Source organism: Stigmatopora argus, chromosome 10, assembly GCF_051989625.1.
Source record: "Stigmatopora argus isolate UIUO_Sarg chromosome 10, RoL_Sarg_1.0, whole genome shotgun sequence".
NCBI lineage: Eukaryota > Metazoa > Chordata > Actinopteri > Syngnathiformes > Syngnathidae > Stigmatopora > Stigmatopora argus.
Genome location: NC_135396.1, coordinates 8,807,399 through 9,095,756, shown reverse-complemented (window position 1 = coordinate 9,095,756; position 288,358 = coordinate 8,807,399). Strand labels below are relative to the sequence as shown.

The following is a 288,358-nucleotide window of genomic DNA, read 5'->3' as shown; positions in this document are numbered from 1 at the left end:
TGTCTAAAAAGCTCCAGTATTTGTATTTAATCAATAAATCCTGTTTTCGGCTGGATTTTACCCCATTTTCGGACAATGTTTGCCCGTACGCCATTGACGTTCATTACTGTCTTTTCCCGGGAAAATCACCCCCCGGCCCGGTTGTAATTTCTGAAAAGCTCCAGTATTTGTATTTAATCATGAAATGCTGCTAGGAAGTGGATTTTACCCCATTTTTGTGCATTGATTTATTGATCATTTTTTATGTGTCGCAGCTGTAGCTGCAGTAGAGGTTTTATAGCCATAAAATAGTTTTTGAGGGTTGGATTGATACGTTGAAGTCGCTACGAGAAAATGCAAAACTAGTTTTCATAATGAAAGACAAAATCAGCTCTCTGCTCTTCCCACATATGTATGCATTTACAAATAGTGTCCACTAGAGAGCAGGCTCCTCCTGCGACAAGCAGGCTGCATAGAATGTTTGCAACCCTAAAATTTTTGTATTTTTGTGTTTGTGTCAATGTGCATCGCGACAAAAGTCTCACTGCGTGCAAAGGTGTGTAGAAGGTTTCACTACTGTGTGAGTTTATTTGTGTATGTGACAGACATAATGAGACCAAGCCATGAGATTCATTTTGATTCATTTTGATTTCACATGGTCATTTATTAATGAAAAAGCCTTAATATCCTTGGTCATTTTTCAATGAAAAAAAGTATTATCATAAATGGTCAATTTATAAGAAAAAAGCCTTACTATACATGGTCGTTTATTAATGAAAAAAGGTCTTCATATGCATGGTCATTTTTAATGGAAAAAAAGCCTTACCATACATGGTCATTTAAAATAAAACTTCCTATACATGGTCATTTTTTGAGGGAAAAAAACCTGATTATACGTGGTCATTTTAATGAAAAAAGCCTTACTATACATGGGTATTTTAATGGGAAAAAAGCCCTACTATGTATGGTCATTTTTTAAGAAAAAAAGCCTTACTATACATGGTCATTTATTAATGAAAAGAAGTCTTACTATACATGGTCGTTTTTAATGAAAAAAAAAAAAGCCTTACTATACATGGTAATTTTTTTAGGAAAAAAAAGCCTTACTATACATGGTCATTTTTGAGGGAAAAAAGCCTTACTATACATGGTCATTTTTTTAAGATTAAAAAAACTTACTATACATGGTCATTTTTAAAGAAAAAAATTACTATACATGGTCATTTTTTGAGGAAAAAAAAGCCTTACTATACATGGTCATTTTTGAGGAAAAAAGCCTTACTATACATGGTCATTTTAATGGAAAAAAAGCCTTACTGTACATGGTCATTTTTAAATGAAGAAAAAAGCCTTGCTATGCATGGGCATTTTTTAAGATAAAAAATTACTATACTTGGTCATTTTTTAAAGAAAAAAACCTTTCTATACATGGTCATTTTTTGAGGAAAAAAAGCCTTACTATACATGGTCATTTAAATGAAAAAAGCCTTACTATACATGGGCATTTTTAAATGAAAAAAGCCCTACTATATATGATCATTTTTAAAGAAAAAAAGCTTCACTATACATGGTCGTTTATTAATGAAATAAAGTCTTACTATACATGGTCGTTTTTAATGAAAAAAAGCCTTACTAAACATGGTCATTTTTTGAGGGGAAAAAAAGCCTTACTATACATGGTCATTTTAATGAAAAAAAGCCTTACTATACATGGTCATTTTTTAGGGAAAAAAGCCTTACTATACATGGTCATTTTTTTAAGATTAAAAAAACTTACTATACATGGTCATTTTTAAAGAAAAAAAATTACTATACATGGTCATTTTTTGAGGAAAAAAAAGCCTTACTATACATGGTCATTTTTGAGGAAAAAAGCCTTACTATACATGGTCATTTTAATGGAAAAAAAGCCTTACTGTACATGGTCATTTTTAAATGAAGAAAAAAGCCTTGCTATGCATGGGCATTTTTTAAGATAAAAAATTACTATACTTGGTCATTTTTTAAAGAAAAAAACCTTTCTATACATGGTCATTTTTTGAGGAAAAAAAGCCTTACTATACATGGTCATTTAAATGAAAAAAGCCTTACTATACATGGGCATTTTTAAATGAAAAAAACCCTACTATATATGATCATTTTTAAAGAAAAAAAGCTTCACTATACATGGTCGTTTATTAATGAAATAAAGTCTTACTATACATGGTCGTTTTTAATGAAAAAAAGCCTTACTAAACATGGTCATTTTTTGAGGGGAAAAAAAGCCTTACTATACATGGTCATTTTAATGAAAAAAAGCCTTACTATACATGGTCATTTTTGAGGGAAAAAAGCCTTACTATACATGGTCATTTTTTTAAGATTAAAAAAACTTACTATACATGGTCATGTTTAAAGAAAAAAAATTACTATACATGGTCATTTTTTGAGGAAAAAAAAGCCTTACTATACATGGTCATTTTTGAGGAAAAAAGCCTTACTATACATGGTCATTTTAATGGAAAAAAAGCCTTACTGTACATGGTCATTTTTAAATGAAGAAAAAAGCCTTGCTATGCATGGGCATTTTTTAAGATAAAAATTACTATACTTGGTCATTTTTTAAAGAAAAAAACCTTTCTATACATGGTCATTTTTTGAGGAAAAAAAGCCTTACTATACATGGTCATTTAAATGAAAAAAGCCTTACTATACATGGGCATTTTTAAATGAAAAAAGCCCTACTATATATGATCATTTTTAAAGAAAAAAAGCTTCACTATACATGGTCGTTTATTAATGAAATAAAGTCTTACTATACATGGTCGTTTTTAATGAAAAAAAGCCTTACTAAACATGGTCATTTTTTGAGGGGAAAAAAAGCCTTACTATACATGGTCATTTTAATGAAAAAAAGCCTTACTTTACATGGTCATTTCCAAATGAATAAAAGCCTTGCTATACATGGGCATTTTTAATGAAAAAAAGCCCAACTATACATGGTCATTTTTTAAAGAAAAAAGCCTTACTATAAATAGTCCTTTTTCACACAAAATAAGACTTACTATACGTGGTCTTTTATAAGACAAAAAGGCTCAGTGTAGATTGTCATTTTTTAATGAAAAAAAGTTTTACTATACATGGTAAATTTTTTAAAGAAAAAAAAGCCTTACTATACATGGTCATTTTTTAAGAAAAAAAACTTGCTATACATGGTCATTTTTTAAAGAAAAAAAACTTACTATACATCGTCATTTTTTGAGGAAAAAAAGCCTTACTATAGATGGTCATGTTTTGAGGGGAAAAAGCCTGGTCATTTTTAAATGAAAAAAAGCCTTGCTATGCATTTTTAATGAGAAAAAAAGCCATACTATACATTTTTTAAGAAAAAAGCCTTACTATAAATGGTCCTTTTTCACACAAAATAAGACTTACTATATGTGGTCTTTTCTAAGACAAAAAGTCATTTTTTAAGAAAAAACACTTGCTATACATGGTCATTTTTAAAGAAAAAAACCTTACTATACATGGTCATTTTTAAAGATTAAAAACGTACTATACATGGTCTTTTTTGGGGGGGGAAAAAGCCTTACTATACATGGTCATTTTTGATGAAAAAAAGCCCTACTATACATGGTCATATTTTAAAGAAAACAATCTTATGCTCTTTTCTAAGACAAAAAGGCTTGTACATTGTCATTTTTTAATGAAAAAAAGCTTTACTATACATGGTCATTTTTTTTTAGAAAAAAAGCCTTACTATACATGGTCATTTTTAATGATAAACAAGTCTTACTATACATGGTATTTTTTAAGAAAAACGCTTTACTATTCATGGTCATTTTTAAGAAAAAAACCCTTGCTATATATGGTCATTTTCTTAAGATAAAAACCTTACATTAATGATTATTTTTAATGAAAAAAGCCTTAATCTACATGGTCATTTTTAATGGAAAAAAAAGCCTTACTAAATCTGGTCATTTTTTAAGAGTCAGTCAGATAAACAGACAAAACCTAGTCCACTCATGAACCAGAAACCTTTAAGTGCAAGTGACTGTTTTGGGTAAACTTGGGGTAAAGTCAAAAAATAAATAAAAACAATAACAACATAATCCTATAAAGACTTGGTGGCCTCCACAAACATATCATTTGATATAAAAGTGTGGGCTACTTGATCAGAAACTCATCTTCCGAGTCGTTTATTCTCACCAAGGTTGCGGGGGTTCTGGAGCAACTATCAATGGGCAGTGGATATGGTACATCCTGAATTGGTTGCCCGCCAATTGCAGATGAGAAATATATACATATATTCATTCATTTTCCACACCGCTTATTCATGTGCGGGTCGAGGGGTGCTGGTGTCAATTAATGAGCATTCTCTCCATTCCCAGGGTCAAGTTCCCAATTGCAGTGTTAGTTTGTGTCATTTCTAAACACATACACAGACACACACATTCCCCATTTGAGCTTATGTGTCTCCCTGTGGCAACTCGGGCAAGTCTGATCATTCTCTCCATCTCGGCCTCCCGTGAACACGCTGGTACAGCGCTGACGCATTCCTAGGCTGCTTTTCTTTTGCCTTTCCTCTCCCTTGTATCCCCCAGGCTTCTTTTTAGGGAGCATCTTTCCATTTAGAGGTTGTATATACATGAATGCCTGTCCTGACCTGTCCATGAACCTTGACCCTAGTGTGGATGTTGTGTTTCAAGACTACTGCCACACCATGCAGAAGTGAAACCTGTGGTTTGCTTTCTGCCGTTGTGTGTGCGTGTGCTCAAATATATCTCTGTGTGTCGGTACCCACAGACATATCACCACATCTCTGACGCCCGTCTTTCTTCTTTTCCCCTTTTATTGCGATACCACAAGGGCGGAAGTGTGTCATTTTCACACGCACAGGTTCAGTACATAGGCCTTCATTAGTCAAACCCTGAATAGTTTGCTTTTAAACTTTTATAGGGCAGATGGCGTTTAAAAGACAAAAAAACTCAACCCTTAAAGATCATTTTGGGTCATGTAGGCCATGCCTGTATACCAAATGTTAAAGTAATGGACTACACCTTTATTTTGTGCATTCCACCAGAAATCATCGTATTCAATGAGAAGACAAAAACAAACTCAATTCCATTTTTCTGATGCGTAATTGTGAAGAAAAACAAAAATATAAAAGCACCCATAAACTGTCATTTTTAGCATTATTTTCTCCATTAAACTCCAATTCGGTACTTTGAGCAACTGTCTATAACGTGTGCGGTCGATTGGTCGCCGGTCTTTTGGTCGCCGGTCTTTTGGTCGCGGCCTTTTGGTGGCCCGGACCGCGACAACGGGCGACCAAAAGACCGGCGACCAAAAGACCGACGACCAAAAGACCGGCGACAAAACAAGGTAAAACAACATGGTCTACGCATCAATAAAAGCCAACAATGGCCATGAGCAGTTTCACTGAGCCGACGTGTGAGTGTATAAGAGTTTGTATGTACATGCGTTGTCCCTTTAAGAAGCGACGTCAGTCAGGGTCTTAACAAGTTTTCCAACAAAAAACAATAAAAGTTTGGGAAATTTGGAGCTTTTCTTTAGCCTAATAATTAATAGGGCATTAAGTATGACTAAATAGTAATTCGCAGTTTGTATTTAGGGAATTTGAGCAACGATTTAAATGGTAATTATCAATAACCTTCCGGGCGACCAATCGACCGTGTACCGTCTTTAATACGAACGTCATTTATCTATACTAGTTGTTGTCTTGCTCTTTAATATTGTGGCTTACATAAACAAAAATGTTTTGTCCATGCAACCATTCCTTGCCAGCCTCTCCCTGTCAATATGGATTGGATATTTTGCGCCAACCATGGCAACCACAGAGTTAAATGAGTAATGAATTTTGGTCGTACTGCATATATAAAGTCAGTACGAGATGGCCTGTAAGACAGCAGAAGATGCTTTCACACGGCAAAAGTGGCAAACGCTCAAATTGTGAAACCGTGCAAGTGACCTAACCTTTAGTTCCCTCTCAGTGCTTGGGGAAAGCAACAATTCTCATGAATTACCAAAAAGAAAAATATGAGCCATTCCATCGAAACCCGAAACTTGCGTGCAAAAGGAGTACAAATGACATCATTTGCTACCGGTATTTAGTAAAATAACCCGGTCAAATTTCAGGAAGTACTACTTAGAAGCTATCCTTTACTGAAGCATTTAGCAACTGACGTGAACATTTTAGAATCCAAATCAAGAGGTGAAAGTTTCAGATGTGCAGGTTTAGTCATAAATTATTTGGAAAATATCATTAAAAAGTTATAATATTAAGAAGACTTTTTTCCCACCCTAGTTTCAGTATTATATGTCAAAGTTACTGTGCAGTTACTTTAAAAACCTTTCATTTTTGGAGCAGAGCGAGTTCATCTCTAACCATCAATGATTTAGTAAATGGATTTTGCTGAGTTCCTCTTAAAGGTCGACATGCCAAACGTACCAAATGCTCTTTGTTTTTTCAACATGTCTTTTTCATTTTGGAGTAGTTTACAATGTAACAAAAAAAGAATGCTACATTTTCCAGATGTGACAATACATTTTTTTTACATATATATATTTCTATGCAGTAACATGCTCATTTCTGCTAATGTGACTAACTGTATTTTTCTCTCTGCGCCATTTGTTCTGTGGAAGGGCTGAGAAGCTATTAAAATGTGACAGCAAGACAAACACAGCAGGGGCTCAAAGTGCACTCTCCGCTCGTCAGTGCTGTGCAGCTGAGAGCCATCCAAGCCACTGATGGACTTTCCAGCCAATCTCTTCTCGGCTTTCCGCCGACCTGCCTGCCAACGAGCAACAACAGCCCCTGCCTCTTTCCTGCCGCTGACCGCTACCCAGGGGGGGCAAACCGGAGTCAAAACCGGCAGGGAAGGTAAGGGGAGTGGGGGCGTGGCGGGAAGTGTTGCGTGGGCGGCGGTGCCAAGGGAGAGTTCAGGAGATGGGATGAGGAAGGTGGGCGGCCACTCCAGAGGGTTAACCAGGCGAGAAGATGTGTGGACCGAAACGGGGGAAGAGGGCAAAGAATGAAAAAAGGGAGAGAGGGATGGCGGGAGGGAGGGAAGGAGGGGCGCAATTGGAGTCTTTAGGGGTCGGATAGTGATGAAGCAAGTTAGACTGGAGGGTTGACAGATGCCACAGTCCAGACCCACAGAGCAGGAAGTCATTCATCCTGAAATGGGCTTGTTAACAGCTGCCGACCGTCACTGTGGATATGACACACTAGCTCCAAATAAGGAATACAGACAAAAGTTTTTGATGCATTTTCTGCAAAAGGCTACTCTTGGTAACTCATTAAAAGTGTAAATATATCATAATATAATATGTATGCCTGCAATTTGTTCAATGTGGCTTATAAAGTGTAGGCAAAGACTATGGTTTTCTTGTACTTGTTGAAAAAAGGTGGGCGCGGCTTATAGTCAGGTGCGCACTTCTACCTGTATGTTTATGTTTATGGAGGCCATTAAAATAAAAAAAACAACACTTTACGGGGATTTATTGAGTGTAAAACGATCAAGTGGGAAAGAGGTGTTATATTGTGTGCACAAATTGCACAAAACAGTTGATTGCGTGCCACAGCCTCTCACACTAAACTGAATAAAACTCAATCTAAAAAGGTCAGAATCTGTCGCATGACGACATTCATGGCCAGGGTAGTGTTGTTGACTCTCACAATCGCCCTGTGATCGACTGGTGATCCATCCAGGCCATGTGCTTTGCTTTCCAGAACCAGTAAATTGAGCTGTGACACATAACAACTTGAGTTGCAAAATGCTACTAAACGCTCGCGAGCAAGTCCTCCATCCAAGCCACAGATATCCTGCGAAACCTTCCCTACAAATGAGGACGCACTTTACTTGTCAAAAGCTCTCCCAGCAGAGTGGGGAAGCTCACAGTCAAATGGGGGACGACGCGGCCCACCCCTGCTATTAGTGGCGCGACACCCGCTCCAATCGGCTTCGCGTTTAAGCCGTGCGAAGGCGAGACGCGCGCACCAAACAGCCACTTAGCCAGGAGGCTTGTGGCCTGATGGAAGTCTGTGAAGTGAGTGTGTGTCACTCACATGAGTAATGAGAATGGATGAGGAGGAAAAGTTTGGGAGGGTGGGACTCCAGGGTCCCGTTGGCAGGGAAACGCAGCTGTGTGCCAGAGAGAGGTCTGCACATCTCATTGCCCCCTCCAACACTCGGACACATGCTCGCTCTTCAAGCCACTTCCTGCGTACAGGGCATGGGAACTCCCCTTCGCCCCCACTCCGACCCCCCTTCCCCCCTTCCCTCTATCCTCCTCCCACTCGCTGTTCTTCCTCCACATCTTCCTTGTCCTTTCGCTCACCCTCTTCCCTTTCTCACCCCTCGGTCACATGCGTCGCCCTCCGCCGGTGACCGAGGAGTCTTCCCCTTTTTGATTTCCTGCCTCCATCTGCGCCCCATTTATTCGCAACACGGACCCTGCGATAATTTGTTTTCGATCCCCCCCCCCCGTATTAGGAAAGCATCGCTCTCTCCGAGTGTTAGCCCTCATACATGCACACGCATATTTTGGATTGTTTTATTCCATAAAAGTTCCTATAAATCATCGGATATTAATCGGCCCCAGACGGCCTCTCCCCCCTCCTCCCCCCTCGCACAAACACAGACCAGATGCAAAGGAAATGGGATGGCAAAAAGGGCACCCAAGAGACAGCCCATGCTTTTTTTTTCTCCCATCTTTCTTCACTCCCTCTTTTCTGAGAACACTCACCAAGAAAAACCCTGCCGACTGCTTTAAAGTTCAGGAGAAATAAATAAAATCGTAAATATGAATGGGGACGGTTTTGAGAGATGGAGGTGAAAACCTCGACGGTGGATTCACTTACAGCTGTTTTGGTTCCGCACAATTCACCTTTCGTTGCTGCACCTGCGCAGCGAGGCCCACTCGGGTGTCTTTTCTTATCTTGCTGCGACACCCAAACTGACTTTAGTCCCCTGCCACCAACAAAAAGGGGTCATCAGTTCACACATGTTGAGCCTTGTTACAGTGTGTTACATTTTCTACTCGTATTTTACTAAGGATTAGAGTTCACGGCGTTAAAATGACCTGATTGGCATTAGGGAGTACAAGAAGTAACGATACCGATGCTGTGCCTCATGTACTTTTCTAGCTCTAGTTTGCCACTAGCTGCTCGTCTTACCCAAGATGGCCACAAGCTCGGAACACTGGGGTAAAAAAGAAAAAAAAAAGAAAAGGAGGGTATTTGTCGCGCGCTCTTGTCTAGATGATTGACACCCAATCGAGTTTATCATGGGAAATACAGTGGAACTTGGTACATTGCAAACCTCCACCAAGGCCAAACACCAGTGATCCATCTGTGTTATGTTTCTCCAGTATTATACAGTGCTTGTCTGTGGTAAAAAAAAAAAAATAATAATAATAAAAAACATAACAACCCCCCCACATTCTCCTAAAAAAACATCATTACCTCCGTGTGCTTGGCAGTGTTCAAGACGTTCTTTTTTTGGCAAGTTACTCTTTATTACAAGAATGAAGATACGTTTTGTTTGAGAAAAATGATGTAGAAATCATGACCCTCTGTTGAGAAATGAGCAATAGACGGGTCTAGCTTTTTTTAGGGGAGGAAAAAAGCTTCCAATTCGTCATTTGCTGCCATTCACAGCGATAGTCCTCCATTACTTTTGCCGTTTGCGGTCGATTGGTCGCTGGTCTTTTGGTCGCCGTCTTTTGGTCGCCGGTCTTTTGGTCGCCGGTCTTTTGGTCGCCGGTCTTTTGGTCGCCGGTCTTTTGGTCGCCGGTCTTTTGGTCGCGGTCTTTTGGTCGCGGTCTTTTGGTCGCCCCGACCGCGACAACGGGCGACCAAAAGACCGGCGACCAAATGACCGACGACCAAAAGACTGGCGACAAAACAAGGTAAAACAACACGGTCTACGGATCAATAAAAGCCAAAAATGGCCATGAGCAGTTTCACTGAGCCGATGTGTGAGTGTATAAGAGTTTGTATGTACATGCGTTGTCCCTTTAAGAAGCTACGTCAGTCAGGGTCTTAACAAGTTCTCCAACAAAAAACAATAAAAGTCCGGGAAATTTGGAGCTTTTCTTTAGCCTAATAATTAATAGGGCATTAAGTATGACTAAATAGTAATTCAGTTTGTATTTAGGGAATTTGAGTAACGATTTAAATGGTAATTATCAATGACCCTCCGGGCGACCAAAAGACCGGCGACCAAAAGATCGGCAAACAAAAGACCGGCGACCAATCAACCGTGTACCACTTTTGCACTTGATGATTCTCAAGATTGATAGCAGTCCATAATTTAATAATATATAACTAAAAATGCGTTTTTTGGAGAAATTACATGGGAATGTGTTCATGCTCACTCCTAAAGGGGCACATCTGGGTCACTTTTTGTTCATTTTTGGACATTCAGCTGCAATCTGGGGTCACTTTCTATCCATTTTGAGGATTTCCAGGTTGCTTTCTATTATTTTGGGAAAATTCAGCGTAATTTCCTGTTCATTTAAGATTTATTTTAGGGCATTCCCTGTTCATTTCGGGTCACTTCCTGATGATTTTGGCAAATTTCCTGTGGATTTCACTCGTGTCATAGTGCAGTCCAACACACCTGCGTCTGTTGGCTTGCTTAGTCAGGGCGAAAAGGGTAAGTAACCACTAGAGAGAGAAGATCTGGACGCAAGTAAGAGTGAATTATTGTCCGATATCGGAGAAAGAGAGACAAGTCTGAGATGGAAAGGGGGAGGTGGGGAGTGGATGTCAATGTAATGTTCGCAGGAGGATGTCTTTGACCCACCCTGTCCTGGCTGGGTTGGCAAAGGAAGCAGGAGGGGGATTGGGGGGGGGGGGGGGGGGGGGGGGATGTAGTCGAGAGAGCGAGAAAGAGAGAAAGAGGAAAAAGTCAGGAAGAAAATGTGAGAAATGTGAAAGTTGGCTGATGCGGACTAGGGGAGAACGTTGGTTTTCAGGCACACAGGGACAGCCAGCAGAGTTCTGCCAAAAGAAACAGAGCTGTAGTGTGCTTGTAGAACCGAGGAGGGAAAAAGGGGTGAGAGAAGTGCATGCGTGGGTTCGTGTTGAAACGACGTGGGGTTCCCTTGGGCCCTCAGAAGGGCAACTCAGCCAAAAGATGACCACGATGTGGCAGAACTGATTCAAAGATCCTCTATGAATAGTCTTTTTTTGTTGTGGATATACAGTCTACGCACCCTCCTAAATGCAGTTTGTGTTTTTCTTTTTTTGCATGTGATTAAGAATTTAAAAATCTTAGATTAGACATTTTCTCATCATTTTGTGATGACCATGTGTTGTAGTCGTTAGTAATACAATCAAAGAAGAATTATGGGTATATTAAAAATACTCCATGAGAAATCAATCCAGTTTGACTCAGAGGGCTGGCAGCAATACTTTTTTCTTCGTTAAAAGAGTTTTTGTTCAAGTTAGGAGCCAATACAGATATAAGATTATATCACCAAGTAAAATAAAGATACCCGAAAACCCTATACCGCTTTTTCGCAAAGTATTTGCACTTGGTTATTCTCCACCTCGGCTCGCACAGCATGACACTTTCCCAACATTTCCTTTTGTCCAATAACGAGCATTGCGGCGGCCGGATAAAATTTCGTCCGCGTGGAACGATAAGGCGGCAAAGGCAGCCAGCGGCCATTTGCCAAAAATCCCAGGCCCAGATGTACACTCTCAAGCGTCCCCGCTGACCAGCGCCTCGCCTGCCAGCACTCTACTGCATATCTCCAAATCGCTGAAAATATGTAAATATGTTGACTCGCCGAGATGTCCTCTCCTCTTTTTCGACCTTGTAGCACTTTTGAAAAGGAGGCGAGACGGCGGCCAGGAGAGAAAACAGCTCCAGAGTACCATATAAGGGCCGCGTTTGGGCTCCGGCACCAGCTTCTCATCACTTTTTATTCCGCTGGGCCATTACATGAGCGGGGGAACACATGCAGGAACCCTGCTCATCAACACTCGGACACACATATGCACACATACGCGCAGGCAGGCGATGACATGTGGCATTCTGGGTATCGGATACGCAGGCCAATACATATAGAGTACGCTGCCATAGACACACTGGCGAACTGATCTTTTGTAATGTGGCGGAACTAGCGTCGCTCTATTGTTAACATGGTCAAACAAGCGTGAAGGATGCGGAGTTAGAAAGTTTACCTCTCCTTTCTTTCTAAAAAAATAATAATTAAAGTAAAAGTACAATTGTATTTAAACGCTAAAGCCTCTATGCCAGTGTGAAAGTGGCGGCCCGGGGGCCAAATCTGGCCCACCGCATCATTTTGTGTGGCCCGGGAAAGTAAATCATGAGTGCCGACTTTCTGTTTTAGGATTAAATTAAAATGAAGAGTAAAATTTCCTGATTTTCCCCCTTTTAAATCAATAATTGTAATTTTTTAATCATTTTTTTCTGTGTTTTTAGTTCAAAAATCATTTTGTAAAATCTAAAAATATATTTAAAAAAGCTAAAATAAACATTGTTTTAGATCTATAAAAAAACTGAATATTCAGGGTGTTTATATCAGTTCTTTTAATCCATTTATTAAAAAAAAATCTAAATATTATATCTAAAATGGTCCGGCCCACATGAAATCAAGTTGACGTTGACAGATCAAGTACATTTAAAGTTTAAAATTAAAGAAATAAAATAATATTTACTGTTTTTTCTCTTTCTTCTAATAAAGGTAAAAAGGAATATTTAGTCTTTTCTACTTTTTTTGATTCTTATTAAAATGTAAAGAAATTGAAAAGTGAATAAATACAAATTTAAAAAGTATATTTATACCTTATTTTTAAAAAAAAACAATTCTCTATTCATTTTTCCTCTTTTTAATTTTTATGGGGAAAAAATGCAAAATTAAAGATTTCTTGCTAGAATCATCGCAAAAAGATGTGGACAATTTTTAGGTCAAGTATTTCTTTAAATGAATAATTGAATTTAATCATTTTAATCTTATGAGAAGCAGCTGTATTTTGGGGACAGGGAGTCATATTTTTCCAGAAAGAAGAAAAAAAAATCTTAACCCTTCATGGTCATATTGTACCAGGCCAAGTGTGGCAAGCGCAGATGCATGCCATCAGATTCTCTAAAGGGCCATAAATCTGTGTGAATTCACGTCCGTTTCCATTTCCCTCAACTTGCAACTCGCAGCGCAACCATATTTCACAACCGTCATCGCCTGCGTCGCCCACAGGCGCTTACGTGTTGCGCTCCGCTCATCTGTCGAGCCGCTGAACTCTGCGTGCCCTCTCGGGCCCCGAAGGTTCAGCCGCGGAGAGGAGACAGAAACCTCACTCGTTCTCATTTTCCAGAACTGTACCTCCTTTCTTGGTATTTGTGGTCCATTGCGAGTGTGTGCGTGTGGTGGGTATAGTCATCCAGGCCTTTCTGGCTTGTGGTTTGGGTCTCTTGGTGAAGAGTGAGGGTGGCGGAACACTATGGCTGCCACACTGCCACAGACATACTGGCACCACCGGCCCATTTTAGTTCCCCTTTTCCACCATGCACAACCACGACTTGGTGTGTGCGTGTGCCTGTACTTGACTTTGAGAAGAGCCTTAATGAGCTTTCTCACACAATTCCACTTCCCTGTTGGTGAATATTTTCATTCCTTTGTCACTTTTCAAGCTCTCAGAATCGTTTAAGGCCCCTAAAAAGCAAACGTGGTCGCGTTTATGTTGGTTCTTGGTGTATTCAGTGGTTACCACCAGTGCTGTGCTACAAATTGACTGAAGTAAATGTTCTAACAACCTTTTTTTTAAATCTACAACAGTGCAATAATCAGTTCGGTAGTGTTCAATTTAAACCTTATAATAAAAAGCTATTCAAAAGTTGATGAGCTTTAACACTTTATAGGGCAAGTGATTTTTGGGAATTATAAATTATCTCAGTACTTGTTATTGTATTACTATCTTTATTTTTATTTTTGGTTTTACATTTCATTTTCATTTTGGAACACCTCAGTTAGTTCGATCTTTAAACGGAAAGCCAACACTCACTCTTAAAATAGGAAAATGGTGAATTGCTTAGACTTATAAAAATTAAAAGTCACTGTCAAAATACACTGAGATGGGCGGCACTGTAGTTTAGTGGTTAGCACGTCTGCCTCACAGCTCTGAGATCAAGGATTATGTCCCCATGGGGCTCTGATCTTCTTGTGAGAGGTTTGGACGGACATCCAGCAATCATTGTGTTAATTTTGGCGTTGATGGTGGTTCTTGCAGCACTTTGTAATATTTGACAGCTGTTGTTTTCACGTGAAATGCTTACTAAATAAAGTTGACTTTAATCAAGATGAATTGGTGGTACATGCAGTCAAATGTTTGAAAACTACTTGGCTGATGGATGAGTGAAAAAGTCAAATTCCTTGCCAACGTTTGTTCTTTAGGGGTCTTTTCTTTGGGTGGGGGGGATCCTGCCAGGGAGCTTGTCTCCATCCATCCCCGGGGCTGACAGCACCGTCTGGGCACCCATTTCACCGCTTGGCCCTGAACCCCACAGGATGTGGAGATCACTGCTCTAGTGCTTGATTATGTATGTTTGTTTGCATACATGCACCCTCCAGTTCTTTTCAAGCCCCCAACTCTGATTTTGCGTCTTGGCTGACTTTTTTACCTCTCGAAGAATTTGGAAAGGCTGCATTTTTTTTTCTTTTCGCACTGCCTTTCTTTCTCTCTCTCTCTCTCTCACTCTCTCTACTGATTCCTTTCTCGCTCCCGCGCAGGCCCGTGTCTGCTTTGGCTCCTCGCTAATAGATTTCATATGTTGCTGTAGTTGACATCAGTCTTAAACTATTCTACATGTGATCCCAGATATTTCCTCAGGAAATCTGTCAGATATTTATTGAAGGCTAATAAAACAAACTTGCATGTCCTTCTACCTTCTACCTATCTCCTCTCGCTATTCTCTCAAGTTGATTCTATTATTATGACTTTGGCTTTCTAACTCAGCCTTCTTTTTTTTCTAAGGAGACAATTTTCTTCCATTCATAAGTATCTGGCTGAGTCAAAAAAAGCATATAGGTTTGGTTTATATGGGCTGCTGGGGGTCTTCACCTTCCTGTTTCTTTATTATTTAACCCCTGTTGACCCTATGAACTATTCCTAATAGTCCTATTTGTCTTTTTACAAAACATTGCATTGCCAATTTTATTGTTCCAATACGTTTGATGGGTAGACGTTTGGAGCTTTTGTTTTCACTGTAGAAAATGTTGCTTTGTTATTGAAATTTAATTAAAAAACACTTCCTACTGTCAATAGTACTGCCAGATTTAGCCCGTTCGCCAAGGTGTATCCTCCAAATCAACCCCAGCTGACTCCACCCCCAATGCCAACAAGAAGCGTAATTAAATTTAGCTGCTCATTGAGCCCGAGATTAAAAACAAGTGCCCACGAGTTCGAGTTTAAGTCATCTGAGCAGTAAAGCGTTTTATGTAAGTGTCCGCAAACGGAGATAATTACAGTTTCCCATTTTCCTAGGGTGGCCCTTAAGGAATGGCGTTTATTTTTTCAAGTGGGCTACACACGGAGACTATTAAAGTAGAGGCCTCTGTTTGAGGACATACCATAATTTAACTAGACACTTACAAAACGCTTACATTATTTGATTTCAACGCAAGTTAATCATAAACCCTAACCTTAACCATCATGTTCTAACTTTAATGTCATTTCACTAATTAGCTCATTCACTGTGACAGACTGGTTCTGATTGTAAAAGATGACTTAATGCCAGTTATACCACTTAAAATGGATTCGATTTCTATCAATCTTAATGGCAAAGAATGAATTAATAACAGTAATGCATTATTTATTATTGTCTCAGAACAAAAAAGAAATGTTCCTCCTTTGTAATCTTTTAATAAAGATGTAGGTCATTCTATGTCTATTATCACGTTAACAACAAATGATAGTGTTAAAGATGTCTGCTACCTTTCCTACTTTCAGCTGCATGGCAAGCAGTGATGAAAGGTAAACCCTAACCTTCCATCCGCCCTATGACGTGTCCCGCGTGTAACCTCGCCGTGACGGGCCCATGCATTTGCTATGCCTGGAACTGTCGCAGCACGCCACCGCTGCAACGCGCTGCCTTATAAAGACAGGTATTCACACTTTAGCGCAAAGTGCTGCACAATGTTAAAAAGTCGACAGGACGCCACTGAAAAGATGCAGTGAAAGTCACAGATTTGAACAGGCGCCATGAAAGGGAAAGCTTTCATGCTTTTTTTCCAGTTGGTTGTTTTCCGTCCACAACAAAGAAAGAAATGCATGTGACATTCATTATTGTTTTTGTTTCCAGCAATTTTGTCTGTGGTTAGAGTTGTCTTTGGGTTTTATTTGGAGAAAGTGGCACTAACCGCTGATTAAAATCATATTAACTCATTGGCTGCCAGTGACAGCGATAAATCGATTCACTGCCTCCTAAGTAATTGGATATTAATGAATGGCAGCAAATTAAAAGCTAAATTGCACTGACAGTGAAATAATAATTTTGAATGGTACTTCATTATGAACTCAGTAGCCAGTCATTTCTTTTGAAAATCTATTTTGTTGTTGTTGTTGTTAATCTGAGCGTTTTTAGAGGCTGAAACTGTTTTAAAGTGCCACATGGATATTTGATATACTCACGTTGTGGTTGTTTATATTGCATTGTTTATTCAGAGAATGCCGTTCGACATAAAAAGGGAACGAGAACAAAAAGACCAAAGGGAATTCATTCATTTGCTGAACTGCTTATCCTCACAAGGGTCACGAGGGGTGCTGGGGCCTATCCCATCTGACTTCGGGCTGGAGGCAGGGTACACACTGAATCGGTGGCCAGCCAATCGCAGGGAACGAGGAAACGGACAACCATTCACACACAATTTTCAGTATCCAAACCGCCTAAAATGCAAGATTTTGGAAACCCACTCAGGCCCGGGGAGAACATGCAAACTCTACACATGTAACCTGGATTTGAACCCAGGACCCTACAGCTGTGTGGCCGACGCGCTAACCACTCGCGCTACCTGGAGAAAACCCATGCAGAACACCCAAAAAACATATTTTCCTTTACATGCACTCTCGAATCCTAAACTGTGGGGCACATATCCTGACCATAATTTAACATTGGTGGTCACACTACCCCAAAAATATCTTAAGAGGCAACATTTGGTGTAGTCAAGTCTAAATCAAATCGAGTCTTTCAAAGAGTTTTAAGTTACAAGTCATAAAAATGGCATGTCTTGTAGCAAGAAGGAACAATAACAAAATCGGCCTGAGTGGTCCCCAGGGAGGAGATAAGAACATGCGAGACGGTTACATTGTGGCACCATGGTTTTAAGGGTTGAAATGTCTGGATGTGATTTATCGGCTTTACTCTTTTTTTGGGGCTCTAGCTCTTCGTCACTGCCCAAAAGAGTCGTGATGGAAAACAAACACATGAGCCTTTGGCATCGTGAACCCTGATCATTGCCCTCCCTCACTCGCTCACTCTTTCATCCTTCTCCCAAAAGTCCGCTTGTAATGTTCTTTTTAGGTCCCCCTGGCTCCAGTGCCCATAACTCACCCCCAAGCATTAGAAGCACACTCTCACAAACCTTTATAGCAGTGCCAGAAAAAAGAAGGCGCCTAGTTGCAAAACAAGAACATGACGACGGACAAAGAAAGCGGGCTAACGGGACCCTGAGCCCACCCGGGCACCGGGTGAAGCTGCGGAACAGCTTGACGGATGCTCACCGACGAGGGTGAAGGTTAGGAGATACCGCTGTTTTTCCCATTTCTGTCACTTCCGTCATGCATTCCAGATTCGGTGCCACGATCAGAGAGAGAACAACGACTCCCTACTGCAACACAGGCTTTGTTTTTTTTCCCCCTCCTCTATTGCTTGTGACCCACTAGGACCTCAATTGAAGCTTTTTCTTCAATATGATGTTTTTTGTTAGGATTTGGATTAGGAGGAAATGGCGTTCTTAATATTTCAGGTGCACTCAGCACTCGTGCAGTCATGCTTTCAGGTTTAATTTGCCCTTTTTGGGGAGGAGAAATGATGCAGCAGTGAACTTGGAGGTAATAGTCCTACTACTACTACTTCTACTGCTTCTACTTCTACTGCTACTACTACTACTGCTTCTACTGCTTCTACTACAACAACTACTACTACTGCTACTACTGCTACTACAACTACAACAACTACTACTACTATTACTACTACTACAACTACAACTACAACTACAACTACAACTACTACTACTACTACTACTACTACTGCAAGTAATAATAATAATAATAATGGACACCACAGTAGAGAGTGGTAACCAAGTCCGCTTCACAGTTCTGAGATGCTCATAGTTGGAAGCGGACAAGTAGACTCTTGCGGTATGGAAAACAAGTGAATAATAGTAATAATCCATTGGATTTTGAGTACACTCAAAGACGTTCTGCATTGCGTTATTCATTGGCTCCCACACTAGATGGTGGTAAGCTACTATGGTACAACTGCTTTGGGGCAGACTGAGCGAAGCGAGGCAGTCAATTTGCCCCATCCCGCCATATACAAGCTCTGATTCACTACTATCACACAGGACAGTTGCTAAACGCATGACCTGTCAAATACACACAAGTTACTCTTATTGCACACTTGACCCTTGCGCACATTCTCATCCAGTACAACGGTGAAACTGCAAAAAGCGGGTGTTCTTATGAGGCAAAATGGTGGGAGGCTTCACATGTATCCACTTTAAGGTTATGTTTTCTACGTGGAGGAATTGCACAGTGATCACAGTGATCATTGCTGGCAACTTCTTCCCTAAAGTGCAACTATACAATGCGGCCAGTGTTGCTCTGAATATGTTCAACAAACTACAGGCTTTGACCTAAATGCTAAGTAGGGTGTTTTTATAGAGAGCTCATTGTCTGTCGGCCACTAAGGATGACCAAAATTATGGCCTCTACTTGAATGAAATGCCAGTTAAGTTAAGCACCTGCGGCTGCTCAGTTCTGCTTGCGGTTCCATCGCAACGTCTCTGGGTGACGCGGGACTGCATAACAAAGGAAGTGTTTGGAGAGCGGCTAATGCGCAGTATTGTTGTAAATGAGTGTGAGTGAGAGGTTAGAGAACATATGGCAATGAAGTCATCTTGCCTGGCCCTTCTCTGGAAGCCCCACCCGGCCGGGTCTGTGGGCCCAGATACGCAAAACACTTTTTTTTTTATCGATTATGATAAGCAGCGTTTTAAATCAAGGTTCCCCTCGGCTCCACTCTCCTCATTTATTCCAGCCCGCTCCAGGGTATTCTCTTTTCTTGGCAGTACAGTCCAGCGAGCCACCTGCAAAAACCAAAAATCACCCCCACCACCCCCCTTTCATCACACACACACACACACACACACACAATGGATGCACAAGGCTCGCTATCAATCAGACACACACTCACAGACGTGCATGTCTGTGCACACATTGCCACTTGAGAATCGTATAACTAGCTTCCAAGATGTGTATACTTTTCTATATCAGATACTTTTTCCTCCCTCTTACTGTAGATTCAAGATACAACATACTGTCAAAACACAGACAAATACAGAAGGGAACCACAAAATGTGTATTTTGCTTTGCTAATGACGTCTAATTAACTCCAGGCTTACCCTTATTGTGTGTTTTTGGAAAAAAAATCACATAGGGAATACATGGGTGCAGGGGGTTTAATTAGACACGCAAGACTTTATGATGGATCCATCATAGAAAATGAAGACAAAATAGTAATAAGCATTAGATAAGCCTTACCATCAATTCATTAACACTAACATTTCCAGGAAAGAGTAGCATGGTTTAATTACCCTCACAAACTATTTTAATGTATATGTAGTTAAAATGAAGTTGTTTATGGCTTGAAATGCTTGAGTATGTTCTTTTTTCTTGCTGTATTATTGACTTTATTCCTTAAAACAGACCATCAAATGCTTTCATAACCAAGTGTTCAAAATGTTTTTTTTTTTTTAAACCTTGGTTACAAATTTGTGAACTTTCATTCCTGCTTGGTTAACTTATTATTTAAACTAATTCATTGAAACAACACATTTTTAACTTGTTAGAGTTATAGTGTTAAATGACTGATTAGTTTAATTGAATCCAAGGAATTTTTTTAAACATGTCTACATGCATATTTGCACATCATGTTACTGTAAAGCAAGCTGATATGAATTTTGCTCCACTATTCTATGAATAGTTATCTATTTCTAAATAATGACCAATCAAGGGTGTAGTCATTTTACTTGAAGTCAGCAAGAATCAGCTCCAACTCCCTTAGACAATGGAGCAAAATGTGTTTGATGGATATTTTGTCAAACTATAATTCCCGGATTTTGCTATTAAAGACAGGGGCTATACAAATTGCAATGCGCCCACTTGGTATTTTCCACCAACTCCACGAGTTTGAGAAAACCTGCTCAGCCACAGACTAGAACAAACACTGGAAAAAGTAATCAACATTAGTTTTTGTGAGTTATTGCTAGCACACACAAAAGCCATTGTTATGAATCTTAAGTACACGCTGTCCACCGCAAGACGGGGAAGGCGAAGCGTCAAGAAAATGCTCGTGAAGCATTACACTGCCAGAAAAGTCCGGAAAATGCCTGAGGCAGTTCCACGTTCCAAGCAGCGCCCGCTGAAGGTTGGGATAAATTAAGGAAAAGTAAGATGCAAATCTTGCACTATGTAGTTTATTTGGACATTGCTGGGTATTTATTGATCCTCTGACATGAAAAAATGAAATGTATGATTGTTCAAATTGTTAGCATCTCGCAGACGACGGTATGTACTTTGATTTCATCGTACTTGTACAATCATAAAGTGTCTTATATTCATCATCTAGTATTCAATTGGCTAATATTAAAGATATCAGGTGGCTAAAATATGTATGCCACTTTTTAATAAAAGTGCTGTTAAATAGTTTTTTTTAAATCACTGATTTGTTGTAATTGATTTTAGATTAGTTGTGATTCATCCCAATTCACCAGTGTTTTTATTCCACCAAAACTCAACCGTTATTTACATGAGTTAAAGATATTCAGTTGAGAGTAATGTAAAAAATATATATATTTTGATAAAAGATCATGGAAATGTAGTTTCACTGTCCAGTGATTTATTCAAGCCCCTGTGTTCTTCTTATTGAAATTATTCATTACTATTATTATTATTATTATTATTATCTTAAGAACTGGAATTTATTTTATTTTACGTCTGCTCTAAATACTTCATATTTGCAATCTTCTGGGTTGTGGTGTGTTCAAATACATTACCAACGTGTTTACAGCATGTGTTAAGTGGCTTGATTGTACGCACATCATGTCTCTTGTAAGAGCGTTCAGACATATTTCAGCATAATGTCTGCAACTGTCATCCCAAACTGTCGCTGCGTGGACCCCCGTTCCCCAGTGATAAATGCGCATGATCCCATGAGCCTGTGCTGTGAGAAAAACGGACCCTCTCCACGTTCCACGAGTTGACATGTTTAAATTCCTCCTCGCCGTCTATCATTAGGGCCCACGTCTGCTACCTGACGCAGTGGACAAGGCTCGGTCGACGAGATTGAGAAGAAGAACGCCTCCTTTGGCCAGCCTTTTCCCATACTAGCAATTTGACGCGCCACTGTTTGACTGATTATAAACCAAGTAGTCGCTGGCCAGTGTCACCCTGGCTTTAACTGCTGGGGACAGACAGTGAGCTTAAGTGGACGAAGTCATTGTAACTCCTCCTGGCTGACTAGAGGACGTGTTTACACAGCATTCATTTCTTCCCTCTTGGTTCATGTCAAGTGTGTGTCATCCAAGCACAGGTATTGCAGTGTAGTCATCAAGACCGAGAGTTTACAAAGCCTCCAAAGAGGTGTTTGGCCCATCTGAGCAGATGGTGCTTGAGTCAGACATTATTATTCATCCAGATCATACCTCATTCTATTTAATTTTGTGCTGTACCCAGGAATCCTAGATACAGAACCCCCGTCTATGAACGATTCTGATGTCACTCATTCACAGTTTTTATATGGAACATTACTCATACACATGATGCATTTTTCTGAACTATTCAACCACGGAACTAAAGTTAAGAGTTAAAGTCTTACCTTGATCTCAGAATAGTGAGGCTGAAGCACTGACCACTCGTCCACCAGGTCTTTGTGTGTTGTATTATATGAAATTCTCCCTCCTAATGTTTTCATTCCAACCAAGAAAGATAAACTTACACCAATCTGGTGTGTTGAAAGTGTAATCAGTTGATTGCCGTCAGGTGCTGCTGGCTTCAGAGGAAATCTCATTGGTCTACCGGATCAATTGATACTACAGTTTCATCTAAATTGTAAAATATGCTTTTTGCTTCTAATAGTGTTTTTGCCAGCAAAGAAGGTTTAGAAGGTTTAGAAGGTTCCAGGGCAACAGCCACTGGTTGTTTAATATAAACACATAGAAAGATAAAAATGGGTTTACTAAAGTTTATTCCTGCTGCCTTGGTACCAGAATTTTATTTGGATACTTTATATATAGTATTGTATATAGGGACACAACTTGTACATTTACTGAAGATCATAGATTATTTTGTTAACTTTATTTAAGTAGTTCCCTTTATCTGTCATAGAAAATCCATGGTCCAAATATTTGCCTGTGGCAGGACTTAATATTCCCATGATGAAAGTCGAAGCTTGTGTGTGGCCCAAAGTCTGATTCACTCAGTGGGAATCATCATTTTGCTATCTATTTGGTCTCCTCGTCTTGCGTGAGTGTCAAAGCCATGTCTCAAGGATGGATCAGCGATCTTGTTTTAAAGCTGTTTTAAAAGCTGTGCTTACTCTCTCTCTTATCCTGTGAACTGGAGCAGTTTTGCGACCACAGCCAAAACCACGAGACCGGCAGCTATGACGCAAGACGCACGTCGGTAATCAGCCTGCGGGGAAAAAAGTGTATCACTAAGAGCGCAGCAGCAGTGTCAACTTGTAACTGAAAGGTGAAGATGGGCTGAAGTGAAATTGTACCAGCAATCCCCGGTCTTTCGTGATCATACGCCATCTTGAAACACCGTTGGTAGCCTTGCATTCATTGCTTTTGATTTTGTTGCTAGGAAACAAAACACAGCTCCAAAAATACTGTACATTGTGCATGTTTGTTTTTAATCACCAAATAAAGTCTCATCTCATTTTCTGAACCGCTGTATTCTCATTAGGGTCGCGGGGGATGCTGGAGCCTATCCCAGCTGACTTTGGGCCAGAGGCGGGGGACACCCTGAATTGGTGGCCAGCCAATCGCAGGGCACAAGGAGACAAACAACCATCCACGCTCACATTCATACCTAGGGGCAATTTAGAGTGTGCAATCAGCCTACCATGCATGTCTTTGGAATGTGGGAGGAAACCAGAGTACCCTGAGGAAACCCACTCAGGCCCGGGGAGAACATGCAAACTCCACACAGGTGGATGTAACCTGGATTTGGACCCAGGACCCCAGAGCTGTGAGGCCGACGTGCTAACCACTCGCTCCACCGGGCCACACTAAATAAAGTGATAGGAAAAATTAGAGGTTTGGATTGGACAGTGAGATTAAACTGTTCATTGATTTAAACTGCTTCTGTGAGGGACATGGAAAGAAATTCCATCCTGTGGAGGATGTGGAAAACAAAGTAAGAATGCTACTGTAGCAGTTTAGTTATGAGGTGTTTTCTTTGGAGTACTGCAATTGCAGAACTGCAATTTCTCTACAAATCACAGATCACGCAGTTGTAAAATCTGGTCACTCGTGTGCTGTCGAGCTTGTAAAATTTATGTTTTTACAGCTTTATGGGCACATTTGTATTGTTCTGACTTCATTTTTAGGAAGTGGCAGTGCAAAATAAACATGTTTGGAGTGTGTCACTCAGGTGAAAAGTGTGTGTGTGTGTGTGTGTGTGTGTGTGTGTGTGTGTGTGTGTGTGTGTGTGTGTGTGTGTGTGTGTGTGTGTGTGTGTGTGTGTGTGTGTGTGTGTGTGTGTGTGTGTCTGTGTGAGTGAGTGGTGGTGGAGGGCTGCCAGTCTGAGGCTATTGCAAAAGATTTTAACAGTGGCTATGTCAGTCAACATTTCACTCATTCTCTAGATGCTTTGTTATGCAACAATAGCATGAATCACAATGACAAGCACTTTAGGGGGCGCACTGCTATTTAATTGTTACGAAGAATATAATGAACCGCCTCTGGTGGTCATGAGTGATGAAATAGAACCAGTTACTGGTTGTAGGACCGTTAGTCATCTTTTCAATTCTGCAATATTTCTTTGCATTGTACCTTAGTAGTGGTACATGAACACAAAAGGACACCAAGAGTTCCTCGGTCCGTATTATGTCAAAAACACCCGCACGGTCTGCAGAACTATAAAGAGTGAAAAGCACCGACAAGCGTTTGACATGTTCCACCGTGATGAAGTCATGAGAAACTTGCCATGAGGTCTGGCTGGTGAACTCGAGAAATTAGTAAATGAAATATAACCATTTCATGGATGAACTAGGTTTAAGAAGCTGCAACTATGTAAACATGAGTTCAATAATGAAAAGTATTTGAGGGAAAAAGTGACTCCTTTTATTCAACAGTTTCAGCATGACTGTTACACTGTATGCTGCATGTGTTGACCCTTGTGTGTCAGTGGGAGGTCTCGATTGACCAAGGAGGGGCGTGCCAGTGTGTTGGTGCTCGTGGAATGTTTCTCTTCACTTGCTGCAAGGGGTTTCATGTTCAAAGGAAATTCCCCTGAAAACCAGCGTGAAATGTGTGTGTGTGTGTGTGTGTGTGTGTGTGTGTGTGTATGTGTGTGTGTGTGTGTGTGTGTGCGAGGGAGTGTGTGTGCTCGGGTGATTGGCTGGGAATTGAAGTATATTGCGTCTTTATACAAAAAGGAACCAAATGTCCCAATCAAGAAAGTGCCAGCAGAAAGACATTTGAGCATCTTGTGTCAGATGTTATATTATATATGCTATGATTGTATGACTCATTCGCTGCTAGTGACGGTGATTGACATCCAATCCCGTGTGGGGGTGCCCTAGAAAGTCGTACATTTTGACTTTTTCAAAGGGAGGTTCCGTCTTAACGATTTTAGTGAAAAACTATTAACCCCATGTACAATTAGTTAGTTGAGATTCCTTGTGGCATACGTAAAGGCACGTTTCCAAGGGCCTTTATATAACTGCTTTTTTGGGGGGGTGGTACCGGTCATTACCGGTATCATGCTCCTTTATGCGGGTATTGTGCCGAAGTCCGAATTTTATGACAATTGTGACAGGGGCAGTACATATCAGGATAAGGAGCGGCCTCCGAAGTGGGCCGCCACGGACGTCTGGAGACGCTGGCGGGCAGGCGGAAATGTTTCCAGTGAGGCCTCAGAAAGTCAGCTGTGTATATATTCAGTGGGGATCTGAAAGTGGCCGTGGAGCCGTCCTCCCTCGCCTCCGCTCAACTGTGTGCATCTCGGGGCAGATTTCTCCCACAGTTGGGAGCGCTAGCTTGTGTAGCGGCCTGTTTATACTGGAGCGTGGACTTCCTAGTGGCAGCCTGCACCTATCTAAACATCCCCCCGGCCGCTGTTCTATGTTCCCGGCCTCACACTGCACCCCCCGCCCCCTTTCCCATCTCAGCCCACCTTCCTCCCCTCCATAGCCTCCAAGTCCGCTCTCACACCCTGCCATCACCCGCCGTCTTTTGCCACTTTTATCTTGTCCTGACTTCTTCTGCGGCCTGAGCTGTCTATGATAATGCAAGGGACCAAATTTAGTCATCTGTGAAAAGTGCTGATCGGAATTATGATCTACTTAGTGACATTCTTTTTTTCCTTAATGGTTACTTAAACATCACAGACTTTTTATTAAACACATATCAACATGTAAAATAAGATGCATTCTTAAAATCTGGAAGTCATTACTTTATTATCATTCTTTTCCTGTGCACTGTTTGGGCTGCTTTGGGGTTTTGTATGGCTGCAAAACAACATCATTCATGGTTTAGTCTTAGAGATATATTAATGCATGCTCGCACTACACTGATTGATGCGAGAATTTGCTGTACTGCACTGTACATCTAAGTATATATTATCTGCCGGACTTCAAATTTTCCCACCGAAATTGGATGTCGCCGCTTGCTAGTGATCAAAATCCACACCTGCAATGGGTAAAAAAAAATGTTTTCAACACATATCCTGATGTCAACCTCTGGGGATTATGAGTAGCAACGTGAAGTATGATGGCAATCAGTCAAATGGTTTATGGAGAAGTGTGCTTCATATTTCCTATTCAGGTCGCATTTCAGTCAAAGCCAGGGAGCGGCTGACCTCAAGTGTCCCATGAGCCGCACCCTGTGAGCTCTTGAAGCTGCTGACATGGGTGACATCATCGTGCTGATACCACTCACAGGCGCTTGTTCCCATGTAAGACGCCTTTTATTTTTTTGCTCAGTTGTGAAAGACTGTTATTTTCTTTGAAATTAATAGCATATTTCTTCCAATTTTGCAATGAGCAATATTTCCTTGGAATCTATTTTCATTTTGCAGTGGTGATTATATACACCTGCACAATTTTCAGCAGCATCCAGGTATCCCAATAAGAACTTAGCCATTGACAAAGTTTTCTAGAAAATTTGGACAAAGTCAGGTCTACCTCTAAAAATTGTCCAGTTTCACGAAGTTATTGTTTATTAACTAAAAAATAATGTATTTCTATTCCACTATCTATGCCCGCCATAAATAGCTATGGCCATATAGAAGTGAGTACCTTTCTGCTAATTGTTTTGGCCTGAAAGTCTATCAAATTGTTCTTCTTTTTGTTCTTGTGAACACTAACTTTGAAGTCCTCAGAGCCCAATTAATTATTTTTATGTGTCATGGCTGAATAATTAATAATAATAATAATAATAATCGGACATAGGCCATGTCGTCATTACCACAACACAAAAAATTGCAAACTTGTGGTTACTAAAGGTTACGAGTTAGTAGCCTTCACCCTGTTGTAGCACACTAGTCATCATTATTCATTCATTGGCTACCTTTGGCTATTTGTGGCCCTAAACATCGATTTTGAGGAAAAATTCCAGTTAAGATGAGGAGCGATTCATCGCTCAGCCATCCTTGGAAGGAGCGCAATAAAAAAAAATATAAACGTCTGAGCACGAAGTGCGGCATTCCGGTGAGAGCGGTGGCCGGAGAAAAGCTCAAGTGAAAGTGCCATCGTTGGCGCTGCTGACAGATGAATGACTCTAATTCGAAATCCATAACATCCTGCCACATGGCCGCCTTATCCCCTGCGTGCTTCCGGCTCTGGGCCGGCCTGACGACAGCCAGCCCCGCTCGCTCTTTCAGTCACTCAAGCCAGTGAGCGTCTCCTCCAGTGTCTTATCGGGAAGACCCCCACATACCCCCCTCAACATATGACGTGTGTGTGTGTGTGTGTATCAGCCTACTCCTTTTTGTCTGGTTCATGGGTCGACTGTCTCTATCACTTCCTCTGTTTTTGCCACACAAGGATACTCCAACATTGTGTTCATTTATCCATTAAATACTTGGCTCTTCAAATACCACCAGTGTATGAATAGAAGTATTTTAACACAGTCATCTGATTTGATTCAAATGCAAATAACGTGTAATTCATTTAAATATCTTTGAGTGTCATTGTCAGCGCTAGATGTAAAAAAAAAGCAGGTTTGGTTCATAAATTTTTTTTTGACCTTGTGCAGTGTGATTGTGACAGCACGGCGATGAGTGGTTATACTGTTGGCCTCAGTTCTGGGGTCGAGGGGTCGATTCCAGCTTGGTTCTCACTGTGTGGAGTTTTCATGTTCTCCCTTGATTTGCATAGGTTTTCTCCGGTTTCCTCCCATATCCCAAAAACATGCACTCTACAAATTGCCTCTAGGTATGATCACCTCCCTTGTGAGGATAAGCAATAAAGAAAATAAATGAATAGTCTGATTCTCTATTTTTGTCTTTGACTCCTTAACCCATGATTTCAATAAAAGTCTATCAACTTGTGGCTGACCTTACCCACATGACATGACAACAACCGATTGGACGCAGTGGCACTGAAACAATATCATGCACTACCAGCTCTCCCGTGTTCAAATAAACTGAATGTCAATCACAATCAATTGCAGCCAAGAACGAATTGGCTTTCACAAACCTGTGTGGGAAAAACCACTGCGCCATCATCCTCCTCCTCCTCTCAAAGCCAAGCCATTCCTCCATCTCCCACCCCCACAGCGTCCGGGCACGAGTTGAGCAAGTCCAGAGAGCGGTGCAAGGAATCCAGATGATAACACAAGTTGCAGACTTGGAGGATTCTCAAGGTGCCAACTCAGAGCATAAGCAGCCAAGAGCCAGGAGAGGATCTGCTCCTTCCATTAAGCAAGACGTAATGGACTTTCATAAGACATCATGAGTGCTTACACAAAACGCTAATGGCCCTGCTGCGGTGTCTCCGCGTGATTATGAGTTGAATAGTGAAAGAGCAGCTGCCCGCTGACCGACTCTCACACAGCAAACTTAGTTTTGGAGGGCCTGGCAACGCAAACTTCCGCCAACCTTATTGTCACAGTGCGAACTGGAAGTATGCAGTTTTCATTGTGTTTTCCACACAAGCCATGGTTCCCTTTTTTCTGAAATGTTGTGAATTTGCTGACCGGATACACAATGCTATAGGTCAGTGGGCACTTGGGGTTTGTGGTTAAAGAGTTACATTTCTTCTCAAAACAGGCTAATTTTCTAACATTAAAGGAAGGACTTGGAAAATTGGACGAAAAAGCAAAACATGTACCCTTAAAAAGGTTTTTTTTTTCCTCCAAAAAGTCTTCATCAATACGTTGATGAAGTTTGATTGTCAACAAATCAGTCATAATCCTCAGGTTGAAATGAAATTACATCTCCTGTTTCTGCCACTTTATTCTGATATTAACTTTTTTTCAGATATTTGGTCTCAGCAAGGCCCTAATATTCCTTTGGACTGACAAGTTAGTCACCAGAAAAATCAAATAGTACGTCAAGCTTGGATCGCAAGGCTACGGCAAGCATGGCGTGAGGTTTTCACGTTGTTTTTAGCTTCATCAACGTCTTCAATCAACTCCACTTCCCTGCAGCTAGAAACACTGTCTTCCTAGTGAAGGGAGAAAAAAAAGAGTTTGAGTAGTGAGAAACTTTCCAAAGGATGGAAGCAATCAGTGGGAAATGGTGTTGCATTTGTTGGCATTTATTGTGTCATCCGAGGGGGGAGATTAGACCAAAACCAGAACAGGAAAACTCACAACACCTGCTTTTAATCGGCTTTTTTTTTCTTACCCTCCATTTGATCCTGGCAAGTGCTTTATTGCCTGGTACTCTAAGCTGGCATTTCATGCTTGGATTTCAAATCAAGTGTCACGACCTCTGGCTAAAAATAAAAAACTTGAACCTCAACTTTTGCCCGGGTCATTCTATGCCGCCGTGCTGATGTGATTCACAGCAGTCGCCTGCGCCCAAGATGTGCATCCGTGGTGGAAAACGCAGCCAGGTTGAAAACTGGACGTGGCCGGCTCATTGTTCTCATCCCTTTTTTGTCTTTTGGGTGACCTCGCCTACACATGCTCGCACTCACAAACACATGCGAGCGCCCACACACAGGCACCTTCTGGACATCTTGCTTCACGTCTCAAATATGTTTTGCGTGTGTGTGTGCGAGGGGCAAAAGTGGGACAAGGGGAGCGTCAAAAGGAAAACGGTCCACACAACCGCGCCGCTGCAAGCAGCTGTGGCACTCCCAGATTCCACCCCCACATATATACCCCCCCACCTGATTGCTTTCAGCTGGTACTTGAACCTTGAGCCTTTTGGGTTTTGGAGACCAGCCCAGATTCCCCCCCAAGCACCCCATCCAGCTGCGTGACCCCTCTGTGACCCCGAGCTGAGGATAGGAAAATAAGAGCCGTGCCAAGCCAGAGAGTCTCTTTTATTTTGCCTGCTGGCATGCTGCCGGTGACCAGGGCTTACATAATGGGAAACATAGCGGGACCCTGGAGAAGGAAGGCAGCCCCCTGGCCCTCAACTCCCCTTTTCCTCCCTTTTCTCCCCATATTTCTTGTCCGCTCTCACTCCTGCTCTGTTTGTCATATATCTCTTCGGGCCCACTCGCCCGGGAACGTTTATTACAAGCAGCTCCGACACAATCCTGAAGTCGAGCCACCGGCAACCTCGGTGCGCAAATAAATGCAGTTGGACTCGTATGTGGGTGTGCATTCGAATATTGAAGAGTGCACTGTTTATGGATCCCGCTTTACAGGGACAGACAACAGCAAATGACATCATGTGAAAGACGTTTTTGCAATGTATGCAAATGGAGAATTTCTTAGAGGTCTAATAATGGAAAAATTATGTTTAACTCATTCATTTCCAGCAATCAATCTTGAATGAATTAAACGTTAATTCACCTGGCAGTATTCAGTGTGATTTCGCTTCTGCAAATAATCTCGATTACCATATTTTCCACACTATAAGTCACACTTTTTTCATAGTTTGGACTACATCAACTTTAAAGCAGGACATTTTGGGGGGGAAAAACTCTCATTTTTGCATCTCATTAATATATCCCTTTTAAGTGAGAGTTGGAGTTGAGAGTTCAAGTACAGCAATCACTCTGCTTCCGTTTTCTTGTGTGTGTTGCTTGGCGTCAATTTTAAACAACTGACAAGGATATCAAGTGGCTAAATGCTAATAATGCCTTTGTCTATTTTCATTACATTCTGTTCTAGTTTAGCCTCTTTTGGCTCACACATCCTGTCTGTGGTTGTTCCTCAGACTTGGTTTAGCGGGCCCCTCAGAAGATGTCTGATATTTTAATGTTTGCTTTTTCATTTGTCCATAGCACAGAGGGGCTCCCAATTAGTGGGCCAAGTTTTTTTTTAGGTTGACATCCCATTTGATTTTAAGATCTTGGTCTGGTCAAAATCTAAATTCAGGTGGGTTGATTCCACGAGTGCTAAAATGAAAAACTTGTCTAGAATTGCACGTTACGAAGGATTTTGGCTCAATACCCCCCGGAGATCTGCAAACAATCATTTGCAATCAACATAATTTACTGCAAACAATCATTTGCCATCAATATAATTTACTATATTCATAACATCACACCAAATATAATGACTTCCAAACCGGCCTTCCAAATCTACCAGACAGTGAAACTTAGCTTCTGCACCAAATTTGAAAAAAGTTTCTTCAAGTTATGTGAGCACTCATGGACCCAGCGAGTTCCAGTATTCCACCTTTTGCTGATATGACCTTGAGCTAATTCTTTTTTCATCCCGCCTAAGTCACACCTACTCGCTGGCTCTCCAGTACACCCACCCACCCATTCACGCACTGCGCTCCTCTCACACCTCCTGCACTCCTGGAAAGCTCTCAGTGGAAGCCAGCGGAATAATATGAATTTACTGGGCGTGCGTTGAGGGAAAACGCCGACCTTTTCATGTCCTTTTTGCACTTTTTTGGCTCTTTTACTCCCCTTTAGCACAACCCCCTCCCCAATCCCTTTGGGCTTTCTTCTTCCACATTGTAATAACACTCATGATGATAATAACGGTGATGGGCCCAGTGACGATGATGTAAAGAAACATTATATTAGAATAACAAACAGCCTCTCCAACCAGTGGACATCATTTGACCTCTGTGCACATGTGTGCAAGTGTGTGTGCGCTACTGAGCGTAGGATTGTGTGTGCAAAGACGGAGGGGAGTTTGCTGGCATGCTGTATATACGGTCACTTCCTCTCCAGTTTAAACAGAGCAGGCTGTGCTGGCAACCTCCGCTCCCATTTCTCCAAATGGTTTGCATCATGTTTGAACCCCCACCCCTTGCCACCACCCGCACATATCCCTCCCTCCATCCACCCCGCCCTCTCTGCCTTGGTTTGTCTATAAATCATCAAATTCTCAAAGTTTATGTGCCTGAAAACAGAGACAATCCTTCTCCTTGGAGAGAGGGCACGCATAAGAAAAAGCTATAAAACGGATTTCTTTCCGCTTCAAACGGGGGCTCTACGCTTACGACCCCTCCGCACCTCTGGAGGCTTGGGCTGGCCTCTCGTCACCCCGACATCACGATCGTGGGTGCTTCCCTGCTAGATCTCCAGAGGCAGCGCCACATCAGAGGAGGTTGCTGATCTTCAACCCTCCAATAAAATTCCTCCGTTGCAAAGCCAGCCAGTCACTTGCGGTAAAACGCTTCCCTGCCAAGACCGGGTGAAAATTGTCATCAGTTGGGTAGCTTGCTAAGGAACATCAGTGCTCTATTCAGCTCTTGGATCACAACAGCATCAATCATCTTGAATTGGACATGTTTCCAAATAATTATGGTTCTTGGTCTGGCAAAGAGCAATGACGTCTGAAAATCTGCCAGGTATTCTGATAAGCAGACATCTGCATAATGTTTTGTTAAAAAGACCCTAATGTGCCCCTTCATAAAGAGGATGTGACCTAAGATCAACAGAAAGTAATCCAGAAATCACTCCAAATCAACAGTAAATACCACAAACGTGCTACAAAATCACTTGCTTCAACATTACATCCATTTTCTCCAGAAATTGTATTTATTGTCTGATCACTTTTTTTTTTATTGCTAAGTATTATATTACGAAGAAAAAGAGAAAGGAAAAAAAAAACACTTTCATGGTTAGGCCTTCAGAATCAATTGCTTTTTTTCTGAAAGACAAAATGATGAACATGATCAAGTAAAGTTACATTTGGAGAAAGGAATTTTGTGATTTATATGTTACTCAAGATACAATCTTGAAATCTAAGCATTGTAAGGTGGCAAGGAACTCAACACAATTCACACCAAGCAGCAGTTTGGCAGATTTACTTATTATTACAGGAGGAAGTCGTTTTCTAATATCCATTCAACAGCAGAATATGGCTACTTTCCACCACAAGCCACATTGACCTCAAGAGGCATCATAAAATAGAGTTATTACCTTTGTGACACCAAAAACGATGACATGTGAAAAACCTCCACTGCTACGTCGCTTTGTGACATGAGCAGACGGGATCTTTTGCTAATTGAATATGTGTGCGGCTTATTTGTTAAGCATGAAAAGAGTACAAATGAGACTCCTTTGAAGTGAGCAACACCACAATGAAGGCAGCCAATGTTGTAAGCTTTTATACACAACGGTGCGCCAAAAGAGAGATTAAATGTTCCATAGTGACACAGGTCGCACACACTGCTGCTAATCATATGGTCACACAGTTCTGGGGTCTATTGTCACCCCCACCCACCCACCTCCACCTCACTCTCACACTCATCCCTTGGGGCAATTTAGAGTGTTCAGCAGGATGTGGGATATGGGAGGAAACCGGAGTACCCGGAGAAGACCCACGCCAGCCCGGGGAGAACATGGAACTGTGAGGCCGGTGTGTTTACCACTCCACCACCGGGCCGCCAGTTCCAGAGTCTGTCTTAGCCAAAATATGTAAACAGACATTTGAATTTGGTGGCCTAGTTTTATACGCCGTGATCACAACAATCTGCATTAAATACATTTTAATCACACATGGATCCACATCTATAACTTGTACAAGTTCTTAGGAATTTGGAGCATGTGGTGTTTAAATTGAGGTCCCACCCACTTCTGTCATTAGAAGCACAGAACCACACAACCACACACGTAAGTGTAGAGATAGATGATTTTGGAAAGACAAGGCATGTCGACATGGGTGGGCACACATTGATGTCAAATAGCGCTGAGGATAAAAGAGTTGCAGATGAAGAAGACAAAAGACAAAGTGGGAGCAGCACACAAACGCACACAGTACACAGTGTTCCTACAAAGGAGTCTCATTGCAGTATCTCTTATATATATAAGATAAGAACATTTGTTAAATTGCTATGTTATTGCATCAAATCCACAGTGTGGGGAATTTTTCCCCCATGCAGATGGCATCCTCACTGTGACACAAGCATTCCTCTTACTCGGCAATTGATCCACAGCGATAAATCAGCACGGGAAATCACCACTGCTGGTTTCGGTGGTATATCTGGAAGAGTAGAAGCAGACGTTTCTATTTCAAACAAACAGAGTGTTGCCCTGCAGCTTGTCTGAGTGAATTGGACCAGGATCACAACAGCACCCGAGCATGTGGCAGATAGTGAAGAAAAGCACAACATATACAACACAAGCCCACCCGTTGTGATATGAAGCACATGGGTCTGAAAAGCTCATTAAATACATATGTTGTCATTAGACCAGCACTTTCACGTTGCTAAATTGAGACAGGTCACTCGGGGAGCAGGGTGCCACGTGTTAGCATTTCCATGAGAGAATAGTGATTAAACAGAATGAAGGGGGGGGGCAGCGTAGTCATAAAGCATGCCCCGCTCTCTGCCATGTGTGGTGCAAGTGTGGTGACTGGCTCTGCTTTAATTAACCAAATTAAACAGGACTCACTTTTGCTTGTGACTCGTCTTTAGTGATTTAAGTCATTCCAAAACCACACGGGCGGTCGTCTAAAAATAATGCCAGCATTTGCCATTATTTTACAGTGCGGCATCACGCCAGGTCCCAATTTTGGGATGCGGAGAGGAGGTCGAAAGGTTACCGCTTTGCCAAGGATTGCATTGCGTTTGCATCCAAAATTGGTGACTCAGATGCTGCTGACAGACTGCACACTCGGTCTTCCGCCTAATGGAAAACAGATGAGCCCTGAAGAGCGGCTTGGACGCTCGCAAGCTTATTGATGACCTCTTGTTTTCACTGCAGGGTGAGTGTCATGGTGTTACACGTGCACCCACACAGGTGTTTTCGAACCAATAACTTGGCCTTCATTGATGGTCACGCTGTGTAAAATGTTTTACCGCCCATGTATTTGACCCCACTGGCTCCCTTTCATACCAAGAGTCCCTCTCTGACAAGTAAGCATTATTACTGTTGTAAAGACAGCTATTTTGATACTTCATCTCTTGTCTTGGATTGGATTCGTTATTTTTCTCACCTCATCTTTCACATTCTTTTGGATTTTGACATTGACACTCCGAGAAGATGTTCCAACGATTATCCTCCAAGAAAACCATGGGAATTTATCCTTGAGGAAACATTTATATATCTGCTCTTAAAAATGTGTCAATCCATCAGGAGGAAGCTGATAAGTCAGAAAAAGAAAAGTATTCTGAGTTATCAGGGATGCCCCTCCTGGGGAGTGTTGATAGCTTTAACAGATTTGATGGCGAGTCATCAAAACAGGGTGAGTTCATTGTGGATTTATGCACCTGCTGCTCGCTCACTTAAGATACGTCTTAACGCTCAAAGAAATACGGCCTGAAGGCACCTCGACGGGCTCCGATTTCATCGTGACGCCATCCATTTCTGACAATTACAGTAATCCCATCGCTGCAAAGAAAGACACTCGTCACCACAGCAATGCGAGTTCGGATATTAAACCGAAACGCTCTTCGGGACCCTCGCGAACATCAGGTGTGTGCGTGTGCGCGAGTGTGTGATTCCTGGCCTCTCTTGTGGCTACAGGTGCTTCGCATTACGCCTCATAAAACCCAGCGAGAGAGGAAAATTACTGCCACAATTTGTTCAGGGGGTGCGGATGGGAGGCTGGGAAGTGAAGGGGGCTAGTGGGGTCCTTGAGTAAAGCCTTATGGATAAAATATTGACATATGAATATGCGACTGTGTTGTGTCTGTTAAACGCTTCAGCATTCCAATCTTGTGCCAGGAAAGGCCATATTGTTTTTTAATGGAATGATTTAGCGCCTGTGTGTTTGTGTGAGGGTCAGAGAGCCAGCTGGCACACTCCTCAGTCCACGGTGTGCATGCCATACGCGCCGGGGAGGAGGAAGGTCACGGGGGTAGAGGGGAATGCACGTCGCCGAGAGGAAGGCCGGGTAATCTCCGAGATGGCTGGCAGTTTCCTGCCTGCGCTTTTGCTGTGGAATTCAATCAGGATTAGTTTGCTCACTTTGAGGCCTACCAATAATAGTGGAAGGGGAAGCGCACTTTAAGTCATTTTCTGCTTGATTTGACTTTGCATGGGTTGATCTACGTTTTCCATGTGCTCGTCTATCCGGGTTCATTGTTCGAGGTTGCGGAGCTCTCACGATACTTTGTTCGCTTTTAACGGAACTTTTTAAAGCAGAAATGGATTCAGCACACACTCATGAACACATGGTCTACTATAAACAGGGCAGACATACAGTGTTACATAAGGTGAAGGAGAAAATTTTACAAATTCCGGCACTAATAGGAACATTTTTTTACCCCACTAAAATCTTGGTCACATCTTCGGGTGCCCCGAAAATCTTCCAACGAAAGCAGATTTTTATTACTTCTCATAGCCGGAATTATTTTCCAAATAGTAAAATAAGACATTAGGATTTCCAAATGTTTCCATTTTAATTTATCCTATGGCACGGTTGGTTCAAGAATAGTTTCGGGCGTCTCAATTTTCAAGGCAATATTCATTGAAAAGGGAGAGCAAAACGACTTTGTAAGTATTACTTTGTAATTTGTAACTCTAGACCACAGGTGTCAAAGCGGCGGCCCGAGGACCAAATCTGGCCCGCCGCATCATTTTGTGTGGCCCGGGAAAGTAAATCATGAGTGCCGACTTTTGGTTTTAGGATCAAATTAAAATGAAAAGTATAGATGTATATTATATTTCCTGATTTTCCCCCTTATAAATCAATAATTGCATTTTTTTTCATCCATGTTTTTCTTTGTGTTTTTAGTTCAAAAATCATTTTGTAAAATCTAAAAATATATAAAAATATTTTCTGTTTTCCACTTTAATATGGAACATAATGATTAAAAGAGATTTTCCATTATTAAGAAAAAAGCTCAAATAAACACTTTTTAGATCTATAAATAATCGAATATTTAGGGGTTTTGATTTAGTTCTTTGAATCCAATTTTTAAAACAATATCTAATTATTATATCTAAAATGGTCCAGCCCACATGAAATCGAGTTGACGTTAATGCGGCCCGCGAACCAACCCAAGTCTGACACCCTTGCTCTAGACCAGTGGTTCCCAAACTATTTTACCTGACGCCCCCCTTCTTGCTTCCAGTAGACCCGCACGCCCCCCCCCCCTCCCACTTCCTCTTTTGCTCATGTGAACGTATTTTATTTTATTGCATTTATTTCTTAGCATTGTTCAGGAAAACAGATCTCTGTTAATAGAAAACGGGTTGGACCGTTGGAGTGACTGCTATAATCATATTTTGCATGTATTTAATGGCAGATATTTGTTCTTTGATTTTATTATTCTTATAATCTATCTAAACATTTTTTTTAGCAGATGACTTCACGCCCCCCTTGAATTCTCTTTACGCCTCCCTAGGGGGGCGCGCCCCCCAGTTTGGGAACCACTGCTCTAGACGTTTGTGATGCTTCTTGTGCTTCATCTCAATTGAATGCACATTGAAATGAAAATACATCTCATTAGAAAATGAGACAATTTGTGTTGTTATTCTATACATGCAGACCTCAGCTTTTCAATTTTTTAGCAAAAAAAACAACAATACAAAATTAACTATGACTAACCAATCAGGGATTTAGGGAACAAAACAACAAATAAGGGTTATATGCCCGCATATTATGTCTTTTGTCTGAGATTGTATTTTAAGTACAGTCAATATTTTAGGGAATGACTTTCACTATGACCAAACCATTACAATTGCAATTATAATTATATTAATAATAAATGACTTAGTGTACTAATGATCTTACTTGTAGAATATTGTACGTGTTGTTATTAACGTAGCAACATAAATGATTAAAGTAATCTGGAACACAACTATTCAAACAAACACTAAATACCACCCCCAGGGGGGAAAATATGTGTTTTATACAGTCATCCACAGCTGCTATAATGGCGTTTAAAAAAAGTGGTCATGTCAACAAGTTTTCTTTGTTGATTCGGCTCCTCAGAATTTGCACGTCGGTGCCAAACGAAATCACCCGGTGGTCAAGTGTGTTTTCCCTTAGCTCTGTTTTACAAAAGCCACCCCTCATTTGGAGCAAGAAGGCAAAACGTCTGCGTTTTCTCCAAAGTCACCACCACAAACACATCATGAGCAGAAAAAGTCGTCACTATTTCAAAGTCGTCTGTCACTTGTTTCAATTCTCCATTAGCCTGGTTTTGTAAACGATAAAAAGCTTGTTCTCTCGGGCATTGAGACCTCTCCATTTGTCTGTGAATGTAAAAAAAATAAAAATCCTCACATTGTGAATGTCCTTTTGACTGCTGATTTTGATTTTCCCTACTTTCATGTTAGATTTCCTATTGAAGTGGTTTGATCAGTTGCCAGTGGATTTATTGAAGGCAACAATTCACCACTTTAAGGGGATTTCCCAAAGCTCTAAAAAAAAAATCGTTCGCTGCCATCAACCTATTAGCATGAAAATTGACAAGCCAGCCCCCCAAAAATAAAAATTGCATTACTTGAGAGATTACTCTTAATTTATGAATAATGTTGCTTGTACAGATCATTGGCCTTTTTCACTTTTGATTTCTTATGATGTTTATTTTTTATGGATTTGACTTTTAGGATTAGCATTCCACAGCAGCAATACAAGATTAAAAAAAAAATAGAAAAATATTGCTGAATCATTATTTTTTTCTTCGCAACTTTTACCATGCAACTCTAGAATGAGTGAGTATTTTCCATCAAATACTACAATATGTATTTTTTTTGCTTTGCTTTTACTCTCAGTTGGTTTTGTAATTGCCTAATTAAATGATTACATTAATTAAATTCAAAATAATCATGATACATTTTATGGAGAACCTTTTTAGTAGCTATATAATATACAGTTATGATAGTGTCATTTTTTTAATGTATTGATGGCAAGATAGTCTTGAGTCAAAATTCTGACAACCAACCCCATTCTCCCTAGCACCATTCTACCCATCCATGTTTTTGACATCATCTACAGTATTGAAAAATGTGCACTTCCAGCCCCTTACTCCCCTCCTTTACCTCCTACCTCGCAGCCTGGGAACGGAAGCACTAGGCCTGGTGGAGAAAACAAGCAGACAATCAGGTAGAGGGAAGAAAAGGAGAGGATACGATTGGAGGGACCGAGCTAATTCATTGGTCGATTCCTCCTCAGTCAAGCGGGGAGAGCGAAGCTTTTAGGAAAAGTCAACACATGTAAATGGATTTGTTTGTGTTTTTGTGTCAGCGTTTCCTCCTCCATCAAAGACACAGAAAGGATGTGTGTATTTTTGCGTTTGTGTTGAAACATGATCTGATATTAAAACGAGTGTGTGTACGTGTGTATGTATGTGTGTGTGTTGTCACAGGCAGCAAAGGACAGGGTGGGCCCAGGGCAGGGCGGAGGGCCGTCCCACAGGGAGGAGTGGATGTTTGTGGTGTCCAGCCTCTACTTGGGGGTTCCTGTGGGCCTGCACGTATTCAAAGCCATGGAGGGAAGCATTTCTGTAGCTGGACACAATTCATTTCAGGATGCTTTTAGGCCCCCTCTGGGTTCACATTCGGAAATAGGAAATAATGTCAAAGCTTTTTCAAGTTTCGAGTTGAAGCGGTGCCGCTCCTTGCCTAAATGACACCCTGGAGTGGACTAAGTGGACTACAGCTAATAATTGAAGGGGAAAGAATATAAAAGAAGATCATTTACTCTTCTGCCAGGTCTCCCAGCCCAAATCGATTGCACGTCCCTTGCCATCGATGGCAGTTTGACATAATAACTCCATACCAGCTTTGCAGCTGGATTTGATGATTGGCTCCATCTGATTTTCACAAATTACAAAGGCCTCTGGTTAAATGAATTAATTAGTGTAATCAAGCCCCACCCCTAATTTTTCAGTGACTTCCAAGTGACTCCACAAAAAACAATTGGCAACACAGATGAAGTCCAGGAACAAGAATTATGAGGCAAACATTTGAAATGCTTGTCCACCATGCAGCTTCTTCTAAGGACCACTCTGGTTAAACTGGTTTTGATTGTGCTTTTCTTGCACTGACTGAGAAAAGAAAATAGCAGCCGCACGGTTAACTAATGCAAAATTGACTGCCATCCAAGTTGACTTTGGTCTGGTTTTCTGAATAACATCTGTTGAAAGTCAGGCTAAAAATTTGTTTGCGCGTTTGTAAAATGAATGTTTTGCTTCTTTTTTTCCCCCTCATTTCCCACCCACATTAAACTACTCAACAACTTAATCATCGCCATAAATCACCTTGTCAGAAAACCAGAGCGAAAATAAAAATATAAAAGATGCTGGCTCAGATTCAAGTTCATTTCATAGGTATGAACAAGCACATTTTTTCCCAGTATTCCCACTAAGGCTTTATGCAGCACCTGAACGAGGCAAAATTTGGAATTCTGTGTGTCTTTTTCCCTATTCCAAAACATGGATCCTACTTTATCAAAGATAATTCTTTTATTTTAAGAGATTGTTATCATCAGTCATGTAATTTTCTTCATCAAAATTCTGGTTCCAATCAATGCAACGTCTATTGTTGTCAATGGCATTGAAGGAGTTAAATTTAGAAGGGATATATGTGTAAAGTGATGTAATGTGGCACTTTTTCCCCTTTTTCTCTCTCTCTCTCTCCAAAAAAGAAAGTCTTGTTGAAGCTTCCGTTTCATTAAAAGGTCAAACTTGTTTTAAAGAGCTCTTTGAGGTCGCATTTAAGCATAAATCTGTCACGTCACTCCCGACTGCTCCCTTAATGCTTTTTTTAGATGCTCATTGAACGATCTGGTTTGAATTGAAAGAAAGGGGCTCTTAAAAGAGAGTCTAGGCAGTTAGATTCTACTTTTACACAAGTTAACCCTTAATAGTTGGAGTACTGGGGTTATCATATTTTTACACTTGAAAGATGCATCAAGATTTTTAATGGCACTCAAGGTTGAAGTTCACTGTCCAACTAAACATTAAATAAAATGTCCTGTATTAGTAAATATATGATATAATTTTGCCTTCAAATCTGGTAACATCCATGGGTAATGCCATTTACTAGTTAATGAATGAGGCAGTAGTATAACACTTTAAACACAAATGGCATTACACTCAAAAGAACAATAATACCCACACGCATATATTCCTCATTCTGTGAATGAAAAAAAAACATTTTTTCTTTGAGTCCTCTGGCTATTATACTGCAGTTTTTCTTTGAAACCAATGTGCAATATTTAAATGAATCAGAAATTTTAATTATTTAATAAGCAGCTTGGATAACTTATAAACGAATGAACCAATGTACTATGATTGAATGAACTCATTTGGAGCAGTTTACTACAAATATTTTTGTAACTAGTACTGTGCAAAACCTAAATGAATCACAAATTTAAATCCAAGCCAATATGTTCTTTAATTCCGGCATGACCCATGTGTTATTTAATAATTAATTTTCTTCAGTGTCTATTCTATCATCTGTCCAGTGCGACCCCATCAACTAAAATGTTGTATGTGGACGTGACATCTCCAGCTAGCCTGTGACATCACTGTGACCGGGGGCAGGAAGCGAGAGAGCTGGGAGGATTCGGGTACAGTAGGTGACATCAGAAGAGTCCGTCTGGGTCTTTCTAGCTCTCCAGCTGGGTAAACTCTAGACAAAGGGGTCAGCAAAAACATGCACACACACACACACACACACACACATACAGACCCTCAAGCCCACGCAACCATGCCGGGCTGCGTCTACCGCGCCATCCCTGCCTTTGTCTGCATCTCGGCACCCTCTCTTATCCGCCTCCGTGTTTGTAGACACGAGCTGCCCTCTCGCACCGAGCATGCCATGTGTTTCCTCGCGTTGTCTCCCTTGAGCTCACTCTCCCTTTTATGTATGTTTATGTTTGTGTGTGTCTGCTCCCCATCCGCTCAGCCCCCACGCCCTATCCTCCACGTTAAGCAAAGAAACATTTTGACACATGTAATATTTTTTAGGAAGATAAATCCTATTAGTTCGCCTGCAGGGTTCACAGAAACTCAAGTATACAACGACATACTGTTGAGGTAGATCTAAGGAAAGTGACTTATTGATATTTGAAGCAGGCATCCAAGAAAAGTAAAGTGGTTTGTTCCAGTCAAGTGTAAACTTGGCAAAGTACATTGTAGAGGAGGGCATTAAACATCGTAATTATGGTTTCTTTTAAAAGAACAATTTCACGCTATACTATTAAATATACATGACAAATTAGTCAATGATACCATTTTTTATGGCAGCACTGTGGGGTACACGGTCGACTGGTCGCCGGTCTTTTGGTCGCCGGTCTTTTGGTCGCGATAAGTGATAATTACCATTTAAATCGTTGCTCAAATTCCCTAAACACAAACTGCAAATTACTATTTAGTCATACTTAATGCCCTAGTAATTATTAGGCTAAAGAAAATCTCCAAATTTCCCGGACTTTTATTGTTTTTTGTTGGAGAACTTGTTAAGACCCTGACTGACGTAGCTTCTTAAAGGGACAACGCATGTACATACAAACTCTTATACACTCACACGTCGGCTCAGTGAAACTGCTCATGGCCATTGTTGGCTTTTATTGATGCGTAGACCGTGTTGTTTTACCTTGTTTTGTTGCCGATCTTTTGGTCGTCGGTCTTTTGGTCGCCCGTTGTCGCGGTCGGGGCGACCAAAAGACCGGCAACCAAAAGATGGCGACCAAAAGACCGGCGACCAATCGACCGCACACGGCACTGTGGTCCTTAATCTGATATTATAGTGGAAAATTTAGGGTTTGTAATTTAAATCAATTTGCCAATGAAATATTTATATTTTCTCTTTTGTATTTTACAGGGAGGACTGGTATCAAAAATGCTTGCAACATAACAAGAACCATAAAGTTGATGCACATGATTTGCTTTCGCAAATTACGCAAAATTGTGTGGCGGACGAATCTGGCCTCGAGGGTGACACCTGTGTCCCTTAGGACACAACGCCAACTCCAAAATGAGTGATAAGCAACCTAAAAAAAGGAACAAAAACCTTGTCTCATGATGAGAGAGGAAATTCCTTTCACTTCAAAGGGGAACAACTCCATTTTTTATTTACTACTTTCCTCTTCCCTCGAAACGAACTGCTTGGTGAAGGTGATGGAATGTATCATCGATATGGCCGTGTCCCCTGTGGGCACGCAAACAAAAAAAATGTAGCATTCTGTGCGCGTGATAGAGAGAGCTGCCACTCAAAAGCGGCGGTCGGCCCGTTGGTTTGAGCACATCTCCGTTTTTGAATGTGAAACACATGTCAGTGTGTGGGTGGGAGTCCTGAGAATAGAAGAGAGGGTATCCGTGTCTCGATATGAAAACAGCCAGTCCGTCCATCTGCAGGAACATTTAATAGCAAACCAGAAGAACTTTTTCCCATCCATCCCACCACTCCCTATCTTTTATGACAGCCATTCTTTATTCTATTTGTTAGTTGACCTCAAACTGTTTATTACAGTGTCATTTAAATCATTGGCCTCTATTGAATGAATGAATTTTCATATCAGTGCCATTAACGGCCAACATGTGACCCAAGAGTTCATTCAGGTAATTCATCATGTGCTCCTATTTACATTATTTCACACACAAATTTTGATATGAGGTTACTTTTTTCATCCTAATTTTGAAAGGTTTTTTGGAAATAAAATATTCAGCGTGAGTACAAAACATTTAGGTTTCCGCTAGAAAGAAAGGAATATAACATTAATGTATAATATATTAATATAAAATGAATTTTGTCACATTTTTTGACAACGTACGACATTGAGTGTGTGCAGCTCACCTAAGTGAAAGACAGGGCGAGAGAGCACTCGCATTAAAATGCTCTGCTTTTGTCGTTAGCCACAATCAAGGGCTTCCTGCACCAAGGCTTGATGACTAGGGGTTAACCTGCGGGCAAACGTGATACAATAAAAGGATCAAGACTTGCAATCACAAAAAAATTGCAAAATGGTAGACACCACACATTTATAATGAAAAATGAAAAAATATATACAGAGAGAGAGAGAGATTTGCCTCTATTTGTAGTTCAACCCTCACCATAACATAATCTACTAGCTTTGCTATGTCTTACAGAATAGGACTAGAAAGGGCAGATCTGTATCACCTGTATCATTTGCATCCCAGCAGAAAAAAGAGAAAAATCAGTAGTAGAGAAAAAATATATAGCCAGTATTTCTAAAAAGTGCCAATTGTAATAGTAGGCAGCCATTTTCTTAATGCTGGTATTGTTTCAGCCATTCAAATGAGAGTATATCTAAGTTTGCCTGGCCTTTCTCGAAACATCTTGAGTATCCATTCTTTCAACGGGTATGTGCGTGGGTATAAATGGTGTCACAAAAAAGCGGCCTCCTTAATCTGTCATTTTTTTGTATTGTATTCAAACACTAAAACACATTTTTACAGGGCTAAGAAATTCATCTTTGCCTATTTAAATACAACAATCTTTCGCATGGCCCTATTTGCAATATACTATTCGCTATACTAAGTTATTCATCGATTGCTGATGGTTTTGTGCACAAAAAAAATTGAAGTCAGAGGAAGTTGGTCCTACAACAAGTCGGCATGAGCTCATGTTGTGGAAGGCCATTTCCCACCGTGAACCCTTAAAGGTGGGGGCATCCCCCTGGCACCGCATCTGGGGAATTGCAGGAGCTGGCACAAGAGATCCACACACATCCTGGAATGTGGAAAACAATGACGCACATATCTAGCGCTAAATCACCCGCAGGACGTTTGGCGTGTCGCGTACCTCCAAAAGGCAGACATCTGCATGCGTGTAATGTGAGTGTGTCATGCCATCTGTGAGCGTTTAGCAGCTGGGAGTGCATGTGGCCCCCGTGGCATGCACTTATGCATATATGGATTCTTTGGGCAGTCTATTTTTTTTATGAATACAATAGGAAGGAGAATTCCACAACGTCAATGTCATAAGTGGCCCTTGCGCCTTTTTTTCTCTCATTTGTTTCATGGCTTGCATCCGCTCCATTTCAAGACAGCCTAAAGATGAATGACTGCGCTTGGTAGGCCAAAAGTACGTTATGCATATTAAAAAGGCTTTATGCGCTTCCTAATAGGGTTTGAGGCAGATGTTAAGATTTCATGCAAGTTTTAGGCTTTCGAAGCCAGGTTGAGGACAGATTGGGGGTTTTAAAATCAGATTTCAAAATACGGTTAGAAGCCAGGGTTTGGGTTGCAAGGTGGGGATCCTAGCCACAACTTGGGTTCAATTAAAGTTGCTGTTGTTGTTGTCTTTAGGTCTAAAACAAGGGTTAAGGGTAAATCCAGCCCTTCTTTTCAACCATTATTGACTCTTTACCTCTCTCCATCCTTGTATCAGTTTCCGTTTCTTTTTCCTCCTTCCTTCCTTTCTTGCTTCCTTTCGTGACCCACTTCCTTCCATTTTTCTTTGTTTTTTTCCTATCTTCCTTCATTTCTTCCTCCTCCCTCCCTCACTAACTTCCTGACCTTTGTTCACTTGTCTTTGCCCTTCTTGAACATTTCTTTACATTTTTCATTTGCTGTCGACGGCCGCCAATGACATCCAACCCATTCGAAATTTCCCAATCATCCCCCTGAGTTAAAATCTCTCCCAGTGGATGGCAGCCAATGAGTTAATGAGATGTCTTGGTATCGTTGCTTGTGTTCCAGCCATTACCTGAAATGTGAAAATGAGATCCTTGCCCTCTCAAGCACCATTTGTTCCCTTTCTGCGTCATTTTTTTCATCCGTGCCCTGGGCTTTGCAATTGATAGCCACCTCCTCCTCGCCCCCCTACTGAACTCCGGCCAGCCGCAGCTGCCTTGCCAGATGTGAAGGCGGAGGCAACAGGGAGGCGAAGGAACGCTGGAGGACAGGGATAGGCCACCTCCGGCGGGAAGATGATAGGAAGAAGAAGAAAAGAGAAGAGGAGAGGAGAGGGGAGTGCACAATGGCAACAGAATGACAATTTCGATTGTTAAACGCCAAGTGAGGCGAGTCTGACTTATTGCCATACCTGGCCTTCTCGTTTAAGACCACCAACCATGACTCCCCCTTCGTAGGTCCCTTGAGAGTCAGCAAAGGATAATTCAATGTTTCACCAACTTCACCGCATTTTTCACACTTTTAATCACTACACGAAAAAAAAAAGCCCAGCCACAATACTCGTTTGCGCTTCGTGGGTAGCAAGCACGATTTATACGCAAGACCCACGCTCGCACCGCTTTCCCAGGGGCCTCTGTGATTAAAGATAGGCGAGCAAAACCACCAGTCATCCACCTCGCCATTTGTTTCGCATTACACACGCAAATGCACACCACACACACACACACACACATGCTTGTGCAACTTTTAACTTGCAGGGCAGCGCCTCGGTTCTGTTGTGAAAGTGCAGGGGCATCGCTGTGACGGTTGCAATCCAGACGAACGGCTCACCCTGTGAGCAACAATTTTGTGGAACAAGCAACATTCAACAGCTGTTTACGCAATGTGCTTGATGAGAATTCGCGGGAACCCTCAATATAGAACAATCTGGAGCTCCGTATGCGTCAACACGTCAGTGAGCATCAAAATATATCTTTACTTTAATAGCATAACCTTACTGGAAATTTCGATTTGCATTGGAAAGCTTTGCTCTGTGATTCACTTCATGTTGATATTGGGTCACTTCCAGTTAGATAAGGATGTTTCTAAATCACTTCCTGTTGATATTGGCCGTATAATCCGACAATCATCTTCATCGAAAACGATACGATTGATGTTATTGTACAAAAGCATTATATAACAGTTTAAAGGTCAAACATGCTATGATAAACTAATGCGGAACAATGCTTATTAAATATATATCATCCACACATCATGTAATATTAGCAAAGCAGAGCCCTCGCATGGTTTCCTGCAACCTACAGATTTTAAAACATATTTTTTGGGGAAACCTTATAGTAATAATCGTTAGAGGTTCTACTGTGTGATAATCACTCCAAATGTGTCATTCCTCCCCCTTTAAAGCTGTAGCGAATAAAAGCAAAATGTGTTAATGGGCTCTCTCCTCAGGGTTATTCTTTACCACATCCTCCTTTTAAAAAAATGACATGGATGTTAAACTTTTTAATGCCATCAGGCCCAGTTGAGTTTTTTTATACCTGCTTGTAAGACGGAGCCCCATGCTGTTTAACACCAGTGTTAATAAGAAAAGACTGTAAACACTCAACCGCGGCGTACGGCTGCGACGATGCAAAGAGAGCCCGAGGGTCGGACGGTTCGTTCCTGTTTGACAATAACGGGGAGATTTAAAACATTGAACTAATCCATTTGAAGCCCCCCTCATCCCTTGACCCAGACGCCTCACCTCCGAGTGACATCAACGTCCTGCAAGTGAAGCAATGGCTGGAAGCACGTCACAGCCCCCTCGAGAGGGGCTCTGAATGGTAAACCAGATGAATTGACGCACAAGTCAAGCAGATCAAGATGAGTTCAAGCCATGATCAAATCAACGTGTACGACATTCCAGTCGCATCTACTGTAATGTTTAATTATTGCTTACGGGGTGAGAAAGTGTGTGTGAATCTGTCGTGAATCTTTCAAATCTTCTCTATTATTGTTATTTTCAAAAGAGTACAAGATAAGGTTATAACTCAAATGTTCATTTCTTCTGTTATTTTGGGGATGCTTTATTCTTTTTTTATGAAGGGTTTACGAGCAATAAGAGTGTAAATAATGTAGAAATAAAGCAAACTCCCCGAGAGACGATAGTGGAAGCTGAGCGGGGGCCACAGGTTGACTGAGAACAAGTGATACCTCCTTAAGAAACATTATTGAAGACCAAGCAGAGATAATACAGGAACACTTTTGGAGTATGATACTGATTTCTGGTACTTGACGTCCCTAAGGACATGTCTAAAAGTTATTTAGTGTTTTCAAACACCATATATGTTAAGGTTCAATGACTGAAATATAGTTTAAAAAAAAAACTTTAATCAGGAGCGATCCCTGAACGTTTAAAGCTCTTGACATTTCTTAAAACCCACTATGGGACCACTAAAGGTGACCGGGGAGGGGGGGGCAAAGGCCACTAAAGCTGACCAAGGAGGAGGGGCTTGGTCCACAAGCTGTGTTGTACATCAGGGATGTAAAGGAGACAGATCACACTCTGCTGAGAAGCTGTTGATGTCTGACAGGAAGTGCTACACAGTGTACAGTGTTCATGTACACGCGTGTGTGCATGTGTGTTTGTGTGTCCCAGTTCATGCTGGCGGGTCACGGCTGTACAGTCAGCAGGAAGTGCCCCAAAACATGGATTGCACATGGTTTAAGCTATGTAAACTGTTGGTTTACATGTCATTTTGGAAAGTACATGTTAGTATCATAGATGACTCTGCTTTGTTTTTGCATGATGGCATCATGCCTTGTATGAAGTCACAAAAGCAGCGTACGTGAGCTCGTAAGAATATTTGGAATACTTGAGCGGAGGCGCTAAATTTAGCCCCCATTGACTTTCTCTCACACCCTCCTCCTCCCGACACTTCTATTCTGAAACAATAGACCCCCAAGGGGCCAACACACACACGCCCACACACACAGGACACTCCCAGTGAAGGTGTACTCTATGCGTGTGTCCATACGGCCACTGGAGTGCCATAAGGAAGAGCCCAATGTTTCATGGCTGCTGTACAGCACTTTGCAAATGTCGTTTCCATGGCGACAGTTACAGGAAGTGACCAGTGTAAGACCAACAAAGAGCTTCTCCGATGAACTGACCTAACTGATGTTCAGCATTCTGCTCAAAGGCACGTTTATAAATAACCTTTGTTTATCCACTGCCATTGACAGGGCTGGATGTCCAATTTCAGCTGGGAGGGCTGGCATTCTTTGTTTCACTGCTTTTCTCAGATGGGACGCAAGCAGAAGTAAATATGATATTATGGTAAAGTCGTGAGGGGGTGCCATAGGGGTCATAACTATCTGTCCAATGGGCAAGCTGGTGTCCGGGAGCGGACAAACAAGCGCTAACAAGGTGAACCGAGGTTCTTCCTGTTTTGGCCATTGACTGCGGCCTTGACACGTGTCACCTCGCTAAAAACAAGACGGCCGTTATCGTCGTCACTTGTGAGGAAATGCCACGGTTCCTCCTCTTTCTCCTTCACTTCCCTCTTTACTAGACACAACTCCACTGTATGTATGGAAACTATATTTCTCAAGCAAATGTCTACCAGTCTTGATGCAAAACTCTTACATTTTGACACAAGTTGTCAACATTAACAATAATCAAGTTTTTTTTTTTCAATGTGCACAAAACAAAAAAATTGGGAGCAGTACCAGTAAGGCTAATACTAGTAGTAGTAGTAATGGTTGAGTAATATTTGACAATGTAGTTGGTACATCATTGTTTTTTAATGAGCACAAAGATTCCCTTCCGGTCAATTCTCCCTCCCAGCATCTTTTCCTAACCAGGCGCTTCCTCTCTGTCGGCGCTTCGCTCTCACCGCACAAATCTGTGTGTGCGTGTGTGAGAGACCATCTTTTATGTGGCAGCATTCCAGCAACAGTGAGCCAGCAAGGGGTCTGCCTCTCACATCCCTCTTCAATCAAACACAAACACTCGCGTCCGGCCAGCCTGGCCCACGCTATCTTTTGCCTGCCTCCTTGTGCCAGATGCACACACCCTGTTGCGTCTTTTGCCCCCCGTCTAACTCTTCCCCTCTCCTCCTCCTTCCCCAATCCCATCAGGGCTCCACTGCTGTTTTTTTTCTTTCCTATTTCTCCTCTCACACTGGTTCAGCACCCCCCCCACGCATCACATTGTCTCCTGGCTCTTCATCTGTCCCCACTTCCTGTGTTCTCCTTCTTGTGCCCTGGTCGTGCTCCCACTGTATCCCCTGCTTCCAAAGCCCGGTTTCTCTCTCCGTGCGACGTGACATTCAGCACGGAAAGTCACGCCGCTGCCAATAAACTGTAGTAGAGAAGCGTACGAGCTAAACTGGGATAGGAAATAGTAGAAATCTGAACACCTTTCTAATGGGCACAATGTTTTAAGTCAGGGGTGATTCCATTTTTACCCTAACCCTACATCAAAGAAAATATTCTCAAATGATCTACGTTCAAATAGTCGGTTAAAGTAGTCTTCTAAAATAAAATGTAATTTTGCACAGTAATTAAATGATAGAATTATTGCAAAAAAGTATTCAAAAATAAATGCACAAGACTATTGAAGTTGTAAAGTTAGTCTTCTAAAATACAATGTAATTTTGCACAGTAATTAAATGATAGAATTATTGCAAAAAAGTATTCAAAAATAAATGCACAAGACTATTGAAGTTGTGAAGTAAAATTAATTTTTGGAACAGTCTGCCTCTGCATAGATGAAATCGACGGTGCCATCGAAAAGTAAGGATTTCGGCAGAGGACGTATGACACAATGGAAAACAGTAGTCAGGACTCATTGACTTTATCATGTGATGAGTTGGAATAAAAAACTGAAAGTGGTTCTTTTATTATCCATAAGTGTACCCATTGTCATGGGAATAGTCAGCCAGCTAACGGGCCTAAAATTAACTCATTGGCTGTCATTGACGGGGACAGACATGTAACCCATTTGAACAGGATGTTAAAATGTAGAAAAACTGTCCAAAATATTCCACTTTGTTGTATCTGTTTGATGGCAGGGAGAACATTTACAGCAGATGCGGCATCTTGTTCATGACTCAGCACAGAAAAACTTGACTTTGAGATCGTGGGAACGTCAGAGAAGCAACAGTGGCAGGAGACTTTGCAGCTGGTACAGGAAACAGAAGATATGATGCCAGTGAAGGGCACACACACACACACACACACACAATACACACACATGCAGGCACAGTGAGGTCTGCGTGTGAGTTATCAAGAGGGAGGACAAACAGAGCTGGGCCATCTTTCTCTTTGTGTTTACACTTCATCTAAACAGCAGAGTGTCCACCGAGGCTAATGGCCTCCTAATCTTTCAAGTATTTGGACTTTTTTTTCTTGTTCTATTTTTCCAATATTACATGCTTCACCCTCATCTTCACCTGTACTGCGTTTTCCATAAAGTTTTACAATTAAACCTGTGATTTCTTTGAATTCTAGCAATCTTAAAGAGACTCATCATGTCAAGAGTTTGCATTTTATCCAATGGAATATTCCCATTATAGCAACTCAAAAACATCCGGTAAAAAGTTTGCATATCTTTTCTTGGAGTGTTTCTTCTTTTTTCTTTCCAGTATCTGCTCATGACTAATTGATGATGTCTGAAAAAAACAATTATGCATGCATCTATTTACTGGAAAAGACCCTTGAGGTGTGCCTGGGCAATTTTGCTTGGTAGTAAATGTAATTACATATTCAAGTGGTAAAAGGAAATGAGGTCGAGATACCTGAAATACCTCAAATCCCTTAAGTAGTAAAGTATTTGTAGTACTTGTATTACTGTAGTGTACTGACCACAAGTATGGAGTAAGACCAAAGACAGGATGGGTGGACTGGAGGTGCCCACGTGTTGGACAATGTGCAGGCAGGAAGTTGCGACTGGCAGATACATACTCATAGGAGTAGTGGTGATAGTCTACGCCCACACATTTGTAACGGCACCCCCTTTATACTGTGAAGCAACACTTCCCCCCCTGTACGTGTCTTTTTGCTTTCCGCCATACCCACCACAGGTCTGATGTCATCGCTCATCACCATCGCATGATCAGCCACACCTACGCATAATCCCACCCCCTTCTTCCCGTGACCATTAACCTCCTCTTCTGGTAAAAGAAAGGATAGTCTTACTTCTACTGAAAAGGTTTTGTAATATTTGACAGCTGCTATGACCAAGCTGGAACAGGTGACTGGGAATAAGTCCTCATCAGGCTTGGTTATTTCTGACACCAGCATTTATTAGCAATGTCAGGGATAAATATTTTTGGAATTCTACCTTTTTGAAGTTCAATTGACCTTTTTTCCCTCTGTATCCTGCACAAGGGACTAACGATGGACATTCGCCTTTGGCTATAATCTTACATATTTCCATACATATGTTCATTAAAATGAAAATGTATATGTTCATTAAGTTATGTTATTTCACTTTATTCAACAAGATCCCTTCAGTTCAGATGGACGCGATAAAGATGTCTTTTTCTTTAAGTATGTGTTTATCACTCAATTTCACTGCTTTATACCTCACGTAGTTTGGTAGCCTGTCCAAAAAAGGGCACACAGCATCACCCTTGAGAGTAAGACGTTTTCCTGGCCCAGAAGTTGAGGAAATTGGGGAGCGTTTCACATGTGGGTGAGGAATATGTTCCCATGCTCACTTCTTCTTTGTTTCCAGCTGCACCCCAGCTCCACCTCTTGAAAATTGAGGACGGGGCGCAAGGGAGCGCGCTGGACGCTGGAGAAGATGGGAGCGGTAGATGTGAACTCAAATGGATTGAACCAAACTGGGCACACTATACTCACGGGCAGATGTTTTCCATTGAGTTTTTAGGGAGTGGAGGGAGGGTGGAAGAGACGCCTTAGACATGCCAGGACACACAACATGGAAAGGTCACCAAGAAGGCTTCCTTTTACTCTTGCTCGTTTAGAACATAAACCGCAGACTTGTCGTTAATTGCCATCCAAAAATAGTCGACATTTTGATTTTCCATCATACGTAACAGTAAAAGTTTGAGAATCCCCCTTTTGAATCAAGTGGATGTTATTTTCCACTTTTATCTCATTAGCTGCCATTGACGGGGAACGTTCGATTATGGCCAGCCCTCCAGTCCAAATAGATTGGACATCTGTCACTATCAATGGGATGTAAACATGATCATTCAATGTCAGCTCTTTATGTTCAATCCAATTGAATGTCTACGGCTGGGAAAATGTTACCGCGTATCGTCATTGTCCGTTCGCTGACTCGACCAATAAAAAGGTGTGGTGACGTGGGTTCACAAAAGAGAAGCTTTTTTTAATTAAAACACTCATAAGAGGGCGAGGAAGTCATCAAAGCATTCTTTTCAAGGAATGTCAATTTTTCTTTCTTCCAGACTGGGAAGGTTGTGAACTCTTGCAGACTTTGCGCTGCAATGTCTTTTTCAAAGCGACAAAATAGTGAGTAATTTGGTTCATCGTGTGCACACAGTTACAAAAAAATTGCAAAACTTTTCAAGTCAACTTATTCGAAAAAAATAAAAAATAAATCCAAACTTTTTTTATTCATTCAAATTCGTCAGGGTTGTTAACTGGTTGTAACTTTCCCGTAATCCAACCATTTATTCATTTTAACTTCGAGTTTACATTCCCTTTAAGTTAACTGAACTCCGATTCTTTTTTTTAAGTAACATATTCAATGAAAATTTTCAGGTACAATTTTTAGACAAATGTATTAGACGAGTGTACATTAAAGCAATTTATCATACCAGCTGCTCTCATATGAGAAATTCTCTCTTTTATTAAGCTCTGTTTATGTAGGCCATGGGTATTTGGAGCTGATTAAATGGGTTGTTTGGCTTTAAAGAAGATCTTTGCTTTCCTTTCTAGTTTCACTTTCCCTTGCACTCTTTTTTTGGCACTCACACACAAGCACACTTCCTAATGGCTTCCTCTCGGCGCTGACAGCTGACTGAGTTGAAATGACTCGGCAGTCGCCGCCTTTGCCCTTCTCATGTCCCATCATCCAGTAGACACGCATTCCTTCCGCTTCACGCTTTCAATCCGCGCTGTCGATTTTACCTGATGTTGTTTTTGTGGTGTGAAAAGGGAAAAAAACACACGGAGAATGTGTCACCACTCCGACTGAAATTGACAATCACAGCCTCTCTCATTCCCTCTTGTCCATGTTTTGACTGATGTGTCCAATGCGTTCACATCTATATTCCAGCAATTAGATTAGGACCACACCGTAGTGGGGAAAAAACAAAACGGATTATTTTTAGGAATCTTCACCTAAAAAAAGCCTCTGGTTATCGTAAAAGTAAATAAAAAACATCTGTTACATTAATAAAGGGCCACATTTGGTGTAGGATTTTATTTTATTCATTTCAAGAGAATACATTTTCCCCAATGTTGTAGGGTATAAGTGTAATCGGTTGATTGCAGTCATGTGCTGCTTGTTTTAGCAAAAACCTCTTCAGTTACCCCATGTGTGCAGGTTAGTTTGGAACAAACACCAGGACCCACGGTGACCCTTGAGGACCCCTATTTTACAGCAAACATGGGTAAAATGTTATTTTTTGTTTGTTTTGGGTTACAGAAAGTTAGAGAAATTCACTTGCAAATCTACACTTTGGTATACTATATTTGGTTTGTATGGCAGCAGTTGCAATCGTAATATCTACTTCTGTAAAAATTATTCTACTTCCGTGTTGTCCATTTGCATACGTGCTATGGCTTTTTGCATTTGTGTTGTGGGCAATTAGTTTGCTTTGTGGCTATGTGCATTAGTTTTATGGCTAATTGCATTTGTGCTTCAATCCATTCACGCTGAACTTTTCGCCAAAAAAGCTGTATCTTCACAGGAAACCAAGATTGTCATTAAATTTGAAATGGCTTCTGTCATGGCCCATGAATGTGTTGTTTTTTAAAATTATTTTATTATTACATAAATTACTATTCAATCCACTCAAAGAACCCAATGATGACAGCCCATCATGTTCAGTTGAGGAAGTGAGTCCGTGTTAAAATGTCAAACATGAGCGGTAACCACATGATGCACCTGCTAATTTTTCCCAGTTACCTCATCTGTCGTCGTGTTTGATTCATGCTAAACATCTGGATGGCTCTCTACGCATCACTGATAATAACAATAATAGCAATAATGGGAATTTTTCACACTGTGGTAAAGCATGTGTATGTAGTGTGTGTGAGGCTATTGGCTGGTTATGCTGCACTTGACAGAGTAATGGATCTGCTCATTGTTGCATGCAGACGTGGCATGATATATGAGATTCATTTAAAATTCTCAGACTCAAATGAGGCGCTCACGTGTGAAGGAATGCACTCACGATCCATCCACACATTTTCTAATTTGGTGTTAAAGTCAATCTGATTTCATGCCAAATCAAGCAAAAATGCTTTCATCATTTTAGTTTTTCTATATATTTTAGTTTTATATATATATATATATATATATATATATATATATATATATATATATATACATATATACATTACATCCAACCAAATCAAACTACAATTGTGTCAAATTTTTGGACAGCAAATCAATAAAGTTAATGCAAGTTTTTGGTGACTAAATACAATGGTGCCTCTACTTAAGTAATCGGTTCCAGAAGTGGTTTCGTAACTTGGATTTTTTCATAAGTAGTATATTTTACAGTGAATTAGCATAATTCCTTCCATGATCTTTATTACAACCCTTTATGTGTTGGAGGGCGGTTGACTTGGTTTGTTTTTGTATATTGGAACTATCGAGGCTTTACATAACCTCAAAATTTCATGCGTAGAAGTGTTCATAAGTAGAGATAGCAGAGTATGTATATGATTCGTATGTATTATCAGACGTGGACAAACGAAACAACACACAATTTCTCTGAAATTTGTTATGCAATTGGACTTTATTGCCAGGAAGATTTTGAGTATAGTGACATAAATCGCAACATGTTTTCACATTGGCTTTCAAAAATTAAAAACCTTATCAACATCATTTTTGAATCACAATTAAATGCAATTTTATATTCATATAGAAAAAAAATCCACAGTTGAAATGTACACAAAAAATAACTATAAAACATTTGAACATGCAATAAATACATTCATTTCATTAAAAGCATATTGACATTTTTTTTATTTATTTTTTAAAGTCAGAAATACTGTTTGGTTTTATTGCTATAAAGGTGACCGATGGACAAAACAGCTACATGTTGTCTGAATTAAGACCTTGCAAACGCGTGTGTTTGTGTTTTATCAGCGTGGCAGTTTGCCCCACAGCTGAACCTTCTTCTCCCTGAACCACAACGCAGTCGGGCACAAGCAGTCTTGCTCATTAGATCACAATCCAGCCACCCACCCAACCTCATCAATCCTGCAAATAATCTCTACTGCATGTGTATGTTTTTGTGTGTATAGAAGGAGGACCCTGAGGCTGTGTAAGATCTTGGCACGTGTTTCAGTGTGTTCCCTCCGATCGCCCACCCCTTAATAATGACTTTTTCTACAAGAAGCGACACTCCAAACGCAGTACAGGGCAACCTCATTAAAGCTGATCTAATCTGGAGTCTGCAGGCCAGCCGTGTGTGAGCGTGAGAGTGCGTCTGCTCGTATGCCTTCGTTCTGGTCTACATCACAATATGAACAAGGTATGTTTACACAAAAATGGGGAGAAACAAATAATGGAAGCACCCCCCTAAATAATGTATGAACCATCTATGAAGTTTTTTTTACCATTGGTCCAATCGTGAATCTACATGTGCTAGTATTTATCACCATTTGAGAAGAAATGAGAGAAATTGGTCTGTCATGAATTTCAATGAACATTACCATACAAGAATTTAGTAGGAAATGTACAAAAAAAATGGTGTACTGCAAAACAATATATGAAGAAAAGTAATATGAACCTTAAAATGAAAGTAATATATTTCCGTAAGAATGCTACATATTTTCTGCTACATTTTGTCTATGATATCACACAAAAATGGAACAAATGTATAGCAAGATCGGATTTTTTTTTTCATATTTAAAAGGCAATACTCATTTACGTCCATAGATGGCAATAGGCAAATCTGTTTTGAAATGGGAGGGTTCGCAGAAAATGAGTTTAGATAATAATTGCCTTCACATTAAAAAAAAGCGAATCAAACTGCAGTACTTTAAAAAAAAAAATCCCACTAAATTCAAGTGAAGGTCTCACAGCAAACAATGTGAGTGAAAAGAACCAAATTCTATACTTTTGCTACTCATCAGGTTGCAGATTTGCTTAAATGTTGACATGCGCACAAGCACGTCTGACAATGAGCTGCATGACTTCCTGCAGGTAAGCGCGGTCTCAAGTTCCCCGAACAGAAAACTAAAGAGGCGAGGCGTGACACTATTTTTCCCTTTTTTATTCTAACAGTTTTTCATGCTTTGTTTTCTGGCTTCCCTTCTCTTTCCCTCTTATTCCATTCATCTGGATGCATGACTTGGCTGCTTTGCAGCAGAAAACCCCAGCGCAATTGTGCAATTTCATACATGTTTACTTCACTGGCATTTTTCTGAGAATTTTTACACATTTTTTTCTGGTTTTAATATCCTTCTTCCGGGTGGCAAGAGCGAGGTGAATCATTCTTGTACAAGAGGTTAAACGCATGCGTTGGCGGGGTTTCATTCTGGAAATTGATTAGCAAAAAGAGAAAGTAGCCCTCGGTGTAAACATTTAGACAAGTGTGGTCTTCGGCATGAGCAACAGCTGGAAGTAAGTGGATCGCGGCGTGGGTCGGGTGGGGGCTGCTCGTCTTTAGTAGACGGTGAGGATGATTTAGGGGGAAGCGGTGAGGGCCAATGTAGGACTTTTGGGGGATGTTAAAGTATCATAATAAAGTTCCACTATTAGCAACGTTCGGCCTTTTCGTCTCTCTATAATGATGGACGATAATTGTCAATCATCACAAGTCAAGTGTCAAAGTCAAGGCCCGTGGCCATTTGGCATAAAGTTGATAGGGTATTAACTTGACTCCTAGATTAATAAGTATATAGATGTTTTCTTGCATTGTATTGCAGCGGTGGCTGTGACCTATGAACTCTGCATGGCAACAAGTGGTTAACGTAAAAGGAAGTAATTTCTCCAGTTGACTCTGTCTCGTGTATTTTGCTATTTCTATGCAAATGTTATTACAGTTGTGAAGTGTTACAATGAATCAAAAACCATTTTTGAAGTCTATGCGGTTTACAGCGTAACATTGCCTTTAAAAGAGGAATATTTTTTTTGAAATAACTATACTGTAATTTTCCTGGTAAGTAGCCCATCTAAATGATTGGTACCGCACCATTTTTTCCCCCCACAGCGATAAATCCACAACATCCCGCCACTAAGCCTAAGGCTTGAATGCTTTCCAGTGCGTGCGGCCGTCTCACCGTGACACCGAGCACGGGTTGATTCCAAAAACGAGCAAAGAGGGGAAGGAAAAGAAAAGATACCGTTGACTTGTTTTGTGAATGGAGCATTTTAGAAGCCCATGTGGGCTTTGCGAGGCGGACAATGGCTCGGTCTCCGCCCTGCTTGCTCTCACCCTGGCTCCTGTCCTTCTCTATCTGCCTCTACACATCCTGCATCGCAGCCAAAAGTTCACTTCCTGCTCCTCGGCTTGTCTCGTTCACGCCAGAGTTAATTCCCAAGACGTGTATTAGGCCCTGCTTCATATGCCTCTATGGTATAAACAGACAAGCAAATGCTTCCGGACCCCGGATTCCTCCAGAAGGGGATCGACATCAGCACCCCAATCACTATTTCTCAGATAGGTAATCCTACTCAGACAGATGGCAGGCATTTGTTTTATTTGTTGTTAAAAGTGGGTAGCTAATGTCTCAACTTTGGCGACGGAGGGTAGCGGAACAACATAAATTAAGTTGAGATGTTTTCATGAATTGTAATTGAAATGTATTTTTTTTTTAAAACCTTTAAAGTAAGTACGCGTATATTATTATAAGTATATTTCAGTCAAGGGTGTTGCAGCTTCTCCTTTAAAAAGTTTTATCTGACACTTCCCCTCTCTACTCACATTTAGGGGAACATTGGAAAGCGTGTGTTATTTCAATGGGGGCTGGGGGGTCCGCTTCATTAAACTAGTGAATGAGTGGTTATGGTTCCCACACTCTCATATCACAGTTGAGAATAAAACAGAAAAAAGAAAATAGCGTCCTCCAAATGCCTCCTATATGCGTGTCTGTGCTTCAAGTGTGTGTATGTGTGTTATTTGAAGCTCACTAACACTGTGTTACCCCAAAAACGCCTCTTTTTTTGTTTGTTTGTTTTTGTTTTTTGAAGCGCAATACAATGACAAGTATACATCCAGATCATGATAACAAAAAACATTAAAGAGTGATACCAAATGTAATCGCTCTACTTAAAAACTAATGTATAAACAGACAATATCCACAGGTTTAAAAAATAGAAAAACTGCGTGGCTTCTGTAAGCATGTATGTGTGTGGTCCTGAGGTAAGCACCAATTTTTGTGTCTAGTACTTTGGTTGGACAAGAAAAGTGACATGAAATAACAAGTTTACTATAGGACAGATACTACAGAAATGAAGGTCCTTAAAACAACGGTGGGGAACACGTGAACGCAGATGGATTACATAAAACGAATATAAAAATACTCAAAGGAATTTCTATAAAAAGGCTAAAAACGCTTGAAACACGAGATCTTAGCTGATTTTTTTTGTCATGAATTTGAGAAGGTTCCCCACCACTGCCTTAAAATGACTGTTACATAAAAATAAAAGTTTTTTTTGTTTTAAATGGAAGGCACAGGGTTATTTTTGCGGTTAGCTTTTGTGAGGCAAAAGTCACTCAGTCCGTCACAGTGTGTTTATGGCTTCACATTCACCCTCTGAGGTTGACGTTGGCTCTATAGTGGTCAGACAATCTGAATTAAGGGCTGCTCAAAGTGGAGACAAAAAGAAAGGAGGGAAGCAAAAGTTTTTGGATACACATTCATATTTTAACAAAAGTAAGTGCCTTCAAACTTGCAAATTTCAAGTGCTCTTTTGTTTTCAGAGTGCTCTTGTCCACATATGCAAAAAAAATGCCACTCATTGTTGTTTTGAGGGCTAAAATATCAGCATGCAAATAAGAAAGAGAATGATATTGAGGCATCTGATGTTGTAAGTAACACTGGGGGGATAGCAAGCATGAAATGGCACGCTATGTGCATGAATTGTGCAGGAGAAAGTGAGATTTCACAGGGATTACCACCGCCCAACAGCTGGGCCGGACTACAACCCGGCCCCTCGCTCTCGTATCGCTGACAGATTAGCGGCTTTGCTAAGTGTGTGTGAAATAGAGGGGGGAGATAAGGCACGTGTGCGTTAAACACTCACTTTGGCATGTCAACGGTAGTGGGGCCTGCCGGACGTGACACCAGAGGGTCAAATCCCGGACTGGCGCTGTGCGATTAATCAATTTGAAGAGGGCAATTATGCCTGTCGTAAGAGGGCGACGCCCACTGCTGACGGCTAGGGATTTTTGGTGTGTTCACCACTAGGGTATGTATGTGCTATCATTTCACAGCGGTGAGATCACGAGGCTGCATCAAGCCACGCCTTACTTCAAAATGACGAGACACTAAGGGCAGATTTGGGTCAGAAATGGAAAAGATTTTTGGAACGCGAAAATAAGAATTCACTGCATGCTGGGACATGATGGGGTGTTATCAAGTGTTTAATAACCCCGAATTAAAACCATCCAAACATATATAGATCATCAATAGAACTTTTCCCTTTCAAAATTATGGGACACTGGATACAAACCCAGCTGAATTTGTGTGAAAGGCAGACTAGAGCCTGAAGTGGTTGCCGGGCAATCACAGCCAGGGCAAATATAAAGACAGACAACCATTCACAGTCAGTCACATTCGCACTGTCACCGAGCGGGAACTAAACCCATGCCTGCAAAAAAGACAGGTGAGTGTACCGCTACAACATCAGTGACTCAAAAGTACTACCATAGAGAAATATCAAGAAGGAAAACCTCCCATTATTTTAAAGTCCAGAAGAGTTGACGTTCTCAGACCTGGACAAACCCCTGAATCTTGTCCTTTTGATTCTCTTAGCTCAGGTTTAAGGGTTTAAGCTTCTCCTTGGATGAAAAAAATACAAAAACAAATAAATAAGCACATCTCATTTTGGTTTAAAATATATGATGCTTTGGCTCAAGGCTGGCTGGAAATATTTTTTGGTTGTTGTTGTTTTTGGGGTTTTTTTTGCATACACATAAATAGCGCTCTTAAACGAGTGTCCATTGATCACAGGATAGATAGCACAGCGCTCCATCTCGTACGAGGCTGCAGAGGTTAGATGCATAGAAAGGCACTTACAGTCGACATAGTCTGAGGTGCAGAGGGGTTATTTACTTGAGGTGAATAGCGTTAGAATACTGCATGTGGCAAGTGGTCATCAGTGGTCTTAGCTGGGTGAGTAGCGGTCAATGGTGCGGGCCTCTGCAAGGACTTGCTGGGGGGTTGGCAGGGCTTGGCACAGGATGTCCATCTTGTCGTGGCCAAGAACGCCGAGGTTCTCCGACGCCAGCTTGGAGAGCGGGTAGAGGCTCTCCATGACCTTGGGGTCAGTCACAAGCTGGTGCTGCGCCTGGAGGAGGAGCTCATTGGCCTTTTCCTGCTTGAGCACCAGATGCTCGGCGGTGTACTTGCTCAAGGGGTAGATGCCCTCTCCAAAGTCCAGCTTCAGCTTGCCCTCGGCGGTCAGGCCACCCGCCGCCGCCCCGCTGCTGTGCATCTTCATGTGGCTGATCAAGTTGCGCTGCTGGGCAAACTTGCCGCCACACACTTGGCACTCATACGGCTTCTCCCCAGAGTGGATGCGCATGTGCTCGGTGAGGCGGTACTGCCGGGTGAAGCGCATGCCACACGAGTCGCAGGCGAAGGGCTTGAGACCGAGGTGACTGCGCATGTGGCGTGTCATGGTGCCGCGCTGCGTGAACTTTTTGCCGCAGATGCTGCAAGGATACGGTCGGGTGAGCCAGTGGGTCTTTTCGTGCTGCCGCAGAGTGGCTGGATCCTTGTAGGACTTGTCGCAGGAGGAGCAGCGGTAAGGACGAATCATTTCCCCGATGGACCCTGAAACTAGAGCCTGGCTGGACTTGGTGTCCAGGTGAGTCCCGCCGCCAGTTAACCCGCCATAGCCGTTGGTGCTGCTGCTGATGTTCTTGCCGTTGTTGCCATTTCCCATATCTCCGCCAGAGTTGACAAACAGCTCCTCTTCCGTGTGGGTCTCCACGTGTGCGTTGAGCTGCTCTGAGCTAGGGAAGCCCTTGTCACAGGGGATGCACACGTACAGATTGTCCCCGTAACTCTCCGGCTCGTACGGAACGTGGAACCTCCCCATGGGTCCGGAGGGGGACGGGCGGCCCTCGCTGCTGCCGGTCTCCTCGGTGCCAGAGCCGCTCTTGTCATCCGGCCCCTCGCTCTCCTCCTTATGATGGTTGTGCTGCCGCTCTCCATTTTCACCCCTTTCCTCTTCATCCTCATCTTCATCCTCATCCTCGGCTGTGTACGGTAGTGGCTCGTGTTTCACCCAGCGGTAGATGTTCCCCACCTCTCTTCCGGTCTCCCCACCTTCGGTGAGGGTGTCCGGACTTGTCGGGCAGAAGCGGTCGCCGCCCTGTGAGCCCGAGCGATGGAGGTGAGGGAGATGGGGTCCGAGGGACTGGTTTTGATGGGGGAACCGTGGCGGAGTGATTGCATTCATCTGATCGGTTGCCTCCCTTTTCTCAGGGGGGAAAGCCCTACCGTTGGCTCCCTGCATAGGACTGCTGTGTCCATTTGGGGTCCCGTCTCGCTCATCGTCATGGTGGGTGCTGACCTCATGGGACTGGGAGGGAGTGTGCTGAGACTGGGAGTTAGGACTCTTCTTGGAGAGGTCTAGGCCATAGTTCGGGGAGCAGTTTCTCTCCGGAAGTGCTGAGCGCAGACCAAGGTGAGGTGGCATCACCGACTGCATGGAGGGAAAGGATTGGGGGCCTTGGGTGGAGGTGGGAGCATACAGCTCGCCAGCGTGTATGGCCAGCCGATGGGGAACCAGTTCCTCCAGCGGGGGAGGGCGAGGTGTGTGGCTGTTCATAATTCCCGCTGGAGGACATGCCTGAATGACAGGAGTGGAAAACGTGTGGCGGCCTCCGTTGCCTAAACCCAGACCGCCCAACTTTGCATAAGGCAGGAATGCGGGAGTGTTGCGAGGAGGATACTTGCCATTTCTTTTCAGTTTCTTTTTGCACAGAGCTACTAAATCGAGCAGCTGTAGGTAGCTGGCCGCGGCCAAAACAGCACCCAAGTTGGGTTCAGTGGGAGATGTGGGGTCCACGTCAGTGAGGCGGCCTGTGTAAATGTAGTCCAGAATGACCCGGAAGACTCCAGGACTCACCATCTCGTGGTCGAGGTTGATTAAATTGTCATGGACCACCAAGGACTTCAAATAGAGGCTGCTGGCAGCCAGAATGTTCTTGTGTGCTCGGAAAAGAGCATTCTGCACCACGATTATAACATCGCACAAAAATCCTTTGGTCCGCTGGCTGTTGAGTTGCAGCAAGAGATCCCTCGCGTGACTTGGTACTTCCATGGCATCCAGCATCGTCTTCAGTCCTCCACCTACAAACAGAGCAGTGAGAGTCAACTTGAAGGATTTTTAGAATGTCAAATACAGGCAGACATAATGCAAGGTACACTTCATGAACCCCAAATTTCAGAAGGATGGCCACAGATCATAACAAAATGGAAGAAGCTAGTAACAAATCACGAATGCAAGCAATTAATTTGTGGCCCCACAAAATTCAGAGGCAGAATTGTTATCCACCTGTCAAGTTGTAGCAGAACAGGCAGGCTTTAGAGCGACTGTGGTAAACGCATAACAGTGAAAGTAAATGCGTGAATGAGAAAAGAAAAAGGTGAGCATTTTGGCTGCTTTTCTCATCATGAGGAAAAAAAACTCCCGTCCATCATGCGTTTACTCCCTCTCCAGCATGCGAAACGTGAGAGAAAAGTCAAAAGGCACAATAAAACCCAACCTAGTTGGTTTGGAGGCTGTGTGGAGCTTTGTGAAGTGATTTGAACGTAGTGAAGGTTTTACAAGTATAATGAAGGGCACGTAGACTAACGGCTTCAATAACTGACCTATAATGTACTATTTGAAATTAACCAAATATATTCAAGATTAATTCGCCCGCTAAGTGCTCTCATGTTTTTTTTTTTACAAAAGTATTATACTGTGTCGCAATCAATGCCCATCCGAGTTGCGTATTCTACAGAGTAAATGAACCTTAACTTTTCAGTATGTGACAGAACCCTGAGTAGTTTCTTTCTTCATATATTTATGCCAGCAATGTATAGTGAGTGATAAGAGGAACAATGTGAGAGGAAATTACCCTTCCTCTAGATGACAGACAGTAAAATTAACCTGTGTACCCAGCTGTTGCCATTCATACAATAGAATAATAGATTTGTGTTAAACTAAACAGCCACAGCTTTTACCGTGAGTAAGTGAACTATTGTGGGCACAAAAAGACAAGATGAGTATTGTTTAGGTTTGTACTATTTCTGTATCTTTTCTTTTTACTGTCAAGGATTCACTTCAACTCTGGCATTGTTGACAATATATTGACGGGTTTATACTAGGTTTATACATGACCCCCCTGTTAGTTTTAGCTCTACAGGTTACTTTTGTGGAATTTAAGAATATTATTTTTTTGATGCCTTTGAGTGCAATAGATGTCAAATCAGTTTTACGTGAGAGGGTTGACAGAATGAGCCAATAATAGGCTGCCAGGCCTCCTAGTTGAAATGGATTGAATATCAAGTTTTGCAATGAAAGAGTTCAAATACTGTGGTTGGGTTAAGATAATTCTCATTGTTAAAATAGTTTAAATTACATTGACTAACATTTATCAGGCGGGAAGACAAGCCGTCCTTCACCACACTGCTGTTAACTCATTGGCTGCCATTTACGGCGAAAGATGCAAAGACGGCGCAATACTTCACGCTGTTCAGTCCTCAGGGATCCAATGCACACACACACAAACATTTAAGCACGGTCAAATATCACCACTTCAGTCCTCCATCAGGCTTAAAGTAAACTACATCACGCATGAAGCATGCGTCTTGTTCCAGCAGAGGCATCTGAGGATAGTTTGCAATACACAGTGACCCTTTCGGGGCTTTTTCTATGCTTGATGAGAAAACAAGCATGTCAATAAATAAATATAACGTTACATTCTTCCACTCAGCGATACAGAAAGTGAAGGCTTTCCACGTAAAATCTTACACAAAGTGGGGTTTTGGCAACATGGTTTTGATTATGTAGATTTTTTTTAGCATCATCAGGGGGGAAGCGAAAATAAAAATTAATTTGTACGCATAAGAAACAAATGGCTAAGATTTTTTTTTTTGGGGGGGGGGGGGGGGGGGGTCTAATTTTAGGAAGCTTTAATTAATAGTGATGTGTCAAAGAGACCAAATACACAAAAACGTAAAAAGTAAAATTTCAGGTGTAATGTTGTATTGCATAAAATTACTTATTTTTACATTTTCAAAAATAATAATAATAGCATATAATTAAAAAGGCTCCAGTTCTTCTAAGGGAAAAACTCAGTCGTGCATGTGATACAAATTTGACATTACACTCCATCCTTTCCCAAGCTGTCATTTTCAGCGCTTCCACTTCTGCTTTCCATTACAGGGGCCATCATATTTTATCATAAATTTTCAGCCGTGGTCACATCAAATCGGAGTGAGCCAAGCATACCCCTTTTGTGAACTCTCACAGCAAACACGGGGTGTGTGACGACACACAGCGACGGAAGACCTTACTGCCTGTTGAAGAGGCTTTCTTGCCATAAAACTCTTTTTTTCCCCTCCAAATGTTTAATCATCGTCAACGGATCCCTCACGTAAATATAAATGTAAAAGGCTCGAAATTAAACGCACATGGAGCACCTTTGGCAATATAACTGTTCCTTTGAAATGTGTTTACTTCACTTAAAAGTAACATAGCTGACAGTTTTCTGCTTGCATCACATTAATATCAAATACGTATCAACCATCTCTATTTTATGGCAGTTTTAAAAAAGCGCAGTAGACTAAACGCACTCATCCCTGGTCACACATAAGCTGGGCTGACATCTGCTTTCACGTCGCTATCGGCTCGCTTCATTTTAGAATCCGCAAAAGTGCAAATGAAAAAAAAGTCTATTTTGCATGTGTCAGATGGCAGACTGCATGTTTTAAATTTCTAGGGGAAGGTTAACGGGAAGAAGAAGGAGCCCCCCCCTTGCTTTTTCAGAGTAGTGAAAGGTGAAAAGGTCATACTTAAATCATATCTGTAAAGCACGTCAGAGTCAACTTCCTGTCTGATTGCATCGGGGCGAAAAAATCAGCACACCATCGTAGAAAGTGGAGACAAAAAATAACATGGGGAACTTGATGAAGTAACATCTACATCTATGTCAGTATACCATCAACTTGGGTGCAAAATGAGCGCGTGGCATTCACTAACAGTGTTTCAAACAGCGTCTTAACATATTCTCTTCCCACATGCGACACGCATAACCATATCCATCCCCCCATGTTGTTTTGACACGTCTTTTGTTCGACCCCATTAAGAGAGTAACCATACATACATTGTATACTAATGAGACATGTTAACAGTGCACAAAGTCACGCTGACAAATAAAATCCCCAGCTGTCAGAGAGCAAGCCAGAAATTAAAAGGGAAAATATGACAGGAAAATGAGAGTCTAAATATTTTGAACACACACACACACACACACTGGTATCTTGGTTAGAAACCCCAATCGGAAAAGCCGCATCATAAAAGCAGGTCAAATGAAGTGGCATATGTAGTCTATAAAACATGAATAAAGTGAAAATGTTCCACAGGTTTGCTTTTTGTATATACATATATGATTATTAATTATTGTATTCATGTTGTACTTTGACATTTAAAAGCCTGGAAATATGTAAAAAGTATTTTTTCCACCACTACTCACTATGCTTACATATTTCTGTTGATTTGATGTTTAAGTGTTTAGCACATCAGTCTCCTAAGAACAAGATTAAATATTAGAAAACAATTTCTGTGGCACATACATAGTTTCTTTATTTTTTTGTTCTTGTTTGTACGTTTTCGGATTAGTAAGTACAACGACAAGAATTGTATTTGAGTACATTTAAATAAAAACTGTCCAATTGTTGAAAAAAAACGTATTTCAATAATTTTCTTGTTCAAAGGCCTACTCATTAATGATGCTCACTTCAATATGGGTTAAAAAAAAAAAAAAAAACTATTCTTAACTGCAAGTGGTAAATGACAACGCACTTTTTTTTGCAGTTTTGCACTTTTTTCAATTTTTAACATTACACATCAATAAATACAATTTCCACCAGTTCGTGCACTTGTGCACATTTCAAACAAAAGCATGAAAATGTGAAGAAACTAAATTTCTCCATTGCCACTGCGGTAAAGTGGCACACATCATTGGTTTTTCAGCTACTTTGTGGAATAGAGAAGCCGTAGAAATCATATTAAGTAAATGTTAATGTCAGTAGATGAGACACGACCAGGCGTGAAATGGACAGTTTTCGGATTTTCTGATTTCTTTATCAAATTAAGGATGTAATTTATGTTTTAACACAAAAGTGTGAGTGGCACGTTGATCATAAACTTTTATGATTGACGCATTTCCCTGCTCCCTATCGTTAAGAAAAGTTACGGATCGTTACAGGCATACTTTTAAATGCAAAAAGATGGCAAAGTGGTGAATAATATGAGTGGCACATTCAGACACATTTATGATAAACAGTTTCAGTCATTTAGAATTAGTCATTGACGCAGAATATTTTAGAAATCACTTTATATGAAAAGTGTGAAATAATGATCTTTTTTTTTTTACGACCATGTTATTTGATGTAGATTATTTTTGGACAGCTCAATTTTTTTCAAATGTGTATACATAAGTATAACATAAGTGGCACTTGATCCCAAACTTTTCTGATTCCCATATTTGAATATTAATTGCTAAAGATCACAATGAGCATACTAATTAAGAAATGCAGGAGAAGATGCATATTTCTATGACATTTTTGTTTGCGGCACATATCGATTGATGGATAAACATTCAAATAGGCACAATAGCAAAGCAACAACGTGAAAATGTGCTGATATAGTGACGTATCAGTGGAATGGTCATCCACGTTAATGATGATCCATTTTTTACATTTATTTCATTATCTGCTTTCTATTTTCACTACGATTTTTTTTTTAAAAAAATATTGTTCTTTTTAAATCAACTTTTGCATTGAAGGGGAAGCACTACAAACAAATCAGGTTGAAAATAACAAACAGCGCGTGACATTACAGCACGGTTGACAGAAGGTTTTTTATTTATTTATTTATTTGAATGAAAATGGCTCTTTTTGGAAGAATAAGAGTAAGTGGCCTTACCTGCATGCCCGATGTCTGCTGCCATCCCATCCGCGTCTGCCTCAATGATCATGTCAGCAGGCTGTCGCAGTCATATCTGACGTCCCGAGTGCCAGCCTCCACAGAGCCATGCCAGCGTCCTTTTCACCAGCTCTTTTTTATCATTATTAATTGATACGAACGCTCTCGTCGTTGGTCTCACGTCCTCCCATCCCCTCCCCTCCCACCCACTTTCTCTCTCTCTCTCTCTTTCTCTCCCTCTCGCTCTCTTTGGTGCCCCTCCTCTCTTTTTCTCATCGCCTCCTATCCAAAGTAAAAAAAAAAGCATCAGTTTCCTCCCTGTTTTTTCCCCCTTCTACTAATTTCCTCTGCTATTTTGGAGAGGCAGTAACGCGCGGTGATGATGATAATGGAGTCTCTGTGAGCTCGCCTCCACTGTGATGTCAGTCTATAATAAAAACGAAGAAGGTAACGCGGAGGGCAGGAACTTGGGGTGACCCCAACTTGAACTTCTAGCAGCTCGTCGTCTTAAAGAGACAGGCTCCTCATTCTACAGGCCCTTCTGCTGTCTTTTCTCGTTCAGCAACTTCAGAAAAATAGATATTGAACTGATATTTATCTCCTAAGAGGCCCGGTGGGTTCGATCCCAGGTGGGTCCTCACTCTGTGGAGTTTACATGTTGTCCCCAGGCTTGCGTGGGTCTTCTCCGGGTACTCCGGTTTCCTCCTGCATCCCAAAAACATGCAGGGTCGGCTGGTTGAACGCTCTAAATTGTCCCTAGGTGTGAGTGGCCAGCACGCCCCGTGACCCTTGTGAGGATAAGCAGTTCAGAAAATGAATGCTTCCTAAAACGTTCTTTTATTGTATTAACATTATTGTTAAATCTTTAAAGTCAAGTGACTATGTTTCACTCATTCATTTTCTGTACCACTTATCCTCACAAGGGCCATGGGGGTGCTAGAGCCTATCCCAGCCATCTATGACCACCCTAGTTGGTGACTAGCCAATCACAGGGCAGCGACTATGTTTTTGTAATTGAAAAAAAAATTCTAGGTCATGGAGTCCTCAATATTATCATTTAGTTATGATTAAATTAAAGGGTTGAACAGAAAGGGCTACATGACAATTTATATAGAAAAAATATTGTGTGGAAATGTTCCATTTACTTCTCAGTTATTTGTAATTTTTCCCATCCTTGTCCTTATCATCATCATCATCATTATCATTATTCACTGTCAATCCAACTTTGTGGACGTTCTCATCTTTTTCTTGTTCCTACTTTCAACAAAAATGCACTCTAAATTGACTTTTTTTTAGAACATACCTTCCATTTTTGGTAACACCTGTGAGTCTGTGACCATTTTTGTGATGACATCCACTCAAACTGCAGACAAGCACAGACACTTTATAATTCACAGTGACACTTAGCGGCACAACAGTGTAAGAGCAAGAAGAGCCACTTCCATCTATTCTATTGCAATGTTGGACCAGGAAAAGACAAAAATAAAATAATAATACAATGAAAACGTTCAACATGTTGAACACAGTAATTTAAAAACTGTTATGCAAAAAAACAAAATACATAATAAACTGTAAACAATCATAAAATAAACAACAAAGATCAAAAACCCAGCAGCCCTTGATTATTTTTTCATTCAATAAAATCATTTAACATTAATTATTTGTAATAAATGGAATACCTAAAGGTTTAATGTTACTTTCTTACTGTACACTTAACAGAAGTGACCCCATAGATTTTAATCTGATCAGCACTTGGAAGGCCTCACAATGATTAAATGCCTTGCATACGACATTCAGTTGTGTACCTTTTGTTTTTCGTTGTTTTTTTTACGGAAACAGCATGCGATAATGTCATGAACGCCTCCAGTGGCTTCCTTTAGGCAGCTGATTCAGGTTCAAGGTGCATGCCGTTAAGCGCGGAAGCGATCCGCAACACCCCGAGTAGCCGAGCCGAGGAGGGGGATGAGTGCATTGTCTTGGGTTTCCATGTTCCCCTGATGAACTACTGATAACCTGGCAGGCAGACATGGAGCGCTCCGGCCCGGCCTGGCCTGGAGAACACATACACGCTATGGAGGATGTGACTGTTCAGCCGTCGTCCAAAATAGTTTCCAAACTGAGAGCGGTTCCATCTCACAACTTGACTTGTAGATTATTTGGTGTGGATGCAGACTATCCTTTGTATTTGCAGCGATTAAAGGAGAGAAAATTTGTTGTTCTTGAGAGATGGCTGTCTGAAAACATGCAAATCTAGTCAATATTGTGACTGTCATGTCTAATTGAATATTATTTAGATCAATGTAGACCCATTATTTTTTTTGTGATTTATTGTTATGGAAAAATAATAAATGAAATATCCTGTTGGATGTCAAGAAAATGAGCTGCAATGTTCTTAATGGCCAAATGGTTAATTTATCAAATGGTTGGAATGGTCAATTCATCAGATGTACACAAGCGTGTATTTAACAAAAACATATTAAATGAGATTCTGGAGGCATAAGGTATTTCTAGTCTTTTATTTTTCATTTATGAGCATATTTTTAAATACATCTACATTAAAAATTATGTTAAATAGCCCACATACAAATTAAATTGATGGAATATAATTACAAACCAATCTGATAAAAATTGAATTCAACAAAAAAATATGTTAAATTGATATTTTCTCTTTTCAAAAAATGCTGCTAATGATTCTAACTGATCACCTGGAGAGTTTGTGGAACTAAAATGTTGATTCAAGCTATACTTATGAATATTAACAATGTAGTTGAGAAATGCTGCTTTTGTGGTCGTTACATTTTCACATAAATAAAATAATTACAGACAAAGACCACAGTTTTTGAGGTGTCTGTTTGACATCTGATTTACTGAAGTTTAGTGTCACTTGGTAACTTGATATATAACCAATAAACTTTGTCCACTAAAAATGTAAAGTTCTGTTTTGTAAATGTGAATGCTGGTGCATTTTTTTCTCTAATTTGGATTTGGAAGTGGAGGAGGTCTGTATGAAGGCTAACAGAAGTATTAATTCCACAATCAAGCTTTTTTTTCCCTCTTTCCATGTGTGATGAGGACAGCATAAGATTAACTGTGTATAATTGCATATGCGCATTTTGAGCACAGCTGTTGTCTTTGCAGACTTTATCTGACTTATCAATCAGTCTCCTGAGGCCTCGACTGGACTTTAAACTTGTCAAAACACAATTTTAGCGAGCTGAAGTCCCCAAACAGTGAACTTTTTATGAACTGTAGGGGGAGGCTTCAATTATTTTTCTGAAACCACCAAATTGCCGGTTGTAAGCAATAAGTGGGTTACCACTGCAAGCGCCAGGAAAAGTGTGTTGTATAGGGAAGCTTTCCACATTGGAGAGCAAAAAAAAAAGAAGTGGAGATAAGACAGGGCCTGCACAACTAACCCTCTAAATTACCCAACATTCCTGCAAGTGATGCAGGTCCATGCCGTGTGACACGGTGCCGATTTTCACAGGGCTCGGGCCCGGCAAGATCAAGTGGAAGGCAGTTTTCCACACGGACGTCTGGGAGCAGACACGCTGCAGGCCCCTCGCCTGTCTGAGGCCCTGTTTCGCTTTGAATTTCCACTTGCCTTTTTTGTCATGCAGCGTGCTGCAGACAAACGGCAGGGATTTTGACACGATGCAGGATGCTCCACATGTAAACTTAACACCTCAAAAGCAGACGACATCACCATTTGAGTCCTGCATCGAGACAAAATACCCAAAGCTGGCGTCTCCTCTTTGTTACATTGCTATCAATCAAGCACGAGAGTGCTACCTCGTAACCAACAGGTAACAGGGGTCTGCAAATAATCATCTCTGATACAAAAAAAAACTAAATCAGGGTCTAGATCGCCCATGCATACCTACAAAATTTAAAACAATTGGTCCACAAATGACGGAGGACTAGTACCTTTAAGATATATTTCACAATGAGTCAAAGTGTGCCCCACACACTAACACTAACAGGCGCGCATGACCTCTACTGACTAAATTAAAATCTATTTTACAGTCTGTGTTGCCCTCTACTTACTATCGCTGAACCTATTGGTACAATAAGTCATACTTAATTAGGCTCAAAGATCAATAGATATTGGCCCATGCCACATAGCTACCAAGTTTCAAAAACAGTCAATTCAGAAATCACAAAAAAGTTAGTGTCCACAAGAACAACAGCAAAAACAAGCTGAGAATGGCGACTTGACAGGCCTTCAACCTGTAAAAAAATATATATATAATTAAACTGTAAGGCAAAATCAAGGGCACATAGGACGGTAGTAAAATTGATCAATTTTAGGCCAATTTAAAATTGTATTGACAGACCGTACTGTGGGTTAACTGGACAGACGGATGGACAGATAGCTTGTAGTGATTGTCATTACTGCAGGTGTATGAAATGAAGCGGTCTGTAGTGTGTGCATTGTTAAGCCTCAGAGTTCAACAGCCTCTCAACCACCTCCCCCCCACAGAATCTTTTGTCTTCTGAGTCCGACATGCAGCCACATACACACACACACACACACACACACACACACACGCACGCCCTTCCCAGACCTTCTCCCCTCCATCGACTAAATCTCTTTTCCGGCTTGATATTGCTGAAAACCATATGCTGTGTGACATCATGAGGGCAGGAAGCGAGGGGAGAGATAGAGACAAGCTTGCCAGGGTTCTGCGAGGTGATGTCAGCTGCAAAGCACTCTGGGAGGCCCGTCGGGGGTGCGCGCAGCGGACGTTGGAAATTGTATCTTGCTTCGTTTTTCCCCTTCTTTCTATTTCATTCCCACCTGGATAATCAGGTCTGTGGAAAGAAGGGAGGTGGATGAAAGGTACGCGCACCTTGAGAGGGGGCGGAGGGGTTGCTCGACGGCAAATAATTAGCGGTTGCACTGCAGGTCACATCATGCCAACTCGACTGGGCTCGGAGATACTCTGCAGCAGAAATATCCAAAGAATGTTGTGTTCAATTAGTCTCATGTGTGGTAGTTTGAAATGTGTTCACCAGGCTTGGTTGGGCGTCACCTCCTTGTTCTCTGGGTGAACTTCTCCATCCCTTTGTTGTCACGTCCGTCTCACCATTTAGCAGCAAATTTAACCCTAACATGGCAATCTTCCAACCTATTATGACAGAAAATGATTTCCTCGGCCAAGTGAATGTGAATGACAGAATGTTCGTCGTTGTCAATTGCAGGCAATGAGTTGCATGCTAAGAAATTAGAAAATAAAACTAACTTTAGTGTTATTATTATTATTCTGTTTAATTTTATTAGTTTTCTTAAAAGATTATTTTAAATAAATGTATTCATAAAATGCAAATGAGTCAGAGTCACCTAATTTTTGGGCATATATCTCAAAGAAGCATCCAAACAACAACATTAAATACATTTTAAAATGTATTGGTAGCACAGGATAAAATAAGGCTGTGAACTAGAACATATTTGAGCTATATATTAAATTGAGAAAATCCATCCAAAATATTAAACTTCGATTTTATTAGACCAAAACACGTTTTCCTTAAATCTGTATGTCTCTATGTACTTTTCTTGTTATTGGCTGGTGGCCACAACAGGTACAACTCTTATCTTTCCCATTAATTAAGATAAGGGTTCACTTTAACTGCTGATTGAATGTATAAATAAAACTCATCAGGTGATGATTGTGTTGAGCAATCACCCAAACGCTGATTTAGTCACGCTGACCCTCCCACATGACAATTTATGAAGATAACCTAGTGCCCTACGGTTGTGTGACACTATGTATTTCAGGCTCTCGTTCCTCTCGGGGTTTTTACGGTTTGTGTGCTGCAGCTTGTTGACCTCACACTAACCCTGGTGCCACCCAGCCGGTGCATGATTTAAGCGTGCAAAGGCCCTGCCAAAACCCCATAGCGCCACATCTGCAATCCATAAACGCCAGCCACTATGTGCTCTCCCGCATTCTTTCTCACAATTTTTTTTTTATTTGCAAATTTTTACACCCCCCTCTTATTTTTCAGGCATTCCTTCGACTCCTTTCCCCCGCAGATTCATTTTTTTTCAATATTATTTATTATTATTATTAATATGCTGGCCCTACTCTTATCTCGCCTGCCCCCTTCTCCTCTTCCGCTCTCTTCATCCACATCCAATGGAAAAACCTCTCACCCGTTATATCTTGAGCCGGACGGCGTCCAAGTGTGGTGGCAGTGAAGTGGGAACCGCAAGACATTTTTGGGCCAACGAAGCACTAAGTCACCAGCACTCATTTCTCCTGACTGCAGACATGTGCCAAACACTCAAGTCATGGGTTGGAGTCAGCGCTATGTACCACGTTGCAGTTGGTCTTCACAAACAAGCTCTAGGGGAGAAGCAGGAGGATAGTATAGCATGCTCAGGCAAGAAACGGTACATGTAGAAACGCCAAGTGTTGCAATTCTTCAGTTCTGTTTAGTCAAACGTAACTACATTTGTGACATTTACTCAAGTGAGAATTTAAAGCATGCTTGTTCTACCTCCCACTAATCTAAAAATTGTTCACTGCACAAAAAAATACTTTTTCTGTACATCTTTTTTTGTCATACTACAAGTGAATTGCAATGAAGAAAAGTCTGATAACCAGAGATGAGTGAATTAAAGATTTTTTCCGCATAATAGACATTAGCTGCTAAGTACACACTACAATTCATATTAATTTGCATCAGAGGCTGGTAGTTTTACTTCATTCGAGTTTGTTTAGTAAATATTTATTAAGAGTATTTAACCTCAAGTTCAATAAATGATTGTTTATCCTTCAAAAGCAATTTGGATATTTTTACTTTAATAGGATTGGATAACTTTATTCATCTCGTATTCAGGAAATTTCATTGTAACAGTAGCAAGAAAAGGCATAGTTATAAGTTAGACAGTACAGTCAAAGACCTAATGTTCAATTAATCAAGCTTACCTAAAACATTGCCTCTCCTACAGTGTTTTTAACATGTACGCAGTTTGAGCCTGGAACAAATTAATTCACTTTACTTGATTTCCTATGGGAAACCAACATGGAAGTCAACCCTGTTGGCCTTTGGCACATCCACTGCCTTTATTACTACATTTAGGGGATATTGAATTGCGCTTTCCCTCACCGTGACCTTGAAAACGTGTGCGCACTACAGACGCGCATTGTCGTTATCACCTCATTCCAGCAAAAAGCAGAAAATAAAGTGAGTGTTGGCACAACCCATGCCCCGCCGCCCCAAAAGCGGGATACATCGCCCAAGTGTATCATCTTTCTTTTTCTAATAAAAAAAAGCACAAGGTGAACTTTTGCTCTATTGCGGATCACGTTGCCGCCATCCCAACGTCTTCGCCCTGTGCTTGCTCATGCAGACATCTTGGCATGCCCGCCGGGATGAATCATGTTTCTGCAAGCACGCAAAAAGGGGGGCTGCGATTTGCGATAAATACTGAGATTCATAAATCAACCATTTCCCCCTTTGCAAAAAAGGAAAAAAACTGCGGAGCATTTTTTGGCCTTCCGTCTTGACAGCAATAAGGCTGTGTGAACTGTGCGGTGAAGAAGGGCCCGATCGGGTCAAACCTGGGGCAACCCACACTCCAAACCACATTTTGGGGGGGCATACCACTTGAATTTTTTAAAGAAGTCAAGAGACTGCACAGCACAAAAGATGTGTGAAAAAGTATTGTTTGCGTTGGTCTAACGGAGGTGCCAGGTTTCTTTGCTAAGCTATGATAGGTTAATGAAAAATGGAAGACTTTTTCCACCTCTCTCACATACTTAGGCTATTGTTTCATACTGTATCCAATTTCTTACAGGACAAGTGATGAATTGCCTTTTACAAATCTGCCGAGGTGCTTTTGCGGACAGCAATAAAATATAGATATTAATATCTCTGGAAGTTTGCAACAATTCAAAAAAAAATTAATCCCATCGACCTATGTAACCAGGGGACACCCTAAATTGGTTGTCAGACATATTTACAAGACATCAAATCAGGCGTCTTTTCAAACATTTTACTACTTAATAACTCAAAATCATAAATCATTCAAGTATGCACCCATGCCACTGATTACAATAATTTCTCTATCTCCTTCCACTCAGGATAAAAGTCGAGGTGTCATCCTCAACATAGATAGGTAAATGAATTAATTAATTATTTCGTTAAATATACCTATAAGATAAAGGACTGATAATGACATTTTTTTCAGGAAAAAAAGCGACTGATAATTTCGATTTTTTTGGACCAATGCTAATTATATCAACAGAATCTTTTTTAATAGGCAAAGTATCACGAAAGATTTATATGTTGATGCCCTCTAGCGGCCAACACTGTTACGCCATTCGAGATCAGATGTATTTGAGGGATTCTACAAAATAAGTGTAGTTCTTTAGGATAAAATATTTGTGTGTAAAATACATAAAGACCTTAAATAAAAATACACTAAGTGAAAAATCTTCAAGTGGGCAATCATCTAACTTGTATGTGATCCTAATATTTTTATTCAATACCAATGATATTTTTGTTCAGGAATTCGCACCGTGTTTTGCTACTCCATGTCCAAATCATGCACGTCCACCGTCGACTCCCGTTTAAACCAGGGTAAAGGCAAGGGCACATATGGGTCAAACGTCCAACGAGGATAGATCCGCTTGTACAAGTTCATCAGGACTGTGTCTTGGGAGCGCAGCTGGCTATCAAATACGCACTTCATATGACCATGTGTTCCTTTAAAGAGAAAACACAATTTATTAATGATTTACATGAGCTATTGTTGATGTGTTTTTAATTTACCCAAAGTCTCTTTGATATGGCCTCTCCGTCCCCATTTTGTGTGCAGCTCAACAGGTTTGAACCACATGATGTCATCTAGCACACAACAAAAAAGAGGGGGTTAATACTAGATGTACTAAAAAGCAAATATTGAGACAGTATGTAACACTCACCCCTGTTGAAAAACATGTAACGGACGACGGCAGACCGTCGGTTAATTTTGAACGGGTGTCCGCTCAGCACGATTCTCTTGAGCACAACGCGTTGAGGATCACAACTGAGCAGGCTGCCCGTGGCCACAAGGTCCTGAACGCCTATAAACACGGGTAAGGACTTTTTTTAACTCATTGGGTGACATTGACGGTGTTAGACATCCAATCCATTGTGATCTGGTGATCTTACCATCATCCCTCTGTTTGAAAAGCAGGACTCCTGTGGGAGGGAAGGTGATGGGAGCGTACACTGAAACCACAGTGGCGGCATCTGGCCTGAGAAAGCGCTCCATCTTGTGTTTATCCCCTGATTAACGTTATAGAGATATAATGATATAGAGATATTCAGCGTGCGGCCAGATGATTTCAACACGAGTTGATTTTAGGCTTTATCTTACCTGAGGTGTGCTGGGAGAAGATGGGAGAAGCCCTGAACCGCCGAAAACCACAGTGGATCACCAGCTCCTCTTTGGACTTGATGGGCTCCGTGTTGCTGGGGTGCCGCCTTACTGAAAGGTGCATCACTGACATCTAAAGTGAGTGCAAAATGTTTTTTTCAGTAAGCATTTCTTTTTAAAAAAATGTTTTTTGCTTGTAATGGCAAACGCAAAGACAGACCTTCTGTTCATGCGGAAGGAGAGACACTAATACTAGCGGCTTCCCTGTGTGCACGCTCTCCATCACAGAGGGGGGCACATCAATGACATGCAGCGTGACGTACCAGCCCACCTGCAACAGCATGTTTACAAAAACACACATTTTAAGGACAGTTTGAAATTAGGGGGGCAGACAACCAATGTTTTTGGATACTTCCGATAATTTGCTAACTCAATTGGTTAAATAGTTTTTCCATTGTTTCTTACCCTCTTCAGCATCACTGTCACACGTGCAATGATGTTTCAAGTGTAAATAATATGAGCTGATAATTTTTTTTACCATGGCTCCCTCCTCCTCTTGAGCAGCTTCGGTCAGGGTGCGGCGGCGAGTACGCTCAAAGTTTAGGAAGTGGAAAATGCGAGAATAGTTGTGAGGCAAATTCTCCATGGGATCCCACGGGGATGAGCGGAAACTTTTAAGGCCCCTGTAACGCTGGAACCTACAAGAAAGACAGTGATAGTCAAAATATTTTTTTCTCTGATCACCGACAGCCTGTTATATATTTTTTTAAAGCATAAGAGGACCAACCTGATTCTGGCGGCCACATCAAGGGGTGTATCCACCTCATCGGGGAACATGTCATTGGCCCGTGCCTCGCGGTAACGTTTGAGATCTTCCTCTTCCGCCGCCTCATCCATGTCTTGATCGTACTGCTCGTCGGCTCCTGCTCGCTCGGTGGGGCATACGTCTTCCTCCTCTTCCTCTTCTGTGTCTGAGGCAAGGTCTGAACCTGCATCCTGAAAAACGACAACACGTGAGCAACAATGTCAGACGCGTAGTTAAATGTTACATGAATTGAACAAGATTAGATTTTTACAATGGTCCACTATGGTGGAACTGAAATCTATCATGTCTTGAAGTGCTCCCTATAATGACAAATCACAGCAGGTGCTTTTAACAACTAACATCCCTGCACCAAAATTAGAAAAAACATTCAGCATTTGAAGTACCCTATTGTTACTCACACATGTTCATGTGAGTGAACATCACCATCAAACAAGTGCAAGCAATCTTTCTTGGTCTCCTTTCAAGCAAATCTGGAAATAAATCATTATGTCAAAGGCCCCCAAACCCCTCCTCCTTCGCCACAATCCTGTCCAGACAGGAAGTCAGTTGTGCTCGACTCACAGGAAGTGAGGAGGCTTCGCTCAACGGCACTATTGTTGTGGTCTACTGCAGCAGACGCTTCGATAAATAAACCAGCAGCACCTTGTAAATGCAAGGTGCACCAAATGTATGGGTCACGCATGCACAATGACACGCTCACCACAGTGCCCCTGAGGGCCTATCCTCAGATCAAAACCCTGAATTCTAAAAAAAATATTGACCGGACCAGAAATAAAAGAATTGTTTAGGCCTCGAGAAGTTTCAAACAATTGTTGGTACCTGCGAGTCGTCATTCCCATCAGGGGTCTCATCCATCATGTCATCATCAGGTTCATCGTCTTCGCTACTTTCTTCATCCAGATCACAGTTTTCTTCATCATCGTCATCAACAATCCACGCCGCCTGGTAGTCAGATGTTCCTTTTGGGACTTTCATCACACGCTTCTTCTTTCTGGCTTCTAAGAGACCATAATAACCTTATACTTCTAATACAGCATCTTTCAAATGAGTTATATTGCGGCCTACAGACCAAAATTGGTCCTATAAATGGTGACATCTTCAAGAAAATAAATTCATACACTTGTTTTACAACTGTTAACATCAATGTCACTGTGGTAGCTGTATGTATATAATTAAATCTTGAGTCTTTTTTTCCCTCAAAACAATAATTGGAGTGACTGGAGTGCAACACTTTTTAATGATAAAACAATGAAAAGCACTGATGTTGAGGCACTTCTGTTACCCAGAGCAAAATTAAGTCAAATTATGACTTTTCTTAGTAGTGTAAAGATCTAAACCCTCAACATTCAGAGCATTTTCCCTTTATTCTGGTACCTTCGGCTTCCAGCAGCTCTGATTCCGTGGGCCAGGTTTGTTCTCCATCCATTGGGTCCACCTCAGCCTCAGTCTGTAGGGTCTCTCTGGAACTGGGGTTAGCTTTCATGAGCACCCGCACAGGGGCCTCTGTTTCCGGATCATCCTGCTAAAGAAGCCCCAAACAACCCCAGCACAATATTTTGTCATTAAAAGAGTTCTCCTTAGTAATCGGTCTTAAATAAAACTCTACCTGCATATCAACATCTCCCTTGCCAGGCTTTGATTGTCTGGGTGCAGCTGTGATTAAGGGAAGCGGGTCCAGTGGTGCATCAATCTGACTTAGCTGAAAGTCTCCGTGTCCACTGATGTGCACCAGACGGTCCACTTTGAGAGGACGCCCGCGAACATACCCGGAGACACAAAGGGTGCCAAGGCCAGTGGAAGACTGGGCAGAGGAGGTGTTGGGTGTAAAAGTGACATGTTGGGCTAATAAATGTGAGCGCTTGGACCGGAATGCCAGCTTTCGTTGCCTCTGCTGGCCCAAATATCTGAGCAGAAGTGTGGCATCCTGATCCGTGTCAAGAGGGAAGAGACGGGACTCTGGGAAGCGGATTTCTGTGACTTTGGATAGCACCCTGCGAGAATCAACCTTCTTCTTTGTGGGCAGGTCAGATATACCCTGACACACAAGCGCTACCCAGGCATAGAAAAGACAGATTAGTATCCATTGGTCCACAAAATAGTATAACCATATCAGGGTGACACATACCGTGGCTGGGCAGACCTTGGGCAAATAGGCAGGAGAGACAGTAGTCCCCATAGTTGTCCCAGCCTTCAGATGAATCCAAGACAAACACAAGGCTATCTGCCATCTTTGCAACATCGAGCAGTGAATGTATGTCATCTAGACAGAAAGAACACACACAGGCTTCAAATCAATGCTTTTAACAAACTTTTTTTAACTTACATTTGATCATATACTACTTATTTATCATACTATATTTCATTTCAAGTCAACCTGGATTAACCTAATGAGGTGGTGGAGGACACAAGCCCTAATGAAAAAAAAGAAAATGGATGGAAAGTGGTTTCTGGCTTGTGAATACTCACCCGTGTTGGTCTTAAGAAAGGTGAATCTTTGTTTAAAACGAGGGACAACCAGCCCAAAGCTGTCACTTGCCCCACTGACAGCATGCTCCTGGTGTACCACACCCCCTGCTCCTTCTTGGCGCAGCATTTTAGTTATAGCACCAGCATCCACAGCAGCATGAAGTGACACAACAGCAACCAGAATAGGTGGGCCATCCCTGCTGCCCAAACGGCGTTTCTCCGATAAAATCTAGAAGGACGAAAAAGATATTTAAACATGCCCTGCAATTAGCTGGCCATCAATTCAGGGTGTCCCGTGCCTGGTGGAGTTGGCTAGGATAGGCTCCAGCACCCCCTACGCCCCTGTTCAGGATAAGCGGTTCAGAAAATGAATGAATATTTAAACATGGACACATTAGTCAACAGGATTTTGTTTACATATTTACCATGTCTCTCTTATGCTTGCGAAGTTGATTGGCTCTGTTTTTTCTGTCCAACTTCCTTTGCTCTTTTCGCTGTTTTTTTGTGAGGGCTATCACGGACACCCTTCCTGTAAGAGAATGTTTCGACAAAGTGGGAAAGGAGACAAGAATACAAACAGATCATTCTGTAAGTAATGTCATTTTGTTTGTGTTGAACTATCCATTGCAAAAAGTACTAGGTTGCAATTATCTTGGTAAGCAAGCGTAACAACTTCGTTGTGTCATGTGATATACAGTACTGTGTTGAAAGCAGCTCCTACAATGTTTAGAATGTAATCCATTACCAATTACAACCAGTCTAATAAGTATATTATGTCACAATTTCTCCAACAGCGCCCTATTAAGAGAAAAGGCAAATATATTTGTAGATTTTGTAATACGTAGCTTTAAGGCAAGTACAGACGTCAACACGTGGGTTATGTCAACCATCTCATAAGCTAATATGAGCTATCCCGTGTGCTTTCTCCAAAACAGATCAACACTCACCTTTGTTTTCTCTCTCAATTTCTCCTTTTGTTCGATGCCTGCCATGTTTGTGCTCTTTGTTTTTCTGCTTGTAAACGCCCGGTCTGTGGCTTTGTTGTTTTTCCCCTTGAGCAACCATTTTTCCTATTAATGGCTGGCGTGTTTTGCTGCACTGCCATGTGGCGCGGCAAAAGATACGTCACATCCGCCTAAACCGTGACACTTTTTTTTTTCGATTGATGCGGCCATGAAATTAGATAGAAATTAGGTGCGCTAATCGGACAATAGGCTAAGAATTGTGTGGTCAAATTCGTGTTTATTCACAAAAAGAGTGTATCGTTCAGTGTTTCACACAGTTTAGTGATACAGTGCGTTGATCTCAATCGTCCACCAGATGTCTGCAATGTAACGTTACAGTGACTCGCTGAAGCTTAAAGGTCATTGGTCTTTTTTCTGACACAAAGCAAGCCTCAAAGTTTCCCGTTTCACCCGCACACCTCTAAATTATCTTTTTTTTGCAAGACACATGAGGCAACACAGACGGTAAATAAGAGACAGCCAAATAGCCAAATGACATTTCGGTTCACTTTCGCACTCGTGACGTCCATCGTGTTAATGCTTCCACTGACTTCCGGAAGACTGTCACTTCGAATTAAAAGCCCAATTGGTGAACACTTCAAAATCAAGCAGCGAGCAGTGATTCTGCTGATGATTTAAAAACAAAAACAAAACCTTAATAAATAATAATAAATAATAACAATGATAATAATGATAATAATAAAATTATTATGCATATCGCTTGTCCTCATAATTATAGTGAAATTTAAGTGCTATGCACCATAGATTATTTCAATAATATTTTTTTTGTTATCTATTGCACAAACTATGGTAATAATATAATAGAACAGACTATATTAACAAATTACTCGGAAAAATAAATTAATTCTTAAACTATATTTTCCATTACACAGAGTAATATTCAATCATCCATTTATTTGAGATAAAAGTCAACTAATTGGGACCTGATGAGTGTAAAAACAAATAATTATATTTTTACATGATGTAGTTTCTGGAAAAAAAATGATGTCCACATCATAAGTGGACGCCAGGCCCTTGTAGTCCAAAATTTAACATTGTAGTCTTTGACAACCAAAAATGAGATGTCCACACATGTGGACGCCAGGTCATAGGAGGTTAAAAAACTAGTAATTTGGCTTTTTAAAGGACTGGCATCCACAGATGTGGACATAACATTTTGGGTCATTATGTGAAACGTCCAGTCCACATATGTGGAGGCTAGGTCTTTATAAGGCTTTTTTTTAATAGTCACTTCCCATGTACGGGGTTATAATAGGGGCGATAAGAGTGGTAATTAAAATAAAAGTAGAAATTGCTCTTAAAAGTTTTTTATGGCCTGGAATGTCTCCACCTCCTCGTGTGTGGGTCAGATAGAGTTGAGTGCAACAGGCAGGCAGGGCGGAACTGAACTGTTCCAGTACGTCGAGGCGAGGCGGACGGACGCTCGGCCCCGAGTTTCAACATCAAGTCGAAGTTAAGCATGGTGACGTCCTCGGCCTTTTTCTGACGTGCACCGCGGACACTATCGTTGGCTTGTTATAAGTCACTTTTTGAGGCCGTTTGAACTTTCCTGACGTCTTTAGCCTCGGCTTGTTTTTTTTCTACTTTGGACGACAAGGGAGGCGGCGGAGTCAGCCCTCGGCAGCCATCTTTGGACCTGCCTTGCCTGGGTGAGATTCGACCGTTCTGGCAACCCCAGTCGACTGCATAGGGTGTGGATGCTCTTCTTTCTTTTTAATTTTTTTTTCAACTTGAACGAATTCCGTCGTCTTCCGTAGTCGAGTGACATCGTAGGAAACAGCAAGAAATCGACACGCTCGTTTAGCCACGGGGACAGGGGATGAGATAGGACGCCACACTTACTTTTTTGGGGGAAAGTGTTTTGAATTTCACGACATTTCTCCACCACCGCTTGAGAGCTGGCCTGTCATAGGAGGGTGAGTGCAGAGCTAATGTAGCTAAGCTACGTAGCAAACAAGCCCGTAGCCTAGCCCCAAATGTCACCTATTTTTACGAAACGGACTAAAAGTGTATTTTGTTCGAATCAAGTAACAAACGCCAAAATACACGATTGGTTTCGGCGATTGGACGCTGTGTTGGTCTTGTTTTATCATATGACACGTAACTTAATCTGGCTAACGTCAAGTTGGCTGCTAACATCACAGCCAACGCTGTGCTGGTCGAGGCTCCGGTTAAAACAACACCCTTTTAAACACTTTGTAATACAACAAAAGTAGCCTTATTTCCTCGAAAGGTTGGGGTAGAAAAGTGACACTGATATAATTATCTTTAAAGCTACTTAATTTGTCACTTGCCCGAGTGAGGGTTTACTTAGTAACCACAGGTAATCTCGTTTAGTTTGCGATAATTGCTGGTCAAAGTGGGCTACAGTGTTAGCATAATCACATATATAACTGCGACATATGTGGGTTGTAATGGGTTTGCTCACACTGAAAGTAAACAGAGATAAAAGAAAGATACCGAGACCCCAATTTTAAAAGAGAAAAAAATGAATATAATGATTTTTAAATTCCTTTTAGCCCTATATTCAATGAAATATCTTACAAAAACAAGCATCCTTTCCTTTTAATAACACTCAACTAGCAAGTGGGAACTAAGAACACTAATTATTGAAGCCTTGTTTTTATAAGAATTGTTTCCTATTCTTGCTGGATTTTCCATAGTTTTTGCACTTCATAATGATCAATGTGGTGATGAACTGTTTAATAATTATTTCAATTTATTTTATTTATTTATGTATTGCCCCGGAAGATCACATGTCTTTGTAGTTGGTTAGGTAGGTGTTCCATACATCAAAATTTAAGATTGAGCTGATATCAACACAATCTAGTAACTGATTAGCATTAACCGTTGTCAGACGTTTTCCCTGGGATTCAATTCTACAATATTATTTTCATAATACACACATTCCGTACAGGAAAATGATGACTCAGTCATGATGTAACAGTTGTTTGCCACTGTAATATCGAATGAGACATTTATAGCAGTTTATTATCATTCCTATCATCCATTTAGAGCTTATATAAATATGCTCAATTTTTATTGGACTGTGACGCCGTTATTTACCCAATAGCTTTCTGAACAGGAAATGGTAAGTAATGCCGCATGGTAAAGGCACTCAATGCCAATACCAAGCCTCTAGTTCAGTTGTCTCGTCCTGTGGCATTTTTGTGCGAGCGCGTGCTTCGAATACTAAAAAAGGATGAAAAGGTGTCGCACGCTAAGGTCTCGAAGGATCTTGAACAATCTCATATGTCTGCTGAGGAAACCGTCACAGCGTTTGACAACAAATCTCATTCATTATGCAACAGCTGGAAGTGAGGGACAATGGCAGTAAAGAGATGCAGTCACCCATATGATAATGAACTTTAAAGGAGATGTGCATTTTCTCATCATTAAACCAGTTAGCAGGTATTGTAATAATATATGTGCTTTGGTGTAAAGATTAACTTGATTTTATTCAGTTGCTGGTTTGTGATGTGAGATCAGACTGCTTAGGTATGGAAAACCTCTATGAAATATCCAAAGACTCAATTTACAGCTGCCAATCTGTTTCCTGATTTGGCAGCCTTACTGTCCAAGTGGTGATGTCACGTAGTGATTAGTCTTTCATCTACTTGACAAATCATGGCGAGTCATTAAATCAAAGGTCAGTCCAACTCCGTTTTCAAAATGAAACAAAAATGATCGCATAACAGCAAAGTAAATAAAAAGCAATTAATCAATTGGAACAGTAACTGAAGAAATCATTAGCACAGAATGTGGTCTTTCAACATTATTTACATATGTAGGACCACACGGCATGCTAGAAAGCATGAGGCACTAGTAGCAAGAGGCTTCGCTGTCTTACCCAACAGAAGTGAGAGATTACATTGAGCAGTGATGGCCAAATGAAGCTTCTTGAAACAAAAATGGAGTTGGTAGATCAATTGGTTCAAAGCTTTATGGTGGTTCATTTGCTCTATGGCGCTATCAAGTGGTCTTCAAGCCTTAGAGCTCAACAGCGTTAAGGATTCTATTGCCTATTTGTTAAAGAAAATGAAATGAATGTGCTTGTTACACTATATGAACAAAAGTGCTCCAGGGATAGCGTGTGATTGTTTTCTTTTCTTTTTATTATTATTATTATTACTTAAAAGTAATAGCTTTTTCCACTATATATGGTTTGAAACCGCCCTTGAAACTAGCTCCAGATATTCTTTCACGACCCAGAATTCACAAAATGTGAGATGACAGACAATTGCTATTGTTTTTTTAATTTTTTTATAGTGTTGTCAGTTGTCCAAACGATTGAACCAATCTATGAAGCACATAATCCAGCCAGCCAGACAGTGTGGCTTCACACATTGTTTTAGTTTTTTGTGTTTCATAATGAGAAGTATATTCAATTCAAGAATATTTTTAACGATGGGGTTATCTATGTACCGAGCCAGCATTTATACTTGGAGGGCAATGACCATTTTAGCTTTCAGTTGAGTGACAACTGTGTTCCTGCTGCCTGTGGAAATCTCTTCTGTCTCGATCAATGGTCCCCTTTGCCTCCAAATTTGAACAGCCAAGGCCAGGCAGAGAAGTCTTGTGACTCCCTCCTTGTCTCCACATAGACTTAAAACCGATCATCTAAGCCACATTGGTTGAAGCTAGCCTCTTTTGGTGATCTTTTACTGTCTACGCAATTTATGGTGGAAGCGCAGAACAGCATAAATAGCCCAGTGTCAACAACATGAAAGTTTGTAGATGACAGAGGATTTGTTAACCTCGTCGACACTCCGTCCGCTGTATGTAATTTTGAAAAACAAGAGAAACCCACATTTCCGCACGAACAAACGTTAAGCGCTTTTCACATGGATAGTTTTTACCTCATCCACAGTTAAAGCATATCTCATGCAAAGATTTTATAACGTCAACATCCTGTTTTTCAAAATTTAAAAAAGAAAAAGAATAGCCTGCGGTATATTAGAGGACGTGTTTTCCAGGAGTGTACAGGTTTGACGAGAAGTCCCGTCACTGGAATGCTTTGTCTCAGTCAAGCATCTGACAAGTGAGGCTGTGTGCTGTCACCTCGGGGACTTTTGTCAGGAGGTGACATCGTTTCGTCCGCATACCATTTGCAGCGGTGGTGTGAGGTGAAGCTTTTCAGGATACGGCAGTCCTGATCTCATGACTGGAGCTGTTTAGTTGCCACTATGACAACCGACTTATCTTGTGCTACCCTTGTATGTCCTCCACCCCTGCACCAGACATCATTGACAGTAACATCTTGTGCTGTCCATTTCCTCTGCTTGGTTATGAAAAAATAAAATTCACTGCTCCAGAGTAAACAAGATCTAATTATTATTATTAAATTGAAACATCTAATTACTCCCAATATGTTTGGATTTTGTATGTTTTCCTAATGGAAAATATTGGAATTTGAATCATTTCCATAGTCAAATTTAAAGTAACTCTTAACATTCCTAACATTCTTTATGTAAGTGTACAAAGTAAAACAAACAGTACTAATGTAATACAGTGGTTCCTCGATGCACTGCATTTAACAAGTTTAATTTTTTTGTGTGGAACACGAGGAGTGATTGTCGTGTTTGCATAAATGAAAGCCTATCTAGGTGTATTCTAGATGACAGACAGGTAGCTTTTTGGGTGTAAATGAGGGATTTAATGGATTAGACCTCATTTAAAATTGTATTTTACTTTCAAACTAAAACAGTATTGTCAACTATTCAGGTCAAATGCTAAATGCAACAACCACACGTCTAGAGAGCCTTAACTTTGATGAATTGTGGCTTGTGCTTCATATGAAGCTGACTTCCTGCTGTACATTCACTCTTGTCAAAATTGTCATTTATGACAAAGCTGTGTTTTTTACTTAACCACAACCCTTTTTAGGCTGTCACATTTTTTTCCCTTTTTGTCTCTGGTTCACTTGTGCATAGCTAGCACTGTCAGTGCTAACAGCCGGGAACAATGTTCTGGCAAAATTTGGACATCCATTCTTTTCAAATTTGTGTTCTTCTATGGTGTCACCAAAGGTCTTCTCTTGACCATAAATCGACACGTACCAATGCATCTTACGGAGCCTCGGGAATGCAATCACTAGCTAAGACTGCGTTCGATAATGCACTATGAGCACAAACTGCACAATGTGCTGGCTAATGGAACATTTGAAATTTTGACAGTAATTTCTTTCCTTTCAGCTGCCGACCCCGTATGACACGACTGTCCTGCAGATGAGCCGTCGGTGGGGGCTTTTTAGTCGCTGTCGCAGACCCAGATAGTTTGGCGGCAGCGGCATTGCCCCCCACCCCCACCACCTCCCCACTATGCCCAACAGCAGTCGAACAGGGAGCCTGAAGGATCCCGAAATTGCTGAGCTCTTTTTTAAAGAAGACCCAGAGAAGCTCTTCTCAGACCTGCGTGAGATAGGACATGGCAGCTTTGGCGCCGTGTATTTTGTGAGTAGGAACCGATCGTGTAATGTAGTCAAGGCAGTTTTGGTGATATGATTGTAATATTCTATTTTGGGAGATGAATTTCCAGGGTGTTCAATTACTTGACAGCAGAGTGAATTAAAATAATAATAATAATATTTAACAATATTACTATGCGTTTGAGGTAATGTAATCTTCTATGCGAACATGTTTATAAAATGCGTAAACTACACGAACAGATTTTTACAAAATTTTAACACCACTAATTAGATAATTAGGTAGGTAGGTAGGTAGGTAGTCAAGATGTTCCACTGTAGAGCTCCGGTCTCCAAAAGATGTCTGAATAAATTGAATATGTTTTCTAAGACACAAGCTAAGCAGAGTTATATGTTGTACGCATTGATTAGCCATGTCACATAGTTACCAAGTCAAGTCTCATTTATTTATAATACCTAATCACAACAGATGTCTCACAGGGGTCCCACTCCCACAGTTGACAATTATGATATCTGCTGATGGGTTTTAGCGTCTGATAACAGCATGTATGCAAATGTTTGGCAAATTTTATGCTGTGGGAAGTAAATGTGATTGAACATGTTTGCTGTATATGTCTGGTACATAGTCATTTTAGTGAAGGACAATTGCATTGCCATTTGTGGCTGTGGATTTGGCTGAAAATACAATTGACGCTTTTATGGGCAGTATAAATACATTTGACTTGTTGGTTATCAAATAAAATTCCACCATCCCTCGAAAAAAGTCACAGGCAGATGTGTTAAAAAGCAACAAGTGCTTGTGTTACTGTTTAGGGTTAGGGTTAGGGTTAGTGTTAGGGTTACAGTTCGGGTTACTGTTAGGGTTAGGCGCAGGGGTGGCCAAGTCCGGTCCTCAATAGCTCTATCCTGTGTGTTTTCCATGTCTCCCTAACCGTTAGGGTGTCTTTCCCGTGCTGGGTTAGGTTCAGGGTTAGGGTTAGGTTTAGGTTTAGGTTTAGGCTTAGGTCTAGGTTTAGGGTTAGGTTTAGGGTTGGCTTTAGGGTTGGCTTTAGGGTTGGCTTTAGGGTTGGCTTTAGGTTTAGAGTTAGGTTTAGGGTCAGAGTTAGGGTTAGGCACAAGGTTTCCAAGTCCGGTCCACAAGAGCCCCTATTCAGTCTGTTTTCCATGTCTCCCTCCACCACCACACCTATATCAAATAATCAGGATGATTAGCAGGCTTCTGGACAACTTGATGATGAGTTGATCATTTGATTCAGGTGTGCTAGAGGAGGGAGATTTGGACAACAGACACGATAGGTGCTCTCGAGGACCGGACTTGGCCACCCCATGTCTAAAGCAATAAAGTAAGGGGAAAAGGGATGATTAAAATCAGTATCCTTTGTGCTTTGTCTCTTAGGCACAGGATGTGCGAACAAGCGAGGTGGTGGCCATTAAAAAGATGTCTTACAGTGGAAAACAGTCCACTGAGGTTTGTATTCCCAGAGTTGTTAAAACTATCTTTATGTAGTGCTCCTTCTGAAGTGACTGACTTTTCTACCTTTCTCCTCAGAAATGGCAAGATATCATCAAGGAGGTGAAATTCCTGCGGAGAATACAACATCCTAACAGCATCGAGTATAAAGGATGTTATTTGCGAGAGCATACGGCTTGGGTAAGAAGCAAAACAGAATCTATTATGTGGTCTGATTGGTGGTGGGTGCATTTCACGGGGCAGTTTATAGACACCTTTGTTTACTATATGTGCTGTCTTATTTCAGCTGGTGATGGAGTATTGTCTAGGCTCTGCTTCTGATCTGTTAGAGGGTGAGTTCAAGTTATGCAAGCCTTGACTTTTTTCTTCCTCTAGATTTACGCCACTGCGTGAGGTATTTATTTATGTTTTTACATTCTTCAGTGCACAAGAAACCCCTACAAGAGGTTGAAATTGCTGCAATTACCCACGGTGCTCTTCAAGGTTTGGCCTATCTTCACTCCCAAAAGATGATTCACCGGTGAGTGTTCAGGACCGTGTTGCAAGCAGTGACTGCTTTGAGCTTTCAGTCGTGTGTACAGACTTGTTATCACTAGCGCGCCCCCCGCTCGTGTGTGTTGGACAGAGATATCAAGGCAGGAAACATCTTGCTGACAGAGCCAGGCCAGGTGAAACTTGCTGATTTCGGCTCAGCCTCAATCGCCTGCCCTGCCAATTCCTTTGTTGGCACGCCGTATTGGTATGCTGAAAAGATGTGCTGCATACACTACTTGTATTTTGTATCAGAACCCATTTAGATAATTTTTATGCGTGCATTTAGGATGGCGCCAGAGGTGATATTGGCTATGGATGAAGGCCAGTATGATGGCAAGGTGGACATCTGGTCTTTGGGAATAACCTGCATTGAATTAGGTACAGTCACTGACATAAAAAAATACTTTTAAAGATATTTTATATTTATATTTATGACCCTAAATGTCTGTCTGGTTTGTAGCTGAGAGGAAGCCTCCACTGTTCAATATGAATGCAATGAGTGCCTTATACCACATAGCACAGAATGAGAGCCCCATGTTGCAATCCAGTGAATGGTGAGTTGCATTTTGACTACAGTTTAAATCTCTTGGAAAATACCTCAATTGACCCCCCGTCCCTGTATTTCTTTGTTTTAGGACAGATTATTTTCGGAACTTTGTAGATTCTTGCCTCCAGAAAAGTCCCCAAGATCGGCCAAACTCTGAAGAGCTTTTAAAGGTAATTTTAAAAATGTCACTTTGTAGCGAGTTAACCTTATTTCTCATTGTGCCAATGCCTTTTTTTGCCCCTAGCACGCGTTCGTCCAGCGTGAGCGTCCGGAATCGGTTCTAATAGACCTAATAAATCGGACGAAAGATGCCGTGCGGGAACTGGATAATTTGCAGTATCGCAAAATGAAGAAGATCTTGTTTCATGAAGCTCATAACGGGCCCACAATTGAAGCTCAGGATGAGGAGGAGGTCCGTCAAGCTTTTCATTTTTTGCTCTTGTTGTAATTGTAATATATTAAGCATTTGCTTTTGACACGGTGTGCTATTTTTAGGAGCCAGAGCACAGTGTGGGCAGAACGGGTACCGTGAACAGTGTGGGGAGCAACCAGTCCATTCCCAGTATGTCCATTAGCGCCAGCTCCCAAAGCAGCTCTGTCAACAGCCTGACAGACGCCGGCGATGACAAAAGCGAGGTGGACATGGAAGGGGATCACACTGTAATGTCTAACAGCTCGGTCATACACCTTAAACCGGTAAAACAATAGTCATATTGCTTTGACAGTTTGTGGTTTTGCTTCCATTGTGACACTTTTTTGGCCCCAGTATATAAAACCACAAATTTTTCTCACGTCATGGTTCCCCATGAATCAGATCTTAATGGGTTCCATATCTGTGTTCTCATACATATGAACTTTTTGTTGCGTAAGTTAAGGTACCACTGAATTTGGAATAATTTAAACATGACTCAGGCATTCTGGGCTTGCGCTGTAACATTTTTCCCATGTAAAGTTATGTGCCTTGGCAGAATGAAGATTGGGAATCCCCAGAGTCATGCCATTTTGAAACGAATGGTTGTCTTGCTTCATTTTCAGGAAAAGGCAGCATACAACAAAGATTCAGAACCCCACATCCGGTCAACTGAGCCCCAGTCCCAGCCTGGCAATGCCCCACGGCCAAAACGGAACAGAGAACACTTTGCCACTATACGCACAGCCTCAGTGGTGAATACTCTACTATACTCATACTACACTACACCTTTTCAATATTGAATTAATAATCCGAACGCTTTTCAGTAATTAAACATTAGGAACTGGCAAAATTCAGGAGATCTTTGATAAATGTTATTTTTCTCGCACGATCACCAGCTAACTCGGCAGATTAAGGAGCACGAGCAGGACTCTGAACTAAGGGAGCAGATTTTGGGCTACAAGCGCATGCGGCGGCAGCACCAGAAACAGCTGATGGCACTAGAGAACAAGCTGAAGGGGGAGATGGATGAGCACAGACTTCGTCTGGATAAGGAGTTGGAGAACCAAAGAAATAATTTTGCTCAGGAGATGGAGAAGCTGATCAAGAAGCACCAGGGGTCAATGGAGAAGGATGTATGGCTTTTGAAGTATTTTTGATTGCAATTCAGGAAGTATTTTAGTCTCCGCAACAATACTTATTTGTTGTCCTTTCACAGACAAAAACATTCAGCAATGATGAGAAGAAATTTCACCAACACATTCAGAGCCAGCAGAAGAAGGAACTCAACAGCTTCCTTGAATCACAGAAACGGGAGTACAAACTTCGCAAGGAACAACTGAAAGAGGTAGTGGACTCTTCTCTGGTTTCTTATTCACAGGGGTCCAAGCGCACAAATATCCTGCTACATTATTTCAGTCGTTTTAAAAGTGCATAAGGGACTATTTTGCGCAGTCAAATAAGAATACATGCTTATCGCAGTTTTTGCTGTATTTGTATTTGTTTTCCATTTGTTTTGCATGTATGGTAGGAACTGTTTACCAGACAAATTTTAATTGCTAAAACACCCAGTGTCTTGTGACCACACTATATAGAAATGTGAAAAGGAAACAATTTTTTAAAACAAAGGCTCCTTTACCTTCACAATACATTACATTGTCAAAGTTCTATTTGTCACATTTAATGTGATGTCCCTCTGTAGGAGCTAAATGAAAACCAGTCAACACCCAAGAAAGAAAAGCAAGAGTGGCTTTCCAAGCAGAAGGAGAATTTCCAGCACTTCCAAGCAGAGGAGGAGGCAAACCTGCAGCGTCGACAAAGGCAATATCTGGAATTAGAGTCCCGCAGGTTCAAACGGAGGATCTTGATTGCACGCCATAACATCGAGCAGGATTTAGTGCGGGAGGTTAGTATTCACCTCTTTTGGATTAGCTCAAGGTTCACTAAATATTCCATTAAATTATGTTGCGTAATCGTGAGTCTACCAAGTGAATGGACTCCCTTTTAGTAGGCTGCGATAGAAAATATTATTTTCCTCAAACAGTACTCAAAAGATTTGAAGCTATCAGAGGTTTTAAAGTTGGAAATTGCCACTGCTACTGAAATGCAGGGATAAACCTTGGTTTGTGTGGCAATTGTTTTTGTGCTGACTCTCTTCATTGGTGCACGGACAGGAGCTGAACAAACGTCAGACCCAGAAGGACCTGGAGCATGCTATGCTCCTGCGGCACCATGAGTCCATGCAAGAGCTGGAGTTCCGTCAGCTAAACACCATCCAAAGGACGCGGGCTGACCTCATACGCCTGCAACACCAGACAGAACTCACCAACCAGCAAGAGTACAACAAGAGGCGGGAAAGGGAGCTTAGACGCAAGCACGTTATGGAGGTTCGCCAGCAACCCAAAAGCCTCAAGGTTAGAATTGATACATATCTTGGGTTTTGTTTCTGATTTGGTTTGGTTTGCTGAATTTTATACCCTTTATGAATATGAAAGGTCTGCTATGATTGCGTTGGATTTAAGGGCTTTACAGGGTTTCTTCCAGAAATCTTGCATAGCCTGGTGATAAGCCCACAGGCATGCCACTATGTTTTGGAGAAAGTAAAACCAAAGATAGATAAAATGTTAAGTTGGTAGGATTTTTTCTTCTTCTTTTTTGGCATTAAAGAAAAAAAATCAATGCAATTTTATTGGACCGACAGAGTTGGGACAGGTATGTTTGTATCACGACTACAAGATGCTGCCATTGCGTTTTCAAACGGGTTACCAGATGCTGTTGAAATATGGTAGCACTGATTTCGCCTGAGGTGGCCCAGAGCGAGGAAAAACATGGCGACCGACTGTGCCTCAAAAAAAAACATTGTTTTTCTTAGTAATAATGTGTTTTTGTTTATTGTGTTGTTGAAATGTAGAGAAAATAACATTCCAATGGAACAATTGTGAATGAAGATTTTACCCTTAACTCTAATTTGACAGTCCAAAGAGCTACAGATCAAGAAGCAGTTCCAGGACACCTGCAAGATCCAAACCCGGCAATACAAGGCACTGAGGAATCACCTACTGGAAACCACACCAAAGTCAGAACACAAGGCCGTGCTGAAGCGCCTCAAGCAGGAGCAGCACCGCAAACTCGCCATCTTGGCCGAGCAGTACGATCATTCTATCAACGAGATGCTGTCAACTCAGGCGGTAGGCACTTATAGTTGCACAGCAACATTACAATACATAAAGAATTATCTCATATGTATTTTTTTTTCTTTCAATATTTAGCTCCGCCTGGATGAGACACAAGAGGCCCAATGTCAGAGTCTGCGAATCCAGCTACAGCAAGAGTTGGAGCTTCTGAACGCATATCAGAGCAAGATCAAGATGCAGACTGATGCGCAACATGAGCGCGAGAGGAAGGATCTGGAGCAAAGGGTGTCGTTACGTAGAGCCTTGCTGGAACAAAAGGTCCTTTTCATTCATTACTTGTTATATATAAAGTGACCAGCTGACCAAAATATTGTGCAAGCATCAGAATATAGTGCAACCTAAAATACACCCTAATTTATGAATAGCTTCAGAACTAAAGTTGGGACTTGGTGTTAACATGAAGGCATCTGCTAGCCTAATGTTCATATAAAATGCTGACAAGAAGCCAGAAAACTGCCGATCTTGTTTTATTAACCCTAATTTTGTCTATCAGATCGAAGAGGAGATGATGTCCTTGCAGAACGATCGCTTAGAGCGAATCCGCAGCTTGCTGGAACGTCAAGCGCGAGAAGTGGAAGCGTTCGACTCGGAGAGTATGCGGCTGGGCTTCAGCAACATGGTGCTATCAAACGTCTCGCCAGACCCCCTTGGTCACAGCTTTCCCGGCTCGCCCTCAAGTTGGGGTGTACATCTACAGCAGCAGCAGCAGTCTCCGTCGGGGAGCTTCCACGAATCACACTGGAGCGGCGGTAGCTCGGGCGCAGTATCGAGCCGCCAAGGCAGCAGTCGCCACTATCACTCCAGTCCCAGCGGGCAGGCGAGCTGGGGTCAGGGCACGCCAGGAGGCGGGACTCCGCAGCAATGGAGCCACCCGTCGATGGTATCCCGCAGCGGGGCCGGTGCGCAGAACAGCCCCCAGGGCATGGGGAGGACACCGCCCGGAGGAGGCCACGGCGAGCAGGGGATGAGCAGGAGTACTAGCGTCACATCGCAAATATCCAATGGGTCCCACCTATCCTATACATAGGTCCAACAAAACGGCGGCAAAGAAACCTCCCCTCCATTTTCTTTTACTGTGCGCGCACACATTTGAATCCATGTTGCTCAGGTCAAAAGGGCTGCAAAAAACTGCAGCTCCACCCCAGCCCTTCCTCTGCCCCTCACAGCAAACATACAGATTGTTTTAACTTAGTTTCATTAGCAACTTGATTTTCAGCAATTGTTTTAATGATACCTTTTTTTTTCTTTTTTTTAAGTACTTTTTCCTCATTCGCAACTCTTGCTCCCATTTTGCACATGAAAACACTGCTGAGACCCTTCCCATGAAACAAAATTAATAATACACCCTACATAGTAAGTCAAATTTCCCCCCGCCGAAATTGTTGTTTTGGACAGTGTTGTGATACCAGCCTGCTGTAATGGCCAAGTTAGATTACGACCAGCCTAAAGTCCTACCCAAATCGGCTTTTTCTTTCATTCTGTTCTAGACTAAAATCTTGACTAAGGTGCCTTTTTATCTTTTTATATATAAATATATACTTTAAAATGAACTACTCAAATGTTATGTGTTACATGCCCAACATATTAGTTTCCCGCACCGTAACACCGTAGCGGCATTAGATGTCCAATCCATTTTAATAGGTGGAGCCATAAGTGGCCATTCACGGCCAGAATTGCTCTCCTGGTCTAAATGGTCGGGTGCCAGTACTTATTTTAGCATCTTTAGAATGTCCCAAATATAGTCATTGACACCCAACATTGATGTGCTAAGGAATGAGTGAAAATGGCATGGCATGTGTAAATCTCTGTATTTGAATAGTCTACTCGAGTCCATATAAATCTGTTGTATTCTTTTTAGAGGAGACGAGACATAATTTTCCGAGGTGACACCCTGGCCTTCATAAACTATCCGATATCTTGATTTTTATCAGTGCCTTTTTTTTTTTTCAATGAAAAAATGCTGCCTTTTTGAGCACTTTATCCTGAATACAAGATACTTTTTAGAATAGCTGTTTTGAATTATTTTGGCAAGAGCAACTAGTAAATGAATGTCGAGTTGTCGGGATTTAGTAGACAGGAAGAATGGTGTGTAAGTGTTTGAAACCCTCTTAAAATGAACGTGTGAAGTATTTGAGTTGTGATTTTGCTTATTAATTGGATTCATTTGAACTGTTCAGGCTGGTAGTGTGTACTTGGTACTAGCCATGACCATGACAGCAGGCTGGCAACACATGAAAGTTTGGTGAGGTAACAACGTAAAGGTCCCACATTAAAGAACAATAGGGCTGACTGAATCAGGCATGCGAGTTATATTATGAACAAATGTGTCCATTAGCACTTAGCACAAATCGTGTTTCTACTTCTTAAGCAGAGATGACTGTGAAAACCATATTTATGTATTGTCAGATCATCATAATGATGCTGTTGACATCAGCTAGAATCCTTAAACAAAGCTCACTTTTCAAGAACCCATCCCAGAATAATTTGGCATAGTAGAAGAGAGCTAGCAAACTCCAGAATGTGAAAACACATCAGAGGTGGCCAGAAATACTTAAATAGAAAAATGCACCGAATTTAGGAATGGGTGGTTTCGGCTGGATGCCTCTAATATATTTGGTCCTGCAATTTGTGACACATTTAATTTTACATAAAAAGGCAAATAATGCTTGCAATATCTTAAAATTGTGCAAAAATGAAGAGCAAACCCACTTGCACAAAAGTAGTGACTTTATTTGCATTTTTGGGCCAATTAAAAGCATCTTATGGAGTAGTAATTCTGTTCCCTGGACCGTACGTTTCACACCTATGCGAGAAAGCCTGTTTTTTTAATTATTTTTTTTAATTTAAAGTAGAACATCTGAAAAAGAATGCAAATAACCCATGTTTCCACATTGGAAATCATTTAAAGTGGAATATTATGTTCTGGAACATCACAAGGGTAATGTTAACATAGAGTTATCATTATTTTACACTATGTGCTAATATTCATTGCTGTATGGTAAATCCCATCTTCCATTTTCTGTGGTTGAGGAGCTCATCTTTATTGGGCCAAGTGGCAGGTTACACCCAGGACTAATCACCAGCATACAAAATCTGAAACCAATTTTGGGTTTTTTCACTTTGTTTTGGAGTACCTTTTAGTACTTTTATTTTTCTTTCTTTTTTGTTTTTTTAATCACATTGACTATGTAGACAGAGTATATGTTACGAACCGTATTTACGAATGGAGCAGATTTATTAAGTCCACCTTATCCTCTCAGAAGATGGATAAGTGAATAAAAATGGGGAAATTATTCCTTTATCTGAAGCCAAGAGTTGAATGTTAGGCCAGCTCAACCTCACCCTTCAAGCCAACCATTTTTATTTACATTTATGTCAGTGTTTGCGTAATGGACAGTTTGTGTCATTTCCATCAACATGGATTGTTTTCCTTTTACTTCATTTGTTTGATCCTACTGACTGAAAGCATATATACACCATACTGAACGAGGCAAAACACAAAAGGCAGCCATCTTTTCTGTGGTGCGAACATTGTGCCATAGTTGCCAAGCCCAGATTCTCCGCCATGTTGTTTCCGCCTCCCGCAGTCATCACTGGGCTAAACAGAAGCCAATAAACATACAAAATGCTTTTGTGATAATATTAGTGAGAAGAGATTGCATTTCTGTTGAAGATGTCAGTATTTTTTTTCTTTTTTTTCCGGCACATTACCACTACAGCTTGTAACCTGTATTAAATTGTATAGATGGTATTGAGAGTTTATGAAGATGCTACACATAACAAGATGGTCAAATACTTAAAAGTTGATTAAAATTGTATAATAAAAAAAGAGATTGATTAAACAGAATAAAATAGAATCAAATGTACTATTGTTTGTATTATAATGTATCATTGTGTTGGCAGAGGGATTATTGAAAAATCAGCTGAAATAAAGTAAATTTAGTTTAAGAGCTGTTGTCTTAGTTCAATTATGTAGTTGTTGCTTACCTGCATTGTGACGTCACTGAACGGCCTCACTTTATCTATGATCTAATTGGCCATTGGTCAAGGGCCTTAGTATTTGACATTGATATCACATAAGGCTAGAAGTCTAAAGGCAGAGCCTGGTGGCATAAATATACCTGCTTTCATTTAAAAAGAAAGTGAAACAATTATGAAGGATTTTTAAAAGTTAATTAGTGAAATTACTTGAATACTGAATGCTACAATTAGTCAATTGCAGAGATAGAAAATTAGAAATTTGAAAGCACACGCTTCATTGACTTTAATGCTGTATTATCAAGTGCCCCGACGCAAAATGGCCGCCAAGTGACGATGCTGGCCCGTCAGCGCATTACGCGCATCCAATACCTAATGCAAGTACAATTACGTCACGAAAGACTGCTCACTATTTCTGGCTTTTGATTGGTTGTCAGAACGGAAGCTAACGCAATGTATTCGATGACGAATGTAAATAAATGTAAAATGTTTGACGTTTGACTCAAATAGGAATGCTGCTGTGGGAGGCTCAAATTTTAGTGAGTACTTTTGCAAAAATGTATGCAGCTACACCCCATGTGCTAAATTGAGCTACAACGTTAACAACGGTCTTGTATAATTTATATTATAGTATAGTTATTTCTCTTCGTCAATGTCAATTCCCCAAGTTTTAATAATGTTCATGTTTTAGTGTGATTTTTATTTTTTTAGGCTTCAGGATGTTGTGCATATTGCTTTTGTCCTCTCTATGGTTCATGTTTCTAATTTGTTGGGTGGAGACCATCAACGTGTGGTTCTTTCTCTCCATGCTCTTTCAAGACCGACCCTCCTATCATTGGGGACAAAGGTAAGCCATTAAAATTAACTAGCATAATACTCTGATATGATAGTATGCACGGCTTGCAGTTATTATTAAAAGTCAACACACTCCTATTCAAATAGCAGATTTTCCTCATATAACGAAATTGATTTTACATCACTTGTCAAAACATTTTTTCACCTTTGGTTAATTAATATTATGGTCAAATTATTATGGGATTTTAAACAAGTGATTTATCTTGGTTAAATATTTTACACGGTATGAAATGCACAAAAGAGGTGTGCACTTGGTACACCAAAATAGCTAGAAAAAAATATTTACATGTGGTGCACTGTACTATATGTAAATATTTTTGTTTGATATTTTTTTATGCAAGTGAATCTCACAATTTGTAATCTTTCTACAGGGTATTTTCAGATGATTCTGGTTTGCTGATATACATGCTGAATAGGTAAGGATCTAGCGATAGAAATGTAGCTTAATGCCAAGAAGACACAGAAATACGAGGCAACAAAAAAGGTTCTGTCTGTTTTTAGGCATTTCCCTTGAAAACAGACAGAATCTTATGGTTACCTCGTCTAAATCTATGTAATTACCCCCCAAAAAATCACATTCCACATCCTGCAGCTTTGAGAAAATGGATTCAGGGTAATGGGCCCTTGAATGCATTGCATGAAATCTCATTGTTTTAGTTGAGGTTATGCTAAAACATAAATGCAAATTTGGAAGTTATCATCTTTCCAGCTGCCCACACCACCACAGTGGCTTTTAAAATGAAAAAGACATGTTTTTTAAACTGCTGTTTGAATGCCCATAGAAAGATTCCGCTTTGAAATGACTATACCAGAAAGCCATTTCTTTTTTTAATATCATCTACGTCCTCTTGTGTGTTCTTGCAGGGTTGATGCCCACATGCCAAGAGACATGAATTGAAAACCTCACAGATGGACTCGTTGGAGTCCACAATGGCACTTTTTATTTTCCCGCTGATGTCGTCTTCGTCCACTTACCCAACTTCGGTTGGTCCGTACGAATCACAACTGGTGGAAGCACAAAGGACAGTGATATAACACGAAGTGCACCATTGCTGGAGATTTTTTAAACTAACGTGGTCTTAATTTCATTTATTTTGATCCTTGAAATTATTTAGATTTTTCTGGATTTGCACAAAGATGTGTTTAATTACACTACCATTGTATGCAGTTAAAGTCGTAAAGCCATGTTTGTGATTGTAATCGACCTTTCCAGTTATCCTGATTCACATTTTGGGAAGAAATCTGTTGAAGCCAAAATATGATCAATTGCAAGTACCAAGCTGGACATAGTCATGTTTTTCTAATTTTAGTAAGACTAGCAGGGAAGTTACGTACATAAAAATAAATGTGCAATTTATGTATAATGCTTACTTGAGAAAAAAAATCCCGCCTGACCAGAAAATGTTATGTCAAACAGTACCTAATTAATACATTGACAGCTATTTTCCAAAAAGTGTCCTGGTCATTTGAAAGGGTTTTAGTTAGAAATATATCAACTCAATCTACCAAATGAAAAATGATACCCGTACTTCACCGATAGGAAAAATTTCACTGCTCTTTTCAATGTTTCTTTTAATAGAAAAGGTGAAAAACATTGGTAAGGTAGTATTGCATCTGCAGCAGCTTTTCACAAAATTAAAGTAATGAGCTTTCTTTATGAATCACACAATAATTAGGATAAGTCAATAATGTAAACGAACAAAGCTCATCCAATTCATATTTAACTCTTGTAATGTCATCTACTGACCAAAGGGGGCGCATATACAAAAACTACAACTTTTTAAACAGCAGGTCAGTGAGTGTTCTTCCGGTACGTAACAGCTCACTTAGCAAATGGATGGTACATTTTGATAGTTGTGTTTACATTTTTCTTTGTGTCGAGCAGTTGAGGACCCTTATTAGAAAGTGACTATTATTTTAATCGGACATTTTGGGTGCTGTTTTTTGCAAGGATGGCGCCCACTATCCAGACACAAGCACAACGCGAGGACGGCCACAGGTAAATAAATACGTTACTCTGAAGAGCAAGCGAGTTATTTAGTTTGTTTCCTATAAAGGCTTCCTTAAATTGGGGTTTTGCACTGAACTGAATTTGCACACCACCGAATACGAGGTAATTTGGTCTGGAAACCAGTTGGCAAATTTGCCATACCTTGTTGATCGTTCCATGTCTCATTTCTTAGATTTATGTAACGCCTGCTCCACTGCGTCTCTTATTTCTTAGTTTGTACGGGAATTTTTTGTTTTAGCGTAGTACATTTTTAGTTGGATCAGTGGTTCTAAAACTATTTTAAGCCAGATACCACGTCAAAGAGCATCCTACTTGACGCAAAATGTGATGTCCACATGTGGATGTCAGATTTCAATTATGTCATATTGCAATTTACAGTACTATATATTTTACTAAATAAATTAAATTATAAATAAAATTAAAACGATTAAAATCAGTAAAAGTACAAGCCGGGGTGAGGATGAAAAACCATTAGGTTTAGGTTAAGATACCTTTGGAATCAATAATAACCATCACAGAAGTTTCCTTTAGTTTCCCGTTTACACCAATTTAACGGTCAGGAACATTCCTCATTAGGTTCAGCTAAATATTTAAGAGTGTCTTTGTTGTGAATCCAACTCGTGAAGTCATGCTGAAACATTTCAATTGGTTTTAAGGTCAGGACTGACATATTTGTCTATGGAAGCATTTATGTCATGGATTTCCTTGTATTGTTTCTGTCGTTGGCCTTCTAATCCTCATTTAATATCGTTTTTGTGCTACCTTTACAGTCGGCCATCCTCACACAGAACTCTCCCAGAAAGGTAAGAAGTGTTGATACATGTTCTGCGTTTAAATGTCTGGGAAACTGGCATAGCAACCAAATAACAGCCATTTTGTGTCCATGACAGGTCTGGTGTGGTCTGTCGGGTGAAATACTGCAACAGCCTGCCGGATATCCCATTTGACCCCAAATTCATCACATACCCCTTTGATCAACACAGGTAATGTTACAGCCCCTTTTTCACATTGAAGAAGACATTTATCGAAATACTGACTGAGTATTTTCTTGTTTTTGTGATAATAGGTTTGTACAATACAAAGCCACATCTCTGGAGAAACAGCACAAACATGAACTCCTAACAGAGCCAGACCTTGGCGTCACCATTGATCTCATCAACCCAGACACGTACCGCATTGACCCTAACAGTAAGTCCATTTATTTAGAGTACATGTAAACAGAAAAAAATGATTTGACGTCTGTCGTCGTCCATGGCAGCGAATGAGTTAACCCTTTGTGAGTCACTTTTTCTTAATGAGCAAAAACATTAACTTGCCATCTTAAGGGTTAAGTTCCAACCTGGCTCATTTACATCAAACTGTTATTTAAACAATCATATTTTTCCTTAAAAAAAAAAAAAAAACACTTTTCAAGGGTAGCAGTGGCCTGTTAGCTCACTTAGTCATTCAAGGAGTCATTATATATATATTTTTTGGTTTTAATTGATTTTTTTTTGTCAGTACTATTGGATGCAGCAGATGAAAAACTACTCGAAGAAGACATCCAGGCTCCGTCCAGCTCAAAAAGGTAAAACCCGTTAAATCAGTCTCCTTTAGTATAATGCTGGCAAGGACTTTAAATGTGTTAATGCTCTCGTCCGACACTCTTTTAGATCCCAGCAACACGCCAAGGTAGTGCCATGGATGAGAAAGACAGAATATATTTCTACAGAGTTCAACAGATATGGGGTCTCCAATGAAAAAGTAGAAGTCAAGTGAGTTGTTGAAAAAGGAGGGCAGTGTGTGTGTGAGAGAGTGCATCTTTATGAGGGAGTGAGCAACAGAATTGCAAACTAAATGCGTGTTTGCCCTCAGGATCGGCGTGTCCGTCAAGCAGCAATTTACAGAAGAGGAAATCTACAAAGACAGAGACAGCCAAATCGCCGCTATCGAGAAGACCTTTGAGGATGCACAGAAACCGGTGAGAGCCAAGTGAACCACCCTTGCAAATGAATAATACTTTAGAAATGAGACCCCTATTTACTGTTCCCTTTGAGATTGATTACTATTTTAATATGCCGCCAATATAAATGACCACTTGATCACAATGTAACTGAGAATTCAATTTTTTGGGGTGACAGTTTTTATGTGGGTTTTGTTAGATGAGATGTAATATTGTAGTCACCTTGCCCAAGTCTAACTGTGTTGTTTATGTTCAGATTACCCAGCACTACAGCAAACCCAGAGTTACTCCAGTGGAGGTCTTGCCCGCCTTCCCAGACTTTAAGGTGGGTTAAAGTCATTGGCTGCTATTGACGGCAAAAGTGACGTCAACTTCCACGAAATTGAAAACTAGTTAGTCCTCCAGCTGAATATTTTATTGCCATGTTTTCCCGTTGTTTCCCCAGATGTGGATCAACCCGTGCGCTCAAGTCATCTTTGACTCTGATCCAGCTCCGAAAGACATTTCCCAACCAGCGGGCGTAGAAATGATGTCTCAAGCAATGATCAGGTAGGAATTGATTGATATTAATGTATTGGGCAAGTGACTATTTTTGGTAATATAATTTAGCCCAAAACTGACCCCAAGCTATTATGAAATGTCCTATGGAGAGCGACTGATTACTGTCAGGTCTCCCAGTCAAATTGGATTGGGCGCCCAGCGCTGTCAATGACAGCCATTGATTTAAATAAGCGCGCTATTGAGAGTAAAAACACAGAACGCTGGCGCATGACTAACGAGCACTTACCATGCAGAGGTATGATGGACGAGGAAGGAAACCAGTTTGTGGCCTACTTCCTGCCCAACGAGGACACGCTTCGCAAGCGTAAACGAGATTGTGACGAGGGCCTGGACTACATGCCGGAGGACCTGTGAGGAAACGTCAAGTCGCATATTTAAGTTTGGTTCTGTTATTGAGCAAACTGTTTGCCTTCTCAGGTATGATTACAAGATAGCCAGGGAGTACAACTGGAACGTGAAGAACAAAGCCAGCAAAGGTTACGAGGAGAACTACTTCTTCATCTTTAGAGATGGAGATGGGGTTTACTACAATGAGTTGGAAACAAGGTATGGCCCTCTTGCAATGGCATTACCATTTGATTTTTTTTTGGATTACTTTTATCAAAACGATGCAATACATTCTTGTGCAAACTAGTGTTCGATGTCATGACGTCATGTGATCTTTTTCTCGCAGGGTGCGTCTCAGCAAGAGGAGAGCTAAGGCAGGTGCCCAGTCCACAACCAATGCTGTGCTGGTGTGCAAGCACAGAGACATGAATGAGAAGGAGTTAGAGGCCCAGGTCAGTCCTAAATTAGGCATCGAAAATGCGCTTGAGATTTCTTGCTCCTTCTGCCGAATTGGGAAAATGACTCTGTCCGTTGGGTTTGTAGGAGGCCCGTAAAGCTCAGCTAGAGAACCACGAGCCGGAGGATGAAGAGGAAGACATGGACATGGATAAAGACTATGGTCAGTTATTTTTAAACTGTATTCTGTATAGGGTGCTTATTTAAATTTTATTTAAAAAAAGTCAACCTCTAATTGTTATTGGAGGGCACAACAGTGTTCATTTCTGTTATATAATGGAATAGTACTTGTATATCAAATATTAAGATGACCCTAAATGTGACGTACACATACAAGGTTTTTAATCTGACATATATAGTCACTTGTTGTATAAAGGTTATTTTAATTCTATTGGCCACAATTTCAAGGTGTATTCTTAGTTTTAAATATCCACTTATATTTGTCCACTAGATGGTACTACACTCCCAGAATCGAGGCATGCAGAAAATACACTCAATTTAACTGTGTTTTTGTAATTCCCTAAATATGATTCATATTTGGTGTTTATTTAAAATGTTCGCAGTTTTGATATGCATATATCATATGTGATTTTTACTCCATCCTCTCAAGGCGACAAAGAGAGACTCAGTGGCAGCGAGGCCGAGAACTCCGCCAGCGATTCAGACAGGGAGGATGAAGAGCAGCAGCGTCCGCCAAGAGAGGAGGACGAAGATGGCCAAGAAAGGGCGAAGGTTCCCAGCAAGACCAAGAGGAGGCGGTCGAGCGGCAGCGAGAGCGGAGAAGACCGCACTCGGGAGATGCGAGACGAGGAGGAGATCTTCGGAAGCGACGACGACAGCGACAACGAACCCAAACGGAGCAGCGGCGACGAGGGTAGCGATGACGAAAACGGGGGAGGAGGCGGAGGCAGAGAAGCTAGCAGGAGTCGCAGCGCCTCTCCGGCCCACAGCGAGCGCAGCAGCGACCACTCGGATGCGCGGCCGCCCAGCGCCAGCGGTAGCGATCGGGTTTCCGACTCCAGCGATGCAAGCGACTCGGAATGATTGCACTCATCAGGGTAGTACTCTTGGACTGGAGATATCTCTCCTTTTTATATTTAGATGTAGCTTGTGCACCCGCTTGCTATAGGGAGGCCATTCTTCTTCTTGATGTAAAACTGCCCTGAAACACACGCAGATTTTTGGGGAAAATTCTGCAATGACTTTGAAAATGTCAAGCTCATTTTTAAAACCATTTGGTTTTCTGTACTTTTTAAAGGGGCCCCTATTATGGGCTGTCAAATCAATTTTCATGGCAGTCCACAATAGACATTTTCACCATGATGTCACACTTAGAACCATGAATAGGCAAATCATCCTGTGATTTGAGAAGGGCAGAGCAATTGAGAAAATAGAGGACTAATATGTGACCCTATTCAAATGCCTAGGTTATATACTACATAGAATTAAATCTAATAAAAAAGAGAGATCAGTGACCTTTCCAAGACTGTCCAAAACCTTTTTTTGCGCCTCTTCATAGCAAATATTTTGTTTTTCCATTTTCAGTTGGTTGTTATTTTTATCTACATATTTTAACCAAATAAAGAGGTGGAAAGGATTTTTTTGCTTTTGTTTTCATTTAATAAATGGGAGTTTTTTTGTTTGTTCAATTTTAAATGTTGAAAAGGTGAGGAAAAACTAAATATTCTATGATTTCAAGAATTTGATGTTTCATTGAGGACTCCATGAATACTCCTTTCTTGGGCTTCTTGACTGAAACAAAGATAACAAAAAGACAAAATGCTTATAATGACAGTTATACTATATACACTTACAACTTACACACCCTCCCATTGAACCTATAGTTCCCATATTTTGGTGTTGCATGCTTTACAGAGCAGGAAAAACCTGTTGACTACATGGGTGTGTTCCATCAATCTCATTAACAAAAAGCACATTTACTAATATGTTGTACTTAACATCGCACTTTCCGAGACCTGAACACTCTAAAAGACAAAATATTTGGGCACGAGACCAAGGCCATGAAAAAAAAAAAAACAAGTGTTAATAAAATCACATTGAAAATCACATAATAGACCGACACCCACATTTAAATGAGCCAAATGATGATGCCTAATGCAGGTAAGATTTGACTAAACAGAGGTGTTCAACACTGTTGAACATTTTTAAGATAAAATAAAATTAATAATACATTAAAAAGTGAACATAGGCTCGTATATGTATTAATTAATTTATGTCAAAGTACAGTGTATGACAAGACCTAGTAAAATGGCATTCATATAAAACAATTGCTATCCATCAATCGATTACAACTGAGCCACATGTAATTTTTTTAATTTATTTGATGAAAGCCCACTCAATACGTTACACAAAGTATATCCGCCACTCAAAAGTTTTTCTTGGTGACATTTGGCTTTTCGGCATTACGTACCGTCCAGACGCATGACGTCACATGCATGACGTTCATCTGCGTCATATGCAGCTCTAAAAAAAAATCCAAGTACATTTCTCACCAGGCGCCCACTGTTGCACTGTGTTAAACACCTATTTTGTACATGCATTCTTTGACTTTGGACGGCCCCGAGCCACCGTGGGAATATCTTTGAAATGAACGCACCTACGAGGGACGATCGGAATGCTGGCCTACATTATTGAGCGCAAACTCGCTAAGCTACGAGGCTAGCATTGAGCTGCCGAGAGCTAATTTAGCCTTAGCTCGCTAAAAGCGCTGACAAAGCGACAAAGGTAAACAACTTTGAATGATCTTCGCGTATATTTGTGTAATAACGGCGGGTGGCTCGTGGAACTTATCCGACGTCGCCATGTTCTCGTTTGAGGCTTTTCTGGGGGGAATCTGAGCATTGACAGGGGCCACTAAAAACAATACAAATCCCTCCTTTGCTAACAAGGCCGACTTTACTCGCGCTGGATAGCTCATGCCAGTATTTTAATGTTGCTTGTATGTGTATTTTTTGCCCGACAGTGACAATTACCGGGAGCGCAATGTTTACTCAAGGCACCGTGGGCACGATTTTTCCGATGATATAGCTCGTTATGTTACAGGTGCTAGCGTTAGTAGTGATGGTGAGTTCTTGACACGCTTCATTACTCTTGCCGGTCACCCTGTTGCTAATGTGTAGACCCACTATGACTTCATGGGCTGTATACTATCTGATATCAAGACATTGACGTGTTTTAAAAGTACAGACAGGACGATAAGATCTATCCTGACGCCTTAAAACACTCAAATGTTGACACTTTGTTGTTCTCAGCCTTCATTTGGATAATTATCTGAATGAGTTTCCATTTGATACAGCCAGAACAGATAAAACTGGGTTAAAACAAGTGAAAAAATGCTGCTAAAATCCCCCCTAACTTCTATACCCACTTTGATTTAACAGGCTATCTATCCTATTTAATTTAGCATTTTTTAATTGTAAAAGTATTTAGATTTTATGACTATTATTAGTTATTGTAAGCCATTTATTAACAATACTTGACACACTTGATGAATGAAAATGACACACTGTGCTTTCTCTGGTTGACTGACCATCTAGCAAAGATCATATGTTCCTCATTTCATGTAATTTTTCATGTGCAATTAAATATTACAAATGGACATTTTTACATTTTTTGCAGTCTGTTTGTGCCCTTTATTCACTCATACATTTTCCATCCTAACTAAGTTCAGTTAGTATATGTCTACTTTTTTATACTTTATTTTGCGGTACTATTTTAGACTCCCGACAACCTTTTAAACCAGGTCTGCCCACTAGGTAGATCGCCAAGGAACTGTTGGTAGATCGCCAACGTACTATTTGTGTGTGATACCATTCCACAAATGTGGTATGTTAGAAGTGCAATCAGTGGATTGCAGTTAGGTGCTTCTCATTTCAGCACAACCCACATTTGTTCAAGTGTCTGTGGAACCAAAAGCTGCATTCGCAGTGGCCCTCCAGGACCACTTTGCCCACCCCTGAATTTTAACCGTGACAACAAAGTAGATTGTGGGAAGTTGGCTCATTGAAAAGTAGATTTTGGAGCAAGAAAGTGTGAGCGCCCCTGTTTTAAACCATGAACAGATTCCTTTCTGATGTTTTCAATCTATAAAATAGTTTCGAGCGATAATTAGTAAGTCAGCCCCACACACACCTAAGAACTGACTTCACCAGTAGGAAAACTGTAAAATTGAATTCAGGAAAAATTAGGACAATCAAACATTCAAATGTTTCATCAGAATTAGAATGCTAACAATATATAATCTTTGTGCTTTTTTAGGAGACAAATGTGGACCTGAGCATGCAAGACTGAATCTACAATCTGTCTGGAGTCCTCCTGTCAGGATAAATTTACAAGGAACCCTTGAAAGAGTCCACACCGAGAACGCCCGGGATTTTCTGTCATGTTTTAGCTGCACCTCAACCATGTGAGGGTCTCTGAATGGACATCTGGGGAAAAGACTGACCCTGTCTGTCCCTGAAAAGTGTGCTTTCCCCACCCTATTGCCCTCTCCCCCCTACCCCATCCATACATTCCTAATCTCCTTGCCTAAAAAGGAGGCGCGTCATGATGTTCAGAGACCAGGTAGGTATCCTCACAGACTGGTTTAAGGGCTGGAACGAGTGCGAACAGACCGTGGCGCTGTTGTCCCTCCTCAAGAGGGTGTCCCGAACGCAAGCTCGTTTTTTACACATATGCCTTGAACACTGGTTGGCGGACTGTACAGAAATACACATCCTGGAAGCTGAGGCCAACAATGCAGGTAGATGAGCGGGTATTTCAATATTGGTATACAGTAGAACCTCCCGTTTGATTTGCAAATGTGTTCCATTATCAAACTTTCACTGCACAGACTTCATAAATAATATAATAATAATAAAACAGACACTAAACAAGTATGCTGAGGTCTTTGTATAATTGGAGGTTCCACTGTGTGTCCAAAATGTTGCATAAACATAAGAAAATACTCAACACCGAATGAATGTCTTCTTTTCTCAGCCATAGTCAACCAGTGGCACCAGGAGCCTAAAGAAAAAGTGGTATCCTTGCTCTTATCCCATCTGCCTTTGCTGCAGCCGCGCAACAGCGAGGCCAAATGTGAGTACATGAAGCTGCTGCAGAAGGTGTTGAGTCACACCATTGAGAGTAGCTTGTTTGTGGAGGAGAGCAGACAGCTACTGTCCTACGCACTCATCCACCCCGCCACCACGCTGGAGGACCGCACGTCCTTGGCCATGTGGCTTAACCATCTGGAAGAGCACCTCTCCGGCGGCTATACGCCGTCCCCACGGGCACCCCCAAGCCCGTATCACCCCCGTCAGGGCTCGGACGAATGGCCCAACTCGTCCGAAACCCTGGAGCCCAGTCACGCCTGGCACGAAAAGTCCCCCTCATCCAGCACGTCTCCTGCAGGCCAGAACGGGCATATGGCTTTTCCTGGCGGATTGTCCTCTCCTGTAAACAGCAATAACACAGGTTTATTTTTAGCACACCGTGTCGAAACTGCATAAAAAGCAGAGTTGTATTTTTTCTCACAAACCTTTTTATATTTGCAGGACTGGGCGGGCAAATGCAGCCAAGCCCTCTGAAGAAGTCCGTCATCCCCACCAATCTACAGGCGTGTGGCTCCGAGTGGCTCAGTCAGGATGACATGGGGAGCAGGCAGAACTTCCATCCGACAGACCATGCGCCTCTCTCCCCGCAGAGCAGTGTAGCTTCCTCGGGAAGTGAACAAACAGAAGAGCAGGGCTCAGCGCGCAACACCTTCCAGGAAGATGGAAGTGGCATGAAAGGTCAGAGGACTCTCAGTCGCGTGCTGAACTGCAGTTACTTGACCCTTTATGGGGAATCTATTTAACTCATCGGATGCCATTGGACGTCAATCCATTTTGACTGGGAGAGGCTGCCTGCGATTGATTGCTAGCCCTGCCAGTCAAAATGGATTGGATGTTTCATAGTCATTACAAAATGAGCACTGAACATGAACTAGACCTTCCAATTTAAATTGACTGGACTACTGTCATTAACAGCAGGCAATGAGTTAAATACTATGCAATAGGAAAATCGTTACATCGTCTTAATTGCATCTGGCTCTCTGCCGACAATAACTTCTTATGGCTTCTTTGCCTTTCATAAAAGAGCTGTCACAGCTGCTCGTTAAGTGAAACACCGATCTTGGACACTTCAAACATGTGCAGCAATTTTATGCTTCAGTTCGGCGCCTTTTGTGCACCCATTTGGTCTGTTCTCGAGACAGGATCCTCTTGAATGTTGGAGAACCGTTGAGGGAAACTTCAAGTGTCAGCTAGAACATATCTGTGCATTCCAGCAACAAATGCTGGTTATTTATTTTTAATGGACTAAATATAGTAACTTGCCCTATAATGGGTTAATATGACCTGTCATTCATGTTTGTTGCAGATGTTCCCACATGGTTAAAAAGTCTTCGCCTTCATAAATATGCCTCGCTGTTTTCCCAAATGACGTATGAGGAGATGATGATTCTCACAGAGCATCACCTCGAATCACAGGTTTGTAAGACTAGTATGCACGAAAACCTGACTTGGAGTACCCAGATTTTAAATTGTTTGGACCTTTTAAATTTACATAAAAATGTGGTATCCTTCTCACCAAGGAATACAAAAAAAAACAGAATTCCATCCGCGTTATATTTTATATTCGCATACCTGGAAACGTTTGAATAAGTTCAACTTGAAAAATGTGTCACTACCTTCACACTTACACTTGAAACAAGCAATATTATGATACCTGCAGGTAATATGATTTTAATTATATAAATGAAGTAAAATATGCTTTACAGACAAAACAACCACGCAGGTCAGAGAGGACACTCAGGTTGTGAAAGTGCTATTATTTTTATCTTTACTCTTTCTGCAGCGAATGGATGCAAAGTGGTCACCACTTATCCTAATTACATAGTCATTGAAGATTTCTTTTTTTTGACCATAGGTATGAATGTGAGTATGAATGATTGTTTATGACCCCTGAGCTGCCAGTTCAGGCTGTGCTACACTGCTCATTTATATTCAGGTGTAATAACACCCAGGTCCTTCGCAACCCTCGTAAGGACAGGTGCCAAAGAAAATGGATGGATGTACTCCTCCTGTCTCATCATTGGATAACACTTGTCTCCTTAAACCTGATAATTCATCACCTTTCAATGAGGCGTGAAATTAAACAATGTACCCTCAAATGTTGCGGTGGCAGAATTGTTGTGTCTGCCCCTTGGCTTCAATAAAACAGATGGTGATTATGTTTTGCTGTGTTGTAACATAAATGATCAGGGTAAGAAATGACAAGTCGACCTGACACACGCTTTTATCATCTTGTCTTCTTTTTAGAATGTCACCAAGGGAGCGCGGCATAAAATTGCCCTGAGCATCCAAAAACTGCGCGAGCGGCAAAGTGTGCTCAAGTCTTTGGAAAAGGTAATTAACACGTTTTGGGTTTGCTGTAATTAGTGTTCATGTGATTCTCGATTCTGCGGGGTCAGGAAATTCCCCTTTAGTTTGAAAGCTGACTGGCTTTTAGGTACTTTACAAAAGCCCTTTGGCAGACTCGTCTTCTGCTGTGTTCCCAGGATATTTTGGAAGGAGGAAACCTGCGCAATGCCTTGCAGGAACTGCAGCAGATCATCGTCACACCCATCAAGGCTTATAGCACGTTGATGCAGACCACAGGGCCAGCAAGCATTTCTCCGGACACGACAAAATCGGACACGGATAAAGAAGCTACCCCTGAGGGATTCCATTCCCACAACACGCCCACCTGTGACGGAGACTCTTCAGTGACCCCTATATCGGATGGCGACATTGCCGGACAGTTCACCCGAGTCATGGGGAAAGGTAAGGTGTTTGCTTTACTTTATGGCCATTAGATGTCGTTAATCGCGCTGACTTCCAATCCTTTTATTACTTTGGGGTGGCAGTAATCATTCAAGTGGCTGCCAGCCTGAGAGTTTCGCTCAGCTGTTAATTCCTTCAACTCCCAAATACTGTGAATGTACATCAACCACAACCAGGTGATGGGAGGCAGGAAATGCTTTATTAAAGCATACTAAAAATACCACTGGCCTTCCATGAGTCATCAGTCCTGTTTCTTACCCAATAGAGAGAAGGATGTAACCAGGCGTCATGACAACTAGATCTGAGCTCACACCTGTGCGATGTGTGACTGACAGTTCTTGTCAGTCACATTTCTATTTTAGTCTTCTCAATTCAACACATCAGTATTCTGTTGAGTTCTAAAACACGTGTTTCTCTCACTGGAATGAAACCTCATGCTGCTCTCGTCTTCAAAGAAAAAAATGTTTTTGTGGACATTATGGTTGGTTTTCTGGGAAGTGAGGGAATGAAAGTACACCGCCTGTTTACGTTGAAAGTGCTGCCTCTAGTGAAATTATCCAATGATGTAATAAACATCCTTGTCGTTCTGTGTGCATTCCACATGAACAGGTTCACTTCTTTTGTTTCAGTCTGCACACAGCTGCTCGTGTCCAGGCCAGATGAGGAGAATATCAGCTGCTATCTCCAGCTCATTGAGAAGTGTCTCATACATGAGGTGAGTGTGTGTATACTTGATGTACTAATGGCGAATAGTGGGTATTTTATGAGTCATTTAACTCCTTGGCGACTGTCGGTCGCTAGTTCACCCATTAAAATGATTACCTTGTGATCATGACCTTACCTTGATGACAAATTATTCCGGTGAATAATGACAACTTATTCCGGTGAATTTCTCAACTGGTTTTGTCTTGTTGGTTCTCGTAAGGCTTTCACAGAAACGCACAAGAAGCGTCTGGTCTCCTGGAAGCAGCAGGTCCTCAAACTGCTTCGCCTTGTTCCTCGGAAAGCTATGCTGGACATGCCCGTGTACCGACAGAAAGGGTGAGTTAACCTGAGCGCCCCGTCTGAACACTAGACACCATTTTATCTGCCAAAATGTCCTCCTGTTTTATTTTATTTCACTTTGTTATTACAGCTGGGCCTATGGGTCCAACTCCCTCCCCACAGCAGGCTCTGTGAGTGGAGGTGTGGCCCGGCGGGGCCAGAGGCAATTCCAGATAACCCCGCGTGGACTCCAGGGGGGACGCATAGGTTTGTTGAGTCCCGGCGGAATCGGTGGCGCTTCTCCTCGCCACACGCTCACTAATCCCGCACTGGCTGGCCAGGGTCGACAAGTCAGTACAACACTACGATATGCTCGGAGTCATTTTCGTTTTATTTTTTTTTAATCAATTGTCAGCGACTGACATGATTCATTGGTAAATTTCAATCGTTTTTTTAGAGCCTATGGTTTGCCAACCCAGGGGGCAGTAACAGCATGCCAAGTCAAAGTCGCAGCTCTGTACAACGGACCCACTCGCTTCCTGTCCACACTTCCCCGCAAACCATGCTCATGTTCCAGCAGCAAGGTACTCCATCAAGCTTTGCCCTTCAGGCCCACCCCCTCATATTTTCCCAATAATTTTAATTGGAAACAGGTTGAAAAGTATTTACAAGTCATTGTATTCTGTTTTCATTGACTTTTTACACAACATCTTCACTGTAAGGGGTTATAGATGATTTTATATAAGAGTCACCGAAAAAGTAGCTTCACCCACTGACAATCCAAAAGTAGCATTAAATTGAACAATCCAAAAGAAGCATCTGTCGTTCTTTGTTGGGAAATGAAATAGTGTAGTCTGTATTTCAATAAATCGGAGGGAAGCAGCCACACACATTTTTACAAGGAAAGCAATGTTGTGAAATAGATTAACATTTTCTCTGTTGGAACACGACAGAGCTATTAGAGGAGAAATCTGCAACGCGGCATCTGGCAAATGAGAGCTTGTGTGTGCCTTGCAAAATCTGCCAGATCGTTTACTGCCACATGCTGCTTGCCATGTCTTATTGTGTCTCCAGCACAAAAGGAGGGAGCTCTTTTCATTGAATACCATCCATGGGCTTAAAATATTAAAAAAAACATAAACAAGTTATCCCACAATTAATATAATGCAAAATATCCTTTTCCCTCGGTGTCAATCTTAGATTGCCAACTTCCAGGTGCTGACCTGGAAATCAACCCTACGCTGGAGTCGCTGTGCCTCAGCATGACGGAGCACGCCTTAGGGGGTGAGTGTCCTTTGTCTTAAGAAAAAAAAAGCCATATGAACGATCCAGTAAAATGTCTTGGTATTCTGTCATCTCCATGACAGACGGAACTGACCGGACATCAACAATATGAAAAGAAGACGCGTCCTCATCACCCAGCACAAAAATTTACGTATGCTCGAGCAAACAGGCAAAGCAGTCACTACATAATGACAAAAAAAACAAACAAACTGTCTATATGTTCTCTAATATTTTTGTACTTTATTATATACAACTAAGTTTGTTATTAAAACAAATGGAATACAGATAATTATTATATTGCAAGACAGAGTAAGGTTCACGACCATGTCACTTGCAGGACTGTGACATGGCACAATTTTACGAGAAAAAAAGGATCGGTGCTGTCTTAAAAAAAAAAAAGAAAAAAAAAAGAACGGCCCTATATAATTTCCCCTTCTTTCCTTATTCCCCATAGACTTGCATCGCCTCGCGTGTAGATCGCCCAGATGTAAGGCACTTTTATACTCACGGCACTAGACTGTAATTGGCTTAACAAGACACTTTTGGGACCGCCAAAGGAGTCTCAAAAGGTTAAATTGCGTCTCCTTACCGTCCTCCCTGGATAACACAGTTTTTCGAGGACGAGTACGTCATGCAACAGCAGGCGTTGCCTTTTATTTTAAAAGTTTCATCCTAAAGACACCAACTCTCCAGTAAAGCCAAAGAGAAGGGTTGTTCGGTTGATGACTCTTTTGGGACGGTTTGCACGCTATAGAATGGTTTACCCTTAAAAATAGTTGGAGAATGCCCAGCTGTGCTTTGTCTCCGTTATATATAGTATATATATTTTTTTTAACTCCCTACTGCGTCCATGATGAATTATCGTATTGTACCAAGGAGCGAGGGTTGGCTGAGGGTTGTACAATTACAAAGTTCCCTTTGCTTTGTTGTCAGCCTAAATTGAATATTTTTTGTTTAGGCTATTAGGCTATAAATTTAAAAGCATCCAATGACAGACCAACAATAAGTAATGTTAACTAATTGACAACGTATTTTACCGCATCCCAAAAAAGTAGCATTCAGATATACTGGACATTAGTGATTAAATGGCAGAAGTATTTGTCTAAGAAACTGAGAACAAGAGAAAATTAAGAGATGTATGACAATTAATAACCACCTTAATAGTCAGCCAATAGAAATTAGCCAGTGGCCCATTTTGGCACCCAAAAGTCCACCCTCCATCCTCATGCGAGACGATTTAATGACTCATCCGTTTCCAAGGTGCTCCTAGTTGTCCATATTTTTCCATTAGTGTCTGTGTTTCAGTAACCCCTCAACATTATCGCGTGGTATCAGTGTTGAATTGCTTAAAAATATTAATGAATTCCGTGAATAAATAATCAAAAGAAGTGGTCTTCTAACCCCGGCCTCTGTCTTGGAATGTGGCAGAGCGGAGCGGAGGTGCATGTATGTTTCAATATGGTCTCTCACTTTATTCATTCGGTTTCTTTTTAAAGCAGGGATAACTTTTTGAGTTTTTTCTCTTGCGGCAGCGCCCATAGTAAAAGGCAAAGGTGGTCAAACAGTGGAACCCCTAAAGTTGACTTCGGTTTGTACACTAGGGGAAGAAAACGAAATAAGTGTCAAACTATCGTGCATGATTACCTTTAAAACAGATATTTGCATTAGAGAAGACATTCTGCATGTTTTTTTTACCAATTCAAACAGTTTCTTCGTTTATTTGCAGAGAAGCTTAGAGTTTGATTTGTTTTATTACCCATACGCCTCAATGGAATGAATAAAATGCAATTAATCTCTTCCAGTGCTGGCCACCTTGAGGCAATCCTGTCTTATGCTCACACAAATGAAGAAAAATAGACTCCTATTGTAATATAAGTCAGGAATATATGTCTCGGTGAGTTGCTATATTATTTCGTCCACATGTTGAATATCTGTTGCTTCCAGGGTTATACAATTGCTACTTTGGACGTTAAAATTTGAGTTTTCCATTCATGTAATGAGCTGGTCTCAATGCAACATAGTTTGCCTGTTTTAATTATACAAGGTGTAATTGCGTAGGAAGTGACATGAGAGCTTTAAAGCTTTTTTTGATGCCACAATGCTGCTTGTGACTTGTTAAAGTGCTCATAAGTTGACTCCTCTATGTTTACTTGGCTGAAACAAAATTCTCACCTGGTGCTGCACACACTTTGTATAGGCGGTTAAAGTCCAATTACAAAATATGTTTTCCTTAAATAATTCTATGTAGTTGCTAGCTGTGCTATCAGCTGCACAACTTTTACGTAAAATAAATTAAAAATATATTTGTCACTTTTATTAATATCTAATACACTGTATTATGACCAACCAGGCAGTCTATTTCATATCATGTCTGAATATCTGAATTCTTAAGTTTTGCCGAAAATTTGACTTTAGAGGTTCCACTGTATCAATTTACCTGTTTTCCTTTTAACTCCCTTGGTATGTATAACTTATACTTAGTTCATATAATTGCATGTTTTTGCCACACTAATACAGCATTGTTGTAGATAAGAGGACAACATGGAGAGAGGACATCTTGCAACTGTGTGTGCGTGTAGGTGTGTTTGTGTGTGCGTGTGTTTATAACATCTGTTTACATCTTTCTAAGATAATGCCCACGTCATAATATGTGAAAAAAACAATCCAAAAACGCTGTCCTCTTTTTTTTTTTTTTTTGGTTTGTTTGTTTCTGCGGATTCTTAACATGTTGACTACATTGTGTTGAGTTATATTGCAGTCATGGTTTTCTTCAGAGCAGGCTCTTGGATACATCTGACTTACAGGAAAAAAAAACATTTAAAAGGCAAAAAAAAAAATAGTATCACGCTCGTGCCCGACAAGGACCTCAACAAAGATAGCTAATATTTTTCGGACTTGTGTTACATCTGGCTCAGATTGTCCTTTTCAAAAATAAGATGCTGCAGCAGAATACAGTACAGTGAATGTGCATAATGAAGCTGCAGCAGGGCATGACAATGCTTTTCTGAGCCAGGCGAGTAATCCTTAAAACACTACATGAGAATACAAGGCCAAGGAGTACTCCATGTTTACATTCCAGTGATGCACTTCAAACTCGTGTGTTTCCGCGCTGAGGCTGGGATGGGGAATCTGAGTCCAAAATATTAACATCTTTGACTTTACATGCTGATCCATGACTCATAACTTTTTTTGCCATTCAATTCCCTGTTAGACAACAGCAAGTTGTGCAAAAAGTGGAGAGATCAACAGCTGCATGTGTGCATTTTTAACGTCCTGAAATATCCTTACGCGGGCAGTATGTTGTACTTCAGTTGACTCAACTTGTTCCATGGACTTAACACATTGTCTACCATTGACCATAATAGATGTCCAATTCATTTAAAGTGGGAGGCCTAGTATTGAATGCTCATGTTTCAGTGCCAATGTATTTTGATTGTCCCAGTCAAATAGCATTGGAGGTGCGGCACAGTCGGTGACAGCCAATGAGTTAATCGGCCTTTCCCAGAGGACTGAAATGGTTCCCCAGCCTTGCATCTAGCACGTAGAGTCACATTGGATCATCAACATCCATGTCAAGCTTGATACATGAATTAAATGCAATGGGCAATTGCTTTTGTCTTAAAAGAATTTATATATTTCACTCTGCTAACAGACATTTTGTAATGTTTTATGAAATCCTGTGCATCCTGTGCTTATGTTTTTTTTTATTGTCCTAATTGTGAATTGTCTGAAGTGCAGCATCCGTCAGATGATTGACAGTCTAAATAAAGAGGTTCAGTTCTTTTTGCAACAGAATCTATACTTTGTCTTGTTGTTTGTTGATTTTAGTTCTCATGTTGTGACTTAGCAATCCAGTCAAAAATATTTCAGAAAATAAAACCATCTTATTGAAAGTAAAATACAAAATATAATTTTATGAAAATGACAATATAATACTGACTACCACTTTTAAAAAAATGCAGATGTTTCTAATTTTCATATTACGCGTATTGTGGTATCATAAATATTACGACTCTTGCAAAATTGCATTATATTGGCCCGAAATATACGGCTTTTCAAATAAAATGACTTCATTTTGCTACATTATCGGTAGCACTTCCGGGTTGACGTGTTTCCATCTCTCTTATCTAGCTAACAAAAGATGGCCGCATTTCTGTATCGTCAATAATTTACCCAACATGATTCCAAAGTTCTCTATGTGTTAAATTTTGTACGACCGGAATAGGTACGTTTGACCTCTTTACTTAAATTAACAGTTTGAATTTATTTTGTAATGCTGTTAAGAGTGAACCGTGTTAGCTAGTAGCTTCCTGACCAGGCTATGAAACAAGGTAGTATATCTTTGCGATGTGACCCTTTTGTGTATTTTCCCCCCAATAATGTTTGTTTTGTGTGACATATTATTTTTAAAATAGTCCCCTTTTGGGTTTAGAAAACAATAGTTGTTTGTGTTAAGAGTAAATTGCCTTCAGGGAGGCTGCAGTCGAAAATCGAATTCATGACACTCGGATAGAGGTCCACTGTTTAATAGTGTTAAAGCGTAAGTTTGCCCTTCCAAATTTTCACATTTTCCCTTTTGTAAGTTCACAGTTTAAAGCAAGGTGGGCCAAAACCGAGTTGATTATGACTCGTTACGTGATCATTTATATTCATTTATGATATATATCATTTAAGGGCGTATGGTTCATTTGGTTAAGGTTGAAAATTGTACTATATCAGAGTTAATGTGTCGTTGATGTAAAACCTTTTTTTAGAGCAACTATCACCATTAATGGCATTCACGGACTTAACATTTATTTGATCCATGCCTTTTCCCCTCCTTTCTCCAGCTCCTAATATACAATGTTACCAGAGGAGTCGGGGGCTCGTAGAAAAGAACGCGAGAGGGGAGCGCGGCCCAAGGTGCGTCTGAGTCGTTCAGAGGAGAGACGAGTCTCTGGCAGTGGGCAGAGAAGCGCCCATGGTAGGTGGAAAGACTTAACCGCTCACGAACCGGCTGCCGAACGGCCTGTCAGTGACGGTTTTGAGTATGGAAATTTTCTAAAAGAGCTGGAGAGTAGGGACCATTCCACAGCCCCCTCATCTACCCACAGAGTGGGTTGCAGATGTCACAGTATGGAGGCCTCATTACAGTCAGAAGAGGGCACATCCACTCCAGCATTGGGAGCAGCCAACTCGAACGCAGAGTTGACACCCAGTGAAGGGGGGAGCAGCGGTCGCACACTCCGCCAAAAAATCCAAGATGCAGTGGGACAGTGTTTTCCCATGAAGATAAATAATGGCGCGAGCACGCCGGCGCTCCCGCAAGTGTTCTCTCTGTCGGCGAACTGCAACTCTTCCAGGCGCAAGATCCACCTCAGCGAGCTGATGCTGGACGACTGCCCGTTCCCGGAGGGGTCGGAGCTGGCTCAGAAGTGGCATCTGATCAAGCAGCACACCGCGCTCGAGCCGGCCGCCGGGCTGGCCTCATTCCCGCCCGACGACGTGGACGGCCGGCTAAGGGAACGGCGGCGCATCAGCATCGAGCACGGCGTGGAGCCGCCCGCCGATGCCGAGATCCACACGCTGGAGGTGACGCCGCAGGCCAGCACGGCCCTTCATAGGCGACGCGGGCCCAAGCTGGCTCACTGCGCCGCCGAGGCGGGCGGCACTGAGCAGAAGCAGTTTTTCCTTCAGCGACAGCATCAGCTTCTGTTGCAGACATGTCTGGACACCCTTGACGAGGTGGTGGCGTCCTCTTCCGACGTCAGTGCCGCCCCCCCGGTCGAGGCGGAAGGGTTCCCGACTCCCGCGCCTTCCTACGCTGGCCGGCACGTTCACACCCAGATTGATTACATCCACTGTTTGGTCCCCGACTTGCTGCAGATCACCAACCTACCTTGTTACTGGGGCGTCATGGACCGCTACGAGGCGGAGGCGCTCCTGGAGGGCAAACCCGAGGGCACCTTCCTGCTGCGTGACTCTGCCCAGGAGGACTACCTGTTCTCCGTCAGCTTCCGCCGCTACGGCCGCTCGCTGCACGCCCGCGTCGACCAGTGGAACCACAACTTCAGCTTTGACGTGCGCGACCCCAGCGTCTTCCACGCGCCCACCGTCACGGCTCTGGTGGAGCATTACAAGGACCCCAACTCTTGCATGTTCTTCGAGCCCTTGCTGTCCTTCCCCATGCACCGCACGCAGCCTTTCAGCCTGCAGAGGCTGTGCCGGGCCGTCGTCAGCAGCCGCACCTCCTACGACGGCATCAACGCGCTACCCGTTCCCAACGCCTTGAAGAAACAGCTTAAGGAGTATCACTACAAGCAGAGGGTACACGTTCACAGGCTGGACACTTGGTGGGAATAACAAACGGTCAAAGTGACGGCTAATCAAACTATACTTATTTATTGTACTGTATTTGCTTCCCCGCGCTTCGTAACCACACTGACAAGACAATGTACATCTACTGGTTCTTTCTGCTATAATAAACATTGAATTTAGATCAGGGAAGGATGGAAGTAGCTCAGCTATTATTGAGCCAAAGATTGCTGATGATTTCTTCTTGAAAAAGATCAAGGCCCACCAATAAATCAAAATAAGATTTAAGTTTAGATTTATTTTTAAAAAATCGTCTTTTCTCAAAGTTTGAAATGTGGAACAAAAAGGTATCCGTTACATAACATTAACAATTTTCTTTTGGCAATGTAAGTTTGTTTTTCAGCGAACGTGCTTGGACTGACCACAGCCAATCAACGCACCCTTAGACAGGCAACAAGGGTGTTGTTTCAAGGCTTCATAACAGAATGTATCCAAAAGAAAATTGAATTCACTGCATGTGTGCGAAAAAAACTCGAGGTGAAAAAGTAAAATTTCCAGTAATTGCCACTAGGTGACAGTATAACTGCAAACAAACCTGATCCCCTTTTATTTTGTTAACCATTTTCAAACTGTGGGCATAGTTTAACTTGTAATGTAATAAAATTTAATAGCAAAGTCTGGTGCTATGATTTTTTATGCTGCTCTGTCAATGCTGCTGCTTTAAAAAAAAGTGTTTTTATTCAAGATTGTCCACAACACCTGTGACGTCAGATAGACTAAAAAGCTTTTTTAGGCCATTGCGAAGATCATGTTGACACTTCTATAGTCGCATATACACCGATTGTGCTTGAATAAAAACGATATATCAAATGGGCAATCCTGTGTTTTTATTTTTTAGGTTTATATAGATTAGTCTATTTTACCATACACTTTGATTTGACATGGCAACTAGCTGCTGACTGCTCCCAGTTGAGTGCCCTAAATCAGAGGTCTCCAAACCGGTATAGTTTGGGGACCACTGTCCTAAATCCTGAACGATTCCAGCTGTGATTGCTGCAATTTCATCTTATTTCCGTATGCTGCTAAAATCTTCATAAAAATCGAATGCCTGGAATAAGATGGCTCAAAGGCCCAGAAGAAAAACGAGGTGATCTACAAAAAAATCTATTTACTGCCTCGTTTAGCATTGACACCAATTAGATGAAGACTTTGTGTTATATAACAAGCATGCAGTTAAGTAACGGTAACGCCTAACAATAGTTTTGTCGATCCAGTATAGTATTTCCAAACAATTTTCATTCCCCCCATTACTGTTTGTAGGAAAATTATTATTGTTGGTAACATCCCCAAAGCTACAAACCAGGAAACGAAATCAACTAAACACGAACCTCGTGTTAGGTAAGTTCTTTCTATCATTTCCTTTTTTAGAAATGATTCACAATTTTAAAAATCCTTTCCTTATAAGTGTAGATGCTTTTGAAAATATTTACTATTACTTCGACTCTTATGTAGTAGCCACCTCATTTGTTTGTAAACAATTTTCATGGATAGATGTTCTTAGATGTCAATGTGTGTAAACAGTTGTCAACAGAATAGCCATCTTTTAACCCAAGTCACCAGGGAAATAACCACAAAACTTCCAGAATGGCCTTGACTACAACCCCATTTTTTTTTAAATATAATTTTTTAACAGCAGCTGTATTAAAGTGAGCTCAGCAGGGGGCTGTATGGAGCTTCATGGTTTATTGGGCTGCAGCTGGTAGAAGCTTGGCACTCATCACCCAGGTATTAGAGCCCCCCCGAGCGAAGAAAGAAGCATTTCTTCCCGGATCAGTGGCCCAGAGGGGACAGCAGTGTTCAAGGAGAGACCCAAGATGATTGGCTACACACTGTCACTGTGTTTGAAGCTCTCGTTCTCGCTCTACTTCTTCCCTACCGACAAGGGAAGATTCTCCTCTGAGTTTAATTCCAGCAGCAAGTGGATGGAGAATAAGATTGTTATTTGCAACAACACCTGGGGAAAACATTGCCAAATCGCCCGGCGGGTTTCCGTGTTGAACAAATGCCGCAAATGGGCTCAGGCTGGCACTGGTCCAACGTGGCGAGGTTTGTTGTCGGGCCCTTTTGCGTCGACCCCTGTAGACCAGAGATGACTTTGCTTAGGGGCATGGCTGCATTCCAGCGACACAGCAGATCCAACAGACGGCGATGCTCATTCCCTCTCTTTGCAATGCACAGTTTAAATTTAATACAGTGTTTATATCAATTCAAAGTCCGGAATTGGCTTTTGACCATTCTAGGATGTAACTTGCTTTTTGCAGAAATCCCCCTGGGATAGGCGAAAGAGGCCCACCCACATGACCCCCGTGCGCTGTCGATTTTTGGTCGCCCCGACCGCGACAACGGGCGACCAAAAGACCGGCGACCAAAAGACCGACGACCAAAAGACCGGCGACAAAACAAGGTAAAACAACACGGTCTACGCATCAATAAAAGCCAACAACGGCCATGAGCAGTTTCACTGAGCCGACGTGTGAGTGTATGAGTTTGTATGTACATGCGTTGTCCCTTTAAGAAGCTACGTCAGTCAGGGTCTTAACAATTTCTCCAACAAAAAACAATAAAAGTCCGGGAAATTTGGAGCTTTTCTTTAGCCTAATAATTACTAGGGCATTAAGTATGACTAAATAGTAATTCGCAGTTTGTATTTAGGGAATTTGAGCAACGATTTAAATGGTAATTATCAATAACCTTCCGGGCGACCAAAAGACCGGCGACCAATCGACCGTGCACCCATGACCCCAATGAAGACAATGGTTGACGAATCATTAGTGAAATTGTACTGTGGTGCAACTTTAGGCTTTAATGACCTCGTTTGTGACTCTTAAGTTATTTCTTCTAATGGGGAATTCCATTTTCTTTTTCAAGTAAACAATTCTGCCAATCCATTTTAACGGAAGTCTTTTCACTTGACGTTTTTATATTAGTCTGCAGTTTTTCTTTCTTAAATACCGGCAAGCAGTTGCCAGCATATGATTTTGAGTTGGAAGAGACCAAAGTGAAATATAATCAAAAGAAATGCATGTTGAGTATTTGGGGCCACCACCCCCTTGTTTTGTGCCAAATCAATTCCACTGATGTCGTCTGTGAAGATGGTTTCCGTAGTGTTCAGTGTATGTAGGCCACTAATTCAGGTGAGGGCGAATGAAACAGATCACCCGTTTCTGCAAGGATAATAACGTCTAGACATGTTATGTTTTCCACTGATCCGCCCACCAAGCAGTCCAACATATCTGTGAGTGAGAAACACTGCAGATAAAAGACCTATTTTTCCTTCATTTCTATTCTTTCCGTTTTGGGGATGGCAAATGAGGCCGGCTGAATTTCCCCCTCTTGAACATTAATAAGAACATACCTGCCTATTTCCTTCAAATCTCTGAAACGGGGCGCCTCCTGTCACAAGAACATTAAGTCATTCTCGGGTTGTTAAAGATTCATTTCTTGAAAGTCTTCACAAATCCCTGGTGGAGGAACACAGCCGCACAGACTTGCAGGAATCTTTGTTTGCCTGAAAGTGTGCTTTAGAACAGATGTTGTTGAAGATATGCAACACGTCACTTCTAACATGCACTCACTGTACAGTATGCCTGATGCAATTACTGATTTTAAGCATTCATAATTCATTATCGTAAGGGATTTCTAAATCTAAGAAACGTCTTACTGAAAAGTAAAAAGCTGAACTGTGATCAATTCTACGCATACCGTTTGCTGATGTTGATGGAATAATGGATTGTCAAATGCAACTACATCTATGGATCGCTTGCATATTGATGATATTTTAACATAAAGTGACCCTTAAGCCATGACGAAACCCATAAAGACATTATCTAATGCTTAATGGAAACAGTCAGGATGGGTCATCGACAAACACTAACGGCTTCCCGTATGAGGCTTTGTAAATTATCCTTTTGTTGAACTTGTAATGTATCATAATATGTTTGCTGTAATGGAGGCTACCGATATAATTATAGATAAGAAATGTTTTTGAGAACAATGGGTGTTTATTACTGGCATTCACCTCAGCCACATGCTCGAGAATTAAAAAATAAATAAAACTGCTAACACACCCCTAAAAATCCACAGCACTTAGTAAATACTTTACCCCTAATAAATAATTAATAAATACTATGCAGTTATGTAGATGAATTGGGTCACCCTATTTGCATGTTGTAAGTTGCATCTAAAATGTCGATGGTAGTTTAAAAAAAAAGTAAGTTTCATAAATAAGTCATTGCCTCAGGTAAGAAGCAATGGTTTCCTGTATGAGGAAAATGATCCTATAACTATACCAGTATAATGTATCACAATATGTTTGCTGTAATGAGGGTGACGGATATAATTATATAGATAAGTGTTGTTTGTTTTGAGAGTAATGCATGTTAATGACCAGCATTCACTGCAACTACAACAAATGCCACCATTAAAATAAAAGTGCAACCAGGGGCCTGACATTGAGAATTTGAGTAAATGTTCAGGTAAATTGCAGCGTGTTGTTTTTCCCGTGCCTAATTAGTCACTTGTCAGCTTCGCATTCACCTACCACAAATGATTAGTGACAAGCAAGCTCACTCTGGCACTTGGGGACATTTCCAAGTCAACACAAATGATTTAATATAGGAATTGTGCTATAAATGGTGTTCATTATTATTGTGGAAAAAACAACTCAACTAGCATTTACATATATTTTCACATTTGGTGAATAACAAGAAGAGACAGTCAATCAACACTAAAATGAAGATTATATGGAAAAAAAATGATTTACTTTGGGAAAAAAACATGACCTGACTGTCTGTATGACCTTGTATTTTTATCTTATTTACTTATGTAGAATGTAGGTATTTTAGATCAAACCATGGAATGAATAAATATGCGATGTATAATGTCACCAAGGTTCCTTCCCAATATGGCTCGTGCATACGTGAAATCGACTACAATGCAAGCACTAATCTTTGTCCCGTTAAGGCTCACCCGCTCTCAAAGAGGCATTGAGAGGGATTATAAATTATTTTGAGTTAATCTGTCAACTTGCTCATGCTTCAATTATCACCACTCTACCGTACATATTTTAATAAACATAATCACTCACGACAAGGATGGCCTTTATTTGTACACGAGCATAAAAACGACTACATACTTTCTCCATTTTTATTTTCCCCGTAATCAAAATGTGTGATACTACTCATTTTCCAAAACAGTCTTTCATACCATGAATCAATTCGACAAGCTTTCGTCTCTGTAAACATCATCTTTACTGATGCCACACATTAGCGTTGCGTTTAGATCTCCACAGCGCCGATCATAGCCAAGCACAAGACACTGTACGTATATCAGAAATGGCAGATTTGTTAGAACCAGAACTGCTTGGAAAGTGTGATTTAAAGAGGACCTTGGCCTGCAAACAGATTAGAGGGTGTGTGACACCTCTTCATGTATGCTTGTGCAAGGCCAGGCTGGGATTTATGTTGAAGTAGCTCCGCGGTGTGCGACTAAGTGGCTGCTGAGAGGGTTTGTGTATACCCGGTACAAGTGTGTGACTTTTAGTTCTTTGCGAGTTGCAAATCAGTCTTTATTCCAATAAAGCTTGGCCCCAAGAGTTCTTCAAAAGAAGAGAAAAAATTGAATTAGGAAGCAACAATATGCTAATAAATGCAAGTGTAATACAGTAAATCGAAAGCTGTGCTTGAGTTTTTCAGGAGGATGTTATTCAGGCACTGAATAAAGACAGATGACTGTAAAGAGACGGCTATTTAACAAGAAAGGGGCCCCTGCTTAGAATGAAATTGGCCGGTGACTGGTTCCTGTGTGGCCAAAGCACCAAATGCGCAAGTTGTTACTTCTTGGCTGAGACGCCATTGGGGAATGAAGGCCATTCGATCCATTTTGTTTTGTTGAGTATAAAGAAACACAGTAATATATATAGCTTTTCCTTTATAGCCAGTACCTTTTCAATCATCAGCTGCCATTGAACTGGTAAGGCTACCAGGAATCACTCTCTTTTTGCCTCTCCCAGTTCAAATGAACCATCAATGGCACGGAAAAAGGATTATTCAGTACCCATTTTATTTGATTTCAAAATGTATGTAACTGTAGCCGGTTATATTACTGGAAGAAAATATGCAGTTTACGCTGCATATGCATAAGCATGAAGTACTTATTTTTCCCGGTACTCAGACGTTTCGTCGAAAGACGTTTGGTCCCCGGACGTTTGGTCGACCGGACGTTTGGTCGACCGGACGTTTGGTCGACCGGACGTTTGGTCGACCGGACGTTTGGTCGACCGGACGTTTGGTCGACCGGACGTTTGGTCGACCGGACGTTTGGTCGACCGGACGTTTGGTCGACCGGACGTTTGGTCGACCGGACGTTTGGTCGACCGGACGTTTGGTCGACCGGACGTTTGGTCGACCGGACGTTTGGTCGACCGGACGTTTGGTCGAACGGACGTTTGGTCGAACGGACGTTTGGTCGAACGGACGTTTGGTCGAACGGACGTTTGGTAGAACGGACGTTTGGTCGCCGGGTTGTTACTGTTAAAACCAGCTCTCAAAATTATAATCATGAGAGAGAGAGAGTTTAATATCTAAATATCTAATATCAAAATATCAACAGTAAACTCTCTGTCATAATTTGACAGCGAGCGAACCCGGCGACCAAACGTCTGTTCTACCAAATGTCCGTTCTACCAAACGTCCGTTCTACCAAACGTCCGTTCTACCAAATGTCCGGTCGACCAAACGTCCGGTCGACCAAACGTCCGGTGACTAAACGTCCGGGGACCAAACGTCCGGTCGACCAAACGTCCGGTGACTAAACGTCCGGGGACCAAACGTCTTTCGACGAAATGTCCGGTCACAATTTTTCCCATAACCTAATCAATCAACAATTAAGTCAGACATTGTTGCCAGAAAAGCTGAACAATGTATTGTTTTTTATTCATTTAGTTGCTTTGTTACATTTACAAACACAGCATACCTTATTTCCCATATCATGTAATCAGCTGGGTAAATGTGATGTTATTCAGACCTAAATGCTAATGTGTCGGCTATTCAAAGCGTAGTGTTCTTGTGATTGACAGTGGGAGGCTGACAACATCTATTATAATTTAACATCTGTGTATAATTGTTTTAATTGTCTTGCACATGTGTGGGTGTGAGAGCGCACATTCTACGCAAACGGGTGACAAAGCACAGCTTGGGGCATCGGTGTTAAACCCGGAGCAGAGACTACCTGCTATACTTACCGCTCCTAATTAAAACCTAAACTATTTATGTATTTGGAAAGGACCGTTTGCCGAAATGAGTCTCGTCTCACGCCAAAAAAGGCCCCGAGAGCGAGCAAGAGATGACAATTGGACAACGTTAGCATCTGATTAAATAGATTGGCCGACTTTACGAAGCGTGACGCCAACTTGGCTTGATGAGATTACGTTTTAACACTTTGAATTTTCTGTCTACAAACTTTGGATTGGATAGTTCAGATCCATCATTTGACAGCCATTTTCCATCCCCTGGGTCAAAAGGTCTTTTTTTTGCTAATATGTTACTTTTAAGTTGATTTATCCTTTTTTTCGGATTCAATGCAGTGTCCCAAAGTTGAACCGATAGACATTTTTGGGGTATTTTTTAAACAATACCCTTCGCCAACTACCTGCTAGTGTGCCCAAATAGTGGGTTTTTGATTTAAGAAGATCCAAATGTTGTTTGTATGTTTAATTCCACATTTATTAAAGTCGTTGATTCCGGAATTTATTGGATTGTTGTAGGTGGCATAGTTGATTTCTGCCTCGTTTAAAGATTTGCTTTTTCTCCAAAACCTCAAAAGAGGTGTTTCCATTGAGGCCACATGACCCAACGTATTAATTTGCCGCAGGAATTTGTAATAGCATATAGATAGTGTTGTCTTTTATGTGACTCAAGTGTAGAAGTGTTTTAAGGGTTATTGGACCCAAGCTTTGGATTAATAATTGGATTCCGTTTGAGTTCCACACTGGTTTTAATTGTGTAGAGGACGGTTTCAACTTGAAAGCTTCCACCAAGACAGTTTCTCCATCCATCCATGGTTGCTTGCACGTTATTTGACAGCTGAGATTTGGTCTGTACTCACTCGGCAGCTCCTCTCTCACGCTCGGTTTCAGTAATTAGAAAGAGAGGAGAAGGAGGCATGGGCTGTGTTTAACCTTCACATCCCCTTGTCGTAGAAAGTAAATCTCCTAGAGATCTGCTGCTTTATTATGCAAGTTCCCTTGTGGTTTAACTACACTCTTTTCTGGGGACATGTTATTATTTTTTTCCATTTTGAGTGCCTATATGCACGCTCTAACAATGAAATTGTTTCAAAAGAGACGTCAGATTCGTCTTCACTCGAGAGAGACTCTTATCAAGAGGCCTTGTGTTTAATGAGTTGTAAAGCATTATCTCCATATTAATACCAAAGCTAATTTTGTATGTCAGTGGGGGGATGTCTGGCTCGTGGCTCCTAAATTCCTGCCTTTAATTGATCCTCGCGGGACTGAGTCAGCGTGTTATCTGTATTCAGACCAATGACAGCAACTCTTCGATTCAGGTTGGATGAATCAAGGAAATATTTTGTGTAATCTCATGATATGATCCTTAGATCTGAAAGAGACAAAATGACGACATATTAAAATATCCTAGCCCCATCTGACTTGGACGGGATACACCATGAACTGGTCACCATGTCAGTCACAGTAAAAAGAGAAGAACAATAAAAAAAAAATAAAGAACCTTTCATTTGATTTGTAGATACATTGTGGCTACATGGACAAAAATACCAGCACCCATCCAGAAATACTATAACGAGATGACCTTTCAGACTAAATGGCAGCAGTTGAAATGAAGTCATGAACGTTGGATGACCGGCAGTGAGGTTATTAACGGTCTCAAATTAACCTTTGGTCTGACTAAATCCAGAAAATGTCTGCATAAGTCAAATGTTTTTGTGTTGACTAGTGGTGAAGCCGCTGTCTTACAAATGATGTCCAATCCATTTGTGCTGGGAGGGTTGGCAGCAAGCAAATGGTGGTGAATGAGTTCACAGTTCCTGCACCTTATTTGACTTCACTGCGGCGGTTTAAAGTTCGTTCTGATTCTCGCAAATGAAGAAATGAATGTTCCGTCGCCCACACATCCCTAAGGCGCCGCAGCATCTCTAATAAAATCTGCTCTGCACTGACACACACACACACACACACACACACACACACACACACACACACACACACATTGCAGAGATGTGACAGTTTCTCTTTGATTGGTCTGATAGCGTCTGATGTGCGCATTATGTCCGTACTGGCCGTCCATATCGCTCTGGAGAAAATATGATTTGGAGCGGAGCGCTCCGCGGAAATGAAAAGACGGCGATTGGGGTCTCTGGCGGCATGCTAATCGGCCCGGCGCACGACACCATTTTAGTTTTTTGTCGGAATAATTACATTATATTGAAACATGGATCCAGCAGTGCAATTATTCAGGTGAAGTTCATTGATAAAGAAACTAATATGCTGGCATTTCCTCCCTGTAATCTGCGTGCGAGAAGAGAATGAATTTCAAAGGTCACCCCTTGACGCAGGCATAATGAATATGTCACTTCAACGTGTGTTTGTCGAGGCTGCGGCCAGAATATACAAGTGTCACTACAAATATTCATCATGAATACTCTAGCATGAAATTATATTCTCCCCCCATTAGTTTTGTCAGGGTGTTTTTCTTTTCTTTTCTTTTTTTCTTTTTATAGAATGCTATATTGCTAAACGTAAATTGGTTGACTCGGCGAACCAAGCGTAGTCTCTTTTTTCCCCGCCTGCCGTCCACAGCGCAGAATTTAATAATAGCGGCATGCGACATTAATTCATAATCAGCAGCACGGCACTGGCAAGCCCCTTTTTTACTGGTATAAATAATTGTGCTCATACATGCGCCCAAGGTAAGGACAAAGTAAATCATAGGCAGTCTGGGGCAAAATGCCAAATGGAATTCTGCCACAGACATTTATGAGCATGCCAAAAAATAAATAAAAAAGTCATTCAACAATTATTTGAACACTTTTCTTGACATTTTGCTACGCTTCAGAAATTTCTACTTAGTAATTATTCTAACAGGCCTTCTTATTGAACAATCTGGATGAACTTCAGAGGAAACCTGGTTTAAAGTGACACTTCCGCAGAGATGTATCATATGTTTTTTGAAAACATTAAGTATAACATTTTAACTGCGTTTCAATTAAAAATGAGATGTTGATTGATTCTGACAATACACCTTCTGGCCCAACACACTCCTGGAATGAATTAAATCCGACAAGATGCCACATGTACGGTTTATCTGTTATATTATTTTCAAGTAGAAATGTTCAATCTGAATCATAACCATTAAATTAGAACATGCTAAATGCATGTTAAGATAGCTTTTAATTGATGCCAAAATCACAATCTAGTTTCAATCCACATCAAATCTATGTTGTTAAAGGCTTCTTTTTGTTTTACACAGAATTTAAGAAAATATTTTACATATCAAAGAAGATTTGGAAAATTCCTCTCCTATAAGTGGAAACACGTCTAGTAGAATTTTGTAATGTAATCGCTCCTAAATACCCAATCTGGATCCAATCTGAATTCTAGTTGGGCATTGTAGCATCTTACCCAACACATTATTGAAAAAAAGGCACAATTTTACACATATTTTCAGCTTGTCAAAATACATTTCCCACATTAAAATCTATGCTAAACACCAGTCAGATCTGGGTCATACTTGGATGTTTTACTTAATAAATATGCAAAAACACAGCAGGTTCCTGATACATTTAGACATATTCAAATGTGCTTCCATTTGAAATCCAAATTTGGATTAGATACAGTTTATACTTGGACAAAGCTTGTATCAAAGGCAAATATCCCCTAAGCCCATTCCAAATCACCTTGCTACCTTCCCAAAATAGAGCACATAACAAGAGGAGAAGGGGACAATGTATGATCCACAATTTTTGTAGAGGGCATCCCGGGAGAAGCAGGGAAGGTTCAGGCCTTTCCACATGAAACAGAGATGAGCCCATTTGTCTTTGTCTCTGCATTACACATAGCCAAGAGTTAATCAAATTGTGGCAATCGGAGGTCCTCTCGACACAAAACCTTGCTTGGATTGGCTTCTATGCTGACCGTTGAGGACAAATGTCAATCCTAATCTTACTCTGTCTCCCCGCTTGCGAATATTTCTTGCAGGCTAACATATAATAATAACAATTACTTGAACACGAAAGCCTTCTCGAAACTGCAAAGTACCTCCTGCATAAATCAGGAACCGTACAAATGTGCATAAATCATTGAGGTGAAGATTAATTTTCCATCAGGTACAAGAAGGCGAATGGCTTCACCCTAGATGAAATTTTATTTTTTATCGTTTATTTTATTCATGTTTTCCCTTTGATCAGCTGGTCTGTCAGCAGGGGAAGAGATTTATGGGAAAATTCACTTTTACTCTGCGAACACTGAATTATATCGGCAGCAATTAGTATTGTGCTGGATTCTTGTAGGACGATGGCCACAGTTTGTTCCCACAATTGATATTTTTAAAATAAATGAACAACTTGGCAGTCAGCCATAGAAAAGAATACAGGAGACTTTGTTTGACTTTTGTCTTATATTTGTCAGGTTAAACTACCTTTCAAAAGACAACGTTCTGAATAACTATTTTGTAGTAGCCACAACGAAGCGTGTGCGGTCAATTGGTCGCCGGTCTTTTGGTCGCCGTCTTTTGGTCGCCGGTCTTTTGGTCGCCCCGACCGCGACAACGGGCGACCAAAAGACCGGCGACCAAAAGACCAACGACCAAGAGACCGGCGACAAAACAAGGTAAAACAACACGGTCTACGCATCAATAAAAGCCAACAATGGCCATGAGCAGTTTCACTGAGCCGACGTGTGAATGTATAAGAGTTTGCATGTACATGCGTTGTCCCTTTAAGAAGCTATGTCAGTCAGGGTCGAAACAAGTTCTCCAACAAAAAACAATAAAAATCAGGGAAATTTTGAGCTTTTCTTTAGCCTAATAATTACTAAGGCATTAAGTATGAATAAATAGTAATTTGCAGTTTGTATTTGGGGAATTTGAGCAACGATTTAAATGGTAATTATCAATAACCTTCCGGGCGACCAAAAGACCGGCGACCAAAAGACCGGCGACCAAAAGACCGGCGACCAAAAGATCGGCGACCAAAAGACCGGCGATCGAAAGATCGGCAACCAAAAGACCGGCGACCAATCGACCGTGTACCCAACGAAGACATCAAAATGTTTTTTTCTGCTTTGTCCAGTCTCCACATATATTTTTCTAATCCAAATCAAAAGCTCTACTCCAACAAATTAATTGAATACTTAAATAGAAAACAAAACCTAATAGGGGAACCAAATTAACTTGGCAAAAAGTAAGTGACAGTTAAAATGCTAATGTTTGGAATGGAAATAACTGAGCTAAGCTTTGTAAAAGGGAAACGGCAGATAACTAAAAATAACGCATCTGTTGCTCCAATAAGAAGCATTTTATGACCAAATTTCCATTTCTATTGGAATAGTTTCACCATGCAATTAATGTGTTGTTGTAGTTGTCCAATGAACTTTTCTGCTCTCCTGCACTAAACATTGACGCTTGTGGCGATTGCTTTGTGAATTGTGTGTGTTGCGTTCAGTCCGCATAACCGACTGTGTCTTCTAACGTCGCCACACGAACAGAATTGCGGCCGCCTTCCTCCTGGCAGTAATATAGTCCACCCTCGCGGCCTTTTTTTGTATCGATCGGATTCTTGAGAGTTTGCTGTCCTCCTCTTTGCACCACTGGATGTGCGCACACTGAATTTGAACCCCACTTAATCAGGAAGGTATCTCGCCGAGGTCAGAATTGGTGCTCTTGTAGGCGTGATGTGGAAATTATAGTATGAAATTGGTTCGCAAATTACTTGTTTTCTCCAAATAATCTGTTTGACAGTCTCTCCAAATTCAAATGGATTGGCCATCGTACGCCATCAAAGGCAATGAATATGTTTCAGGATAATTTCCCAAAAGGAAAAATGACGCACCTGATCTGACTCCACTAATTGTCCCGCTTCAAAACAACCAACATTACAATCGCCGTGGCGCAATGCCTGCTTCTAAATTCAGCAGCAGGTCCTCCTGGGTGGAAGCCAATGACTTGGAGCACAACAAATGTGCTGCTGCTGCTTTGCAGTGATGTAAAAAATCTCAATTGCACCTTATTGATCCACTGGGGGAAGTTCGGCTGGTGCAGCAGCATTTACAGGAAGCAGGAGTGGTAGGAAGAGAAGAATGGCATTGCAAAAAAAACGACAGACACTGCGAGAGAGATTGGGGGAAAAAGGTCACGATTATCTATAGATATTAAAAATAACCGCACAAGATTAACCATTATACTATACGTAATAGATAATCAATGGGAGAGGAAATGAACAGAGCTCGCATCTCTTCCTGTTTCATGAGCCTGACCCAGTTTTCTCTTTCAGACCTATTACAACTTTACACCATACAAATTAACATAGACCCAGGAGCTCTTTGCAGGAACTCACGCACAATCGGAAGTGCTGAATTGGGTATATAGTGCTGAAATACGTTCCTGTTTCATAAATGCACAAATCAATGGATTTTTGTCCTTCATGCTATGATCTGGGTTTTCTTTTGTGTTTGTTTGTACTTTTTACATTTCTTGTCCTTGGTGATGAACTATTTCTTTCATCTCCTGTCACCCTCAGAGATACCATAAATAAGGCTAGCTGCCTCAGGCGCGCTCAGGCAATGGGCACTAGTATCCTCACTTGTCCACGTAGGACAGGACTATTTGATTCGAGCCACATGACATTAAAGTCAATGGCGCATGTACTTAGAAACAACTATAGATTGCTCAATTTTCAACGGATTTTCCAACAGCCAGTTTCTTATAAATGTCCTTGATGCAGTTATTATACTCCATACTGACTTTTTTTTTATATATACCAGGGATTTCAAACCTGTAAAATTACAGCCCATGGCAAAGTGTTTTGCGTCCCCTTGATTGCTAAATTGGGCTACTTGTCATTGCTCTGGGTTATATTTTTTTATTTTAAATTACTAGCAAAGCTCATGTCCATGACACTTTTCAGCGGTTAGGCAAAGTGAATTAGCGACTTACTTGAAGATTAATTCCAAAGTGACACCAGATGGAAGGGAAATGTATCATGTCCAAATTGCAAACCAAAGCAGCCAATTTTGCACACTTGACAAATAGTTGTCTGTATCCCCCACCTGCTGGCATAGGTTACAGCACCCCTGCGACCCTTGTGTTGATAAGATGTACACATATACGTGTGTATGTTTGTCCTGTTTATCATCACCTTTCACGTCAGTGGCACTAAAACATGATGTTTCATTCTCGCTAATCTAATCTACATTTGCTTCCCCCAGATTGGTGCGCCAGTTTAGCTGGTGAAATTGAGCTAAAATCAAGCAAACATGCTGTCGCCAAGCCAAAAATAAGAAAGTGGAGAGGGGGTGTCTTTCCTTTCCAAGAGCCCAAACACAGCTGCGGGGAGTCACAGATTGGTGAGTCACAGTCACCAGTGCCTGCGGGCCCAGACATTCACGTCATTCCCATTTAATATTTTCATTAAAATTAATGCACAAGAGGTCCCTTTCGAACAATGTTGCCTGCTTGATGCATGATGAAATTTCAGTGTTCTTGCCTTGAGGAACTTGGCCTGGTCAACTTAACTTTCGGTAAAATGAGGACGAATCCTGAATAAACCGTTTCCTCTATTGACTGACTTTTAAAGGGGAAAAAGTCATGGGAATTGGATTTTCATTGGGCATGCCATCCCAACCTAAGGGTCAAATACTTGGCTCTGAGCTGGGACCGGTGGAGTTGGTCAATTCTGAAACTTAAGTCTTAAAGAGGAAAAACTTATAGAGGAACTTTTTAAATCCATATCAAGTATTCAACTAATGGCGACAATAGTCGGTGGTTTGTCGGCTATCAAAACAATCCTATGCAGGTCAATCCTATGTGGTCATGTAGATTTTATACTTGGGTTGATCACTACTTGCATAGGTAACAATGTTTTCAAACGAGTAGGAATTGAACCTGTGTAAGAGAATGCATTATGTTATGCTAAGTCACTTCTGATAAACTTGACTTGTCTGGTAAATTTTCCTCTCTGGACTTCTTGCTGTTTGCTTTCTTATGTTCATTGCCATTATTCAAAGTCACTAGTTCATCATTTAAATGACGCCGCTGCGCCATTATCTCATAAAATGTCCCCTGTTCCCTTTCCGGCTGTAAATTTCTTTTTTTCGAGAAGCCGTTATCAGTTGTTCCACACAAAGGCAGAAGGCACACTGTGGTGGATGTCAACAGTACATTTTTTATTTTTATTTTGGCGCGAGCATCCATTTCACGTTAATTGCTGTTGAATTGTTTGCAGTGTGAATGTCAACAAACGAAACTGGGGATATCCATTAAATATTCACACATGGTTATGGTGATCCCTTGAGCAAAGCAGGCCTTACGAGCTAGATAAATGTGGATGTGCGCCGTTAGGAACTCTGCCATTTTATTTTAAGTTAATTGAATAATTGCATTCATTATTCACAGCATTTCAAAAGACAGAAGGGCCAATGAAGGTCGCTGAATACTGCACTCGATTTATTACAACACAGGAACATTTTAATGACATGAAGTACAAGGGTTCTGCTTTTCCAAAGTATACATGCATCTGACTAATAAAAGCTGTGACTATTGGTCATCTATTTATATATATCATACATTTTGTCTGGTTCTGTACACCCAACAATCCAACTTTGATATACGAACAAAAATATTCGATTTCAATGGCCAGCTTTTTTCCCTAGTAGTTAATTTACAGTAATAAACTGCAGTTTTCTGGATTGATTTGGTTAAAGAAAAAATCTAAAAGTATGTTGAGCTGTTTTACAGCATTGCATTAATGTATCAAACCCATTCTTAATGTAAATGCTGACTATTTGATAAAAACAACCCAATAAAGTTTCAAAGACAATTTTGGTTTTGACTCCGGAGGACTTTTCTGACAAAAATTGCCAACACAAACTCCAAAGGCCCAATTTTCGGACTATTAAATTAAATTTCTCCACGCAATTTAGCAATTAGCAAGCATATCCAACCATTTAGAGTGCCTTGGGAAAAGATTTCTCGTAAGGGAGACGCACTCGTAGCGCACCGACAGGCTCAATATGGCGACTTATTCGTGTGCTCTTGGTGTTCTGTGATGTAACCTGCTCAATAAAGCTTCCACTTCCCACCAGGTTTTTATTTCTACAACCACCATTTTTAAGGCACTATGAATCAAGCAGGAGAATGAATGACATGGGGTTACTGGTAGTGTCTGCGCAGCCTGATAAGAATAGTTGGAGTGTTTTTTGTGAATCAAGACCCTTGACTATCTCCATGAACCTTTTTGCTGGATGAAAGTCAGGATTAGCTTTTCCTTGAAAATCTTGCCCTTCTGCTTTTAGGAAATATCTTAAATCTTCTTTTTTGTATCGGATGCTTTCATTTTCCTTTGTATCGTTTGTGGGGGTGTGTGGTGAAGCCTGACAACATGGCCTCCAGCACGTGTGAAGATGAGGCACTGTAACGGCGTCACATCATACATCTATCTTCATCTGTCGTCTCGCTCGCCACTCTTTGAGGTCCCTGAGGGTGACAAGTGGGCGTTTTCGACAATGTTATACAAGAAAGTTGACAAGACAGCCGTCGATTTGCGGGCCGTTATGCCCGCAGCGAAATAGGGAAAACACAGAAGCTACATTACACATTATTGCTTCTACAAGGATGATCATATTTTTGGAAACGGTCATTCTGCATGATGCATTGCACTAGCTCACCGCTGCAAAGCACAGTAACATAATAAACAGCAGATGTGTCTTTTCGGAGAACTAACCCAAATGGAGCACATTGACTGACCAAATGAAGGAAGTTGCAGAGCACTTTGGATGTGCTCTCTGCTTCGCTGCTCGGCGCAGCAGATTTCGGCCCAAAGTGCATATACTAACCAACCATCCAAATCCCTGTGCAACACCCTATGACGCCCAGTCGTTACTAACAGTCTTGACATGTGGAGGCACGTTAAATTTTATCCGGCGTATCTAATGTCACTCTGACGATGACGAAAAAAATATATAATTGCTTTCAAAAGTATCATTCTAGCAAATTAAAATCATCAGTATACAAAATTCAAAAAAAAAAGTACTTATCCTTAGACTAATTCTAAAAACGGAATGCCTATACAAAATAATTCCTAAAATAAACTATCCTTTACATCCTTAATTTTGACACCACATAGCGCATTAACGCCAGGATGTGAAAGATATTTCTTTGTACTCCACCTTTGCAAACACATAAGAGACTGACGACGAATAAATCTTACGTCCACGTTTGTGTATTTGTCGCTGGCATCCTGTCACACACCTTTTAAAGTAAGATTTATCTGCCGTCGGAGGACAGACAGCAAAGTCTGGAAAACAAATATGTCTGGCGTTAACTGCCAACAATGGTAACGAGAAAAGTCTCTGCTGAATCAGTAGGTATTTTGTAAATGCTTTCAGATGTCTTTTTTCCTTTTCATGCTGGTGCCTTTAAAGTATTTTGTATAAATCAAGGACATCCTGATGGAAGCTTTATACAGATTCCAGCCATCCATTTTCTCCCGCTATACCGAAGTTGGTCTCAGGGAAGTCCAGAGTTTCCTCTCCCCAGCGACTTCATCTAGCCCTTGCGGTAGGATCCCAAGGCAAGACGTAGTCTCCCCAGTCTTTCCTGAGTTGGCCCTGTGGCCTCCTCCCAGTTTACAAAAGTAATGAGCGAATAAAAAGAGCTGGCTGCCATGAATAGTTTTATCATTTGCCAGAGACATTTAAAACTTTCTCAAGAAGACAAGGTTATCTGCTCCTTTCAAAGTGTTACCTTTATTCAAGTAGACTGTAATGCATACTTTTATGATATGGTATGGTAGGGTAAAACAGAGAAATCTTCGTACATCCTCCTCCCAGTGGTTGAGGAGTCGGGACACAATGGTGTTGAATCATTGGGCGTGAACGTATATCAGTCCAGTGTAGAACCGCCAATATGCACTCCCTTCCAAGATATAGGTTGCCAGATAAGATATTTTGATGCAAGGTTGCTACATTCCGATCCCAAAATGTCAGATTCTGTCAAAATGTGCCTCTTTTCTTAAACCAATGCTGGTCCTGGTCCTTTTCACTGCCCAGCCTACAGTTCATGACCGGCTGCCAGCTCACCTGCCACATCTAGCTTCTCTCCCATCTGGACTCCAACAGCCCAGCAGACCATTTTTGTCAACAGGGACCTTAATGAGACCTTGATTTACTTCAGCATACGTTTCAATTTGCTTCAGGAGGACTTGTGTTGTCGCACACTAGTTACAGCACCTTTGATGCTCTCAGTGACTAAACAATTCACAAACAAAGTGTTCAGGTCTTTTTATCTCACGCAAAGTGCCCGCTTTTCACAGTTTTTCCAATTGTCTACAGGGAACCAGGTGATAAATGTTTAATATGCTGTTTAAGCACAATTCACGTTTCCCATAAATTACTAATTGAACCAATTTATCTTTTTGTCTCATTTCTTCTAGGCTCCCGGGAATATTCTTGGAGACATCAAACATTCGGGTACTACAAATTATATCACTAATTACAGTAAGAGAAAAATAAAATACCAGTGTACACAATACCTATACATGTGCTTGTCTATCCAGGTTGGTCACCTGGGACACAGCACGCACGAAGCATGCCCTTCGTGCTACGCAACTACATCTGCCGGGCATGTATGACATTTCAAATCCTATTTTAAGCAAGTGTCAGAAGCACATTCTGCAACCCTTTTGTTTCCTAATAATAACTCCACTTGTGCGAGTGTGTGTGTGTGTTGGGGGGCTGGAGTGTATTTGGTTTTTGAAGTTCATGAAGCAAAAACACAAAATAATGTTCATCGAATGGTAAAATGAGCAAAAATGGACCAGTAATATATCCTGAATTTTCATATATGCTAATCCATTCAGCTGTAATCAGCAGTGATTGCAATAAGTCACATTTCAATGCTTGACAAACATGTAAATAGATGGAAATGTGCTGAGTGCACCTGAGCTTTTTGGATGCAGCCGCAATGCTGGAATTACCTCTGACTCGCGATGATCCTTCCGGAACTCATGGTGTAGATCTCATGAAAACCAGTGGGTATGCGGCAAAAATTGTGGGCGTCATTTTTTTTGGGGTGGGATCCATCCACTTGAATGAACGTGGGCATAAATTGCCGAGTTTGCTATCAGATGGGAAAATCAAATTAAATCTGTAAATTGCATAGAGCCAGTGGAGACCATCTTTTCAAGTATCGGTACTAGTGAAACATGTTTAACGTCACGTCCGAGGAAGGAATGCAGATAAGATAAGACTAACCCTGTTAGCCTGCAGACGTCAGATAGCCCATTGTTTACGTCCCCCTTCATCTGTTGCCTCACTTTGTATGGCCGCTATATTTTCTCATCTATTTGATACATTTAAAAAAAACTTGTGGAAGATAATAATAATACATTTTGCAGCACTGTGAAAATATCAACTACTAGCTTGTTTGGGTTTGTGTAATTTCTCATGAAAATGAGTACAATGTAACTCTTGGCATGATGGGGATTCTTTTCCCATTGTTTTTGTCACTCTTCAGTTGACACTCTCTTTCTTTATTGTCGGTTATTCCCACAACTCTGCAGAGGTAGCTTACGTGGAAACAAAGGGGCAGATGATGCAACTAAATTTGGCACTGTTGTCGTAAACAGTAACACATAAACAGTACAGTGCAAGAACACATACAGACAAAGCCTGGAGCACACGTGCTTATGCACCAATGGAGTGTTTCCAAACAAAAAAATGCTCCTTTTCTTTTGAAAAGCATTGTGTTTGTGTGATTACTGTTCGTGTATGGCTTTGTCTGTTAGGATTTATACTCCTACACATGTACTTCATTCACACCAATAGAACAATGTACTTAATGTTTACAACTTAAGATGCCAGTGCTGACAGTGCAAAACAAAAGCTGATTTTTAAAGATAAAGGCAGAAAGATAAACTTTGTGCATTTCATTTGATTTTACTTTTATGTTGCTAAGATACAACCAACGCCCTTGACCCAATGGTATCATCGTTACAATGTTTATTCAATGTCAGAATATGGCATTAAATAGATCAGGAGTGGCCAAACCATTCCACAAAGGGCTGCCATAGGTGCAGGTTTTTGTTCCAACTGATTCAGCATGGGCAGTTTAATCAATGACGTTTCTTCTATAACCAACGGTTCCTAACTGCAATCAACTGATTTGCTTTTAAGACACTTTGATAAAAAGGTATCTTCGTCATCGGTTGGAATAAAAGCACCCATGACGTAGACATTGCATAAAATTAACATTGAGGTGCCCCTGTTTTTTGGCCAATGAGCCTATTGTTGTAGTTTGCGTTTATTGGTTGGGGTTATAATGAGCAACAGTGCTTTTTAATTGCAACATCTGTGAACCTTTTGGTCTTGCTAATGTTTCAGCATGGCTCTATTCCTTCCAGCAGGGATTTATCTCTGACAGAGTCCTTGAAGTGAGCCAGCTAGCTCCCGGCAACAAATGAGTGGCGTCTGTCTGCCGGTTTTTGTGTGGAAAGAGTTAATTGTGTCTAGTCCCAAATTGAAATTCGGGCCCTGTAAAAGACTCCAATGTGGAGTGGAAAGATAAGGCGCTCGCTTCTAATCTGCTTGTGTGTGAAGCAGGTGTTTGCTGTTGGGGGAAAAAAAAATCATGACAAGGTGGACCATCAAAGCACATGACTTCATAAATTCAGTCATTTCATCGCATGAAATGACCTCAAAGCTATTTTACCATTTGAGAGCAAAATAACACAAATATGTTTGTGCTCTTTCATTAAATGTTGAAGATGTGATGTGATGGTGGCTTTGTTTAAAGCTGCTTCTAAACATTTAATACTGTTTTAATAGTTGGGATGCTTTAGGAATCAATATAGGGTTAAAAAAAAATGGTTTGGTGAGGTTATCCTCCATTTGAGAAAGCTGAATGGATCGGATAAAAGTCATTTTAACTTGTTAGTTCTAAATAATATCTGTCAGATGATACTGGAAGCGCCACAGTAAGAAAATAAGGTTTTATCTTAGTGCAAAATTTGATTTGAGAGGCCAGTGCAGGCTTTGTGAGAAGATTCGCAATATCTCTTTCATCTAGACTGAATGTGCTATCTTTCATCAAAAATAGACTCTGGCAATTTTGTAATCAAAATTCTGCAAACACGTCCTCATGGAATCAAGAGCTTCCTCAAAGTTACAGAATTGACCACAGGGACTCATGACCTAATTACATCCAAAACAATTGGTTAAGTGGTTAAGTATGCTACCTGTGAACCAAAGATTCAACCAAAGTAGTGAATCTCATGATGCCAACGTTGTGATTTATACATACATTTAATGTTTTATACAAGGACAATTGTTGGTAATGTAAAAATGTGTCTAAAAAGCAAGCTAGGAAAATAGATGATGAAGTTGTGATTGTGTTTTTATTAAAAAAAGGCATATATTGTTTTTCCATATTGATCGCTCTTACTCTATGATTGGCTGGCTACCAGTTCATGGTATACTCTTGGCCATGGTTACTAGCTGTGATAGGCTCAGGCACTCCCACGAACCCCTGTGAGGATAAGTGGAACAATATATCACATGATTCTTGCATGGTAACCTGAATTTTATTCATGCCTATATTGTGTAAAATCAAATTGCCATTCACAAAAGTAAATTTATATTGGATCTGTGTAATCCGTCTCGCTTTAAAAAAAAAAAATCACATACTCAAAAGTAACCTTAACCCCAAACAAATCTGTCATTCTTTTCAAAGAGAACAAGATCTTAAAAGCAGCTCGTTCACGACCGAAACCTTGCCATGCAATCTCAAATAAGATCACATAATGCCAGCATAGCACTTCAAATTCATCTTGAATGTACTCCCCTTTGAAATTTTCGGGCATTTTCTCCTATAGGTCTCTGTCTCCTTCTGAAACAGAGCCTCACTACCACCCTACAATTTTGCTTCCCTCCTTGGCGATGTGCTTTTATGAAAATTTGTTTGTCGGAGCCTTGTAAATGAGCATGTATATCAAGTAAAAATGCAAAGTGTTTCATCAAAGCCACTGCATACTGCCTGGTTGAAATCGGTATTCATTTCCAGATCAAACATTCACCGTTTAAAACCAAATAAAGGTGATATTGTAATATGTTTTTTTTTCTTCTGGGCTGCAGAGAAATATACAATGGTTATTTTTACTTGGTCACATAATTGCTCACACTTTGAGAATGGGCAGGATGCAATAGCCGTCACCTCCTAAGTGAAGTTTCTGTGCAAGAAAGCAATTTTCAGACAAGGATTCCTATTCATATCATTGTGGTTATGCATGAGTGTGTCTTTGTAATGAGAAATAGATTTGATTTCACTCTGCAGACATTCGACAAAAGCTGCAGAGTTTTTTGCAACATTTTATTTTATTATGGGAAAAAAAGACTGTGGTGATATTGTTGGATTCACTCATGGTATGCCATTGACGGCAATAGTTGTCTGAGATCTTGCCGTGATTATTCAATCGGCCCCTCTCAATTTAATTTTTGAGATGTGGGAGGATCCCGGAGTACCCAAAGAAAACCCACGCAACCCTGGGACGAACATGCAAACTCCACACTGTAAGGACCAGCCAGGGATCGAACCCTCGACCCAAGAACTGTTAAGACGACACGCAATTCACTCACTCAATGGGCCGGCCACATTACTATTACTAGTAATTATTATTCATTTATTCTTTGAAATTAATGTGCTGCGTGTTTCTGGTGCATATTTTGTTTACTCTAAGTAGCAGCAGGTTTTGTTTGTTGTGCGCAGAACAGTCAGATCTCACTATTGTCTTAGCGTTGCACGTATACAAACCCAGACAGAAAATTGACATGGAAACTCTTGGATCTGCCTTGTTAAAAGCAGACGCTGCGATTAAATCATGAAAATAGCTCATGGTCTTTGACGACGCGATAGCTCAACAAACATGCCGTCTTATTGGCTTCCTGAAAATTGGTGCTTCTGAGAGGCGAGGAATTGGCAAAATAGCATAGCATGGGGTATATCTCTGTTGTTGCCTGAATGACTGAGTGCAGCTAATGAATAGGGGTGTCATTGCAGTAGTGTCTTAAACAGCCAAGTTCTCTTCTATTTCTTCCTTGTTTTCTCCCTTTGATTATAGTATGGCTAATGGCTGTCCAACAAAGCCATTTGGTGTTAACAATCATTTGCCTCTAGAACTGGTTTGTTGTGTATTGCAATATAAAGAACCAAGCAAACCGAGGTTGCATTTTGTTAAGTATAACTGTGTAACAAATGACATAAAATGTTCCCAAACAGTTAGTTCTTTTTGATCCAGGCTAAAAATCACTATTGTTTACTATAGCATTTTCTTAACCTCACTTAGTGTCTGAAAAGTATGCTTTGTGCTGTTTGCTATATTATTTGTTTTTCTTCTTCTTGCTGATTTTATCTTGTTTTGAATTTCCCTTCCTTTGCCTTGTGTAACCCCTGCAAATCATTTATTCATTCATTCATCTTCCACTTTGCTTATCCTCACCAGGGTCTGCCAGCTAACTCTTGAAAGGAGGCGTGACACACCCTTTTGGTCACTAAAATAGAGAAGGTTTAATGTAAAAACGATTACTCGACAAAATATGTTTAAAAAAAACAAACAAACTGAAAAAAAGGAATAGAATGGAGGGTGTCGAGTCTTCATACTCAATCGTGTGCAGCCTCTGATACTGCTCTGACACTACATCTGAAGGCGGAATATTGAAGTGGCAACTTCCTAGAATTTTGCATATGCATTTTACAGAACAGTGACATGGAAAATTGTCTGTTCCTTTTACTTTCCTTTTGATATTGCAATGCTGCATGAAGAGATGTGAATCTCATCAGCTACAGCAAATATGCAAATAAGCCTGCTTGTATAGCAGACGGGTGGAAATGTTGTGTTGCGATGCAGCGCACGATGCGTTCGGATGCCCCGAGGCTGTGTTGTGCTGTTTGACAGTGATTATTGGCTCTTAAGTAGAGGGGGTGTTAAGCCTCCAAGGCCGCTACCTTCCTCACAAATTGGCGCTGTTCAAATTTGTGGGGTATTACTGATACACATACACAACTTCAGGGTCTTTCTGAGTAGAAAAGGCTACGGAAAAAAAAGGTAAGAGGCAACTTTGGCTGCATCCACATTTGCACTACCCTGTAGGCCACATTCACCCCATGTGGTACCAAAATATGCTTTGAACAGTTTTTTTTTCTCCTGCAGAGCTTGGTTCTTTACGCAGCATAAATGTACAAATAAATATTGTATTTCTAAAAAGGTAATGCGAAGACGAAATAAAAAAACATTGATACTTATATGGCAACGAATACAGCCATGGCTGAAGATCAATTGAATGTTTAGCAAATGGCATCATCCAAAGTTAGCTCAAATTGGTTGGATGCTGTACCAAATACAGAACGTTTGTTACTAGGTATTTTTTTTTGTATTTTGATGAAGAAGCAAATTGTTTCAAGTCCAATTCAAGTCATGTGCCATTTTTTTTTTCATAGTCCAAGTCGTGTTGTCTTTCAACATGACCATCAAATTCATGACTCGAGTGTCACTCGAGTCATAGTCATAAGGCTGCAGCCCACACCTCCGCGTGTAGAAACCATTTGAGCACGAAACATAAACTCGATGCAGATGATTTGCTCTCGCGGGTCACACAAAATGATGTGACGGGACGAATAGGACCTCTAGGCCGTGAGACAGCCGTGGAATTGATGTCCTTGTGATCAGACTTGTCATTTGAAAATAAAATGGCCCAGATATTTTATTTGACTTCATACACTGAGTACATTGCCAGACAGAAGTCAAGAAAGGTTGATAGTCTATCTCTGACAGTTGTACACTTAGTGTTGAAATTGGAAGCCAGTGCCATACGCAGTAATATTGTGTGTATAATCTGCATACATACAATGTTTAATAAGCATGTCAGTGATCCTTTATACATCCTGCACTGCTTGCATTTCAACTGCAAATGAAAGGTTCCAAAAACTGTTTTGTCAGTGCCTTAATCTCAGTCTCATCTTCGACAATCACAAAGAATTGATGGTGGTGTTGTCCACTTATAAAGAATAAATTGCTTCACCTCAAATAAAAGCCTTGGACTCGATGCATTTGAGTCAATAAACACCCCAAGCCACTGGTGGCGGAAACTTTAATCAACAGGATTCAGGTCTGTGGCAGTAATTCAAAAGTAGCAGATGAATTAAAATCTTTAAAAGTAGAAAAGTTTTTCCAAACAGTCTGTGCTTGCGTTCACTGACCTCGATAGCCCGCTGGGCCGAGGAAGCAGACAAAAGAAAAACATTTATTCCAGACAATGAATTTGTTCAAGAAACAAAACAGTCAACATTCTGCTCGGTTAAACACACACACCAAACAAAACAAACAAACAAAAAAACACTAGCCCAACATGTTACTTGTTACTAAAAGCATACTATTTTTTTCTCGGATTTCCAACCGGCAAGGTTTTATTGGCAGTTGTGGCCATCGTTCTTGAGTGGCGAGCTGCGATTATTCCACGGTGTCATGTTTGTGTGTGTCAAATGGCACTTTTAGGCCTTCCCAATCGATTTTGGTGCCGAGCTCAAGATGGCTGGCAGATGGCCATAGTCTCATTATTTGCTGTGCTTCAGAGCCAGTGCCTGACAGTCAATGTGGTTTGAGTAGCCATTATTTGTAATGCCATACATTGAGGCGCCTTTATATATGTTGGAGCGTGTGTTATGGCCATATTAGTTTTGTGATTTGTAGCTTCCAACGGACAGCAGATGGGAAAATAGGATACTAGGAGGACATGATCATGATTCACACTACCAGTAGAAAGCTATTCTCACATACAACCGTTTCTTATGGAGCAATATGGCTTTAACCTCCTAAGACTCAAACTCATGCATTTTTATTTTCTCTTTGATATTCAGGCTACATGGGACCTGATGGGTGTAAAACACAAAACATTATCTGTTTACATGATGTAGTTTCTGAAAAACATGATGTCCACATCATAAGTGGACGCCAGGCCCTTGTAGTCCAAAATGTCACATTGTAGTCTTTGACATCCAAAAATGCGATGTCCACACATGTGAATGCTGGGTCGGAGGAGGTTAATTCTTTACATGGCACTCGTTTAACTCATTGGCTGCCGTCGACGGAACAAGACGTCCAATCCATTGTTATTGGGAGAAGAGGGCAGCAAAAGATTACTTCCGAACCCCCCGCCCCCGACTCACAATGGAGTAGACCTCTAGTGTCGTCAGTAGCACTGAAAGATGAGTGTTCACAGCTAAAATCCTCCCAGTATAAATTGGACGTCTATGATTGTCAATGGCAGGCAGGGAGCCAGATACAAATTTAAAATAAATTTTAAAAAATCAATATTTTATTGTTATCGGGCGCCATATGTGGAACGTATTTTCATTCCAAGCCGCTTATACTCACGAGGGTCACGGGGGTGCTGGAGCCTTGCCAACAACAGGCAGTAAGCAGGGAATACCATTATTCTTAATGAAGTTTATTTATTTATATCAAAATGATGATAGTAAATTATGAGGGTGAAATTACCCAAAATGTGATAACCAAGTATGCAGACACCAGTTATTTTTTTTAATGAGCAAAATTAGTTGCCTGGCAGAGAAAGAGTTAAAATAAATAAATAAATATATAAATAAATGAATTGCTTTCTGCAAAAAATGTTATATCTCCCCCTTTAACAATTGCAATAACATTTTTTCCCTACCCAGTCTTTCAATGTTGACAATCTTTACAGCATGGATTTAATATTATTTCACAAAATCTCCTGTTTGTTTGTCTAGTGTGACAAATGATAATCAGCAATTTTACATTGATATGTAATAATTTGAATGCTAGAAGTTACAGCAGTTTGTATCCATGGTTTTCCTCTCATTGTTCTCTTTTTTTACAGGAACCAAAAGTGATTGGACCAATGGCTGCTATGCTGTAACAGAACCAGGTGTTTGTTATTCCCTCATTATCCTTGCAAGTTGCAGACAAAAAAAAGAGTAGAGTTCCTTTCACATGCACATGTTGCATTTGTCTACACTCCACATCCCAAAGGTTGCCTGCTCCAATGAAGCAAGCCATGATTAGAAATAGAAAAGTTAGGAAAAACAACTCTTTTAAAAATGCCTTTTTTAAAAAAAATGCTTTATTTTTAATTTTTAATTACAACACTGCAAGGACCAACACTGAAAGCCCAGGGAATGCAACTGCACTGCACAACTGGAAAACTTTTCCCTGGTGAGGAAAGAAACTTTCAAATAAGATGAAGAATACCTGCAGATAAGGTAAGTTTATGCTTTGGTTTACTTGTCTTATTATACTATCAGTTGTGTTTTTGCTTAGAATATAGATGACTGAATTCTTTTTGATTTTGATAGTATAATAGTGCCTGTATAGCTTCTCCACTATTTAACTTTGGATCTTTACTTAAATGTTGTGGTACACCGTTCATGAGGATTAAGGCTGATAGTTGATTTAGTGCATTTAAATTGCAAAGAGTTGGGCAAGATTCTGCTAAACACTAAGAGGATCCTGTGAGGATAACCCTATCTTTAAGATTCCGTTTGTACATGGCAACATTTGAGATTCTGAACTAAGCACTGAATTGCATTGAACTTAAGGCTCGTAATTTGCGGCCTTGCTGAACCGTGATTCCCTTGGAAACTATTATTTCCCTTCTGTATGTCGGCATTAGCGTACATAGGAGACCAAAGTAAATAGTGTTGGGGAGGGAAAAAAAGTCTTTTTTTTTATTCTTACCTTGATGGTAGAATAAACATTGGCTGAATGCATAACCTTGTTCTTTGTCTGAGCAAATCAAACTATGCTTGTCACCACAGAGTTGCTTTGATTTTTAGTGGGATCCTCCTAAATTAAATATAATCTGCGTGCCAGAAGTTTTTGGTTGGCATTTAAAGATAATTTTCCCCCATAGGAAATGTTACCTGAATTTATTCATGTTTCCAAACACTTTATTAATGCTGCAAATTGTCTGTGCTAACTATTTTATTGCCATCTATTTTTTTATTATTATTATAAGGTTGTGTGTTTTAACTAGTGTTGGATTGATACAATTTTTTGGGCCCTCATCAATTCAGATAACTGATTTAAAAGTGTAATCTGAATGACTCAGGATTGCTCGTTGATGCCAATTTGACATAGAATAAATATAGAATAAATTTGTGATTATTTAATAATTTTATTTATATATATTTTTAATAATTCCACCATTCTGAAACAACCAGATTTCAAATTAAATCTTTGTTCAGTGATACTCCATTAGGATTTACACACGTAAGCGAAGCTGATGAGTTGACAAGACTACAGTTGGATACACAAGGTGTTTGAAAATTAATGTCAGATTACAAAAAAAAACAGCATTTATGGGGATAAGTCTGTAGCTAACTGTCTTGTTACAATTCAGTGAAGGATTTATTTCCTGCTTTCCATGGTGTCTCTAGAGAGCTTTAATGGATGTTGTAGTCCAAATGTATTGTATTATTTGGAAAATGTGCTCCAATATGTGTGCCCATTAGTCCTTGCTTTTGGCTTTGTTACATATTTCAGTAATTGATTTTCAATCCAGTCTTTGCCTTTGGTGACCCTTCCAGAGTAACTAGTGTATTTTGACGTCAGTACCACCAAGGTGAGATGTGATAAATAACGCCCATGGCTCTCATCGCAAGCAGAAAATTAATGATCTGACAAATGGCTGATTCATTACATTAATGCACAGAGTGGGCTGTTCTTCACGGGCACAAATTAGTTGTAACCAATTCATTTGCCAACGTCCATGCTATTCCCCGATCCACCCGCGTTAATTGCGACTGATTTTATTTTTCTAGTAGGTGCGGACAATCTGGTGCTAAAATCACATGATCCTAAATATTGACATGTGATATGATTTGTAACCCTTCATTAGAAACACTGTCAAGTTGTTTTCATTGCCATTATCATGTTGCTTAGCAACTTGTTTTGACGTTGTGCTGTTCTATTGTAAATATTAAGTGCATTGTATTGGAAAATATTTCTGTGCAGGGGTGAAGTCGGCAATCTAGAATATTCCTCACACGCAACATACTTTACCATTGTATGTAATGTAGGAAATCACTCTTTGAAATAGCCTCTTAATTACAGTGCTAGAACCTAAACGTCATATGAATTTTCCAACGACTTTAACTGGCGTTTTAGGCAATTAACGCCATTTAGTATAATCAACCACTTGCTCATTTGTTTTTTTAATTGCCCTGCTCTTGTGCATACAGGATATAAATTCATCAGCTCTCAGAGATGGGAAGGGCGGTACATTCATAAACGCTGAATGTCACTACAGTTTTAGACAAATTGATAGTGTGGACTTTACCATTAATGCAATCGGGACTAAATTCTGCAAGTTGCGCCGTGGGTTTTAATTAAGATGAAGATTTTTATTTAGTGCTACATCCAAAGGGTTACAACCAATATACAGTAACTTTAACATTAATAACCTGCCCTTTTTTTTTAAATGGGTGCTATGTGTAGCATGATAATGAAGAAAAAAATGCGTAGTAAAAAAGTTTCCCAAACCAATCAGTAAATTATACTTGGGCCTTCAAAAAACTCACTCTGGAGAAAATTACAGCAAATTCTAAAGACCACAACCAAGATAGCACAGTTTACCACGTTAGATAACATTTTCAGACGTTTATTTATGTAAATTAATACCATTCTGCATAGATGATGTTAGTGTGATGCTGCAAAAATCGAAGCTTTCGTGCCTGAATGTGCAAATATGTCAGTCGTGGCAGCTCGAACGCAGTTCATGAACTCTTCACAAAGGCGGCATTATTCCTCCAGGACTAAAGCACAATGACCGTGATCATTTGATAAACCAGTGCATCATTAAACATGAACAGTACACGACATTGCGCTTGTTTAAGAGGCTCGCCTTGCTTACCAACCTCACCCACCGAAACAATTAGTAGCGCTTTGCAGCAAAGCGTGGTGGTTTGTCTTTATTAATCACACTGCCAAGGCTGCTGATTGCAACCACAACAATCAATGAGAGACTTTTTCCACGCAGAGTAGAGAAAATGAAAAATGAAAAGTCCACAGTGTTGCCAAAGGATTCATGACGGTGGGGTGAGAGATTTTGTTTTGTATGGTCTTATAATTACTTTTAAACCAGCAGTAAATTTTGTCGCTGCCCGTGCACTATTGGCAAGATATCAGGGTGAAATATTAGGATTGTATTAGCAGGCCGCAAAGATGCTTGTTTCAGCATGTTGCCCATCCTAATAAGCGCTTGACGCCCATCCTACTAAGCGCTCAGTCAATGAATTGTTGAAAAATATCTCGTTGAGGACCATTGAAGGGCGTCGACCAGGCAACCCCAGCCATCATAACTAACACTAAACAAAAGCGATTAATTTTAAGACAAAATGAAAACCAATACAAACAAGCCGTTTTTTTTAAACAAATTAAAATTGATCAAATTAGAAAGAATATCAAAACTATGACTTTTTAACTGTCTTTTTTTGTACAGATAATGATGTCATTTAGGTTTTTTATCGTCACATTTCTCTATTTTAAACGTTTTTATAATCAATATAAAACATCATAATAACAAAACAATGTATTATCAAGCTCATCTTTTTCGAAACTTTGTTTTGTTATGTTTCTGGTTTCAGCTTTTCTAACTAATACAGACAAATCCTACAGAAAATCTATATTTTTGTCATAACTACTAGTAGCATTGTTTATATTCCTGAAATGCAAAGTTTAAATACACTTTTCTTGAGTCTCACACTCTTCTTTTCTAATCTATGAAGTATGTCATTAGTTTTTTTGGAGAGAAAATCCATCAGGCGCATGGCTTCTTTTCATTTTATTCCAATTTACGCACAATTTACATGTGATAATTAGTTGACGATTGTGAAGAAGAAATGGACGTGCGTGCAATGCTTTCATCTGACATTTTAATCAATAACACATTATCCCCTTTCTGCTGCAGTTGTTACCAATGTATATTTGAACAGTACTTATTGGCATTGTTTTCCTCATAATGTTAAATAGATTGAAAGTACGTATATTTGGTAAGGTTTTTCCATCTTGATTGGCCAATTTATGTACTACAAAACCTTGGATTAAAATCCAAATGATTATAGCTGCTGGTTGCAAATCATATATTCATCAATGTAATAACATCTTTACTAGAAGCCATTTTTTAAATTTTCATTACTTGCACAGACGATATTTTTTTAAAAGTTTGTGGGGGTTTGTACTATAAAACATGTTTATATTGATATATATTTTGAATCAAAACATTTTTTGCCTTGGTATGCATTTCTAGACTGTTCACTAAGACAATCTTTGTGGGGATGTTTTTGCTGATTATTCAGTACTTTGTATTCATGATTCAGCCCTGAAGATCACATTCATTGAATAATACTTTTTTCACTTGTGGATCGTGTGCAGAAAGTAAGTCTTATACAGAAAGTAACCCAAGAAATGTAAATTGTCTTTACAAAAAGACATTTCGTGTAACAAATTGAAAAAAAAATGTGGATGCTATTTACACATGGCAGAAAATGCCACTGTTGATTAGTGAAAGTTGTTGATGTGCTGAGGATGGTGTTGTAGTTGTTTGGAGATGTGTCAAAAAGAATATAAGGGTGGAAATTTTGTTTTGGAGAGTGAGAAAAGTGTGCAAATATGCAGCCATCCACTTTGTAAGGAGTTGCATACATATTTTTCTTAGTTTTCTGCTAAATTAAGCTCCTTTAGATTCAAGGTTGATGGACACAAAGGCTTTGAATTCTTTGCACTCAGAGCAATGAAATTTTGAAGTAAGACGTCTTCGTAGAGCTCATACACGTGACAGTGCTATAAGTTAGGGACGTCACGGTGACATAGTGGCCCGTCCTCTCAAGTCATTTTAACTGCCAAAGTCTTGTTGAAATACTGTTCAATGAAGGATAAATGCAAGGTAGTGATGACCTGGAGGAAGCGGGTGTGATCAAACCTCCTTAAATCAGCGGGCTAAATAAATCCTTGTTAGCTCATGAAAATTACTGGCGCGCAGATGAAATCGTCGAGGCTGCCAACGCCGAGCCAAACTTTCAAGGTGATGATGCCTGAGTGGCTGCATTGGTGGCGGAGCGTTTCCACGGCGACAGTTATACTTTCCTCTTCATAAAGAATGTCAGCTAATCAAGGGGGGAGCTAGTTGGCGTTTGGAGCATCCCGGCCGGCTCTTCTCTGGAGGCGGATGTGGAGGAAGGATGACTGAGTTGGTTCCCATAAGAACCGGGTGGCGTCAGTTTTAACTGGTTCACATACCAACAGTCGGGCCAAATTGGACAATTTGTTTTCATCATTTTCCCAATCACATTCAGCACTTTTCTAAATCTCTGATTATCCTGAGTGGCTATCTCGTTAGGGGGATGGAATTAGTTAAGAACTATTTCATAACAGCTTTACACTATTTTTTAGGAGAGAAAGATGAGTTTGTGTGTACATGGTGCTAGAAAAATGGAAGATTTCTTGAAAATACCTAAACTTAGAGTAAGATGTAATTTCTCTAAAGCAGTTTTCTAGCCAAAAGATGGAGAGTAATTTGCTAGTACTTAAACCCTCTTGTAATCTGTTATGCGTTTTAATTAAAAATGCATATATCAAGACAATCTTTTCCATCTGGCTGGCTTCTAGTGTGCTGTAAAGCTTTCATAGAAATGAGGACATTGACTTTGTTCCTTTTATGAATTTAATAATTTCTGCTACTTTGATAAGAGTTGAAAAAGAAATTGTGGGTGATGGTCAGAAAAAATCTTTCTAATTTGAGTAGTAGACTATACTTAGAAATGGAGGATAGTCCCAGATTTTGCATATTGGGTATCTAATAAAACTACAGTATTTTACTTTAGATAGCTTGTTTCACCCATTTCCATTTATCCTTTGAATATTTCTACTGACTTTCCTTGCGTTCCATATAATACAGTGATGTGTGATGTATAGCATGCTCTAGTTCAAGACTACATCCAATTAAGATGGTGTAGTAAAAGAAAGACAGCCAGACAGACTTTTTCCCCCCAAAATGGTAGACATTTCCTGATTTTTAAATAAGAGCGTGTCGACTTTATCACAAAATCCATTAATTTAAAGACCCTGAATGAATTAAAGTTGCTCAAATTTGCCCCGATGTGATCACCCATTTGAAGGTTCATGATTTTTAGTACTTTGCAGGTATTAAATTAATAGGAACTAATAGACACTTCTCACAGGATGAGTTTTTGTTTGATTGTACCTCCTTTAAATGGCTTTTACTTCAAGTCTAGACTCATTTTTACCTTAATGCCTGTGCAAACCTTCACAATTGTGTAAAGTGCTTGCTCAAAGACTTAAAGGCAAGAACAATTCCTAGATTTGTCATCAATGCTTTTGAATAATAGGACCCAATAATATTATATTGATGATTAAGAATGTATTCATCACTATCATTTCCTTATTATATCTTTACTTTGTGAAACTAGTATTCACTTGGCTGTTTATTCCAAGCTGCATGTCAGTTTTAGCAAATAACATTTAAGGATCCATTTCACCCGCAAAGTTTGTCCTAGTGTTTTAAAATGTGGGCTGATAAGTTCACCGTCAGTTCTTGACATGACATCTGTGAAGCAGTCAACTGCATATCAAAGCGGCATTCAATATCTTTGCCCAGATTGGTTCCAAATGCTCTGCCAAATTCCCAAACAGGTGCAGTGAGGCTTGTCCCTGCATGATAATCCAGATGTGAGTTTTCTGCCCAAGCGTACAAAACGTAGCAGTTCCTTTCTTTACCTTCTGAAGCTTGGTTTTTTTTCCGTTAACGACATTCAATATCCATGTAGGCTACTGGTGAATTATTAATGACTGAAACAGAAATAGGCAATACAATAGCGTTGAGCCCTCAGGGAGTGTCTTTCAGGTTACCAGAAAAAAAGGCTAGCATTAATACAGCTGCTGCTGTCAAGTAATACCGAGGAAAAAAATGATTTCTTTATCTTTACTAAATGTAATCTGGAACCACGTGTGACTTTACCAGGTTTGACAGTTAATATGAGACATAATTACTATTGTCAGTGGTAATTTTTCCAATCTTTTTGGAAGGGCAGCTCAGTTGTGAAACAATGTATGCTGTAGTGAGGGAGAAAAAATATTGTCACTGCCTGTTCATTAAGCACCTTTCATTTCCGATTGTCAGACCTCGTTTGTTTGCCAGCTTAATTATATAGTTCCACTCGGGAATCTCATGAGGCCATACTTGTTCCGCTCTCAGATCCATTTTAGCATCTTGTGCACATCAACTTGACATCACTATTCTGTGAGTCAGCTTCATTATTATTATATAGTTTTCCCCTTCACATCGTCGTAGCGAACTTGGTTTCTTTCTTTTCAAGAACTTGACAGATATTTAGCAAACATGCAACGAAATGGTAACAAATCCAGTGTGAAATCCACGTGTCTATGCTTGTTCATCCGACAAATAGTCTTTTTGGAGGGCCCAACAACCTTCAAATCCTGGTACACGGGCGATTGGTCGCCGATCTTTTGGTCGCCGATCTTTTGGTCGCCGATCTTTTGGTCGCCGATCTTTTGGTCGCCGATCTTTTGGTCGCCGGTCTTTGGGTCGCCCGGAAGGTAAGTGATAATTACCATTTAAATCGTTGCTCAAATTCCCTAAATACAAACTGCAAATTACTATTTAGTCATACTTAATGCCCTAGTAATTATTAGGCTAAAGAAAAGCTCCAAATTTCCGGGACTTTTATTGTTTTTTGTTGGAGAACTTGTTAAGACCCTGACTGACGTAGCTTCTTAAAGGGACAACGCATGTACATACAAACTCTTATACACTCACACGTCGCCTCAACGAAATTGCTCATGGCCATTGTTAGCTTTTATTGATGCGTAGACCGTGTTGTTTTGTCGCCGGTCTTTTGGTCGTCGGTCTTTTGGTCGCCGGTCTTTTGGTCGCCGGTCTTTTGGTCGCCCGTTGTCGCGGTCGGGGCGACCAAAAGACCGTGACCAAAAGACCGTGACCAAAAGACCAGCGACCAAAAGACAGCGACCAAAAGACAGCGACCAAAAGACCGGCGACCAATCGTGCACACACGCAAATCCTGGTGAACATGCATGTTGAAGATTCTCCAAACCTCACGTCAGCACAAAGCTAACGACAAGCAATTGTTGATTATTCAGTTTCGGCTAGCCCAGCACTCACTCTCCAATTGGAAGTCTGCCAGAAAGCTTTCGCCAATTACAAAAGCATCAGAATCAATTAGTCCATCAGATGAGCCAGCAGAAGCGTCAGTATCCACACCTCCAACTTTCGTATTGTTCTAGTTCGACAAAAAGCTTCAACGTTATAATTACGTAACAAGAAAAATCTGTTCAGTGCGTCGGGCACCAAGCGTAATCGTTAATCATTGACACTTCTGACAGTTAATTGCGGCAAAGCAATGGCTTTTTCATATTTGCCGAGCAGCTGCTCTCAAATAAAAGTTCCATGATTAGCATACAATTTATATTTTGTAATTTGCCAAGATGGTTTCCACTGCTGGGTTGCTTGCATATTTGTTTAATTTTATTTAGCAGAAATCAGCAGTTAAGACCTGCAATGTCTTCCTGAACTTGACATTTTTAAACAAGGTGTAATTATATAACTATCTTAAAAGCCCACTTTCACGAACACACCAATTAAATAATAGTCATGTGAGACGGTCTTTGAAAATAGTCACACAGATCCATAATTATTGAAATTATACCACAAAAAAAACATTTATTGCCACAAAATTACATGTGCCTTTGTCATTTCTTGCATTTAATTGCTAAATCTGTAATATTCTCTTTTTATGTAGGTCTATTTCAGCTGTAGTTGTTTTTTTCCATTAGCTTTGGGATCAAAACGGCCTTAAATTAAGTTGAATAAGATTAAATATGTATCCTAATATAATAGCTATTTGGTTCTCTTTTTTTGGAAAAATAAATTCTCCTAATATAAAATTTTCTTTCCCCCCAAAAAACGATCTGTCGTTCATTCCTCTTTTGTGGCCTGTGATTGCTAAAAATCAACATCGCCCAACCGTTTTATTTAAAGAGACGAAAAGTCAGAACAGGTTAATTAGCCCTAAGTTATAGTTGTCATTCATAACTTTGTGTGAGTTTGACTTGAGGCAGAGTTGTCAAACTTGCTCTCTCACTCGCTACCACGCATATCCATGTCAATTCTTAAAAGGTAAACCTGACAGCTTCTCCATTTTCCGCTCTGTTATTCCAGCGGCTCAAACCTCACAAACTTTCTTTTATTCCTGGAGGTAAAGAAATGCTCCTGTTGTTACCTCTACGCTGGTAGTTTGCATGAAGACGTGTCACTTCTTGGAGACAAGATTGCATCGAAAGAGCTCTGAATTCCTGTGTATCTTTTCATGCCACACATACATATACGCACACACTCAAAGCAAGCCACTTCTAACCAACTGTTGACAGAGATGCGTGTTCTGGGACCGGCATCAGTCGAACCGGTAGCACGGAGAGAACAAAGTGCGTCGTGTTTGCCATGACGCTAACTTCTCTTAGTTCCTCTGAGACATCCATCATTAAATAAAAACGAGTGCTTTGAGCCAACGCAGGAATGCACTGTAGATGTTGCATTACACACGATCAAAGCACGAAACAAAAGGTGTTATTTGTTATAGGCAACACTTCAGATGGAGGAGAATTTACTTCAGGGTAATTACATTTTGTCAGGGCTCAAGCGTAGAAATTGTCTATCCATCCGTTAACTAAAGCAGTTGTTCTAGGGGAAAAAATGTGGCACTCACTGTATTGCCGTCATAAACAAATTAAAATACAGCAGTGAAGTAGATCTAAAATATACATGAAAAAACTAGTTAGCTTGTTTGTAATCCTGAAGGTGTGATATTAAATGGTAATGAGGGAGTTTCCAACAGTTGGGTTGTTGAGAACTTCAATATATAGAAGAATAAAGTAAAAAAAGAAATGCTAAAACTTGAAGGTTGAGGTGAACTAAAAATATTATGAAGGGGAAAAAAGGCAATAATAGTCGACATTTAAATTTTGGCTTTCAAACATCATTTGAAATGCAAAACATAGCAGTACGAAGCAATAGCTAACATACATGGATTTCTCCCAGTTTAAAATCTTAAGGTTATATTTTGATTTTGGAAAAGGCACACACACAATAGCACACAATTGTTATTGCATTTCACTTCACAGTAGCGACCACATATCGTTGCTTAGCAGTGAACGGAGCACAACTCGTAATGTTCTTGACAAAAGATTGAGTGTAGACCACCGATATCCTCGCCAAGCCTACAGCAAGTAAGACTCCAATCAAACCTATAAATTGGCAATGCTTTGGAACATGGCAAAAATAAAAAAAACATATACTATCACCCTTCCTGCCTCTGTAAGGTCACCTACAAGGACAAGGATCTGTTATTATGTTCCAGTAAATGTGTGTGTGCGTTTGCGTTCATGAAAGAGCCTCGACCACAGTGTCACGCTATTTCAAGGAAATTTCACAGCAACTCAACTATCATAAGCCCGTTTAATTGCTCCAAAGAACTCCTTTGCAGTCGCACCATAGCGGGATTAAACGGTAGTTGATCTTTCTCTTCATGCTCGTTGTCTTCTCTGATTTGAGCACTAAAGTAACTGGGGAAATGTCCTAAGCGCTTTTTTGCCTTGTAAAAGTAAGATTTTCTTTCTTCTTCCGTCTTTAATTGAATCGGAGAATATTCTAATTTCAGAAACATGGGCATGGTGTGTTTTCATGTTGTTCAAAGGTTTTTGGTGGCAGAGTAATTGTTATAATCAGTGCTTTGAAACCTAGCCACCTTTTTGATTAGGTCCGTGAGGGGCATCAGGTTTGAGCTGGAGTGCTGAGTATTTTTCATTTTTTGGCCTTGGATGGCACAAAATGAAACAAGGAATCAGGGAAAAATGCATGCTCTTTTTAGGGCATAATCACACCATGAAAGTCTATAGTTTGCTTTTTTTCTAGCGGTTGCTTTTGACATTGAAATTTTTGATAACGACCCTTCACAAGTGGTTCAATCATTGGAAGCTTGGAAGCCAACCAAGGCTTGGTCTTGAGGTTTGAATATGCCTTTTATTCCAAAGGCGGCATGCCTGGATTAAATAATATTGTCACAAGATCTATCAGTAGTACCTTGGTTGAGCACCAATGTTTTAAATAATTTACCTCAGTTTTGTCATTTTTTGCTTTCGGCCAATACATTTCATCTTGGTGCATTCCTAGTTAGTGTCTACTGCTCATTCCCAGGCTAAATTTATGTCAAACGAATGCACTTGCTCTAACAGTGGAAGCAAGATTACATTTTCATATTTCATCCTTATCTCCCCTAAGATGGGATGTTTTGCAGCTCTCATAATATGGGTTGGTCCCAAGCTCCAGCTATTGAATATTGATTGGTCTTCCTTGGGGAAATTAATATGATGTATTAGAGCAAAAGTGCGCTATCACAATTGTTTAGCATGAGGGGTAGAAAAATAAAAGGAGACTGTGTGCCGTTTCAATTTGGAGTGTGGAAGCAGTGACAGCTGTTTAACCCGTGGCACAATAGTCAATCTGGGTGGGATTTATGGGTAAAATGACGTGACTGCTGAAAGCACTGAATCATCATGGTGCTTTAAAAAAAAAAAGAACTCCCAGAAGCATGTTTTTCACCATTCCAATTATTAGGAGTGCAGGAACAACTACATGCAGCTTTGTGTTTAGTTTAATTTGCAAAATCTAAAACCAACAATGACTTGACTTTGAGAGGCAAGGCAAAGGGAAACTAATATTACACACAGTTTCTCGTGTTTAGCAATTACTGTTACATGCTACATTTATCATGAAGATGTGAGACATCAATTTTGAAATGTTAATTGTTTATCTGTAGCCAATCTGGTTTACTTGAAATAGATTTATGTATTCCTACAAAAAAAACTCAAACTCGAAGACAGTGTCCTTCATTTAAAATCCAGCTCTTGATCTACAGTCCTTGCCTTGGAACAGAAAGTCTCCAAAGAAATTTCTTTGTTCAATATGGCCTAACATCTATTGGTAGCTTTGATTTGGTGGCATAGCACTGAACACAAGAAATACTCAAGACAGCTTCTGTCGTGGGAGGTCGTGTAACCTGCTCCACCTTAGAAGAATTCCTTTGTGATCCCTGCCTCTCTTGACATTTGCCTATATGCCCCTTGCAGACCAGGCAGCAGAGCAAGTGGCACTAACCTTTTAGCTGCCAATTGATTCAAGACCGTTCCATTGATAACACACACACACACACACACACACACTCATTCAGTCAGTGAAGACCCCTTCCAGGGTGGCCTTTTGAACTTTTAGTCGCCGCCATTCTACTTATCGTTCGTCTATTTTATGCAGTCCGGAAATTCCCCTTCATTGTGTGGTAGTGACAACCTTCCGCTTGGGCACACCTGCCGTGCTGATTTGGGCTTCCTGCCTGTCATTTTGATAAGATTAGCTGTACTTATCTATGTAATGACTACTTATTTATGTTGACTACTTATTTATTGGGTATTTATTTGTGCACTTCATGGTGAAGCTTTAAATCTCATTATTCTGAGCTGAACTCAAATTGAATATAGTGTATATTTTATTTCTCTATAGCAATTACATTAACCACCCCTCCATCTCATAGCTTAAAAAGCCTTACATGTTTGACTTTTTTTACATTGGCTATGCCTCAAAAATAAAATATCAGCCCTGCTTGGAAATAGAACAATTGTATCGGGGACTCTGGAGAAGATAAGAAACTCTCTATGGCCATAGTGAAGCGGGGCCAAATCCGATGTAATCCTTTTTGCTTTCACAGGGATTAGAAGTAATGATTTGTGCACTTTATCAGCAGGCCCATCTTAAGTGAAATTAAAATCCCTTACGTTGAGTAATATTTGAAGATATTGACTTGTTATTTAGCTTACCTCCTCAACTGACTGGTTTGCATCTTAATTTAGTTGACAGCCTGATCTCTATTCTGCATCAGAAGCCTACAGTACGACTCCACAATTTTAAAAAACAGCTCCCAGGTGTCTTGTTAAAATATCTGTTGCATGCCTCAGTCCAAATACCATGAGAAGTATACATCAATTGGTACAAACTACTTTTACAGCTCAATTAACTTAAGGTTTTTGAGGCCGTCATCATGCTTGAAACAAACGAACCACTACCTGTGCTAATATGAGTATGGCTTTGTGTTTCCGTGACAACCGGAGGTATTTTTCATCTCTGAATCTGAATTTTACTTTGGGGACATTTGAGTCACTATTCTTTTCATGGGTAGTAAGTGCTACCATTTTTTTAAGTTCCCGTAAGGATTTAGCACTTCATCACTAAGATGCCGATTTGTGCTCGTCATCTAACATTCAGATCTGTGCAAGGTGGTGCATGCAGTGGGCAAACGGAAATATTCTGTACTGCCTCATTGGCCATTTGGTTGAACGATCCAATGTGATTCATACATTTTAAATGTCAGTTTTTCGCTGCAATTGACAATAGACCATCCAGCTCAAACTGATTGGACGTGTGTCAACGTAAATTGCAGCCAGAAAATTACACAAAATTGAAGTTTACATCTCAATTGAAAACGTTTACCACTTTAAGTTTAGTACGAATACCACCATTGGTATAAGAGTCCTCTCTAGTGGTACGGGAATGTTTGACTTGGTAAATGTTTTTGACAATATTTTTGTACAAACACTACAGCGCATTAATCTTTAATTTTTAATATCTAAACTGTGACTTAAATAATACATTATTTGTCTTGTAAAAATTATATATATTTTTCAATATTGGGGTGTACTCATGTTTTATTGTTGAAGAACTAAACAAAAAGTCCCGCCTGGTCTATTTGTATACCAGCAATTAAAAGTAGAATTTTCCATTCCTCTTCTTCAATTGCACAATCTTGGGATCCCAAATTCGGATGTGTGCCTTCAACTGAGGGAAAAAAAATAGGTACACGTGCATCAAAGCATTATGAACATTTCCTGCTATCAACGGGTTTGTCGAGCACTGGAGAGTGAGATTGCTGAGTGAGAGATGGCTGCAGCCAGGCATGATCATTACCACTTTCTCTTGTGTCATTTTAAAAGTGCGATCCAGGAACAAGGACGGCTAACGGCTAGCGTATACCTAATTGTGAAGGTGCTGTCAATCCAAAAATTTGGCAGCGTAGACCCCCCCTTGATCTTTTTTTGTCACGCTTTCTGAACTCGTGAGCTCCCGTCTCCAGTTGGACATATTTGCACAATTGACCTCAAGTAATGCACATGATGGCTCTGTGTGTAATCACTCTTTCAATTGCTCTAACAAATAGTCTTACTTGTAATCAGCCTACCGTTCTATGCTGTTCTCATCAAAATTCTTTTGAATGCACTGTTGCCATGGCACCTTAAAATGGGCTGCTGAGATGTTTTTTTTTCTTCTTTTTTTCCTCTCTCTGCTGATATGTCAGTGCTCATTTTTCTGGCCACTTACCTCATAGACATTGATTCTCACATACATATGGGAACAAATTAGTACATACAATGTTTATATTGCATATTGTGGTCAGAAAAGCAAGGATTATTTATTTCCCTTCACTGTTTCCCAGGGAAATTAGTTTTAAGAAAGATATATGCACATACAGTATTAAAAAGCTGGTAGAATGGAACCTCTCAGGTTTATATTAACTAGTAACATATTTTCCTCGTGGGAATAAGAGAAACAATTTGTTTCGTTCTTTATTTCCAGTGGTTGTCATGTACTCTATGTTATCTTTGCAGCTAGTTAATTTGAAGCACATGGAGGAGTCTGACATATGTAAGAGGTGGAAATGTTAAGTTCTCTCTTTCAGGCTTGTTTTCCTTGAGGTTGAAGTGAACCACAAAAGTCGAAGTAATGTTTGCAAAATTTGGTACTACTTTTACTCAGGTTATGGTTTATCATTCTATAGATTTCATTAGACAAAATGTGCTTTGGTGCCATTGACAGTCTTGTTGACAAGTGTCCGTCATCTAATGTGTTTTGAACCAGTACAGTCAATATGCTTGCCATCAGGGTCAAAATATTCTTTACCTCATAACTCATGAACGTTATGAAGAAGGAAAGAGTATTTCTTGAGGACTTCATTTGCATCTATTGTTCATTTTTTCATATAAGTTCGTATGCATACGGATCTCATTTTTACTGCAGAATCATTGGATTGATATCCACTACTTATATTCCACATGCATATGTGACTCAAAAAAAAGCAAAAAGAACAAAAAAGTCCAGAGAAATCGTAACTGACCTGCAGTGTGAGTGTAGCCAATTTTACAACTTCAGCGGCTCCATTGTACTGGATACAATTCCATACAGTGATGGATGGGTCATGGCACCTCCATGTTCATATGGGATATAGATGTACATTCATCATATAGTTACAAGACAATTGGTCAACTGCAGACCTTGTGGGACTGATTAAGGTTTGAGTTTAGAAGCGAGCCATCATTAGCCATTAAAGACAAAGGCATAGGTTTCTTGCAGTTTAGCGTCCTTTATTGCACAGATGCCCCACTCAAGGCAAATAATATTTACTACGTCCTTTAAAAAAAAAATATATAATCATTGTTTCCAATGGGGTTTAAAATTGTTTGCTGGCTGAATTTCTAGGGCAGGGTTTGTCTTTGAACGGCATTGTCAATATAGTAGAATTGAGACTTAAGAATGACCTTCCAGAGGTATTGTTCCTATGGAAACCTGGTTTACTAGAAGACAAAGATCCTAAAGTTGTGCTCGAACCAGAATGGTAGAATTTTTACTTTTTTTTTAGTTTTTTGTTCACGTCCTCAAATTCAGAGAAACTGAAATGAGATTGTTTTTGAAGGACATGGTGCAGAAATAGCCAAAAGTATTACCCTAAAATGGCCACTTCAAACCAAAATAGGAGGTATGGCTTTTTGAGACATATTTTTTGTACATTTACTCATGATAGGCACACCAACCTGATTGCTTTTTGTCTTAAGGCGAAAAGAAATCTCTCCAAGAACCTATTGAAACGAAAAAAAAAAAAGATTCAGCCTTCATGGATCATGCACAATAATTCAGAGTCAGCGATCTTCTACAAATGATTAATTTTTCTGTCAGGAAACAAAACCAAAATGTCTACTTTCCTGCATTCATTAGATGAAAACTGATGGGTGTGATTGATGTCATAACCACATAGCTGTTATAATGAGTCACTACGAAGAATAGCAGTTGCTGAATTCACTGAGATGGTATGTGTGTCTCTGTATTGCAAATGTTATTTTTCGTACCAAAAAAACGACATTTTTTTCAATAAAGGGTTAAAAGAACCACATTTCTAATAAAAACCCTCAATATTGAGAATGTAGTTCTGCAGTTATTTGGCATCAAGATGCCACACAAAGAGAAAAAATGGGATTTTCGTGGAAATGGACAAATCCTTTTATTCCAATTTCCATAAAGTTATGATTGTCTTGCACAGAAAACAATGTTTACAAAAACAGTAGCACATATTCCCAAAAGACCAAATTCTTGCTCGAGTACGATTCCAAACTCATTTATTTTCTTAATTAGAGTAAATTAGGTAAGCCTGCAATATTCATTAAAACATGAATTTTAAAAATGAATAACTGCAAAGAAAATGATGGTAATGGGGCTTTCCTATACACGTATTCAACGTTTCACGAGACTCTTCAAGGTAGTGATGACGGTTGGCTGCAACCTTGCATCATTTCTTTTGGGTCCGCTCAAATAACGGACGCATATATGTCGACCCATATAGCGTTTTTTTTTAAATATAAGGTGGCCTCGGCAATGTTGTATGTTTTTTTTATTTACTTATTTTTTATATCCGTAGTGGGAAAAGCAGAGCTGACGAGCCAATTAGAGCTGACCGAACATCACCCACATTAACAACATGGCTGCATGCAGGGTGTAATGCAACAGGGCAATTTGCCCAATAAGATTGTAGTCCTACTTAGGTCTGAGGTTTATGCTGTAATTATAAATCCTGCTGACCTAAAACACTTCTTTTCTTTGTATAATTCTCATATGAAAATGAAGGCTAGAGGCATTCTTCTCCTCCGCTGTTATCTTGCCCACCTCTAGCAAACTTGCCTCAAGGACACCTGAGGGATTTTCTTACATGACAGAGCGGTGAGATATTCCTTACTTTGGTTATAATATAACCAAATTTAAGACCTCATTATAACTAAATTGAGGCAACAATATTGACAGAGTAGAAAAAATTACATTTTGGCATCGGGGAGTATTATGTTTTTAATGTCACAGTTTACGATCGGAATTCAAATTATGATATTAAATTGTAGTCTCAATCAGGTTTTAAACTCATGATTTCATGTGACCCATGAACGTAAATACTGTCCATGATTTCCTAGTTATGTAAATAAAATACCTGTTGCTTTCAATTTCATTGATTAGGAATATTTTCTTTTTTCCTTTATTTTAATCAACGGTAAAACAGTAAAGATTTACTGTTTATTCCAAAAGTAGGGGAATAAGGAACGATATTAGTCAATTTTTTCCCATAACTGTACAATGACCCAAAGCACACCTCTAAATTATGAAAGGGAAGTAGCCAGCAGTTGGTATTCTATCTGTAATGTGTGTTCAGCAGTTATCAGATCTTAAGCCCATTGAACTGTTGTGGGAGCAACTTGACCCATCAAGCCAATTCAATTAATGGGAGGTGCTTCCGGAAGCCTGGGATGGAATTTCTCCACATGACCTCAACAAATGAACCACTAGAATGCACAAAGTGTGAAATGCTTTAATTGCAGCAAATGGCGCATTCTTTGCCAAAAGCTAAGTTTAAAATGCATTTTTTTTTTCAAAATGAAAATAATTTTTAACCTTATCAATGTCCTAAATACTATATTTTCTATTATTTTTTTCAACTAGTTTGGAAAGAAATTGATCTTTAAAAAAAAATTATAGAAAGCACAAAATTGCCCGTGTAGCTTTTAAATCATGTATAAATTTACATTTTTATTTTTGGTACATGCATTGTTCAGCCTTTTCAGTGTGTATGATTGCAGTGTCAGGGTTGGGCTTTCAATTTAACCTTTTGTGAAAAAAATAAATTTTACTGTAAATGGCAAGAGTTAAGATGACTGCATTAAATTGAAATTGGGCACTTGATCCAGCAGTGTAAATCTAGAAATAGTACTATGCCTGTCAATTCTGAACCACAAGACCTCCAAAAGTCTTTCTAGTATCCCTTGTGTATTTTGCCATTGCTTCACAGACACAATGGCCTCAAGTGTTTTCATATTTGTTCAAATTATGAATTAGCAATACAGAAGCAAATGCTCTCATAGTTGGAGTCAAGGTGTTCGGCTGAGGTCCACTGAAGCGGGCACACTGGAATACAAAGTGCATCACGTCGACTTGGCTCAGGCCAACAAGCCCACGGCACAGAGGCACTCAAGTCTTTTTTCCATATCTTTCTCTTTTTGTTGTTTTCACATCAGTGTCAATTCTGTTGGCTTTGTATTCCACTACACGCCATGAATGCAGAAACAATTGTTTGGCTGCAATAGATTCTGACACCCGCCCACCAGCAATCATGGTATACTTCAATTAATATCAAAAAATGACGACATATGAGAGCAACCGTTAAATAAAAAAATCTGTGAGGGTCCGATGCAAAGAAAATTTCCCTGCATAATGTATTCATTTTTTAAAACCGAGTTTAAATGCATACTTTGAGGAATGGTCTTCTATGAATACCATTTTATCCTATTTGAAAATTTGATTAAATTGTTTTGGAATCATATTTTGCTGTATAGTATAATTGTTGTGAACTATACTCTTGTTTTTCCAATTCGCATCGAGGTTCGCCCCCCGTGAGCCTCAAATCAAATTGGTTTGCTGTAGTATATTGGCTCTTGTAATTACTTGCAAGTGGAAGTGAAATAGGAGACGGCATAGCTGGCAAACAAAGAATCGGGGCTTTTAAAACAAATGCCTTGATATCATGCGGGTAATGCATGAGAATTATTTCAGGACTGATTCTAGTAATTCCCTCGCCATTTGAGTTCTGAAATATTGTTTCACATATAAAAGACCTAGTATTTCAATTTTTTTTTTTTAAAGCCAGATGTTTCATGTTAAGTGCTTGGTCACACAGCAACCAAATTCTAGAGTTGATCCTTGCCACGAGGCAGCCATTCTCGTAATCTACGCACTAATTCTCCCTCGGAATCCACTCGAGACTGTTCGCTGACACACTGAACTGATGGAACATCGCATTATTGCTCCGCTGGGCTCGACCCGGCCAGGAGAAATTGGGGAATTTCTCTCTCCTTAATGGAAATTGATTTGTGCAATTTGTTAAAAGTGCGACAAGGGCAACTGTGTGATGTCAAAAAAGCATCTGGAGGCGAATAGACACACACACACACCGCCTGCATTTTGCTTGAGCAACTTGCGTGGGTGTAATACGTTCCGGGTCCTTAAACACGTACCCTCTGAGGGCTTTAGTGGTTCAGGGTGCTGTGTATGGATCGCAGGGCAAAACTGCTGTCACTTGGTGGGTGTGATAAGGTGAGATTCCTCATTAGCCTGGATTGAGTTCACTGATCTGATCTTCTATTATGATTTCTAAAAGTGGTTTAAGTTGTAATTTCCTCACTTTTCAAAAGGTGCGGTGAGTCAAGACACCAAATCCTCCAACATGACTTTTTTTTTTTTACAGTGCATTACCAACAGAGTCCAGCTGATAGTATAAATAGTAGTCATTCTCGTGCCTGTATTTCTACCGCAATCAGTATTCATCGTATGTCGACATCCTGTGCATCTCAACACTCATGCATGCACTTGTACACTTGAATATTTCAGCATAATGGTGCCAAATACTAATGCATATCAAGTAAGTGGATGAATACTAGACATGTATTCGGGGCAAAGGGAAACCCATGTTGAATAAAAAGTATGAATATTTATATGCAATGCTTTTTAAATTGTTCCCAAGGATATTTGTTTGTAGACCAGGAGTGGATGAACTCCCAAATCATAAACTTTCCCTTGGGGGTTTGCATCCTAAAGTTGTTTGGCTATCCTCTTGTGTGTAGACCTATCAGAAGCCTAAAGAAATTCATATATAGAGACTCCTATTCTTTCATGACGATGATGCTCGTATAATGAAAAACCCTCATACCATATCTTTAAAAACCTCTGTTTTTGTTTGCTCTTGGGTTTACAGTGTGTGCTTGTAGTCAAACAGGATCAGTGACTATATTTGAGGGCTTGAATATTAACAACATTTGCTATGTGATTAGATATTGATATTCAGAATTGAGTAGGTGAATAAGTACCATCACACGTTCACATCTGAGCAGTTCATTAGAAATTCTCAGGAGATGCCTAACCCAAAAAGAGCTGCCCTTTAATTACAACCGGCAGCGCAAAGAGTTTGCATATTAGATAACGACACGCCACACCGACGCCAAGATAACAGCCAGCATGGAATTTACTCCAAATAAAACAAGGCCTAAGGAAAAATATATTCCTATAAAACTTTACTGTGCCTATACTCGTCCCGTTAAAGCATGTAAAGTGCGCCTGCATCGCATTGTAACGAGCGCTGATGCCGTGATTTTCCATGTATTTTATTTGTAGCCATTGCTGCTTTATTGGGGGCTTGCATTTGGGAATTGCTGTGCATCGTAATTTCATTACAGTCACACCTTCATAACAGTCCTCCTCCCACCAATCAATTTGACATGGAGCAGAGCCATCATAATTAAGGTGGAATACCACATGTTCATATCCGCTTGAGATTTATTTCTAATAGTCTTTTTGATGGTCTATCTTGAAGCAAATGCCTCGAAGCATGTGGATACTGACGACATTTACGACAAAGCGCCTGGTGGGCTATATGGTGGTTGTTTAAAAGTGTTTTTTAATATTTGTTGTACTAGAGAGAATACTTAGAATATCACCAAACAAAAAAATGGTATATACATCTCAAAAATATTCAGATTTTCTTGTATATTGCATTGTTTGTGAGTAAAAATGCTGTTTATTCTACAATGTAAGGAGAGTAAAAGACCCAAATTCAAGGTAAAATGTATTGACCTTCAGTGCATTTACTTGCAGAAAATGTTAAAAATTGCATAAAGGGTCCAGTATAATTTAGGTCTCTATTTTTTTTCAAGGGCTGTGCATACCAAAATAAAGGTAAATTTTCCTTACAAATGGACCTGTGAAATGAAGACTTTTCTTCCAATTATGCTTTATTGGAGGTTACTTGATCAAAATATGATTTTAACCATTTGTTTGTATTATTTACCAAATGAAGTGTCCGGCACTATATTTGAAGCAGTCATTTGCTCAATTACTCTTAAGCAATCAACCGCACTTGGAGGCTTTTGAATATTGGCATTAAGATGTCATGGCTGTCATATTTCTTTCCTCCTCTGTAAATCTAAGAATGGATTATATATGCTCTCATTTGCTTTTTGTTGTTCTATTTCTTTTCCCTTGAGCGGTGGGATATTCATGTCTGTTTCTAGTCATGCTGTGTGGTTTTTCATTGATCATGGCCAAAAGGAGTACAAGAACTTGGCCCCAAAACAAAAGTGACTTTTGAAAAGATGTGGCTTGGTAGCTTTGTTATGGTGGTCTTTTTCAAGATGGAAAAACATGGAAAGTCACTATCAGCCATAATGTGATTCATAACTCTTGAACTTCTTAGGGGGCATCAATAAGGCTTCATTATCGCTGTAACGTACATTTTTGTTTTATCTAAAATATTTATTGCCTTGCCAAAAATAATTTCACTTCATTTTAATGCTGAAGAGAAGCAGTGTAAAATTTGGCCCCTGTTCTTCAACAACAACAAAGAAGTCTGTTGGTGTCATGGCTTTGATTTCCATTCCCAGTTGAAGATTTTACAATACACACTGGTCTGTGTGTATGTGTGTACGTGTATCTACTCTGGTTTTGCAACATCGCTTCAAGCATAGGACTATCTTGTGTTTTATAATCAAATCAACCTCTATTGACAGTGTGAATGTCTTGCATTGCCCTCTGGTGGCCGAGAATGCAAACCAGAAGGAGCAGCCTAATGTCCATTGAATTAAAGCAAGAAATATTGTAACATTTAGTTGAATTATCAAATTGTCTAGTGTAATATAATTTATTATAATTATTTTAAATAGTAAAAACATTAATAACATCTGGTACTTTTTATTAAAGGGCTGGAACGGGTTCATGTCATTTAAATTCACGCACCATTAAGGGCATAGCTAATCAAACTCGTTTGTTTCGTTCTAGTACCTGAGTGTACTCACACTACACTCCGGTCATCTCCAGAACCCCCTAATGAGGAATAAACAGGAGGGATAATGAGCAAATGAAAGTCAAAGTCCCACTGTATACTTGAGGTCATATGTCCAAATGCTTCAACAGTTAAAAAAAAGAGCCATAAAAACTTTTTATTTGGCTTTTGGTGTATGACATTTCCATCTCATCGAGATAAACTAAATGTGTTGTAGACATTTTGGTTTTACACTTCATTCTATTTATTGTGAATGTATTTTGATATTATAACGACAACGCCCGCCACCCTTTTATTCATTAGACATGATAAACATTACATCTGGATCATGACAATAATAGTTAAAGTGCCATTTACTCAAGTTTGTTTGCAACACAGCCCAAAATATTGAATACAACCAATGTATTGTAGTACTTCAATTGATTTTTTTTCTACAAAAATCCTACCTTTTGTGTACAGTGTTAATATTAAAACCCTCCATAACACAATGTCATTTCTAACCATAAAAGCTGCCTCATCTTTGAACAGTTACCTACTACGTTACTGTTCATCAATGTTGGTTGCTACTTAGAGAACTAAGTCATTTTGAGCTGGTGATTATGTGAGTTATAAAGCTTTAATGACGGCACAGGTCGACTAGGGACCACATTATAATGCTATTTATTCGGTGCACAGCTCCCATTGTACTCCATGCACTCTTTTTAATGCAATCCCTTTGGTATCGCTTTAACTGCTGCACTGTGCATAAAGGCACTAACAACTGTGTCCACTGGCCACTTTCCTCCCACCCACCAACCGACTCTTCCCGTTCCCTCATCCTCGTCACCCCTCCTTCTCCTCCTCCTCTTCTTCTTCCTCCCCCTCCAGACATGATGGCGTGACAGCAGCTTCTCGTTCGCGCAGGTGTACACACAAGGCGCATTGTGTGTGTGTGTGTGTGTGTGTGAGAGAGGAGAAAGAATCGCCCATGATGCTGCAACCAACCCTCTCCTCCCTTTCGTCCTTCTGATCCTGCCGGTGCACGGAGCTCGGTGGCCGGTTGATTTTTGTGCCAAACACGTTGCGCGCACTACCGCGCGTAAGATCAGGACATAGAGAGCGAGAGCGGAATAACACGGTAGCATCAAAACCTTGGCTGGGATTCCATCATGTTGGCGAAAAGGGGAAGTTAAAGCTGAACACTGCGTCCTGGTTGCGCCGGCTGTTTCTTCTTTTTCCCAGCTTTTTTTCCCAAAGCTGATTTTTTTCTTTTTCCTCTTTTCTGAGTGGGACCTGTCCGTGTCATTTCTCCTTTCCCTCCCCACCCTTTATAAAACATGCGTGGAATTTATGGAGTGATAACGCGTGCTTAGTGAAGAAGCTGGATGCGCATTAGTCCTTGAACGCACCTCGGACGCAAAACCGCCAGGACAAATCTCTCCGCGGCTTTTTCGGCTCGTCTCAGAGGTTGGATTTGAGTTTTTGAGACTGTATTTTTAGACTCCTAGCTGTGAAACTTGACTCAATGTCACATCTCCTTTTTTGGATCATTTCAAGCAGTTTCCGTCCCTACGGCACTACGCATCGTTTTGGAATACATTAGTTCCCGATTACCCTCCGCGATTGGACCCTCAAAGTGGAGGATGCGCGAGAGGGAGTCAGTCATGTGCAACTCTTAATTAGTGTCACTTTCGGTAAGTAGGAGCAAACACACATTTGGTCGAGCAGCAGTGAAATGGTAGATTGTGCAGTCTACACCTGTTAGGCTTGTGTGAGTCTTTGATACCCCTGACTTTCAAATGCAGCCTCATGGCTTGTGCGGTGAAGGCATCAAGGCTTCTATTGATGATGGTGTTGGATACGGTATTTTGGCTGACGTCCGTTGGGCCCGCGAGCTGCCCAGACACACATCGGGCCTGCATCTCAAGGAGGGTTTAAAATAACTAAAACAGAACATGCGTAAGAATGTGGGGTGTGTCTGTGTCAGCAACACACATAAGTTGCCTTTTTCTTTTAAGTAAATGACCGGAATCTTAGAAGGCATTCAAAGTGATGCACTGACTGATGGAAGGCTCTGATAATAACTGCAGTTAAAAATATATACGCGTCTATAGTCATTCATTTATATTCAACACCGCTTATCCTTGTCGGGGTCGTGGGGTGCTAGAGCCCATCCCAGCTGACTTTGGGCAAAAGGCAGACTACACCCGAGACTGGTCACCAGACAGTCTTGGAGCACACATAGACGATCAACCACACCACCACTGAGTGTTACTCGAACCCACACAGCGCATACTGAAGTCATGTATATGTGTGTGTGTGTCTGTGTAGATAGAATTGTTTTTATATATATATTTCTAACAATTAGTGCCGAGTCTTCTTCCAAAGTTTGACCCCGTCTAATTGCGGCATCCCAGGGACAAGAGAAGGTCAGTGTCTTGTCTGGACAAATATCTCTCCATCTCCTGAGTGAAGATAGGTGCTTGCATGGAGGAGACAGCAGCAGTGAGGTTGTAAATCCATAAGAGCGGGGCGGGGTTAGATGTCAATAAGCTTACGTTCAAAGTCGAGCCAGCACTGCTGCCGCGTTGCTGATTCCGCCAGCCTTCCTGTGTGAGGAGCTGAGATTTATCCGCATCTTTGACTATCCCGCAGGGCTAAGAGGATGTAGTGTTAGGCACCGGCCGACTGTGTCGGTCGGCCCCATCAAGAGTGTTGCAGTCATAAGAGGGAAGGGAAAAGCAAATGACGGCTGCATGTGGAGAAATCATTCTTCTTTCAAAGCCTAAAGGATGGCGTGTTCCGATGCCTCTTGGCTGTCTGCTGGAATTCCAGAGGACAATGAAAAATGAAAAGTTTTCACAGGGTTTTGTCACGAGTGCACATTGTGGCACATGCCTCCAGTGGCTGCCAACTATAAAACATACATCAGGTGTCAACAAGCTAGGTTGAACCTTTAAGACGAACGGAGCAAGGAAATTGCCTAATGTTTCGCCACCGCCCATTGACTCTTGTGGAAAGAGTTTAACTGCATAGATTTGATGATAATCAAATCGTTAGCACGTCCGTCTGATATTTCGCTTCCTTTGTTGCGTTTGCATTTGTGTGGGTTTTCACAGGGATACAAAAATCTTTTCAAACACGTTTTTATAACATCGACATGACGCCCAGGTGAACTGTGCATATGCGCATGCAACAAACTTTCTGTAAAACAAACCCCATGGTCAGACGGAACGAGAATTTGACTAAAATCAAATCTTTTTGCTGTTATCCATAAGAATTTCTTCACAGTCTGAATGGACCACAAAGCGTGGGATCGATTCTCACTCGGTGGCAATGTGATTGTGAGAGCAAATGGTTGTCTAGTCTCTGTCTGGCCTACTACTAACTGGTGACCAGTCTAGGATATAGTTTGCCTTTTTCCTGAACTCAGCTGGGATAGGCTCCAGCACTCTCATGACACGTGAAGATAAGCGGTACGAAAAATGAATGAATGAACAAATAGGAACAACATTTTTTTACACTCTCTCATTAACTGTCTTTGAAACATGCTTCTGTCCTCGTTAATGTGAGTATTTTGGCCAATTCTACGTATGTGTTGAAGGACTCGTGCCTGGCCTAGCAGTTTAAATGATAGGATCTGTCAATGGTTAAATGGAGGATAGTACTTGGCAAGTGCAGCTGATGACATTCGCTCGTTGCAGAGGCTGCCAGTGCTACTTGTCAAGCGTCAGTGTACTGCAATCAGGCAGCAGTCATCCAGTATGGATAAATGTTTGCATGTTTTGAGGGTAGGGAAATTTCTCCAGACATTTTGTTAGAAAGGTTGACAAAAAGCCACATGTATATGTAGAGAGGTTGATACTTTCCAGTAGCCATACTGACCGCAGGGTTGAGATTAATGGGTTCTCTCACTTGCCATTCTGTTGCATTGTGTTACAGCAGCTGCCTGTGGTGCATGTGTCATGTGTTGGCCTTTTGAAATCGGGAGACCAGATGAGCGTTATTAGAGACTGTAGGAATAAGAGTGTGATGGTGAGCACCGGCTATTGATCGGCCATTAGCGATGGACTTCACAGAACAATGTGGAAACCTGTTTTTCTGTTCGCCATGCAATCATAGACGTTTTCTCTTTTCGTGCACACACATTTCTCACGATAATGGTTGTTTTGCGGATATTTAGTGACCACAGGAATAGGAGATCACAATAATTTCCTGTTCAGGGTTCTGTAGTGACTTTTCTTTTTTTTTTAACTGAGCATATTGGCCCCTGAACTAAAATGTTGGGCGGCTCAAAAAATGGACTTGCAAAAAATGTCTATGTATATGAAAAAATGTGTGTATTATATATTTATTTATTTAGTGCCACACAGAGCATGGGCCCATTCCAACCCATTACTGATAAAAAAGGTGAGTCGCTGTTGCACCGAAAGCGCAGCACTTGGCTCCTTCTGATGACTGTCACATGTCAAATGCAGCCAAGAGGGTGTGACCAGGAAAGGAGGATTGTTGGGGACTTCTGAATCACAAAGAGGGAGAGGTAAACTGTTTGCCGTTGGGATGCAGATTGACATTAAATTGTGCAAGGAGGAGCCTAGTGCTTTGAGGGATGATATTGAGCACCAAGCTGAGCTCAGTGAGCGGCCATCCTAATCCAAACATATAATATCATTAAAGCTGTCTGTGCCACTAGAGGCCTGACACACATTCACTTTAGGGAATACATGATGCAGAGCATATGGAGACTGCCCCATAGTCTATCCATTACAATGTGGGCTTTCCAAACAGCAGGACATGGAGCGAAACTGGACCACTGTTTGGGTGTTGGGATGGCATGGTGATAAGCACGTCTGCCTCACAATTCCGAGATCAATGGTTCAATCTCTGCTGAGTTCCGGTGTTGAATTTGCATATTCTCGTCGTGCCTGGGTGGGTTTTCACTGGGAACTCCGTTTTTTTCTCACATCCCAAAAGCATGTGTGGTAGGCAAGTCCGAGCATGGGTGATTGTTTGTCTCCATTACTACAAATCACAATCAGCAGATAAAAAACGGGTGGCAATGAATTGACTACTTTTAAAACCGCATAGATGAGCAACCAGTAGGACCAACCCCGCTGACCTGATTTAAATCATGCTCTCAGAAGCTGTAGTTGGTCTTATTGATCAGTATTTCCTGACCAGAAATCATTTCCTTCTGGCTGTCTTGAAAAAGCCAATTAAGCTCTCAATAAGAATTTTAAATGCATGCAGTACCATTAAATATGCATAAATACAATAAATATGACTGTATAGCGCTTCTACAAGTGCAGGCCTTACTAGTTCAATTGTGCTCATCTAATCTAAGTCTCACTGGACAATTGCGGAGCGTTTAATGCACTCGTCATCCTTGTAGAGGAGCATTAGGAAGGAGATAATGCCTCTGTGAATTCACTCGACATCATATGCCACAGTGATGAGCTATCATTGGGCCCTCATGTATTGATTTATTTGCCTGAGCGTGAGAGATATAGTGTATGTGCTCTTCATCAGACCTCCACATATTTGGCCTCGCTGGAGATGTTGAACTTTGTGGCCTATTAAAAAGCTGCCAGACAGTAGAAGCACTCAGCTATTCTAGTGAAGTGACGAGTGGGAGCGTCGACTTTCTCTGTTGGCTTCAAAGTTAGCTCGCATTAATAAAAGATGCATGCATAACATAGCAATGCCTGCCAAAATTGTGAGGAAATGATTCATAAACTCTCACTGCAGACTTTAAGATTCATTTTCTTTTTTTTTGTGATGGCCTTAAATTGGCCTGAAAGAGAGGAATTTCACCGACAATGACAATCTGGAGTGGCATGTCCAATCAAAAAGGCTCCTCTCATTCCCTTTAAATGCAGTACACATGCTGTGCTCTCACTGCTTAAACATCGCTGAGCCCTGGCAACCAAATTCCTAGATTAGTAACGGTAATTATAATATTAATATAAATGCAAGTGAAGTGATTGATTCAGAAGATACAGCTCCACACAAAAGAAGAACTAAGCCAAGATCTCTAGCTAAAATTTCAGACGTGGTATATGATTCACTGTAAACATCTTACCAACGATTCAATAAAAAAAGGGAGCTAACATAAATCATTGGGATCCGAAGATTCCACACCAAAGGGTTTAGTTTCATACAAAAGTTAAGTGTAGTGTAAATCCACCTCAGGAAGCAGTAACCAAAAACCTCAAGCTCAAAAAAATACAATATACCTCACATCAAGTTGGTTAATTCAACACTACAAATAGCTTCTGGCCTCTTGTCAGTTACGTGATGTGCCTCTTTTGATATTCACCTGCTTGTGCTGCTCAGATTTTGTTGCTCTAAGCCATATTGATTCACAGTGTCCAGTATTTAATAAATCCTGTATGAAATCTCTTTCACAGAGTAAAGCCACCAAAGTCGTAAATGGATAAGCTTGTGAAAAGCATTACAAGGGTGAATGAGGATGTCAGGATTACGTGTGCAGGAGTCTCTTGTATCGATTTATCTACATCTCGGATACCTCAAATATTTGGACTCGTAATAGAGCGCAGTGATGACAAACACACTCAAAGTGGACACAATAGTTGCTTTTGTGAAGTTTGACTTTTTGGCTGGGAATTTTCAAATTGGAAAAAAAGGGTCCAGATTTGACTCCTTCATGAGCAGAGACAACGAATCCTGCCTGTTTGTGGACTAAATTTAATTGTTGCATGAAGCTTGACGAATCAGTTTTTGTTTCAGCACCAGGTCACACTTTGAGACCTTTAAAATTAATTCCAACTCACCCAGCTTTTCAAGCATTAAGATTTTTAAACCATTTTTTCTCAATCAGCCCTGCATTTAATTCACTCATTCAATAACTTGTATTTTTTTTTTAGCCCGAGAATTCTATTTCCAAGTCATAGTCACACAAACCGTAACCACTCATAGTAAACTTTCGCTAGCACGGGAAGAATACTAAATCACCAAGGTGCCCATTAGGTAACAGTTACTGTATTTTAGGTGAGAGTCACATTTCACAAGAATCAGCTTAGTGCCAACCAAATGAATGAACTTTGTGTGTTGGCTTATTTACAGCAGCACTTTTCTTGAGGTCGATAGAATAAAAGGTTATTCAGCACAATGCTATACATTCCCCAGCAGAAGGACACGTGAGCAGGTGGGCTCTTTGCTGACAAAGTGTCAAGTACTGCTGAGAAAATCTATCTGTCAGATCCAGATCTGTTGTATTTCCTATCCTTGATTCCTTTTGAGTTTTTAACAGCATGACTGGTTGTCGACCCTGACTCATTTGTCAGCATAGCACGACATACCCCCATGTTGCACACAGTCAACAGCTCGTTTTTTTTGTCATTAGAATTACGCACTGGCCATTATATCACAGCAGTGTGTCAGGTACTGCCAATTCTGAGTATATCGATATCAATGACCATTCATTTAAGGCTAACCTAAGCAGGAGCTATTTCCAACTGACGTTGGTATAACCTGAGCCGGAATTATTTGGATGTTGTTTTTAACAACAGTCTTCTCTGTCATGTGTCGGGTTTACAAGACATCTTTATTTTCCCTTGACAGAGGCTTTAAATTTGAAGGTTCAGCCTATTTGATTGCCTCACAGAGGATTTATTGTTTCGATATCAAGCGCCCAAAGGAATTTTAGTCGACTATGTATGGACATTTTAGATGACATTTAATTTTTTTTATCTTCCACCACCATGGTATGCTCTCTCTCCTACGTTTCAGTATGCTATTCCAGCTCATCGCTGTGACATTTTCAATATACAGTTAGGAACAATATTTCTGCTAAAAGTGCTCTGCAAGCCTGTGTGACTACTCTTTGAATCCCACACAAACGAGCAGACGTTGTTGAGCTGTAATGTTGATTTAAAAAAAAAAACTTCTGCTTTCATCTAAGATGAAAGTTCAAGGATGAAACTCACATTTAGGTGACAAAAGCGCAGGTATAGTTGTAGATACAGTTCATCTCTTTGCCTCCACAAAATATTGCTGAACTATTTCATTTTCTGTCATAACATTGCAGCGGTGACATTGTTGCAAACAAGCCTAATCCAATGTCTGTGAGGCAATTTAGTGTGCGACTGATAATATCTGATGTGTTTATTGCTTTCTTAGTAGAAACACATTAAACTGAGAGCACACGGGCTTCTGTGGCTACATGAAATGGCTACTGCATTCAGTGTTTTTTTGCCACTGGTTGCTATAGAATTCTTTGGATCAATACTTTTAACCTAGTGTGTACCCTGAGCCCAAATGTAAAGTCTACATTGGGAAAATGTACACAGGGGGAGCTAATTTGATGTCATTTTAAATCAATTTTAAGTCATGCTACCTAATAAAGTTGGGTCTGCACACTTGCCCAGTTTAAGTCTAAGTCCAGCCAAGGGTCGTTATACCACAGAATATTTTGATTCTAGTCTTTTCAGAGTCTCATCCATCGCTATTGCTCTGATGGAACCACTTACACCAGCATTATGAGTATTTGTAACCTCTAGATTTGAATGTAGGACTAGTGTGCTGCAAAATCTGCTACCTGATTAAATCACTGCACTTTTCTAAAGAAAGTATAGTCTCAGACAACGAACATGTTTGCCCAGTGGTTTGATTTGGAGGAGCCAAAAATTGTGATGGTGCTGAAAACACATGAATACTTGATCCGATCCAATAAAGGAGCAACTCTGGAAAAATAGCCATATCAGACTCTGAAAGCAATACTGAGTATCGGATTGGGACTAGTTTTTACAGAGTGGGACAGGTATGAAATTATTGGTAGTTATCTCAGCAAAGGAAACTTTAGAAAAATAGCTGTTATTATTGGAATAATTGAAGCATGTTAGTCAATCACGCTTTGTTTACCCTCCCTCTAAAAATGCGGCTCAAGCCAAGATAAATACAGCTGTTTAAGACACCCAGAGACTAAAAGCATCAATATTTGTCAGATGACTTTGGGGCGCTTTGTTCACAATTTTGTCAGTGCGCTGAGGCCAGGTGGGCAACATTGACTTACATGAGATGTGACCGGGCCGAAACGTTAGCTGCATTATTCCAAACTACACGGTTGAAAGACAAAACAGCAGTGGCATGTCTTCAGTGCACCTGCCTGTCAAGAAGCATGAGAAATGCCAGCCTGTTTAGTCCCAAACAAAGAGACACAGTAGCCAGTTTGAAGGTCAGCTGTGTATCTTTGACGTACAAGGGGGCTGAGATGAGAAGCAACATGAAAGTGTTGTGGTCTCATGGGGGTGGTGCTTCGTAATTTTGGCATTGAGGTTATCCTGCTTCCAGGACAAAGGAATAATATACTTAAGGCAATGAAATGTATTTAATTTGAGCTATGTTGATTAGTATATCATTTGGCAATGTCTTTAGTGGTCTTTGTAATTGCTGGAAGAACCAAGGCACCAACCACCCTTGTATCCAATTTGAGCTATGAAGATTGCTGTGTCCTTCGTTGATGTCTTTAGTGGTCTTTGTATTTGTGGAAACGCCAAGACACTACTCTTCTTAATGTTAACACAATTTGGTGGAAAATCGCGCTAAAATATTTTGACAGAGCATAGCAATATCGGATTAAAAGCAATGCAATGTAACCGTTGTATGTTATGGCATTTTTTTAGTTTTGCTTACAGTGGCGTGGAATGAAAACTGTTATTTTTTGTTGGCGTCTTTAGTAGTCTTTGATAGTGGCGTTCACTTGGCAATCATTGATTTCGATGGTTTTGTTAGAACAGTCTGCCAAACTACCTCTCAGTCAAATGATAAGACAAGTGACAAGTGGAAAAGTAAGACAGAGCTACAAGAGGTTGAATCTTTGTGATGAGTAAACTTTAGAATATTTTTCTATTCATGGGTTTAATTACTTTAACTCTTTTAATGTCTGTTCTTTCTTCTTCACGTGTCTTAAAAGGCTTATCACTGTCCATTTTGTATTTTGGTTGGCTTGAATTACTCTTCAAATCTCTTGTAGCTGACTTGCAGCTAAACAATGTCCACACCACTACTGCTTTACAGAATGATTAACTTGCCAACTGTTCCTTACTTATTCTTTGAAAATGATTATATCTCCCAAGACAAACATTGTGTCTTGATGTCCAGCGCTTGCATTTGTCGACTCCTTTGACGAGCTTTGCCCAAATGATTAGATCGCCATGACAAACTCTTGTGAGAGGTGACGGATGTCGGACCCACTTAGCCACAGTGGTCTGGACATCTATTGACTAAAAGGTTCTTATTTGCGTTGGCAAGGATTAGCGATGTGAGACATTTATAAAACATGCTAGTCTCCTTCCATGGTCTTATGCGGGCTTCTCCTGAAGCAATGCATTTATAATTGCGTGATCAATGTATCCCGCTATTCTCCTTTGACTTTACCATCTTATTTCCTTTGTGTAGTTCATATCACAGTTTGTTTACCAACCTTGAAGTGCAGCCAATTTAGCAACCATGAAGGCCGAAGCTTGCAGTACATAAGGAACTTTAATACTGTATCTAATGATAAAAGATCCCACATTAAAGCACATTATGTTCAAATGTAAGGAGATGAGCACAACAGATTTTTACTTTTAATTACGACTTGTCATAAATGTTTTTTGTAGATGGCCTTAATGGAGTGTCTAAGAAAATGTTTCAGAAAATATGCATTTTTGAATCTGTTTAACAGACTTTTAGGAAGGAGACATTGGTGAAAGGATTTTTATATTTTGAAACACTTTCTATGCCCTCTTGACTCCCAAATTTTCATCAATACTGCTTTTCCATTTCTTTTATGCATAAAATACATGCCTCCTATTTGCAGGAAAACCAAAAGTTGTTTAACTTTAACAAGCGTGCTTGTTTTGTTGATGGTGAAATTCTTGTACTCACAAATTTCCCACCAGTTTAGGGTGAACAAACGGTTGTGTCCCCTTGACAATGCAATTTACCATGAACGCATTCAACTGGAAAATATGTCTTTATTTGGGGGAATAAAGATTAGAAGACAGGAAGGACTTAAGGGGGATTTTGTACATATTCTTACATGATAAAAAAAAATCAGGAATAATCTTGACATTTGTCAGTTCAAGGCTTTTACTGCTAAAATAATCTGCAAGATGCAGGGATCATGTTTTTATACTGAGAGCTGCTTTTTATGAATCAATAACCAAATTTGTGTCAAACTGAGTACCTCAATAGTTCCTTTTTAAAACCATTAAAAAAATGCAGAAGAGGGTATGGAAAGGAAAAATCCTTGTACAATTTTTTTTATTCCAAGTAAAAAGTGAATGAAAACACTTGAAAAACAATTCGCTAGCAAAAGGGGAAAAACACATCATAATAGAGATAAATATGCTCCAACCACTCTTAGATCGTGTAACAACATTGCTTTTCTGTCAGGGAGTGACACAACCTAACTGATTGTGTGTATTAATTTTCTACTGAAAGCAGGTCTGTCTACTGTTCACACAGTGGTGACACATGGTTGAAAATTGGAATTGCCTTTTAGGTGGAAAAAAAGATGTTAAGTAGCCTATTTCTTAAGAGGATTTATTGGGGCTACGATATTATAAAACTTGCATTTTGGTTCTTGTTGGACCTGTCGTTCCCATGTTGTGAATCAAGTGAGTGCTTTAGTCCATAATTAAGTGTAATGGTGCAAATGTCTGAACCTTTTGCATGTTCTACCAGCTGCTATACTATTTACGACGGCTGTACTCAAAGTGCTCATTTACGATTCATTGCGGAGGAATTGCGATGGTCAGCCCACATTTACACTATGTTCTATTTATGGACAGAATGAAAGGTCTACGGCACATCGTCAAAAAGTCGTAAAGTCTCCAAGAGCTCGTGGTCACGTTGTCATATGTCTTATTACTGCGATCTGCCGTAAACTGACCGTATAAAGTCAATCTTTTCATTGGAACTTCTGGAACACTAAAAAAACCTTGCAGTTTCAAAATATCTGTAATTTCTTGGCTGTACCCAAGTTTTTATTTGGGTGAAAATATGCGTATTAATACGTTGAGCTTGTGAAAAGATGTATTTTTATTCCAATATGATATGACGTGTCCGATGGTAAAAAATTACCACTCACTGTGAACCAATGTTTATTTGTGTGATTGTGTTTAGAACTCAGTTTCATGATAACAAATAACAGCTGTGACAGTAGCTGATGGCATATAAAATTTTAGTGGTAAGACATGAACACATCGTTTTGTGTTGCTGCCGATATGATAGTCAAAAGGGCTTTAATGTGAAAAAATCACTGTCCATAATTTTGGAAAAAAAATCAATCACTTGTAACTGTAATGTGTGGCGGCATGATCGCTCCAATATTTGGGGTTTTATAGAGGTTTTCCGACTTCAACAATAACTATAATCTTTATTTAGCCCCCGCAAATGACACTACTACTACTAACCATATTGAGCTGATCCATAGATGATGGAACATTCCTCAACTGTTTGCCCAGACAAAGTCAAAACATGGAAATCAGACTCTTTCAGCAGAGATTTTCTGTCTGGTTATTCGTCATCCAAGCCAAAGGCAATACAAACTCATCCACATTTCAACACATGAGCAATGAAGTAACAAGACGCCTGTACTGGCTACCACATTTTGTCTAACATTCCTAGACTTTTGGAGTTATAGCAATTGCTTAAGAAGGCATCTTTCAATGAGATTCTTTTTTGCCGGGTGATTATAAAGGGCACCGCTCGGAGGAAATAAAAGCACCAGCAGATGTCAAAGATCTCGCCTAGCTGAGAGCGTATAGGGCATTAGGGTTGTAGTAGCGGATGGATTCCCATGTTTGATCCTCAGTTGAGGGAGGACAAGTTGATTGAGTGACTGCGATAAGAAGCTAAGCACTTCTTCCGCTTGAGTCTTGATTTCACTCTATTTTGCCAACATGGTTCATTTAATAACCCTTTTATTCTAATTGGGATTGTAGTCCAGCCTCGCTGATCCGGCTGTCAGTGTGATTGCGTTATGGCTGCCAGAGCATGTACTAAAATGAAGTGTTGACGCCATGGTGTCAAATTAATCATGGTATGAAATAATGTCTTTAGAGATGTGGCATGGCCACTGGCTTTTTTTATGAGACAGCAACATCCAGCTGCCTGGCACTTGTCTGCCTTCGTTGTTCACACATTACTGTCCACGGTCTCGTTTCCTCTGGACTACATGCTTCAAGTGACAAATCAGACTCCCGTCTCCCACCCTGTTGTGTTGAAAGCAATTTCATTGTCCCAGTCTAATTATCTGTCGACAGGATACTGTGTTGAAGTTGCAAGAATATCCGGCCCTTTGTTGGGTTATGTTCAGAGAAGATCATCTTAAGTTGCTATCGTGTGGCTAATTTGAGTGTGATCTGTAAATAAGGTGGTAATGCTTAAGGGAAACTTTGAGGTTTTGCTGATATTTGGTCATTATTGTGATATTTTAAGAAATTTATCATTGGAGGTAGTACTTGATGTAAAAGGTTTAAGAATTTAGGCTTAGAATATTAGTAGAATTGAAAATAATACTTGAATTTCACTCTATGACTCCTGTTTTAAATGTAATCAAATACAAGGAAGGCACTATAATATGTTACAGAGAAGTGCAGTGTCTTTCTTGGCTTAGTGGAGCAAACACCCTTCCTCAATTTTGTTGTTACTATCAGAGCAGTAGAAAAAGCTGGTACATAATGCATTGCAATATACAGTGATGTCTTGTGTTGGAGATTGCAGCCAAATTACATACACAGCAAATGCGCTTTTAATGGAATGATGTGGACTGCGTGGATTTTCCTTCCGCTCCAATCACGTTAGTCTGTCTGTCTCATAGATTTGAGTCCAAAAAGCAATTGTTTGGTCTTGTGGCTGTGTGCGCTTGTCGCTTCTTTGCAGGCTTTTACACATCACAATCATTTGTTGTGGTACCATAACAGCAAAACACCTTGTGAACTCAGCTAGAGAATGTGACTGGTGTGGAATTGTGATATTCCCTTTTTTTTAATACCCAGCAGGACTACACTGTCACATGCTACTTATCTCTTTCTTCTTCTAACTTCAGCACTAAAATAACTTGCTAAGCCTCCCTAGAAGAAACCCTTTCCAAGTAGCAGCTTTACACTTTCATTTTTTTTTGTTAACACGTAAGCCATAAACGCCCCTTAAATCAACTCACCTTAAATTCAATACGAGATAATTTAGGGGACAACGTAAAAGATTCTTTAGCCCAAACAGATGCCATGTTGGTGTTTGAGTTGAAGGATAATGTTTCTCACAGCATGGGTGTAGTCTAATCGCTGGCCCAACATATGGCAGATGTGCCCGCAGGACTGTCATTTTGGTCCAAGCACACTTCACAGGCTTGCGCACAATTGGCTGCAGGTGCAATAAGTTTACTTGTGACAAAGAGTGTGGGCAACATAATGCACACATGCATTGCGTAGTTGCTGGAACACCCTCCCCTATATCCTCTGTTTTGGATTCATGCATCAAGTAAACACTTAACATCCACCAAGGCTTATGCACTTAGTTATCAAAACTCCTCCAACTCTCAGGCACAGTTCACAGAACTGTAGTGAAATTGACGCTGCTAGCCTTTCAAGAAGAAAGGGACAACTTTTTACTGGTGAACTATGATTAAATGTTAGGTTCAGCTTTAAAATGATTATTCCACTAGGTGTTCATGAATCGAGTGCATAGTTTGCTTTCAGCAACAAATGGAGAAAGAAGATAACTGCTTCTATAGAACATTGTGTTATAAGTGTATGTTATGGTGCAACTTTAACATTACTCCATGGAGGATTCTGGGAGTGCTTTAGTTTTTTTTTAATACATCGCAATTACCGTTTGTCGTGAATTCATTTATTTTTAAAAGGTCCATCGAGGTGCTGATTTCACAATTATTCAAAATAAGGCTAATTTTATGATTTAACAGGAGCAGTAACTTTTTTAAATTGCTGTAAGGACCCAAAGTGCACAATCAGCTAGATTTGAACTATTTAAAAATTAATGTTTGTTTTATAACTACTTTACTTTGCAATTTACAGAACCTTTACTTTCATGCAGTTATTAATTCTGTTATATTCATTAGCCTTTGTCCTCGCTGCGGTTTTGACTGACACTACATGGAATACATTTTATTTCCCTATAAATAGAACTCAATTGTATACAATGATCCAATTAATTTTAAGGCTATTAGATGATTTCATGTGTTAGGCATTACATTAAGGAGCCATTGGCTGTGCAATGGTTAAGTTCTTCTGTGAATCCTATAAATTTCAATTTGTTATGATTAAAAAACATGGAGCCCAGAAATCTTGGCTGAGGGTTCCCAGTTTATGTTCCAACAAATCCAGCTCATACAATTTAACCAATGAGGTTTCTGCTAAAACATGAAACATCTGACTGCAACCAAATCATTATACATGTAAGACGCCAGATTGGTAAAATGGTGTCATGTTGTTTAGTTGGAATGAAATCCTACACCCACTGCAGCCTTTTCTGGAATAGATTGGAGACCTGTTTTAGACCATTGGTATGTGTTTTATTTATTTATTTTTGTTTTTTAAGTAATAGCAATCCTTTTGTGGATCCCGCCTTAATGCCTCTTACTTTTTCTGCCTTCCAAATTGCCCTTTGTGTAAAAGGTGCTGCAGAAACAAATTGCTTTTGCCTCAGAGATGAAAATAAACTCACAAAACAACCATGGGAAGGTCATATTAGGATGAATGGCAATTAACAGAAAATATAAGCTTTTCAATGCTCGCAACATCGGCTGTCGGCCTGGAATGAAAGAATAGAAACTAAATCAGAGCCGGTCCCTGACTTCCTCTCTAATTAAAAAATATCAGGATATCAAAGCCGAGTGAGCCACTGCGGCAACACGGAATCAAAATGACATAAATGTCTGATGAAACTTCTGGAGTAATGCTCACATAAGTAAGGGTTTCTTTTTATGGAATAAAAAAAACAGACAGACTTGCTTTTAATGACTAGTGCAGTAGGTAATTAAAGAGTTTGAGGGTGTTTTCTGATGGAGGTGCGCTAGCTTGGCTCTTTGCTTTTCGATTTAGTATGTCCGTGAATAATTAGCTCAGTTGGAGCTTACTTCTTAAGAGGCTTAGTAGTGGTATGAGCTAAATTATAAGCCATCTTAGCGAGGTAAGTCATGTACACCCGCCATTGACCACATGCTTTGCAGGCGAACAAGGGATGTTCTCTAAAATGCTCACTTTTCACATTTAATTAGTCTTAACTTTAAGTAAGGGAGATGTAAGGAAAGTGTGAGCCAACCGAGCAGAAGCAGAGCAAGAATGGGCAGTCATGCACCTTAACATTAAAGGAAATGATAGCGTAATATTAACAAAATGTGTGTTTTGGTGCAGCTAAACTAGGCCACATTGTTAATGTTCATAATATATGATTCAGATGCACCGAATTTGTTGCTCTTGTGGTGAAAATGAGCTCGCAAAGTGAAATTTTCATTGGTGATGATGCTCGTATTGTGAAGCTTCACTGCATAATATCCAGCCCTTATTTAATCAGTCTTCATAGTCTCGAGTTGTTTAGCTACTGCAATAAGTAGAGCCGATCTGTAGTAATTCCATCATGCTAATGGGAGCCGGAACAAACGTGTGCACTGCTTCCCTTGCATGAAGGCAGCTTGAGATATGCTCAGGCATAACCCTGTTGTGTTACAGTTAACTCATAACATAGCTGTAGCTAGAAAATGAGTGCTTGTACTGTAAATATGACAAGTAAACGGGGTCATCAACTATTGCTTGCACACTGTTAAACTTCCCACTTTTTTCCTTCCATCAATTTTGTGGAATTTTTGGTGGGTATGGGGCTTCTGACAAAGCAATAGTGATAGTTACACAGACTCAAAACTGTACAGTGCAGCTTTTTTCACTTCAGTCACACATTTGGCCACATCACTCTTTGGGGCAAGCCTCAGATGCATTATTAAAACAAAAATGCTGGGTCGGAATCCAGTTGAGACGTTGTTTTAACTAAGGTGTTTATGTAATTTAAATGCAATGTTTCTAAATTTGGGAGATGGCCCAAGTACCCCATACTGGCATAACCTCTACTGCTAAAATCACACCTGAAAAGACAAAAAAAACATTTTTTATTGTTAGAATTTAATTCAGCATCTTGTCAAATATGGGAGTGATTTTGATTTTGTTAAGCCACTAATTTCAAGTCGGCATACGAAACCTTTATGATAGTGTACCCTTTTTGCCAAGCTGCTTATGAGAATGTAATAAGCTAGTGACCTCTCATGTCATCCCATCGATGCGTTGACAGTGTTGTCGGGAATAGAGAAGATTTGTATAATGGCCCCGTTGCCTTTTAAAGACATCCAGATTTTCTGCGCCATTAACTTTGAAAGATGAGCAGCAGTAAAGCGCGAAATATCCTGCTTGAGCCGTCACTGGCTCACAGGAAGAACACACAAAGAGATCAGTGACAGAATTTTCTGGCCTTCTCTGTGCTTATGAAAAAGCCCAAATTAGAGGCGCACAAAGGTTTTCAGTGTTTTTTAGCATGATGACAAATCTACCAAAGCGCAAAATATCCCGTTTGAGCCACCATTGGCTCACAGGAAGAACACAGAGAGATAGTGGCAGTGTCTTCTAGCCTAACCATGGTTATGCCGTAGGCTAAGGATGGTTCTCAGTCTTTTTTTACATGGTAGCAAGCCTGATTAAAATGGACAAGAATAGGGAGCATTTTTATTTCCAGCAGCGGAAGAATTAACACTTTACTGTTGTCGGAGTAAATGGTGCATTCCTTCCCAAGTGTGCAGCTTTTAACATCTCGCTAAGTGCCAATAAATGTAGCCTTTTTGTGATTCACATGGAGATTTCTTCATCCACCATTTCCCCTTGTGATTTATATATATACTTTTTTTGCAATTATGTGCACTAAAGCTCCATCTGTCTGTCCTTTCACTATTGGCGAGCGCTTGTGTATTCTAGAAAAAAAGGGACTACTGAAGTAATGGTTTGATATCAATATTTCAAGTAGCACAAATGTGTGGGTTTCTTTTGCTAACATTTACAAGATGATTTACTATTTAGTGTAAACTACATGTCAAACAAGATTGAGATTTGATTCTTGAGATCAAGCACTTCTTTAGCTCCAATTCAAAGGAAAAAGGTCTGCTTTAAAGTGTAAATATTTTTATTAGTTTATATTTCTTAGCAAATGGAATGTCCTGAACAAAAGTGGTGTACTGGTGCACAAATAATGATTTCGGTACAAAGCTTGATTTTATGATTCACAGTGTGGAGAAAAAATGCTAAATACGAAAGCACCAATTGTTGGCGGTACATCATTTCTATCTTTAATCCAAGATAAAACATTGGCCTTCACTGTAGGAAATTAGGCCAGGGCAACAATACAGTAGGTGTGTTTTTACGTTTTCAAAACACCAATGGAATTTGTTATTGCTTTTGTCTCCATTTCGAAAGCTATTGTTTAGCCAGACACTGATAACCAAAACTTTTCATGCTTGAGTTTAACAGATTGAAGCTTTTGGACGAGACATCAGTCTCTCCTAACAAACCAAAACAGTCGGCGCATCATTCACTAACCTGGTTATTGTACTTACGGACAAAAACTTGGAAAAACTTTTTTTTTGTACTAATTTTTACATCATAAAGTTGTCAGTTAAATTGGTCCCTTGACAGTTGTCAACGGTTTGGTACATCTGTCTCTTTTGTTTGTGATTCAGAAACATTTGAATAGTTTGTTCTTCCAGAACGATTCCAATCTGGATCAACTGGAATGGAATGAAAATTGGCTCGTATTCTTGGCCGCGACTTGCCATTTTGTCTGGAGGACTTCGAATTGTAACGTGGAGTTTTGCAAAAGTGGTTGAGGAAGAATGCAGTCTTTTTTCGCCTAGATATTGTTTACTGTTTGGCCAAAATTGTTTCCATTTACTAAGTACGGATGCCTCTATTCCACTGACTTTGTTGACTTTGGAAATGGCCTCAAGCTAATGAGCCTGCAGATGGCTAATTTATTTGCTCCCCCTGTGGTACAAACAACATACAATTTTTGATAATCAGCACTTTTTTTCAAATTCTGTCAGAACTCAGAAGTGAGTGCTAGTCTAAAACAAACCGAAAGTTATTTTGATCAGAGGAATGTGAAAGGTACTTTAAATGTTCAATCAACAACTCATTCGTGGTTGTTGACAACAACAGCAGTCCATTTGAACTGTGAAGTCAGGCTGGATTGATTCACAACTAGCCCTCCCAGATCAAATGGTTTGTAAAATCAATGGCAATTAACGGATTAAGTTCACCGATGACAAAATTTACTCACAAGGCTTCTTTCTTGTTTAGAATCTGGGCCTGAACAGCATAGTTAACAGTAAGCTATTACACTGTTAGATTGACCCTTACCCTCTGCCACATAGTGGAAGAGCATGACGCAATTTGTCAGTGGCATAAATAGAGAAAATATATATAATTTTTCATTGGACACTGGACCAAAAGCATCACTTTTTAAGACCACCTATCATCCAGCACAATGAACTACTTGAACACAATCTCTTTTAATTATATTAAGTTTCCAGCATTTTGAACAGGAATGACTCATAGAATTAAATTATATAAACCTGATAGCTACTGAGGTGCCCGATGGCGTTAATTATCCTCACATGGGAAAGAAATATAGTACATTTGTAGAAGATTTTTCTGCCTTCTTTTTGTTTGTGAGCCGTTGGCGTGATGACGCATGTAGCTGCTTTACTGACTCTGGGCTGCGAAGTCACACAAGCGAATCAGGCTAAATGTAACCGTGTGAACTGCAAAGGGGAGGGTGAAGACGTAATGAGGTACAAATACTGATGAACCCTGCTTGTGTAGTTTTCTCATGTAGCTGTGTTTTTCCTTTGTGACTAATAAAACAGATAACATTCTTTCCACTTCTAAAAGAACCTTTAAGGTAGGGTTATTAGTCTGTTGAGGTACTCCTGTTTTCATACTTTGATAACATCTGGATTTGCCTTTGCTCATTGAAACATCCACATTGCAACCAGTTGAAAACATTCTGAAAGGGTGCACTCAAATTTACCCTCGCTTTTACCTTACTGCCACTGTATCTATTATTAATCTCTTGCTTCCCAAGGACAACATCTCCACAAATTAGTATGCAGCAAACGCAAGGATCACTTACCAGACCTGACTCAAGAATTAGTTCTGAGAACTGAATTCTGACCTTGCTTTCAATACAGAGGCAATATCTCTCAGCCAACAATGTGGCCAGAGGGACCTGGCTGGCAGATGGACCCAAATATTACTGCAGGAGTAATGCGTTCACCTTCGTCCTTTCCTCATAATATAATTAACATAATTGAAGAAGTTGGTACCGTTGAACCTTGAATCACCAAACGGAAATTGCTTTTTTTCCCTCAGTTTTCTCATCCATCAAAAAGTTTTTAGTGAACCCTGTTGCCAATGAAGACAGACCTACAAGGTAGAAAAGAGGAAACAGAATTGACTCATTTTACATAAGGGTGAAGGCATTCAGCCAACGAGGCATACTCATGAAGTGGTTGCATTTTTGGCGATAAATTTTAACAAACAAACAAATGTTTGAGACTACCTGTTGAGCATTCCGCAACTGAAGCACGTTAATGCAAATTGCCATTTCAATACCATTAACAAGAACTGTATCCTTGTGGAAATTTGGTCACATTTGTATTTTTGGGGCCAGTCATTTTGACTATGAAGTTTTCAGTGTTGTACTCTTGGCAACCCTCGAGTACATTTGAGGCAATCGATCACACAAGTTCATTGTCTGACATTCTGGATTTCACTGAATCGAATTTGTTCCGCTGCCAAACACTCACCTACCCCTGCAAGAAGTCAAGTTTGTAATATGCAATCCATTTACAAGTTGGAGATGAAGCTGAATAATGGATAAACACTGTGATTATTGTGGATTCATTGCTAATTAGGCATTTTATTGAGAGTTCTGGCAAAGTGAGTTTGTTACCCGGGTTGAACTTGGCAGCATCATTCTCAATAGGTCTGGAATATCAAAACAAAAGCTCTTGATATTAAAAAGATTGGAATTTTGGCATACAGTATTTTTAACTCATTATTTTTTTCTCTCTGATACATCAGATATTTATTGTGAAATCATTTTGGAATTTAATTGTTTAAAAACTGCGATGCCATCTGCATATCAAAAAAGAGGACAGTGCAAACATGAAAGCTACTTTACCAATGATCTTCTTCCACAGTTAAGAGGCAAGAGTTCACATTCCTGCTAGGAAATTGTGACGCTGTTATCACACTTTTCTATGGGCAGAAGGCCTCTAGTGGAAAATCCCTTATCGAAACACAGAAAAAGCTATTATGACTTATTGAATTTTGATGGGCACAGATGACTTGAGTCTAGTGAAAGGTCTTCTTTTATGTGGTAAACTGCTTCTGAGGCAGAGCCCGTCACCGCGCACACACATACCCACCACACAGCACTGACATTCAGCTAATGAGTTGCCACGCTGTAATGTGTTCATCCTCCCAGCTGGTTCTCAGAGCGAGGTCGCGTCGGGTGTGGTCGACTTTGCACTGTATCCGTAGAGACTTGACCAGTAGAGACTGGCATGCATTTTATTTTTGTACAATACTCGCATCATGATAGTAAAATATGCAGCATTACACACTGCACTGCACAGACACTATAATTAAAAATCACTACAGAGGATCCCCATGATACGAGCACAATCCATTGCATGAACACGCTTGTAATGTGAATCTGCCCGTATCATGGATGGATTTTCTCCCTACAAATACCTGATTTCCAGCTAAAGCGCTCAATAAATTATAACAAAATTACTACATTTAGGATTGTGGTATTGCGGCAATGGTACCGTTGATACAGATAAGTAAATTAAAGTGACAGTTATATGAAATGCAAGTAATGCAATATGAGATTTCAATAGTATGGACAACTAACTATTCATTAGGGATGTAACAACCTGGAATTACATACGATTGAATTGAAATTGATCTAAGCGCAAAACATGAATCAATGTTGCCATCTTTTTGATATTTCATTTTGTTAAAAATACTTTCTTTCAAATAGCTAAGCTGTTATAGTGAGACAAATGTTGAGATTTTCAGCACAGGAATCCTTTATTATCATTAAACAAGCCTATACACTAGGATGTACATTTTTTTTTTCTTTTTACTTACTAAAAATGATGAATGTTCACCTAGAGCTGCCTCCATTATATCACTAGTGACCAACCGCCGGTCAGGTAGTCTGGGACTTGTTAGCCTGATATTACCTTTTCCAGCAGTGCTTCACCTTTGCGCCACATAAAGGGAGCAATGAACCTACATGTCACTAAACCAAAAACAACTGTGTTTGATGCAACCCTTCCCTGTGATAAAAAATACTTTTAAACCTTCCCCTTGCCTTCAGAGGATAAAAGAAAAAAGGGGTCTGACCTCTTGACTGTAAATGTGTTGACTGAGTGCATGGCTGTGCCAACGGGATGTGTCCTTTACTTGGCCTTCTTCCACAGATAGGAAGGTGGAACTTTTCTTGTAATCAGCCAGTTGAAAGACCATTCTTGTGACGGCTGTGTATTAACCACAGCCATTTGTCTGATGTTCCTGTAGTGCCTCAAAGATGAACAAAGAAATACCCTCAGTGCCAGCTCAATGAGGTCTCACCATATATTTGTATGTCTCCAATACCATGCATTTTATTGCCAAGGCTAGAATAGACTACCCTGTTCCATTATGATCAAGATTTGAGGCTATATTTTCATAGTTTGTGTCACAAAGTAACCAAGGGAACAGCCCATAGTTTGTTTGGACTGATAAGGATGTGGTCTGTTGACTGCCTGTAGAAATTGAAAAGCATACAAATAAATAAAAACAGATGCAGAAAACATAAACCGGTGGTGTAATACCAATTCCATAAAGAGCACAAAGGGTGCAGGTTTACCTTCCAACCAATGAAGGATGAAGAGGACACCTTTTCACCTATCTAATCTCCTACAAGTGTAATGCAGTCAAGTACTACTGCTTGTTTAAGCAGAACATTCATTAAACTGTCTTTGCTGTATTGGTTGGAACTAAATCTGGGACCCTCTTGGCCCCTGGTGGAATCGATTTAAGACCTGTGACCTATGCAATTTACTGAAAAACACACTCATATCCATTTGGGGTGTTCCTATCAGATATTTTTGCACCTAAATTAGAGTCACCTGAATTTCAGGATTTGCCAAAAAAAAGCGCATAGAAATATTAAAATATTTTCACACTATAAATATGATGCCATTCAATCCTTATCTTCCCGTGACAGCTACCAGAAGGTTCTTCTAGTGATGCTGTTTATATCTCCTGCTGTCTGGAAGAATTGCAGAGTATAATTCGTATTTTATATATAGATAAATATGGATTTATATATATATATATATATATATATATATATATATATATATATATATATATATATATTATATAATATATATATATATATATATTATATATATTATATATATTATATATATATATTATATATAATATATATATTATATATTATATATATATATAATTAGAAATGTATAGAATTTGGACTCAGCAGACCCCGTGTCCAATACAACAAATTATGTTTCCACCTGATTCTTGTCCTCTGAAAATTACCTGATTGGGCCAATTTTTACCATTGTGGTCAGATCCGGGACAATCCCTGGAGTTAATGCATATGTTTTTGTGCTATTTCTATATGCCCAAGTTCCCTGTATTTTTCCTAAGGTGGCATTGACCAACGGCTAATAGCAGTGTAAAACCCGACTAACAGACAAAGCCTCAGGGTGTAATTACTTTTGTTTCCAGTGTTTTTGACAATAATGGGTGTATTCTGAGTGGAAAATGTATTCAAGCTGTTATACAAGCTGTACCCTGACTCCTTTGTAGAAAAGTGCTAAAATCACGATTGCATTGATGCATCGGCTGCTCTTTCCTCCCAGTGTTGGCTCGCATCCCCCTACTACCACCGGCCATTTCATTTGGGGGGGGCGTCTCGAAGAAGAGATTATTTGACACGTGGAGGCCACATTTGGTCCTTGAGTGTGAGACACTTAACCTGGACGGCTAATCGGCCATACAAATGAGTCCATATGCTACTCGTCAGGGGCCGGCAGCACACCAGCTTTCATGCGAGGTAGCACATTCGAGCCCGCACAGGAAATGAAGGTCATATCAATGCAATACAGTCAGTCCATTTCATGCCTGGAGAGTGATATCATTGTTAAATCTATTAGATCAAATACCCTTTCTGCACACTGCAAAGATACTGGCGCTCAATCGTCAACTCAAAAGCTGCCACACAAGGTTGGAGCATAGTTATACTAGGCAAAGCTGCTCTTATTAGTAATATGGTGATATTGATATTGACTGTTTAATATCACAGCAGCAGCGTCTTTGCTTTTAATCCTCTTACGCTTCTTAATATGAAAAAAAAAACTAACAAAACAATTCTTCAACACATAATCAGGGATTGAATATGACTGTGGATTGGTCAGAAAATGTGCATCTTTTACAGGCTTTGTCAAATTGCCTATTCTTTTGTCAGGATTTGCGATGCAGTCCTTTAGGTTTGGTCTCCAAGTGTATATAGAAGCTGTTTCCTTTAAGCCCGCATGTTCATCGGCTAACAAGATGTCGGGTTTGATATAGGTTCTGTGTGGGGTATCATGACCCTGCTGGTCTCATTGAATAGAAGATTTCCAGTAATGTAATCTGATGCTGAGTGCAGCGGACTGACTCTGCGGCTGGCATGAGAGGTACTGACAAATTGTTGTGATGTAAAAATAAGTAGTGGCCTTTTTTCTGCTTGTTATTACAACAGTAAAGTAGCTGATGGAAAAAATAGGCAGGGAGCTCAGTTCTCTTTTCTATTTCTCAGAAGTCTTTTTTTGTAGTTGAGGGATAATAAGATGGAGGGAAGCCAAAGGTTAGCGCACCAGACTACCGTTATTCTCTAATCCCCACACATTGTGAGAAGATGTGGGTGAAAGAGGTGAAGCACCAGTAAAGTCACTCCTGCCTTCCAACTGCTCATAAGGTGCTGCTGAGCAGTGGAATTGGTTAGGGGTGGGTGGGACACTTTTGCTGAATATGTATCAGCTCATTAACAAGGGACTTTTTTGTAGAGCTCACCTTAGTTCGCAGGCTGACACCAGGAAAAACATACAGTATTACATGAAGTGATTGTAAATCATGTCTAGCTGTTTTTTTACTTAATATAGCTAGTGTTCATTTTGTCAGGAACATTTCAGCAGCACTGCAGTGAAAGAATGTTATACGTTACCCTTCTTATCCTGATGGGATTAGTAATTCACCTTGCATGAAGATGAAATGAAAATATGATTCCTGGTAGGCTCTCTTTGGATTTTGTTCATATTAAAGGACACTATGAACAGATGTACTATTGAAATTCATTTTTTTTTAAACTTTCTCCACCTTAAAGGTGCTGTAAAGTCATTTTGAGGATTTTCTTTAAAAAAAAACATCAAATCTGTTAAAAAAAGAGTGCTGAATCTCTGAGTTCAGCGCAGAAACACTTGGTCTGATTTTTCAAATTAGTCGGTGTTGTTAACAATGGTCTTTATTTTCAACTAATTCAAAAACTGAAATTACAGCACCTTTAACACAAGCTCTATTTAAAAAAAGGGACGTGTTCACATTACCTACGTATTTTTAAACTATCATTTCACATGTATTTACTGTTTCGTGGATGTCAAAACCTTGGTACTCAGACGTTTCGTCAAAAGATGTTTGGTCCCTGGACGTTTGGTCCCCGGACGTTGGGTCGACCGGTCGTTTGGTCGACCGGACGTTTGGTCGACCGGACGTTTGGTAGAAAGGACGTTTGGTCGCCGGGTTGTTACTGTTGACACCAGCTCTCAAAATTATAATCATGAGAGAGAGAGAGTTTAATATCTAAATATCTAATATCAAAATATCGACAGTAAACTCTCTGTCATAATTCGTCCGGTCACGATTTGATGTCTTATCTGCAGGCTGACAAACTAACTATAGTATCTGTCTTTCCCTTGGCTGTCTGAGCCCCGATCACTCCCTAAATGTCTTATTGGGCCCATTATGTCACAAAGTGCATGTTTGGCACACTAGCTTGTTCCAGAGCAAATAACTGTAAGGAAAGTGAGGCAGGATGTGTGGTAATGTAGAAGCTCCATTAATGTTGAACAGAATATAAAGGCGTAATGGGATGTTGCCGACCTATTTGAACACTCTAATGATGTCCCAGCGGCGCCCAGAGTACACTATAAGAAAATGACCAGACCTTGTTGGGGCCCATAGACAGACTCGTATTGTACTGGAATTGTAATGAAGCCCTGATGCTTGTGATCATTAACTTCTCCCAGCTTTTCCACCTCTTTCCGAGAAAACTTTCTCAAAATGAACTTAATAAACTGTGCTGTATACCTTTTTTATCATATAAAATGATATAATAATCCAGATTTTGCATCACCAGTTGAGGGAAAACATCCATGTTCTATCAGCAAAGAGCAAGAATTGCCTGGGAAATTCATTCATTCGTCTTCGGTATCGCACCTCCTCATCGTAAAAAATATCTCATGGATATATTGTAAAGAAATCCCAGATTCTTCTAGATTACAGTTTAAGCATCTTGAATATTGTGTCCTAAATATGTGCAACAAACAATAATTTGTTGGGTCAAAAGTTCACTTACAACAATACAATTTACCTCATGTTGCTAATTAGTCCTCAATACCTGTATCGGACATAGCCGAGGACAATGTGAATTTCTCATTATGGTCTATATATGCTCTCATAACACTATCACAATTTCCCCCTACAGCTATTTTACTATTCCTGGTTGGTGTAAATTTTGTTTGTTTAAACCAGTCAATTTATACCACCAGCATAGCTACTGGCCACGGCCAAAATCTCAAAATCCAAGGGGGTTTTCTGGGTCAAGTGCAAAAAGGAATTCAGAGGGACGAGTCAGGGAAGTGCCAGCAGTGGTTTCTATGGTAACTGCAGGCACAGGCTGTATTTTAAGGCAGTTGTTTCACTGCGTCTGGCTGGGATCTCTGTGTGTTCCCGACCAGTCAGGCGAGAAAAGGGGAGAGCAGTGAGAGGAATTTTCCCAAAGGGCCGTGAAGATGGAAAGTGGGGCAGCGTAGCCCGTCACCGTCAAACAAAATCTCTCATCTGGAGAGAAAGGGAGAGGATCACATCGTGAAATTTTTACCTTTTCTGTGTGCATTTAAGCATAGTTAGGTGTCGATTGATTAATACTCACAGGTGATTTATACTGAGTTTCCCAGTATACATTACTAACATTGTTTGCGTAAGTAACGACCTTTACTCGTTCACACTTGTCTGACCCATGTTTGGTTATTTGATATTCCCCACATGTAGTCTCGATAGTAAGAGTAGATATAGATAGCAATGGCACTTCTATTAGGTAGCATTTATATTTAATGATGTTTTTTTTTGTATCACTATTTTCTGTCTGTTCTTCCTTTTCTCTGTCTCCCCTAAACCGGTTTCTGTCCATCATCTAAAAAGAAAATAATAAACCAATACCTTGAGGTAATTGGATATTTCACCAGAGAAGAAACATACTTCTACAAGTCCCTTCTTTGGCTGATATACTTTGACTTTTTCTATGATCAGCATTGTGAGATGCAAATGCTTTACCAGTATTGTAATGTTACTGTTTACAAACGGTTGACTTTAAAGGAAGTTGTGAAATTTTGTCTGGAATTGTATTCAAAAATTTAAAGATCCTCCTCAATATTCCAAGTTTAATTCATGAATATGACATAAAAGTATCTATTTCCATAAAAAAACATGAAATTGATAGTTCCGGAAACTCAAGAGGGCTATGACATTACGTTCTTTACAACAATATGTAACCTTGGAGCACAACTGTAATTATGGTTTAACTATCTGAGGAAAGATCAGGCAATAAAACAACAAAGCAAATTTGACACACTTCTGCCTGACAATTCAATTAAAAGTGAAGCAGAACTATCGTACTCAACCATGAGAAGTTCTTAAATAACAAGTATAAAGTCATTTTTGCTTAGTTGCCAATCTTTTTCTTTTTTTCTTTTCCGTGTGGGATATTAATTGGGCGGAGGTATAAATGAGCTCATCCAGCCTGTCTCATTTGTATCAAGGGTGCCTGTTTTAAAAATTAATGGAGAGCCAAGCCAACTCTGCTTTTTTTTTAAAGCTTGTTAAATGTAGGATGTAGAAGGACTCAAGTTCAGAGTGAGATATCCACTTGCTCACTTTTAAGATTAATGATTCAGTGGGCTATAGGAAAAGTGTTTCTTGAATATATTATTTTACATTACAATAGCACAATAGGCTGAGTGAAAATCATTTTTAGGGTACTTGAGTCTTAAAGTGTAATAGTGGTTTGATAAGGCAAAAAAAAGCCCAAAAAACACATCTATATGGCACACACCGACTTAAAGGGTGCTGTCAGTTGACGGTGCAATTCTGTATTTAGCCCATACACAAGACACTCCCAGTCAATGGGTACAATCTATGGTAATGGTAGCATGAAACATATGCTTGCATGCATGTTATAAATATACATGTAGATATTTAGCAGGCCCGCTTCTACTAGCCATGTTAAAGCTCCCAAGTAAACAAGGATTTTGATTGGGTAAACATCATATTATGATGTTTGCATTATGATCATCATAATGCATAGTTGTGGCAGTCTTGCCGCTGTAAGTGATGTCTCTTCTCCATAATTGCGGCATGTATTTAGCGTTTTGCTTTGGCTTCTTTCACAAGGCAAATGGTAATTGGAGGATAATTGCACGAAGCTCAGATTTTTTTTTTTCTGAAGTAGGAAATGAATGCTAACATAAACTAACATTCCCCAACAAATAAAAACATCTTATTTCAACATGGAGTCATATGTTTTGTTCCATGAGGATTTAGTTGAGTTGGCCAATTTATTTAACAGGAGCTTTTGGACAATTATAGATCTCATCAGCCTCTGAATTTTTAGTAGTAGTTTGTTTTTACAAAAAATATTAAAATTGTTAGCATTTAAAAAAAAAAGCAAATTTATGCAAAAAAACCTGAAAGAAACCTTAAGAATGCGACTACCATATTTTCTAAAGGAACTTTACATATCATTGGTTCTCTTAGTGAATGATGTTTACATCTTGTAGTCTTTGGTAGATTATTTCTTATTTCTAACTAATACGACTGTTGATTTATCTTATTTTTTCTTAAACTCACCAGCATGTCCTTTTGATGGTTGGCTGGATACATCAGGTTAGACGTGCACTAACACAATTCCTAGAATGTCTAGCTAAAATTAAATCAAACAAAATTATTTTTTGAGAAACCTTTAGCGCCAACCTCAAAAAACAAATTTGTCATCCTTTTATTGAAGTTGCTATGCAACTCGGCACCTGTTGTTTAGAAAAACAACGTAATTTTTTTCTAGTAAATCCGAGATGGGATGTAAATGTTGACTGCAAAAGGTTTTCCGTCCATTATCTTTTGCTGCCTTTCAGTAGGAGGATTCGTAACTTAATAACCAATAAAATGCGTCCTCCATCTTCATCGGAGTAAACAACCAGTCTTTGCTGTTTCCATGTAGGCAGATGTTTCATTTTACCTTGCATGGGGACTCAAGGACACAGTGCTGAGTGTGGACAATATGAGACAACCTGAGGTTAAGGTTAGGTTACCTGTGAGTGGAAATGTAAATAAAAAATAAATAAATTGAACCCAGAGGGACAAGAATGAATCGACAAATGCTGCCTCAGTTCAATTTGACAGCATTTTTTAACGCAACTCGTAAATGCGTAAACCAGCCATTGTTTGACTACCCTCACAAGAGTTTCTCCATTTGATTACCTCTGCTTATAAATCCATGGAGTGCCTTTAGATGATATGTTATGAATTATTCAAAGATAGCTAGTTAAAAAATGTAGCTAATAAACATGTTATATTTGATGGTTACACTTATGGGCCAAAGCCGTGATGGAAGCAAGGTAAACATCCCCTGTGTTTGACTTTAATTTGGCAATTTGTGTATTCATATCATCAAGAGCTGGATTAAACATCTGGCCAGGAAATGACGCGGCATGTGCTTAATGCTGTGTTAAAATATGTATTCACCCGGTCTACTTTGCTTCGGTTTGTTTTTGTTGATATTCCCAAAATAGCAAACGACAGGATGTTTTCAGTCCCACTACACATTCAAATATTGATTGCTCTGCCTTGTGCACTATTTCTTGTGGCTGGCCAGTAGTTGTTATTGTCACACAAATTGGTCATCAATGACTTGGCTCTTTTTGTCAGGCGGTGGTGACGTGCACTGTTTGCTTCATTGCACAACAGTGTGGAGGCTTTAAATGTGAAGAAACAAGAACAACACCAGTGAGCTTGCTTGTTATTGAGCAGAAACAATTCAGACTAAGGGGAACATCAATAATGTTTCTTAAGAGGGGCTTTGACGGTTGGGGAAGTGTGGGTGGAATTCTTATGAGATTTTTGTAGAAAACCTCACACACACACATAGACACCAATAATTTAAATCCAAATTGATGCCTTTAATATAAACGGGTACTACTTCCAGAGAAAACTTGAAAGAAATTGGCATGCTCCATATACTATTTAAATGATAAACCTTGTCAATTCACTTACAAGTGGTGAAAAGTTACTTTTTTTGTTAACGGCATAGATAGATGTTGCATATCATTTGTCTACTAGTTAGTTTCCAGAATACATATAATGGAATCTTTGGAAGGAAAACTGATTCTTTTTTAACTCTTACCTCTTGAGTGTTAATTTGATATTCACCCATAAATATACATCAAAACTGACTGTGCACCAACTCAATTATGCATTCCAATCTGATGTCTCTTGTTAACTTCCTGTTCCAGTCACAAAACAACAAAACCATTCACACAACATAAAATGGGTGTAAAAGCTCAATCGCTTTACCTACCAGAAATGTTATACCGTGCATACTTGCCTGTATAACAAGTGATGACGCTTATGTTTTGTTTCTCAAATCATAATGCCCCTGTTATGTATTATCTCTGCAGCAACAAAACATTCACACCTACTGATTATAAATTACCGACAACAGTGGCTAAGATTACAAATTTGCCTTTTCTATCCTAAGTACAAGTTAATGTGTGTACGTTGCATTGTGCACAAAATGACAGCAAATTTTCTTTCTCAACATGCAGCTGTCGCCCACTGTTCCCTGCATTATCTCCAGCAGGAATCCAGACGCTGCTTTTAAAAAAATCATTTTTAGCTTGTATCAATTAAGCATCTTAAGCTTTGTAGAGTCTATAAAATATTTTCTTGGTTATTTGCTATTTCCATGACATACAAACTTTGCTTTGATTTATAATGAGTGAGTTAATAAGGGCAGTAGCAATGTACTTTGAGTTTCTCGGAGAAGAACTGCACAAAGACTGTGAAACAAAAGCACCTCCCTTGTTATTAATCAGAGACTGACTTGACAGTGGAGTGCATGCTGCTTTCATGAGCCTATGTGGGATATTTATGTTGAATATATTTCACTCCACCAACCGCTTCACATGCTGTCATCCATTATTTGTCAATGTTCTCCTAAAGCTATGGAGGTTTACTTTACCTCTTCTACGGTCCTTAGTTGTTGCTTCAATCATCATTTCATTCATTTAGTTGATGACATCACAAGGAAGGGTGGCTCATCATGGATGCTTGCATTTGATTGGCTAAAATAGTCCCATTATTCATTCAAATGTCTCCAATTCTTCTGGGGTTTTCGTGGAAAAATTGGTTTTTAGTTATTCTCTTTTCCACATGAGAAAAAATAAGTTATGGGGTTTTAAGTTGATTAAACAAGATAGTTTATGCTAGGGATGGATATGTATACCGTGTGCGGTCAATTGGTCGCCGGTCTTTTGGTCGCCCTGACCGCAACAATGGGCGACCAAAAGACTGGCGACCTAAAGACCGGCGACAAAACAAGGTAAAACAACATGGTCTACGCATCAATGAAAGCCAACAATGGCCCTGAGCAGTTTCACTGAGCGGACGTGTGAGTGTATAAGAGTTTGTATGTACATGAGTTGTCCCCTTAGGGAGGGACGTCCGTCAGAGTCTTAACAAGTTCTCCAACAAAACACAATAAAAGTCCGGGAAATTTGGAGCTTTTCTTTAGCCTAATATTTACTAGGGCATTAAGTATGACTAAATAGTAATTCGCAGTTTGTATTTAGGGAATTTGAGCAACAATTTAAATGGTAATTATCACTTACCTTCCGGGCGACCAAAAGACCGGCGACCAAAAGCTCGGCGACCAAAAGACCGGCGACCAATGGACCGTGTACCATGTATACAGGTCTTTGCTCTTTTCTCATAGACAGCAATGCAGTAAAACAGATACTGATTTCCAAAAAGTCTGGTAGCATCCTCTAAGTACCCTTTTAATTTCTTAGCATTTAACCTGACTGATAATTGCTAATTGATCATTTTTTATTAACACATTTATTTTGACGCAAGAAAGCATCTCCAAACCCTATGCCCTAAAATGAAAAAGTCAGGATATATTGATGTTCCATTTCAAGCTTAGCGTTAACACTGCTATCAGGCCCTGGCAGGGAATATGAATTTCATGCTGGCAGATGCCAACTTTCATCTTGTGTTAGTTTGTGTGTGATGGCCACTTCTGCCTGGCAAACATAAATTCAAAGTGAGCCTCAAAGTCAATCTCATGGGGTTTGGAATTCTAAATATCCACGCAGTCCTTTGATCAGCACTATAGATTATAAGAATTAGCATTTTCTTCCTACTAATGAGCCGTCACTCGCAATTTTGTATGAGGTCTGAGAAGTCCTTGGCTTTTTCTCAAGGTTTATTGATTCACTAAAACTGTTTTTATACTTTGATAAACTGTATGGAAAGCTGTTAGAAAGACCTCCAGGTCAATAAAAAGGTTTCACTCTTTTGCTTACACAGTTAGTGTCCTTTTTCCTTTTATATTCACTAATTTCTGTTAAACTGAATAGAATAATGACACAAATGCTTACATGTTGTCTGTACCAGATCTACTCATTGACCTTATTTGACCTTACTTGGTAATGCAGCCACTTTAGGAAGAAAACTATTTGGGGATTAATTGTGCTATACAATCTAATATAATTGACATAAACTCTGGATGATTTTTAATTTGATTGATTTCTAATTACCATTGTATTGTGTTTTATTGAAAACTAGTTGGCTCGGAATGTGTTGAATTGATATTGTTTAGTTACACTGCTTTTACAACTTTAACTACAGACCACTTTTTGGCTTCAAGTATTAGTTGGTAGTTCAACACAAACATCTTTTATAAAATTCCAAAACAATTGTAGAACTTTTAGGTGTCAAGGCAGCAGTAGGTCTTCTGAAGAAGTTCAAAAGGGTCCTAGCCTACAGTTAGCTCTCATCTTTTACCACTCTAACCCGATTTGGGCATGAATTCCTTGTTGGAAGTTGAACATCATATGAATCAGTGCAATATTTCCTCTGGACATAAACATGACTTCAAAATAGTCCTATGCAATTTTTTTTGCTCAATTATTTTTGCCGCAGTAGTTAATGAGAGGGATATACAAGTAGCTGTTTTTGTAGTTCAAAATGATCTGCTCCTTTAATAGGCACTCTACAGCCCTCTTAGAAAGGGAACAACAAAGACCTGAATAAACTGCTGGAAACTGGATATTATATAAAGCTGTACAATATTACAAGGGACTTTGAATATAGTTCCAAATAGTTCTGCTTAATACTGATTTGCTTTATTTAGCATTGCAACCCATTTAGGAAATCATCTACATTGGTTGAAACAACACATCCCAATTGGTACGAATGGAAAACTCATTAAATTCCACATGATTGACACCATTCCCAACAATCAACACATTAATTGAACAGGCTTGTTAATGGGCCATACACAGTAGTTTTATCTCAATGCATTTGGGGCTGTGTTGTGACTGTCTTGTATTGAGGGTGGGTGATGTTTGCCCTCAGGCTGAGCATGGCTGTCATCAAACTAAACCCGCTATACACTCATTATGGGCCTTTTCTCTGCAATTTTGGAGGACATTATGTGAAAATACCATGTTAGCTGTCCCTCAAATTCGCTGCAATTTGAGGAGGATGGTTTAGCTGTATAAAGTATGGACTAACTCAATGATATTCCACCGAGGATTGAAGCAAGTATGTTAAGCAGAAAGGCAGCAGGCCAACTAAATAATGCAACACCTAAGGTCATAAGGTCATCTCAATGGCCAGGCAGCTGTATGACTCATGGAGTTCGTCTGATAATTTATTTACGACTAGTCGTTAAGCTTACAGTGCACTTTTTTTTTTAATTCAGTTGTGTGCCATATGGGTAAATAAAGAACAGACGGATTCATTGCGAGGATGTGTGGACATGTCAAATGCATCATTTGCAGCCACTGATGCCACACAGCCATTATGTTGTGGTACGGTGGGAAAACTGTCTCTTTGTTGACTGTCAAGCATCCAGGAATAGTAATGGGGGGGAAAAGCTCTGTTTTTCAATAGTCCCAGTGGACCCTGTTAAGGTAGATTAGGAGAGATGTACATGTGCCACTGCTGTGTGATGCCCACAAGCAAGTCATTAGCGCCTCATGGCGTGAGCTGGCTCCAACCATTTGATAAAATGACGGAAGATGACTCGTACGTATTGTTCAGCCTCAGGATAGAAAGTGTGTTTCTTAGCAAATGTTGGGTGCATGTCTGTCAAGCAGGAATGCAGTTTTTTCTGTACATATTTAAGACAAGTTGAATCTTTGTCAATTTGTTATGAAATAGTTGGCTACCTTAACTGACAACCAATCCCTGTTCGAATGGTTGTCTTTTCCTGTCAATGAGTGAATCATGAAACTCATTCTCTGAAGTTGGAGGTTTAACTCCTGCTACTCTACCTTGTCAAAATTATGTAAATTTTGGTTGTTTTTGCTTAGGTTGTAACATTTGTTGGGATTATATTTTGTCTTAATAGTTATTCTTTCTGTGCCTGAGAAGTGTGTTGATAAATGTATTAACTGTGTTTAAAGGTTCAATGCAATTTTCTAAGAATGTTGTTATATTTTCATGTTTCCTATTCTAATTAACTTCATTTTCAAACCTTCAAATATTTTTTTCCTGTTTCCATAAGCTTTGATACATTTTTTTTAAATCAATCCAATCCAATATTTGTATAATACCTATGAGTGTAAATTGCTGTATTTTGTTGATTATCTTGATTTCGCTCAGGTAGTTAATGCATCCCTCAGATCACACGTACTGTAATCACAATTAACTAACTAAGCATTTACAAGGCCAGATTGCCTTTTCCAAACGTTTGGCTTCATTTACTACAAATCACATTTGTTTCGCCTTACTGCTCGTGTTCTGGTGGAGCATTTTTCCACTCAATGCTGTGTTTCATCAAGGTTTTAAAATGTGCTCAGGGAAAGGCAATCCATCACAAGAACGCCATACTTTTCGTTTCATCGCTAATGGCATTTTAATGTAAGAGAGGTAGAGAAATATTGCATGCGGTTTGGAACCATAGTCTTTGTTATTGCATAATTGTTATTAACACTTTTGTTCTTAAATTGCTCAGATTAATTTGGCGTAGGCAAACTTTTTTTTTCTCCCCCCGAGCACATGGTTTGTTCGGACTCATTACCACCACTGACAAAAGTATTGTTGTAGTTATTCAAAGCATAGTATAGGCAAAAAATAATAACTAAACAAAATGGTGAGCTTTCCACTGGATAAATCTGCATTATTAAAGGTTAAATCGGGCTTTTTCTTTTGTGCCGTTTCAGGCAATTTAAAGGCCCTCTCAGTTGACAAGTGGTACGGTGTGTCTTTGGTAATGCAACTCAATGAGGAGGCATTGCCCTTTCTACTTCATTGAGAGTGAAATGGCTGAGAAAAACGACCTAATAAAAAGTTAGTTTCTTTAGAGTTTATGCAATGCACTATTTCTCTGGTTTTTCAATTCAGTGAAGCCTGGTGTGGCTTCTTAAAGTAAGCTTTGTAGGACCGAAACAATCAATGTGTTTACTTACTGAGTGCTAGGCCAAACGGTTCCCTTTTTCAACATTAAAGCTCACAAACCACTCTGTACAAACACAAAACTTTTCAACTTGACATTATATGGAATCCACGTACAATGAATGGGAAAATCCTGTTCTCACACTCTCTCCCATTAGCATATGTCCATTCTTATGATCTACAATCATCAGTGGTCACGGTTGAATGAAAAGCATTAGCCCAACTCAAAGCATCCATCTGTTTCGGTGTTTGCCAGATTTTGCAAACTCATAATTAACGGAATAAAATGTGAAAAATAAGGTATCACTTGGCCGCTTCTTATTCAGCTAACTAGCTTTATATAAATGTCATCAAAAGAGAGAGGGGGCTCCACACGCAATTTTTGTTGACCGACTGAGAACCTAAATCCCAAATTTCCTTCAAAGCCATCATTTAATGTTATTGTATTTTAAATGAAAATTAATTTCAAAACCAGCGATTAGTTGGCCCTTTCAAGGGAATTGTTGAAATGATCATCAAACTATGAAGGCTTACTACTCCCACAAACTTGCTCATCTGTGCAGTATAACTGCTTTCGATTGAGGCTCATTTAGGTGGAGCATTGAACCCTCTATAAAGGCGATTCATTTGGCTGAAGGAATTGAACTGAAGCTCTAAGGCTCAGTTGCTTCTTGTCATTTCCAATATTGTAAGCCTCGCTATCAGTGATACTCTCCGGTGCACAGCTTTTCATATCAGCAGGGCCTGCTTTTTAAGCGGAGGCAATGTCTTGTATTGTAGTTGGTGAGGTCTTCATTTATTTTTTCTGTTATGCCATGGTTGACATTTTTTTTTTCTTTATGCCAAAGATCCTTGAATTTTGGGCGTGCTTTTAGCAATAGACATCTGCATATCTTTGTAATACGTTTAATGTTAAACTATTTTTTTCCGAATTTTTTTTTACCCCTCCAAAAATAGCCCTCGCATCTGGATAGGCATCATTTCTTGATTTGCTTTATTTTTCAGAATATAAACTAAATATCTAAAACTAGTTTACTTTTAATATGAATGATGATATTTTGAAAAAAAATAGTAGCTATATAACGAGTGTATTATATTTATTTTTTATATGGTAGTTTCCAATCAAATTTAATAGGAACATTATTAGAAAGTGTTTCATTAAGGTAAGAGTTACTGACTTTTTTTCAATGTATAAGCCATCCTTAGTCAAATGTTACTTTTTTAAAATGTTTTTTTCATTCAACTGCCCCAACCATAAGCAAGAATTTGGCAGCTGACCATTTATAAGACTCAATCAGTGATTACACAATTACCATATTTTTATACCAAAATGCCCATTTTGATCTCAAGAGGATGCTTCTTGTTGTGTAAGCAAAACTTTCCTTTCTCGATACATCAGTATCAGGCAGCCTCCTGCCCTGCAACCGTCACACGGCCACGCGTTACATCCTTGCCACGATACTTCTCCTCCATCCACCCCCTTTCCGCTCCAAGTCGACACAACGTTCCCACTGAGCTCGCGTTTCCATCCGCGGACACACGCTCGCCCCTCATGATAGTGACAAATCATTCCATCTGTGAGTCAGAGAGCGTCGTAGGAGAGCTCACCCTATCATCTGTCTCACACAGATGAAGCCGCGGGGTGTCATTGGCTGCGTTTGGTGGCCTGAGTGTGTATACACGCGCACCTTCCGGGATACTAATGGAGCACAGTCTGGCTGCTCCAAGTATACAAAAAGTGGGTCGAGTCAATCATCTCATCAAGCTTGTTTAAATCCATTTTAGAACATGTTCAGGATTGTGTCATTCACTTGTCTGATGCCATTTTGGCTGTGTGCTCATGCTGTCTTTCTATACACGTTTAAGTAGGATTAACACAATCTGTAATCTGGCGCTGCAGGAGGAGTCCTTTCTCATTATTCCCATGAGGGATCAAACAAGATTTGGGTCACATAATTAGACCACCCTTCCTTTCTCTCTCTCTCACTCACCAGCCTATTTGTCATTTCTGACAATTGAGTGATAAATGACAATGCCTGCCAAAAAAGAGATTTGGCACAATATTAGCTATTGATATCCATGAGTATACTCTTTATATCAGGTATTTATATCATCTAATGATGCATTTACAGGTGTAAAGTTGAGTTTGGCAACCAAATTTGTAGATTTTTTTCCCCTGACCATTGAGTCATCCAAGATCATAATTACATTTTCATAATGCAAACGCTACTTCTTCTTAAAAAAATCTCACTATTATATTGTACCCCAAAAAACCAAAACAATGTATTTTTATTGAAAGTAAGTGAATTTCCTACAGGCTTTTATTACTGTTACTGGTCCAACTCCTGACAGTATTGTGAAACAATAACCAAGCGATAATTACTAGGTGGGTGTCTTGAATCACTTTTACAGCCTTTTAAAGTCTTTAGATGACAAATTATTGTTTGATTTTATTTAAGTAGAAACTTCATTATGCCTGTAAAGAGGTAAAGCATAACTCAATTTTCCATTGCATTGCTGGCGTCTTGACTAAATATTTCGTTGAATTTAACTCTCGTTTGTCTTAGTAGTCTGTCAACAGCAGGCAATGTTATGTTTAAAGCGTGGGTATAAAGGAAACATATTGCCAGATACCTCTTAGTAATAAACGGAGGGTTGGCAGTTGACCTTGATGTCCGTCATCTGTCTATCCTTCTCTCTGCCTCTCACTATGGATCTCTGTCTCTCTCTATTTTTCTCCTTTTCATCATTTGTGATCAAAAATTGTAGAAAGGGTAGAGGAAGGCAGACAGCCACAATATGGTGCTAAGCCAGAATGCGTGAGAGCCCAATTCCGTTGAAGATCCCTCGTGGTGATGTGGTGAACTCTCGCAAAGTACTCTTGACCTCTTTGTTTGAAAAAAATAAATAAATGAAACGCCTCCGCTCTCTCTCTATTTTCACAACTCTAAAAGACTCATCTCAAAGGGACTTCTGAGATTTAATGCTCTCTGAAATTGTTCAAATGCTGTGCGTTTTTAACGAGAGCAAAGCTAATTACATTGATACAGTCAGGTGACTGATTGATGAAAATAACCCAGAGCCTGACTAAATGCCATCATTTACAAGATTTTGGTCGGTGTTTTATTACCATGTATTCTAAATAAAATATAGCAGAAAGCCTTTCAAACAGTACACTCCCTAATGTACACTAAACTATACACTAATGGTGCCAGTGTTGCCATTTACCAAGCCAACGCAAACGGGAGCTTCACTGGAATGCCACAGTGTGGAGTGCTGAAGACAAATGCATTAAGATGTGTCTATTAGTAGAAGCAGACACAGCCATTAAGCCCTAACAAAACATTATGGATTAGAGTTAGATCAGATGCACATTCTCACTTAAGGAAGAAATTAAGTTCAAAGTTTTACATGAAAACTTGATATTAAATCTTAAATGCAGTGAAAAGTATGTAACACTTTAAAATGTTTATCATATAGTATATACAATCTATATAGCCACCAAAATAAGTATTCACTTGTCTCACAGGGTAAACTCACTCACTTATCAACTGACATACAGGTCAAATTATTTTCAACTAGGAGAGCTAGCAGTGAATAAGTCAACTCATTCACTGCCAATGATTGTCACCTTTTTAATAACAAAGATTGAGTGGAATTGACACGCTGAAAATATTTAAAAAAATACTGCTGTCTTCACTAGCACTTCAGATGTTCCACTCGTCTCCCATTTTTTATTTTTTTTAGTTAGCTACATGGCTCACAAGTCTTAGAGCTTTATCTTTTCTAACTCTATCACTTATCAGTCCAAGCATGCAGTTGGGTGTTCATATCAATGCCTCAGGGAGATTTTTTTCCCCCACTGATACATTATTCGCCAGTATGTACACCTTTGCCGCTTCCTACTGTAGTTGCTCTTTAGGAACAGACTCCTGCCTCGACAGCAAATGTAAAACCGCTGATGGTTTCTGTCAGAAAAGAACCAGCAGCTGCCAAGTCTGTGACGCCCTCCAACCGCTCACAGGCTTTTGAGGCTAGACCACAATATACTTGACATGTATCGTTTTTTTTACTTGGCTTTTCAAAAAGAATGTCCAGGCTAAACCAAACACTATTTGTTACGGGAGAATGTCTAAAGGTTTTAAATTTGTCTTTCTGTTGTTTTGAGCAGGATCCGAGCTCTGACATGTAGGCTTAACTGATGTGCTTCTGAATGAACAGCGCCTCTGCTGGTTGCACTTGATTAATTCTACTTTTAAAAAATACTAACTTGGTAATTGATTTTTATTCTGACTAGAAGGTCCCTTAAAGATTTTTTTCTGCCTGTTTGCAAGTGCTGGGATAATGAGTTGAATATTTTTATAGACTGATATCCATTTACATATTGCAGTTAGAGGCAAAAACTGAAACATTCAAACAGTTTTTCCCCGTATGCCCTAAATAGGTGTTATAACTTAATAAAGAATGAATGAATTCAGAATGGACCCTCGAGTGGTTAGCACATGCGTGACCGGACGTTTGGTCGCCGGACGTTTGGTCGCCGGACGTTTGGTCGCCGGACGTTTGGTCGCCGGACGTTTGGTCGCCCGGACGTTTGGTCGCCCGGACGTTTGGTCGCCTAGACGTTTGGTCGCCGGACGTTTGGTCGCCCGGGTGAATATAATTTTGAGAGCTGGTTTCAACAGTAGATATTTAGATATTAAACTCTCTCTCATGAATATAATTTTGAGAGCTGGTTTCAACAGTAAACTCTGTCATGTTGTCAAACGTCCGGCGACCAAACGTCCGGGCGACCAAACGTCCGGGCGACCAAACGTCCGGCGACCAAACGTCCGAGTACCAGCACATCGACTTCACAGTTCTGGAGCCAAAGATTCGATCCCAAGTGGGTCCTCACTGTGTGGAGTTTGCATGTTCTCCCTGGGCTTGCGTGTTTTTTTCTGAGTTCTCCTGATTCCAATAACATGCAGTGTAGGCTCGTTCAACACTCTAAATTCCCCCCAAGTATGAGTGTGAGCATGAATAGTTGTCCGTCTCATTGTGCCCTGCGATTAGCTGGGTGGTGCCCGAAATAAGATGGGATAGGCTTAGGCACCCTTGGGAGGATAAGCAGTTCAGAAAAGGAATTAATGAATTTAGAATGTTTATTGGATCATCAAAATGTTATATATTGCACTCCCAAAGATATTTTCCTCGATTGGTAAGCGCTTTCCTTTTCTCAAGGGCAAAGTGCGCTCATTTACATTTCTTTGCCACTGCTTTGCAACAGCAAAAAAAGAGTCTTTTTGACTGCAGTCTCATTTCCACTTGGCCCTGACGCCTTGTGCTGCATTGCCTAGTTGCGCATGCTTTGCAAACTACTTTTTCGTCTGGTGTGTCTGTATATTACTCATACAGACACTCGGCCTTATGGGCGCTCTACTTCAGAAGTGCATCCAACTTCATTTCCATACAAGACTTTTAAAGTAGTGAATAAACAATTATAACTGTCTTCAAAAATTCCAACTTAAAATATTTTTGGAAGTTTTAAATTTAATACCAAATAGACTTCTTTTTTTGTCAGCAGTTTGCTCCGTCTGTCAATTCCTCAGGGAGATTTTTATTCCCAACATAACCCCTCTGTTGCCAATTTTTGCCCCCAATTAACTCTCCGGATGCGATTCATGATGATAGACCTCCATTTTTAAAATCATTGGTCACCATTGACAGCGATAGATCTCCAACCCACTTCACTGTCACCCTCTCCCAGTTCAAATGGATTGGACAGTGGGTGATTATATGTCCTGATTTATGCAGGACCCTTGCTCATTTAAATGCCGCATCCGACTTCCTAGGCAGACTCAAGCAGGAATCTTATTTGTCCTCTCTTTTGGACTTGTACCTGAAATTAACACACTCGTGTCTATTAGTGTTTACTGCATTGAAAGCATCGACAGGGAGGCTGCAGTAAATGCATCATGTTACAATATATTCTTATTTGCATTGTAATGAGCAACGTACCTTTTGACAAACATTTTTATTACTCATCCAAGTTTACAATGTACAGTGACATCAGAAAAATATTGTGGCAGAGCTTCGGGATTCACTATGCACACATTTTGGCTAATTTATGATTACTCGAATTGACTCAGTCTTTTTTTGCATGGGAATTTGTGGAAAAGGGTGGAATTGTGCACACACTTGACTGACGCAGCAAGATCTGCTCACATCCAAGTCGATCCTTCATTTAAAAGATGCCATGCTGGCTTGAAAGGAAGGTAATAGACATGGGATATCATTAGGTATTGTTCGCAATTGTAAACCTCCACTGTCACAATGATGACAAAACCTGCTCAGATTGTTTGTAAAATTCCATCTGGCTTCATAAAATGTCATCAATAGGCTCACGCCAGAATGATTTATATTGTTTGTAACCCAACATTGTGACATTTACCAGGGCCTGGCATGCGGATACAAAAGCAAATAATGGGCCATCTCGAGGGTTCAGCAAAGATAGTGAACTTTATACGCTGACGTAACTTAAAAGCCTCAACGTGCGGAAAAAAACATCCTTATGCATTCATTGTTTGTACAAACCTTCTTACGCATATTACTTTCTAGATGGACAACCTTACAGCATCATTACCGTCTTCATTTTTACAATATAAATCAAAATATAATATTTTTTGTATTATGTCAGTCATCCTGTTAATGCTATTTTTGCAAAGTTTGAATAGAGGCGATTGAAAATGGCTGTGGGACAAAATGCAATAACCTTTTTTTCCCCAAAAGCAATTACCCATTTAAGATACGAATATTATGCAATGAATCTTAGTCATATTTTTTGTCTTTTTTGCAAGATGAGAGAAAAAAAATGTAGCAGCTGCAATTCATGGTGGTCACATCTTCCTAAATATGCAACTTTAACCCTAATAAGGACAAGCACTATAGAAAGTGGATGGATAATTATCTCTATCTTTAAATCAGCTTGTGGAAAACTTTACCGCCCTCTCTGATTCTGAACCCTTGATATTAACAACAAATTAACGATGGTGCTGAAGTTGAATCAAATCATTGTCATCATAATCCACAGGAATGTGTCATCCTTAATTTGAAGGGAGGCACTGTGTGTTTCCGTGCAAAATGTCTCATTAACTCTAAATCATAGTGAACACTGTTAATGAAGAGCTTCAATCTTTGTCATTATTGTACCGGTGAGATGCGAAGTGACTTGGAGATTTTAATTCATTTTTGTCTTTTATTGCCAATATACCAATTATAGTTGAAATAACCAGAGCCGTGTTTCATGAGGTTACTGTGCAGATTATTCAGATTATGCAGCAGGCCTGAGTAATTATATTTTGGGTGCACACCTACTGTTAGCAAAGGTCTAATGTCAGATTGATATAAAATATAATCCTGAGCCAGGGTCAAGCCACAGACAACATAATTGTGATGTGAACAAAATGGTTGTCAAATTGGTTGAAAAAAAACTAAGGTTAAATGTTAGCACTTTTCTTTTGCACAAACAGAGTGAGTAAAGGCTTAAGTTTCCAAGTTGATCCTGAGTCACCTCTGGTAAGATGTTTTACTGGGATTTTTGCTCAAGAAGCAGCCAGGGGCAAAAAATGATAAAAGCTTTGAAAGTTATGATGGGAAATGCCCACCTCTGCTTGGTTATCTGAAGTAAGAGTAAGACAAACAAAAAAACAATACAATGTGTATATTGCACATGCCATTGTTTCTATATTGATGTATTTTTAATATATTGTGCAGCCTTAATTTTCCCTTTAGCACAGCTCCATCTAGTTGATGCATAACACAACTCCTAACCACTACAGATCCATCTAGTGGATGTATAACACAATCCCCTACTACTACGACTACTAAAACCACCACCACTACTACTACTAGAGTTTTATAATCCGGTATGCCTTTATATATGTAGCAAATTTTAAAACCATTCATTGAAGGTGCACTTTATAATCCAGTGCGCCTTATAGTGCGCAAAATACGGTATTTGACAATTTCAGTTTAGTCAATATTAATTACTGCTGACTTGGACATTTAGTTCCCTCTATATCCTTTTTTTATCTCTGCTGCCATATCAGAAATACTTCATTGCTTCCAAACTTCCACAAAGAATATAGAGAAATAAAGTTATATTAGTGGCTTTATGCCTGCTGAAGCCTTTATCAATACTGTCCAGTACAATCGATGAGTCCATTAAGGTAGCATTTAATGGAGCCCCGCTCCCTTGCGTATGAGCGCATTCATCAGTAAACAAATGTCTTCTTTTGCTACAAGGACAATCAGGTAGACTACATTCAAAACAACACGAGAACCTCACCAATTGATTTCCGAACTCTACATTGTTGATGGATGGGATTTAGGCTAGAAGTAGATGATAAAATCTCGCTGCATTCTCAGGGAAAAAATGCTTGTGCATTATAAATTTGTGTTCAACGTTGATAGAGGTCTTTATTGATGGCCAAATATGCAGTTTTGGACTTGGTGGCTTTGGGGTAAGTTTGTTCTTGGAGTGTCTTTCGTTATGGTTAGTGGAATTTACAGGATGCTAGTTAATGTGATAAATATATAAATAGGAGTGTGGTCATGATCTGAGGCTTTACTTACACAGCAAGGTGGGATGATTTAAACTTTGCTGGAGCAAACAACATTGTGACTCATCATAGAAGGAAATGGTCTCTTACAAGTGTCACATGTCAGTTTAGCTCACCTCCATTATCGACCGTGCACAGATTTTCTCTTAGGCACATGACAAAGTGTCTTATTTATTTACAATTTTCCTCTTGGTTCACTGACTTGTATTTGTTGGATAGGGTTTTGGCAAACAAGAAAATGGCTGAAGCACCGCAACATTTATTAGAGCGTAGATTATTTGATATGATTCTCTCAGGCAATTTGTGTGATTGCTCACCACGGTCACTGTCTGCGCCGCCTTGTGCTTGCACCCCTCTAATGAAGGAGTTTGACAGCCTTGCCGCAGTAAATGCCATATTACAAAGTCGTAAAAGAATACAAAAAAGCACATATTACTCCTTGTTCTTTTTCACTCCTCCGCTCAGGCCATTATCTCGGTACAGTGCGGCCCACGTTGCCGGCTTCTACTTCACCTCAGGGTTGCTGCCTTTGTCTAGAGCGCTCTCATCTGCGGGGGTCGCTTCGGCCGCCTCGGAGGTACCGGTGATGGCCGACATGCCAAGTGTGTGGGTGGACTAAGGGAAACGTATGCTAGTCTGTGTCTTCAATCACTCAGTTTGCTGCAAAAATCTGGGCTTCATTTACTTGCCGGCTAACAAACGGAGTCGACATGTAGGCAAGCAGATATTTGTCTAGGATTTCTCATCACGACCGTGTCACCGGCTTGTTTTGTATTCCGTCCACATTCGTCGCCTAAAAAGAGGATGATTAAACAAGCAGGGAGCAATGAAGCTCGCTTAGACTTTGCCAGTCGCATTGCATCCCAGTGGCCCACGATCAAATACGTGTTGCTTTATTTGTTTTTTACTGAGAGCTTTATAATAGCATTGGGAGTATTGGCCACAATTTTTCTTTGTAGCCTTGTAGTGCTTTAATAGACTCTTAAAAAATGTACTCTTTAAAAATAGTTCCTTGTTGTACCTTTCCCACTAGAATTCTGTTAAGCGCACCTTTTTTGGTCGAAAGGTATGATTCCTGTTTTTGTTGTTAAGAATCATCTTTTTAATGAATGTTTTGATACTGTTTTGTTATGCAACACGTGCATTAAAAGAGCTGTTGCTGTGAAATAATTATTCGTATCACACAAGCATGTCATCCGTCTTAACAAGTTAAAGAAAATTGCAATTTATTACTAGAGTGCTGATTTAAAATTTTGGTTCAAAACCAGGTACAAGAGTAAGCGAGTCTAGATTTTGTAAAACAAAACACAGCAGTGTCAACATGCTATCCAGACAGAAAATACGAAAATAGGCACAGTTATAATCAGTTTGTTTCCTCTGTGATTATCCTTCACAAAGTGTCGAGGAACATTGAATAGCTACTCATTTTCAAAGAAATTGCTATGTGTTGTACTTCATTTTGATTTTATTTGGGCCAACTAAGACGGTCTGTTTACGAATAAATATACCAATCAACGCTTTAAATGGAAAACAATAAACATTTCAAAATGATTCATTTTATAGCAATAATTGTGTTACGACGATGCAATTAAACCAGCATATTCAAAATTTGCTACTGACACATGCCAAGAGTTTTGTTTGCTGCTGAACAGTATTCATTGATTCAGTCAAACTAATCAAAGAAATTATATGTATTTAAGTGTTGATCTCAGGAAAATGCTTTCTTTGTGGAGAAGATATTCTCCAATATCTGGCTTGGACTTTGGTTTATTCGAAGGGTTTGATTCTACTCAAGTCTGACCTTTAAACCCTTGACACTACATAAATTGTTGCTCTTTTAAGAGTTCGGTGCTGTCCTTATACTTGACTGTTAAACTTTACAATTTGAAGTTACCTTGGAGTCTAAGTTGCCACCGGAGATACTACACTAGTGAGCTCCGCCTTTCCCCAAATTGAACATATTTGTCACTTTTCACTGGGTTGCCGAAGGTCAGAAATATCCCAGATGTTATTTCATAGTGACAAGCCTTGAAAAGTTTTGGAACCCTACCGTATAGCTCCACTGACACAAGTTTATCAGTTAGTTATTCAAGTGCTACCCTATGGCCGTTTACTTATTAATCCTATGCTGTACCTCAGTTTTGATGCCACTAAAAATGACACAGAATTATCTGTCACATGCCAGTAAAGGTGATACACTAACATGCACATTTTTTACACTTGGACTTTTGGTGACAAGTGTTTTTGCTTACTCCTACTTTATATTCACGTACAGTTTGTGTTCATAGGAGTAGATTCTATCTTTCCATCAACGATAATAAAGGGCATTCTGCCTTTTAGATGTGATTAATTTTTTCAGGCCTCCCAGCCCTCGTGTTGTAAATTAAGTAGAGGCAGCCCGTTTAATGCTCACTTCCAGAACGCCACTTTTTGTCGTCACAGCGAGAGAGATCACAGAACAGGCTAAGAAGCCTCTGAGCGCTGGCCCGCTGCTGTGAAGTGCCGGACAAATGCACTGTTTGTCCTTGACGATGCCAACGAATGAGAAGCACTGCAATACACACAAAGCAAATAGCCGCCATGAGAGCTGTAGTCTAATGAGTTATAAATCATGTCATTGGCCGGTGGTGGGGGGAGAGGGGCAGGTCAGGACATTACACCATGTTTACGTTTGACCTACACATACCTAAAGCCTAATCCGCTACCACCATTTTTAATTGTCTTATACGTATGGTATTAAGTCTGGGTGAGTAAAGGATCGGGCTCAAAGATTAGAATTTTTTTTTTTTATGAACCATGTCATATTTAATCGATCATGAGCTAATTCAATCTGAGCAGTTCAGTCTAGCCTGCCACTCGCAGAGTATTATGGACTAGATGTAGAAGAAAAATAGATGGGTGCAATTTTTCCTTTTATGGGGTCTAAATGAATAACCACTTGCATGATTATTGAATTATTTTCGTCTTAGGTTTTCCTGCAAATTTTCATACTGATTTTGACAGCCCACGTGAATCACAAGGCCTCAAAAATGACACTTTACTTAACTGAGGGAGGCAGGCATAATAATTAAATGCAAAAGTCAACATTCCACTGAGGGATCTGCTGCCTTTGCTAAGTCACGTGTGTTGCGTGTGTACAGCATCTCGCGTTTGAGGAAGGGTGCGTGGGCGTTTGATGAGCAGACGAAGGAGCAGTTAGCGTGCAGTCACACTCTGTAAAATGACGGCCGAGCGGCCGGGGTGATATTTTTGTACGCTCCCTTTGTGAATTTGGACGTGGATTAATCAATTCCTTTAGCGTAGCATGCCTCTGAGAATATTAGGCTGACAAGACGGCCAGAATGTTCCATGCATGAAATTGTCATCCTCAGCTCACACCTAGTCGGAGGGTGAAGAAAGCAAAGATTGTTTGCTTAAGTGATGACATGCTGAATAAAGGTGCTAAACTGTTTCCCAAAGCGTTAAGTAAAAGACAGGTGGAAATGTACAGAATGCACAAGAATATCAGCACAAGAATATTGTGCAGTTTAGGAGACCCATCTTCTATGTCAGGCCCTTTTTTATAACGACATAACTTGTTTACATTTCCAGGTTGGGTTTTAAATTGGGCAAACATTTCAAATATCACAGAGCTATTAGGCCATTCTTTATCGTTGCTATGTTTGCAATTGAGCAGAATGCTGGTATTGGTCACAATGAGAAAAGATTGTTGTTCATGTGATCTGCACCAATTGGAATTTAATACATCAATGGGCATCCTATAGGGATCTCAAAAGAAAAACACTTGAACTATGAATGGAATAAAGTGGTCTGAGTAGAGTATGAGTTTAAATAAGATACATAATAAGTTATAATTCCTTTGTGATTCAGCTCTGCAAAAGCACCAAAATATCTCATTCAGATGAAGGCAGCGTGGATAAATATGCGCACTTCTTCAGCCCCTAGATGAGTATAAATCACTGAAGTGAGCCACTTCTATCAACTTTGCTGATTTCTTTGAGTCAGAAAGTCTTGCAAAGTAGGCCACAGAGTTGAGTTAGTTCCCCCAGAGAATTGTAGATTGTGTTTTCTTCTGTTTTCTCCAGCTCTTAGTTCTCACTTAAACCTAGACTTAATTTTCTTACCCCCTTTCGCATGAAATTTGCAACTGTTCATAACTTGACATTTAAGTCACAGTAGTCCTCTATAGATTAGATTGGATTAAACTTTATTCATTCCGCACTCTGGAAATTCATGATAAAGATGATCCTGAAGATTTAGAAAAAACAAAAACGGGCCCTACATAGCGATTTTAAGATGTTGTTGTAAAGTACATGATATTTGACCATTTTAATGATGTTTTTGTTGAACTCTGCCTTCTGTCTTCTATAGGCGCAAGCTGCTTTCAAGTAAAGTCGTGCAACAAGCAAGCTGGAAAGGGACAATAGAACGGTAAGTTCATTAAATCAATATAACCTCAAAGTTATGTCATGATGTTAACTAAGAGATTTATGATGGTAATATTTATGACAAAATACTGAGCATCATGTATGTAATTGCTGCTTCGGATTGACACGTTTATTGCACACCATTGTTTTGTACTGCACTATACACAGCTTAAAATCATTGCAATCAAACTCACAGCTGTCAATGAAAACGAAAATAGCCCAAGTAATGTTCAAATGTAACAATGGTTTATTGCTAACAGTTTAAATCATAATTTTAGGGTTTACATTTCATTATCTTACACCAAGGAGCACACTGACAGTCATGGGTATAAAAATCCAGTCTATTTGAACGAGAAGGGATGTATTGTATATGGATGCTGTTTTTGCAAAAACATCATCTCATCCGCTTCGTCGCAGTTACATGCATATCCTAGCCACCATGTCCCCTATCACTTCCCTCACTCACAACCAAACACAGTGCGACACTGATAGCTCTGGGATCACATGGGCAGAGCTCGAATGGCAAGGCGGGCTGTGCAAGTGGGAGCGGGCTCCATTAACAGAGCGGCTGCCTCGCTGAGCCGGCATCCTCTCCTCCTCCCTCCTGCTTAGTCCTCCTCTTTGCAGCAGCAGATTTAATTTCTGGTCCCATCAGAGAAACATTCCCTCTGAGGAGCCATGGCTGTGCTGTGAACACAGATGGAGGATTCAGATGAGAGATGCTTTTGATAAACTTGTGAATGTCAAACGATGCAATCTGATTGCATGCTTTTAAATGATTATGTTACTACATACTATAATACTACATATGAATTCACCACTGAGGCGCTAATAAAAGAAGCCATCAAACCTAATGCACACCCTGCTGCATTTATATGCCATTCGACATCTAGCCGTTGCCACATGTACACTGAAAAGCCTCAGAGAACTCATGTTTTCTTGTTGCAATGAACGCCTGTTAGTTTGTGTTTCATTATGTTTTGTTGTTTGCACAAATACATTCAAGACTAGCACTTAACTACACTCAAGGATATGGATTTCTTAGAATGGTTGTCTTGGGAGAATTAGAAATTATTTATGGAACGCGCTTGTTGCACCAGTGTACGGTATAACTTGCAAGTGAAATTTGATGGTGTTATCACTGGCAAACTACTAAGCTGATCACTTCCATTTATGCATCATTTTTGAATACAAATCTAAATAAGGCTTCAGTTGTGTATAATTTAAAACACAAAAGGAGCCTAATAGAGCATAACCCAGCTAACAAGCGTGTGCGGTCTTTTGGTCGCCGTCTTTTGGTCGCCGGACTTTTGGTCGCAGTCTTTTGGTCCCCCAGACCCAAACAATGGGCGACCAAAAGACCGGCGACAAAACAAGGTAAAACGACACGGTCTACTCATCAATAAACGCCAACAATGGCCCTGAGCAGTTTCACTGAGCGGACGTGTGAGTGTAGAAGAGTTTGTATGTACATGAGTTGTCCCCTTAGGAAGGGACATCAGTCAGGGTCTTAACAAGTTCTCCAACAAAACACAATAAAAGTACGGGAAATTTTGAGTTTTTCTTTAGCCTAATAATAATAGGGCATTAAGTATAACTAAATAATAATTCACAGTTTGTATTTAGAGAATTTGAGCAACAATTTAAATGGTAATTATCAATAACCTTCCGGGCGACCAAAAGACCGGCGACCAAACGACCGAGTACCGCTAACAAGGGCAGTTGCAAGGGTACACTCTTGAATTGGTTGCCAGCCAATCGCAGTTTCAACGTAGCTTGTCATCCAAAACGTTTTTCGACTCCCTTCCCCATCTTCCGGCCATAAGATTGAATACAGTTAAGGTTTGGCATTATTGGTTCACCTTTATAGCGTTTACATCATGGCTGCTAAACGGAGCAGATGTCGAAGCGGATTGTTTTCCGAGGGCTGAGGTTTACATTGTGAGAGGAAACTGATCGCAGCTCTGACAAGCCTGCGGGAGGCTTTTATGCACAGTGCGAGTGTCTGCCTGCAGCCCTGTTCGCCACTGGTTAGGAGAAGCAGAAATAGGCTGCATCAGCTAATCGGACAAAGGTTTAAAATAGAAAGTTAATGATCCGTCATGCAAGCACTAAAGAAAGCATTTTACTCTCCGTTGTTTCCACCTGGATATACGTCTTGTCTTATATTAAATCAACAGAGCGTATTTTCAATTAGGAATAAAAGGGTTTTGGAAAAAAAGTGTTCTTTTTTTTCAGTCATTGCGTAGTTTGCCAAAAGCACAGAAATACCTGAATTAACTGGCATGCTGTTCTTGTAAAGAGATTTTTCTCTTTTGGAGCGCAGAGAACAGCAAATGAGATGGGCACCTTTGATTGGTCTTATTCAGAGGGAGGGGCTATTAATTATACTCTGGAAATTAAAACAGTGATCGTATGAAGCAAGAGTGGTCAAACGTACTTTTGTTGCAGGCCACTTCGTAGTAATGGTTTTATACAGAAAATCTTTGTCTGTCAACCAGGCTGCCACAATTAATTTGTTAATTAATTGACCGCTTTTCTGTTAGTTGATAGAACATTTATCGACGTTATTTGTCCAAATCCTTGTTTGAGCCTCTAAATAGCACATATTCTCTTGTAACCCTATTTTTTGTAACTTGAGTTTTTTTAAGTGGGGAATCTTTCGATATTTCGTTTTCGCCCCCCCAAAAAGAAAATGTTCTTACTATTTAGGTATAATCTTCATTTGAATGTTAGCATGGAACATGAAATGGACTCACAATGTACTTTCGTGGGCCGCACCAAGTTAATTTAAGGTTATCCCACAGCATTAAAACTGCAAAAGTACTTATGTTAGAAAATGAGTATTCCTTCCAACCCAAATATCAAACACATCCGTTTTTTTGTCTTTCCTTTCTTAACACAGTATGAAAGTTGTCACCACCACTGTCAAATGTTATTTTAATGCTTACAAGTGAATTATGAATGCAAGAGGTGCAATCCATAATTTAGATTTTAAAAATCTGTGACTTAGCTAGTGTGAAATCATCATGGCAGCAATCAGTAATACAACGTAATACATTCTTTGTTGTGTTATTCTAAACATTGACAGTTCTATGTCTTTGAAAATTGCAGCTTTTCCACTTACCTTTCTGACAGTACCAGTGCACACATCAAAACACTTGCAAATAGTTGTTTTCATGCTTTTAGTACGCATTGCTTTTTTCAGGAAGCTATAATTAAATAAAAGAGTACAGATGCAACTCTTGCCGTTGCCGTGCGAAACACCAACACCAAAACACACCCGTGTCAGAGGAACAGCTACATTTGGCTCGCGACGCAATCTGCTAGAGTGTGCTCAGCTTGAGGATCCATCTTCATCAGCGTAGACAGAAAAGCAAATGCGCGTCCAACTCAGCAATTGCAGTGTGCTCGACATTTGTATGCAAATGTACAAAGTCACATTGCTTGTTACCTTTTTTCTCATTTGCCTTCACATACAACACCTCAAATGATGCGCAGAGATGCAAATGCTCAGCACTGTATTGCCCACTATGGTAAAAATTATACTGATTGGATTGATTAAACGGTATGCCTAATTCGTTTCTAATTGTTGTTTTAGCAGGCTGCATATTACATAATACACTCTGTAAAGAATTTTAATTTGTCTACTGTATCATGGGTAAATGATCTTCAAGTAGGGCTAAGGTAATGTAATAATAATAAATGTCAAGCACGTATGCACCACACCTATCCTGAACAGCCACCATTTGTGATGATAGCGTTATATCCAGTCAACAAGTTCACCATCAATCATTTTTGATGGTGCGTGTCACATTCGGGGTCATACGGCAAGCTGAAGGAGCTGACTTATGATAACAGGTGTGTAACACTGCCGTTATCATGGGGCTAGCACAGACACACAACCAGGAGTATTCGTTTCACAGGTGCATACATGCTAGTTTTTAATTAACCTTCCAGGTTTTCCATAGAAAAAAAAGAAATCTTTGACCAGTTTGTGAGGACTATTGAACTATTGGTGTCTACTACAACCCATGATAACAACTTCATACTGGCTAAGAAACAGGCCTGATAAATTCAATGAACTGCTTAATTACTGGGCCCAGGAAATTTTAGTTATGATCCTGTATCTTGCTTGTCGGAGATTCAACAAAAGCCTGGTGGCCCGCCAGGCTAATAAAGCAAGGGTGAAAACACTACCAGTCACAGTTTCGTTCTTCAATAAACTTAAAATATAGGCTTTTGTCTTGTTGAATAGATCACATTTTTATGCACATTGAGGGACTCAAGTACTATATCATACCTGTCAACCTCTGCCGATAACTGCCCTTATAAATGATTATGATTCCCCTTACAAACCCCCAAAAAACCTTACAAACACCGTACGAGTCGTACGGTGTTTGTAAGGTTTTTTTGGGGTTTGTAAGGGGAATCATAATCATTTATAAGGGCAGTTATCGGCAGAGGTTGACAGGTATGCTATATGCTAATTTGATTTTCTGAACTCATACATGGCATATATTTCACCACACTCATTTTGTTATCACCCCAAAGTCTCGGCTGGATTTTTTTCACACCACAAATTTGATGTGAAACAGATATCATATCATAAATTGACCATCTATCACTCTGGAAAGATTCTGAGGGCAGCGTTCCATCCCGAAGTAACTATTTGACACTTTGTTTTATTTATTCACTCACTAGGTGCCAAGCTAGGGGCTTGTACCCATAGCAAATCACTGCACGTTTTGACAGAATCTTCAAGATATATCTCCCACATGACATTATTAAAGAACAGTCACTTTTGTGCGAGTTTCAAGTCCAGCAGGGGGTAAAGCGGAGGCGTGGGCTGGGAAAATAGACTTCTTAAATTACGATGAGGAGGTGAGCAAACCTCCCTCTCGCAGGAAGGCTGTGTCTTGCATCCCGACGCAATTGCTAACTGATAGCAGAAACCAGCTTCAAACGGATTGTATTGCGCTTGGATCTTTTTTAGACTGTTGTGGAGCGTGGCTCATGTTTTAAAAATAATAATGTAAAGGCAAATTATATGAATACGTTACCATTTCATTACATTATCTGTGTGCATGTACTAATTTTTATTTCCTAATGCTTGGTTTTCATTGCCTTTGCACTAGCCTACAATTATTTCTTACGGGATGGAATTTGGTTAAGCGTGACTATATTTTGGATCATGTAATTCACACTTTTATACAAAATGTTAATAATGTCGCCTCTATGACCCAAAATGTGATGTGCACGGATGTGGACGCCAGTTCTTAGTGGGGTTAAATTTGTTTTATTAAGGGTTAAACCAAGGAACTCAAACACATTTTTGTCATAGAACACGTGTTGTTATTGTTATGCTTTGCCACGGAGGGCTATTATGACTGCAAAATATTACTGCATATACACAACAATTTGATAGTGCCTAAGTTTGGGATCAGAATCCAGCAAAACCCTTTTTGTTCAACAACTATTACATTTGTTCTGTAGGGAGGTTTGGTAATGAAACAAATTCTTGCAATAACTCAATCTTTTTAAAAGTGATTAGCTGCAATTTTGGCAAGAACATGAGTTTGATTTACATGATCACGCAGGCCACACAAAATTGTGCCACATATGGCCCCAAGCCCTTGAGTTTGACACCTGTGGTCTAAACCAACATAATACAAATAGCATTTTTCAGACTTCCTACACATCTTTTTTTCCGGAGAATTGCCTGGCCAGACTTTGTATCCTTGACAACACACGGTTTATTCAGTGGCCCTTCATCAACGTGCGTCAACATTTTGATAGATGAGTCGGAAATTGAATTTAGGAAATTGGAGTCGAGCCCAAACAAGTGCAGATGGGTGACAGACAACATGCTCCCTTTTGTTGGATATAAACCCCCTCCCCTTCTTATGTATTGTGCAGCACAACAGAAGGCACTATAAATTATGCAGGTGCTCCATGATGTCCACGCATTTAAAGGTGCACACTAGCATAGAAAACTGCCGTATTCTCCCTCTCTTCCTTTGCCTCCCTTTTTAAAAATGGAAACAGAACACTTGTGACCTCTGATAAAGACTCAGCTACGATAGCTTAATTTATTCCTCCAGCTGCAAGGTGCCGCCAAGCCCCTAATCGTAAATATGTGGGATATCAAAATGAGTGTGATGGGGGAGGCTGTGCAGAGGGTTGCTGTATATGGAAATAAGAAGCAGTTTTTTTCCCAGGTGAGGTGGAATAAAAGAATACAGCGGTCATGGATAATAACAGCAATGGAAGTATGAGAGTACAGGAAGGACGTTCTCTGTCGGACTTGTTTTTCATTATAGCGTTCTTGATGTCATTTTCCTGATGTGACGCGAATGGTTTCAATCTTGTGCTGATGCTTGTTATGGAGGTCTTTTCGACTGAAGTGTGTATCATATGGTGATACTGTGCTATTATTTTCTGCTTTACTTCCTGGTATTTGGCCCCCATTGCCTGTTCAGCCAATGGAATTGATGACGTTTGAGTGACATTCCTGATCGCTGTTGTTGACAGGTTCATTTATATTTTATGCGTTGCTGTTGGGTGAAATACTCATTTGAAACCCTTAATATGAGACTCAATTAACTGATTGGCTGGACTGATAGAGACTAACAGCAAGTAATCGCTGCCAGCCAGTCAGCCCTCCCAGTCAAAATCGATTGGGTATCCAACTACCATCAATGTCTTTGAAAGATCAGCAACCACAGACAATCCTCACAGTCTAAAAATCTGACAGATACCAATGTCACTTTTTTTTTCATGGCACTTGCTAGTTTCACAAGATGAATAGGGCAGTAATTAATAAAAAAATAGTATTTAAATGTGTTATTAATTAAAACATTCAACCAATATCCCAATCCGTAAATAAATGGTTCTTACTATGCCGTTTAAATAGGTTAATTCTAAAATAGGTTAAATATAATTGGAAGCATTCATTATCATAATGAAATTACTGGTACTTAATGCGCTATTGTTTCTCATAATTCAGTCATATTTTTAATTATTTTTTTAGCCTTTGGGTGTAATTTTGGGGCAATAACTCTATACAGCCAAATTATGATCACTTAAACTCATAGTATGCCCTGTGTCTAAGATTAATGTCTTAATTGTAGACCTCAAACTTGATACACGATGAACTAATGTATTGTAAGTATCCAGCACAAACAAGATACAATTACGCTAGTGCACAAACAGTCTTGAGAGCAATTTAAAAATAGTAAATGTCTTAAGTAGCCATAAAGGTCATGTCTAAGTATTGGATCGTTGTATATAGCATATTAGCTTATGGCAGTCTGAACTCAACATTGGAATCTATTTCCTTTTTTTTTTTCTTCAATGCATGCTTAATCACTGTCAAAGTGCAAGTGCCCGTCCGGGAAGATAACAAAATGAGGTGAAGACCACTCACTTTTAACAAAGACATGGGCTAAATAAATGGATCAATGAAGCCCCTGAAGACTTTCTCACTTTGATAGCGGCCTCAGTGCTTTCACCTGAATCCAAATGGAGGACTTTTGTGTGTGTCTATGTCGGCACGTCTGTGTGTATCTATTCACGTGGGAACCTATTTGCTCTGTTTTATTCATGGTAATGTGTCGATGAGGATTTTCAGACATGTCATATCTTTAAAGTCAGGCCAAGAATAACCTCTCCTACAATCTAGTCTGTACTCTAAAAGGCTTCCTCGAGAGGTGGAACACTGGTCTTTAGGTTACATGTGGTAATGCCACCCTGTCATGTGACAGTTTCTAATTTTAGTCATTCAAGTCCATCGAGAGAAAGGACGGAGGGCCAACCGCAAGGCCACGTGCCCTCTAGACTGACGGCTCTTCCGATTTGACATAAAGTTTATGACCCAGTTTATGTAGTGACCTCCATTCAGCAATTGCTTAAACAGTTGTTGAGTGTCCAGAAACCTTTCTCTCATGTACGGAATTTAATGCAATAAATGCACTCAATTCTGGCCGTTCCGCGTCAAATTCAACTTCCATTGATTTGGACATTTTTTGTTTCACTAATTCCTCTGTCATTCCACTCAAAAAAAATAGTCAAATTGTTTTATTTCAGTAATCTACTGTATTTTCTATTTTTTAGTGTAGTATTTTCATACATGGTTGTACATAATGTAACCCTAAATGGCCGACTACACATTTAATTGATCTTTTTCAAGGGTGTAAATAACATTCACAATTCTTATTTTAAGTTGAATTAGGAATGCTGATGATGTTTAAGAGAAAACAAGAAATTTCAGTTATGACTACTCCATATCTTTACTTAATATGACGGTTGTTGTTTTTTTGTTTTTTTTTTGTTTTTTACAGTGTGTTTCTCCATCAGTGTTTTTTTTTAATATCTGTTTGGTTGTTTGCAATTATGGTTGGTTTTTTTTGTGATAAATTCAGTGTTTGTTTCTAATTTCTGTGTTAGTTATTGTTTTAGTGGTATGGTGATGACCCTATTTGATTTACCATTCTACAAATTTACTAAACGATGATTTGCCTCCGCTTTACAGTTGACAAAGTGCTGTCAGACGCTTCGTTTAACATTCGAGTCAGCATTGACTTCATGTTAGTTTGTCAAATCAATTCATAAACTCACTTGAGACTTTGTGGTTCCTCTACACACTTCTAGACTTTGATACACTGCTTGGTAAATACTTCATAGCACCACTTAAGACTCACCCGGTAACGATATTGGTTTAAAACGTTTTTTTTTTGTCTCCTTGGCAGACATCAGAGCTATTTTTGTTTTTGTGTCTGCTTTCTTTTCTCCCTGGTTGCTGATGGTTTTGTCAGGTACCAACAGCCAACTCAAACATAGGCTTGCACTAAAACAAGCAGCCCAAGACTACAACATACAACCTGGTATGGTTGATTATAAGAGGAATAATAATAATAATGCAAAAAACTGACTGCAGTAGTAAAAGTACTAATGTTTTTTTTTGTTTTTCATTCATACTTATTATCCAGGCTAAATGTGTGACCAGTGAGAAAAGCAGGGGAATAGAGCACAGTACTTTTTTGTGACCAATTTTGGATTAAAATTTTGATTATCTTTTTTGTTTACGTGTTAATTAGTTATTACTCGACTAAAATTCGAGGCCAGTGGACCAAAGAATGCTAACTATAGGTGTCTGCTTTAATTATGCTGTAGATTACATTAATTCTTAATGGGAAGCAACAGCGCAGTAACTCTAAGACACCCGCACAGGTGCAAAAAAAAAGACTCCAGTGGCTCCGTTCAGTTAGAAAGCCAACTAATCAAGTATTTTGCCCATCAAAACCAATCATTCATCACCGCTTTCAGTTTTCCACCCAGGAAACTATCCAGCAGAATCTTGCTGGATTTTTGGGTACTCTTCTTTTTGGTATAGAAACTAGTCTATTTTAGATTTCTGGAATAATAACAAGTTTCACCTCTTGGAATCTAAAATTGCTGTAGGTAACTGGATGTTTGCAAAGGTACCAGGAGCCAAGGTAGAAATTGAAGGGGAAGTCCAGCCATTTCACTTTTGGGTCCATTGGCAAAGTGACAAACCTCTATTTGGTAGTTGGCAAGGGTAGTATCTATTATTATTTTTAATCAAAGGCCATTGGCCGCTTTAGATTTTTTTTTTTTTCTGTGTGAAAATCGTTGATGACGTCAATTTGCTTTGCTTAGCAACTAGCGAAACGACACCCGTGGGATGAAGAAGTGGGAAATCGCAGACACATCTGGGGTAGAAGCTTCTGAAAGGTGGTGTTAATAGACCTGAGACATCCAATCAAGTATGAGCCATGGAATTTCCTCAAAATGGCTGCTCAAACCAAAGTACCAAACTTTCTATTCCACTTCTTTTTGGGTCCTTTTATGATATGATGTTATATCAGTATGAGTACTCAATTTTGTGTTCATCTTTAAAATTAGTATTTCAGATCAACCTCCTCAAATGGAAGATTTTTAAACTCCAGCTATTTTACTGGAACTCATTAGAGTATGCTGCAGTGTCATATTTTAAAAGCTGTAATTCTGTGATACATTTCTCTTGTTAGTTAGGTTGTAATTACAATTTTACACTACCTTACCCGATTTTAATACCATATCTAACCACTAATTCATCTTTGACACCTTTCAAAGATTAATTCACTCCATAAAATGGACCTGTCCTCATTTTTTACACGTTTAATGCAGGAATCCTTGTTTCTTTCTTTCGGGTGGGTTGGGTAAGCACTGTTGTTTACATATATTTATTTATATGAGACATGGGGCTGCCTTCAGAGTAGAACCTGGGCTTCACCCAATTTACTCTTAAGTTGTGTGCTTTATTCTTGCTCTTTGCCTCCTTCATTGTGGCAAGTAAATTGGAAAGAAGTGACCTTTCATCAGATACAAATAGCAAACTGGAGTATTTAAGCCCCAAGTGGTGCACCCGTTAACTTCAATTAAAGAGGTTAGTGGCGTTATAGGCTGATGACACATTCATCACTGACATTTTTTCTTTCCTCACTGATGTCTGATGATGACATTTAAATATGCCGCGAGGGAACGGGACAATTTGAGTGTCGGAGGGATTTTGGCATTTTAGACTTAATTTCTTTAATTATGGTTGCTGTGTTTTTAAATAATTAGCTGGCATTGACGCCAATAGACGGCCAATCCATTTGGATTAGCTCGCAGTAAATAAACGCTCTAAGAGCTTCTAGTCAAAATGATTTGGACATCACACTCTTTACTTGGGTATTTTCATTGTGGTTAAATGTAAATATGAATACATTTTAAATGATTTTAAACATATACATTTATATTTTGTTTAGGTAACTGAAGAAATGACAAATCCCGCTACTATAGCAAGTAGTAGCTATTTAGGAGACTTAGAAATAACATTTTAAGGAATATACACACTGACTCACTGTCGGCCCCAGTTTAAGTGGATAAGACCTATCACTCTAAAAGGCAGAAAATGAGGTTAAAAATGAATTGTTAAAAAAAGACTGATGGGAAAAACATCATTTGTCTTCAAAATTGCAGTGTATGACATCCAGTTAGACAACAGGAGGCAGAGGGTCCACTTTAATTTGTTGTATTTTAAAATTGTCTGATGCCATTTTTCAAAAAGGCTATTGAACGTTTTATGTCAACCTTCGCTCTGAGTCAAAAGAACCATTCTTTTCAGAGAAAATGAGATTACTGTCATAACCTTATTGCAAACTTTCTCTTTCTATCGATTGAAAGACATTTACGAGCCGGCCGAGGGAAGAGGGGGCAGTAATGATGGGCGGCCTCCAGCAATAAGAATTCATTCTTTTATTTGTAAAAGCTTTGAAGGCCGATAACTTTTTAAAGGCTTCCGAGCACGATGACCCGGTCATCGTGGTCTGCGCAGTGTCAAATTTACTCAGTGAGATTAACATGGATTCAAACGGAGCAAACATCTAAAAATGGAAAAAAAAATGGTACTCAGACGTTTGGCCGACCGGACGTTTGGTCGACCGGACGTTTGGTCGACCGGACGTTTGGTCGCCGGGTTGTTACTGTTGAAACCAGCTCTCAAAATTATAATCATGAGAGAGAGAGTGAGTTTAATATCTAAATATCTAATATCAAAATATCAACAGTAAACTCTGTCATAATTTGACAGCGAGCAAACCCGGCGCCCAAACGTCCGGTCGACCAAACATCCGGGGACCAAACATCTTTCGACGAAACCTCCGGTCACGGAAAAATTCAGGCAAAACATGCAGTGTAATATTTAAATCACAGGTTAATCGCCTTAAAAAACTAACCAATTACATCATTTGCATCTCTAACACAGCCAAGCTGAAAATTAAGTGTTATTGTGTAATCTGGCCCATTGTAATGAGACTCGGGGAAAATAGTATCCTAGGCGTCTTTTCGTATAATTCCCCTAATTGGACAACACACCCCCAACGAGTTGGAGCAGGGCGGTCCATTCACGACCACCGTGCAAGGAAATACTGTTTCCGCATGGCTTTGTTGTCTAATTTCTGGTTGTCATTCGTGGCAATAGCAATATAGACTTGCGGAAGCCAGCAAATGTTAACATTTCCAAGAGTCCCAGTGTCCCGCAAGAGGTGACTTGTTCCACTCCACACGACTCCATATCCATTATAGATGGCAAGTGCAATCTTGCCAGCAGTTGTGCGTATGTTTACAGCTGTCAAATGTACCAGGAGGAGTCACTGAGAAGCCCTGCAAAGTAATATGCCACTTTCTTTTTGCTGCGCTGTGACCATATTTACCAAAGTATATCAATAATACATGAGGTGATAAGTACACTGGTGTGCACGGAATAATAAAAGGAAAATGATACATGCAAGGCGTTGAAGAGGGTTGCTACAAATAATCCATTGACGCATACTTGTTTCTAAATTTGTACTTAATGCATTTATCGGTGTATAAAGCAATCTGTTTTGTTCGTCATCACCGAGCTCGACTGATGTGCTTGTGATTATAGAGTTCAACTTTACCAGGAAAGAAATACATCAATGATTGCCGTTACCGTATTTTCCAGACTATAAGTTGCAATTTTTTTCATAGTTTGGTTTATTTTTTTTCTACTCTGACCGCCAACAGCTTATGTTATGTTTACATTGACAGGTTTTTATTTTGTCCATTATTCCCTTTTTTAACGTTTTTATTACGTATTTTAATGTAAAATGTTTGTTCTTATTTAGTGATTATTAAAAAAAGCTGCCCTAAAAAATGCTACTTAAATACTACTCAGGTGCCACAAAAATACGGTATTTTGAACTCAACCCAAAAAAGCTCAAGTTAAAGTGCTTTTTTAAATGCAAACAGCATGTGTACATTATTTTCTGGTAATTTGAGAAGCCTAAAACTCCAAGTAACCTTAGCAAAAATATATATTTGTATTCACTTTAGTGCGTCCGCAAGCAGTTTTTCACCATGGACTGATTTCATGGGAAGACATTTTGAAAACCTTATCCAGTAACCAGCACATAGTTTGGTAGTTAAGATATTTAAAGTATAAGGATTATATAGTGTTTTACCCCTATTTTATTTTTTTAATCATCTGAAAATTATCTTCCCTAAACTGATATTTACAGACCCCTTTCCAAAATTTGGAAGCGCATTCATGAGGAAATAATTTGTGGCAAACCAGTCCTGTGTTTACAGTTATTAAATTCATGGGGGAATGATTTGACATTGCCAGAGCAATTTGCCAACGTTTCTCATTCAACCGTAAGCTTTAATCGTAGCAAAGGAAACGGTTAGCTTTTTTCCTGGTCCCATTTTAGTTGTATTTGATTTTTTTTAACCAATTAATCCAAGAAAGTTAACATTTAATGCACATAAAGTCTGTCATGAATAGGCCTTCGTATGTGAAACTATAAAATTGTCGGCACAAACACGTTACCTTTTCCCCAACGGGTTACAACATATTAGAGTCTTAATCTAATCAATCCATCTCTCATTTAGAGGCTCTGCCCCATGAGTTAGGGTCTTTTATCTATGCGCTTAGCAGCGTTTTTATTCTGTCTGAAGCAGCCTACTTCATCTTGCAGACTAGAAAATAAAAATTCCATTATAAAGAAATTATCATTCTGGCTCATACTTTTGTGTCCTGAATGATAACAACCTCCCCGTATTTGTCCTTTGTGTTCAATTTTGCTACAAGGCCAAAAAAAGGAAAATGAACATTGCAGAAAGTTAATCACAAATGTATTCATCAATCTTCGGGGAGAATGGAGATAAATCAAAAAAGTTTGTGGCAGTATGAGTGATTGCAGAGTGACAACATAGAGAGTTTGAAAGGTTTTCCCCATGAACTGGATCGGAAGCTCGATTTTGGTGAGTTGAAGATGAGGATAAATGGGAACGTGATGTTCCTGAGATCTGAGGACAATCCGCACATAAGCTGCTTCTTGGCTTAAGTTACAGGCTTCCGGAAGAAAAGATCAGCATTCCGTCTTATATTTCCAGTCATATATTTTAGTCACGATGGAAAACAGCACCTTAAGGCATCCCTGTATTTCAAGTGGAGCCTCTTAATTCTCCTCAGTGCTGCATTTTAATTGTTGCAAGCGCACGCAAGTGTACAAGCCCCTCCCACTTCCGAAGGACTGAGACATCGATCATAAACAGTTCCCCCCAATCAGTTAAAATACCAAATATTCTACAAAATGAGAGATTTTATGAATATTGATACAGATACTACTGCTGGTAGTCTTACCACACGTTGGGAACCATTGAACTAAAGCATTTGCCAATAAGGCTAATTAAATATATTGATTTTTTTTAAAAAGCAAGGGCCACAGTGTTCCTCCTTGGACAGGTCACAAATGACCTTATCTGCTAATTCTGCTTATTAACAAATTACACAGCATTTTTACATTTCCATGGAGGAAACGCAACACCAGGATGACATTGTTTGCAGATAGTAAATATAGAAAAATGGCTGTGATGGATCCATTTGGCAAATCATTGCTATGCTCGGGGCAGGCTCAATACTTTGTTTTTCTTTTTTTTTTTATTGCAGAAGAGGGACCAGTTTAAAAAAATGATAAAAGCTGGAAGTTACAGCAACGTGTGTCTTTATGCACATTGGCACAATGTCCTTCCTTACATAAGAACCAGTCTCCTCTATTTAGTATAGAAAGCATCTCAATCAACACAAATGCCACTTTTGGGGGGCCTGTCAAGTCGGCACTCAGGTTGTTGTTGTTTTTGAGGACACTAACGTTGAAGTCCTCTTCTGGCATTTGTGAACCAATCAAACTCAGAGACAAAGGACTGAGACATCAATCATACACAGTTGCCCCCAATCAGTTAAAATACCAAATATTCTAAAAAATGAGAGATTTTATGAATATTGATACATATACTACTGCTGGTAGTCTTACCACATGCTGGGAACCACTGAACTAAAGTATTTGCCAATAAGGCTAATTAAATATATTATTATTTTTTTTAAAAGCAAGAACCACAATGTTCCTCCCGGGACAGGTCACAAATGACCTTATCTGCCTATTGACAAATTTCACAGCATTTTTACATTTCCATGGAGGAAACAAAACACCAGGATGACATTGTTTGCGGATAGTAAATATAGAAAAATGGTTGTCATGGATCCATTTGGCAAATCATGGCTGTGCTCGGGGCAGGCTCAATACTTTGTTTTTCATTTTATTTTATTTTTATTGCAGAAGAGGGGCCAGTTAAAAAAAATGATAAAAGCTGCAAGTTTACAAAATGTGTTGACGCAGTATCTCTCATAGTCATTGATGTGTCAAGGGCATTTGCTGCAAAAGTAACAACTTTTCATTGCTTTTTTTTAATCCGAGGTTGTCTACTTTGTTAAAACAAAGACATGATGATTGAATTTCCTTTACGGCAACGTGTGTCTTTGTGCACATTGGCACAATGTCCTTCCTTACATAAGAACCAGTCTCCTCTATTTAGTATAGAAAGCATCTCAATCAACACAAATGCCTTTTTTTTTGGTCTGTCAGGTTGTTGCTGTTTTTGTGGACACTAACGTTGAAGTCCTCCTCTGGCATTTGTGAACCAATCAAACTCAGAGAGTTACTTAAATGCAAGTCAAATTTATAAAGTAGAGGTTTACATGCCAGTCATCACGTTCATTTGGCGAGTCATGCTTCTAAAATTTATTTTGGTGAAGTACACAACCGTGTTTAAAAAAAAAAGATCAAAACCTGTTTCTTCTCACAAAATGTGTTCCCGCAGTGCATTCATTGATATCTCACAGGGGCTTATATCACACAAGTACCCTTTTTTGTTTTGCCTGCTCAATTTATTGTGAAAATTTCCAACCTTCCATAATCCGCTTTAATGGCTTATGTGTAGAAAAATATGCTAATACTTGCTGTATTAAACATTTGTTTGTATGCCAGAATTTTTCCCCACTCTCTGTTGTTGTCATTATGTTCTCACATGGAACTTGATTTAGTTTTTTCTTCTGTCTAAACAAACCATGTAATTGGGTAAATCAGGTGCCATAAAATCAGGATAAAAAAAATGTAAATGGGCTCTCAACAAAAACAAAAAAATAGTAGTTGTGTTTCAAGGTAATCAAGCAATGTGATGTTCAAATGGTTCAAACTAGACAACACGTAAGAATGGTCAACCTTACTAGGAGTGGCCGACCAAATTGCACAAATTAAACTGAACTATGCAAAAATATTATTGACAAGGAAGCAAATTCTTATTCATGGAGTTAAACTCGGCTGTCAAGAAATATTTTACCCTAAGCTAGTGATGATTTTGACTTTTTGATTTATACTTTGCATGAAGTTAGGGATATTTCTACATTTTTCAACTTCCTGTACTCTGATATTTCACATAAGATGCTTGATTCCTTGAAAACTATCTTCCTGTGGCTTTTTAAAACAAAAAAATCAGTCTATTTTGCAACCAACTGAGGACACTTTGTGAGACACTAAGCAGAGTGGTTTCCCACTGTGAACATCCTGTTTGAAGCATCGCAATGGCAAAAAACTCCTCTTGAGCGCACAATGTTCTAACGTGAACAGCATGATGAGGAGGACATCTGTTATCTATTCCAGACACTGCCGAAAAATCCTCGGTTGATTATAACAATTGTTTTGATTGAGCTATTTGTGTTTCTGCAAAAAGTACTTTGACTAAAACATTCTTTTTTATATTTTCTAAAACTAATGTAGGCAAATTTTGCTATTACCCATTGCCCTTTTTGCACTGTCCTCTTGTTCCCTTAAAGTGTAATTAAATCATTTTTGTGGGATCAAAATTAATATAGATACTTTACGTTAGGTGTTCTCGCTCACCAGAATAAAAAAAATAAGAAAAAAAACAAAGGGGTGGGTGGGTGATTTCTGCTTCTATTGTCCGCTCACATGCACCGTGCCCATTTTGTGATTTTTATTTTTTATTTGTTTTGCTGTTCTCCTGCTTGGAAACTGCATTGATGGTGTTTTGTCCTTTGCTATTTCTATCAATTGCACTATACAATATGCTACGGTGCCAAATCCTATACACAATGTATTCATAAGATTCATATATCCACCTGTGGAAGGATTACGCATGTAATTAGCAAAGCTATGTTGCAAATCTACTCCTCAGGAATTAGATCAACGTGAAGTCTAATCCTCTAGTGTGATTCATTTATTTCTCTGTAATGTAATGAGACAGTGTTTCATCAGCCACATAGTCTTAAAGTCATCAATCTTTGGCCTGTTTGCCAAGTTAAAACCATCCCGCCCATTTTTTGTTCTTTTTTTTCCTTCTGCGCTTTCAACCATTTCACACCATTTCCATCAGCAGATGGAGTGTGCTTAGTCGCCATGGAGATGGATGGGTCTGTCTGCATTTATAAGCTAGTGCTTAACTTTAAGCCAACAAGGAAGAAGACTTATTAGTGTTGTGGATGTAGTTGGAACTCTCACTGAGCTCACCATGTTAACGAGTAGTTTTTTTTCATAAGCATTCTACTAATGAGGACTCTGTAAAAACTACAAAAAGCAGACTATGTGCAAGGCCAAAAAAAAGAGCATACAAGATAACAATTAACCTACATCAAGCTATAAACTGTAGAAAAAATGCCTTTTATTTTGTCATAATGAAGTGAGGTTATTTATATTTGCTTGCTTCCATTTTTTTTATTTCTTGGCAGTTGCCTTAGAAAAAAAATCATGAGAATATCCGTTTGATGTTCACAGAGCTTCAACCTACTCTAGTTTTGACATGAACTTGGCTGTTAAAAAAATGTAATCCTTAAGGGCTAACGCTGAATGATCTTTGTTTGGATAGCACAAGTCAGCATGGAAGGTCTCCAAAACTTAATGACTTCTAAAGTCCCTGAAGTGAAGTTAAAATAGATTTGACACGTGTTGCCACAAGCTCACAACTGGAAAAAATGTGCGGGTATTTAAAAATATATAGAGTCAGAAAAAGTTCCCGTTTTTTTTAAATAAACATGTCTGATGAGAATAAGTGATGTTGAAAACGAAGGAATTAATTTTTAAGATTTTACATGTCCTTCATGTCTTTGATCAATTAAAAATGATGAATAGCTGCCCTCTGGTAGATGCATAAAATGTCGGCTTCTTTATTTATTATCCAACTTCAAGCCAAACTGTAAATGCATTTCAACAGGAAATTTTGATTTTTTTTTTACCCTCCAGTTTAACACTATTGTTGAGCTGTGACTTGGTTTAATAGCTAATTTGACTTTACAACTGCACTCCCCAGAATCCATATAAAATAACAGTTATTCTCCTTCACATTTTACTAGTCTGAAAGCTGCAAAGCATCCTTGACTGTTCAAGAAAAAGTCAACTTGAATGCAATGTGTTTGTCCCCATATCAATTGTACTCCAGCTGCCCTGATTCAACTTCTGCTGATTACCATGACCCAAATGACTAGGAGGCATGTTAAAAACGAGAGAGAGAGAGAGAGAGAAAGAAAAAAATGCAATCTAGTCATCACTGAATGACAAATACCATCACTTAGCACCTTGTTCAAGAATCTGGGAAAATCATGAATAACGCCTGCAAGACACCGGTGGTGAAGAAGTGGAATGAAACACCATTGAAAGGTGTTGGTTGGAAAACGCCCAGAGGACCCAAACTTGTCTTAAACATCCAATATTACCTGGCTTACCTCTTAGTGACCTAGGTTCAAGCCTACCCTTGATGACCTTGCCCCAGTGCACAGCAGTCATACAGCATTCATAATTATCGATTAGCCCATGACACTCTCTCAGACCATTTGCCCGCCTCAAGTGCCAGAGGTTATGACAATAAAGTTAATTGTCTAGAGTGATTTAAAAAAAAACATAGATACCTAGTTCAGGGTGAAGATCTTGTGCCCCTGCACTTTCATTCCTTTTTTTCAATTTTTTTGTAGGGTTGCCAACTCCCTGAAAAAATAAGGGGCATTATCTGTTTTAGGTGAGATGAAACCTTTACCCAACCAATTTAACCACACTAAGGCTTACTTGAAATAACATTTGTTCTATATTTCCTACAGTTTCTGAAGTTTCACTGCAAGGTGTCTTGCAAATAGGCTTAGACAGTTTCGACAGAATTGCAAAACCTTAGTGTGTATTGTTGCATACGAGCTATTTAGTAGTTTAAATTAAGTCATCACTCAGCAAGGAGTATAAATTACACAAGTGAGATAGGGGAAATGGGGTTTAGTTTGGGGACAAAAGCTAGGAATGAAGCCGACCTGACTGTGGATGCCGTTATGTGCAACCACGGAGAACTCTGTCTTTGAATAAGCAGTTTTGTCCATCTACTCCTGAGACACTACTGGTCTGTGAATTTATTTCAATCCAGCAAGTAAAACGAGGACTTGCTTGTTGGAGCTTATACCATCAATTGTGCTTATTTGCAAGTCAAAACAAAAGGGAAGATGGTGAAGTTATCAGAATCGATTTCATGCTCCTACCCTACTGTGGCCTAACATTTTCTTTGTTTGCTCAATGGTAAACTCAAAAACTGCAGTTACTAGTGTCAATATCTGGGAAATGAAGCGCAAAGAAAGGCGACTTCGTTCAATATGCATGCTTTCAGTCAAATCTATAATTGATTGACTCGACACGGATTGTTTGGTTTTTTTGTCCTTTGGGGGTTGGACGTTTGAGTTACCTTTCAGAGTCTAATTCGGTAAAAGCCTGGTTTGAGTTCAGATGCAAAGTATGAATTCATGCGTGAATTGATTGCTGAGTGGATGAAGAAGCAGCTGGACAAACAGAAAGATGGATGAGAGTTTACTTGGCAAACCACGTCACTTTAAATATGTATGTCAGCACTTATTCTTCAAAGTAAAAACTACAATTACCAAGTACAGAATTTACTCTAGAAGAAGACTCTGAAGTAGATTACGGTGCCATTGGCTCATCTGCCACCCTGGTTTAAATCATTAATTGATCATAATGGTGGTCCCATCTGGATTTCATGACCAATCCATCATATCCAGCATGTTTCAGCAACCACTGTCACAGCAGGGACTATCAGACTTTGCTATCTTTAGTTAAGTGGGTGAGAGATCAAGATGTTCCCATACCTGCTTTGAAACATACCGGAGTCCCCTCAGCATGTCCTACTTTTTGTCCTGAGGCACTTTCTCGACTGGACGTGCCTGGAACACCTGGGAAGCTTTTTGGAGGGCTCTCTGCCGGATGACTGATTTACTATCCCTTTAAGGCTGAGAACAAACATCCTGCAGTAATCGTAATGTTGTCCATTCAGTCACTATCTAAAGCTATGATAGTGGGATTGTGGATGGACTGATTCTCTCTTCACCACAACATTTCAGGTGCAGGAACTGCATCAACCATTTAAACTTTAGTCCTCCTGTGGTGGAATTATCATCTCTTCCACTCTGACTGTGAAGCATTGGCCTCACATTTATAATGTTGGTGCCCTTTTCTCATTTTTCATGACCTTGGATTTATTCATGTTGACCAACTTAAAATGTTAGACGTGAACCAATGCTTTGTTCAAATAGTCAAAGTCTGACAGTGGTCAGTGTTTGAAAAGAGGTGATTGTTCCTGTCAAATAAAACATTTAAACGATTAATGGAAAGTAGAACAAGTATTGGAATATGGCTTCTGAGTATGTAAGTTGAATTCCTTGCTCAGTACCATTGGATGGCATATCCTGTTCTTTACTGTGCATTTCTGCATTTCTCTTTCTACCCAAAAGATTGTGTAAAATGCTCCCATTTGTGTTTTTTTCTTATTCTTTCAGTCTAATCGTTTACCCGTAGAGCTGCGGCAGCCTTAATGTCCAAGTGACTTAACAAATTGCATTTCTGCCACTTATCTAATTGGCTAATTAGGCATTTGCTTTACTGAGTAGCTCAAACAGGTGCTACCATATGGTATGCAGCTAATTAAGTAACTGTGATCCAAAATAACCTTATTGTATTTTCTGTGTAAGAGTCACTCCATGATATAATACTGTAAATCGTCTCATGGTCTCAATGAGACAGTGATGGACAGTGACTCGTGCTTTTCTCCCTCGATGTTTGATGATTCAGACTTCTGTGATCGCGTCACATCCTACTCTGTAGGAAATATGAGAGCAAGAGGTGAGCATAATATCGGAAGGACTTATGTATGTATCATATCAACAACTGGTGGATTCGGAGAATAATTGACCGGCATGTCCTCAGCAGATTTATCGGACTGGTCCGGGTCATCATTTTATTCTTGGAAATGGGTATAGAACAAAATCACTCCATTTGGAGTGAATGAGTGAATGACCTATAAAAGCATCTATTGTATAAAGACAAAGGCATGTCAGAGAGTGAAAGGAGTGATATTTATGCTGCCTGCACGCTTCCTTCCTTCCTGTTCATTCTTTGACACACCGCACCGACTTGTGCCCAGAGTGTAGTTTAGAGTATGACCTAAAATAAAAAAGCAGCAAATCTGTACATCATAAATTTTTAATTGGCTAGATGAAAAGCAATCGGTAACTAGCTCCAGGTCAGTTTTCGCTGAATACAAATTGATACGCAATAAAAGTGGATATCTGGTGTTTGTATTTGCATGATGCTGCTTTGTGAGGCATATGCTAATTCTTCTCAATTTCTGTGCAGTGCTTTGGTATGCGGCGTAGGGAGAAAGTATAGGCTGGTGACCTTGACAGGTTCCTCCTCTTCCTTGTAATCAATGGGGAATAGGAGAATTATAGACCACACGGGCCTGCATCTTTGCCTTTGTAAACGCATCCTTCTTTTGTTTTGCTTGGATCTTTTCTAAAGCTGTGTCAAAATACGATGCATTTTTCATCACAACTTCTCTGCAGCCTCTCTTTTTTTCCACTTTGTTCTGCTTTAGCTACAATGATGCAGTAAAATATTAATGACGGGACACACATTCATCTCGGTATCCCCTAAGCTGTTTCTTTTTCTTTCAGTTGTCTCTCCTGCTGCTCTCGCTTCCTTCCTGTTGTTTCGTAATCAAATCAACATTCATATCGCTGCCAAGTGAAAGCGGGAGCAAGCGCTGTCAATGAGATTATCATTGTATGACTGCTTCCCCTTGTGTTGAGGAATTTTGCTGGGCTCGCACAGGATATTGTCTAGGATGTCATGGATGTGAAAGTGATCCTGCAGGAAGTCTTTCTTTTTTTTCATCAAATGATTCCGTCACCATTATTAACAGTAAAAATACCTAACGCTGAATCAATTATTTCCTTTCCGAAAATGCCTGACAAATTGTCTAAAGGAGGCTGGGCAAAAGTTCTCAACTTTTTGAGTGTTGAATCCCCTTACAGGCTATTTATTGGCAGAAATAATATGACTCGTGTTCCATGGCAGGCAAGTGCGTAGCTCTCACAATTCAGCAGCCTCCTATATCTGTCTTGTCTTCCACGCTGAATTTAATGGTGACAGGGTGTGTCCCTGAACTATTTTTACTCTCTCACCCAACATGATTGTATAGGTGTTAGAAATTGAAAAATTGCAAGCACAGTTTTGATATTGCACCAGCATATAATGTGTCTATACTTTCAATGTTTGATGAGCTCTGGATATATTCAAACTCCTTAAATCAGGGGTGTCAAACCGATTCCGCCAAGGGCCGCAGTGGGTCCTGGTCTTTGTTCCCCCCGATCCAGTGCCAACATTTTAACCAATCAGGTGTCTTCTAAAATAAGTAGCACCTGACTTTAACTGATTACACTTGCAAAAGGTATCCTCTTGTTGAGTTGGAATGAAAACCTGCACCCACTGCGGCCCTTTGAGGACCGGTTTGACACCCCTGCCTTAAATGAAGATTTAGGTGCCTTAATCAAAAGAATCAAAGCCTATGGCTGTAATAAAAATAAAATGTGGGGACGCACTAAGATGAAATTTCCTAATATATATTTCAACTATGTGTCCAACGAGACTTTGCAATTTCAAATGGGAATGTAGAACTTATTTAACTGACTTTTTTAATTAATGATATTGACTGCAGAGTAAACTTAAACCTTGATTTATATATTAAAACTAATCAGTGCAGTATGACAGAGGCAACCGCTGTAACACAAAAGTTAATCGTTTAAAGTCAATCATTTATCATATAAAATTCTGTACTTTTTCCTGGATTAGGATGCATTTTATGTTTTTATGTGATAAACTTCAAGTTAGCATTTTGCGAGCCTGATACAGACTAGGGAGAAATTATAATAGTTTTGAATTTACTTTCTTTTGGAGATCCCTTGCAATTAGTTTATTTATAGGAATGGATGACAAATGTTGAGTTTCCAACTAATAGTTGCTTTGTTTGTTCCTATCATCAAGATTGTGCATTCCTGGTAAACCCAGCCACCTTTCACGTCCTTTGGCCTAAGGAGGAAGTGGACATCCAGCTAATCGAAATACCCGCAATGGAGACCAGAGCTTGACTTGTGGTAAGTTAATCGTGGCGACTCACAGCAGCTGTCTCCATCAACCTTTAGCAGAAAGTGTTGCGTTAGCAGTGGTGCATCAGCACATTCTTGCTGCAGCATATGCACATCAGAGGGGGCTATTTATTAAAAGGAAGGCCATGAATGTGCAGAATTAGGTCAGAATTATTTTTTTATTTTTATGTGCCGAGCTGGGTCATCCAAGGTATTAGTAGGAAGTCCTAAAAGGCAGATTTTTTTGACTGTTTAATGTGAAAGGTTGGCTATTTACATATGAACTGTGGCTTACTATAGAGTGAATTAAATTGGACAACATATTCTGCACAGGTTCTAGTTTAGTAATGGTATTTTTGCATAATGTGTGGGAAAAATGTGCAAATTACAAGATGAGCTCAATAATTGCGAGATTTTAACAGAAAAAAATAATGTCACAGGTATTTTAAATGTATTACATATACACTGAGTAAGTAGTGTAACATTTTATTCAAATGGTCTTAACTAGTGTTACCTTAGACTTCTTTATGGACTACTTCTTGATACAACTATGAAATATGTTAGCCATATGGGGTCATGAAGGTTGCTGGTAAAGTCTCTGAAGTTGAAATGGGCTATCAAGCGCAGCCATACCTAACGATTGGGCCTTACATCATATAGCAGGCGAGTGTTCATTTAACGTTGGCGCATGAGAGGATGGAGTTAATGATCTGTGCTGTGTCTTCAGAGAGCAGTCAGACGTAAAAAAAAAGTGCACATCTGAAGTGTAGTGGGTACCTGTATCCCCCTCAACATCTGTCTGCCAGTGTTTTTTTTTGTGGTACAGTATCCACTAGTTTCATCAAAGGAATTGCTTTTTGAAAGTTATTCGTAATTTCTCCGTGGGAGATGGCTGCTTGGACTACTGCTGACCCACTGCGGTCGTAACTTGCGTCCTAGCTGCGGCTGAGAGGAAATTGCTCAGTGGTAGGAACAAAGAAGTTGGATGGCTCTTACTTGCTCTGCGTCAGTTGAAAGGGAATGGTGGACTTGGCTAATTAGCCTGACCATGTTGCTAAGTGGGACATAATTGCTGTTCCTTTTATTGTTTTTCAGACAAGTATCTTCACTCTTCATGCATAAACTCCAAGAAGAGTCTCCTTTAAACTAGCCGAGATTCTCACTGAGTATTTAGGACCAAACTGGTCATCATTATTGACTTGCAGTGTTACGTCTACTTACGAAAAGCCTTAATGGGAACATTTTGTCTAATGATGCAGAAGAAATTCCAGTTACGAATCGCAAAGTCTTAATAATTCTCTCGAAACGTATGTACACTTATAGCATCCTGTATTTTATTTTATAATTGGCATGATAGAGTTGCTCTCCCAACACCCCCGCTGGCCTCCCATTGGCCAGGAGGGAGCTGTGTCTTCATCATAATTGGTGCAAGGTGCATTATTCCCTTTCAGAGTTCTTATTACGAGTCATAAATGACGGTGATACTTTGGCTACACTTGTTAGCAGTGGAGCAGTGAGTTAATATTTTCTATTTACCACAATTAATGTTTGGAAAACAATTGATGCAATTGTAAAGTTTCAAATCACAAGTTTATCTCGAGGTTGTCTTGGCAAGCATGAGCTGCCACAACACAACATCCCTCTCTAGTTCAAGACTGTGTGCTCACAATAATGGTTATCGTAATCGTGAAAGGCTGTTATAAGTAGAAAGTTGGGCCAACTTTCCAGCATAGCACTACAGACATCGAGAATGGGATCAAGTTATTAGCCTTCCGTATTCAACGTTTCAGCTCTGCCTTTTTCGAGCCAGACTTTTTCCATTTTTGTGTTCTGCAGTCGCTTCTCTTCTTAGGGTAATCTTGTACTCTATATATAACTAATGTGCTTGTATAAAGCAAAGCAATTTGTTTCATACACGCACACACTCCTATGTTTTACTTTTAACATCAACTGCTTGCAGCAATGCCGAATCAAGCACATGCGAGCTCACAGCAAGCACACTTTCGTTAGTTGCCGCTGACTTATAAGAACAGATTTACATTTAAAAATAGCATAATCAGAGCTTTTTAAAAACTTGATTAAAAACAAACCTCTCCTCCCAGGGATGGAAAAAAAGAGACTCTCGTGTGGAGTTCAGTTAATAACAAGTACAGTAGGATTCATATATGAGGAGCACATTTCTTTTAGGACTGCAGCCATTTTTCAGCAGACATTTTAGAATTATGACTTCTGTGTGAATATTTGCACATTTACCCTGTTGTTGAAGGTCCCCAAAATTGGGCTCAAGAGCAGAGGTGGGCCTTCACAGCAACTGACCCTGGACTTTCGAACAGTACTCGGACGTTTGGTCGCCGGACTTTTGGGTCCGGGCGACCAAACGTCCCGCGACCAAACGTCCGGCGACCAAAAGTCCGGCGACCAAACGTGCGGCGACCAAACGTCCGGCGACCAAACGTCCGGCGACCAAAAGTCCGGCGACCAAACATCCGGTCACGCTTTCGAACAAGCTCTAGATTCTAGAAGCTTTTAAAACCTCTTTGAATCTGACCTTTTTTTCGTCTGTAATTTCATGATTAAGCAAGACCTGTTTAAGATTTCAAATTGCTAGAATATATGTCTATTTTTAGATTCTGAATAACTGAAACCTGCAGTATTTGATCCTCATCCTGATGAGCATGAGGCTATTTTGTTCCTGTCAAGGGACTCAGAATGGTTTGCCTGCTAGCTTGAATTCAAGGAGTCACATTGAATATGTTTTGTGTTTTAAAATACTGCAGTATTTATAACTATCAGCTCCAGAGCAGAACAAGCTTGCCCGATCTCCACTAAGGAAATGCTTTGCATATCTTTCGTCAAATATCGTAAGGATCTTTAAGCCAACCGGTTCAGAGCCATCTCCTTTTGTGCATTCGGAAGACACCCAATGGGTTGGCCCTCTCATTCTCTCCGTGCCCCCCTTTCCTAGCCTTAGATGACACGGACGATCAATCTGTTACTGTAATTCGCTTTGGCTCACTGTGATGGCGAGGAAGCGGCGTGAGGCAGCGATGCCATAAAGTTCTCTTGGCAGTGCAATGAGCTGCTTTGGGTAAAGCATTAACTGACAGAGTTGCTCTTAAAGTGGCGTAATGTTGGCAAGCACAGCCCGTAGGGCGGATGGTAGAAAATAGAAAAATATCCAGCTGACCACCCCACCGCATCTCATTCAGCATTAATGTTTTATTGCTGTGTTTGATCAGCGGGAATACCTGAAACTAATCAAGCTTATTTATTATTCATGGGCTTTGTTATGAGGTTCACTAAGTGGCCTATAAGGCCTTCATTTCCCAGTTTGTAATGAGCGGGCAGATCACACACCTGGTGCAAGCTGAAAAAATAAATAAATGAAATGGAATGGCAGAGCAGCTTTCTCAATTTAGAATTTGTCACTTAATGAGAGAGGGTTTATTTCAATCAAAATCTAGTGAAATTGGTTATTTTATTGTTCCAATTTGTTTGGAAGTAGTGTCCAGATTGGCCGCTAATTGAAAATTTATTTGAGCATCAAAATAAGACAAAAAAAGCCGTACTTTACTACTGAATATTTAGCATGTCTGCTACACACTTCATAAGACTCTTGGTTCAAGTCTCAACTTCAATCTTCTGTGAACATTTTAAATGATTGCTTTTTGGTTTTTCCACACCTCAGAAACGAACATGTTTGATCAATTGTTATTTTGCATAAATATCTGATTAAAGATTTTTAAAAAAATGTTCCAAAGTATACCTGCAGAGCTAAGTAAACAAAAAAGATCAATAAAATGGCGCTCCAAGAGAATTAGGTGAGATGCGCCAATATTTCTGCTTGAATTTGCTCTAACTGCCTTGCTTTGGGGACTGCAATTTGGATTTTGTGGCCAATTCATCAAACGTGCTAATTAGGTAGAGACAGACATTGAAAGAACATTTCTGATAATGCCTTTTCTGTCAAACGACTTGGGATCTAAGTAATTATTTATGGGCTAGCCGACAACACAATAATAACTTCATAATTAACCCGCGATGCTTCATCCCTGACAAAATAAATGGCTTGCTGTGTTTTCAAGTGACAAACTACGATTGGGACCTAAAAAACAAACCATGCAAAAAAGGAAAGTTTCTATCATTAAAATGTTGACACATCACATACTCTAATATGGTGAACATCTTACAGTAGCTTGTGCAGATGTGGCCTCGTTGTTTCAGTTCCAATATGTTGACAGCCTGTCATTTGTGACTTAGTCAAAGTAGTCTTTGGTAAAATGAAACAGATTATAATTAGCTGCTGGTTCACTTCCTTCTGTGTAATCAATTAACTTAGCTCACCACTTGGTCAGACAGAAAATTCGGCAATTATTTCGGCAGTGTTTGTATTCTTCCAATTTCCTACACAACATATTACCCATTTTTTCGTATTAACGAAAAATTCAAGTTACGAAACCCTTTCCGGAATTAACTTCCAGAAATAATTTTACCACTGAATTTCTATCTTAATTCAATTTACATGACGCGAACATAATCCTTCAAGGCGGACCCCCCTTGTACAGCATTGTAAAGATGTCATGCACAGTGGAGGTTATCGAAATTGAAAATAATATAATTTTTCATTTCATTATAATCCTCATGCAGTCCTCTCTGTATCAATTAAGAGGGTCTTTATTGTTGGAATAGATTATGCTTCGTGCATTCCCATTGGCTATGGATACGGAGGGCTAAGAATGTAACAAAAGCTTTACAAAAAATAGAACATTGGAAATTTGCTTTATGTTTGACATGGGAAATAAAATGATGCATGAGAAGCATGATTTGAACAGCATGGTCCCTAATGGAAAAACATGGTGTCTCCAGCGTGGAGTTAATTAGATTCCTGTTTTGCAGCATAATGTCTTTGTGTGTGTGTTGCAATGAAACAGTGAAGTGAGTGTTAATGTAAAAATAAGTCATGGTTGAGACTAAAAACAAAATGAACATCATTTGATCATTCATTTTTTTACATGTCAAATGCTTAGGGTTTTTTTATTGTTAGAACGCCTTGTGTCGCGTTGGCGTTCACAATGTGTTAATAACTGTTAATAAATCATAACTTATATTTACAATCGTATTAAATGATATCAGACCGAAGGGGAAACAAATCTACCGATCAAATACAAACACCAACAATACACGCAGAAACAAAAATATATTGGATCTGATGGATTAAAAAAAACATAACATCCATTTCTTATCACTGCTTTTGGGAATAACCCAGGCCAGAAATAGAGATGAGCAATGTGCTAAGCCGCATGTCATTCAGCGTACCTCTGTGTCCTTGTTAGCAGCGCCTGCTGTTATCTCTCTCTCATTCTCTCTCACTTTCACTCATTTTTTTTAACACTGCCCCAAACCCACCCCCTTAGGAAGTAGGCAATTCATCTTTGAAGCTGTCAGTCATACTCAGCTTCATTGTGCACATTATAATATATAAAATGTAATGTCAGTATGACATGGTGTCTATTAAATGGACACTGCGTAGGAATGCTCTGCATGTACAATGGCCATTTCTAGCACCAAAATGCATAGGTGCAACCTTGGGCTGTGTGAACAGACACACCATCTAAAAATTAAATGCGCTTAATTTGATTTGATTAGATTCAACTTTATTCATCCCGTACTTTCCTCGGGAAATTTTCTACATGCACTTTTAGCTTTATTTGAAATGGATATGATTTTTTTTAGTACAGTAGTGAGATTCTTTGCATTTTCCGGTAATGCTTGTACATTACTGATATCAACACATAAAATGTTTATTTAATTTATATATTTTCATAGATGTTCAGTGTTTGGCTCCTTTTTACATATATGATAAATCAATAATTTAGAATGATTTTAAAAAATATATTATAAATTTCACTAAATTTGGAAAAACTTCATGAATTGCCGTAATTTTGCATACATAGTCAAGACTAACAACACTACAATATGTAACATTTTATTTTCCTAGGGAATAAAAAAGTATTTAAACCAGAACATAATTCTTGTTCAGCCTTTGAGGTTTCACTGGTCTTCATATTTGTCTGACATGTTTATATTATGTCAGGTCAGTTTGCATTAGCTGACCTTTCACAATAAACACCAGTCGCTGTATCCGTTCTAATTGTACAAGCTTTAAAATAAATGCTTTCTATTGGTGATCAAATTAATGGTGCATGACAGGTAATTTTACCTATTCATCATTATGGGAAAAGCCTGCCATTTCATTATATGACCGTTTGGTCTCAGCTGGGAAGGCAATTTGAGCATAAAAGTGGACTGGCCTGGCTGGAACAACAACATATCTAATCATCATACATTTTGCCTAGTACATCTCTTATGACCCACATGGGTGGTTTGAGCAGAATTGAAATTTGTGCCTGCTGATATGAGACTCCTTGAAATCAGGTTCACATGCCAGAGTGAGCTCATTAGCATGCAAATCGACATTATTTAAGCTTGATTACATAGGCATACTTCACATACAGAGAGATATTTGGAAATGACTGAGAAGACAGGTGACTTGTTCAAATCATCTGACTGCAGAAAAGAAGATTATTGTAATTCATTTATTTCTCCATTAACATATTTTAAACTGTAGTAGCTCCTTAATTATATTTTGGGCCTATTGGTTTATGCATATGAAATAGCACTTTTTTACAGTTCTTGTTCTCATTGGGGTCGTGGTTGACTTGTGAATTTGAGCCAAAAGTGGGGCACACCTTGGACTAGTCTCCAGTCAAAAGCAGAGCATATATAGCTACACTAATATAGATTAAACAAATATTCAACTCTGCAATAGATCGAAATAGAAAACAATATCAAATGAAACCGCGTTGACTGCTTTCTAAAAGTTAAAAACGGGAAAAAAGACACGCATTTTAACATCCAATTCTACCTAATAACACTTATAGGCTAAAAGACGGTTTGCACATAAGGAGTGACTTAAATACTTTAAAAAAAGAACAAATCTGAGTTATATTTAGATACAAAGACAGCCGAAGCTTGGACAATTATGGTATGTAGTAACACTGAAAAACCTTTGTGTAGTTTCTGAAGCAAGTCTAGCAATCACTCTCATATTCTTAATGCAAAAATACTGCAGTGCGGTACATACAATATATAAACATCCACATATTGTATACAGTACACCTAATAGAAGAAGCCCCCTGCCCTCATAGGAAACCCATTTAGGCAGCATGAGAATTATTCTGCAGCTACATTTTTGGCCCAAGTGTCACCTCTTTCCACTTTCTTGCACCAACGTAATTTATCAGGTTAATTATGAGTGCCTTAATTGTGAAAGGAGGGTACCGCAATTAAAAAGTACTGGCGGCCAATTAATTGGTCGCATTTATATTCAATAACTTCTCTGCCGTGTGTCAGGAAAAGACGGTTATCAAAGGTTCCAAGGTTAAGTGTCTCATTGATAGACTTAATTGCAAATGTGGGCCGCATTTTTTTCATATTGACGTGATTACAATACAGTATGCAAATGAAACAACCTCTTTTCCTGCCTTTCCTCGACCCATTGTAATGAGACGAAGTCAGAAATGACTCAGGCCTCGCAAACTTCCAGTGGGATTTGCTGAGGACGGAGCGGAGCTGTCAATAATTAGGCCTCCCTCCTGACGCGAGGGGTTCACACCAGGGCAGAGCAGAGTTCGACGTCTGTACCGTTTAATTGCTGTTTATGCTGACAATGTCATGTCCGACGGAGAATCCGTAGTGTGTTGTTTGTCTGTGAGAAGTATTAATTTTCTATACTGCAGAGTGCTCAATGTCACATTCAAAACTGGCTGAGCTGTAACCTGCAGTACATTTTGCATTATTGAAACTTCTTATGACGAAATAGGACTGCAATGCTCATTGACAATGAGTGGGAAGCGCGAAATATGGTTGGACGAACAGTTTAGGATTGCATTTGATCACAAGCGGTGGAGATGGATATATATGAAAACATTTATGTTAACATAAACATGTTTTATTATTACAGCAGTTGACTGAATCACTTTCAGTAGTTGTGAAACGTATTTTGTCGTGTTTTTGTGAGTGTCTATAGTTAGCCAAGTGTGCCTCACCAAAATTAATAATGGATTTCTGATTGTGTCATTCTGTTGTTGACAGTTATCATGAATAAAAGGCAATCTCATCTCGTTAAGTAAAGAATGTCTCTGTGCAAGCCGGGAAAGTTTTACTTTAATTATGTTAACTTTCCTTTCATTTCGCCACACGACAGCAGCAAAATATTTGAAAAAGCTATAGCCACAGAAAATATTAAACAAAAAACAAAGTTAATATGATGTTATGATACGTGTGAGCATATTACCTTGCACAGCCTCAATTAGTTGGTCTTGTTTTAGATCTCATGAGATAATATATATAGATGTACGAGCATGAGTACATATAAATAGCCCCAAGAAATGATCACAGGATTTTAACGCCGTGACATGCCTTTATATCTTCGTTGTAGGTGCATTGTGAACAAAATCCACAGCATTATGTACACGTGGGTTTAGCAAATACATTCCCAGACAAAGATTGACTGTTGGAGCTGTGAAATTAAATTTGCAACCTGGTCCTATGCCATGTGTTTAAAAATGCAGCAGTACAAATGCATGACAAAAATAGTCCAATTCTTATGTATAGACTTACATGTATATATGTATTATTTAAAAAAAATATTTTTTCCTATTGAATGCCCTGATTAATTTCTTACCATGAGTTGCGTTTGAAGCACAGTTTTAGTTCAGCTTCTTCTTTTTTTGGTCTTTTTCCTTTCCTTTATTTAAAAATATGAATGTGTTAAGTACAATAGACGCAGATAACAAGACGCCCAGGCATGTATTATCAGACACGGAACGCGTGTTTTCTGCCAGCGTCTCTTAAGACCACAAGCACTTCGTAGCGGCATTTCATCCTCGCGAGCTGTTAAAGACAAAAGCACACATACACACACAGGTAGTGATAATTTATCCTCATTGTTTCCCACTTGCCAAGCACTTATTGCCACTTCATATGTAAAGCACGTTCTGTATGTTTACCTGTACATGCTTGTTTTGTTGAGTTTGATTTATTTCCTAAAGGGAAAATACATATTAATGAACATATACATGTTCGAATCAGACATGGTGCAGAAATTTAGCAGACATATTGTGCCTTAAAATACTAAAAGCTAATATACAAAAGCAGCCTCTATTGAAGAAAAACAACCAATTCAAAAGAAAAACATCGCACAACAAAAAGTTAATTAAAAAAATCATGGAAAATCCATCTAACATGATATAAAAAATGTCATAGTTTTAAATACAATTTTTTTCACACACATTTCCTCGCAATTGGTATATCCAAATCTTTTTAAAATGAGTAATAACCAGAAACAAGGGCAGTCCGCCAATTATGTCACGTGTAAACATGCTTCATTAAAGTAATGATGGCAAAAAGGTGGTGCCGCTCCAAGAAATCCAACCTTCTGTGAGGAAGCAGCAGTGACAGATGCCGGCGAAGGCTCTGTGGACTTGTCAGCAATGTTTGTTGGCTTTGAGGGTTCACATCCCAACACTTCCCTGTGAAAATCACACTCACCTCTTAGACTTTCACGCTTATTTTCCAGTGTGTTCATGGGGAAATGTTGGTTAATAAATGTGGTGGAAAATGCACTCGGCAGAAGGTGCAAATGTGGCTCCAGGCAAATAGTGAGCGTTATTTGTACAGCAGTGCCCTCAAAGTTGAATTCTCCAAAGGTTCTTCACAGGAGAGTTTGGGAGTATTCTCAACACATATGTTGGGACTCTTTTTGTGTTTTCTTTTTCCTAAATTATCGCATCCTATTTTTCTTTCCTTTCTTAATGAAAAATCCATATATCAAAAAGAGATGAGCAATACACTGCCGGTCTGCTTACAATTTCTAAAAATAGTTTGCTATACATTACCACCAGCAGATTCAAATGGAAGCTCAGCATCTTCTTAATTAAATTCAAAGACCTACATTTAACACCCCGAGTTGCCTTGGTAACGAAGTCCCTCCACTGCTACTCCTTCCCTCCCTGAAATGGTGAAAGATCAATAGAGTATCCTTGGCAGTCTGGCAGGAAACACTCAGGCAGCAATGCTCGTTGGGAGAAAGCACACGCTTTGTGTCCTAGTTACCGTGTGAATGCGAACGCAACCCAACAAGATCTGACCCATTGCTGCTAACGAACAAGCGTGGGTGGCATTTTTTTTTCTCTCCCTCTTATCAACAATGTTTCTTCTCCCTTCCCTATTGAAGTAGACATTTGTGACAGGAGTGAAGAGGTGTGCTTTATAAATAAATTAAAGGTTGACCGATATAGGCTGGATCGATATAGCGGTCCTTTATGTGGACTTTTTGAAAATAAAGTGTGACAAATCACTATGATCAATTAAAAGAATAGTAAACAAAATATTGTGTTCTAGAGTCGGTAACATTTAGATATAGAGAATGGTAAATCTGTGTTTTAATATGCCACATAGGATTTTGGTGTACTGCTCTTGTAGTTGTTCAAATTGTATTGATGGGTCACGTAATTGAGCTGAAGAAAAGATGTATTGCGGGATAGAAAGAGACACAACAAAGAGGACTCGTGATACAAAAACACTATTCAATATAGATGCTAACTAATGAAAACATGTAATGAAAAAAGCTTTACTAATCAATGACTACTCTTACTAAGGGGATAACATGTGAGAAGGGGATACTGAAGGATAAGGAGAGGAGGTAATTAGGTGAACTTTATTGAATCAGAAAATAGAAAAAAAAAATACTGTCTCGCCTTTAGCAGTGTGTTCCAATGCCTTTGATCTAAATAGGATGAATTTGCCATGACATATTAATTATGGCTGTTGGCATCTTACGTTTGATTGACATGTTGGAACTCACATGGTCAGTTGTGGGTAGTGAAAAGGGTGCTGCTGGGAGTGTGTAGAGGTCCTTGGCCCACAAATGGAAAGTCAGTTTTCATTGCTTCATTTGATTGATGCTAACACACGGTCTTCATTCCCAATGAAGCTTTAGTCGTTTGCAGCAATGACGGATGCCAAGGGGGGTTGATAGTGGCTGGCAACAACATCCATGTTTGTCTACCACCGGGGCCTCTTCAATTTGCTCCCACCCAGGATCACATTTTCCGCTTGTCACTACAGGCAGGTTCTCCCCGAGACTAAAATCAATAGCTCTAAATAGAAATCAGAGCATCAGAGTTTCCTCAAAAAGGAATTATCTGAAAGCATCCATTAGAGAGAGTCCAAATCACCACAAGCCTTTTTGTCACAAATTCCCAAGCAATATACTAAAGCCATATCCCTAATCCTAGTTGGTAACCACTACTCCTAGCCCTTACCATTTGTTGCCTAGTTTTGCACAAATCTAATACTGAACCATTTCATGACGTGCTAAACCATGGTTGCCCAGATGTATACACCTGTGTAAACCCTAATGCCACACCAGAATCAAAGATTTGCTCAACAATCTGAACTACTACCTTTCACACTATGACTTGTAATGAACTTTATGCTAACCCTATAATTGGGAGCAGTCTGGATTTGTCTTGCAGCAATGTTTTTTTTTCTCTCTGATACCTAATGAATGTGAAAAAGTTTCACAGATTTCTGACTAGTGACCTTTACTTCTCAATCTTACTATGGAATAGAAAGTTAAAAGCCTTGTTATATGATGAAAATGTATATGCTGACAGAAATGTATGCTTTGCAAGTATTTACAAAAGTATATGCTTCATGTACAAAGCATGCTGTTATTTTCTTTCTATAAGGTTCCACAGATATGTTTTTATTATAGTGTTCCTGCAGCCTTTCAGCCTTTCATCATAGCAGGTGTCATTATTTCTGAAGAACTAATTTCAGTTCACATTGATACTTTGATACTTTCTTAGCCAGGAGTAGGGGTTGTGGAGCAGCAGCGGGATCACATGATGCACTTTATTCATCCCATTTTGTTTCCCTCTCCATGTGCAGGATCAGGAACGCGAGTGAGAATGGAGCGGCTTATTCTGTGTGTGCTGCTGTGTGGTACCCTGGTGAAGGGCTACAGTTGCCCCGGCCGGTGCATCTGTCAGCATCTGTCTCCCACCCTGACGCTCCTTTGCGCCAAGACAGGCCTCCTGTTTGTCCCGCCCACCATTGACCGCAAGACAGTGGAACTGCGGCTCACTGACAACTTCATCACGGTCATCCGTAAAAAGGATTTCTTCAATATGACCAGCCTGGTGCACCTGACTTTGTCCCGCAACACCATTAGCCAGATCACCCCTCAGGCTTTCTTCGGCCTACGCTCGCTGCGAGCACTACACATGGACGGCAACCGCCTGAGTGCGATCAGAAGTGACCATTTCAAAGGCCTCAATAACCTTCGGCACCTTATCCTTGGGAACAACCAGATTCACCAAGTAGCCGCCACTTCCTTTGATGAGTTTGTCGCCACCATTGAGGATCTGGATTTGTCCAACAACAACCTGCGCACATTGCCCTGGGAAGCCATAGCACGGATGACTAACATAAACACGCTCACGTTGGACCACAACCTGATTGACCACATCGGAGCAGGTACCTTCACACTACTCACCAAGTTGGTCCGGCTCGACATGACGTCAAATCGGTTGCAGAAGCTACCGCCCGATAGCCTGTTCCAGCATGCTCAGGTACTCTCCGACACCAAGGGCTCCAGCTCCTCCACGCTGGCTGTCAGCTTTGGAGGGAACCCGCTTCACTGCAACTGCGAGCTGCTCTGGCTTCGCAGGCTGACCCGTGAAGACGATCTGGAAACTTGCGCCTCGCCTGACCACCTCATGGACAAGTATTTCTGGTCCATACAAGAAGAGGAGTTCATCTGTGAACCACCATTAATCACAAAATATCATGCCACCAAGCCCCACGTGATGGAAGGGCAGGGTGTCACCCTCAAGTGCAAGGCATTGGGTGATCCTGACCCAGAGATCCACTGGCGTTCACCAGATGGCAAGCTGGTTCACAACAGCACCCGAACCGTCCTGTATGAAAACGGAACCCTTGACATTCTGATCACCACACTTAAGGACAGTGGAGCTTTCAACTGTGTAGCCTCCAATGCGGCGGGCATCGCCACGGCCGCTGTGGAAATCAACATGATCCCCTTGCCGCTGTTCGTTAACAACACCGGCCACATGCGAGAAGACCCAGGGCTGTCGGACATCACCACCTCGTCCAAGTCTGGCAACGACACCAAGGACAGGCAGGGCAGAAGGGTTGTAGTCACTGATCTGAGTTCGTCATCTGCTGTAATCCGTTGGCCATCTGAGCGTCACATCCCCGGAATCAGAATGTACCAAATACAGTACAACAGCACCGCAGACGACACCCTGGTATACAGGTAAGTCAAGTGCCAATATAGCCTTGCCATGTCAAAGAGTCCTTTGAAAAAAATGCACAATGAGACAATGAGGAGGCAGCAAATGCGGGGTTTGGTGCAAAAATGCAACAAAAAAGTACAAAATGAGGTGGAGCGGTGGAAGAGCGGTTAGCACGTTTGCCTCGCAGTTCTGAGAGCAAGGGTTCACTTTGTATGCCGAAAAAAATCAAATGTCTATCCGATAATTAGCACTGACGTGTATCTGCATGAATGCGACTCAAAAGTCATCAACAAGTGACTGTAGGTCACCACTGTTTATCAACAACAGAAAAATAACAGACACTAACGAGAAATGGACCATACCATACCTTTTCCTTCTTGAAGCGCATGAAGTTATCAGGTTTAAAAAGTGTCTCTGGTTGCTTAAAATCCTCAAAAGTTGACCCAAGTGTGTGTAGGCCGAGACCTCGCAGTATTTGAATAAACACTGCACACACACAACAAATTTGTAATTGATTAAAAAACAGGGAGGAATCGCGCGTCATGCCTTGCGGTGTGAATGTAACCTTTTGATCAGTCGCTGCAAAAGATGAGCTTAGATCAAAGTCCAAGTTTTCATCTTCATGACTTGAAGGTTTTGAGAAAAGTCACATGCAGAAGCTGGTTGAGTTGAAGTCTGTTCAGGTCTGTGTTTAGCCTGCAGCTCAGTGCAATAAAGGGCCTTTTTCCAGGAACATTACACGACAATAAATAACAATAGCACATTTCACTGTGCGCACTCTGCCTCTCTCATGGCAATAGGCCATCATTAATTTGCTGCAACACAGTGTGATTACAAGCGGTGGGCTGATTTAAGACTTGGTTGCAGCAATGACTGAAGTCATTTATTTGTTGGAGGTGAGAAAATAACCTATTACGCATTTGAGACTTAGTAAGATTTAGACATGAAAAAGGAATTCATAAAATGATTCCTGTTGCATATGACAGGAAGAAATGATCAAAAAAGAGGGAGGGCAACATTTGAAAGCAGTTTTTTTTAATAGTTAAAATTGTAAGGGACCCTAAGAACTGAGAGCTCTTTTTGTAATGCTAATGTGATCACTATGAATAATAAAAACATCATTGAATTTAGAAATATTGAAAACCTTTTTTAAGCAGTGAAAGGAAAGGAAACATTCCCATAAAGATGTTCGGTTAATTCTGATAAATGTGCTTTTCTTATGCCTGGAATATACAAATTTACATATATTTACATTCATTTAAATATTGGATATTCATATACACTTCATTGTTTGGTGGATACATTTACAACACATGAAATTACATTTGAATACATTACATTGTTATTGCTCAGATAAATTGTTGGACCATAGTACAGAATAGCATAATGTCTTAAGATTCCTTTATACATACTGTAAAATATGCTATGATTCACTGTGTGACGCACTAAGCAGAATCACAGGTTTTTGCATCTATTTCAGGATTTATGTATTCCACATGATAAAATATTAAAGCACCCACTGTTGAGTTTTAGCATTGGAAATGAGTCATCTTATTTAGTCAGTGTAAAGCGCTGAGGCGTTTTGAACAACACATGTAAACAAACACCCATTCATACTCAAGAGAGTTTATTTATTTGTCATAACACAAGTGCAACGAAATTTAGATCCAGGTTCAACCCGACCGAGACAATTACAACATAATGCTCACCCCTCTCAATGTTAAATGATCAACAGCCTAAAACTATTTTTGTTTGTTCAATGAATCAGTGGCTTTGATCGTATATCATTTTCTTCCAACATTGAATTTGATAGGATGGAAGTGCAGGTGTCTATCCAATTAGGAGTCAATTATCCAGGTAAAAGGCTCTCCTAATAATTTGAAGAGGCTCTTCATTTGTTAAATAGAGAGCCGTTAGTCACAATGAACACTGTCAAACAAAAAGGAAAGTTCACGACACGACATATAACAGGCAGAAAAAATTAATGACTACTATTCATAAATATAAAAAAAAATAAAAAAGATATTTTATAATTCACCAAACAGTTGTTCACCCAAACCAAAGGCACACAGAAGAAGAAACTAATTTTGTTTCGGTCTTCCTTTCAGGATGATCCCACCCAGTAACAAGGATTTCCTGATTAACGACCTGGCTGCCGGCCGTGAATATGACCTGTGCGTGCTGGCTGTGTACGACGACGGCGTCACGTCGCTGACGGCCACGCGCGTCGTGGGCTGCATCCAGTTCCACACGGCTAGCGAGGTTAGCCAGTGCCGCTTCATGCACAGCCAGTTCCTGGGAGGCACCATGATCATCATCATCGGCGGCATCATCGTGGCGTCCGTCCTGGTGTTTATCGTCATCCTCATGATCCGCTACAAAGCTTACGGCGGTCCCGAACAGGTCAAGGTCAAGACGGGCCCGGGCGTCCGCTCGGAGCCTAACGGCAGCCACCGGCGAATGCACCGCTCTATGTCCGGGGAGCCTTCGGATGAAGGCCACCGTGATGGATCCAAGGAGTGCATGGCTCTCGTCCTGAAGACGGATAACGAAGAGAAGGAGGACGCCAAAGCTGTCGTGGCATCCGCTGCCGTCTTAGAGGTGGAGCTGCCTCCGCCGACCAAGCGAAGGACCAGCCTACCGCCAGAGGACACGCAGAATGACACTCAAACGGACAGCAGCCTGATGGGCTCCACCATGTCCCTGTGCCTCATCGGTCCAAATGCCAGCAGCACAGAGGCGCCGCGATTCCTGGACAAAAAGGGCGCTCTAGCCAACACGGGGTTGCTGATGCCCAATGAACTGGCACGAACTCGGCACAGGTTCTCTTTCGATGGGGGGGACTACTCCATATTTCAGAGCCACAGTTACCCACGACGCGCCAGGACAAAGTGGCACCGCTCCACCAACCAGCTGGACACAGAGTCGTCGCCCCTAGCCAATCGCAAGGTGACGTTCAGCAGCACCGAGTGGATGCTGGAAAGCACCGTGTGAGCGAACATGCCACTAATATTACAAAAAATGACATCAGCCCCTATTCCCACCTCGCCATTTTACAAAGGTTTGTGGGTAATCCGTGATCATTCATTCTTACCGTATTTATTCAAGTATAACGCGCACCCATAATTTGTGACTAAAAATTGGTATGTTTTTTTAATTTACTTTTTCTCAGTTCACACCAAGGATTGCACGGGTACTGGTAACTGGCAAATGTTGAACACATATCGCCATGACAAAACAATTATTTGCAACATATGGTACGGAAACCTGGTAAAACAACCTACCAGTATGAACACAATTCTCAAATGGAATTTACATTTTTAAATCCTTCGTCTAAATCGTCATCTTAATATTTATATTTTTTCAAAGTCTGATTCATCATCATCAGACTCACAATTGATTCCATTCTTCTTGAGTTTTTTCAAGTGTGAGCACCGGCCAATAGGACGGGCTCTCACGTCCCATTTGGTGGACAAAGACAGGTTGTACGTCTCCCAAAATAACGTCTGTTGAGGGGACTTTTTCACCGGTGAAGGGCAGTGTTTCACCGGGATTCGTGTATAGCGCGCACCCGAACTTTGTTTCAGTTTTTTGTTTCAGTTTTTTGGTACAATTTTGCGCGTTCTACTCTAATAAATATAGTATTTTAAATTGGTAATCGAAAAGTAGAAATATGAACTAAGGATTACTTTTTTGTTTTTCTGTTTTTAACACCGAAAAGCACACAAGGTCAACTTTGCTTCTGGCTAACCAAGTGTATTTTATTTTATATTTTTTAAACTTGCACAGTAAAACTCCGACATCCAGTGGTTCCCTATTCGACGGAACCCAAACAATAACAAAGTACAATGCTAAGACAGCAACATTATTGACAGCCCAAACTGTCACTGTTTACATCCCAAGCCAATATAAGTATCAACATATATATATATACAACATCGTAGCTCTCTCAATTAAAATTGTTCTCCTGCCCTAAATTTACATCTTGAGGGGGAAAAAAGCAACCAAATAATCAGCCACGTTTTCTGTTTTTATTTGTTGAAACAGTTGAAAATAGGCGAAAAAAAGACGAATGATACACAGATTATCGGTCCATGTTGTTTCTTTAACGCAGCAGTGCCTTAATTCTCAGAAGTGAACAAAAAAGTACGAATGGAGGATGCTGCTCACCATTCTAGGGGGGGGAAATCCCTCCGTCCTTTCTTTGACTATTTGTTTGTTCATAACCGTCCGTGAGGTTTGTATGTGTATTTTCTTTGATTGTTCAAAAAAGAAGAAAAAAGCGCAATATACAGCGGACAGTAACACACACACAAAAAAGAAAAAAACTTGTGCACATAAGACACGAAGATACAAGGACATGTATCAAGACCAGAGTAATAATTTAAATGGAACAACAACTACAAAAAAGCTGAATTTTACACATTTCTTTACAGTGACAGGAGTCTTTCTCACTTCCCATTGGACTAGATGGTGTGAAATAGCTCCAGATGTGACTGTATAATATTAACCTATCTGGCTGGTCTAGATCAGAAAGAGAAGTACAAAGAACAAAAGAAGACCTATATAAATATATTCAAACATTTGGTGTATGTGTACTAACTATGTAAAGTAAGTCAGAATGTCACATGACTTTTTACAAAGCATTTGGGTGTTGGCTGCAAGTTTTTACATTAAAAACCTGTGTCATCACACATCTCTATATATGTGATGTATGGTTGCATGTTGGGTTGCAGAATCAAACATGTTTCCATAGAGAAAATATTTGTCAAATACAGCTCTTTGTGATTGCATACCGCCGGGTGGACCGATCAAACGTGCCAAAAATCAGTCTGAGGTTCAAATATAGGTGTCACAAATTGGTCGGGTTTTTTTAGTGTGTGTATGTAACAAAATTGGGACAGTGCTCTGTCAAATTGGGGTGAGACAAAATATGAATGTGGGACAAACATGAGATGAGCGAGTCTTTCAGGGATAGGGGTATCCAATATGTGCCTGTAACAAATGTGGGTTTATCTCTCAAACATGAGATTTTGAGTCAAAAATAGGGACGTGTAAATCAAGGGTTGCATTAAATCATCTTTCGGTTCCAACATGGGGCTGTAGGTATAGAAAAGGAAGAAAATTGCATGTCAAACATGGGTCCTTGTGCCTCACGCGTTTCCGTCTCTAACACATCAAGTTGAATGTATGAATATTTCATCAAGTGATAACTATTTATAAGAATCACACTGTGTAAAAAGCTGCAGAGTTGACCACGGTGGCAGGGATGACGAAGACGAGGCGGTGGAAGGGTGTGGAACGACATGGAACATGAATAACTGGATATGAAGTGGAGGAGTTAGATAAGGCTAACAAGATGCAATTAGTTTTTAATGCTCTAGGAGGAGACAGAGCTCAGCCATGATAACTGATCCTGGATCAGTTCTCATGGCTTTTCTTTTCTTTTTTTCCTGCTTGTTGAGTCCACTCACCCACCTCCTCCTATATGCACATGCACAAACATACACACAAATATACATATATATGTGTATGTATGTATGTATGTATGTATGTATGTATGTATGTATGTATGTATGTATGTATGTATGTATGTATGTATGTGTGTGTGTGTGTGTGTGTGTGTGTGTGTGTGTGTGTGTGTGTGTGTGTGTGTGTGTGTGTGTGTGTGTGTGTGTGTGTGTGTGTGTGTGTGTGTGTGTGTGTGTGTGTGTGTGTGTGTGTGTGTGTGTGTGTGTGTGTGTGTGTGTGTGTGTGTGTGTGTGTGTGTGTGTGTGTGTGTGTGTGTGTGTGTGTGTGTGTGTGTGTGTGTGTGTGTGTGTGTGTGTGTGTGTGTGTGTGTGTGTGTGTGTGTGTGTGTGTGTGTGTGTGTGTGTGTGTGTGTGTGTGTGTGTGTGTGTGTGTGTGTGTGTGTGTGTGTGTGTGTGTGTGTGTGTGTGTGTGTGTGTGTGTGTGTGTGTGTGTGTGTGTGTGTGTGTGTGTGTGTGTGTGTGTGTGTGTGTGTGTGTGTGTGTGTGTGTGTGTGTGTGTGTGTGTGTGTGTGTGTGTGTGTGTGTGTGTGTGTGTGTGTGTGTGTGTGTGTGTGTGTGTGTGTGTGTGTGTGTATATTTTTATATATATATATATATATATATATATATATATATATATATATATATATATATATATATATATATATATATATATATATATATATATATATATATATATATATATATATATATATATATATAACAATTTATACTTTTTAACCCACCAAAAGCTTTTGTTTTGGTTCCCATTCCATTGACCAAGGCAGTACCAAAGTCCAAACTATCAAATTTAGCTAAAAACTATCAAATTCATCTAAAAGCCCCCTGTCACGTGGTTCGTCCTCGTGACGGGGGGTTTTAAGGCCTATTTCATGAGGAAATGAATAAAAATGTAGGATACTAGAAAGCGAAAAATTGAACGGGACTACTGTAAGCCTTTAAGCATCATTCCACAGTGGGTAAATTAGGGTTCATATTTACACCCAAACACAATGCATGGCTTGCACGCCTCTTTGCAAAAAGTGGTTGTGCATAATCCTTCAAAACCACAATCGAAAAATAAATCCCAAGTAAAGCGTCATACTTGTTACAACTCTTGTATTAGATCTCATTTGGCTATTGTGGTGTACCTAATAAAGTGTCCGGTAAGCATATTAGTTTTCTGAGGATTTGACTGTCATGTCAGAAAGATAATTCTTCCTGTCACTATCTGTGGCCATTATTCATTCAAAGCAACGGAAGAATGTGCTTAGCAAGGAAAAGGCTGCGGTTTTGCGAGGCAAATTGACCCTTCTCAATAAAGTGGCAGCTTTGTGTCTCATCAGCGCTTTTTTTTGCTTCTGATGGTGCACAAAATGTGTCTTGACCCGGCGAGGCTGCCGAGGCACTTGTTAAATCTTTAATGTGCAGTAATGTGTCTGACGAGTCCAATCAGAAGCAGAAATGAAATGAGTTAAAAAGTGCTTGTTCATTTGGGGATGTTTCAATGTCTTTTTAATGTGTGGTTAATTCATCATCTTTGTTCATTTCAGTGTCTACATCCAGATTCCTTTACACGAGATGTCTGAATGGCAGAAAATTGGCACAAACCCAAGCCAGAAAGAAACAAAACGAGAAGTCAGCCATTTTGCTTTGAAGAAGACATTTCAATTGTAGGTGTCCTTCACAGAAATACGACAGGCAATTCTCAATCCTTCATCGATTTTTCCGTACCGCTTATCCTCACAAGGCTCACCGAGTTGGGGGTGCTGAAGATAATTCAATATTCGAATGTATGTCATTGTGTTTGGATGCTTAGCAATCAAGTTACATTTTGTCTTTAAAAAACACATTTCATTTTATACCCTATTAGTGAATAGATAATAACAGTAACCAGTAAAAGCTGTGTGTTTACAGTACAGGTTTTCAGCAATTTGGTGCTGATTCACCATGTGCGGTCGATTGGTCGCCGGTCTTTTGGTCGCGGTCTTTTGGTCGCGGTCTTTTGGTCGGCCGGACCGCGACAACGGACGACTAAAAGACCGGCGACCAAAAGACCGACGACCAAAAGACCGGCGATAAAACAATACGGTCTATGCATCAATAAAAGCCAACAATGGCCATGAGCAGTTTCACTGAGCCGACGTGTGAGTGTATAAGAGTTTGTATGTACATGCGTTGTCCCCTTAGGAAAGTACGTCAGTCAGGGTCTTAACAAGTTCTCCAACAAAAAACAATAAAAGTCCGGGAAATTTAGAGCTTTTCTTTAGCCTACTAATTACTAGGGAATTAAATACGACTAAATAGTAATTCGCAGTTTGTATTTAAGGAATTTGAGCAGCGATTTAAATGGTAATTATCAATAACCTTCCGGGCGACCAAAAGACCGGCGACCAAAAGATCGGCGACCAAAACACCGGCGACCCATCGACCGTGTACCCTGATTCACACTGGGATTATTGGAGCCTTTGGTGAAGGTAGTCCACATCCTTCCGAGAACACATTGCTGCTTTATCCGTTTCAAAAAGCTTGAGTCAGACTATTTTTGTTTATCGGCAAAAGAGACGCGCGCCATTCGTTCCGCTTGTGTTTGTTAAATGCCTCGCTTTTAACCTTAAACCCTGCCTGTCAATACGCATTTGTATTTTCTGCCATGTTTTGGGCTCAGCACAGCCCACTCTCATCAATTTGGACTGGAGAACATTTTAGCCTTTTGACCTACTCGTGCTTCTTCACTCATACTTTTAACACTTATTTTCATTTCCTCCAGCAACATGGCATGTGATTGACTTATAAAAGCATCCAGACGCCGCTCGCCCACATCTCCTGACCAGAGCGATACAATCTGCAAGATGTTACACAAGGGAGCGAAGGAGTGACCCGTGGCGGCGTGTGTGAGATCATGCTTTCAATAGCGCCGTTCATTAGTGTGCCTAGTGTTTAATTTGCAGGTTCAGGGCTGTTAATGTTGTCATGTGCCCCCTTTCTGCGACATTAAGCAAAAGTGTTCAATTGCAGGAGCGGTCAGGCCATGCAGGGGACAGAGTGCTGCTGGGCACCTACAACTGTGTGAGTGTTATTTAACAAGCACATATTCTACAGGTCATTACACTTGTGCACTCTTTTATTGAGCTGTGCGGCCGTTGAAAAAGGTAAAGGGCGGGCAAGGACAAATGAGTTGGATTTATAATTTTTCCGTGGGCTCGTATTATTTCCACACAAAATACCGGGTTTGTAGGTATCTCACTCTGCCTCTTATTATATTTATTTATTTATATTTTGGCCAGTAGGTAAACTTGCGCATTATGAGAAAAAAAATTAGACACCACGTATGCCATTCACAAATCCACACATTTCATTGTAAAAGAAAAATGCAAAAACATGATTTAATTCCACAATGAGGCAGTTCAATACTGTGATAAATTTCTAAGGGCCTAAAAAAGGAATGCAGCATCTCTCAATCTTCTGAACTTTCATCTGTGCTCTCCTCTCCAGCTGCTCTGCTGTGTTTCCTGCTTTTCTTTGAGGAGTTGGAGTGTTTGTTCGAGTCATCATTTTTCCTTTTACGTCCCCGTCGGTCCTCGTTTTTCCTGTCTTTTTTCTTACTTTTATGGTGACTTTTGGCCTTATTGCTTTCATGGTTACTGTTCACTTTCTTCCGTTTTGCTTCCTGCTCTTCATCTTTTTTCTTCCTTTTCTTCTTTTTGGATCGTTTCGACTTGGATGCTTTCCTTCTTTGGTGCTCCTTCTTTGAAGCACTGCTTTTTTCACTGAAAATAGATGACAAAGACAGCATTGTTAGAGAAATAAGAAATTAGGTACACCAGCACAATATTACATCTGAAAATATTTTCCTCAGTAGCGTAATCTCAAGTCTTAAAAACAATCTTGAATGCACAGAGGAGGGTTTGATGGGATTTAAACATGGCATGAATTACACAATATCCATTAATTTCAGTATAGCACAATTTACCTGTCGCTTTCAAATTCCTCAGGGTACAGCTCCTTGAAGCCACTGTGTCCCCATCTGCACATAACATTCTCACTGAGTATCACGTATGAAAGTACAGCTCAAATACAGCCAACATTAAAATGCAGGTAAGTGTTTATCAATAATGAGACATGAGTTTTATTCCTTGAAGGTATGTTTAATAATAATGTGCCTCAGTGTTAGAATATGTACTCTAAATACAAGAAATAAATGCACGTACACAATGATTGCATTCAAATGCATTGCAAATTAAAGTCTTACACAAATTGATAAATATTTTTTTTAAAGTTTCTATAGATTAAATGTAAAAGGATTTGATTTAGGATTAGACAAATGAACTGTACATCTACTATATGGCATTTGTGTAACCCTAATCCATATAGAGCAGTCAAAACTGTCACACACAAAAACAAAACACCAGCATCTTTACCGTGTGATATATAAATGACATGACAGAAGGCCGCTTACCTGTCTGGATCGTTGTCCTCAAACTCGTACAGTTTTCTCGTCCAGTATCGAGCCTCTCGGTCGTCGTGCTCCGAAGACATTCGAGGTTCATAGGACAATCGATCGCAGTGCATTTGACCCCTGGAATCACGCAAAAAAAGGGAATAGGTAGTTATGGCAACCTGGCATTTCATGATAAAACTCCTCTTATACCTGATTGTCCCGGTAGCGCTGACGTGACTGTGGTTGGACTTTTGAACTTCCCAGCCTCGTAACTTCCACATCTCAGTCTCCTCTTGGATCTGCAGGAAGGCAAGAGGTAGAAAGACAATTGATGACTAGTACAATTTATTTGTCCTTACATTAGGTAGTGAAAGTACAACATTTAGTGAAAAGAGAAATAATGTTGATTTTTAAACATGGGAAATTCATGGTTTTTAAAAAAAACTGAAGTGACAGTTTGTGAAATATAAAAGCAAGGTGGAGTCCTCTCCATTTACAACTCCAAATTGGAAGGGAAGGGCTGAGATTCGAACCCAGAACCTTGGAACTTGTACATACTCGACCCGTTTGTTTTCATTTTCAGCAATAACAACTGTTTACAGTCATCTGCACTGATAACCATGTGTCGGAGAGGTAGTTCTGACAAGAGGAGATTCTTCACAATGCTCCTATTTGTAATAAGGCAAGGTCTCGTGATAAAACCAAATCGGCATAGTTTCACCCGGGGAAAAAAAACAAAACATCGCAGTTTATCGTTTTTGTGTCCTACCTTGTTGTGGGCATCAGTGTGGCGGATCACGTTCCGCAGCAAAGTTTTTCCGATCGTCTGCCTCGACATAATGATCACCTGTAGAAAATATAAAATCAAACCGTCCGATTTAAAGCAAATATATGACTGTAAAGACTAGTAAAATGTCAATTATACTGGTAAGCTTTTTACCTAGCTCAGCCTGTTAACTAAACACCAGAAACATCAGAAATGTGTTTTCACGCTCGATCTGTGACACGATCACAGAACCATAAATGGTTCTTTTTTTGTTAGGCATGAACCGTCATTTCATGTAAAATAGGGTAAAGAAAAGGCTTTTTGTTAGATTTACATGGCTCGCGGTTTAGCGGTATTTCCGACTTCGTCCTGAATGTTTTCTTCTGATGGTAAAAGCGCGTTTCTCATTGGCAGATGAAGCTGTCGATCATAGTTTGAGCGTCTAGTCGTGAAGGATGGTAACCGCCCAGTTTCAGCGCTGCTGGAATTTAAAGTGAACGCATCTATTTATGGTGTAGTAGTAGTATTTATAAAAATATAATAGCTTGGGCACAAAATATATTCCAACTACTGCATATATGATTCAATGTCACCGAAATATAAAAAAACCGTTAAATAAAAATAACAAAGTTGAAGAAAAGGATCTGGACATAAATTCTGCTCAAAATAATGCCTTTTTCTTGATTATCTGTCACATTTGACCTTTTTGCACCATCTCTCAATTGTCAACCTACATTTTGCTCTGTTTCATAAAATATCATAATTATAGAAAGTCCCAGCAGATGGAGGAAGACTGTTAGTGTCTACCTCCATCTGTTCAACATCTGTGTGCTTTTGTGCTATTATTTTTCTTTTAATACCTTCTTTCAATTCAGTTTTAAATAATACCAGAAATTTCCACCCTGCTTAGTGAGTAAATTTGAATATTAAAGAATCACATTATACTTCAAATTGTAAACTAATTTTGTGATTAAGATGAAAAAGCTAAGATGTCCAAGTATGGTCCCTAAGTGAGCAAACCTGACTGCCTTTCGACAGGCTCCAATTTATTTGTAGCCGTTGTTATAATTAGCTTAATCACTTTCTAATAAACAGGTCATTAACTCATTCACTGCCATTTTAACTAGACAGACAGAATGAATGATCATGTTTCACCATTTGTAAGAACATTTGATCACTGCCGACCCACTCAGCTCAAATAATTTGGACGCCTAACGACATCAATTGACTAATCTATGAAATGACATAACACACAGTGGAAGGTTATTGATATGTTTCCTTTGAGTACAACTTTCTGAAATTTGTAGCCCTGAAAAGTTTGAGAACCTGATCTAAAACCAGCCATATAATAGTAGGTTTCCATAAGGAAAAGCTGTGTTTTCCCCAGTACACTATACTTAGGCTGCATAAATATACCCTTAACCCATCCAAACATAGCATTCAGTCCACATGAAGTTTTCCAAATGTTTCCCCCGCATATATTTCCATGCATCTTTTCTCCACGGGATTGCAATTTCCCTACTCCTCTGTTATGAAAGTTGAGAAGCAAAAGCAAGAAGAGGAGGAACGAAGACGAGAAGGGGGAGGGGGTAAGCACACCCAGACGGAAAAAGAACATAAAAATGTCTGGTCCCTGCAATGAAAAAATAGACGGAATGACATGCTACCAAAAGAGATCCAAGGGAGGACTAGAGGGAATGCATTCAAATGTGGAGCTGCATCAATAGTTGGAGACACGAATGCATTGTGTGCGATTGCAATGAGAGGACAGGCTGAGAACAGCGGCTGGTGCTGCTGAGCACCATTCTCTCTCTCCTACTCTCTGTGATCCCCCCTACAGCTTGGCACCATCCAGCCAGGCGAGGACGGAAGGAGGCTTGCCAGAGCTTTTTGATTTAGGATTTGTATGGATATGAGAGGATTTGGACCTCGCCGCCACCGCTGCTACCTCTGTTCTTTTTTACAACCCGTGTGAAAACGCATAGATTCGTCTAGTTTGCCTCCCTCCCCTCCCTCCATGGCTGTTACGGTCCTGACTGAGAAGCAGGGCATCGCCCGGACGTGGGGCTCCGGCTGACTGCAGTGTGAACTTCAGCCATGGGGGCAAAACAAATGAAATGGTAAGCCTGATTCTGTTTTTGATTGCCACCGAATTGGGTGCTTTTATGTTAGCATCAGGGCAGGAATCGACAGAAGGTGGCCACACATCCACTTTGACGACAAGTCACATCAGCTATGTCGTGTAACAAGGCGATGGTGACTGGTTAAGCAGGCTACCTATTGTCTGTTTGTTTACAGTGCACGATAGATGTGGGTGTGTCTCAGTGGGGCCGGATGCTATTGCCTAGCAACCGCCCTCTCCTTTCCCTCACTTGCTGCTTTCATTTTCATTGCAAGATCACGTGTCTAAAGGTGGAAAGATTGTTTGGGCTTCCAAATTGATAGTTTAGTATGAAATGCACTACTTTATAGTACATGTTTGAAGATAATGGCTGAGAACAAGGCTAAAAATATATCATCCTGATTTACCATATACTCTTCCATAGGTATTTTTCTTCATTTCTATGCTCCTGGCTATTATAGTTGGACAACAAAATTAGATAATAAAGTAAGAATTTAAATCAATTTTATATTATATATTATATTTTTAATTAAATTTTATTTGGCTTTACATGTGCTCTAAGAGTATATCTATATGAATAAGTACTACTAGCGTAAAGCATTTACTAATTCAAAATAAACAGACACATTGGAGTAGTGATCGACCAATTTTCCAGGGTTCAAGTTGAACCAGAATGTCATTCATGTTATTTTATCATTATTCTTCATTATATTCATCTTTAATCGCTGCCAGAACTCCCAGTAAAATGAATTGGACATCTAGTACCATCAATGGCAACAATTTTTCTTTCCTAAATGAATGCCTTACAAAGGGTTCCATGTCTATTTACCCAAGTGTAGGATATTCAAGTAAATGCCCCCATGATTTCATGCTAAAATAACAAATTAGAGCAATCACACTTTTTACCCTTTCACATGGCCCGATGCTGATCTTCTGCCAATTATATGTATAAATCCTAATCTGAAATTGAAGGTGCCTATTTTTCCCCGAGTCACTTTGCAACTCGTCTGGCAGGAACTATAGCCCGCGGAAACACAGTTTAGGTGGTGATTGAAGGTATCTTGATGGTGTCATCATATCATCAACTCAAACGGAGATTAGGACGGGACTGTTTGCTCTCATTCCCTCTGGACAAACACTCAGGCATAATCACTATAGCCTCTGATAAGACACTCACTTGATCGCTTTTTCTTTGGGAAGGGGTGACCTACTACCTCTCTGTAGAAGAAAAAAATGTACTTGTTAGTTGGAGGGAGTAAAAATAGAAACATAGCCTTCTAATCGCTCACATTTTACTCCAAATAAGATTGCTTAGCTTTATAAGCCCTTTTATTTATTCATATTCAGTATCCTTATTTAAAATATAATGCATTGACTTGAATGGGTTTTCCTTTGATTTGCTGCATCAGCTTTTCTTGCTGTAAATTGCCTGAAGGGAAAGCTGCATGATATTTGTCAAGCCCATGAAAATGCATGTAAAACCCAATGTTCACTTTTGAGAGGGTATAATGCGATTATTTAAGCCACACCCTAAAAAAAACGAGAAGCAAATCTCTTCAGCTACCAATCTAAATCACACGTTTTTTTACGCACTGATGCAATGCCTGTGGATGTTCTGTGGTTTTATGCAACACTACACTTAAGCCCACAATTTCTGCTCAGCCCGAGGAGCAGAAGAGTTGAGATTTCTTTTTATTTTAACCCTCCCCCCTTTATACAGTGTTTTCCCCACATATGCAGGACGTAAAAGGAATCCCCAATGTCATTATAAAACCACAGTTCATACTTTGTACTATCTAATGTTGTCAAAACAGAGCAAAGCAAACATGACCGACAGCTTTCCTCACTTGTACTTTCTCAGCCTACTTATCCAGACAGATGCAACATGTAGAGGACATGCACTAAGACCACTATCTGCTGCGAACCTCAAGGACCGCTGTAACTCTCAGGCTAGCAAAATATGTGAAGAATTTCCTGCGTCATACATGCATGAAGCCCCCCCCCCCAAGTTATCATGTTGCAGCCTGTGTCAGTCTATTCTCTAAGCTGGAAGTCCATAATTTGTTCCATGGAATTGGTTAACTTCTCATTTCTCATGAAGTGAAACAGCTTTCTCCAAAGCTTTGTATGGCAAATGCATAATATATCATTTCTATGTTCATCCTAATAGCAAAGCTGTCTGATGGTGTTGTTGTTCACTTGCCTGACTTCAGTGCGGTCAAACTTGGGCTCGAATGCCGCTAAAACATTCGTATGTGGTTTTTGGCCCTTCCGTTTTATTTAAAATTGGAAAGATTTGCAATCATCTATCCATATGGATTTAATTCATATCTGTACCCCTCCCAAAGCAAGAGCCGTTAAATAATACTATCATTATTTTATGCTCATGGCACTATTTATTGGCGCTCAGCTGGCAGGAGGTGCAAACAATCACAGTGCTGTCTGTGCTTGCCATCTGTTTCAGTCTCAGCTCAGCAAGCCCTGTGCACTCCCCGAAGGAGGAATATGTTGTCACCCATTCCATCGATACACACGGAGAGGAAACCATCCGCGATCAGCCTGAAGAGCGGCAAGGAGGATTGAGCCATGGCAAATTGGAGCCAATGGACAAGAAGCACCTCAGAGGTTGGTGGGCCCCGTGGCACTCGTATCGTAATGCAAGACACCCAGTTTCCGTCTTAACTGGTAATAACCACAACGAAAAATAGTGAACATTTTGGTGGCTTTTTGAATAGTTGAAAGGATTGCTCAAGCGGCGAGGCAATCCGGAGTTTGTTTTCCAGATAAAGTCGATGACAGTACTCTTTCTTCCTCACATACTGTAAACAATACAATCCTAACGCTGTGGTATTGGTTTGGTATCAGTCGATCCAACAAAGCCGTGTGGGACTGCAGGGATGTGGGATTAAGTCTGTAATGGATCGGATGCCAAAAATTGATATTGGAACAACACTTCTTCCCACAACTGACAAGATACGCCTTCTGATTTACAATTGCATCACACTCCTCATTTCAGAGGAGGTGTCTCTCTGTGGGCTGTGCCCCTCCCTTGGGCATGATGTGCCAGAGGAAGAAAAGTCCTGGGAGGAACAGCTGGATGCCCACCAAGAGCAGCTGGAGAAGGAGATGCATGAGGCTAGAAGGATGGTGTTCCGCCTTCAGGTACATCAGGATCACTTTCGCTAAGAGGGGCCATTTAACTTTTTATGTAGGCCTCTAGCAGCTGTGCTGAGTTTATTTGATGTGATGCAACCATTAAATAAATGTTTTTGCTTTACAGTTACGCATGTGAACAGGGGTAATGTGCACAGTAGATAGAATAAGGGCTTGCGTGACTTTTCTCCGGGTACTCCGGTTTCCTCCCACATTCTGAAAAATGCATGTTCGACTGGTTGAACACTCTAAATTCAAAATAAGTATGAGGGTCCGCATGTAGGGTTATCAGTCTCCTTGTACCCTGCGATTGGCTGACCACCAATTTAGGGTGTCCTCCGCCTGGTGCCCGAAGTCAGCTGGGATAGGCTACAGCACTCCCGCGACCCTTGTGAGGATAAGCGGTTGGGAAAAAAAATAATGAATATGTATTAGTCTGCAACTGTAGTATGTAATTTAACCTCCCCTCAACATAACACGTCTTTTTGGTTGTTCCTCTCAAAATGAACACTTGACCCATGAATATGTGTTTGTCTTCAGGCTTTGCTCGTCAATGGCTCCCTCCCAGAGGACGACCAGGTTGGATCCGCGAACTTCGGGGACAACCGGGCTAACGGCGAGCAACAGCTGGTACTGTATCCCTTCCCGCATGTCTCCGCTTACCAATGAAAATGCGACAGCAGCCGCGACTGCAACACACTAGCAGCTTTGTGTGGACACTCAGCCCTTCTGTTGTGTTAATGTTCTTCCACCGCCACTCTTGTTTGGAGAGCGCAAATTAATCTCACTGATCTTGCTCGCCTCCCCATTGTCAGACTCACCCTATTGGAGCTTTGACATTGGCTAATTAGGATGCTCCGACTGTGTCCCTCTGAAGGTTCTCACACAGAGCCGCCTGGACCAAAGCATGGAGAAGACCCTTGATCTTAAGGTACGCAAAGTGAATTGAATGTACTTTTTGCCTACCCTACTTTTTTTCCCCCCAAAAGGTCTCACTTCCTTTTTCTAACTTCTAGCGGGAGCTTCTTAGGCATAAACAAGAGGTTCGACACGTTCAGGCCATCAAGGTAAAAAATATATATAATTGTTTTGAATGTTGATTCGAGTTAAGCAATTATTTTTTTTATATAAATGGATTAAAGGAACTGGATTAAAAGCCCTACATATTCATTTTTTTATAGATTATTTGAGGTTTTTTTCTTAGTAAGAGAAAATCATTGATTTAATAATTGGTTTTCATTTCAAAAGGAAACCATGTTCCATATTAAAGTGGAAAACAGAAAATATTTTTATATATTTTTAGATTTTGCAAGATGATTTTTGACCTAAAAACACAGAAAAAAATGGGTTAAGAAAATTGAAATTATTGATTTAAAAGGGAGAAAATCGGGAAATATAATATACATATATATTTATCATTTTAATTTGATCCTAAAACAGAGAGTCGGCACTCACGATTTACTTTCCCGGGCCACACAAAATGATGCAGCGGGCTAGATTTGGCCCCCGGGCCGCCACTTTGACACCTGTGCCTTATAGCAACAAACTTGATGTTTGCCACCTGATAAATGTTTCTAAAAATCAAATTATTGAATGAATTATTGTTACCATCATGTTCTTTGCATTTTTAAAATCAACCCACTGGGCATGGCGCACAGAAAAACATTAATATATTGTCAACACAATATATTGTAGAACAAGGACATCAATCTGCCCACACACTCAGGGAACATTGACAAGCAATAAAATGTTGGTCATAAGTAACACATAGATTTCCTTTTTAAAGTGGCTATACGATATGGTGTGTTAAATTTGAAGTATCTATATGCTGATCTCCCTGCTTTTGACCCTCTGGCTCATTAGGATGCATTGCAGCAGCGGCTGTCAGTGCAGGAGGATGCCGTTCTGCAGCTAAAGCAGGAGCTCCTGAGAAGCAACATGGCCAAAGATCAGCTAGAAGGAGAAAATGTAAGACCTGCGGTGGGCTTTAGAATGGTTTGACCTGATCGAACCACATTAAGGATTGACATACTTAATGTACTTTGCAGGCGGTGCTCAAAGACAAGCTGAGCGAACGCAACAAATTACTTGGTGAATATGAGGTATGGTGTCCTGACAATGACCCGCTAAGGCAATCTCAAGGTGTATTTTGCATATGCATTTTCTTTCTGCTGTTGCCATAGCAGCAACCTGGGAGGAAGGACAGAATGCTGCAGCAGCAAAAGCATGACGAGCCTCAGCACAAAGCACAAGATGTGAGCCACAATTGGGTAAATGATTGAAAATGGCACATTTGAAGGACATTTTGTTTAAATGTTGTATTTTGAGTGCCAATGCTGTCTTCTTTGTGGTAGGCATTCAGGAGTGAAGGTGTTTACAGCAGTTCTCCTCCAGCATTTCAGCACAGTGCGCCCGTGAGTAGATATGCACCCCCCAACCAAACCAATGGCTGCTTAAAAATAAATGAGTCATCATTAGATGTCACAGGGTGAAGAACTACAACTGGTGAGGGAGGCCCTGCGTAGTTTGAGAGACAACTTTTCCGGCCACGACCCCCAACATCACACTTTGGACACGCTGGAGCAGGGCGTGTCAAGCCTCATGGACCGTCTGCACTCCTCAGATACTCACCGACGGCAGATTAGAACGGTATGCTTGTAACTAGGACGGTCACCATTACAAAAATCGCATTTTTATTAAGTCACCATGGAAATGTAGCACAAAAATGAAACTCCTTGATTTTATCGCACGTTAGCTATATTTCCTCTGCAGCCACACAGGTAAAAAATGCTCTCTACTGATAAGATGCAGTGAAAAGTAGGATGAATACCAGTAGAGGTTTTAAATTTGGACACAGAAAGCGTATTTAGCCTGACTTCCAGAGGATTTTATCGGTAGAAAGCATTTCTTAAGACGGGAAGGAAAAGGAAAAATTGTTCTGTTCAGGAAATGAGGCCTTGATTTAGCCCTATAATGTATTACATTATTTGTGTGTTTGTTGCATTCATGTAAACTTGTTTATAATGTAGATTTTTTCATTGGATATTCTTTCAGGAGGAGTTTAAATCACCCAGTCGGAGAGCCAACTCTTCTGACCGAGACTCATGGCCACCGAGCTCAAGTAAGACGTATAAAAACGAGTCATCCGTCGTCTTTAATCGCTCTGTTGTGAAAGAACTATTGGCTGTCAGACGTCCTAAAAGCCATTTCTTCTTGTTCTTTTTTTGTGTTACTTGCAGAAATTGCACATTCTCACAGTAGCCCAGGTTTAGATGGTGCCGTGTCCACGAAAGTGCTCTACTTTACCGATCGCTCCCTCACACCTTTCCTTGTCAACATACCCAAAAGGTGAGCCTATTTTAGGTCACATCATTAGAATGTTTTTGATCAAACTAGAAAATGAAATATTGTGAGAAATTTAGAAGTGATGCTTTTCTCTTTTGGTTGCGATGAATGGTGGGCATCACATATAATGCTAATATATTACATGGTGGTCGCCTAAAGCCGTGACCAGATGTTTGGTCGCCGGACGTTTGGTCGCCGGACGTTTGGTCGCCAGACGTTTGGTCGCCAGACGTTTGGTCGCCGGACGTTTGGTCGAGAGATGGTTTCAACAGTAAACTCTCTGTCATGTTGCCAAACGTCTGGGCGACCAAACGTTCGGGCGACCAAACGTCCGGGCGACCAAACGTCCGGGCGACCAAACGTCCGGGCGACCAAACGTCCGGGCGACCAAACGTCCGGGCGACCAAACGTCCGGGCGACCAAACGTCCGGGCGACCAAACGTCCGAGTACCGCCTAAAGCTATTTTTACTTTCTGGATCAATGAAAAGATGTTTATTGTCTTTTGGCATCTCCTCCCAGGTTGGGTGAGGTGACGCTACGAGACTTCAAGACAGCCGTGGACCGACAAGGTAGCTTCAGATACCACTTCAAAGCTCTCGACCCAGAATTTGGCACTGTGAAAGAGGAGGTAGGAGGAAAATTCTAATGCCTAATAGAGCATGACGTGCTAATAATAGCATGGCCAGCTTTATTCCAGTTGAAGTTGATAAGACTTTGGTTTCTTAAATTAGACAAGTGTATTCAGCAAGTTATTCACTCTGTCTAGCTTTTGTCAAAATCGTCTCTGGTACGTTATACTTTATTCCATATTTAATTTAAAATTTAAAGGGACGCTATTTTGACAATATTGAAAAACAGTTCTATTTTAAATGCATTATTGTAAATCAATAAATCAAAAGCCTTTATTGTGTATGATGACAATAAAGGCTTTTGATTGATTGATTTACAATAATTTCAAAAGCATACAAAAAAATCTACTTTTACATTTATTTTATGAAGGTATTCCAAGATGGAGCAGTCGTGCCTGGCTGGGAAGGGAAGATTGTAGCTTGGGTGGAGGAGGACCATGGGGAGAGGAGATAGAAGCTAAAAAAAAACTTGTGTTCACTGGAACAGAACTTGATTGAAAACACTCGGGACCATTGGACTGAAACAAAGTTTGGGAAGAATACTTGCCTAGTACAGCTCGTCAGAGACTTTTTTCGCCAATAAACAGGGACATGAAATCTGTTCATTTGGTAACAACATTCCCTATTTAATCAAATTAAAATAACTGTAGTATTGGTAATGGATGTTCACTGCCACTTTCCTCATATTCAAGATTGCCAAATAGTGGATGTTTCCCACTCTTCTCTTTCAAACAAGAGTTTTAATAAACATTAATTATCGTATGCATCATTTTGCTGTCAATTATTTTCAAGATGGACGGTAATGGCGGGGTGCGGCGGCAGCAGCCCCGAGCCATTACACCTACGCTCCATTAACAAACGATGCTTTCTAATTGCTTAATAGAGAGGCAGCTTTGTGCCGGTGACTCAGCCCACGCAGCATGGCCACGGTAACATCTGAGGTTTTGGAATAATGTTTGTTAATGTTAACATTTTTATGTTTTTGGTGGAATTTTGTTTAACAGATTCTATATTACATGAGGGATACATTTTAGGTGAGTACAACCGTGGACAAATGTTTTGGGACTTTTCACCATTCAGTTAAACAAGAAAGAGATTCAAAATGTGGGTGAAACAACAGCCACTTATCAAAAGGACAAAGTTCCCAGACTTTTTTTGTTATCAATACACAAAACTATGTGTTTGTGATTCCTTAAGAACCAAATAGTGGGTGTTTAATTGCACTTCCACTCAATCAAATTGTGCTCTTTATTTCTAACTGGTGCAAAACAGGTGAGGACTTTCATAATTAAGAGAGAGTTCAGATAATTTTCACTGTAGGAAATTTTAGAGAGGAAGAGAAAAATAAAAAGCTTCAGTTACAGATTTTATTTCTTACATGTTAATATATGGTAGACATCAAGACTGGTAAATACAAAATGCCATTTTGCGCTTTATCGCAGTGTGTTTGTGCTGACCTCTTTGACCCTTTGCAAAAGACACGTTAAAATAAGTCAGGAAATAATACATCACATGCAAAATACATTTGTTCCAAAATACATCCCCATGACTGCCTTTTATCATTTTAAGTGCACCAGGTTAGTAGACCTGTTCACATGATCGATTATTACGCACCCATTCTTACACCTACTAGTGATAAGAAACCAGGACGTAGTTATGCCCTCATAGTGGGTGCATCACCAAACACACTTAGAGCAATATTTACACAACTTCAAGTGTTGAGGTTATGTATCTACCAAAACGTTGAGTATCAAAGTGCCCAGATGGGATAATACCTTCACTTTATCCTGACTCTGAGGAGTTACCTTTATTTTTTTTTCATTATTTCCGTTTACCTTCCAAAGTAATCTCTCCCAGTCCAGCGATGTCACAAAATATCCGCAGTCACCGTGAGCCTTCGACTCTGCTTGTTAAAGATGGCGACAGCACTGTTTTCATTGACAACTTTAGGAAAATCCAGGAGTAAATAGTAGATGTCCTCCACCTCTAACAGTATATCATCCTACAAGAAAAAAAACATTTTAATGTCATCTGTCATATGCTGTGCTTGACCAGAAAAGAGTCTCATGTCAATTTCAGCTAGAAGAGCAATCAGGACTAACCTTAGACATCTCGAGCTGCCACTCTGACATTGAGCTAATCTTGGGCAGTTCCACAGTGATCTCCAGTTTGCAGGGAAATCCCTCGGCGTCAGGCCTAACCTCTATTCTGTACTCTGGCTTCTCAGGCTGCTCGTACGTGGTGGAGGAGATTACCTCGATTAAGCTTTTCTTGCGCACGGCGGGCTGACGGACGATATCAGCCGGCGGTCCCTTGTTGTCTTTGTCCAGGCGCAGGGAGTTGATCTTCTGCAGGAGGCACTCCGGGCTCTGAATGGCTGTAAATTTAAAGCGTCTTGATTGTTATCGATGGTGGTGGGAAGTGAAAGATTCGTTGAAACGCATAAAGGGCCCGCGGCAGCTTGTCAGAGCACTGACATATTACCTTACCTGAATCTGACTGTTTGTCTGCAGTCATTCGCCGCCGCTGGGAGCAGAGGCGGCGGCGCAAATCCTCAGGACAATTTTTCGGGCAAAAGCTAACAACGTTATAATGCTGAGACAACTTGAGTCCATGCTGCTGCTGGGCAAAGCTAAGGGCGAGTTTGTAGACTTGGTCCATCTCGGCCTTGTCTTTTTTGCAATCCTGCAACACCTCAGGGTTGAAAGCAATGTCTAGCACAGTATAAACACCTGCAACAAAGAGGAGACGAAAAGTTAGACAAATCATGTCACTGGCAAATCCCTTAGGGGAAAAAGTTCTAAGTCATTTTCTATTATGATTACTATTTCCAGGATTATATTTATGTTCGAAAAGTTGGTCAAATAGAAAAAAGAGGTCATTTCTATCTCAGTGAAACACAGCTTTGTCTTAAGTGCTCTGACCTTCATCTGTGTGTGCCTCCAGGCTTCCAGCATACACCGGTAATGGCTTACTAGGATCCTGGGATGCTGGCACACGCTTCCATCTGCATATATTAATGTACAGCGAGCTTCCCTGTGGTTCCTGTTGTGGGAACAGAGATGATGAAAAACAAACTGCACAGTAAACCAGGACAAAATTAGAATAAATAGAAATTGAAAGAACGTGAACCATTCAACCTAAAGAGTACATCGCTTGCAGCTATGACAAAATTGGCTGCATTCACGCCATCCTAGGTCTTCTCTAGCATTCATTCATTCATTTTCTGAACCACTTTATCTTCACAGGGGTCGCGGGGGTGCTGGAGCCTATCCCAGCGGACTTTTGCAGGGCACGAGGAGACAAACATCCAGTGAGAAAAAGTGGGCACCGACTTACCAACATGTCGACACATATACACGAGTCGAGCTGAGGTGGCGAGTTGTACTCCATGCCGGATTTCACCTGTTTCTCCACAAATTTACGGTAAGCCTCTGGGTCGTTCTCGCAAAGGTCGTCCAATATGGACCACAACTGATCGACCTGCTGGAGGACATCTCCGGGGCCGCAACTGGACGACATTTCCACCTCAAATGTTTATAGTTGGTCAAAAGATAATTTACTAAGGACTCGAATTAGCTCCTTCCACAGGTTTTCTCAGACGTAATGAAGCTTTACAAAGCCATCAACGTTCTGCCTGTACAATTTGTGGCCTTGATTCCCAGCTATAACTCGTTGAAAATGATAGGAAAGAAACAAACTTCTTCCGTTTGCTAATTCATAAAAAGAAAACAATCAAGATTTGTCAAATATAAGTGAATTTACACTAACTACCTTCATTTACAAATTGGTGCCTAACCTAGTGAAGCTGCTGTTGTCAGTTGCTATGGAAACTAGCAGAATGGAAGCGTTACAAAAGCGACACTCTGTGGCCAATAAAGAAGCTGCAGCTCAGTCACCTGACTGGTCTTCTGAAGACATCTTTTATTTTTTTGGTACATAAATAATAATACAACAACTCATCTTGATACAAAGAATGAGCCAAAAGTTGGAATATACTTTTTACATTTATAGGAGTATTTTTGAAGGTATACTGTGAGTAATGGCAAATATGGACAAAGAAAATTAATCAGAAAAGATTACAGCTAAGGAACGGTGCGATAAAAAAGAAGGGCAGGGAAAAAAATTATGCCAGGATGAAAATAGAGAATTTATTAAAATGTGTATCCTTATTTTTTGGCCCACTCTTTATAAACGTTGATTGCATACATTAAATAAGGACTGTTTGTAGTTAAAATGTCCACCCTATGTCCATATTCGCCCTTCAGTGAATCTGGAAGGATAAAAAAAAATGTTGGCAAACAACAGTTAATAAGGGGGATTTATTAACTAAAGCATTTTCTACAATGAGATGTAAACTGCCACATATGTGACTACACTAAAAATAATTAAGTTTACCTCCATCATCTCATAGATCCATTCGAGGAATGTGACCACCTTTGTATAGACTCCAGGGTGATTGGGCTCAGCACAACCATTCCCCCAGCTGACGACCCCTATTAACCTCCACACATTGTCATCCTGACACACCAGAGGGCCACCACTATCCCCCTGCGACATTGTTGAATAAACGTGACATCCGTGAACAACTGATGCCATCTTCACAATGTTAGAAACATCAAGTCAACATCCAGTCAAGAGCGAGTGGCACCTCACCTGACACGCATCCACTTTTCCCTCAGTGTATCCGGCACATAGCATCTGTGGTGTGATCTCTCCATTGTACATGCAGGAGCTGTTGCATTTGTTGGTGCTAATGATTGGGATTGGTGCCTCTTTCAATGTGTCAGATGAGTGAACTGACGGAGAGATGGACAGACTGCTTCTCTATATGCGTTCACACCCGTGGGCGATAGTTGTTTTAGACTAGCATTTTACTTACCGCCATCAGGTTGTGTGTATCCCCAACCAGAGATCCAGCACTGTGTACCACCAGGAGGGTCGTAGTCATACTGAGGCAGGCACACTGGGCGAACTGTATCTAGTTGTAGAAGGGAAAGAAGTGATTTCTTAGCACCCCAAATTGGTGGCCAGCCAATCGCAGGTCAGAAGTAGACAGAGAACATTTCAAGCTCACACTCGTACCTAAGGTTAATTTAGTGTTCAACCTGCCTACCCGGCATGATTTTGGAATGTGGGAGAGGAAACTGGAATACCCGGATAAAACCCACGCAAGCCCGGGTAGAACATGCAAACTGCACACAGGGAGGTCCTGAGGTTAATAGGTTAATTTATAACACTTCATAGGGCACCCATTCAACTCATTAGTTCAGCTTTTTAGCTAAGCCAATTATCCATTTTGGCTGAATGAGCGAATCTTGCTGCCAACCCTCCCAACAACCTCAACATCATGATGTTGAGTCCTACAAGGATGTCAAAACAGCAAAGCATGAAAGATCTAAAGTGAATAATCCTGGACAACATGTCTGGAAACATGTTGGTGAAGTTCCCGGTCATAACTAATGAATAAGAGAGCATCCCCAGCTGCAAAACCTCACTGATGCGCCTTTTTCGTGAGTATCTTAATAACGCCTTGTTTAATTTTAAATGGAAACTTTCAGCTCTTTGAAGTAGTAACAAGTTCTACACTACATTTAAGACCTTATATTGAGTTAGATTTTTTTTGCATTTTTTAAAGTTATGTTAAATACCTCCTTTTTCAAAGCCATTCTTATAAACTACTGACCTTTACATTCACTAGTATTATTTAAAATTTGAGGAATAAACACATTTTTCGGAAAATCTATATAAGTGGAGGTATCCGTATTTGGTAAATGAGCTCTTAGTATATATACATGTATAGTAAACATACTTTGTATATCTATATGTATGTGAATTATGACTCTTTTAGATCTTTGTGAAATTCTGGTTTCAAGACAGACCTGAGAAATTAAGTGGCGTCCGCAGTTTCATCAGAGCAATATCACTGTCATGGCTCAGGTGATTGTAGTTCTTGTTGTAGACTATCTTTTCCACGGCGTGCCCCATCCGCGCCGTCGTTTTCGCCAAACTGCGTGTCACCACTCCTGTGTAGACTGCCCAGCTGGACACCTGCGGCAGCCTGTAGCTAATATTTTGATGACACAAAAGACGAGTGAAATGGTGAAAAGAAGCCTTGTCGCTTACACTGTGTGGGGCACAGCTGTTTCACTGTTATGGTAAGGTCCGATCTATGAGTGGCGCAAAGGTCAGGTTGCTCTTACTTGTGAACACAGTGAGCAGCTGTGATGATCCATTGGCTAGTGATGATGGAGCCTCCACAGGTGTGGCGGTTGCTGTAGTAAAGGCTGACCTGCCAGGGCCACCTTCCCAGGGTAGCTTCTTCACCCCCGATGATCCTGGGCAGCTTAGCTCGCGTGCCACATTCTAGGATGGAAGAAAGGTAAACAAAGATGTAGCGGAATGTAAACAAAAAAATCCAGCTTGCTGAGGCTTCTCATCAATAGTGTGATGTCCTCACCAAAACACTGCAAGGCGATAACTTTGTGAGTGATGCAGCTCTGCCTAAAGGAAAACAAACTGGTAAGATCTTAAATGATCACTAAAGTTCTGGGCTAAAATTTCTGCTGGCTTTTACCTGAACTGCCACATGTTTTCCAGAGTTCCCCATTGTTCTGAGATAATTTGTAGAAAACCATTAATGTAGTTCGGCCCAATATCCGTTAGATTCACACCCTTGTCCTTGGTTAGTCTGTAGTAATATTATACCAAAAAAAGTTCCATTATTTATCTAGGTTTCATATTTCTTTTCAAAATCTGCTTCATGGCTCTTAGAGTACAGTGTGTATGCATAAGGGGGGTTTGTGTGTGTATATGTATATATGCACAAACTCAGTCTAAACCCTTTTCATATGTTGTGAAACCGGGTTTTAATTGGACTTCTGATAGAAATGATTTTTTAATTTTTTTTAAACCCAGGATGACTGACGTCTATCTGGCAAATTTCCCCTTCATCGACGTGGCAAGAATGGCAGTCATTTTCCTCAGCACAATCACCAACTGCGACTCAAAGGGTAAATCATTCACATATGCGCTGTGTGATTTTTGCATTTTTAAAAAACAGTTTGAAATGAGAAGAAATATTTTTGAACTATTGAGCATATGTTTTGTGGTGTCCAGTCCACCAACAGATTCTGGAAAAATATTCCCACTAAGTTCTCACAAAACCTTACCTGTGAATTTTGATGTTGGTCATACCTTTATTTTGAAGAGGAAAAAAATATGGCTAAGAGATAAGAATGTTTCACTTTTGTTATGTTTTCCCACTTGTTTAAAATATAGCCCTGTCAATAGCTTAATCCTTAAACTGATTATTTCTATTTCTGGTGCTTTCATGTGTAAAATTAGTTTATAATTAGAGGCTTAATGATTTGGAAAGGATTATGCGGCATCTTTGAGGTTACAACATTTAGAATTTGTGGATCCAGATGACTACGAGATTAAGAAAAGTAATATCTGCTTTGACCAATTTGGTATGTTTTTTTGTTTTCCCTTATTAGCTTCCGCTTGCTTTCTCCACAATGTATTCAATTTCAAGTTTGAAGAGCACAATGTATGGAGCCAGACATACCTCAGATAACCCAGCTGCCTACAGACCAGTGTTCCCAGCGATGCATTCCAACGCTCATAGCAAACAGGAAGCCAGGTGGGAAGCTTTCCCAACTGGATCTCCAGCAGAGAGTTCTCAGGGCTGATCCTGTAAAACACTGAACCTGATTGATTGAAAATCCCTCCCGAGGCAGGCTCCTCCTAGCCAACATTTAATTAAACATCTGCCGGAGAGAACTGATTCTGGAAAAGAAAATGTGCAAAAAGAAGAAAAACACCCCAAAAGCATCTTTGCCTATGTTGTCAAATTAGCACAGATAATTACAGTCTTTTCATGCCAGTCAATGGCCAAGCCTCCAGAGTATAAAAAAAAGTGCAATAATCAGCTTTAGAATGTTAATGTTCTGCTCAAATTCACTTCAAAGATGAACTGTGCCCTTCCTCACGAAGAAAAACAATACAAGGAACTTCACAATCCCTGACTTCCTACATTAACAATGGAATGCAACATCTTGCCTCCAATTAGCATCCAAGAAAGGGAGTTGACACAGACCTTTTCTGGGGTCGACGGTAGAAACGTCTTCCGTCACGTTGCAAAAAGGGGTCTCCTTTGTGTCCCCCAGTCCCGCTGCACTGTTAGATGACGGTTTCAGTAGAAACTTGACTGCGTGGTAAAAACATGTAGTTCGTTAAAAAGACTGACTCAAACACACCATATCATTTTTTTTCCATTTAAACTCTCTGTGATATACCACTTCTACCATATGCCAGGCTTAACACTGAAAATTAGAGCTGACCCCAAAAATTGCCTGAACTCAAAATCAACTTGTCTTTCATCCAGAATCCGGTTAGAAGGATATTACTGTAACTCGATATATCCTACAGCAGAGCTGCATTTCACAATCCTATTAGTGTGGCAATATAAGCGTGAGCATGGCCCACTGTGTGCTTGCAATGTAAGCCATAATCAAGCGCAGGATAAAGGAACATATGTGCGGTATGGCTTTCAATTTAAGGCTATACTATTTGTATCACACTCTCATAGTTCGGGTCCAGGTGGGCTGCACTAAATGTCACATTGACTACAATAATCCACCTTGGGCTTATTTATCGTACACACAATGCTTACCTAGAAACCAGATGCCAATAGCCAAGCCTCCCAAGAGTCCAAGTGCACACACGGCTGCCAGCAGCCTCAGCAGCCTGTGAGCTAGAGCGACAAATTGATACATTTTGGCTGGATTCAATATGCATGCTCACTAGGCACAAATTACAAGCACACTCTCTCTGCCTGCATCTCATCACCACCTGGAATTTCATACATATTTCTGCTACTTCACTCTTGCAACACTACGTTCCCCTCCTTAACATGACAAGCTATTTAGTAACAGTAAAAAAAAATCCACGAAGCTTTCTTTACTTTTACCGCTTTAGTAAACACTCACCTGCAGAGTTTAATAACACTCAAGAAAAACTATATTTTACAGGCAGTTCATTCACAGATTGACTGGCAATCATACTTTCTGATGAAGCCATTTTTAGAGTGCTGTCAAACAAACCAGCATTAGGAGAGGCACTCACCCTGCAATGTTTTCTGAAACCCTTTCAAGCAGCTCCGCGTTCCCTCGTTTTGTTCGACTATTGCCGTCTCGGAGGGAAAAGAATGGCTGATGGTCAATGGATTCTCAATGACGGGTAATCTGTCCCCCTCGGTTCTCTGTTAGAACAGCATAAACCACATCATAAAACACCTGCGTCCCAATCTTGTAGGACCTCATACTGTATTCACAATTTGCCTATAGATAAGTAAAATAAAGCTAGCTATGGAGAGAGCAAAAGTCTACTTTTCACCTGAATAACTGCCACTGTCTGCTCCAGAGTGAAAATTGCTCTTAAGTTTCACTAAATATGGTCACTGGAATGTAAAATCCAGTTACAGTGGATTATCCAATCTGTGGTCAGACGTAGCATGTGTGGTGAGAGTTTATATTTTCTTACCATTTTTGTTGTGAGCTCATCTGGAGGCCCGTGGCCAAGATACGGGGGACGGTCAGGCGAGTGTCCAGTGGTAAACCATTTAGTAGAATGCAACTGTGGATTTTCCCTTCACAAAGAGACAATGAGGTCAGCAGAGGTGCACTGAATGAGGCTGTTGTTTGTTCATTGGAGGGGAGGGTCACGAGGCATCAGAGACCAAACCCAACTTGGTCGCTATCAGGTGGCGCAAAGGTTGGGGCATCTCCGAGCCACCTGCAAAGACGACAGCAACATATTTTACCTCTGCTATGAGGAGTAATCAAGACTTGGAATGAGTTGACAGTTTGTTTGTACTGAGGAAAGGTCATGATTAGAGATTGTTGAAAGGTCTTTCTTTTTCCAAACCCATGTTCCATCATTTGGAATCTAGAGGTAGCACTTGAGCACAGAATGAAGTGGAGTCCCATCGGCCTGATGAGAAATAGTCTTCTGCACTGAATTGAAAATAATTAGCAGATAAATTTGGCACTTGTTGGTATGAAGGACCTCAAATTGTGTCTGGTCTCCGGTTTCCTTCCACATTCCATAGAAATGCATGGTAGGCTGATTGGACACTAAATTGCCCCTAGGTATGACTGTGAGAGTGAATGGTTGTTTGTCTCCTTGTGCCCTGCGATTGGCTGGCCACCAATTCAGGGTGTCCCCTGCCTCGGGCCCGAAGTCAGCTGGGATAGGCTCCAGCACCCCCTGCAACCCCAGTGAGGATAAAGTGGTTCAGAAAATGATATGAGACAACTGTCACCATACTCAACTAGAGTTCTGCACCTAGAACCTAATCAAGACTTATTACTACTACTTATACTTCTTATGTTGTATTTATTTATTACTATTTCGTGAGTATGTATTTATCATTGCTATATATTGATTTTCTATGTGTTTGCTTGTTTGTTGTTGCGTCTACAGACTCAGCGAGTGGAGCAACTGGCCGCTGAACAAAAAAAACATGGAACTCATCCTTCACTCTGCTAACCTAACTTCGACTACTTATTTATTCATTTTTTATTTATTGATTATTTATTGTCTGTCTGTTGTTATTTGTGCACTATGTGGTGAAAGCTTTAAAACTCATTATACTTGTATAATGACAATAAAAGCATTCAATTTAATTCAATACTGTTTTATAGCATCAAGACCACAAACATCGCGGCTATTATACGTCATCTTCGACAATATGGGCGGGGTTACGACTATTGCCGACACATGTGCGTAAATTAAGCACATGCGCAGTAGCTCGCCTTTTCGAACAGCCATTCCCATGCTGATGGACGACGAGGACACACACACAAGGTAAGGCTTGGAGCAATTTACTGGCCTAAGTGCATTTTTATCACGCTACCGGGAGATTTTTTAGGAATCAATTGAGCCCAAAACACCAACAAATCGCTTAGTTTAATGCCAGGTCGAACACACCGTCGACAATTTAAGTTAGGGCTACTTTTCCAGACCGGCTGTGTGGCTAGTTAGCATTAACGTCACGATGACGCTTAGTATTTGACTTAAAAAGTATGTTGTCCGTTTTCTCTCAATTATTGAGTCGTGTAGTCTTGTCTCTTAATTTAATCAAACAATGTAGTCGTGTCTCTTTTTAATTTAATCAAACAAAGCCGAGACATCTACGGATAGTTTGCTGGGTAAAGGCTCACTCAAAAATGTAGTGAAAACTATCATTACATACAACTTGTATGTAATGATAGTTTTCACTACGAGTGCTAAACACCCGTTTCCAATTTGTAATTGTTGTTTTCACCAAAAATCATTTATACAAAAATTGTTAAGCCAACTTTCTCCCTAGTTTTTAACGTCAGTCTTTATATTTAATCACCTTGTCTGGAAAAGGGAAAATAGCACGGAGCACTCACTAACTTATTTTCATTAATTCTTTATCTTGATCGTTTATTAAATATCTTGTAAGATTTCTCTAGCCTGTAATTGTTTGGCAACTCCCAAATAGCTTGATTAAATCATGTTTTCCCTCTTTAGCACCAAGACCACTCAAACCCTTGAGGTTACAGGAGAGAAGACTGGGCCAAATCAAGGTAAACTAGTTCCCATAAAAAACACCTAAAAGCCTATCTCTATATATGATAACTTTTGCTTTTTTTCCCCTGCATCAGCTCTTCCTCGCAAGTTGCCCGCTTGAAGATTTGGTGTCTCTAATCTCTGCACTTTGGAGAATGCTGGCAGGTTAATATATCTGTTTGTTGTAAAATATCTAAGTATTCATCCAAATAAGCTTGTGATATCTGATCTATGAATTGTTACTTATATAGGTAAAGTCCAGTTCTGTG

At 40.0% G+C, this 288,358-nt stretch overlaps 11 protein-coding genes and 2 long non-coding RNA genes across 26 annotated transcripts; 7 read left to right on the top strand and 6 right to left on the bottom strand.

Moving 5' to 3' along the window:
• Nucleotides 1-6,434: 6,434 nt before the first annotated feature.
• Nucleotides 6,435-22,192, bottom strand: LOC144083846 (uncharacterized). Its single transcript, XR_013303643.1, has 3 exons — nucleotides 22,113-22,192; nucleotides 8,846-8,954; nucleotides 6,435-7,193 (listed from the first exon to the last, which is right to left on the bottom strand). It is a non-coding gene; the product is annotated as an uncharacterized LOC144083846 (long non-coding RNA).
• Nucleotides 22,193-55,484: 33,292 nt separating this feature from the next.
• Nucleotides 55,485-68,265, bottom strand: hic1 (hypermethylated in cancer 1). The gene is made up of 2 exons (XM_077611890.1): nucleotides 68,091-68,265; nucleotides 55,485-63,244 (listed from the first exon to the last, which is right to left on the bottom strand). The coding sequence occupies exons 1-2, from the start codon at nucleotides 68,140-68,142 to the stop codon at nucleotides 61,047-61,049; spliced, it is 2,250 nt and encodes a 749-aa protein (XP_077468016.1). The 5' UTR covers nucleotides 68,143-68,265; the 3' UTR covers nucleotides 55,485-61,046.
• Nucleotides 68,266-76,555: 8,290 nt separating this feature from the next.
• On the bottom strand, nucleotides 76,556-81,958 carry tsr1 (TSR1 ribosome maturation factor). 2 transcript variants are annotated; one of them, XM_077612076.1, is made up of 15 exons: nucleotides 81,703-81,958; nucleotides 81,181-81,284; nucleotides 80,756-80,984; nucleotides 80,415-80,549; nucleotides 79,896-80,338; nucleotides 79,664-79,808; nucleotides 79,109-79,287; nucleotides 78,251-78,459; nucleotides 78,002-78,161; nucleotides 77,684-77,794; nucleotides 77,464-77,596; nucleotides 77,256-77,372; nucleotides 77,027-77,167; nucleotides 76,875-76,949; nucleotides 76,556-76,808 (listed from the first exon to the last, which is right to left on the bottom strand). In XM_077612076.1, exons 1-15 carry the CDS (start codon nucleotides 81,818-81,820, stop codon nucleotides 76,630-76,632), a joined length of 2,478 nt encoding a protein of 825 aa, XP_077468202.1. In that variant the 5' UTR covers nucleotides 81,821-81,958; the 3' UTR covers nucleotides 76,556-76,629. The 2 variants fall into 2 exon arrangements, with proteins under 2 accessions (XP_077468202.1, XP_077468201.1); XM_077612075.1 differs by having other exon boundaries at nucleotides 79,664-79,811; nucleotides 81,703-81,951.
• Nucleotides 81,959-82,986: 1,028 nt separating this feature from the next.
• Nucleotides 82,987-98,307, top strand: taok1a (TAO kinase 1a). 3 transcript variants are annotated; one of them, XM_077611336.1, is made up of 20 exons: nucleotides 82,987-83,429; nucleotides 87,975-88,232; nucleotides 89,601-89,672; nucleotides 89,754-89,855; nucleotides 89,962-90,007; nucleotides 90,099-90,195; nucleotides 90,301-90,414; nucleotides 90,496-90,587; nucleotides 90,670-90,763; nucleotides 90,845-90,926; nucleotides 91,001-91,168; nucleotides 91,252-91,452; nucleotides 91,792-91,920; nucleotides 92,065-92,301; nucleotides 92,385-92,513; nucleotides 92,868-93,071; nucleotides 93,340-93,579; nucleotides 94,141-94,353; nucleotides 94,435-94,617; nucleotides 94,853-98,307. In XM_077611336.1, the coding sequence occupies exons 2-20, from the start codon at nucleotides 88,101-88,103 to the stop codon at nucleotides 95,384-95,386; spliced, it is 3,069 nt and encodes a 1,022-aa protein (XP_077467462.1). In that variant the 5' UTR covers nucleotides 82,987-83,429; nucleotides 87,975-88,100; the 3' UTR covers nucleotides 95,387-98,307. The 3 variants fall into 3 exon arrangements, with proteins under 3 accessions (XP_077467462.1, XP_077467460.1, XP_077467461.1); XM_077611334.1 differs by having other exon boundaries at nucleotides 82,987-83,471; XM_077611335.1 differs by having other exon boundaries at nucleotides 82,987-83,696.
• Nucleotides 98,308-100,972: 2,665 nt separating this feature from the next.
• On the top strand, nucleotides 100,973-106,086 carry paf1 (PAF1 homolog, Paf1/RNA polymerase II complex component). Its single transcript, XM_077612003.1, has 14 exons — nucleotides 100,973-101,191; nucleotides 101,974-102,006; nucleotides 102,094-102,186; nucleotides 102,270-102,391; nucleotides 102,704-102,770; nucleotides 102,856-102,957; nucleotides 103,058-103,163; nucleotides 103,402-103,470; nucleotides 103,591-103,694; nucleotides 103,940-104,056; nucleotides 104,124-104,252; nucleotides 104,380-104,485; nucleotides 104,577-104,652; nucleotides 105,100-106,086. The coding sequence occupies exons 1-14, from the start codon at nucleotides 101,145-101,147 to the stop codon at nucleotides 105,531-105,533; spliced, it is 1,605 nt and encodes a 534-aa protein (XP_077468129.1). The 5' UTR covers nucleotides 100,973-101,144; the 3' UTR covers nucleotides 105,534-106,086.
• Nucleotides 106,087-106,938: 852 nt separating this feature from the next.
• Nucleotides 106,939-118,417, top strand: samd4b (sterile alpha motif domain containing 4B). Its single transcript, XM_077611694.1, has 13 exons — nucleotides 106,939-107,234; nucleotides 108,768-109,251; nucleotides 109,488-109,964; nucleotides 110,045-110,281; nucleotides 110,910-111,019; nucleotides 111,851-111,937; nucleotides 112,090-112,354; nucleotides 112,984-113,069; nucleotides 113,280-113,395; nucleotides 113,490-113,688; nucleotides 113,796-113,922; nucleotides 114,539-114,622; nucleotides 114,706-118,417. Exons 2-13 carry the CDS (start codon nucleotides 109,056-109,058, stop codon nucleotides 114,732-114,734), a joined length of 2,013 nt encoding a protein of 670 aa, XP_077467820.1. The 5' UTR covers nucleotides 106,939-107,234; nucleotides 108,768-109,055; the 3' UTR covers nucleotides 114,735-118,417.
• Nucleotides 118,418-118,719: 302 nt separating this feature from the next.
• Nucleotides 118,720-121,793, top strand: socs9 (suppressor of cytokine signaling 9). Of its 2 annotated transcripts, none has more exons than XM_077612124.1 (2): nucleotides 118,720-118,847; nucleotides 119,452-121,793. In XM_077612124.1, the coding sequence occupies exon 2, from the start codon at nucleotides 119,465-119,467 to the stop codon at nucleotides 120,962-120,964; it is 1,500 nt and encodes a 499-aa protein (XP_077468250.1). In that variant the 5' UTR covers nucleotides 118,720-118,847; nucleotides 119,452-119,464; the 3' UTR covers nucleotides 120,965-121,793. The 2 variants fall into 2 exon arrangements, with proteins under 2 accessions (XP_077468250.1, XP_077468251.1); XM_077612125.1 differs by having other exon boundaries at nucleotides 118,728-118,953.
• Nucleotides 121,794-121,852: 59 nt separating this feature from the next.
• On the top strand, nucleotides 121,853-141,014 carry LOC144083833 (uncharacterized). Of its 2 annotated transcripts, none has more exons than XR_013303641.1 (6): nucleotides 121,853-122,063; nucleotides 122,237-122,314; nucleotides 123,238-123,380; nucleotides 135,432-135,569; nucleotides 139,655-139,691; nucleotides 139,778-141,014. It is a non-coding gene; the product is annotated as an uncharacterized LOC144083833 (long non-coding RNA). The 2 variants fall into 2 exon arrangements; XR_013303640.1 differs by having other exon boundaries at nucleotides 121,853-122,148.
• Nucleotides 141,015-148,225: 7,211 nt separating this feature from the next.
• Nucleotides 148,226-261,214, top strand: lrfn1 (leucine rich repeat and fibronectin type III domain containing 1). Of its 2 annotated transcripts, none has more exons than XM_077610981.1 (5): nucleotides 148,226-148,509; nucleotides 219,689-219,748; nucleotides 243,030-243,139; nucleotides 255,149-256,538; nucleotides 258,627-261,214. In XM_077610981.1, exons 4-5 carry the CDS (start codon nucleotides 255,169-255,171, stop codon nucleotides 259,510-259,512), a joined length of 2,256 nt encoding a protein of 751 aa, XP_077467107.1. In that variant the 5' UTR covers nucleotides 148,226-148,509; nucleotides 219,689-219,748; nucleotides 243,030-243,139; nucleotides 255,149-255,168; the 3' UTR covers nucleotides 259,513-261,214. The 2 variants fall into 2 exon arrangements, with proteins under 2 accessions (XP_077467107.1, XP_077467106.1); XM_077610980.1 differs by lacking the exon at nucleotides 148,226-148,509 and adding an exon at nucleotides 171,396-172,265.
• A 3,920-nt stretch (nucleotides 261,215-265,134) lies between these two features.
• On the bottom strand, nucleotides 265,135-267,935 carry nkapd1 (NKAP domain containing 1). 3 transcript variants are annotated; one of them, XM_077610993.1, is made up of 6 exons: nucleotides 267,410-267,908; nucleotides 267,239-267,316; nucleotides 266,680-266,768; nucleotides 266,488-266,607; nucleotides 266,002-266,055; nucleotides 265,135-265,798 (listed from the first exon to the last, which is right to left on the bottom strand). In XM_077610993.1, exons 2-6 carry the CDS (start codon nucleotides 267,305-267,307, stop codon nucleotides 265,486-265,488), a joined length of 645 nt encoding a protein of 214 aa, XP_077467119.1. In that variant the 5' UTR covers nucleotides 267,308-267,316; nucleotides 267,410-267,908; the 3' UTR covers nucleotides 265,135-265,485. The 3 variants fall into 3 exon arrangements, with proteins under 3 accessions (XP_077467119.1, XP_077467118.1, XP_077467117.1); XM_077610992.1 differs by having other exon boundaries at nucleotides 266,488-266,768; nucleotides 267,570-267,935; XM_077610991.1 differs by having other exon boundaries at nucleotides 266,488-266,768; nucleotides 267,410-267,932.
• An 871-nt stretch (nucleotides 267,936-268,806) lies between these two features.
• Nucleotides 268,807-277,247, top strand: dixdc1a (DIX domain containing 1a). Of its 4 annotated transcripts, XM_077610986.1 has the most exons (16): nucleotides 268,807-268,824; nucleotides 269,076-269,355; nucleotides 271,822-271,982; nucleotides 272,374-272,519; nucleotides 273,051-273,140; nucleotides 273,388-273,441; nucleotides 273,527-273,577; nucleotides 274,374-274,478; nucleotides 274,559-274,612; nucleotides 274,694-274,780; nucleotides 274,865-274,924; nucleotides 274,989-275,159; nucleotides 275,565-275,631; nucleotides 275,750-275,858; nucleotides 276,376-276,484; nucleotides 276,856-277,247. In XM_077610986.1, exons 2-16 carry the CDS (start codon nucleotides 269,333-269,335, stop codon nucleotides 276,937-276,939), a joined length of 1,371 nt encoding a protein of 456 aa, XP_077467112.1. In that variant the 5' UTR covers nucleotides 268,807-268,824; nucleotides 269,076-269,332; the 3' UTR covers nucleotides 276,940-277,247. The 4 variants fall into 4 exon arrangements, with proteins under 4 accessions (XP_077467112.1, XP_077467113.1, XP_077467115.1 ...); XM_077610987.1 differs by lacking the exon at nucleotides 268,807-268,824 and having other exon boundaries at nucleotides 268,833-269,355; nucleotides 274,697-274,780; XM_077610989.1 differs by lacking the exon at nucleotides 268,807-268,824 and having other exon boundaries at nucleotides 268,833-269,355; nucleotides 274,998-275,159.
• A 468-nt stretch (nucleotides 277,248-277,715) lies between these two features.
• Nucleotides 277,716-280,024, bottom strand: pih1d2 (PIH1 domain containing 2). The gene is made up of 5 exons (XM_077610990.1): nucleotides 279,825-280,024; nucleotides 279,410-279,530; nucleotides 278,975-279,217; nucleotides 278,588-278,862; nucleotides 277,716-278,487 (listed from the first exon to the last, which is right to left on the bottom strand). The coding sequence occupies exons 1-5, from the start codon at nucleotides 280,005-280,007 to the stop codon at nucleotides 278,353-278,355; spliced, it is 957 nt and encodes a 318-aa protein (XP_077467116.1). The 5' UTR covers nucleotides 280,008-280,024; the 3' UTR covers nucleotides 277,716-278,352.
• A 729-nt stretch (nucleotides 280,025-280,753) lies between these two features.
• Nucleotides 280,754-287,237, bottom strand: tmprss5 (transmembrane serine protease 5). 3 transcript variants are annotated; one of them, XM_077610982.1, is made up of 12 exons: nucleotides 286,032-287,237; nucleotides 285,615-285,750; nucleotides 285,163-285,243; nucleotides 284,587-284,697; nucleotides 284,056-284,191; nucleotides 283,063-283,176; nucleotides 282,946-282,989; nucleotides 282,689-282,851; nucleotides 282,368-282,552; nucleotides 281,368-281,466; nucleotides 281,142-281,284; nucleotides 280,754-281,036 (listed from the first exon to the last, which is right to left on the bottom strand). In XM_077610982.1, exons 1-12 carry the CDS (start codon nucleotides 286,032-286,034, stop codon nucleotides 280,827-280,829), a joined length of 1,425 nt encoding a protein of 474 aa, XP_077467108.1. In that variant the 5' UTR covers nucleotides 286,035-287,237; the 3' UTR covers nucleotides 280,754-280,826. The 3 variants fall into 3 exon arrangements, with proteins under 3 accessions (XP_077467108.1, XP_077467109.1, XP_077467110.1); XM_077610983.1 differs by lacking the exon at nucleotides 283,063-283,176; XM_077610984.1 differs by lacking the exons at nucleotides 285,163-285,243; nucleotides 285,615-285,750; nucleotides 286,032-287,237 and adding an exon at nucleotides 284,831-284,896.
• Nucleotides 287,238-288,358: the final 1,121 nt, after the last annotated feature.

What these genes read in the sequence shown, in the direction of transcription:
- taok1a (XM_077611336.1), top strand. Translation starts at nt 88,101, where the DNA reads ATGCCCAACAGCAGTCGAACAGGGAGCCTGAAGGATCCCGAAATTGCT. An exon ending in TTTGTTGGCACGCCGTATTG is followed by an intron (nt 90,415 to 90,495) that starts GTATGCTGAAAA and finishes GCGTGCATTTAG; the next exon opens with GATGGCGCCAGAGGTGATAT. An exon ending in CTATACGCACAGCCTCAGTG is followed by an intron (nt 91,921 to 92,064) that starts GTGAATACTCTA and finishes CACGATCACCAG; the next exon opens with CTAACTCGGCAGATTAAGGA.
- lrfn1 (XM_077610981.1), top strand. Translation starts at nt 255,169, where the DNA reads ATGGAGCGGCTTATTCTGTGTGTGCTGCTGTGTGGTACCCTGGTGAAG. An exon ending in GACGACACCCTGGTATACAG is followed by an intron (nt 256,539 to 258,626) that starts GTAAGTCAAGTG and finishes TCTTCCTTTCAG; the next exon opens with GATGATCCCACCCAGTAACA.
- dixdc1a (XM_077610986.1), top strand. Translation starts at nt 269,333, where the DNA reads ATGGGGGCAAAACAAATGAAATG. An exon ending in AGAAGACCCTTGATCTTAAG is followed by an intron (nt 273,442 to 273,526) that starts GTACGCAAAGTG and finishes TCTAACTTCTAG; the next exon opens with CGGGAGCTTCTTAGGCATAA. An exon ending in CTTGTCAACATACCCAAAAG is followed by an intron (nt 275,859 to 276,375) that starts GTGAGCCTATTT and finishes ATCTCCTCCCAG; the next exon opens with GTTGGGTGAGGTGACGCTAC.
- samd4b (XM_077611694.1), top strand. Translation starts at nt 109,056, where the DNA reads ATGATGTTCAGAGACCAGGTAGGTATCCTCACAGACTGGTTTAAGGGC. An exon ending in AGCTGAGGCCAACAATGCAG is followed by an intron (nt 109,252 to 109,487) that starts GTAGATGAGCGG and finishes TTCTTTTCTCAG; the next exon opens with CCATAGTCAACCAGTGGCAC. An exon ending in GCTCATGTTCCAGCAGCAAG is followed by an intron (nt 113,923 to 114,538) that starts GTACTCCATCAA and finishes TGTCAATCTTAG; the next exon opens with ATTGCCAACTTCCAGGTGCT.
- tmprss5 (XM_077610982.1), bottom strand. An exon ending in AGGCAGCTGGGTTATCTGAG is followed by an intron (nt 283,177 to 284,055) that starts GTATGTCTGGCT and finishes ATATTACTACAG; the next exon opens with ACTAACCAAGGACAAGGGTG. An exon ending in GACGCCACTTAATTTCTCAG is followed by an intron (nt 281,467 to 282,367) that starts GTCTGTCTTGAA and finishes TTCTACAACTAG; the next exon opens with ATACAGTTCGCCCAGTGTGC.
- tsr1 (XM_077612075.1), bottom strand. Translation starts at nt 81,820, where the DNA reads ATGGTTGCTCAAGGGGAAAAACAACAAAGCCACAGACCGGGCGTTTAC. An exon ending in CCAAGGTCTGCCCAGCCACG is followed by an intron (nt 80,339 to 80,414) that starts GTATGTGTCACC and finishes ATGCCTGGGTAG; the next exon opens with CGCTTGTGTGTCAGGGTATA. An exon ending in CTTCTCCCAGCACACCTCAG is followed by an intron (nt 77,373 to 77,463) that starts GTAAGATAAAGC and finishes AACGTTAATCAG; the next exon opens with GGGATAAACACAAGATGGAG.
- hic1 (XM_077611890.1), bottom strand. Translation starts at nt 68,142, where the DNA reads ATGATCATTGAGGCAGACGCGGATGGGATGGCAGCAGACATCGGGCAT. An exon ending in AGCAGACATCGGGCATGCAG is followed by an intron (nt 63,245 to 68,090) that starts GTAAGGCCACTT and finishes CTCTGTTTGTAG; the next exon opens with GTGGAGGACTGAAGACGATG.
- pih1d2 (XM_077610990.1), bottom strand. Translation starts at nt 280,007, where the DNA reads ATGTCGTCCAGTTGCGGCCCCGGAGATGTCCTCCAGCAGGTCGATCAG. An exon ending in GTATATGTGTCGACATGTTG is followed by an intron (nt 279,531 to 279,824) that starts GTAAGTCGGTGC and finishes TTCCCACAACAG; the next exon opens with GAACCACAGGGAAGCTCGCT. An exon ending in AGACAAACAGTCAGATTCAG is followed by an intron (nt 278,863 to 278,974) that starts GTAAGGTAATAT and finishes TTAAATTTACAG; the next exon opens with CCATTCAGAGCCCGGAGTGC.
- socs9 (XM_077612124.1), top strand. Translation starts at nt 119,465, where the DNA reads ATGTTACCAGAGGAGTCGGGGGCTCGTAGAAAAGAACGCGAGAGGGGA.
- paf1 (XM_077612003.1), top strand. Translation starts at nt 101,145, where the DNA reads ATGGCGCCCACTATCCAGACACAAGCACAACGCGAGGACGGCCACAG. An exon ending in TACCCCTTTGATCAACACAG is followed by an intron (nt 102,187 to 102,269) that starts GTAATGTTACAG and finishes TTGTGATAATAG; the next exon opens with GTTTGTACAATACAAAGCCA. An exon ending in TACAATGAGTTGGAAACAAG is followed by an intron (nt 104,253 to 104,379) that starts GTATGGCCCTCT and finishes TTTTTCTCGCAG; the next exon opens with GGTGCGTCTCAGCAAGAGGA.
- nkapd1 (XM_077610992.1), bottom strand. Translation starts at nt 267,307, where the DNA reads ATGTCGAGGCAGACGATCGGAAAAACTTTGCTGCGGAACGTGATCCGC. An exon ending in ACACTGATGCCCACAACAAG is followed by an intron (nt 266,769 to 267,238) that starts GTAGGACACAAA and finishes GCCTTCCTGCAG; the next exon opens with ATCCAAGAGGAGACTGAGAT. An exon ending in GAGGACAACGATCCAGACAG is followed by an intron (nt 266,056 to 266,487) that starts GTAAGCGGCCTT and finishes TGTTATGTGCAG; the next exon opens with ATGGGGACACAGTGGCTTCA.